This window comes from Mobula hypostoma, chromosome 5, assembly GCF_963921235.1.
Source record: "Mobula hypostoma chromosome 5, sMobHyp1.1, whole genome shotgun sequence".
Lineage (NCBI taxonomy): Eukaryota > Metazoa > Chordata > Chondrichthyes > Myliobatiformes > Myliobatidae > Mobula > Mobula hypostoma.
In genome coordinates this window covers 112091858-112380215 of record NC_086101.1, presented here as the reverse complement: position 1 = coordinate 112380215, position 288358 = coordinate 112091858, and the positions used below count along the sequence as shown (strand labels likewise).

General features: G+C 42.6%; 4 protein-coding genes across 12 annotated transcripts in view; 2 read left to right on the top strand and 2 right to left on the bottom strand.

Moving 5' to 3' along the window:
* epoa (erythropoietin a) overlaps window positions 1–69151 on the top strand; it is a 101454-nt gene extending 32303 nt beyond the window's left edge. The window contains exons 1-6 of one of the 3 annotated variants that reach the window (XM_063048783.1): window positions 4031–4161; window positions 29353–29483; window positions 38061–38147; window positions 48695–48856; window positions 51842–51923; window positions 68432–68519. In XM_063048783.1, the coding sequence (XP_062904853.1) occupies window positions 4083–4161; window positions 29353–29483; window positions 38061–38147; window positions 48695–48856; window positions 51842–51923; window positions 68432–68442 (552 nt within the window). In that variant the 5' untranslated portion in view covers window positions 4031–4082 and the 3' untranslated portion in view covers window positions 68443–68519. Of the gene's footprint in view, window positions 1–4030; window positions 4162–29352; window positions 29484–38060; window positions 38148–48694; window positions 48857–51841; window positions 51924–68431 lie in introns of those variants that run through there. The other 2 variants (XM_063048781.1, XM_063048782.1) reach the window with 2 other exon arrangements.
* Window positions 69152–78537: 9386 nt separating this feature from the next.
* LOC134347328 (uncharacterized) lies at window positions 78538–79005 on the bottom strand. The gene has a single exon (XM_063049723.1). The coding sequence runs from the start codon at window positions 79003–79005 to the stop codon at window positions 78637–78639; it is 369 nt and encodes a 122-aa protein (XP_062905793.1). The 3' UTR covers window positions 78538–78636.
* Window positions 79006–93347: 14342 nt separating this feature from the next.
* Window positions 93348–100399, top strand: pop7 (POP7 homolog, ribonuclease P/MRP subunit). Of its 2 annotated transcripts, none has more exons than XM_063048779.1 (2): window positions 93348–93576; window positions 97177–100399. In XM_063048779.1, exon 2 carries the CDS (start codon window positions 97179–97181, stop codon window positions 97629–97631), a length of 453 nt encoding a protein of 150 aa, XP_062904849.1. In that variant the 5' UTR covers window positions 93348–93576; window positions 97177–97178; the 3' UTR covers window positions 97632–100399. The 2 variants fall into 2 exon arrangements, with proteins under 2 accessions (XP_062904849.1, XP_062904847.1); XM_063048777.1 differs by having other exon boundaries at window positions 97174–100399.
* Window positions 100400–114336: 13937 nt separating this feature from the next.
* On the bottom strand, window positions 114337–287680 carry LOC134346920 (GRB10-interacting GYF protein 2-like). 6 transcript variants are annotated; one of them, XM_063048776.1, is made up of 33 exons: window positions 287546–287680; window positions 279110–279186; window positions 278618–278780; window positions 252592–252672; window positions 231844–231976; window positions 208089–208151; window positions 206482–206611; window positions 203825–203920; window positions 189717–189828; window positions 188016–188124; window positions 180589–180629; window positions 180154–180327; window positions 179507–179727; window positions 179109–179244; window positions 176501–176692; window positions 174407–174564; window positions 173074–173239; window positions 171454–171620; window positions 168845–168942; window positions 165182–165289; window positions 161644–161744; window positions 161032–161120; window positions 158825–158959; window positions 157820–157963; window positions 154760–154963; window positions 153040–153126; window positions 140793–140954; window positions 139076–139272; window positions 133468–133625; window positions 131147–131289; window positions 124627–124686; window positions 122810–122957; window positions 114337–118768 (listed from the first exon to the last, which is right to left on the bottom strand). In XM_063048776.1, the coding sequence occupies exons 6-33, from the start codon at window positions 208127–208129 to the stop codon at window positions 118701–118703; spliced, it is 3645 nt and encodes a 1214-aa protein (XP_062904846.1). In that variant the 5' UTR covers window positions 208130–208151; window positions 231844–231976; window positions 252592–252672; window positions 278618–278780; window positions 279110–279186; window positions 287546–287680; the 3' UTR covers window positions 114337–118700. The 6 variants fall into 6 exon arrangements, with proteins under 6 accessions (XP_062904846.1, XP_062904841.1, XP_062904844.1 ...); XM_063048771.1 differs by having other exon boundaries at window positions 114338–118768; window positions 131147–131316; XM_063048774.1 differs by having other exon boundaries at window positions 114338–118768; window positions 131147–131316; window positions 140793–140951.
* Between the last annotated feature and the right edge of the window lie 678 nt (window positions 287681–288358).

The window sequence follows — 288358 nt, the reverse complement described above, 5'->3', positions numbered from 1 at the left end:
TATATCGGTCTCTGCCATTTCTTTGGATTCATCAGATGTGTGGAGAGGGGGAGCTTGCTACATGGGCAACAGCTTGCTCTCCATATTGTATTGCCCTGGATTGCGTATCTAGACTGATAGGACGCAGCATCCATGGTCAACCCTGACCGATGGAGGCCTCAAAATAAAGATAAATGGACAACTTGTATATAAGAAGATGTAAATGGTATAAAATCATACTGAAACTGTCCATTTTGCTGGATTCTGCCTGGACCCTCCTGCTGCTTTGAATGAACAGAGAAAATACCATATCCCATAAATGGAAGGCATCTATATAAACAGTTGCAATAACGATATAGATGTAGATTCTGGTATATAGGAGGCAGGTTGGAGCATTTTTTTTTCTCTCTGACCTTCCTCCCTCAAAATGAACATTCATCAGCTCACCATGTAAAGCTTCTAAACGTTAATAAATAGAACAATTCGCCCCTACATTATGGAGGGCTTGTACTGGAAAACCAACTGTATTGTGATTTTCTGTAACACAGGATTGAAGTAAGCTGCAGGGAGTTGTAAGTTTAGTCAGCTCCATCATGAGCATAGTCATAAGTCATAGTCATACTTTATTGATCCCAGGGGAAATTGGTTTTCGTTACAGTTGCACCATAAATAATTAAATAGTAATAAAACCATAAATATTTAAATAGTAATATGCAAATTATGCCAGGAAATAAGTCCAGGACCAGCCTATTGGCTCAGGGTGTCTGACCTTCCAAGGGAGGAGTTGTAAAGTTTGATGGCCACAGGCAGGAATGACTTCCTATGACGCTCTGTGTTGCATCTCGGTGGAATGAGTCTCTGGCTGAATGTACTCCTGTGCCCAACCAATACATTATGTAGTGGATGGGAGACATTGTCCAAGATGGCATGCAACTTGGACGGCATCCTCTTGTCTCCATAGTAACCAAGCCATCTTCAAGGAGAGATGCCTCAAAAAGGTGGTGTCCATCATTAAGGACCCCATCTTCTCATTGCTACCATCAGGAAGGAGGTGCAGGAGTCTGAAGGCAGACACTCAGCGATCCAGGGGTAGCTTCTTCCCCTCTGCCATCTGATTACTGAATGAACTTGGAACCCATGAACGCTACCTCACTACTTTTTTATTTCTAGTTTTTTGCACTACTTATTTAATTTAACTATTCAATATATATTTGTACTGTAACTCAGTTATTCTTCTCTATAATTATGCATTGCATTGTACTGCTGCTTCAAAGTTAACACATTTCATGACATATACTGATGATATTAAACCTGATTCTGAATCTGACAAACCCTTGTCAATAACTGTTTCTTTCACCTTGTGTTTCATTTACTGTTTATTTCCCCTTGCATGTTTTCCTTAAGAACAATTATTTATTCTGTATCTCAGTTTCTTTGGCGGTGTATTTTAAATTCCATAAGGCCAATTTTTTGTTAACTGGACTGCCATAACTCAAGGGTACATTGTACTTGGCTGACACAGTTTGACCAAATTATTCTGAAAGTCTGTCAATATCCACAGGGACACGAAGATTTTAAAAGAACAACACATTTACCAGGAATGTACAAGAGAGGTTTGCATGAAGATATTAATTGAAAGTGTGAGCCAGTATTTGCAGGAGGTCCCTGTGAATGTATGTTAAAATTTGCCAGGCACATAGGCAATGTTTCAATGTTTGCAAACTGCTTGTAAATCTGTTCCTATTGCAAGGTGTTTGAAAGTGTGCCATTGTTTGCAACAGGATTGTGGACTGCTCCAATATTTGGAAGGGGTCTGGGGCATATGTGAGGAATTGTAAGGCAATTGGGGCAGAGTGCCAGGATTTGCAAGAGAGTTAGGGAGTGTGAGAAAAACAGCAAAGGTAGGTTTAAGAAGTTTGTCAGCATTTTCAAAGGGTCTATTTACATGGGCCAGTATATGCAAGGAAGCCAAACTATTTGCTCAAGTTCTGATAAGTTTGTCAGAGTTTGCATGGGGTTCTGAATTGTCCCAGTGTTTGCAAAAGTACTGAGAAGTATCAGTAGAAGGAAAAAAATATTGTCCACATCCTTTTCAGCCCACCGCAAAGAACAATGAAGTACTTTTTTCAAGAAACACACATCAGAGTTGCTGGTGAACGCAGCAGGCCAGGCAGCATCTCTAGGAAGAGGTACAGTCAACGTTTCAGGCAGAGACCCTTTGTCAGGACTCGTCAGGACTAATTCAGTCCTGATGAAGGGTCTCGGCCCGAAACATCGACTGTACCTCTTCCTAGAGATGCTGCCTGGCCTGCTGCGTTCACCAGCAACTTTGTTGTGTGTTGCTTGAATTTCCAGCATCTGCAGAATTCCTCATGTTTACTTTTTTCAAGATTCAGGATTGTTTGTTGTCATTCTTCAGTACACCGGTGTAAAGGAGAACAAAATGATTGCTCTTCCTGATCAGGTGCAGCATAAAAACACAACAAGCATAAAGAACACAATAAAAACACAGGTATAAATATATAAGATTAGTTTATATAGACTTATTGTATGTACATGAAGTGATGCTAAGTACAGGAGTATCTGTACAGAAGGTGACTCTGAAAGGAAATGATAAACGTGCTGGTGGTAGGTTAGTGGGTGGAGGTGTTGATCAGTTCGACCACTTGCCGAACTAACTGTTTTTGAGTTTGATGGTCCTGGTGTGAATGCTGCCCAGCCTCCTCCCGGATGGGAGTGGGACAAACGGTTCATGAGCAGGGCGAGAGTGCATCCTTCGTGAAAAGAAAAGGTTTCGGCATTGTTAATATGAAGGAAAGATAGAAAAAACAATGTATGCATTAAGATGCTCCCGCAAACAGCGCTGCTGAACGACGCCACTTAACCAGCCCTGCGCTGGGAAGTTCAGCCTTCATTTCTAGGGGGCAAGCGATTGTCAATATCTACAAGAGGGCTTAGCAATGAGCCAGAATTTGAAAAGAGGTCAGAATTAGAAACAGGCTTAATATCACCAGTATATGTTGTAAAATTTGTTAACTTTGTGGCAGCAGTACAATGCAATACATGATAAATATAGAAAAGAACTGAATTACAGTATAAATGTGTATATTAAATAGTTAAATTAAAATAACTAGTGCAAAAACAGAAGTAAGGAAGTAGTGAGGTAGCGTTCATGGGCTCAATGCCCATTTGGAAATCGGACGGGGAAGAAGCTGTTCCTGAACCACAGAGTGTGTGCCTTCAGGCTTTGTACCTCCTTCCAGATGGTACCAATGAGAGGAGGGTATGCCATGGGTGAGGGGTCCGTAATGATGGAGGCTTCTTTCTGGAGGGATCGCTCCATGATCTCTTGGATACTACGGACACTGGTGCCCATGATAGAGCTGATTAATTTTACAACTCTGGGGCCCTGGGGATTTCAGCAGTTTTTGGAGGAGTGCTCAAATGCGGACTGGATTTGTGCATTCATTTGAGCTGCTGCTACTCACACAATAAAACTTGCAAACCAGTTATCATTAAATAAAAATATTTTGCTCTGACAGCTATTATCCATCAAACAAATCTTTTAAAACAGTCACTCCCGCCACCACTCATTAAATTTGCCCTACAGAAAGAAAGATAGTTATAAACACTGATGTAGAGACTTACATCCAAATTGTCTGTTCCAGACACATGCGCTTTGTGTGACCGGGGAGAAACGTGCGCCAAGTTGCGTGGTTGATGAGTTTGGCGACTCAAAAAGCAGCGCTCGGATTTCCGAAGGAAATCTCCGCTTCCGCGCATTAAATCTCCGCTTCTTGGAGCGCCGACGCGGTGGGAGAGCATTGCCCCATCCTGTCTACCCCGCCGCCGTTGATCTGGAGTAACACTGCGACGGCAGCTCTGCTGGGAGGAGGGAGTAAGAGAGGTGGAGCAGAAACGACCCGACGACTCCTCTATCTTGCCCCCTATCGCTTCTTAAACCACGGGAGAACCTCTGCTGTACTGTGACTTGGTTGACCAATCTGGAAGGGGAAACGGTCCAATTATTTTCCGTGAATTGGATGTAAACCGAGACAAAATTTGTCTATCTATTTCTCCTTTTCAACGTTCAATATTACCCAATGGGAAATAGATTAACACATGAAAGTTCAAGAAATGTGACTGAAGAGGACTATGAAGATTTGGATATGGGGATACCGGGTAAGTGGTTTCAAATTAGAGCTTCGCACAGACTCTCGATAACGATAGGCGCCAAATGCAATCTGTTATTTACTAAATCGATTGTCCACCTTGATTGCAGCATGCACTGCCCCCAACCTGTCCACGCACCCAAACTCGTGCTCGGAAACTGCTTTCTGGAGGAACTCAGCAGGTCAGGCAGCATCTATGGAAAAGGGTAAACATTTCTGAAGAAGGGTCTCGGCCCGAAACGTCGACTGTTTACTGTTTTTCATAGATGCTGCCTGACCTGCTGAGTTCCTCCAGCATTTTGCGTCTGTTGTTTTGGTTTTCCAGCATCTGCATATTTACTCGTGTTTGTGATTTAACACTGATTTATGTCGTGGAGCACGAACTAAACCGGGAGTTGTGTGTGAGAAAGCCTTTGCTTACATTGTTGGAATCGAATTCTAAATTTAAAAAAAACTTTTTTAAAGCAAATCGTAAATACAAGAGAAGTATAATTATATTGTGCCACGGATGGCCAGTGGAGTATTATTTGAAGTGTAGGGAACCATCTAATATTGGTCTGGTGCACCGAGCAAACCTGCCAATTGTGACGATAACAATTTATATTTAGACTGCCCTTTTCGTTTGACAAACTAATGTGTAGGTGCCAGAACAGCGAGGACTGTCTGGAAAGTGAAGGAGGGGTGGACCGTTATAAAATTATCATTGAGGCCATTAATATTTCCTGAAGTGTAATCAATGGTGTTGATTTGGCAAGCTGTTACATGGACCTCTTTGTCCTGGTGATGCTAACCAAGTGAGCTCTCCCCCAGTGACATTGAGTTTTACAATCAGTCTGAGAAGGGCACATCAGTTTATAATGCTTGGCACCTGCAGAGCACCCGCTGTCCTCTTGTGGGAGATGGGCAAGGTGACCCCAGGCATGACCTAAAAATCCACATTTCTTGTATAGTTAACTCCTTCAGAACATGCCAAAACATTTCTCAAGTAATGAATTTTTGATTTCACATCCCCAGAAGTGCATATCGCACCCACAAACATCAAATGAGATGAGTGATCAGTTAATTTGTACTTGAATGATGATGATCAAGATATCAGAAAACATTTTTCGAATGTACGGTCAGTGGCCACTTTATTAGGTACCTCCTGTACCTAATAAAGTGGCCACTGAGTGTATGTTTGTGGTCTTCTGCTGCTGTAGCCCACCCATCCACTTCAAGGTTGGATATGTTATGCGTTCAGAGATGGTCTTCCTCACACCACTGTTGTAGCACATGGTTATTTGGGTTACTGACACCTTCATGTCAGCTTGAACCAGCCTGGCATCCCTCATTAACAAGGTATTTTCATCCACAGAACTGCTGCTTCCTGGATTTGTTTTTTGCACCATTCTCTGTAAGTTCTAGAGACTGTTGTGCATGAAAAGCCCAGGAGATCAGCAGTTTCTGAGATACAAAAACCACCCCATCTGACACCAACAATCATTGCACAGTCAAAGTCATTTGGATCACATTTCTTCCTCATCTTGATGTTTGGTCTGAACAACAACTGAACCCCTTGATCATGTCTGCATGAACTTATGCATTGAGTTGCTGACACATAATTAGCTAATAAAGAATTGCATTAACGAACAGGCTTACAAGTGTACCTAATAAAGTGGCCACTGAGTGTACTTGAGCCATTGTGTCAGTAAAGTAACATACACTTGGTTAATTCAGCCATTTCTTTTGAGCGAGAAGCTGCAAAGGATGAGCGTAGACAAGTCCCACTATCTCCTGGATTACTGAAATCTAACAGATAGACCCCAGTTTGTATGGCTGGGTAGTTCTCTGTCTGAGGTGGTGGTGAGTGGCACTGGAACACCACAAGGGAATGTCCTGTCTCTGTTTCTGTTCACACTGTACACCACAGACTTCCAGTACAACTCTGAGTCTTGTAGAAATTCTCTGATGACTTTGCAGTGGTTGAGAGTCTCAGAGATGATCAGGAGTCAGAGTACAGAGGACTGGTAGACAAGTTTGTGGAGTGGTGCATTAGGTATCACCTGCTCCTGAATGTGGCCAAAACCAGGGAGATGGTGATTGATTTTAGGAGGAAGAGGGCTGTGATGAGTCTTGTATATATTGTGGGAGAAGAAGTTGCGGTGATGGAGGAGTACAAATACTTGGGTGTTCACCTCGACAACAGACTTGACTGGAAAACCAACAACAAAGCTGTTTATAAGAAGGGGATGAGCAGACTCTATTTTCTAAGGAAGCTGTGATCCTTCAATGTATGCAGCAGGATATTGAAGATCTTTTACCAGTCTGCGAGTGCAGTCTTCTTTTCTGCTTTACAATGGGGGAGCAGCATCAGTGCTTGTGATGCACAAAGACTAAATAAAGTCAAGAAGGCTGGACCCATCCTTGGCTACAATACGGACTCTTTTGAGTTAGTGGTGGAGAGGAGGTCGCTAAACAAACTGTTATCCATTATGGACAATCAGGTACATCCTCTCCACGACCTACTGAATAAGCCATGGAGCACCCTTTCGAACAGACTCATTCAGCTCTGCTGTCACAAGGATCGTTACAGAAAATCTCTCCTACCAGATGCATTAAGCATATGCAACAGTTCATCTCTGTGCGATAGGAGAACATACATCACAGTACAATAGTCTCTGCTTTATTATTTTGTACATTATTCTTGCACATTATTGTATATTATTGTGAATATTATTATTCTGTACATAATTATTATTAAAGTCTTCACACTGCTAAGTGTGTTTGTAAAGTTGTTGCTGCAACAAAAGAATTCCCCACTCAGGATCAATACAGTACTTATTATAATTACAATGGAAATTGTGAATCTGCCAGTAGTTGCTTGGTAAATTGGAAATTGGTGAAGTACTATTTCTTGCCATTAAAGCTTAGTAACTATGTAGTTTCTTCTAGTCTTTTATCTTTCTGGGATACCTTCTCCTCCGAATCTGAACTGATTCAGTCATACCCATAGGTCGTCCACAACTGGTCTGCCTCATTACCGCACTTCCTTTAATTCTTACCTATTTACTACCCATTATGCCACTGGTGTTAAGGGCAGAAGTGAAGGTCCTCCATCTCTGTCTGTCCTTAGTTGCACACAGATATAGAAGGATTCTTCATTGCTGTTTCCATAACGATTTCTTTTTGACCCAGTCAGGGTTGTAGCCCTGAACTGAACCCCCAAACCTGGAGGACAAGTGGACCACTTTTAGTCTGTCCTCTACCCTTTGACCTATTTGGCATGGATGACCCTACCAAGAGTCAAAGCACAAGGCACTGACTCCAGCCACTATTGCTCGCCAGGTCATTGAGACACGCAAGCCTCCAAACACAACAATAAGGTTGTGGTCTTCTTGTTGGTTCCTTTCATTCAGGTGCTCTTTAAATTCTTCCTCGTTTTCTAAACCTTTAGTATCTCCCTTATGTAGCTGTGTTTGAATTTGTTCAATAATGGTTCTTTGCTGTTTCTCTACATTATATGCAAGTAAATTCAGAGACAGGGATGCAGTGTTTGGTGAAGTCAAGGACCAGGATATAGCCGAGCCAAGTCTTCACCTCTGAATTTAATAGTTTTCCCTTTGTATAATTTATGGTTATTCATTATTTTTCTCCATGGAACTTACTTACTGCCCCTATGCCACTGACACTTAAGGCAGCAATGGAGGTGTTTTCCTTGCTGTTTCTGTAATAACTTTTTTTTGACCAGTCAGGGTTGTTACCCCCGAACCTGGAGGTTCAGTGAACCACTCTTAGTCTGACATCTACCCTTTGATATATATCTGGTGGACCCAGAGGGTGTTGGGAATAGTGAGGGTGGAGCACCGCTGGAGGGGTGTGGTACTGGTGGCAGAGAAGGAGTGCCAGGGACAGGGGATGAGATGGGTGCAGGCACACCCAGCCCTGAAATATCAGGCAAGGTTATTGATTCCAAATAATTGGTTTAATAATCATTATGGATTGTCTCTCTGGTGCTTCCTGCTCCCTCCCCTCTCCCCTCCCATTTTTCCAACCATGATTCCCCTCTCCCTGCCCCCTTCCCACCCTCAGTTCGCAATACAGACTCATATCAGAATCAGGTTTATCATCACTCACATGACATTTGTTTTTCTTTGTGTGGAAGCAGTACGGTGCAATACATAAAATTACTACAGTGCTGTGCAAAGCACTTAGGCTCCCCAGCTGTACATGTGTGCCTAAGAGTTTTGCACAGTGCTATATGAACCTGAAGAGATTGGTAGGTCTAACATTCAAAATCTATTATTGATACCATCAGGGAGAAGTTACAGGAGCCTCAATATTTAATTTGTGGACTTTATTTTGTTTATTTATGCATCATTCATTTGTAGTTTTAATTCTTACTTTTCTAAATTGTTGTGAGTTATATGTGTGTTATCTGTACTACCCTGCTCTGCTTTACACCTGGTCTGAATTATATATACGTTACTTCCATTGGTATCAATCACAAGATCAGAATCAGGTTTACTATACATACTGTAATTTACAGTTTTTATTATTTTGCATTGCAATATACTGCTGCCACATAACAATTTTCACAACATATGCCAGTGATAAACCTGTTTCTGTTTTTGATCGTGTAACTGATACCAATGGAAGTAACAGCAAAACCATGATGTTTCATGCAGGGAGTGACAAACAAAAGGAAAGGTTTGCATTTCTATGAAGGATTGCATACCCTCAGGATGTCCTAAGCCATTTTTAAACAATGCCATTACCTCTGACACATAGCTGTTGAAAATGATTAATATTGAAAACCATGCAGCAAACTGATGGACAAAAGCTGTCAGAATAAAATGGAGTGCAGTAATAAAAGAAAATACTTTATGTTGTCAGTAGAGGGAAAAATAGTGGTTCATACACAGGGAAGAGCCCTTATTGAAGTTGTGAGATGGTACACAAAGGAACCAGACAGGGCTTTGATTCAACATAACACCTAAAAGCTGCCACTTCCGACAGTCGAATCGAAGTAAACTGCAGAGATTTATAAGTTTAGCTCCAGCATGGGCACTAGCCTCCGTAGCATCCAGGACATCTTCAAGGAGCGATGCCTCAAAAAGAAAGCATCCATCATTAAGGACCCTTTTCCCTTTTCTCATTATCACCATCAGGGAGGAGGTACAGAAGCCTGAAATCACACACTTAGTGATTCAGGAACAGCTTCTTCCCCTCTGCCATCCGATTTCTAATTACTTTGAACCTGTGAACAATACTTCACTATATTTTTATTTCTATTTTTGCACCAATTATTTAATTTAATTATTTTATATGTATGATAATTCACAGTTTTTTTCCATTATTATGTATTGCATTGTACTGCTGCTGCAAAGACAACAAATTTCTGATATATGTGGGTGATACTAAGGGAGGGAGGGAACGTCGACTCAGACCATGAGAGGCCTGCGTCGGGCATTTTCATGCCTTACAAGGCACAGATTGGATGTCTGTGTGGGGTGCTACTCCTCGCACAGACACTAGAGCAACGTGTGTTTAAGTGCCTTGCTCAAGGACACAAACACGCTGCCACAGCTGAGGCTCAAACTAGCAACCTTCAGATCACTAGATGAATGCCTTAACCACTTGGCCACATGCCCACACTGATATTAAGTGATACAGTATTAAACTTAATTCTAATTCTGTCCAGTAATTCCTTAGTACTGCCTCCAGAAGTACCAGCCTGGAATTTAGATTTTAAGCACTGAACTGGGATTTAATCCCACAACTATGTGCCTCAGGCAAGACCACCCATCTGAACAGCAGATGAGATGAATATATCCTGGTTATATTTCTAACTGCGAGATTGTTAAGGCTCATTGTAGTGCACGTTCTGGCTACAGGATAAATTTGCCGAGTTATTGGGAGGCATGACCTTCCCTCTCTATCTCAGCTTCACTGTGTAAAATAGAATTGTCAGGCAGCTCAATGGTATCAACGTAGACTATATATCGCCTGTAATGGCAAAATTTCCCTGGAGCATAATCAGACAAACAATGTTAAAGTAACCATATATATATGACCAAAAATTTGGTTTCAGCCAGGGGTTCTTAACCTTTGTTGTATCATGGATCCCTTTGTCAATCCGGTGAAGCCTGTGGACCCCTTTAAAACTGTATTTAAATATATAAAATAAAATACATAGGGTTACGAAAGAAACCGATTATATAGAAATACAGTTATCAAAATATTAAAACAAATTGTGATATAGTAATATATGTGCTTCTTTATTAGTTCATTAAATAACGGAACTATACATTTAAAATATAGGCAAGTTTAAAATTAAATTTATTTTTAAGGCATATCAGTGTGAATGCCGTTGGTGCTCAGCTTGAGTAAGAACATTAAACAGTAATGTGATATGAAAATATCTGTGATTTCTATTGTGACAAAGCGACAGGTACTGCTAATACTACTGTGGTTTGTCGTCTACATTCATCATTCCGGAATCAGAATCACCGGAATATGCCGTGAAATTTGTTAACACTGTGGCAGCAGTACAATGCAATAAATAATGATAGAGAAAAAAGCAGTAAGAACAGTATATGTATAAATAAAATAGCTAAATTAAATAAACAGTGCAACAATTAGGAATAAAGACTATTGAGGTAGTGTTCATGGGTTCAATGTCCATTCAGAAATCCAATGGCAGAGAGGAAGAAGCTGTTCCTGAATCATTGATTGTGTGCCTTCAGGCTCCTGTACCTCCTCCCTGATGGTAGCAATAAGAGGAGGACATGTCCTGGGTGATGGGGGTCCTAATGATGAACGTCCCCTTTTTGAGGCATTTCTCCTTGAAAATGTCTCAAACACTATGGAGTCTAGTGCCCATGACGGAAATGCAAAATTTCAGTTAGTGAAAATAAAGAAGTAATTTTTCCCCATCCAAATTTACAGACTCCCTGGATTGGAGTCAATGCATGGACCTCCCCAAGGGGTTCATGGACCCTGGGTTAAGCATTTTGCAAGAGCATTTTAAAGGAGGACTCAGGAGTCAGTCAGATTGAGAAATACGGTTCCTGGCCTTGGGGCCTAGACTTGATGTTTTGACAATCATGCTAAGTCATTCCTTACTGCTTTTAGGAAGTCATTAATGTACCATCAGCTTGAAGCCCTCCCCCACCACTGAACACATTAAGAAGGAGAGCTGCCACAAGAAAGCAGCTGCCTTTATGAAAGACCCCCCCACCATCTAGGCCATGCCTCTTCTCGCTACCACCATCGAGCTAGAGGTACGGAAGCCTTAAGTCTCACACCACCAGGTTCAGGAACAGTTAGAATTAGACCATTTGGCCCATCGAGTCTGCTGTGCCATTCGATTATGGCTGATTTATTTCCTTCTCAACCTCCTCATAACCTTTGATGCCCCTATTGATCAAATACCTATCAAACTCCATTTTAAATATACCCAATAACATGAATTCCACAGATTCACCACCCTCTGGCTAAAAAATTCCTCCTTATCTTTGTCCTAAAGGGACATTCTTTTTCTCAATGTCTGTGCCCTCTGGTCCTAGATACTCCCATTATTTGAAACACCCTTTCTATCTAGACCTGGGGTTCCCAACTTGGGCTCCACAGACTCCTCACTTAATATTATTGGTCCATGGCATTAAAAAGGAACCTCTGATCTCTGCCTTTTAATATTCAATAAAATCCCCCTTTATTCTTCAATGACTACAGTGCCCAGAGCCATCAATTGCTCCTTGTACATTAATCCTTTCTTTTCTGGGATCATTCTAGCAAAGCTGTGGCTTGCACCTAGTGGACTTCTGGATCAGCTGCAGTGATGCCTGGCTTTGCGAACTTTAGTTCTGAATGCTGTTTGCTTGCTTTTATTGTTTGCACAATTTGTTTTTTCTCTCTCTGTACACTGGATGTTTGATGGTCTCCTTTTATTTTTAATGGGTTCTTTGTTTTGTGGTTGCCTGTAAGGAGATGAATCTCAAGGTTATATAAAATGTACGTATTTCAATAATAAATATACTTTGAGCTTTACCTTAACTTTGAACTCAGAACTCCTCTGGATCCTCTTCCCTCTCATTACCCTGCGACCATCAAGCTCCTGAACCAACATAGATAACTTCAATCACCACTACTCTACTGATTCTATGACCTACAGACTCACTTTCAAGGGCTCTTTACAACTCATGTTCTCAGTATTATTTTTGTCTTCTTTTGCACATTGATGTTTGTCAGTCTTTGTTATGCATAGTTTTTTTTTGTAAAATTCTATTGTATTTCTTTTTTCCAGTAGATGCCTCCAAGAAAATGAATTGCAGGGCAGTATATGGTAACAAATATGTACTTTGACAATAAATTTACTTTGAGTTTGAATATTGAACTTTGAACCATTGTTGTTCTGGAGAAGGTATTCCTACAGTGTGGTGGATAAGGAGTTCCATCATTTAGACCAGGCAACAATGAGGAAACAGCAATATATTTCCAAATCCAGGCAGTGTGCATCCTGAAAGAGAAGTTGGTGCTCAAGGGTTTTGGAGATGCAGTGCTGTTGAAAAAACTTAGCTAACGTTCAGTCCCTTGGCATTTGCAATGAGATAGTAAATTGGATTAGACATTAGCTTTGTGTGAGAAACCAGAGAATGATAGTAAATGGTTGTCTCTCTGACTGAGGCCTGTGACTAGTGGAGTGCTGCAGGGATTGGTGCTGTGTCTGTTGTTGTATGTCATCTATATAAATGATCTGGATGATAATGTAGTTAACTCGATCAGTAAATTTGCCGATGGCAACAAGATTTTGGGTGTAGCGGACGGTGAGGAAAGCTATCATGGTTTGCAGCAGGATCTGGACCAGATGAAAAAATGGGCTGAAAAATGTCAGATGGAATTTAATGCAGATAAGTGTGAGGTGAGCACTTCAATAGGACCAACCAGGGTAGGTCTTACACAGTGAGACAGTTTGTTTTACCACACTTCTCAGTAAGGCACTGAGGAGTGTGGTAAAACAAAGGGATCTAGGAATACAGATCTATAATTCATTGAAATGTAGATGGGTCAGAAAGAAAGCTTTTGGCACATTGACCTTCATAAATCAATGTATTGAGTGCAGGATATTGGATGTTCTATTGAAGCTGTATAAGACTTTGAGGCCTAATTTGGAATATTGTGTGTAGTTTTGGTCATCTACCTCAGGAAAGATGTAAATAAGGTGTACATTGTTCATACAGAAGTAATAATGAGTAATGGTGAATAGGGTGAACATTTAGCAGAGAGGATTATGGACTTCAGAAAGGGTAAGACGAGGGAACACAAACCAGTGTTCCTAGAGGGATCAAAAGTGGAGAGAGTGAGCAATTTCAAGCTCCTGAGTGTCAATATCTCTGAGGACCTAACCTGGTCCCAACATATCGATGTAGCTATAAAGAAGGCAAAGCAGCAGCTATATTTCATTAGGAGTTTGAAGAAATTTGGCTTGTCACGTAAAACACACAAAAATTTCTATATATGTACCATGAAGAGCATTCTGAAAGGCTGCATCTCTGCCTGGTATGGGGGTGGGGGTTGGGGGGCTACTGACAAGACTGAAAGAAGCTACAGAAAGTTGTAAAATTAGTCAGCTCCATCTTGGGTACCAAAGACGTCTTCAAGGAGTGGTGCCTCAGAAAGGCGGCATCCATAATTAAGGACCTCCATCACCCAGGGCAAGCCCTTTTCTCACTGTTACCATCAGGAAGGAGGTGCAGAATCCTGAAGGCACACACTCAGCAATTCAGGAACAGTCTCTTCCCCTCTGCTATCTGATTCTTAAATGGACATTGAACCCACAAACACTACCTCACATTTTAAAAAATTATTTATGTTTTTGCACCTATTTTAATCCAACTATTTAATATACAAATATTAATAATAAACCTGTCAAGGAGGGAGCGGCTGTGGGCGCGTGTGGGGGAGCGGCTATGCGCACATGTGAGGGAGTAGCTGTGTGCGTGAGTGAGGGAGTAACTGCGTGTGTTTGATGTAAATGAGCATAATTGGTCGTACCAGGGGACCTGGACTTCCGAGGGCTAGAGAATGGAATTGGCCGAGTGCAACAGCTTTTGCATTTTGAAAACTCTCCTGAGCAGGTTTCCCATCATTATTGGACATGACAGACAACCAACAAATGTAGAAAATCACTGCAAGCCCCTAGTCCAGATAATGCACTGCCTTCATACAATGCTTTTGACAATTGCATCCTCCAACATACCGGCTATATTTCATTAAGAGTTTGAGGAGATTTGGTTTGTCACCTAAAACATTCAAAAATTTCTACAGATGTACCATAGAGGGCATTCTAACTGGCCGCATCACCGTCTTATATGGCGGTGGGGTGGGGTAGGGTGGAGGCTACTGCACAGAATTGAAGTAAACTGCAGATAGTGGCAAAATTAGTCAGCTCCAACATGGGTATTAGCCTCCATAGTATCCAAGACATCTTCAAGGAGCGATGCCTCAGAAAGGCAGTGTCCATCATTAAGGACATCCACAACCCAGGACATGCCCTCTTCTCATTGTTGCCATTAGGAAGGAGGTACAGGAGCCTGAAGGCACACTCAAAAAGAGCTTTGACCAGCGGCCAATCACGACATCAGAAGTTTTGAGAGTGGGGGACTTCGGGCCGGCTGGTGGTGCAACGACATCGGCGCTGGACCCGAGAGCAGAGGTTCCCAGGTTCAAAACTAGTTTGGTCCGCCCCCGAGTACGCTTTCTATCCGTGCTGGGTTGGGTGTCGAGATTGCAACTCAACCTCGTAAAATAAAGGGAAAATACTGCGAAAATGTCTGTGTGAGGAGTGGCGGTCACACAGTCTCTCTCTCTCACTCTGCATCTTTTGAAAAGCCATGAAGAAAATCCATCATCAGGGAAGCATGCACAGACGCACGCATGGACACACGGATGCACATGCACAGACTGGCACGCACGCAGGCACACGCCAAAAAAAAAGAGAATGGGGGACTTCAATCAGGTCCACTGCCTGAGTGCAAAAGTCAGCAGCAGGTCATTACAGCGAAAAGAAAGCTTTGACCGGCAACCATTCGGTGTTTGGGATTGATTAGCAAGACTAAATTAAAGGAAGTCGGGGGCAAGTACCGCAGCATTGTTGTAGCGGTTGTCGTCAGAGTGCACAGAGTGAGAGTGGTGATCTTGAGGCTTTAGTTCTTCGAGGTTTCTGCGAAGAGAGACTTCAGCCAGAGAAAGCAAAAGAAAAGAAAAGCTCAATTTTTTTTTCCTTCCCTTCTTTATAGATGCTCAGCTGGGACAGTAGAGATGCCAGGCAGGATAGTTGAATGCTCCTCTTGAATGTGGGAAGGCAGGGAGACCCCCAGTGTCCCTGACAACTACAACTGTGAGAAGTGCATCCAGTTGCAGCTTCTAACGATCTGCGTTAAGAAGTTGGAGTTGGTACTGGATGAACCCTGGATCATTCGGGTGGCTGAAGAGCTGATAGGTAGAACATACAGAGAGGTAGTTACACCCAAGGTGCAGGACACAGGAAACTGGGTGACAGTCAGGAGGGGGAAAGGGGCTAGGGAGCCAATGCAGAGTACCCCATGACCATCTCCCTCAACAGCAGGTATATCACTTGGGATACTCTCGGCAGGGGGAGATGACCTAACAGAGGAAGGTCACAGTGGTTGTGTCTCTGACACTGAATCTGCCTCTGTGACTCAGAAGGGAAGGAGAGAGAAGAGGCACGCTGTGTTGATTGGGGATTTGTTAGTTAGTGGAATGGACAGGAGGTTCTATGGACAAGAACAAGATTCCTGGATGGTATGTTGCCTCCCGGGTGCCAGAGCCTGGGATATCTCAGATCAAGTCCTCAGCATTCTAAAGTGGAAGGCTGAACTGCCAGAAGTTGTGGTCCATGTAGATACCAATGACATAGGTTGGATGTGTGATGAGGTTTTTCATAGGCAGTTCAGGGAATTAGGTGCTAAGTTAAAGGGCAGGACCTCCAGGGTTGTGATTTCAGGATTGTTATCCATGCCATGTGCTAGTGAGGTCAGAACTAGGAAGATTATACTGTCCAATACATGGCTAAGGAGCTGGTGTAGGAGAAAGGGTGTAAGATTTTTGGATCATTGGGCTCTCTTCCAGGGAAGGTGGGACTAGTACAGATGGGTCAGTTTGCACCTGAACTGGTGTGGGACTATATTTTAGCAGGAATGTTTATTAATGCTGCACAGTGGGATTTAAACTAGAGTTCCAGAGTGCCAGAACAGTTAGTGGAGAGGTTGTGAAGGCAGATGTTGGTAAGACTTTAGACAAAGTTAGGAATCAAAAGTTGGTTGTGCAGTATACAGAATAAGGTAGATGAACTTGCAGTACAGTTGCAGATTGACAGGTATGATGTTGTAGGCATTACTGAATCTTGGCTGAAAGAAGATTATAGTTGGGAGCTTAATGTCCGAGGATACACATTGTATCAAAAGGACAGGCAGGAAGGCAGAGAAGGTGGTATTGCTCTGTTGGTAAAAACAAAATGATATCATTACAAAGAGTTAACAAAGGGTCAGAAGGTGTTGAATCATTGTGGATAGAGCTAAGGAACTGCAAGGGTAAAAAGACCCTCATGGAAGTTGTATACAGACCCCCAAATAGTAGTAAGGATGTGGCCTACAAATTACAGCAGGAGATAGAAAATGCATACCAAAAGGGCAATTTTACAATAGTTGTGGGGGACTTCAGTATGCAGGTAGATTGGGGAAATCTGGTTGGCGCTGGATTCCAGGAGGGGGAGTTTCTAGGGTGCCTACGAGATGGCTTTTTAGAGCAACTCGTGGTTGAGCCCACCAGGGGATCGGATATTCTGGATTGGGTGCTATGCAATGAACCAGAACTGATTAGAAAGCTTAAGGTAAAGGAACCCTTAGGAAAGTAATCGTCACATGATCGAATTCATCCTGAAATTTGAGAAGGAGAAGCTAAAGTCAGATGTATTAGTATTACAGTGGAGTAAAGGAATTACAGAGACATGAGTGCAGAGTTGGCCAGAATTGTCTGGGGACGAGAACGCTGGTAGGGATGATGGCAGAGTAGCAATGGTTGGAATTTCTGGAAGCAATTCGGAAGGCATAGGATATATGCATCCCAAAGAGGAAGAAGTATTCTAAAGGAAAGATGACACAACCGTGGCTAACAAAAGTCGTCAAAGCCAACATAAAAGCCAAAGAGAGGGCATATGATAACGTAAAAATTAATGGGAAGTTAGAAGATTGGGAAGCTTTTAAAAACCAACAGAAGGCTACTAAAAAAGTTATTAAGAAGGTAAAGATGGAGTACAAAAATAAACCAGCCAATAATGTTAAAGAGTATGCCAAAAGTTTCTTCAGATACATGAAGTATAAAAGAGAGGCGAGAGTGGATATCGGACCACTGGAAAACGAGCTGAATAAGTGTTTTGTGACAGTCTTCATGCAGAAGACACTAGTAGTATGGTGGAAGTTCCAGGTGTCAGGAGTCATGAAGTGTGTGAAGTTACCATAACCAGAGAGAAGGTTCTTGGGAAACTGAAAGGTCTGAAGGTAGATAAACCATCTGGACCAGATGGTGTATACACCAGGGCTGAAGATAATGATTCCAGATTTGAACAGCTTGTCATATGAAGAGCGCTTGATGGCTCTGGGTCTGTATTCACTGGGATTCCGAAAAATGAGGAGTGACCTCATTGAAGTCTATCAAATGATGAAAGGCATGAATAGAGTGGATGTGGAGAGGATGTTTTCTATGGAGGGAGAATCTAAGACCAGAGGACACAGCCTTAGAATAGATGAGGAGGACACAGCCTTAGATGGAGATGAGGAGGAACTTCTTTAGCCAGAGAGTGGTGAATCTGTAGAATCCTTTGCCACAGGCAGATGTGGAGGCCAAGTCTTTATGTATACTTAAGGCAGAGATTGATATATTCTTGTTTGGTCAGGGCTTGAAGGGATACAGGGAGAAGGCAGGAGATTGGGACTGAGAGGAAAATTGGATCATCTGTGATGAAATGGCAGAGCAGACTCAATGGGCCAAATGGCCTAATTCTGCTCCTATATCTTATGGTCTTATGGTCATTCAATGCTTCAGGGACAACTCCTTTTCCTCTGCCATCAGATTTCTAAATGGACATTGAACCAATGAACACTACCTCTCTTTTTTTTTATTTTTGTTTTTGCACTACTTATCTTAATTTAACTATTCAATATATATATGTACACTTACTGTAATTGAGTTGTTTTTTTCTATATTTATCATGTATTACTATGTACTGCTGCTGCAAAGTTAACAAATTTCATATCATACGCCAGTGATATTAAACATGATTCTGATCAGTCTACATTTGTCCTGGAATATGCTTCCCTTCAGTGTGATAGATCCAGTCAAATGGATAGAATTCCATTACACTCTGGATTGGAAGATCTTTAGAATCAGGACAACAATGCCCTACTTTTCACCAGTCTTGCTAGCCACGTGTGTGTTTGGGGTCACCTAGTTAACTCAATGGCGTGGCTAGGTTTTTGATGGTGAGGGACTGAATAGTACTGCCATTGTTGGCCACTGTCTGTAGTCTATTGTATAAGGAGGTGTGGGAGAGAATGCAGAGTGATATTCCCATTCTGATTATTCCTATATTAAAATTTTTGCTAATAAATTGGTAAAAACCTCTTCAACCAATCTCTTGCATGATGTGGTAATTTTGAGCAGAGATTATCGTTGAATAATAAATTAGTAATAATAATTATGGACTTTAAAGAAAAAGGATTAGTACAAAAGGTTCAAAGATTCATTTATCATAAAGGATGTATGCAGTATGCAACTCTCTGATTTTTTTTCTCCAGATAGCAAGAAACAAGGGAATACCATTGAAGTCATTTCAGAGAGAAACGGCAAACAAACCCCGCGCCCCCCCCCGGCACAAAAAAAGAACAGCAACCTGATCTTCAACGCCTCAAACCCTCTCCTCCCACATGAAACACAATAAGAACTTCAGCCCCCAGACTCCCCTCACCCCACACAAAAAGCCACAAGAACATTGAACCCAAATCCACCTCTCCCCATGCAAATAAACAGAGTTAGAATGGACATAGAATATAGAAAAACATAGAATATAAAAACCATAAGACTGTATTCGTTGTTGTACTATTACTAATGTATAACAGAGACAGATTGAAATAAGTGAAGCATTTTAGAAAACCTGTTTAAAAATTATTAATATTAATCTTTTTTTTAATTGAAAAATTACATAATTTCTGTATAGTTATTGGAACCATTTACTATCCAAATACTGATGTGTATACAAAGTTTGTGAGGATTTCAAAATGTATCACCCAACGTCATATGTCCAATGTGGCATGAGGTGTTTCCTGTGAAATGAGGAGCAGGAAACCAGAGGTCTGTCGGCCAGTTCTTATCGGGGAATCAGACGTGGAGAGCGTCAGCAACTTTAAATTCCTCGGTGCACTATTCCTCAGATGACCTATTCTGGTCAATTATGAAGAAAGGATGACAATGCCTCTACTTCCTTAGAAGACTGTGAAGATTCAGCATGATATCTAACAAACTTCTATAGATGTGTGGTGGAGAGTATATTAACTGATTGCATCACGGCCTGGTATGGAAATTACAATGCCCTTGATAGGAAAATTGTACAAAAAGTAGTGCATACGGCCTGGTCCATCACGGGTAAAGCCCTCCCTGTGATCAGGCAAATTTATGCAGAGTGCTGTTGCAGGAAAGCAGCATCCATCATCAAGGAACCCCGCCATCCAGGCCATGCTCTCTCCTCACTGCTACAATCTAGAAGAAGGCATAGGAGTCTCAGGACACACACCACCAAGTTCAGGAACAGTTATTACCCCTCAACAATGCTCTTGAACCAGAGGGGATAACTTCACTCAATTTCTCTGAGCTGTTCCCACAACCTGTGGACTCACTTTCTATGGCTCTGCATCTCGTGTTCTTGATACTTATTGCTTATTTTTTATTAGTTTTTTTCCTTTTGTGTTTGCATAGTTGGTTGTCTTTTGCATATTGGTTGTTTGCTTGTCCTGTCGGGTGCGGTCTTTCATTGATTCGATTGTGTTTTTTGGATTTGTTGCATATGCCTATAAGAAAATGAATATCAGGGTTGTATATCCGCAGGGGATTGGTTCCAGGACCCCCCCACAGATACCAAAATCTGTGGATGCTCAAGTCCCTTATATAAAATGGCGCAGTATTTGCATATAACCTACGCACATCCTCCCATATACTTTAAATCATCTCTAGATTACTTATAATACCTAATACAATGTAAATGCTATGTAAATAGTTGTTATACTGTATTATTTAGGGAATAATGACAAGAAAAAAAGTGGGGAAGGTGGTCCCTGATTGATGGACATTGCTTACCTGCAACGACGCTTTGTGTAGATGTGTTCAATGGTGGGCACATCTTGATTCACTGTTTTGTTTGGCAGTAAGGATAATAATCATGTTTTTTTTTATTATGGGTGGGCTTTAAAGAATTGAGGGGCAACACTGCATGCTTTATGCCAACAAAACAATTTCCATGTCTGTCTTGGGCATCCATTCATACGTTCACCACCCCAAAAGAGCATCTTCCAAATTTTGGCCTATAGCTAGTTTTGCATACTTGGTATACAGTTCTAGGGTGTACACCAAGTGCTTTTAAGGGGAAGATCAGTATGTGAGAGCGAAAGGATGAAAATGTTTCGCTAAACACAAGAGATTCTGCAGATGCTGGAAATCCAGAGTAACACATATAAAATCCTGGATGAACTCAACAAGTCAGGCAGCGTTTATGCAAATGAAAACAGTCAACATCTCTGGCTGAGTTCTTTCATCACAACTATTGAAAAATGGCACAAAATTCCTGTGGAAGCCCATGTTCATAAATGTGGGGTTAGAAAATGCTTTCTATTTATATTATATTATATTATATTACATTGTCTCCTTTGACTTTATTTGAGGTAGAAAATAGTCATAATGTCAAACCTGTTGCCGGTAGACGAATGGTGGACTTTTAACTTTTAACTTGATTGATGGACATTGTGAACAAACTATACTGGTGACACTTGTGAGCTACCTTCAGCACATTTCACTGTATGTTTCCATGTACAGTGGATTCTGGTTAATTGGACCATCAGTTAATCGGGGCAGCCGCTTACTTGGGACATCCCTTAAAAAGCATAGACTAATCGAGAAAATATGCTGCTAATTAGACGAGAGACCGTAGTTGAATTTTCTAACTAGTTACATGCACTAGTACGGCTGTTAAACACTAGACCGTGCTTAGAGCAAACAGTTTTTAAATAACGTCTGTTGCGTGTGTTTGTGCTCAAAAAGCAGTGATATTTTGTCACTGATAGTGGGTGAGAAATAAGTAATAAGGCAATTCTGAACTGTTTTGCTCACCGCGGTTTCAAGCATTCAGGATCAGAGATGCCAAAAATGGCTAGGAGTGAAAATGAAACCATTTCACTAAGTCAGGAACTGTGAAGAATTTGAAGGTATCAACAATCATCTTGAATGTTGCAATGTAAATGAAAATTTGGAGGATGCAATCGTCAAAAGCACTGTATAAAGGCAGTCCATTATTTACACTAGGGGCTTGCACTGGTTTTGTACATTGGCCTTCATCAACTGTGGGATTGAGTTTAGGAGCCGAGAGGTAATGTTGCAGCTATATAGGACCCTGGTCAGACTCCACTTGGAGTACTGTGCTCAGTTCTGGTCACCTCTCTACAGGAAGGATGTGGAAACCACAGAAAGGGTGCAGAGGAGATTTACAAGGATGTTGCCTGAATTGGGGAGCATGCCTTATGAGAATAGGTTGAGTGAACATGGGCTTTTTTCCTTGGAGCGATGGAAGATGAGAAGTGACCTGATAGAGGTGTGTAAGATGATGAAAGGCATTGATCGTGTGGATAATCAGAGGCTTTTTCCCAGGGCTGAAGTGGCTAGCATGAGAAGGCACAGTTTTAAGGTGCTTGGAAGTAGATACAGAGGAGATGTTAGGGGTAAGTTTTTTATGCAGAGAGTGGATTGGGTTGCTGGCGATGGTGGTGGAGGCAGATACGATAGGGTCTTTTAAGAGACTCCTGGATAGGTACATGGAGCTTAGAGAAATAGAGGGCTATGGGTAACCCTAGGTAATTTCTAAGGTAAGGACATGTTCGGCACAACTTTGTGGGCCGAAGAGTCTGTATTGTGCTGTAGGTTTTCTATATTTCTCAGTTGTCTGTTGTATCCAACAATGACAGGAAACCTGCTCAGGAGAGTTTTTAAAGTGGAAAAGCCATTGCACTGGTTCAGGTCCACTCTCTAGACCTCAGAAGTCCAGGTCCATCGGTACAAGCAATTTTATTCATTTACATCAAATGCACGCGGTCATTCCGTCACTTATGCACACAGTCACTTCCTCCCACGAGCACACTCTCACTCCCTCCCATGCATGCACAGCCACTCCGTCAGTCATGCGCACACAGCCACTCCGTCACTCATGCGCAAACAGCCACTCCATCACACGTGCGCACACCACTCCGTCACACATGCGCGCACACCACTCCGTCACACATGTGCTCACACCACTCCGTCACACATGCGCGCACACCACTCCGTCACACATGTGCTCACACCACTCCGTCACACATGCGCGCACACCACTCCGTCACACATGTGCTCACACCACTCTGTCACACATGCGCGCACAGGCCCTCCCCCACACGCGCGCACATTCACTCACATGCACACAGCTTCTCCCTCCCTCACAGGCTTATTATAAATATATGTATATTAAATAGATAAAAAATAGTGCAAAAATAGAAATAATCTTAAAAAATGAGATAGTGTTCATGGGTTCAATATCCATTTAGGAATCAGATGGCAGAGGGGAAGAAGCTGTTCCTGAATTGCTGAGTGTGTGCCTTCAGGTTTCTGTACCTCCTTCCTGGTGATAACAGTGAGAAGAGGGAATGTCCTGGGTGATGGCATCCTTAAAAAATGACGCTGCCTTTCTGAGGCACCATTTCTTGAAGATGTCTTGAAAACTATATCTTGAATACTACAGAGCTGTCTAATTTTACAACTTTCTGTAGTCTCTTTCGGTCCTGTGCAGTAGCCCCCACTCCCTTATACCAGGCAGTGGTGCAGCCTGTCAGAATGCTCTGCATGTTACATCTATAGATGTTTTTGTGTGTTTTAGGTGACAAACCAAATCTCTCCAAACTCCTAATGAAATATAGCCACTGTCTTGCCTTTTTCGTAGCTGCATCAATATGTTGGGACCAGGTTAGATCCTCAGATATCCTGTATTCCCTCTCATCTCCAGCTGAGATTCTACCAACAATGGTTGTGTCATCAGCAAATTTATAGATGGCATTTGAGCTATACCTAACCAGACGGTCATGGGTATAGAGAGAGAAGAGCTGTGGGCTAAACACACACCCTTGAGGTGTATCGGTTATGATCGTCAGTGAGGAGGAGATATCACCAATCTGCACAGATTATAACCTTCTGGTTAGGAAGTCAAGGATCCAATTGCAGAGGGAGCTACAGAGACCCAGGTTCTGTAATTTATCAATCAGGATTGTGGGAATGATGGTGTTAAGTGTCGAGCTATTGTCAACGAACAGCATCCTGACAATTTGAGGAATAGGAGTGATCCTTGCTATTGCTGGGCTTTTTCTAGCATGTCTCTGTGCATACATATCCCTGATGGTGGGTAGGCTGCTGCTGGTAATGCGTTGGGCAGTTTTAAGTGCCCCCCTCTTTGCTGCATTGCATTTTCCATACCATACAGTGATGCAGCATGATAGGATGCTCTCAACTGCATTCCCATCAGGGAGGAGGCCACACAGTACCCACACGAAGACTGCCAGACTCAAAAACAGTTACTTCACCCAAACTGTCAGGCTGATCAACACCTCCATCTATTAACTCATTCCACCATGCCCCTCACCACCACTACTTTATCAATTCCTGTCACAGTCACCTTATGTAACCTTATGTACAGATACTCCGGTACCTCGGGGTGGCGGGTGGAATCATGTCTCTACCAAAGGAGGTGTAAGGCACTCCTTCCCTACGCTAGCCTGCCGGTCACCATTGGGAAAGGTGTAGTACCCGCTTAGCCCTCCTCCACCTGATCAGAGTGACGTGAAACCGTGGGAGCAGGAGATGGAAGGCCGTATAAGCTGTTGGTACATATCACAAGTCCTGGTTATGTGACCACTGACACCAGGCAGACCATCTCTGAAGAGTATAGGTAATGGCTTGTAAAGGCACTGCCCAGAAGAAGGCAATGGCAAACCACTTGTACAGAAAAATTTGCCCAAGAGCAATCATGGTTGTGGAAGATCATGATTGCCCACGTCATATGACAGCACATAACAGCACATCTCCACATTTAGTGCTACTTTATGTACGTACAATCAGTCTATGCACAGTATATAAGCTAATCTTATGTAGTTATATTTATTGTGTTATTATTGTGTTCTTTGTGCTTTTTGTATTTTTGTGCTGCATCGGACCCTGAGTAACTAACATTTTATTCTCCTTTACACTTGTGTACTGATGAATGACAACAAGCAATCTTGAATGTAGATAGTCAACAACCAGGGAACACAAACCTAAAGAGAGTTGAGCACTGAATGAAGGCGATTCAGTGTTTGTCAGAATGCATTTCTAGATATCAATACACAATCCACAAGCTTTCAGATTTCTCTGAAAAGAACAGGAGTGAATTAATAAGAAAAGAAGCCCATAGAACAAATGTCTGACCTTGACCTCTGCTGTTCCTGTGGAGTTTTTCCATTTTCTCTGTGACTGTATGGGTTTCCCCTAGATGTGCTGCTAAATTAATTATCTACTGTAAACTTACCCCTTGGGTGGTGGGGTGGAGATATGTCCCTACCAAAGGACGGGTAAGATGGTCCTTTCCTCCACTAGACAACAGGTCACCTTTGGGCAAGGTGTAGCACCTGCTTAGCCCCCACCCCCCAACACCGCCTGTCAAGGTCACCTGAAGCCATGGTGGATGGTCGCTTGAGTAGTTGGTACATACCAGGATCCTGTGTCAAGGATTAATTATAATTACATCCCTCCACTTTCAATTTTCAACTGTATTTTCTCTTCTTTATCTCTATATATCCACTTACGAAACTGACAGCTTCAATTCCTACGACTTTTTATTACAAAGAAGGCCCATTAGTCTGTGGCTAGCTCCCAGCACAGCATTTGTTCAGACACATTTCCAACACCTCAACCCCACCTCCTTATTTTTCTATAACCCTGCATCCTTCTGCCAAATCCCTTTCATTTTGCTGCTTGCCTACTTTAGAAGTAGTTTCATCATAAGACCATAAGATATAGGAGCAGAATTAGGCCATTTGGCCTATCGAGTCTGCTCTGTCATTTCATCATTGCTGATCCAATATTCCTCACAACCCCAGTCTCCTGCCTTCTTCCCATATCCCTTCATGCCCTGACCAATCTATCAACCCCTGCATTAAATATACATAAAGACTTGGCCTCCACAGCTGCCTGTGGCAAAGATTTCCACAGATTCACCACTCTCTGGCTAAAGAAATTGCTCCTCATCTCCGTTCTGAAAGGATACCCCTCTATTCTGAGGCTGTGTCCTCTGGTCTTAGACTCTCCCACCATAGGAAATATCTCTTCACATCCAGTCTATCGAGGCCTTTCACTATTTCCGCCACCTCCAACGGGATCCCACCACTAAGCATATCTTTCCCTCCCCCCCTCTCTCTGCATTCCGCAGGGATCGCTCCCTACACAACTCCCTTGTCAATTCGTCCCCCCCATCCCTCCCCACTGATCTCCCTCCTGGCACTTATCCGTGTAAGCGGAACAAGTGCTACACATGCCCTTACACTTCCTCCCTTACCACCATTCAGGGCCCCAAACAGTCCTTCCAGGTGAGGCATCACTTCACCTGTGAGTCGACTGGGGTGATATACTGCGTCCGGTGCTCCCGATGTGGCCTTTTATATATTGGTGAGACCCGACGCAGACTGGGAGACCGCTTTGCTGAACATCTACGCTCTGTCCGCCAGAGAAAGCAGGATCTCCCAGTGGCCACACATTTTAATTCCACATCCCATTCCCATTCTGACATGTCTATCCACGGCCTCCTCTACTGTAAAGATGAAGCCACACTCAGGTTGGAGGAACAACACCTTATATTCCGTATGGGTAGCCTCCAACCTGATGGCATGAACATTGACTTCTCTAACTTCCGCTAGGCCCCACCTCCCCCTCGTACCCCATCTGTTACTCTTTTTTATGCACACATTCTTTCTCTCACTCTCCTTTTTCTCCCTCTGTCCCTCTGAATATACCTCTTGCCCATCCTCTGGGTCACCCCCCCCCGTCTTTCTTCCCGGACCTCCTGTCCCATGATCCTCTCGTATCCCCTTCTGCCTATCACCTGTCCAGCTCTCGGCTCCATCCCTCCCCCTCCTGTCTTCTCCTATCATTTTGCATCTCCCCCTCCCCCTCCAGCTTTCAAATCCCTTACTCACTCTTCCTTCAGTTAGTCCTGACGAAGGGTCTCGGCCTGAAACGTCGACTGCGCCTCTTCCTATAGATGCTGCCTGGCCTGCTGCGTTCACCAGCAACTTTTATGTGTGTTGCTTGAATTTCCAGCATCTGCAGAATTCCTGTTGTTTTCCTTTCACTATTTAATAGGTTTCACTGAGGTTACCCCTCATTCATCTGAATTTCAGTGAATACAGGTCCATAGCCATCAAACACTCTTCATATGACAAGCCATTTAATCCTGGAATCATTTTTGTGAACCTCCTTTGAACCCTCTCCAATTTCAGTACATCCTTTCTAAGATAAGTGGCCCATAACTGGTCACAATACTCCGAGTGAGGCCTCACCAGTGCTTTATAAAGTCTCAATATTACATCCTTGATTTTGATCATCATCAGTATTAGAAGCAGGTTTATTATCACAGGCATATGTCATAAAATTTGTTGTTATGTGTCAGCAGTACATTGTAATATATAATAATAAAAACTGTGAATTACTTATATGTTAAATAGGTAATGCAAAAATAGTGAGGTAGTGTTCACGGGTTCAATATCCATTCAGAAATCTGATGGTGGGGGGGAGGAAGTTGTTCCTGAATTGTGAGTGTGTGCCTTCAGGCTTCTATACCTCCTTCCTGATGGTAGCAATGAGAAGAGGGTATGTGGTGGGTGATGGGCGTCCTTATTGAAGGACGCCACCATTCTGAGGCATCGTTCCTTGAAGATATCCTGAATGCTGGGAAAGCTAGTGCCTATGAAGGAGCTGACTGAGTTTACAACTCATTATGTGCCATGTTGTATGATGTGGGCAATCATGGCCTTTACCCTGACTATTCTTGGCAAATCCACCACCCACAACCTGCTCCTATGGCTTCACGTGACCCTGATGGGGCTGGGGTCCTGCGGTGGCTAAGTAGGTTCTACACTTTGCCCAAGGGTGACCTGCAGGCTAGCGGAGGGAAAGAGCACCTTACACCTCCTTTGGCAGAGTCGCATCTCCACCCCGCTGAAGCTTTGTTTCTGTAGTAAAATTTCCCCATAGACCCTGAGAGGGGTGGGAGGTAGTAGAGAATGTGGATAAGTGGTGGAGAATCCCTATTTTGGAGGATTCATTGTGAATTCATTAATCTTCATCTTTGTTTGATTAGTCAGAAATGGATGAATGAAAAAAAGAGTTTTTAACCCATTAAGAATGTATTTTTCCCACTGAGCCACAAGTAGTTTGTCGGGCACTCCCAAATTTTCCTAATCATTTCAAAGAGGCTAAAGAGGCAATGCCAATGAAATCTAAAAGATTCAAAGATTCAAAGTACATTTATTATCAAAGTATATGTACAGTATACAACCTTGCGATTCGTCTTCCCCATGGACAAAACCCATTCAAAGAAAAACATCAATCCTCCCCCACACACAAAAAAATCGCGTAAATGGCAACAAAAAAAATAACAAAAAACGCAAAATATAAAATACAAAATCGAAAGGGTCCAGGTATATTCAGTTCAGCATATTATTTACAGGCCACTCTGATCCAAAATCACCCAAAATAGCAGCAAAAAAACAGGAGTGACCTGAAACCAGATACACATCATAACATGAACTACAGAGTCCAACCCACGAACTGTATCGATTAAACAATGAGGAGCAGTTTTTAAATCTAATGATGCGGAAATGAATGCTAGGATGAGGTGGGACACATCATCAGTATGGGGTCATTGGGTATTTCAGGACTTTCAACATCAGACACCCTTTTCCAGGCAACCCAGCCAGAGTTGATCAGGCTACAGCCTTGTGTCCCAGCAGCATTGGTCCACCAGTCATACCTCTTGATTCATAGCCATCTGGAGGCTCGTTCAGTGTTTGTGACGGTCATAATGGCTCTTCTCTTAGCAGCCAAGGACAAAATAGGTTCTGCAGAGTGAGCAGCCAGCAAAACCTCCATAGACTCACAACATTCCCTCCACCCCTGTTTCTGGCATTGCTAATATTATAACTTGGATAACTGAACCACAAGACCCCATGGATTCAGTTGATAAAATTTCACTTGGTCTACTTACTGTTCCTGAGAGTTAACCTAACCTCCCTGACACACGTTTGTTGCCTATTTAGATACTGGTCTATCTTTAGATGACTGACAGCCAGATTTCTGCTAGTGTCAGATATATGCACATTCAGCTTTGTTTTTGTATTGTTCTTACAACGAGAGCATTCAGTTTCCATTAGATCCCTCCCTAAAATAATATTGCAAAGCCCACCACTGAGCAGCTCACATCTGACAGGCAGTTTTGTTTTTGTCACAGATATTACCACATGTTGGGAAGAGAATAGGTTAAGGGTGAAAGGTGAAATGTTTAAGGGGAACTTCTTCAGAGGGTGGTGAGAGTGTGGAACGATCTACCTGTGGAAATAGTGGATGCGGGTTCAATTGCAACATTTAAGAGAAGTTTGGATAGGTACGTGGATGGGAGGGTTATGGGCGGCTACGGTCCAGGTACAAGACGATGGGACTAGGCAGATTAATAGTTCAGCATGGACTAGATGGGCTTAACAGCTTGTTTCTCTGCTGTAGTGCTCTATGACTCTATGTTAACTCTATGTTCTCTGTGTTCTTTATGTTTACTCCAACTTAGGACTTCTTGCAGTTCTAATGATGTTATTCGGTTACATAAAACCTGCAAAGTCAACTCCTCTCCAACCAATCTGTGACATCCGGGTGCTGGACAATTACATTAGAGAAGCAAAGAATGCTGCGAATACAGCGGTAGGCCATTATGTGAATTTCTGTGGCATAACGCAGTGTTTCATTTGTGCTTGAGACTGACCCCTTGATTGTCCATTGTCCTCAACAATAGATTAATACAGGACACTTCAGAAATTGGGGAGCCATAGCATCTGCTTAATTTTTGTCTTTCTTAACAGACATTCTAATGTCTCGGTAAAACTTTGAAAGTTCCTTTCCAAGTTGGAGATAAAGTTGAGGTTGAGGGTGGGGTTAGTAGTATACTTACACAATTGACAACAATTCTTTTTATATGCAGGGAAAAATAAAGGCCTGTACGATCCTGTTCTCAATCTATTTAAAACCATAATAGTTAAGTTTCTGTACTAGCAATTTAAGGGACTGCACTACAAACCTGACAACTTACTTCAAATGTCACCGTCCATCTGGTCATCAATATTATTTTGGGGAGAAATTCTATCACAAATAAACTTGCCTTAGCTTTCCAGCCGGGTACAGGTATCAAATATAACTGACATTCTGATGACAAACTCTGCCATCTATGAAGCTTGGCTCTTAACTGCTCTCAGAAATAGGCAAGATAATACATATTTTTTTTAAAAAGCAATAATGCTAGAAATTAATGGTCTTAGAAGAAAAACGAGAGAGAAAAGATCAAAATGTACCCAACCCAACTCCAATAATATTTAATGCTATATATGAATGTCAAATGATGCATTAATCAAAACAGCAAAGTTTAACTTGGGATAATAGGGCAATGCTTCCAACCTGATGAGTGTGCTTAAAATGACTCAAGAACCCTGTAGAGAACTATCATTTACCTTCCCATGAGGTCTTCTACTACAAGTTGTGGAAAATCTGTGAATATCCTGGAGAAATTGCATAATCGTTGATGGGTCAAAGTTGATATACCGTAGATGACTGGATAACTCACATTCTGTTGATGCCAATTGTTAAGGGATTTTTAAAAAATATATAGGGTGGTAGCTAATCTTAAAATCTTACTCATTTATGCATTCCATAAAATTAGATCTGGGAAATTGTCTTTATCCCAAGATTCAAAGTTCAAAAGTATATTATTATCAAAGTACATATATATCACCATAGAAAACCATGAGATTTGATGAATCCCAAAGTATGTACTTTTCCTCTAACTAGAGACGTGAAAAGAATTGCATTAGCTTTCACTGATGGGTGTCAATCAATCATATATACTGATATAATTTCATATCTCTTGATAGTGTGATTTGCTTTAGCAGTGTCATTGATGCTCATGGATCAGGAAGCCTCCATGATCCATTCTCTATCACCTGAGTCAGCTAACCTGCCATATGTTCGGCTCACTTCACCTCAGGAGATCAGACAGGTTTCCATTGCCATTAGGAAGTGAATGCCAGGTGAAAACAAGGTTTAGTTTGCTTCACTCTCTCTCACCAAAGAATCAAAATGGCCTATAAAACCTCACCTAGTCTTAGGACACCCCAGCACAGAAACAAGCCCTTCAGCTCATCCAGTCTGTGCCAAACTATTATTCTGCCCAGTGCCATCAACTTGTACCTAAACCATAACCCTCTATACTCCTCGCATCTATGTACCTATCCAAATTTCTCTTAAGTGTTGAAATTGAACTTCCGTCCATCATTTCCACTGGCAGCTCATTCCACACTCGCACCACCCTCTGAGTGAAGAAGTTTCCCCTCATGTTCCCCTTAAACATTTCACCTTTCACCCTGAACCCATGACCTCTAGTTTTAGCCTCATACAACCTCAGTGGAAAAAGCCTGCTTGCATTTACTCTATCTGTACTCCTCAATTTTGTATACCTCTATCAAATCACTCCTCATTCTTCTATGCTCTATGGAATAAAGTCCTAACCTATTCAACCTTTCCCCTATAATTCAGGTCCTCAAGTCCTGGTAACATCCTTGTGAATTTCTCTGTGCTCTTTCAATCTTATTATCTTTCCTGTAGTTATGTGATCAGAGCTGCAAACAGTATTACAAATTAGGCCTCACCAACATCTTATGCAATTTCAACGTAACACCTCAACTGCTATACTTCATTCTTTGATTTATGAAGGCCAATGTGCCAAAAGCTCTCTTCACAATCCTATCTACCTGTGACGCCACTTTAAAATAATTATGGATTTGTGTTCCCAGATTCCCCTGTTCTACTGCACTCCGTATAAGTCTTACCATGGTTTGTCCTCACAAAGTGCAACTATTTTGGGCAGAGGACTGTGGATGGGAATGGAATGCTGGGGAGAGGAATTTAGGACGGGGCTTCATGTGTTACGACCCTGATAATATCCAGTGGAGGGTGAGTAAATGCAACCACCACACATCCTCCTAGAACTAAGTGACAACATACTGGGGAAGATTGTAAGTAATGCCAGGCTTCCCAGAAATTTCAGTTGTTGACACAAGGCATGGTGACCTGGAATGAGCCTCACTGTTCCCTGTTCTAATGATAGTCATTCTGAAAGATGCAGAGGTTACCTCTAATTAGGAAACAGAAATGGCAAGCTTCCCTCAAGGGCCACACCACCCATGTTCTTTTCTCATCAGGTAGAAGGTACAAGAGCCTCAGGACTCACACCACCAAGCTCAAGAACAGTTACTGTTCTCAAACAAAAGAGGATACTACACTCACTTGCCCATCCATTGAGCTGTTCCCATAACCAATGATCTCACTTTAAGGACTCTTTATCTCATTATCTCATGTTCTCGTTATTTATTACTATTTATTTATATTTGTATTTGCACAGTTTGTTGCCTTTTGCACTCTGGTTGATCTTTCAATTATCTAGTTTATAGTTACTATTCTATTGATTTATTGAGTATGCCTGCAGGAAAGTGAATCTCAGGGTTGTATGTACTCTGATAATAAAATTTATTTTGAACTTGAACCCAGTCTGGTTAGTGGTCTTCTTATCGGACCCACTACCCACCTTCCTCTGCTCTCCAGACTCTACAGTAATGGTACAAATGACGTAGGCAGGAAGAGCTCGAGACAGGACAGTCATCATGCAACCACATTGCATCGCCTTGTTTTGAACATGCCCCATCATTAAGGGACTCCAGTTATCATTTCACACTGCCAGTGGGCCTGTCGTCAGATTCCACTTCCCACTATTTCTGTAAATGCCTAACTTGGTGATTGTGAAAGCAGTTAGCTCCTCTGTTAAAAAAGCAGAGAGTGGAATTTCACACCAGCATGATAAGTGTTTAGCTGATAACATTCCTTACTGTCGTCTTCAGCCTGCAATGATTTTTGAAACAGAAGGCTAGTGCTGACTAATTCTTTTGGATGTGTAGAGCGGATTACCACCAAATAGATCAGTTTTACCCCTGTTGGCACTTATGTGATAGATGCAGTACCTTTGTCTGTAGCAGCTCTCCATCAATCCATCTGTTACTGCAACGCCCCATCTCTCACCCTCATTCCTCTTGCGGTCTGTCTCTTCTTAAGGAGATTTGGTACATCACCTAAAATACTCACAGATTTCTACAGATATACCGTGGAGAGCATTCTAACTGGATGCATCAGCAACACATATCAAAGTTGCTGGTGAACGCAGCAGGCCAGGCAGCATCTCTAGGAAGGGGTACAGTCGACGTTTCAGGCCGAGACCCTTCGTCAGGACTAACTGAAGGAAGAGTGAGTAAGGGATTTGAAAGTGGGAGGGGGAGGGGGAGATCCAAAATGATAGGAGAAGACAGGAGGGGGAGGGATGGAGCCAAGAGCTGGACAGGTGATTGGGAAAGGGGATACGAGAGGATCATAGGACAGGAGGTCCGGGAAGAAAGACAAGGCGGGGGGGAACCCAGAGGATGGGGAAGGGGTATAGTCAGAGGGACAGAGTGCTTGAATTTCCAGCATCTGCAGAATTCCTGTTGGATGCATCAGTGTCTGGTATGGGGGGTGGGGGAGCTACTGCAAAGATCAAAGGAAACTGCAGAGAGTCGTAAACTTAGTTGGCTCCATCATGGGCACTGGCTTCTGTAGCATCCAGGACATCTTCAAGGAGCGGTGCCTCAAAAAGGCAGCATCTATCTTTAAGGACCCCCATCACCCAGGACATACCCTCTTCTCATTGCTACCATCAGGAAGGAGGTACAGAAGCCTGAAGGCACACACTCAATGATTCAACTTCTTCCCCTCTGCCATCAGATTTCTGAATGGACGTTGACCCCATGAATACTACCTCACTACTTTTTATTTCTATTTTTGCACTACTTATTTAATTTAACTATTTAATATGTATATCCTTACTGTAATTCACAGTTTTTCTCTTTTCTATTATTATGCATTACATTGTACTGCTGCTGCAAAGTTAGCAATGTTCACGATATATGCCAGTGATATTACTGGTGGACATGGTGGAGGATTACAAATACCTGGGGATACGAATTAACAATAAACTGGACTGGTCAAAGAACACTGAGGCTGTCTACAAGAAGGGTCAGAGCCGTCTCTATTTCCTGAGGAGACTGAGGTCCTTTAACATCTGTTGGACAATGTTGAGGATGTTCTACGAGTCTGTGGTGGCCAGTGCTATCATGTTTGCTGTTGTGTGCTGGGGCAGCAGGCTGAGGGTAGCAGACACCAACAGAATCAACAAACTCATTCGTAAGGCCAGTGATGTTGTGGGGATGGAACTGGACTCTCTCACAGTGGTGTCTGAAAAGAGGATGCTGTGCAAGTTGCATGCCATCTTGGACAATGTCTCCCATCCACTACATAATGTACTGGTCGGGCACAGGAGTACATTCAGCCAGAGACTCATTCCACCGAGATGCAGCACAGAGCGTCATAGGAAGTCATTCCTGCCTGTGGCCGGCAAACCTTACAACTCCTCCCTTGGAGGGTCAGTCACCCTGAGCCAATAGGCTGGTCCTGGACTTATTTCCTGGCATAATTTACATATTACTATTTAACTATTTATGGTTTTATTACTATTTATTACTTATGATGCAACTGTAATGAAAACCAATTTCCCCCGGGATCAATAAAGTATGACTATGACTATGACTATGACTATTAAACCTGATTCTGGTGACATGATGGAGGAACTCGGTGGGACAGGCAGCATCCATGGAAAGGAATAAACAATAGATGTTTCCTAGGATTATATAGGAGCAGAATTAGGTTATTTGGCCTATAGAGTCTGCTCTAATATTTGATCATGGCTGATCCATTTCCCTCTCAGCCCCAATCTCCTGCCCTAATCCCCTGTATCCATTTATGCCCTGATGAATCAAGAATCTATCAACCTATTCCTTAAATATACCCAATGACTTGGCCTCCACAGCCGCCTGTGCAATGAATTCCACAGCTTCACCCTCTCTGGCTAAAGAAATTCTTCCTCATCTCCATTCTGAATGGATGTCCCTCTATTCTGAGGCTGTGACCTCTGGTCTTAGAGTGACGAAAGTTCTCCTTAAATGTTGATCGCCAAGTTTCTCCAGAATTATGTGTGTTTATGCACCTCTACCACCACCCCCACCCTACCTTTGCACCATAACCCTCTGAACACCTCTTCAATTCCTCCAAATTCAGCTTGCATCTCTGTGTCACATTTTGGATCTCCTTTCCTCTGCATCTCCTTCACGTCAGTCTGTCATCCACTTTGAATATAGGAAAGACAAATCAAGTGTTAACACACAAAATGTTGGAAGAACTCAACAGGTCAGGCAGCATCTACAGAGAGAAATAAAAAGTTCACATCAGTATTCTCTTATTAGTACTCAATTAGGATTTGTGGAGGAGGAGAGGCGCTGGGCACTGTATTAATCACTAAACATTCTTGCTTAAGCACCCAAACTGATAAAGATGACTGATGGAATGGGTATTTTGCTTGTATACTTTTGGGCGGCAGGATGGAGATATGTCTCTACCAGAGGAGGTGTAAGGCATTCCTTCCCTCCGCTAACCCAAAGGTCACCCTTGGGCAAGGTGTAGTACCTGTTTAGCCCCCCCAATCAGGGTCATGTGAAGTAATGGGAATGGGTGGTGAATGATCGTATGAGCAGCTGGTGCATATCACAAGTCCTGGTCTATTTGTTTATTTACTGGTGTACAGTGCACAATAGGCCCTTCTGGCTCTTCGAATCGTGCCGCCCAACAATCCCCCAATTTAACCCTAGCCTAATTACAAAGATCAATTAACCTACCAACCAGTATGTCTTTGGAATGTGGGAGGAAACTGGAGCATCTAGAGGAAACCCACGTGGTCACAGGGAGAATGCACAAGCTCCTTGTAGGTAGCGGCGGGAATTGAACCCGCGTCACTGGTAATGTAAAGTGTTGTGCTAATCACTGTGCCACCCTGTGACCACTGATGCCAGACAGACTACCTCTGAAGCGTATTGATAATGGCTGGGGTCACCCATCTTGTAAAGACACTGCCCAGAAGAAGGCAATGGCAAACAACTTGTGCAGAAAAATTTGCCAGGAACATGGTTACAGACCATGATCGCCTGCATCATACGACATGGCACATAATGATGGTGATTAAAGGGAAGATGATACTGTATTTATATTGAGCCTGTCTGGATTATTCCATCCATTTATAGTATGCACTCATGGGATTAGGTGTAGTCTAGATACACCAGTCAATAGCAGGGTTTAAACAGTTAGATTAAGATGACAGGTTACATCTTCAATGGGTTAGATGCAATCCAGACGCACTGGATTGATAGCAAGGTTTAAGCAGTTAGGTCAAGATGACAGGTTCCATCAGCTTATCTGGCATTCCTTCAGGATTAGAGGAATGAGGGTGTTAAACATAAAGGTTGGTGGGCAGGAGAGTTGAGTCAAAACCCACAAAGAGAGCATAGGAAAGGATTTGAGCCAGTAGATTCAGAATAAAGGGGTATAAGATTAGAGCCGGGCTATTCATAGAGCACTATTGCTATATTTATACTCTATTCTTGGTTGTTGCTATATTTATACTCTATTCTTGGTTGGTGCAACTGTAACGAAACCCAATTTCCCTCGGGATCAATAAAGTATGGCTATGACTATGACTACAGCACAGCAACAGGCACTTCAGCCCATCTATTCCATAGGAATTCCAAAGAAGGGCGGTGGAAATCTGATATGCACTGCACACTGACATTTCACCCCCCCACCCCTCCCCCCCCCCACCACAGGTAATGCCACCAGGGGTCTGGGATGGTAAATTAAATTTCCAGGGTTTATAGTGATTTTGTCTCATAACGAGGAACATCAAAGGTTAAAGAAATAGATTTGAGCACAGATGAGTATATGTCACCAAGAGGATGTGGCCACAATCATCATGAGGAAATGGTGAGGATGGATTGGGCATGTGATGAGAAAAGAGACCCACTCTATCATCAAGGCAGCACTTCATTGGATCCCTGAAGGGCAGAGGAAACACGGGACACCAAAGACAACTTGGCACCATACTGTAGAGGTAGACATGAGGACTCTGAACCATACTTGGGGCACAATACAGAAGATGGCCAAAGACAGACAGAAAGGGAGAACCTTCATTGTTGCCCTAAATGCCAGCAGTATAACAGACAGTAACTAACTAACAGATGAGCCAAGGTTTAAATAAAGTGGAAGAGGCTCGTGAAGCTGAGTAGATTACTCCGACATATCTAAAATTCTACCAGCCGCCTGCCACAGTCCCCTTCTCTCCTTAGTTTCAGTTCCCTTTCACTGCTCCATAAAGTACCTTGAGATGCCATTCTGCATGGTAGAGGTTGCATAAAAACATGCTCTGATGCCCTAGTAAAAGGCTGGGAAGTTTATTGCCCTGCGTGGGACAATAGATATAGCTTAGCATTGCAAAATAACCCCCCCCCAAGACACAAGTGGGCTACAAATTGTGTGAAATGTGCCAACCCTGGCCCTTCCTCTGTGCTGCTACTAACCACCTCTCTTGCCTATTGGTCAACTTGTAGTCAACAATTAGTCAAGGAAGAATGGTTTATTTTGTAGCACAAAATCAGTGAAAGCAAATCCATTCACTTCTGTGGAGAATTAAACAGATCATAGTGTAAACTTAGCATCTAATTTGCCATTGTCCACTTGCTGTTGTTGCCAAATAGTGAGTTTGTCCTTTGTATATGTGTAAAGATGGCACCAACAATGTCATCCTCTCCAGCTCTATGCAGGACCTCCAGCCCTGCTAATGATACCAACCCCATCGCCCACCTCAATATTTTTGTTCCTTCTGGTTGTAACCTCAGTAGGTAAGGTTCAATAGGGAAGGAGGTACAGGAGCCTTAGATCCCCAACCACCAGGATCAGGAACTGTTATTACCCTACAACCATCAGGCTCCCGAACCAGAGTGGATAACCACAACAGTGAAAGTGGACACACTTTCAAGGACTCAACAATTCATGTTCTCAATGTTATTTATTTATTATTATTTGGTGTTTTTTTGCATATTGGTGGTTTTTCAGTCATTATTTGTGTGTAAGTTTCTCATTCACTCTATAGTGTTTCTTTGTTCTACTGTGAATGCCCGCACAAATCTTGGGTTCGTGTACGGTGACATATATGTACTTTGAACTTTGAATACTGACCCTTGTCTCATTGTGATGTGTGATTCCATTTAGAAACAGTGTGAGGAAACCTGTGCACTCCCAGGAAATTTCACTCTTCCGAAAACCAGTGTCAGCTACAGAGAATGGGCAGCAAAGGATGTAAGTGTATCCTTTTTCTATGGTTGCACTGATAAGCAAATAACGGGAAGGGTGTCTGACAAAACACCAATCTTTAGCCTGTCAACATCAGAAGAATTAAGGAGTATATAAAGAAATAGCAAGAAGGTTGAGTTGCGGTTGAAGATTAGCCATAGTCTTCTTGAATGGCAGAGTAGGGTTGAGTAGCTGAATGGCTACTTAGAAGAGAACAAGACAACTGGAACAGGAATAGGCCACCAGGCCAGCTCCACCATTCAATTTGGTCATAGTTTATCTACACCAGGCCTCACTTCCTGCGCCAAATGCAGTTACTTGGCTTCCTGGAATCCTGACCTTCCAGGGACATTTGAATTTTATTCAGAGAGGTGGAAAGGACACAGATTCTAAATTCTGGACAGAAGGGAAAGGTACATGGGGCAGAAGTTACATCCATCCATCCATCTATCCATCCGTCTGTCCATCCATCCACCCAACCAATCAACAAAACAAACAACCAACCAACCTGCCAACCTGTTCTAACAAACTTATACCATCCAATTACATCCAGGTGAACCAATTAACCTACCAACCCAAATGTCTTTGGAATATAAGGGGAAACTGGAGCTCGTGGAGGAAGCACTATAAAATGTTATTCTAGCCACTAGGCTATCATGTCACCATCTTAGGGGGAGAAAATGGGCCAAAAAGTTCAAAGGGCACATGATAAAAACAGACTGCTGGGATTGCTACATTGAGGGCTGGTATCGGCTTGGTAGGACAAATAGCCTCCCCTGCATCATGCACTTTTAGCATTCTATTTTAGGAGAGGGAATATAGTGAGCACAGTAATGTAGTGGTTAGCACAATGCTTTACAGTACAAGTAACCCGGGTTCAATTCCCACCACTGCCGGTAAGGAGATTGTATGTTCTCCTGTAACCACATCGGTTTTTTCTGAGTGCTCTGATTTTCTCCCACAGGCCAATGACATACTGGTTGGTAAGTTAATAGGTCACTGTGAATTGTCTCGTGATTAGCTTAGGATTAAGACCATAAGACCATAGGAGGAAAATTAGGTCATTTGGCCCATCAGGTCTGCTCCACCATTCAATCACAGCTGATCCTTTTTTCTCCTCCTCAACCCCACACCCTGTCCTTCTCCCCATAATCTTTGATGCTGTGGCCAGTCAAGAACCTATCAGTCTCTGACTTAAATACACCCAACAACCTGGCCTCTACTGCTGCTTGTGGTAACAAATTCCACAAACTCACCACGCTCTGGCTAAAGAAATTTCTCTGCAACTCTGTTTTAAATGGATGCCCTCTATCCTGAGGCTGTGCCCTCTTGTCCTAGACTCCCCCACCATGGGAAGCATTCTTTCCACATCTACTCCGTCTAGGCCTTTCAACGTTCAAAAGGTTTCAATGAGATCCCCCTCATCCTTCTAAATTCCAGCGAGTACAGGCCCAGAGACATCAAATGTTCCTTGTATGATAATCCTTTCATTCCTGGAATCATCCTTGTGAACCTCTTCTGAACCCTCTCCAATGCCAGCACATCTTTTCTTACATAAGGAACCCAAAGCTGCTCACAATACTCAAGGTGAGGTCTTACCAGTACCTCATAATGCTTCACCATCACATCCCTGCTCTTATATTCTAGACCTCGTGAAATGAATGCTAACATTGCATTTGCCTTCCTCACCACCAACTCAACCTGCAAATTAACCTTTAGGGTGTTCTGCACAAAGATTCCCAAGTCCATTTGCATCTCAGATTTTTCGATATTCTCCCTGTTTAGAAAATAGTCTGCGCTTTCATTTCTTCTACCAAAGTGCATGACCATGCATATACCAACATTGTATTTCATTTTCCACTTTCTTGCCCATTCTCCTAACCTTTCTAAGTCCTTCTGCAGCCTTCCTGTTTTCTGAACACTACCTACTTCTCCACCAATCGTTGTATCATCTGAAACCTTGAGAACAAAGCCATCTATTCCATCATCTAAATCATTGATATATAGCATAAAAAGAAGCAGTCCCAACACTGATCCCTGCGGATCACCACTAGTCAACCAGAAAAGGATTTTTTATTCCCACTCGCTGCCTCCTACCCATCAGTCAATCGTCCAACCATATTAGTAACTTTCCTGTAATGCTGTGGGCTCTAAACTTGGTAAACAGCCTCATGCGTGGTACCTTGTCAAAGGCTTTCTGAAAATCCAAATATACAACATCCACCACTTCCCCTTTATCTATCCTATTTGTAATCTCCTCAAAGAATTCCAACAGGTTCATCAGGCAAGATTCCCTGAAGGAAACCATGCTGACTTTGTCCTATCTTGTCCTGTGTCACCAAGTACTCCATAACCTCATCCTTAACAATTGACTCCAATATCTTCCCAACCACTGAAGTCAGGTTAACTGGTCTATAATTTCCTTGCCTCTCTCCTTTCTTAAAGAGTGGAGTGACATTTGCAATTTTCCAGTCCTCTGGAACCATGCTAGAGTCCAATGATTCTTGAAAGATCATTACTATTGCCACCACATTCTCTACTGCTACCTCTTTCAGAACCCCAGGGTGCAGTCATCTGGTCCACATGACGTATGCACTTTAAGGTCTTTCAGCTTTTCGAGCACCTTCTCCCTTGTAATAGTAAATACACTCATTTCTCTTCCCTCACAACCTTCAACACCTGGCATACTGCTAATGTCTTCCATAGTGAAGACTGATGCAAAATACTCATTTAGTTCATTTGCCATCTCCTTGTGTCCCCATTATTATTTCTTCGGCCTCGTTTTCTATCCATTTTGATATTGTTTGCTAGCTTGCTTTCATATTTCATCTTTTCCCTCCTAATGATTCTTTTAGTTGCTTTTTGTAGGTTTTTAAAAGCTTCCCAATCCTCTATCTTCCCACTAATATTTGCTTTGTTGTTTGCCCTCTCTTTTGCGTTTACATTAGCTTTGACTTCCCTTGTTAGCCACCATTTTCTATTTGAATATTTCTTTGTTTTTGGAATAAATCTGTCCTGCACCTTCCTCATTTTCCCCAGAAACTCAAGCCAATCTCCTTCCAATTTACTTTTGCCAACTCCTCTCTCATACCACTGTAATTTCCTTGACTCCACTGAAATACTGCTATGTCAGACTTTACTTTCACCCTATCAAATTTCAAGTTGAACTCAATCATATTGTGATCACGGTCTCCTAGGGGTTCTTGTACCTTAAGCTCCCTAATCATCTCCGGTTCATTACCTAACACTCAATCCAGTATAGCTGATCCACTAGTAGGCTCAACAATAAACTGCTCTAAAGAGCCATTTTGTAGGCATTCAACAAATTCACTCTCTTGAATTTGATTTTCCCAATCTACCTGCATGTAAAAACCTCCCATGACTATCATAACATTGTCCTTTTGACATGCCTTTTCTATTTCCCATTGTATTCTGTAGCCCACATCCCAGCTACTGTTTGGAGGCCTGTATATAACTGCCATCAGGGTTCGTTACCCTTGCAGTTTCTTAACTGAACCCACAAGGATCCAACCTCTTCCGATTCTATGTCACATCTTTCTAATGATTTGATGCCATTCTTTATAAAGCCACGCCACGCCACCTCCACTGGCGACACTCCTATCCCTCTGATACAATGTGTAACCTTGGACATTCAGCTCCCAGCTACAACCATCCTTCAGCCATGATTCAGTGATGGCCACAACATCATACCCAACAATCTGTAAAAGTGCAACAAGATCATCCACCTTATTTCTTATACTCCATGCATTTTGATATAACACTGTATTTGCTACCCTTTTTGATTCTGCACCCCTATTACACTAATATTCACCCTGCTGGATACAATTTTGTCCTATCATCTGCCTGACCTTCCTGACAGTCTGACTGCACACTATCTTTGCTTTTTTACCATCCGTCCTGTGCTGAGTCCCTTCACTCCGGTTCCCATTCCTTTACCAAATTAGCTTAAACCCTCTCCAACAGCTGTAACAAACCTGCCTGAGAATATTGGTTTTCTTCCGGTTCAGGTGTAACCTGTCACTTTTGTACAGGTCATACCTCCCCCAGAAGAGATCCCAATGATCCAAGAACCTGAAGCCCTGTCCCCTGCACCAGCTTCTCAGCCACGCATTTGTCTGTCAAGCCATCCTGTTTTTACCCTCACTGGCATGTGGCACAGGTAAGCAATCCAAAATTGCTACCTTGGAGGTCCTGCTTCTCAGCTTTCTGCCTAGCTCTCTAAATTCTTTCTTCAGGACCCCTTTGCTTTTCCTTCCTATGTCATTGGTACCAAGACATCTGGCTGCTCTTCCTTCCCCTGCAAAATGCTGTGGACACGATCCGAGATGTCCCTGACCCTGGCACCTGGGAGGTAACATATCATTCGGGTATCCCAATCACATCCACAAAATCTCCTGTCTGTTCCTCTGACTATTGTGTATGGCTCCTTAACCACAGCGGTACAATCCACAACAATGTGTTGAATGGTTTATCAGTTTTATTCACCAGTAAAAATACATGAATTGCATACATGATGACGCTACCACATGATATGTGTGTGCCTTCCTCAAAGAACAAATATAAGACCCGCATCTCTTGGCTCTCTTGCTTTCCTTTCAATTATTTTAATGTTTTGAAGTTATAAATCATAACATATGTGTCCAGGACAAAGAAATAGGCTGGAAAATATAATTGTGGACACTACCACCCCTGCAAAATGCCCTTTTCTAAAACTCCCCTCTGGAAAGCACCATAAAAAACAAAATCTTTGTGCCAATTTAAAAGTATCTTCCCTCAGGCAGTTAATCTGATCAACCATTCTAGTTAGCTCCCCCCACCCCCATCTTTTCTATCAGTCACCTCACTGAATCACTTTCTATAATGCTACGTACATTGTAGGTAGCGGGGTGAAGATATGTCTCTACCAAAGGAGGTGTAAGGTGCTCCTTCCCTCCGCTAGCCTGAAGGTCACTCTTGGGCAAGGTTGTAGCCCCTGCGCGCCCGCCCCCCCCACCACAATCAGGGTCATGCAAAGCCATGGGAGTAGGTGGTGGATAGTTGAATGAGCATCTGGTGCGTATCACATGTCCTGGTTATGTGACCACTGACGCCAGGCAGGCAATCTCTAAAGAATCTTGATAATGACTGGAGTCACCTATCTGTAAAGACACTGCCCAGAAGAAAGTAATGACAAACCACTTGTAGAAAAATTTGGCAAGAACAATCATGGTCATGGAAAGACCACGATCACCCACAACATATGACAAGGCACATAACACGAATGATTTACATTGTAAATACACGTTAGTATTTATGTATGTATGCACACTTTGTTCCATATCCATACTTTAACTTTAATTTTTATATAATTCTTTATTTTTATAATTGTTGCAAGTTGTTTTTTTGTTGCATATCACACCCTGACCTACACACCTCAACAAATTCTAAATACATGGAAATGTATAAGGCAAGTAAGGTTGATCATCAAACTAAAAGAAGTTGAATTGTGCTGTGTACAGATGGGGTAGGGCTTCTGAGGCATGGTGAATAAAACTGATAAAACCATTCAATGTATTGTTGTGGTTAAAGATAGTTAAAATGTTAGGTTACAAAAACATTTGATGAAGTTTTTTATAGCAGAGATTGTGCAGCTACAGTTGAGGATGTGTTAATATCTTGATGATGTGCTGGTATGTGGGGGTTGATGGCAGAACTATTTGAGAGATCTCAGTGCCCTTTAAAGGCCATGGAGACAAGTGACTGGACTGAACATGTTCCAAGCATCAGAGATATGAGGAAAAAATATAGTCAGCCTAATCATAACTACAGAAGATTCTCCAATTGCTGGAAATCCAAAGAAACAAATACAAGATGCCGGAGGAACTCAGCAGGTCAGGAAGCATCTATGAAGAGGAATAAACAGTGGACATTTCAGGGCAAGACCCTCCATCAGGACTGGAAAGTGGGAAGAAGCCAGAATAATTTGGGGGGAGGGGTAGCTGGTTTTATAACAAAAGAATCAGGTTAACCTCGTTAAGTTTCATAAAATTTACAAAAGGGTTGAAAAGGCTGATTGAAGTTCATTGTTTATTAAAATATAGTTTCAAATATCATGGGGAAAGTAAGGAAAAGTAAGGAAAATATCAGGAATAGGCTTTTGACACAAATTGGAATTGGAATCGGAATTGGATTATTATTGTCACATGTACCATGATAATAGTGAAAAAAGCAGGTCTTGCACAGTTTCATACAGATCAAATCATTACACAGTGCACTGAGCTAGAACAAGGTGAAACAATAACAACGCAAACACGAGGAATTCTGCAGATGCTGAAAATTCAAGCAACACACATCTAAGTTGCTGGTGAACGCAGCAGGTCAGGCAGCATCTCTAGGAAGAGGTACAGTGGATGTTTCAGGCCGAGACCTTCGTCATGACTAACTGAAGGAAGAGCTAGTAAGAAAATTGAAAGTGGGAGGGGGAGGAGGAGATCCAAAAGGATAGGAGAAGACAGGAGGGGGAGGGATGGAGCCAAGAGCTGGACAGGTGATTGGCAAAAGGGATATGAGAGGATCATGAGACAGGAGGCCCAGGGAGAAGGAAAAGGGGGAGGGGGGGAAACCCAGAGGATGGGCAAGGGGTATAGTCAGAGGAACAGAGGGAGAAAAAGGAGAGAGAGAGAAAGAATGCGTGTATATAAATAAATAACGGATGGGGTACGGGGGGGAGGTGGGGCAATAGCGGAAGTTAGAGAAGTCAATGTTCATGCCATCAGGTTGGAGGCTACCCAGACGGAATATAAGGTGTTGTTCCTCCAACCTGAGTGAAGCCACACTAAACAGTAAGGTGCAAGATCATAATGAGGTAGATTGTGAGATCAAGACTCCATTTTATTGTCCTAGGGGATCTTTCAATAGTCTTGTAACACTGGGGTAGAAGCTGTCCTTGAGCCTGATAGAATGTCCTTTCAGGCTTTTGTATCTTTTGCCTGATGGGAGAGAGGTGAAGAGAGACTGTCTGGGGTAGGTAGGGTCTTTGATTATGCTAGCTGCTGTACTGAAGTAGTAGGAAGTGAGTCCATACAGCTTTTCTGGCCATTATGTCTACATGGTAGAACCAGGACAAGTTATTGGTGATGTTCTGTCCTGGGAAGCTGAAGCTCTCAACCCTCTCAACCTCAACACCATTGATGTAGACAGGAGCATGTGCACGCCCCCCCCCCCCCCCGCTTCCTAAAGTCAATGATCAGGCATTTTATTTTGTTGACATTGAGGGAAAGTTTGTTGTCATGACACCATGTTGCTAAGCTCTCTATCTCCTTCATGTACTCTGACTCATTGTTAATTGAGATACAGCTCAGTACAGTGGGATCATCTCCAAACTTGTAGATAGAGTTACACCTGAATATGACCATGCAGTCATGATTGTTTAGGGAGCAGAGTTGGGGGCTGAAGATGCAACCTTGTTGAGCACTATAAGAGTTGTTGAGCAAATTGGCAGAAGGGATTCTGAATCAACAATAGAAGATAGAAAAACTGTATGTTTGGTGAGAGAGTTAAAGGGTGTTTTATAAAGTTGGGTTCATTGATTCATTATCTGCTGTGCTGTATGACGTCTTGACCATGATTATTCTTGGCAAATTTTTCTATAGAAGTGGTTTGCCATTGCCTTCTTCTGGGCAGTGTCTTTGCAAGGCAGGTAACCCCAGCCACTATGATACTCTTCAGAGATTGTCTGCTTGGCATCAGTGGTTGCATAACCAGGACTTGTCATATGCACCGGCTGCTCATACGACCATCCACCATCTGCTCCCGTGGCTTCAAGTGATCCTGGTTGGGAGTGGGGGGGATCTAAGGAGGTGCCACACCTTGCCCAAGGATGACCTGCAGGCTAGCAGATGGATGGAGCACCTTAAAGCTCCTTTGGTAGAGACTTATCTGCACCACCACCCCATAAAGTTGGGTAGATGGAGTTAATCTATTACTAGAGGTGGTCTTTCATTTCTATAGGATTGTGGCTAGCCACAAATCAAGATAGGATGGTGAGCTTGTTATTGAGGGTTGTGAGAATGAGCTTTCAGAGGATGTGTTTAAGGCAGCTACAATGGTGGGCACCAAGGACCTGTGTCCAGACTCTATTCCTGTATGATACGGTTTTTGTACATCTAATGTTAACATTATTCTGCTGCTAAAGTCTGGGGGTACATAAGACCATAAGGCCATTTGGCCTATCGAGCCTGCTCCACCATTCCAACTTGGCTGATTACTATTCCTCTCCTGCCTTCTTCCAGACCCACTAAACAAGAACCTATCAAATTCTGCTTTAGGTATACCCGATGGCTTCGCCTCCAAAACTGTTTGTGGCAATGAATTCCACAGATTCACTAACCTCTGGCTAAAGAAATTCCTCCTCATCTGTTTTAAAAGGACATAGAGCTGTGAGCTGCCAACCACAGCTGATGAGCCCCATCAGCCTGAAGCAACTGGTTTTAATGTATCAGCAACCCACCTTTGCCTCTTCTCCTGTCAGTAGACACTGTTATTAGCATTTAATAGGCAGTGGGAGCTTATCTCCACTACTCCACCACTGTCTTCTGGGCAGTTCCTTTACAAGACGGGTGACACCAGCCATTATCAATACTCTTTAGAGATTGTCCACCCCGCCTGTTTGGCACTCGCATAAAAAGCAGTGCTCGCTCATGGAGGAAAAGAAAATCTTTGAAGAATCAAGAACAGCTGCTACAGCATCCCTACACCTCTGTCATCTGTGTGAAGGGAACTTCTGATCGGTCTTATCAACAATTACTATGCACATCACCAAATTATAAACACAAGAGATTCTGCAGATGCTGAATCTCCTTTGCCTCTTCAGCCCCATCAGCCTGAAGCAACTGGTTTTAATGTATCAGCAACCCACCTTTGCCTCTTCTCCTGTCAGTAGACACTGTTATTAGCACTTAATAGGCAGTGGAAGCTTATCTCCACTACTCCACCACTGTCTTCTGGGCAGTTCCTTTACAAGACGGGTGACACCAGCCATTAACGATACAATTTAGAGATTGTCCACCCTGCCTGTTTGGCACCCGCATAAAAAGCAGTGCTTGCTCATGGAGGAAAAGAAAATCTTGAAGAATCAAGAACAGCTGCTACAGCATCCCTACACCTCTGTCATCTGTGTGAAGGGAACTTCTGATCGGTCTTATCAACAATTACTATACACATCACCAAATTATAAACACAAGAGATTCTGCAGATGCTGCAAATCCAGACTTACACACACACACACGCACACACATACACACACACACACACACACACACACACACACACACACACACACACACAAAATGCTGGAGGAACTCAGCAGTTCAGGTAGCACTTACGGCGAGGAATAGACAGTCAACTTTTGAAGTGCTGATGAAGGGTCTCAGCCTAAAATGTGGTGATGCAGATGGTAATCGCTGATAAGACTAATCTGAATTTCCCTTTACAGATGTGTTTATACTTCTCCATAGATGCTGCCTGACCTGCTGAGTTCCTCCAGCATTTTGTGTGTCTTGCTAACCGCACTATAGACTCGAAAGCCAATGACAAACTACCATAAAGGCACCACTTTGAAGAAGAACATTGGAATTCTCTTCTGTCCTGCCCAATATTTGTGTCATCTTTAAATTATCCAGTCATTATTACATTGTGGGCATGTAGACTGCCATGTTTCCTGCATTCATCATCATTGTCATTATGAGCCGTGTTGTATGATGTAAGCCTTCATGGACTTTCCATGACCATGATTGTTTTTAGCAAATTTTTCTACAGAAGTGATTTGCCATTTGCCACCTTCTGGGAAGTGCCTTTACAAGATGGGAGACCCCAGCCATTATCAATACTTTTCAGAGCTTGACTGTCTGGCATCAATGGTTGCATAACCAGGACTTGTGATATCCACAACCTGTTCCTATGGCCTCATATGACCCTGATTGGGGGGGGTGGGGGGAACATGAAGCAGGTGCCACACCTTTCCAAGGGTGACCTGGAGGCTAGTGGAGGGATGGAGCACCTTACATCTCCTTTGGTAGAGACATATTTCCACCCCGCTACCCATGTTTCCCACATTTGGGTAATGGATATACTTCAAAGAGCTTAAGGTTGTTCCTGGCACTATAGAAGTTGAGGTAATAAATTCAGAAGTGTGCTGTGGTTTGTGCACAATAGCTAAAGCTTAAATCAAGAATCTCAATTGCTGCTTACGATGAAGGAATTAAAACAGCCTCCAGATTTCAGAATGTAGAGGAAACAGCACAGGGAATAATAAAGCTATTTGTGTCAGATGTTATCTCATTATTAGTAATAATTGCACAATAAGGGCTACATTACGAGAACTTTTACTTTATCATAAAACAGAAGGACCTGTCTTTCTGGCAAAGGATGGGATGGAGGAAGTGAAGGTCAAGAAAATGCAAGTTCACAGCCTCTTTTCCTGTATTAATGAGAACTAACACTTTGTTCCATTGGGAAAAATTGACCCTCCTTTAACCTTCATTGTTTTTTGGTAGATGGGGACGAAAGCCAAGGAGGTCCAGGGTGGTCTCAAGCTGCTGGCTGCTGCGGTCCAGAAGGCCCAGAACATGACAGTCAGCGGCAACATGCTGTACGTAATAGAGAGGAGCTACAGTAACATCCGCAGCATTGCACAGATGGTGAAGAGCTTTGCTCCTGTGAGTAGTGATGATGTGTTTACAAGAGCAAATGGGGGCCTGGCAGGGGTGGGGGGGGGGGTGAAATCTCAGCATCCTTCTGGAAGGGGTGGCAGAGTAGAGCAGGGGCAAGCTTTTGCAGAGACTAGAGAGGTGTCTCTGGGCCTGTACCAGAGCTTAGAAGAAGATGACCATAAGACATATGACAGCATTAGGCCATTTGATCTTGATTGATTTATTTCCCCCTTCCCACCCAATTCTCCTGCCTTCTCCTGTAACCTTTGATGCCCTGACTAATCAAGAACCTATCAACCTCCGCTTTAAATATACTCAATGTCTTGGCCTCCAAAGCCTTCTGTGCTAATGAATTCCACAAATTCACCCCCCTCTGGCTAAAGAAATTCCTCCTCATCTCTAAGGGGACGTCCCTCTGTTCTGAGGCTGTGCCCTCCGGTCCTAGACTCCCCCGCTATAGGAAACATCCTCTCTACATCCACTCTATATGGGCCTTTCAATATTCAATAGATTTCAATGAGATTTCCCCCCTGATTTTTCAAAGCTCCAGGGAGTACAGGCTCAGACAACAGACACTTCTCATACATTAACCCTTTCCTTTCCGGAATCATTCTCATGAATCTCCGCTGCACCCACTAATGCCAGCACATCTTTTAAGGGTACCAAAACTGCTTACATCTTTTAAGAGATAAGGGTGCCAAAACTGCTTACAGTACTGCTTACAAGTGCAGTCTGACAAGTGCCTTATAAATCCTCAGCATTACATCCTGACTTTTATATTCTAATCCACTCGAAATAAATGCTAACATTGCACTTGTCTTCCTCACCACCATCTCAAACTGTAAATTAACATTTAGGGATTCCTGTACAAGGACTCCCCATTTCTCACCATTTAGAAAATAGTCTATGTAAGCCTTTATTCCTTCTATCAAAGTGCATACCTATATATTTCCCTACATTGTATTTCAACTGCCACTTCTTTTCCATTCTCCCAATCTGTCTAAGTCATTCTGTTGTCTCTCTGCTTCCTCAACACTACCTGCCCCTCCACCTAACTTTGTATTGTCTGCAAACTTGGCCACAAAGTCATCACTTCCGTCATCTAAATCATTGACATGTAATGTGAAAAAAAAGTGGTCCCAATACCAACAACTGCAGAATACCACTAGTCACCAGAATAGGCCCCCTTTATTCCCACTCTTTGCCTCCTGCCAGTCATCCAATTTTCTATCCATGCTCCTATATCTTTCCTGTAATACCATCGGCTGTTATCTGGTTAAGAGCCTCATGTGGCACTTTGTCAAAAGCCTTCCAAAAATCCAAGGAAACAATATCCACTGACTCTTCTTTGTCTATCCTGTCTGTTATTTCCTCAAAGAATTCCAACAGATATGTCAGGCAAGATTTTCCCTTAAGGAAATGATGGGTGACTTTTGCCTCCTTTACCACGTGCCTCCAAGTACCCCAAAACCTCATCCTTAGTAATGAACTCCAACATCTTCCCAACCACTGGTCAGGTTAACTGGCCTATAATTTTCGTTTTTTTGCCTCCTTCTCTTCTTAAAGAGTAAAGTGACATTTACAATTTTCCAGTCTTCTGGAACCATTCCTGAAAGATCACAACTAATGCCTCCACAATCTCTTCAGCTACCTCTTTCAGAACCCTGACAGATGATCTAATTGAAATCCATTGAATTTTGAAAGAATGGATTTAGAAAGGGTGTTTTCTATTGTGGGCAAGAGGGCACAGCTTCGGAATTAAAGGGCATCCCTTGAGATCAGAGATGAAAAGGAATTTCTTTGGCCAGGGGTAGGTGAATCTGTGGACTTCATTGCCACAGATGGCTGTGGAGGCTAAGTCAATGAGTGTATTTGAAGCTGATGTTAGGTTCTTGATTAGGAAGGCAAAAAAAAGTTATGGAAAGAAAGCAGGAGAATGGGGGTGAGAGGTATAATAAATTAGCCACGATGGAATGATAGAGCAGACTTGATGGGCCTAATTCTGCTCCTATGTCTTGTGGTCAGGCCAATAAACAGCGTCTGCCATTCTGTGTCTTTCCCAGTCAGCCACGTGCCAGTGGGATGTTTAATCAATGAAGCCATCATGGTTGAACCTAATCCTGTGCTTAATCAGTTTCTATACATTCCAAACCTAGCTACTGCATGTTCTTCCTATCTTTTCACCAAACTCCTCAATCTTCCATTTGTGAACCAGCCTTTGAAGTCCTCGAGGAGCGGGCGGGTCGAAAGGTGCTGCATGGTCCATCTTTCAACACCGTCGTACTTTTCAAGTATTGCATCTGAGTCTACCTTCATCATATTAGCTGATAGGTGGCTGAGGATCTTCTACTTGATCCTTTTTTCTCTACCCAGTCACCCCAATACACCCTACTGCCCAGCCTTGCAAAGTGCACATCCCACAGTGGCATCTACAGGACTGTGCAAAAGTCTTAGGCAGGTATATATGTATTTAATGACATGTGAGTGATGATTAACCTGATTCTGACATGGGTCTCTATTGTGGACTGAGAATGGGAAAGGAGCAGGGTGAGGGGAATCATGGTTGGGAAAAAAGGAAGAGAGAGAAGAGGGAGTGGGAAGCACCAGAGAGACATTCTGTAATGATCAATAATCCAGTTGTTTGGAATCAAATGACCTTGCCTGGTGTCTCAGAATGGGTGTGTCTGCACCTGTGCCACCTGTCCCACACTTCTCCACCCTCTCCGTTCCCAACATCCTGTGCTCCCACCAGATTTACAGACTCATTCTCTGCTCCACATTGACAAATACAGTACTGTGCAAAAGTCTGAGGCACCCAGCTATACACAGTGGCGTGCAAACGTTTGGGCACCCCACTCAAAATTTCTGTTACTGTGAATAGCTAAGCAAGTAAAAGATGAACTGATTTCCAAAAGGCGTAAAGTTAAAGATGACACATTTCTTTCTTTAATATTTTAAGCAAGAAAACTTTTTTATTTCCATCTTTTACAGTTTCAAAATAACAAAAAAGGAAAAGGGCCCGAAGCAAAAGTTCGGGCACCCTGCATGGCAGTACTTAGTAGCACCCCCTTTGGCAAGTATCACAGCTTGTAAATGCTTTCTGTAGCCAGCTAAGAGTCTTTCAATTCTTGTTTGGGGGATTTTTGCCCATTCTTCCTTGCAAAAGGCTTCTAGTTCTGTGAGATTCTTGGGCCGTCTTGCATGCACTGCTCTTTTGAGGTCTATCCACAGATTCTTGATGATATTTAGGTCAGGGGACTGTGAGGGCCATGGCAAAAACTTCAGCTTGTGCCTCTTGAGGTAGTCCATTGTGGATTTTGAGGTGTGTTTAGGTTCATTATCCTGTTGTAGAAGCCATCCTCTTTTCATCTTTGGCTTTTTTACAGATGGTGTGATGTTTGTTTCCAGAATTTGCTGGTATTTAATTGAATTCATTCTTCCCTCTCCCAGTAAATGTCCCCGTGCCACTGGCTGCAACACAAGCCCAAAGCATGATCGATCCACCCCGGTGCTTAACAGTTGGAGAGGGGTTCTTTTCATGAAATTCTGCACCCTTTTTTCTCCAAACATACCTTTGCTCTTTGCGGCCAAAAAGTTCTATTCAAAAGGTTCAAAGGTACATCTAAACAAGCCTGATGCATTTTGGGAAACAAATCCTGTGGACTGATGAAGTTAAAATAATGCATAGGAAATCGAGTTTTCTCCTTGAGTAACTGCATTTACACAGTCTCTACCCCGCTGTCAGATTCAGAAAATCCTCCACATCAATGTCAAAAGCTAATGAATGGAAAAATTATTTGAGTAGCTTGGTTTCCCAAAGTATTTTGATTCTTGTCTTCTAAGATTGTAGTGGTGGTGGGGAGGGGGCACGGGGTGACCTAAAAAATCTCAGTGGTTTTCTAACATCGAGTATAACAGAACAATGCAGCCTGTTTCAGTAACTCTGCCATATCCCTTTCTAATAAAAGCCATCGTATCATGTCACGGAAACCAGCGACAATCTTGAAATATTAACACTGGGAAAGATAGCGGAGTAAAACATCATGAGGTTCCCTTCTGCTCTCTGTCACGTATCCCATCCTGTCGTTTGCTCGAGGTCACGGGATATTGGCCTTAACATGCAACAGCAATTTTTTTTGGATGAGCAGCAACTTTCTGTGTCAGGATTGGATTTACTGCAATGTGATTCTTGAGGTTTAGGAAGTTCATGCAGTGTTGGAATGTAGGTGTCAAGCCTCAGAGTATTAGTTCACAGAATTCATCAATGATCCCTATTGACATACTTTGCAATATTTATTACACCTGGTTTAAATAGTCTCATTGTCTCTTTTCATTAATACCACAACTAATTCCTTGATTTAGCATGGAAAGAGGATCTTTGGCCCACTGGGAACACCAGATTGGCACCTCCATAGCAGAGGGCGATGCAACCAATCAGAATGCTCTCCACACTACGTCTGTAGAAATTTGCTAGAGTCATTAGTGACGTACACCAAATTCTGTTTCCACTTCTCCTACAAGTAGTGAATTGTGTGTTAGCATTTGCTAAACAGTCCTACAATGACATGGAGTTAATTAGACATACAATGCACAAAAGATATTGGAGAAATCAAACTAGTGTGTATGTTATCATGTGTCACTGTTGATAACCAGATCCAATGGATTTCCTGTTTTTATTCCACTTGCTCCCCCTCCTAAACTGTACTGCTCTGCACACAGGGAGTAAATTCCAACTCTCACAACATTACAGAACAATACTGTAACTTGTACTAATTCTCCTAAATTTTAAAACATTCCCATATCAGTTGCAACATTTGAGAGAACTTCAGTGGTTAATGCTTCCATTTAGTATCAGAGAATGTATACAGTATACAACCTGAAATCCTTACTCTTACAGACATCCACAAAGCAGAAGAAAATCCCAAAGAATGAATGACAGAAAGACATTAGAACTCCAAAGCCCCTCTTTCCCACTCCCAAGCACAAGCAGCAGCAAAACATCAACCCTCCCCCTACTTGTTCTGGCTGGAAGCATCAGGCCTCACCACCCACCATGCAAGCAATAGCAAAAGCCCCCAAAGAGACCATGATCTAGGTCCATCAAAAACTACAGTTCATAACTCAGCGCATTGACATGCCACAGGCTCTCTCTCTCTCTCTCTTTCTCTTTCTCTCACTAATGAGAGAGAGAGGTGTCACTCCTTCCACAGCGAGAGGGGAGATGAACTTTATGGAGTTTGAGGATGAAGTTCATTCTGTGGTTAATTTCACTCCCATTGCAAACTTTCCTCTTTAGAACATAATACCTTGTTGTGTTTTGTCAGTGAGTTGTAGCTTTTAAAATCTGTAATTCAGATAATGTAATAAATTTGACTACAGCTAGAAATTTTAATTATGATTAAGAAACTGTTACAATTCAGAAATGCAAACTGTTTCTCAGAAAATATTTTGGTTTTAGGTTTCGTGATTATTTAGTGGAAACATTTAGCAGCCATATTTGACCTAGCAAAATTCCAAAAAGTACAACAAGTTGTATTTATTTAATGATACGCGTTGAGGTGGATGTGTTTGCTCAGGTACTTTGTGTAGTTCAAAGAGATCTGTGTTAATCATCATAGAAGGGTCTCAGCAACTCTGGATTCCCTCAGTAAACCATTGAAATCTTAAAGTAGAAATTTATCTTTGGCTTTTATCATGAAGTACTTAAAGCATTTTGGAATTGGAGTCAGTTAATTTGATCAACCATTCCAGTTAGCTCCTACCACCTCTATCTATTATCCACATCATTGCACTGCACTGTAAACACTTTAACCCACTTTTTAAAATACTGTTAACTTTGTAAATACATGCTGGTATTTATTTATGCATTTTATTCCATATCTGTCCTTGAACTTCTAACTTTACTCACATTTTTTTTTACTTTAAGACCAGATTTTTACATAGTAGGGGAATTAAGGGTTATGGGGGAAAGGCAGGTAGGTGGAGATGAGACTGTGGCCAGATCAGCCAGGATCTTATTGAGTGGCGGAACAGGCTCGACGGGACAGATGGCCTACTCCTGTTCCTATTTCTTATCTTCTTATGTTCTTATATATAATTCTATATTTTTATATAATTCCTTATTCTTTATAGTTGAGTTTCCTCCAGGTGCTTGGTTTCTTCCCACAGTCCAAAGATGTACCAGTTGGTAGGTAATTGGTCATTGTAAATTGTCCCGTAATTAGGCCAGGGTTAAATTGCAGGATTGCTTGGCAATGCGGCTCCACGTGGTAGCTCAATAAATAAACAAACAAAAGTAAATAAATACTGAATATTGTTTTTGTTGCATGTTGTGCCCTGACCAATGCACCACAGCAACTTCCTAATACATGTAAATGTATATGATGAATAAAATTGATCTGTGTCCATGAACCTTTTCACACACTTTTCTTGATCTTCCTATTGAAGTCACTGGTGAGTTGATAGCATAGGGCATGTTTACTAATAATTACACTATCTAATGCTCAAGACCCAGTGTGGAATGGAACAGTCAGACTTGCACGGAAGCTCTTGACTGGGTCAAGCTTATATCAGTGCAAAAATAAAACATGAGGTGCAGTGAATACTTGGAACCACGTCTTGGTTTTATTATCTGCGTTTTCCTGGTTTAGAGGTTTCCACATTAGCACATTGACTTTCATAAACCTAAGTATTGATACAGGAGATGGGATGTTATGTTGAAGTTGTATAAGATGTCAGTGAGGCCTAATTTGGAGTGTTGCGTGCAGTTTTGGTCACCTGCCTACAGGAAAGATGTAAATAAGCTTGAAAAAGTGCAGAGGATATTTACAAGGATGTTGCCGGGACTTGAGGATCTGAGTTACAGGGAAAGGTTAGGACTTTATTCCCTGGAGCATAGAAGAATGAGGGAAGATTTGAGAACAGTGTACAAAATTATGACAGGTATAGATAGAGTAGATGCAAGCAATCCTTTTCAACTAAGTTTTGGATGAGACTAGAATGAGAGGTCATCGGTTAAAGGGTGAAAGGGTGAAATGCTTCAGGGAACATGAGAGAGAAGCTCCTTCACTCAGAGGGGAGTGGGGAACAAGCTGCCAGTGGAAATGGTGGACACGGGTTCGACTTCAACATTTAAGAGAAATTTGGATCGGTGCATGATGAGAGAGGTATGGAGGGCTACGGTCTGGGCGAAGGTGAAGGGGACTAGACAGGACAATTAGTTCAGCATGGACTAGATGGGCCAAAGGGTCTGCCTCTGTATTGTGTGACTGTATGACACTTTGCATGGTGCATGCAGATATTGAATAAAGGCACTGCAGAATGCCATGAGACGGTGTGCAGCCCACAGGGGCAGAGTGGAGAATTTTTGACAGATCAAAGACCAATAAAAATGAAAGAGCAGAGCAACAGGGTGGAGCTAGAGAGGCCTGAGAGAACTGTCTGTGTGTACAATGACACTTCCCAAACGTACATCTGCTTTTACCGTTAGATAAGATTCGAAAACCTCATCTATTCTAATGGAACACAGCCCATAGATAAGAAATGGTAAAATGTCAAACGCTCTGAAAACTCTTTAATCTTAATTAACAGTGATCGTTATGAGCTTTTAAAAACCAAAGCACTCCGATGGCTTTTATCTTAAAGGAGGTTTAGACAGTGATTACTGATTGTTCAAAAAAAATTGAGGATGAATGCGTAACCAAGCCAAAAGGGGATCAGGAGTACTTAATTAAGAATATGGTTATAATTAGTCAATGATTTAGATGCAGCTGGGAAGTTAAGTGTTTAGTGTTAAAGGAGTAACGTTGCTGCGTGCTGATGGTTTTTGCACTAGAGACAGCCTAAGTTAAGTTAATCTCCAACCCCTTGCTGCCCAACTTCCGTTTCCATTAAAGACCTGAAGACGCAAGAGCAGAATTAGGCTACTCGGCCCATCAAATCTGGTCTGTCATTCGATCATGATTAATTTATTATCTCTCTTAATCCCAATCTCCTGCCTTCACCCTGAAACCTTTGATGTCCTTTACTAATCAGGAACCTATTGTATCAACTTCCACTTTAACTGTATCCAATGACTTAGCCTCCACAGTCATCTGCGGCAATGCCTGGTCCATTTCCCTCTCGGCCTCAGTCTCCTGCCTTCTCCCTGTATCCCTTCATGACCTCACTAATCAAGAGCCTATCAGCCTCTACTTTAAACATACCCAATGACTTGGCCTCCACAGCTGACTGTGGCAATGAATTCCATAGTTTCACCACCCTCTGGCTGAAGAAATTCTTTCTCGTCTCTGTCCTAAAGGGACGTCCTTGTATCCTAAGGAGGTGTCCTCTGGTTCTAGACTCTCCCACTACAGAGAATGTCTTCTGTACATCCAATCTATCAGGGCCTTTCAATATTCTATAGCTTTCAATGAGATCTCTTCCCCCCACCCCCCACCTTTCACTCCTGGAATCCTTCTCGTGAACCTCCTCTGGACCACCTCCAATGCCAGCACATCCTTTCTTAGATATGGGGTCCAACACTGCTCGCAATAATCCAGTTATAAGTTCCAAGCCTGAGACAAGAACGAGGTGAGCCTGTTGATTGTTTACTTATAAGATATAGAAACATAGCCGGCAAAGATAATTCCAGGAAATGGAGGAAAGGCTAGTGGACCAACTCACTGAGGCTCAGCATATCCAGACACACAGGGAGCTCAGGTTAAACAGAGGTAACTCACCATAGCTCAAAATCAAAGTACAGCCGTTGCTCAAATACATTGCCACTATTGATAGATGAAGATGAGAGTCATGCAAACTTCAAATCAGTCCTGGAAAAGGAAACAGGATGTGATGGACATAGATTCTATACATAACAATAAGAACACAAAGAAAATAGAACATAGAACATAGAATACTACAGCACAGTACAGGCCCTTCGGCCCACAATGTTGTGCCGACCCTCAAACCCTGCCTCCCATATAAGCCCCTACCTTAGATTCCTCCATATACCTGTCTAGTAGTCTCTTAAACTTCACTAGTGTATCTGCCTCCACCACTGACTCAGGCAGTGCATTCCACGCACCAACCACTCTCTGAGTAAAAAACCTTCCTCTAATATCCCCCTTGAACTTCCCACCCCTTACCTTAAAGCCATGTCCTCTTGTATTGAGCAGTGGTGCCCTGGGGAAGAGGCGCTGGCTATCCACTCTATCTATTCCTCTTATTATCTTGTATACCTCTATCATGTCTCCTGTCATCATCCTCCTCTCCAAAGAGTGAAGCCCTAGCTCCTTTAATCTCTGATCATAATGCATACTTACTAAACCAGGCAGCATCCTGGTAAATCTCCTCTGTACCCTTTCCAATGCTTCCACATCCTTCCTATAGTGAGGTGACCAGAACTGGACCCAGTACTCCAAGTGTGGCCTAACCAGAGTTTTATAGAGCTGCATCATTACATCGTGACTCTTAAACTCTATCCCCCGACTTATGAAAGCTAACACCCCATAAGCTTTCTTAACTACCCTATCCACCTGTGAGGCAACTTTCAGGGATCTGTGGACATGTACCCCCAGATCCCTCTGCTCCTCCACACTACCAAGTATCCTGCTATTTACTTTGTACTCTGCCTTGGAGTTTGTCCTTCCAAAGTGTACCACCTCACACTTCTCCAGGTTGAACTCCATCTGCCATTTCTCAGCCCACTCCTGCATCCTATCAATGTCTCTCTGCAATCTTTGACAATCCTCTACACTATGTACAACAACACCACCAACCTTTGTGTCATCTGCAAACTTGCCAACCCACCCTTCTACCCCCACATCCAGGTCGTTAATAAAAATCACGAAAAGTAGAGGTCCCAGAACAGATCCTTGTGGGACACTACTAGTCACAATCCTCCAATCTGAATGTACTCCCTCCACCACCACCCTCTGCCTTCTGCAGGCAAGCCAATTCTGAATCCACCTGGCCAAACTTCCCTGGATCCCACGCCTTCTAACTTTCTGAATAAGCCTACCATGTGGAACCTTGTCAAATGCCTTACTAAAATCCATATAGATCACATCCACTGCACTACCCTCATCTATATGCCTGGTCACCGCCTCAAAGAACTCTATCAGGCTTGTTAGACACGATCTGCCCTTCACAAAGCCATGCTGACTGTCCCTGATCAGACCATGATTCTCTAAATGCCTATAGATCCTATCTCTAAAGAATCTTTTCCAACAGCTTTCCCACCACAAATGTAAGGCTCAGTGGTCTATAATTCCCCGGACTATCCCTACTACCTTTTTTGAACAAGGAAACAACATTCGCTTCCCTCCAATCTTCCGGTACCATTCCCATGGACAATGAGGAGATAAAGATCCTAGCCAGAGGCCAAGCAATCTCTTCTCTCACCTCGTGGAGCAGCCTGGGGAATATTCCGTCAGGCCCCGGGGACTTATCTGTCCTAATGTATTTTAACAACTCCAACACCTCCTCTCCCTTAATATCAACATGCTCCAGAACATCAACCTCACTCATATTGTCCTCACCATCATCAAGTTCCCTCTCATTGGTAAATACCGAAGAGAAGTATTCATTGAGGACCTCGCTCACTTCCACAGCCTCTAGGCACATCTTCCCACCTTTATCTCTAATCGGTCCTACCTTCACTCCTGTCATCCTTTTTTTCTTCACATAATTGAAGAATGCCTTGGAGTTTTCCTTTACCCTACTCGCCAAGGCCTTCTCATGCCCCCTTCTTGCTCTTCTCAGCCCCTTCTTAAGCTCCTTTCTTGCTTCCCTATATTCCTCAATAGACCCATCTGATCCTTGTTTCCTAAACCTCATGTATGCTGCCTTCTTCCACCTGACTAGATTTTCCACCTCACTTGTCACCCATGGTTCCTTCACCCTACCATTCTTTATCTTCCTCACCGGGACAAATTTATCCCTTACATCCCGCAAGAGATCTCTAAACATCGACTACATGTCCATAGTACATTTCCCTGCAAAAACACCGTCCCAATTCACAGCCGCAAGTTCTAGCCTTATAGCCTCATAATTTGCCTTTCCCCAATTAAAAATTTTCCTGTCCTCTTTGATTCTATCCTTTTCCATGATAATTATAAAGGCCAGGGAGCGGTGGTCACTGTCCCCCAGATGCTCACCCACTGAGAGATCTGTGACCTGACCCGGTTCATTACCTAGTACTAGATCTAGTATGGCATTCCCCCTGGTCGGCCTGTCCACATACTGTGACAGAAATCCATCCTGGACACACTTTACAAATTCTGCCCCATTTAAACCCTTGGAACTAATCAGGTGCCAATCAATATTAGGGAAGTTAAAGTCACCCATGATAACAACCCTGTTATTTTTGCACCTTTCCAAAATCTGCCTCCCAATCTGCTCCTCTGTATCTCTGCTGCTACCAGGGGGCCTCTAGAATACCCCCAGTAGAGTAACTGCTCCCTTCCTATTCCTGACTTCCACCCATATTGACTCAAAAGAGGATCCTGCTACATTACCCACCCTTTCTGTAGCTGTAATAGTATCCCTGACCAGTAATGCCACCCCTCTTCCCCTTTTTCCGCCCTCTCTATCCCTTTTAAAGCACTGAAATCCAGGAATATTGAGAATCCATTCCTGTCCTGGTGCCAGCCAAGTCTCTGTAATGGCAACTACATCATAATTCCATGTATGTATCCAAGCTCTCAGTTCATCACCTTTGTTCCTGATGCTTCTTGCATTGAGGTACACACATTTCAGCCCTTCTACCTTACTGTCTTTACACCATTTATTCTGCTTCTCTTTCTTCAAAGCCTCTCTGTATGTTAGATCTGGCTTTACTCCATGCACTTCTTTCACTGCTTTATTGCTCTGGGTCCCATCCCCCTCGCAAATTAGTTTAAACCCTCCCGAACCATGCTAGCAAACCTACCTGCAAGGATATTGCTCCCCCTCATCATGCTGAAAGAGGAGGTAAAGAAGACAGGGTTGACCACATTAGTTTACAGATACACAAAATGTTCTGTATTTGGCTTGAATTGCAGTTTGTATGGAAGAAAAAAACTTGGAAGATGTACAAATCAAAACAAATATTGAGGACAATGATGAAGGGTAAAAGGACAAATAGAAAAAAAATAAAATCATACGATAAGGCTGATGCTCTTTGGGTGAAAGTGTACATGGAAACAGTTGAATTTGTGACTTCATAAAAATCCTTATGATTGTCTAGATGATCAGGTGATCTTGATATTTATTGCTTATTTATTTATTATTATTATTTCTATATTTTTTTATTTACACAGTTTGTTATCTTCTGCATTCTGGTTGAACACCCTAGTTGGGAATTCGTTCATTGATTCTGCTATGGTTATTATTCTATGGATTTATTGAGTATGCCCACAAGAAAATGAATCTCAGGGTTGTATATGGTGACATATATGTACCTTGATAATAAATTTACTTTGAAATTTACCTTAGCATTATACCCTTGTTTTTATACTCTAGTCCTATCAAAATGAATGTTAACATTGCATTTGCCTTCCTCACCGCTGACTAAAACTGCAAATTAGGCTTTCGATAATTCTACACTCGAAATCCTAATTCCTTTTGCATATTCAATCTTTGAATTCACTCCCCATTTAGAAGAAGTCAATTTGTTTATTCCTTCTACCAAAGTGCATGACCATACACTTCCCTACACTATATTCCATCAGCCATTTCTTTGCCCATTCTCTTAATCTGATCAAGTCCTTCTGCAGACTCCCTGCTTCCTTGACACTACCTGCCCCTCCAGCTATTTTCGTATATCCATAAACTTGGCGACAAAGCCAACAAATCCATGATTCAGATCGTTAATATATAAGTAGCAGACTCAGCACCAACCATAGACTCCCCGTGTAAACATTCACAAAGGAGATTCTCTATAAAAACAGTTCCCTGTTGATAATTTTGTCTAGTGGATGGCATTGGAATTATTATCCGTCTCTTCTGATCTTTAACCGATATTGGACTAGCTACCAGGAGGTCATGAGTTCGAGCCCCAGCCGAGGGAACGTGTTGTGTCCTTGAGCAAGGCACTTAATCACACATTGCTCTGCAACGACACTGGTGCCAAGCTGTATGGGTCCTAATGCCCTTCCCTTGGTAACATTGGTGGCGTGGAGAGGGGAGACTTACAACATGGGCAACTGCTGGTCTTCCATACAACCTTGCCCAGGCCTGCACTCTGGAGAGTTAAGACTTTCCAGGCGCAGATCCATGGTCTCGCAAGACTAATGGATGCCTTAATTAATTAATAGCAGAAGAAAATGATTTAAATGATGATTGTCTGCTCTCTGACTATTTGGATATCCCAGTGGTTTGGCAGCTGGTTTATCCAGAAGTGTTTGTTTATTTATTTAGAGATACAGTATAGAACAGGCCCTTCCAGACCTTCTAGCTGTGTTGTTGCAACCCACTGATTTAACCATAGCCTAATCACGGGACAATTTGCAATGAGCAATTAATCTACTAACCGGTACATCTTCGGATTGTGGGAGGAAACCAGAGCACCCAGAGGAAACCCATGCACACATGGAAAGGAACGAACATACTTGGTTACAGAGGACGCCAGAATTGATCAACAAACTCCAATGCCCTAAGCTGTAATAGCATCGCACTAACTACAACGCTACCCTTTCTATCCACAATGGCTCTGTTTTTCCCTTGTTCTCTTTCCACTTGCCAAGGCCTTAGTCCCTATCCTACCTTCCAATTCCCCAATGCCCTAAAATCCCACGCTCCTCTCTAAGTCTCCGGGCCCAGATTTCCGCACTCCTCTCTAAGGCTATGTCCACACTAGACAGGATAAATCCATAACCAAAGCTTTTTCTCTTCATTTTGACCCTCCGTCCACACTGAAACAGTGTTTTCCTCCCCTGAAAATGGAGCTTTTCTAAAACACTCTTCCAGAGTGTTTAAATCTGAAAACGCCAGTTGGCCGTTGTAGAGGGTAACCAGCTAATTTTAAAACCGCTGTCACGACGAGCCGGAACAGATGGTGGCAGCAGCGCGGAATTTCATTGTTTTCTTGAACGCAACCTCCAACACCACAACAATATCTGACAATAGATGTGTAACAGCCTGATGTAACATTGTATGGAAATACAAGGTAACACTGATGCAGACATGTTTTATACATTTAACAAGGTGCTTTATTAATGTATTGCTTGTGCAAACATTCAATAGATGCAATTGTCATTTTTGCCCAGTAACTCATTTTATTGCACGTTAGATACAGCAAAATAATACACAAAGACATGGCAAAAGTAAAGGCAAACAAATGAGGTATTAGCAAATTTCACTTTTGCCCAGTAACAAGCCTTATTGCATTTAGTTGTAGCTGTCGTCCCTTTCATCGGTGAAGAGACTATGGCTGTAGGAAATGTTTCTGGACAAACGCGCACCAAGTCTTTCGTTTGGCAATTTCCTTTTAAGTTTTTCTAGTCTGTAACTGGACAAACGCGCATCAAGTATACTGTTTCCTCTTCGCTTGTTTTCTGTGTGTCCTGCACATGCCCAGTAGGAGAAGGTTCGCCCAAATACCCGTTTTAATGTGGACGGAGGTATTTTCAAAAACGCCTGGTGTGGATGCCAATCGTTTTTATGTGAAACCAGCGTTTTCAAAATTATCCAGTCTAGTGTGGACGTAGCCTAAGTCTTCAGGACCAGATTTCCACACTCCTCTCCAAGTCTCCAGGACCAGATTTTCACAGTCTCTCCCTTCTCATTTGCTGCGACTCCCAGTTTGTATGCCCCATTCAACTGATCAAAGCCTTGGTTCTTTTGCCATCTTTAAACTGACCATGGTCCTGTTTCCTGTGGCCCTGTGAAACCTATCAGGGTCTCGGCCTGAAACATCGACTGTTTATTCTTTTCCATAGATGCTGCCTGACCTGCTGAGTTCCTCCAGTATTTTTGTGTGTTGCTTTGGATTTCCAGCATCGGTAGATTTTCTCGTGTTTGTGAAGGGGAACAAACATTTGAATGATCTGTGATGGCAGGGTGGAAAGGTCACCCACAGTTACACTCCAAATGATCTTCTTCATCACATAGTCAACTTTGCTGTCTGTGCTTTCATTTCACTGTTCACTGGTCACCTCAGGTTTGACCTTGCATGTAGAGACAGAAAGAAACAAACTGAAATTTAATTGGTACAAGTCTATCGTACTTTCAATAGTCAACACCTTGTATTTTGATTTCAGTCCAGATGAAGGGTCTCGGCCCTAAACGTTGACTGTTTATTCCTTTCCAAAGATGCAGCCTGACCTACTGAGTTCCTCCAGCATTTTGTATGGGTTAGTCTAGATTTTCAGCATTAGCAGAATCTCTTGTGTTCACAAGTTAGATTTCAGATTCTGATATATTTATCACATGTGCATCAGAATTTTGAAAGAAATGCATTATCACAAACGTGAGAAAATCTGCAGACACTGGAAATCCAAAGCAACACACTCACAAACCGCTGGAGGAACTCAGCAGGGTCTCAACCCAAACCGTGGACTGTTTGCTCTTTTCCACAGATACTGCCTGACCTGCTGAGTTCCTCCAGCATTTTGTGTGTGTTGCAGTGAAATGCATTGTTTGTGTTAACCACCAACGCACCCAAGAACGTGCCGGGAGGGCAGCCCACAAGTGTCACCATGCATTCCAGCGTCAACATAGCATGTCCACAATGTTCAGAAGAGCAACATAGCAGCAACAACAACAGCAAAACAAACCCCTTACACACACACACACACACACACACACACACACACACATACACACACATATGATTGGACTAACAATGACAGAGAGCTACAGAAGGAAATATTGGAACAGGTATCCAAACTAGGTGGCGGGGTGGAGATACATCTTTACCAAAGGAGGTGTGAGACTCTGCTTCCCTCTGCATTCCTGCAGGTCACCCTTGGGCAAGGTGTAGCACCTATTGAGTCACCCAGTCAGGGTCATGTGAAGCCATGAGAGCAGGTGGTGGATGGTCATATGAGCAGCTGGTGCATATACAAGTCCTGGTTATGCGACCACTGACACCAGGCAGACAATCCCTGAAGGCTGCGGTCACCATCTTGTAAAGACACTGCCCAGATGAAGGCAATGGCAAACTACTGCTGTAGAAAAAATTGCCAAGGACAATCGTGGTCATGGAAAGACCATGATCGCCCACGTCGTACAACACAGAACATAGAAACATAGAAAATAGGTGCAGGAGTAGGCCATTCGGCCCTTCGAGCCTGCACCGCCATTTATTATGATCATGGCTGATCATCCAACTCAGAACCCAGCCTTCCCTCCATACCCCCTGACCCCTGTAGTCACAAGGGCCATATTTAACTTCCTTTTAAACATAGCTAATGAACTGGCCTCAACAGTTTGCTGTGGCAGAGAATTCCACAGATTCACCACTCTCTGTGTGAAGAAGTTTTTCCTAATCTCGGTCCTAAAAGGCTTCCCCTCTATCCTCAAACTGTGACCCCTCGTTCTGGACCTCCCCAACATCGGGAACAATCTTCCCGCATCTAGCCTGTCCAATCCCTTTAGGATTTTATACGTTTCAATCAGATCCCCCCTCAATCTTCTAAATTCCAACGAGTACAAGCCCAGTTCATCCAGTCTTTCTTCATATGAAAGACCTGCCATCCCAGGAATCAATCTGGTGAACCTTCTTTGTACTCCCTCTATGGCAAAGATGTCTTTCCTCAGATTAGGGGACCAAAACTGCACACAATACTCCAGGTGTGGTGTCACCAAGGCCTTGTACAACTGCAGTAGTACCTCCCTGCTCCTGTACTCGAATCCTCTCGCTATAAATGCCAGCATACCGTTCGCCTTTTTCACCGCCTGCTGTACCTGCATGCCCACTTTCAATGACTGGTGTATAATGACACCCAGGTCTCGTTGCACCTCCCCTTTTCCTAATCGGCCACCATTCAGATAATAATCTGTTTTCCTATTTTTGCCACCAAAGTGGATAACTTCACATTTATCCACATTAAATTGCATCTGCCATGAGTTTGCCCACTCACCCAACCTATCCAAGTCACCCTGCATCCTCTTAGCATCCTCCTCACTGCTAACACTGCCACCCAGCTTCGTGTCATCCGCAAACTTGGAGATGCTGCATTTAATTCCCTCATCCAAGTCATTAATATATATTGTAAACAACTGGGGTCCCAGCACTGAGCCTTGCGGTACCCCACTAGTCACCGCCTGCCATTCTGAAAAGGTCCCGTTTATTCCCACTCTTTGCTTCCTGTCTGCTAACCAATTCTCCACCCACACCAATACCTTACCCCCAATACCGTGTGCTTTAAGTTTGCACACTAATCTCCTGTGTGGGACCTTGTCAAAAACCTTTTGAAAATCCAAATATACCACATCCACTGGTTCTCCCCTATCCACTCTACTAGTTACATCCTCAAAAAATTCTATGAGATTCGTCAGACATGATTTTCCTTTCACAAATCCATGCTGACTTTGTCCAATCATTTCACCGCTTTCCAAATGTGCTGTTATCACATCCTTGATAACTGACTCCAGCAGTTTCCCCACCACCGACGTTAGGCTAACCGGCCTATAATTCCCCGGTTTCTCTCTCCCTCCTTTTTTAAAAAGTGGGGTTACATTAGCCACCCTCCAATCCTCAGGAACTAGTCCAGAATCTAATGAGTTTTGAAAAATTATCACTAATGCATCCACTATTTCTTGGGCTACTTCCTTAAGCACTCTGGGATGCAGACCATCTGGCCCTGGGGATTTATCTGCCTTCAATCCCTTCAATTTACCTAACACCACTTCCCTACTAACATGTATTTCGCTCAGTTCCTCCATCTCACTGGACCCTCTGTCCCTTACTATTTCTGGAAGATTATTTATGTCCTCCTTAGTGAAGACAGAACCAAAGTAATTATTCAATTGGTCTGCCATGTCCTTGCTCCCCATAATCAATTCACCTGTTTCTGTTTGCAGGGGACCTACATTTGTCTTTATCAGTCTTTTCCTTTTTACATATCTATAAAAGCTTTTACAGTCCGTTTTTATGTTCTCTGCCAGTTTTCTCTCATAATCTTTTTTCCCCTTCCTAATTAAGCCCTTTGTCCTCCTCTGCTGAACTCTGAATTTCTCCCAGTCCTCAGGTGAGCCACTTTCTCTGGCTAATTTGTATGCTACTTCTTTGGAATTGATACTATCCCTAATTTCTCTTGTCAGCCACGGGTGCACTACCTTCCTTGATTTATTCTTTTGCCAAACTGGGATGAACAATTGTTGTAGTTCATCCATGCAACCTTTAAATGCCTGCCATTGCATATCCACCGTCAATCCTTTAAGTGTCATTTGCCAGTCTATTTTAGCTAATTCACGACTCATACCTTCAAAGTTACCCCTCTTTAAGTTCAGAACCTTTGTTTCTGAATTAACTACGTCACTCTCCATGTTAATGAAGAATTCCACCATATTATGGTCACTCTTACCCAAGGGGCCTCTCACGACAAGATCGCTAATTAACCCTTCCTCATTGCTCAAAACCCAGTCCAGAATAGCCTGCTCTCTAGTCGGTTCCTCGACATGTTGGTTCAAAAAACCATCCCGCATACATTCCAAGAAATCCTCTTCCTCAGCACCTTTACCAATTTGGTTCACCCAGTCTACATGTAGATTGAAGTCACCCATTATAACTACTGTTCCTTTATTGCACACATTTCTAATTTCCTGTTTAATACCATCTTCGACCTCACTACTACTGTTAGGTGGCCTGTACACAACTCCCACCAGCGTCTTCTGCCCCTTAGTGTTACGCAGCTCTACCCATATCGATTCCACATCTTCCCGGCTTATGTCCTTCCTTTCTATTGCGTTAATCTCTTTTTTAACCAGCAACGCCACCCCACCTCCCCTTCCTTCATGTCTATCCCTCCTGAATATTGAATATCCCTGAACGTTGAGCTCCCATCCCTGGTCACCCTGGAGCCATGTCATGAATAAAACATAATGAATAAATGATCAAAACTCAGAGTCAAAGGACAAAGAAGCAATACAGAAATAATGCCTGTATTCAGGAAAAGAAACAGAATCAGGTTTATTATCACTGACTTACGTCCTGAAATTTGTTGTTTTTTGGCAGCAGTACAGTGCAATATATAATTTTTATAAAAACTTCAAGTCACAATAAGATATACAGTATAAACAAAAGCAGCACGAAAAGGGAATAAAATAGTGAGGTAGTGATCATAAGTTCAATGTCCATTCGGAACCTGATGGCGGGGGGAAGAAGCTGTTCCTAAAACATCGAGCATGTGCCTTCAGGCTCCTGTAGCTCCTTCCTGATGGTAGCAATGAGAAGAAGGCATGTCCTGGGTAGACGTATAAGCAGCTGGTGCATATCACAGGTCCTGGTTATGCGACCACTGACGCCAGGAGTGAAGCTTCCAACACTCCAACTTTCCAGGCCAAGTTTGGGTCAGACACAAAAGCCAGAGGTGGAAGTCGGAAATTAGTCGAAAACTAAGTCTTTCTAGTTGTTACTTTGGTGACACTGTGTGTAATAGTCTTGTTTCTGTGCAGGTTATCGTTAATGGGGAACAGCCTCCTGTACAGTCCACCTTCAACAGCAGGACGGTGAGGACCATCTTTCACGTCTACCTAAACTTCTTACAAGGGAAGGTCAGATTGTTTTTCCTCGATACAGAAGCTTGTAATCTGGCCACAAGCTGACGGCCCAGATCAACACCAGCAGACTCTTGACGGCCGCTTCCCATTCAAATTATAAACTGTAACCTTTGCATAGTAAGAGCACAAAAATGTACAGCACCAACAAGGAACGGTGAGAGAGGGAGAAGGAAACAAGCACGGTTAGTTCCTATGAGAACTGATGAGGAAAGCTAGACACCCGGCTCTGGAGAACTTGATCAGAGACTCTGTTAAGTGCTCAGGACTTACAATGGTTTGAACTCAAAGGCGCGCATTAGAGAGAGAGAGAGAGAGAACTGCACCCAAGGACACATTTGAATGTGATGAACCTCTCTGACTGGAAGTGTCTTGTTTTTATTGATGGCGCAATCTGCTGTCGAGGGCACAGTTTTGTTCTGTAGAGTTTCTGTGAATATGGGACATAAGATTTTAATATTTGTAGCTCTGTCACCTATTAGTCCTCAAGCCGTTGTTATTGCTTAGCTTGCGGATTAAAGTTCACCAGCAACCCGATAAAAATGGACGACTTCAGTCAAGTGTTTTGTGAGGATGGTGAGTTCAAACACTGCTGCCAAGTTACTGAAGTTCATCTCTCTGAACATTAAATATTATATATATTTAAGCATAAACCTTCCCGGGCTCTGATTTTCAACAGTTTCATTTCTCCGTCTTACACTGTGTAAATCCTTCAACTTGCCAGTAGTTCACTCGTCATAGTATAGTAAAGTTCTGAAAATCTGGAACATTCAGGACTTTGATGCTATTGGGCTGGCAGATGTTCAGCACTGTCAGATAAACACACTTTTAACTTGTTTGTTTTTAAAGATGTAAGGCAGAGTTATAAGAAAAGGAATTCTGGGAGTGCACCAACTGGCGTCTTAGTGAATGGGAAGAGAGTGGTTGTAAACTTAGTTTGAAAGTGGATTACAGGGGTATGGTTACAATATAAATACACCAGAGGCATGATCCTGTCATTTGGTAATCCGAAGCACAATACTTGGCTTTAAATCTGCTTTCTCAAAGCCATGCCTCACTACCCAGGGAGCTAGGCCAACCCGGGCACATCTTGCAGTCTATTGGAGGTTAGTAAATGTACAGAAAGCATTCCACAGGTCGAAATCTAATCACATTGGATTAGGAAGGATAAGGAGGTCCCAGAGAGGCTGCAGAAAAGGTTTACTAGGTGTAATGGAGATGAATAAGGTCACGGTTGGTTTACAGTGGGAACTGTAAAGAGGGAAGCTGTTGGGCAAAGGGATTTGTGAGGAATCACTCTATGGAGAATGTATACAGTCTAAAAAAATGTCTGTAGAGTCATACAACACTACAGTACAGAAACAGGCCCTTCAGCCTATCTAGTCCATGCCGAATTAATATTCTGCCTAGTCCCATCGACCTGCCCTGCACCTGGACCATAATCCTCCATACCCTTCTCATCCATGTACCTATCCAAATTTATGTTGAATAATTTGAGGGCTGCAGGGAAACAGTTTTGATGGGGGCATTTTACTAAGAGCCCCCATTGATTTGATGGGCTGAACAGCCTCTTTCCATTTCACATTAATTTTATGATCCCGTGTAGCCTCAGCTACTGCCCGATCTGTTAAGTCTCACGCGCACATTTTGTCTTAGGGGTGCGTTCTTTGTATGTTTATTCTTAAACGTTTTTGGTCCGTTTTGCTTGTTTTTTTTTGCAAGAGGGGAGATTTTGGAGGTTGATATGCCTGTTCAGTTTTTGTTCACTTTTTTTTGGAGGGAGGTGGGATTTTGGGGTTGATGATCCTGCTGCCTTTCTTTTCTTTCTTGGTTTCATGGCTACCCAGATAATTTAAGAATTTCAGAATTTCTGGTGTGCACCAGATCAGCCGAAGCTGATCTCCCTACTCTGATGCCCCTTACACCACCGGCGTTTATGGCAGCAATGAAGGCCCCCCCCCCCCATCTCTGGCAGTATTTAGGGCTTCCTTCATGGTATCAATAGCTCCTCTTAGTTTTCACTATTGTTAGTTATGCAAGTCCCAGGTGGAGACTCAGGAATACCATTGCACTCAGATGTGAAAGGATTCTTCATTGCTGTTTCTGTAACAGTTTTGTTTGACCAGTCAAGGTTGTTAGCCCAGAGCTGTACCCCCGACCTGGAGATCCACTGGACCACTTTGAATCTGGCCTCTATCTGTTTGGCATGGGTGACTCTACCAAGAACCAGAGCATAAAGCCCTGACTCCAGCTAACATCGCTCTCTGGGTCATTGAAGCACGCAAGCCACTAAACCCTACGAAAAGGCTGAGGTCCTCTTGGAGGAAAGCTGATCTACCTTTGGTGCTATTTTTATGTTCTCAGTTGACGAGATTTTCAGTAAAACCACATTTTGATGGCAGAATGGTGGTTACAAGAAGACTTAATTAAGTAAGAGATGAGGTCCTAATTACAGGTCTAGCAGTAAATCCAATTTTCTGCTACAACAATGGGTGCACACTATATAACGTAATTAGTGAAGTTGTTGAAAGTTGGTGTCATTGCTGCTGCATTCCATATTACCACAATAACACATTGCACATCCCTGCTTACTAGTTATTAGCCCTCACTATTCTTTCCCCGACCATAACCAGCATATGGCAGCTGGCTGTGCTTCCCTGCATGATTAATATAGGAATAACTACACTCAAGGACAACTCAATAAGCTGCAGAAGCAATTCCAATCGCCACAGAAGGCCGAAACCAAGTGACAGGAGGACAGGAGGGCTCCTGCATACATTTCCTTATTGCTGCAGGGCTATGATTGAACGGCGGAGCAGATTCTATTAGCCAAATGTTTAATTCTGCTCCTATGTCATATGGTGTAATGGGCTCCCTTAGATAGAAAAAGAAAATGGTCCAATATTTCCCCAGGTTAAACCAGCCATGGTCTTGCCCACCTCCCTCAAATCTCCAGTACATCACCTTTTGCTTTCAGGAGAGCAATCTCGGTTTCTCCAGATCTTCCCAGCTAGCCATGATTCCCCCATTGACACAAGATTCAACCCCTTACGTTGACAATTATTACCATCAATGAATCCATTTCCCATCCCCAAGTATCTGTCCAGATCCTTCAACAATCTTCGTTCCTAGCCCCACCCCACTGCAAAAAAACAAACAATCTTCAACAAGGTCCTCTCTCACCATCTAGCTCCCCAGCCCATGGAAAATGCACACTGTCTTACAAACAAATGCACAAATCCACCCCCAAGGAAGCTCTGAGCAGTCTTGTGGGTCAGCACACTGCAATTTAAAGTCACAGTCATACAGCACTACAGCACAGGAAGAGGCTCTTCAGCCCATCTAGTCCATGCTAAATTATTATCCCACTTGGTCCCATTAACCTAGACCTGGACCATAGCCCTCCAAATCCCTTCCATCTGTGTACTTATCCAAATTTTTCTTAAATGTTGAAATCAAACTCACATCTACCTCTTCTCCTGGCAGATCATTCCCAACTCACACTACCCTCTTCTCCTAGCAGATCATTTCCCAACTCACACTGCTCTCTGAGTGAATCAGAATCAGAATCAGGTTTAATATCACTGGCAGATGTCGTGAAATTTGTCGTCTTTGCAGCAGCGATACAATGCAATACATGATAATAGAAAAAAATGTGAATGACAGTAAGTATATATAAATAGTTAACTAAGTAGTGCAAAAGTAAAAATAAAAAAGTAATGAGGTAGTGTTCATGGGTTCAATGTCCATTCAGAAATTGGAGGGCGGAGGGGAAGAAGCTGTTCTTGAATTGTTGAGCATGTGCCTTCAGGCTTCTGCACCTCCTCCATGGTGGTAGAAATAAGAACGAGGCATGGCCAGGGGGTGCTTAATGATGGATGCCGCCTTTGTGAGGATACCTTCTTGATGATTCTGTGGATACTAATGCCCATGATGGTGCTGGCTAACGTTAGCTTATTTTGACCCTGTGCAGTAGCCTCCTCCCATACCAGATGGTGATATAGTTGTGTTCCCCTCGCGTTCTTAAACATTTCACTATTCTCCCTTAACCCATGACCTCCAGTTCCAGTCACACCCAACCTCAGTCGAAAAGCAACATACATCAAAGTTGCTGGTGAACGCAGCAGGCCAAGCAGCATCTATAGGAAGAGGAGCAGTCGACGTTTCAGGCCGAGACCCTTCGTCAGGACTTCGTCGACCCTCAGTCGAAAAGGCCTGCTTGCATTTACCCTACTTATGCCTCTCATAATTGCCTCTCTTTAAAAAATTTATCTCATTCTCCTACACTCCAGGGAATAAAGTCCTAATCTATTGTAGTCCTGGCAACATCCTTGTAAACTTTCCCTGCAGTTTTTTAATCTTATTGATATATTACTGTGGGTAGGTAACCAGAACCATACACAATAATCTAAATTGGGCCTCATCAACTTCAAGATAACATCCCAATTCCTGTACTTAATACTCTGATTTATAACTTCTTTCATTGACTCCCTGGAACAGTCGAGAGAGTAAGATGATTTTGCCTTTCAGTAATAAAGTGAACTTTGTACTAGTTGGGATAACTGCTCTAGGTTATTCTGATGTAACGCCATAGTTGGGGGATGTATTTACTGGAGACCAGCTAACATCACGGTGAAAAGTTTAATGGGAACTTGAGAGGAAACTCAGAGGCTGGTGAGAATGTGGAATGAGCTGCCAGCGTAATTGTTGCAAGCAATTTCAATTTCAATGTTTAAGAGAAGATTGGATAGGTACATGGATGGGAGGGGTATGGAGGGATATGGTGGGTGCAGATCGATGGGAGTAGGCTGTTTGGTTTAGCATGGACTAGATGGGCTGAAGAGCCTGGCAAGGGCTGTACTTTTCTGTGACTCTATAACTCTACCATCCACTTTTCACCAATGAAAATGAACTCCTGTGACCTCCAAACAGAAGCCGTTTTATCCTCTAACTCTGCCCCTTCCTCCTCAACGTTGCACGTTCACAGAAGGTGTCAGGATGCACCTACAGCAGGGAATTGTCCAAAATTCACTCTGCGCCCATCTCCACAGAGGGCCAAAGTCCACAACTTAAATGCGAGCCAACCTTGAATGCTAATGCAACACCCTCTCAGAAAGTGAGTCAGTCCCCCCTCTAACCAGTCAGTTGGAATAGGTTTGACCCTGTGACCCTGTGGTTAGGCAATGATGACGTTTGCACTTGAAGTGTTAATGTTTGCCAACTGTGTCTGCTTTTGCTCTGATCTGTTCCAAACGGGGAGCTGTGGCCTTCGGCTTTTAAAGCATTGCTTCACACCACTGAGCAGCAGTCTGTCAGAAATGCCTATAAGGTAGTTCCAGGGATGGCACAAAGCAGGCAAAGCAGATCCCTAATCCTGGTCTGCCCTTGAAGGATCCTGTAACCTGCTATCACAGTTAGGACAACACCCATCTTAGCACAAAGCAACAGTACAGCAGAGGGATAGGCACTTCAGCTCATAATGTTGTGCCAAACTAGTAATTAAAAACCCCTTCTGTCTACACAATGTCCATTTTCAAAGTTCAAAGTACCCCGCCACCTTGATTTGGCCCAGTGCTTAAATGGATTAGACCCCGGGTATTCCTCGCTCTCAGTGACAGGCCCGCTGCCTTGCCTCACCTCACCTCAGTTCTGCCATATCGAACATCACCAAGTCCAAAGGGAGTTACGGAGTATTGTTTGTGATGATCATTTGCCAGAAAATATGATTAACAGAAGTATTTAGTTGTTTTCCTCGTTTCATCGGCCACCAGCCAGAAGCCGCTGAGATTCACCGGTACCATCTTAAACATGTTCATATGCCTACCTCAGTGCTTCTACCGTATTTGCCTCCACCACCACCCCTAGCAGTGCATTCCAGCCACCCACCACTTTCTGTGTGAAAAAACTTATCCTTGAATGCTTGCGTTCTGTTAACAGACATTTCAGCTTTGGGGAAAAAAGATACTTCCTGTCTAATTTTATCTATACCTCATAATTCTGTAAACCTCTATCAGATCTTCCCTCAGCCTCCATTACTCCAGAGAAAACAAATTAAGTTCGTTCAACCTTTCCTTGTAGCACATCCTTCTAATCCACATAGTATCCTGGTGAAACTTTTCTGCATCCTCTGAAAGCTTCCACATCCTTCCTGTTCTACTAAATTCACCCGGACTTTCTCTCCCTGCCATGAAAATAAAGACTTTTATGTTTCCCAGTTACAGCTTCTGTGTGGCTCAGTTTTAGTCAGTTACAACATCTGGGGGCTTGTCTGGGATACATTCACGATCCACTATATGGCCTGTGGCCTCAGCCATCTAAGGGGGTGAATATTCTTAAGATGATCACTTCATGCTTAGATCTGTTCAGTCAATGACCATGAAGTATTAGATAACATGGCGGAGAGCCAAACTGGTAGATATCAAAGTAGTGCAGCTGGTGGCAGCAGTTAAGGTAAAAGAAGAGGAAAGTGTGAAACAGAAAGGCAATGAATGGGCAGATCGCAGGGCAAAGATAGCACTGGAGAACATGAGATGACAGAAATTGAAAATGTATAAAAGGAACTACAACAGCCAATTTAGCGAATCAGAATCAAGTTTATTATTACTGATATAAGTCATGAAATCTGTTGTTTTGTGGCAGCAGTACAATGCATTACATAATATACATTATAAATTATAATAAGAAATACACACTCAGTGGCCTGTTTTTTTAGGTACCCCATGTATCTAAAGGTCTTCTGCTGCTGTAGCCCATCCACTTCGAGGTTTGACGGGTTGTGCGTTCAGAGATGCTCTTCTGCACACCACTATTGTAGCATGTGGTTATTTTAGTTACTGTCACCTTTCTGGCAGCCTGCCCATTCTCTTCTGACCTCTCAAATTAACAAGGCATTTTCACTCACAGAACTGTCACTCACTGGATATTTTTGGTTCTTGCACCATTTTCTGTAAACTCTGGAGCAGGATTCATGGACCCCTTGCTGACTGGTATTGGTTTATGGCATTAGAAAGGTTGGAAACCCCTGCTCTAGAGACTTGTGCATGAAAATCCCAAGAAGTCAGCAGTTTCTGAGATACTCAAACCACCCCATCTAGCACCAACAGGCATCCCATGGTCAAAGTCACTTAGATCACATTTCTTCCACATTCTGATATTTGGACTAAACAGCAACTGAACCTCTGGACTATGTCTGCATGTTTTTATGCATTGAGTTGTTACTACTTGATTGGCTTCTAATGTTTGCATTATGAACGGGTGTACCTAATAAACCAGCCACCAAGAGTATGTCATGAAATTTATTGTTTTGTGGCAGCTGTACAGTGTAATACATAAAATATATTATAAATTACAATAAGAAATACATATTTTTAAGATGAAGTAAGTAGTGTAAAAAGAGAGCAAAAAATGTAGTGTTCATGGGTTCATGGACATTTCAGAACTCTAGTGGAGGAGGGGAAGAAGCTGTTCCTAAAACATTGAGTGTGTGTCTTCAGGCTCCTGTACCTCCTCCCTGGTGGTAGGAATGAGAAGAGGGCATGTCCTGGGTGGTGGGGGTCCTTAGTGATTGATGCCACCTTTCTGAGGCATCGCCATTTGAAGATGTCCTTGATGGTAGGGAGGTTAGTGCTCATGATGGAGCTGGTTGGGTCTACAGCCTCTCCTGCAGTCCCTCCACACCACAGCCAGTTAGAACTCAGTGGTATTGTGTGGAGGTAGAAAGGACAATTGCAACCAGCAACATTTTGCTGATCAGAGGGAGAGAAGATAAACCTCACACAGCCAGGCGACCAGGCAACCAAGCCATGATGAGGGAGGTGCCTGAAAAGACAGGGTTCTCTCCTAAGTGGACAGGACCACAGGTGGTTGTATTTGTGTGCAGATCTGGCAAGGCAGCAAGTGGAAAAACTGGGCTCAGGTTAAATTGTATGACTCACTTTCTGGTCACCCGCACAGGCAGAACAAGGGACCAGGTCCACCCAATAACAATGTCATTGCAGAGAATTTAAGTGATGAACACAAGCCTATTGCTTCACATCTGACCACTCATGATGGAAGCAGGCCTGTGAATGAAACGGAATGGGAATGGGAATGGGAATGCAGAAGGTACAGAGAGAGCTTGTCAGCAAGCTGTTACATTACATTCAGAACTGAGGACTGGTTCTCACTTGAATTAATAGCTACTATATTCATTACTCCAGAATAATTCCTAACGACAAGACAGAGTCAATGATGGTACGGCATTTTATAAGATTGTAAAATATAGGAGCAGAATTAGGTCATTTGTCCCATTGAGTCTGCTCTACCATTTCATCATTGCTGATCCATTTCCCTCTCAGCCCCAATCTCCTGCCTTTTCCCCGTATCCCCTCATGCCCTGACTAATCAAGGTTCTAACCATTTCTGCCTTAGATATACCAATGACTTGGCCTCCATGGCTGCCAGTGGTAATAAATTCTACAGATTCACCATTCTCTGGCTAAAGAAATCCTTCCCATCTCCATTCTGAAAGGACGTCCCTCTGAGGCTGGGTCCTCCGATGCTACACTCCCAAACTATAGGAAATGTTCTCTCTACATCCACTCTATCGAGGCCTTTTAACATTTCATAGATTTCAATTAGACCACCCCTCATTCCTCTGAATTACTGTAAGCAGAGTCCCATAGCCATCAAACACTTCTCATACAAGCCTCTCAATCCTGGAGTCTTTTTGGTGACACACATCAAAGTTGCTGGTGAACGCAGCAGGCCAAGCAGCATCTGTAGGAAGAGGTGCAGTCGACGTTTCAGGCTGAGACCCTTCGTTAGTCCTGACGAAGGGTCTCGGCCTGAAACGTCAACTGCACCTCTTCCTACAGATGCTGCTTGGCCTGCTGCGTTCACCAGCAACTTTGATGTGTGTTGCTTGAATTTCCAGCATCTGCAGAATTCCTGTTGTTTGCGTCTTTTTGGTGAATCTGCTTTGAACCCCCTCCAATATCAGCACATCCTTTCTTAGATAGGGGCCCAGAACTGTTAGCAATATTACAAGTGAGGCCTCACCAGTGCTTTATAAAGCCTCAGCATTACATCCTTGCTTTTATATTCTAGTTCTCTCAAAATGAATGCTAATATCACGTTTGCCTACCTCACCGCAGCTCAACGTGCAAGTTAACATTTAGGGAATCCTGCACTAGAACTCCCTTTGCACCTTAGATTTTTGAATTTTCTCTCCATTTTGATGTATATGCAACGAATAAACAAATTTAAATCTGAACCTTACTTGCAGCAGCATGACAGGCATGCCACATCGTATCAGCGGATCGAAGTAAGCTGCAGAAAGTGGTAAAGGTAGTCAGCTCCAACATGCGCACTAGCCTCCATAGTATACAGGACATCTTCAAGGAGCGGTGCCTCAAAAAGGCGGCGTCCATCATTTAACAACCCCCACCACCCAGGACATGCCCTCTTCTCATTGCTACTATCAGTGAGGAGGTACAGAAGCCTGAAGGCACACACTCAACGATTCAAGAACAGCTTCTTCCCTCTGCCATCTGATTACTGAACGGACATTGAACCCATGAACACTACCTCACTACTTTTTTTATTTCTGTTTTTGCACCACTTATTTTAATTCAACTATTTAATATACAAATATATACTTATTGTAATTCTTTTTTTCTATATTTATCATGTACTGCTGCCAGAAAGTTAACAAATTTCACAACATATGTCAGTGATATTCAAGCTAATTTTGATTCTGACTCCCAAGAAAAACATAAATATAATTTATGCACAAATTTTACATGAAAAAAACAATTAGAACAAAGGAACAAGGTTCATTTTAGATCAGAATTGTCAGAGTGATCAAAGTGTTGCTAAATTGTAGTGGTGAACCAGGTTTTGCTGGTTGGTTCAAGACCAAATGGTTGAAAGTAGCTGTTCTCAAACCTGGTGGTGTGGGACTTCAAACTTCTGTACCTCCGGCCCGATGGTAGCTGAGAGAAGTCATGGCCCGAATGGTGGGGATTTTAGATGATGGATGATGAGCCTCCTGTCGATACGACTGATTGTGGAGAGGGTTGTGCCTGTGATGTAGTTTGTTGTGCTTTGTGCCAAGGTCGGGTTTAGGCACGCTCCCCGCGGATGCGCCGAGCCAGCTGGATGTCTTTGGGCATGGTGGTGACCCGCTTGGCGTGGATGGCACACAAGTTGGTGTTCTCAAAGAGCCCCACCAGGTAAGCTTCACTGGCCTCCTGCAGAGCCATGACAGCTGAACTTTGGAAGTGCAGATCAGTCTTGAAGTCCTGGGCGATCTCCCACACCAGGCACTGGAAGGGAAGTTTGCGGATGAGCAGCTCGGTGGATTTCTGGTAGCGCCGGATCTCCCTCAGAGCCACGGTGCCGGGTCGGTAGCAATGGGGCTTCTTCACTCCGCCGGTGGCTGGAGCGCTGCTTTGGTCGCCAGCTGCTTGCGATAGTCCACCGCTCTGCATCTTTTTCTGTTCCTGCACATTCAAATTGCCCAACCAGTCAGGACACTTTCAACAGTCAGGCAATATCCAAAGTTCAAAGTTAAAAGTAAATTTATTATCTTAAGTACATATATGTCCCCATATAGAACCCTGAGACTAGAATTAGCATTTCAGGTCAATTACCTTCCAAGGGGACTGATTTGAAGTTGGTGTATTGACATTTTAGAAGAGTGATTTTGCTTCCTGAATTCTTCTGGGTGTATCTTATGGAATTTGGAGGTGAAGTCATTTTGTTTTAATAGTCCTGTAGTGCTTTAAAGGGCAGCTTGCAAGGTGGGTAGTGTCCGCAATGATTTTCCTGCCCGCTTCTTTGTCCTGGAGACAAACAAGTCCTGCGGCGATGATAGACTGCAGCCAGTGACCTTTTCAGCAACAAGCCCAGCCACCCACCACTATAAACACAAGAGATTCTGAAGGTGCTGGTAAACTTGAGCAACACACACAAAATGCTGGACAAACTCTCCCACCAGCGCCAGGGGGGCATTGGAGGGGAAGGGGTGGTTTAGTCAATTTAGAAGGAGAACCCATAATTTTGTTGATGGTTAGAAACAAGGGGCTCAAGAATGAAAAGAATTGCATTTATATAGTGACCCTTGAGACTTTGATGTGATGTGATGAAGCTATGGTTGCAATGTATGAAACAGGGGCACCTATTCATGCTAAGCAATGTGATAATGATGAGAAGCGATCTTTCAGTGATGTTGGCTGACAAGGGACGTAGGGTACGGTAGGGTAGAAAATGAAAGGCTGAACGTATGAGAAGCGTTTGATGGCTCTAGGCAAGTACTTGCTGGAGTTTAGAAGAATGAGGGGCATCTCACTGAACTTATCGAACATTGAAAGGCCTAGATAGAGTGGATGTGGAGAGAATGCTTCCTATAGTGGGGGAGTCTGAGATCAGAGGGCACAGCCTCAGAATGCAGGATGTTCCTTTAGAACAGAGATGAGGAAGAATTTCTTTAGCCAGTGCATGGGATTCCTAACCTGGGTTCCACAGATCCCTCCTGCTCAGTTAATGGTAGGGTTTATGGCATAAAAAAGGTTAGGAACTCCTGATCTAGTGGTGGTGAACCTGTGGAATTCATCGCCATAGGTGGCTGTGGAGGCCAGGTTATTGGATATATTTAAAGTGGTGGTTGATAGGTTCTTAATTAGTCAGGGCATCAAAGGTTACAGGGAGAAGGCAGGAGAATGGGGCTGAGAGGGAAAATAAAGTCAGCCAGAATGAATTGCAGAGCAGAGTCAATGCTCAAATGGCCTAATTCTGCTCCTATGTATTATGGTCTTATGGCTAGCCATTGAGTTTTACAAAAGAGAAACAGGATCTTTGGTTCACCAAGCACTCACCTGCACTAATCCAATCCTCCTACGTTCCTAACAAGCCCTCCTCGATTCCACAGCTCACCTGCTCACCGGGGAAATTTACAGTGACCAATTAACCCACCAACCCATCACGTTGTTGGGATGTGTGAGGAAAGAGGAGCAGCCGGAGGAAACTCACATGGCCAGAGGGAGGATATGCAAATTCCACACACACACACACACACACACATACATACACACACACACACATACAGACTCTTACCCCTTGTGACACACACACACATACACACACTCTTACCTCCCGAGATACACACACAGACACACATACACACAGACACACACACACACACATACAGACTCTTACCCCTTGTGACACACACACACATACACACACTCTTACCTCCCGAGATACACACACAGACACACATACATACAGACAGACACACACACACACACACACACACACACACACACAAGCACACACACACAGACTCTTACCTCCCGAGACACACACACATACACAGACAGACACACAGACTCACACACACACACACACACACACACACGTATTTCCAGAGGTGGGGATCAAACCAGGATTGCCGAAGGTGTGAAACAACTGGTTTACCACCTGTGCCAGAAGCACGTCACCCAAGGGAAACCCCCACCCCTGCAAACACAGTGACATGGAAACTTGCAAGAACAACTCCAAGAAGCGATGCCTTAAGAAGGCAGAATTCATCATGAAGGACCCCCATCACCCAGGTCATGCCTTGTCCTCCTTGCTACCATCAGGGAGGAGGTACAGGAGCCTGAAGATACACACTCAATGGTTCAGGAACAGCTTCTTCCCCTCTGCCATCTGATTTCTGAATGGACATTGAACCCATGAACACTACCTCATGAATGTTTTATTTCTATTTTTGCACCACTTGTTTAATTTAACTATTTAATATATATACTCACTGTAATTCACGAGTATTTTTCTATTATTATGTATTGCATTGTACAGCTGCTATGAACAAATTTCACAACATATACCGGTGAATTTTGAGCACAAAAGATTCTGTGGAAACTGGAAATCCAGAGTAACACACACAAATTGCTGGAGGAACTCAGCAGGTTAAGCAGCATCTATGGAGGGAAATAAACAGTCGATGTTTCTGGCTGAGACACTTCATCAGGTTGAACTCATTTTGGATTAGGTTAAATTAGCTTTATTTGTCACACGTACAATAAAATATGTCGTTCATGTCAACGACCAACACAGACTGAGGATGGGCAGAAGGCAGCCCACAGGAGTCGCCATATTTCCAGCGCCTCACTGTTCCTCTTTTACACTCTTTATTTGTTTTTGTAGCATCATTAACTTCTTTGCTTTGTATATTTTTACCATAATTCACAGTTTTTTTCTATTATGTATTACATTGCACTGCTGCTGTAAAACAACTAATTTCACAACATACACCCGGAGGCCACTTTATTAGGTACACCTGTATGCCTGCTCATTAATGCAAATATCTAATCAGCCAATCACGTGGCAGCAACTCAGTGCATAAAAGCATGCAGACATGGTCAAGAGGTTCAGTTGTAGTTCAGACCAAATATCAGAATGGGCAAGGAATGTGATCTAATTAACTTTGACCATGGAATGATTGTTGGTGCCAGATGGGGTGGCTTGAGTGTCTCAAAAACTACTGATCTCCTAGGATTTTCACACACAGCAGTCTCTAGAGTTTACAGAGAATGGTGCAAAAAGCAAAAAATATCCTGTGAGCGGCAAATCTGTGGATGAAAAACCATTGTTAATGAGAGAGATCCAAGGTCGTTGCCTCAGCTGCAGTGGAGGCCAAGTCATTGGGTATATTTAAGACAGAGGTTGATAGATTCTTGATTAGTTAGGACATGAAGGGATACAGGGAGAAGGCAGGAGATTGGGCCGAGAGGGAAATGGATCAGTCATGATGAAATGGCGGAACAAACTCGATGGGCCAAATGGCCTAATTTTTCTCCTGTATCTGGATTATGGAGAATGGCCAGACTGGTTAAAGTTAATAGAAAGGACGCAGTAACTCAAATAACCACACATTACAACAGTGGGCTGCAAAATAACTTATCTCGGACATCCCCGCCCCGCCATACTTTCCTCCAATCACCTTAAAACTATTCCCACTGGTATTAGCCATTACAGTAAGAAGTATCTTTAAGTTCAATTAAATAAGTAGTGCAAAAAGAGATTTTAAAAAAGCACTGAGACAGGGCATGTCCTGGGTGATGGGGGTCCTTAGTGATGGATGCCAGATTTTTGAGGCATTGCTCTTTGAAGACGTCTGAATGCTGGGAAGGCTAGAGCCCATGATGGAGCTGACTGAGTTTACAACTCTCTGCAGCTTATTCAATCCTGTGCCGTAGCCTCACCACCACCCCTCCCTCCAGAACCACATGGTGATGCAGCCGGTTCATAGGTTTATCTGATTGACAGACTATGCATGTACAATACAACTCTGATATTCATCTTCTCCAGATAGCCATGAAATATAGAAAACACGTGGGGTTGTTGAAAGAAAAGACATCAACTTCCCTCCCCGTGGCATGAAAAAGAGAAAGAAACAAAGTTTACAAACTCCAACCCCCCACCCCCTCCCTTGAAGGAAAATCTTAACAGATCGCTCACATGGAGAATGGTAGCTGACATCAAAAACCTCAAAGCAACAACCCTCTCCCTCATAAAAAAAACAGCGACAAGAACATCAAAAGCCCTCAACCCCCTCCTTCACAAAAAGCAGCAATGATAACATCAAACCCCAACCCCCTCCCTCGCAAAAAGCAGCAACAATATCATCGAAACCCCCAACCCCTTCCCTCGCCCTCACAAATCACCCACCCGCCAATCAGCAACGAGATTAAAAAAAAACACCTAAAAAAGAAGACCAATGTAAAGAACAGTCCAATGACCAGATTAATCTCAGAATTTTGAAAATATCCTCCTGTCAGCATTCGAGGAGAGTGGCTACTAAGAGCAACCACCACGCCGAGTCCAAACATCACTGAGCCAGCTACCAACCACTGTGGCCTCCATTGACAGTGACCGCTGACATCCTCCGCGTTGGCCTTGATGCTTCAAAATGGAGTCGATCATGACCCCGCAGCCTGTCTCTGGTCTTCTCACGAGACAACTCACATTCCCGATCCTCTCCGAACACAGCAGAATGCTAGGTCAGTCGATCAAATTGTGAACTGCATGTCACTGGCTTCAACAGTTCCCGTAACACAATCAAGACAAAAAAAAACACAAGCAGAAGACATAGAGAGAGTGAAATAATTGAAGAGATTGCCTATCTGGAAGATATTGCCTGAGGAATCATTGTTTGCTGGTGCCATCTTGACTGGAAGTCAAGAATGTTCTCCACGGAACATCTGTAGAAAATTGCAAGTGTCTTACCAAATCTTCTCAAACTCCTAATGAAATATTGCTGCTGTTGTGCCTTCTTTGTAACTGTATCAATATGTTTGGCCCAGGATAGATCTTCAGAGATATTGACCCCAGAAACTTGAAATTGTTCACTCTCTCCACTTCTGATCTCTCTATGAGGACTGGTATGTGTTCCTTCGTCCTACCCTTTCTGAAGTCCACAGTCAGTTCTTTGGTCCTATTAACATTGAGTCCAAGATTGCTGATGCAACACCACTCCACCAGCTGATCGATCTTGCTCATGTACGCCTTCTCGTCACCATCTGAAATTCTGCTTGTCATCAGCAAATTTATGTATGGCATTTATAATTTATAGCTAATAGATTCCTGATTAATCAAGGCATAAAAGGCAGGAGAATAGGATTGAGAGGGATAATAAATCAGCCATGATGGAATGGCAAATCAGACTTGATGGGCCGCATGATCTAATTCTGCTCCTATGTCTTATATATGCACAGGTGTAATGAATTATTTACAGTACCATCACAATTCACGAGAAAAACAAAATTATAATACAATTATTACAAGAAAGAAGACAAAATAGCAATAATAAAGTCCATTTCAGTGCAAAGTGATCAAAGCGTGCTCACTGATAAAGTGGTGTTGATAAAGTGTAGTTATTAGGGTTGTGCTGGTTCGTTCAAGGATTGAGCAGTTGAAGGGAATTGGAAGTAGATGGAATTGGAATTGCTGTACTTGGGCAGCAATGAAGGTTGTCCATCTCTATTGTGCTCCAGGTGTGATTCAGGGTTCTCATTTCTGCCTCTGTGGTACAGAGCCATGTTGTCTCTGGTCTCCTGAGTTCCCTCCATCCCTCAGGGGTCCTATGAAGTGCTGTCTTAATGACAGAGTTGGCCTCTCTACTCATCATATGTCCAATCTATCTCTAACATTCCTCCTGATGATTGTGGTCATGTCCTCTTGGTGTCACTGAAGGAGTAGGGCGTGATTGGAGAATTTTCTTGGCCAGAAGATATGGAGGGTCTTCCAGAGACTCGTGGTGTGGAATGACGACAGCTTGGCAAGGTTGTCCTCTGACATACGCCAGCCTTCTGACCTGTACAAGAGTGCGGACAGAACACACCTCTGGTACAGTTCACCATGGTGTGGACGCTGTACTCGGTTGATCCCCATATGTTGCTCATGGACCTGAAGATGTTCCTAGCTTGGCTGAGTTTGCACTGGATGCTGTCCTTCGTCCCAGCATCCTGCTGAATGTTGCCGGTCAGGTAGGTGAGTCTCCCATATGGGAGGAGGAGACCCTACATTGAGGGTCGTGGTCTCAGTCTTTCTCTGGCTGACTGCGTTCAACCTGTCCACCAAGGGTACACAGGGGCTGAGTTTTTTCTTGCATGTGCTGGTGTGTATGTGATTGAAGTGCAAGGTCATCTGCACGGTCAAGGTCTTCTGAAGTGGCGAACAGAGTCCACCTAATGCCTCTCTGCTCGTCTTTCATTGTTTGTCTCATAACCCAGTCAACCTCCGACATCAGGCAGCCTTACCTAATCTCAAAACTGTGCAGGTGAAGTTAACATAGAATGAATTGGAATTGGAATGTTGATAGTTTACACTGTCACATGCAGACATCCCACCCTGCAAAAACTCATTTCAGGGAGGTAGCACCATCAATTTGCGGGAGACTCCCGGAACTTCCGGGAGAGGTGGGATGTCTGCAATAGAGTAGCTCCTTAGCAGCTAGCCAGCTAGTTTAAATAACATTAGCTATGCTAATGATCGAATGACACCCGTTAAACTCACCTCAACATGTCTTTTACAGTCTTAACGCACCATGGGCAATAGAAAAGTCACTGTTGTAAACAGTGCAGCGAGCAGCACTGTCATTATTTTGACCCCTATTAGGCAGGGGTACACTTTAGTGTAGTCTGGGGTGACGTACGTTTTATATTCTCTTTGGAACACTCTGCCACTCTTGACTTTTTTTGGAACTCTCTCGCTCTTGCTCCTGCTCCGCTCTCTCTCTATCGCGCGCGCACGCTCTCTCGCTCGTGGTCGCTCTCACTTGCGCTTGCTTTCTCGCTCTTGCTCTCGCTGCTCGCGCTCTCTCTCGCGCGCTTGCTTTCTCACTCTCTCTCTCTCTCTCTCTCTCGTGGTCGCTCTCTCTCGCGCTTGCTTTCTTGCTCTCTTGCGCGTTCTCTCACGCTCGCTCTCAAAAAATTCAATTCCCGGGATATTGTATATAATTTGCGGGCATTAGGGAGCCACTATTAATATGCGGGGGACTCCCGGAACTTCCGGGAGAGGTGGGATGTCTGCACATGTACCAACACAGTGAAAAGCTTGTCCTGCATACTGTTCATACAGATCAGATCATCACACAGTGCATTGAGATAGAATAAGGTAAAGCAATAACAATGCAAAAGTACAAAAAGTTCAAAGTAAATTTATTATTGAAGTAGCTATAGATTACTATATACCACCTCGAGATTCATTTCCTTGCAGGCATTTACAGGAAAAAGTGCAGTGCAGATAAATATAACGAGGTAGATTATGGTGGTACGTGCTTTCAGGCGTTTGTATTTTCTGCCTGATGGGAGAGGGCAGAAGAGAGACCGTCTGGGGTGACGGGGGTCTTTGATTATGCTTGCCGCTTTACTGAGACAGTGAGAAGTATAGCTGTAAAGCCTCGGAACTCAGGTTTCTGTACTTCCCGCCCGATGGGAGCTGTGAGCTGACATGAGCCGGATGGTGAGGGGTCTTTGGTGATGAATGTTGCCTGTAGATAGTACTGATGGTGGGGAGGGGCGTTGTCGTGATGCATTGGGCTGAGTCCACTACTAACGTAGAGCTCAGCCTCCTAAAGAGGAGAAAGAGCTCTTATCTTGAACCGCCGTCACCCCTTCCTTACTGCTGAAGGAGCTGCAGTGCTGCGTCGGCCAGGAGCCCCAGGAAATGTGCCGATGCCGAAGGATCAATGGGGAACATTTCCAAGGAAGGGTGGTGATGGGGCAGAAAGAGGTGGGAGTGGTGGTGCTCCTCCATCCCAGTGGGCGCTGGAGGCTTGTCCATGGGCGATTTGGATATTAGCTCCGGAGTGGACATTAATCCCTCTGACGTTCCCGAGCAATTCCTTGAATCCCTTGCCTCAACGTCCCTGAGCCAACTCAGCCGAAGTGCGGGAGCTCCAACCGATTTTGGTCAAGCAGCACCCTCTACTGGGCGGCAGGGGTACTGAATGGCGACGGCTTCCCGGTGCAGGTGGAAAGCTGGGACCCCCGCCTTGCCCCCTCTGGCCCGGACCGAGGCTCCTCCCTGCCACCCGCAAATCCCAGGAGTGCAGCTTAGGGGCGGGGGGGGGGGCAGACAGATGGTTACAGGGGACTCACTGCCCTCCAGCACCAGATATAAAGACCGCATGGTCTTTCTTGTTTCCCTCTCACACCTCCTCTTCTTACCTGCCCATCACCTCCCTCTGGTGCTCCACCCCATTTTCCTTCCTTCCATGGTCTTCAGTTCTCTCCTATCAGATTCCCCCTTCTCCAGCCCTTTATCTCTTCCTCCAGTCAACTCCACCTCCTCCCCCTCTCCTGGGTTCGCCTAACACCTGCCACCTTGTACTTCTTCCTCCCCTCCCCTACTTCCTTTCCAATCCTCATGAAGGGCCTTGTCCCGAAACCTTGACTATTTATTCCCATCTGTAGATGCCGCCGGACCTGCTGAGTTCCTGAAGCTCATTGTGTGTACTGTATTGCTCTAGATTTCCAGCATCTGCAGTACCTCTTGCGCCACATGGTCTAACACATTCCGCCCACCACCACTGATGTGACTGAGATCCTGCCAGCTGGTCTGGGCATCAGCTGCCAACACCGACAGCCTGGGCACAAACCCACACTACACATAGGAACTAAAACCGGAGAAAACTTTATTGACAACCTGCTGCACTTTCACTGCCACTGCGACACTTTATTCTGCATTGTTACTGCTTTTCCCCTGTATCACCTGAATGTATTTCTGTTTCGAAATGACCTACATGGAATGGGATGCAAAGTACCACGGTAATTCGACAAGTCTAAACTATTACCATTCAGCCCTAAAATTCTGTTGTTATATTCAGTTGGTGCGTCACCAAAACACCCAAAAATTCCTACAGATGGACCGTGGAGAGTGTTCTATCTGGCTACATCACTATCTGGTACGGTGGGGGGGGGGTGTTAACTGCACAGGATGGAAATAAGCTTAGTCAGCCACATCATGGTACTGTACTAGCCTCTGTAGAATCTAGCGCACCTTCAAGGAGCGGTGTCTCAAAAAGGCAGTGACCCCCAGCAAAAGTAGTGACCCCTGCCCCCCACCATGCAAGCAATAGCAAAGTTCCCAAAGGGACCTTGATCCATCAAAAAAAACTACAGTCCATCCCAACACTCTGGTATCTCAGACAGCTCTCTCTCACTAGCAAGAAAGAAAGAGCTCACTTCTGTAACAAATCAGAGCAGGAGACGAAGTGCTTGCTGTTTCGATGTTACAATCTTCCACGTCACTTCTCCAAATCCCCCGACACAAGGACTGACAGGCTCTTACTCACCATCAAAAGAGAGTTCCTACACTAACCTCTGTAATCATGTGATTCTCTGATACCGAAGGACCTTTGCGATCGATATACTCAGTAATCAAGCCTCACTACAGTGCTCTTGGTAGAGAAACACCACTTTCTGTGGTGAATAAATGTTGTCCCATTCTCTGGCCAACCCAACAGAAGCAACTTGGAGATGACAGGTAATACAAGGAATGTACTCCTCACTAAATCTGAGGCTTTATAAAGCACTGGTGAAGTCTCACGTGGAGTATTGTGAGCTTTGTGGGCCCCTTATTTACTCTATTATTGTCACCAAACAATTGGTACTACAACGTACACAAATCACAGCAATATTTGATTCTGCGCTTCCCACTCCCTGGATTACAAATAATAAATACTAAAAATATTTAAAATAGTTTAAATTAGTAAATATTAAAAATTTAAATTATAAATCATAAATAGAAAATAGAAAAATGGGAAGTAAGGTAGTGCAAAAAAACCAAGAGGCAGGTCCGGATATTTGGAGGGTACGGCCCAGATCCGGGTCAGGATCTGTTCAGCAGTCTTATCACAGTTGGAAAGAAGCTGTTCCCAAATCTGGCCGTATGAGTCTTCAAGCTCCTGAGCCTTCTCCCGGAGGGAAGAGGGACAGAAAGTCTGTTGGCTGGGTAGGTCATGTCCTTGATTATCCTGGCAGCACTGCTCTGACAGCGTGCGGTGTAAAGTGAGTCCAAGGATGGAAGAATTGGTTTCTGTGATGTGCTGCGCCATGTTCATGACCTTCTGCAGCTTCTTTCGGTCTTGGACAGGTCTGGTTCATCCGGAGGGAGCGGGACACTCCTCTTCTGTTCGAATCTTGCATAGAATACGTTAAGTTCATCAGGAAGAGAAGCGCCACAGTTATTGATATTCCCAGCTTTTTCTTTGCGCCCAGTGATCTCATTTAGACCATGCCATAGTCTACTGGCATCATGTGGTTAGCCTGGGCTTCCAACTTGGCTCGATATTGCCTCTTGGCGCCCTTAATGGCTTTCCGGAGTTCACGCCTGGATTCCGTGTAGCGACTGGTATCCCCGGACCTAAAAGCCGCAGCTCTAGCCTTTAAAAGGGACTTGACCTCATAATTTATCCAAGGTTTCCAGTTAAGATTTAAGAAAGGATGTGCTGACATTGGAGAGGGTTCAGAGGAGGTTCACAAAAATGATTCTGGGAATGAAAGGGTTATTGTATGAGGAGCGTTTGATGGCTCTGGGCCTTTATTTGTTGGAATTTAGAAGAATGAGGAGGGATCTTATTGTAAACAATCGAATGTTTGAAGGCCTGGACAGACTGGATGTGGAGAGATTGTTTCCTCCAGTGGCTGAGTAGAGGACCAGAGGGCACAGCCTCACAATAGAGGGACGCCCATTTAGAACACAGATGAGGATGAATTTCTTTAGCCAGACGGTGATGAATCTGTGGAATTCATTGCCACGGGCAGCTGTGGAACAACACAAAGCATAGAAATCTACAGCACATTACAGGCCCTTCGGCCCACAATGTTGTGCCGACCATGAAAACAACTCTAGAAACTGCCTAGAATTTCCCTACTGCATAGCCCTTTGGTTTTCTAAGCTCCATGTACCTAGCCAAGAGGCTCTCAAAAGACTCTATTGTATCCACCTCTATCACCTTCGCTGGCAGTGCATTCCAGGCACCCACCACTCTCTGTGTGAAAAACTTACCTCTGACATCCCCTTGGTACCTTTTTCCAAGCACCTTAAAACTATGCCCCCTCGTGTTAGCCATTTCAGCCCTGGGAAAAAGCCTCTGGCTATCCACATGATCAATGCCTCTCATCATCTTATACACCTCTATCAGGTCACCTCTCATCCTCCATCACTCCAAGGAGAAAGGGCTGAGTTCACTCAACCTATTCTCATAAGGCATGCCCTCCAATCCAGGCAACATCCTTGTAAATCTCCTCTGCATTCTCTCTATAGTATCCACATCCTTCCTGTAGTGAGGTGACCAGAAATGAACTCAATTCTCCAAGTGAGGTCTGACCAAGGTCTTAGATAGCTGCAACATTACCTCACGGCTCTTGAACTCAATCCCAAGGTTGATGAAGGCCAACACATCATATGCCTTCTTAACAACACTGTCAATCTGTGCAGCAGCCTTGAGTGTCCTATGGACACAAACCTCAAGATCTCTCGGATCCTCCACACTGTCAAGAGTCTTACCATTAATATTAAATTTTGTCTTCAAATTTGACCTACCAAAATGAACCACTTCACACTTATCTGAGTTGAATTCAATCTGCCACTTCTCAGCCCAGTTTTGCATCCTATCGATGTGCCGCTGTAACCTCTGACAACCCCTCCAGACTATCCACAACACCTCCAACCTTTATGTCATCAGCAAACTTACTAACCCACCCTTCTACTTCCTTATCCAGGGTCATTTATAAAAATCACGAAGAGAAAGGGTCCCAGAACAGATCCTTGCGCAACAGCATTGGTCACCGACCTCCATATAGAATACCAACCATCTACAACCACCCTTTGCCTTTTGTGGGCCAGCCAATTCTGGATCCACAAAGCAAGGTCTCCTTGGATCCCACGCCTCCTTACTTTCTGAAGGAGCCTTGCATGGGGAACCTTATCAAATTCCTTGCTGAGGTCAAGCCATTGGGTGTATTTAAGGCACAGAGGTTGATTAGTCGGAATGTGAAAGGTTATGTGGAGAAAACAAGAAGAAAGTAGACCAGTCATGATGAAATGATGGAGCAAACGTTTTGTATTTGCAGAGTTTGTTGTCTTCTGCACTCCAGTTAAACCTAATTGATTCTGTTATGATTATAATTCTATAGATTTGCTGAATATGCCCACAAGAAAATGAATCTTAGGGTTGTATGTGCTGACATACATGTACTTTGATAATAAATTTACTTCAAACTTTGTACTACCTTGCACTTGTAACCTATTGTGTCTTTGTTTTTGAAATGATCTTGCTTTTGCATATTTATTTTCACTATATGGTATAGTTTCTTTGAATAACCTACACTCCCTGTGTGTTTGATGCTGCTAGAAGCAAGTACTTCATTGTAACTGTACTGGACTGTATCTAAGCACATGACAACCTGACAGGAATTGTAATCAAGCACAGGATCAGTGAACTAAACACACAATGAAAAACTCAGTGAACTTATTTGTGAGTATTGAGGTTGAAGGTGAGGTTACCTTGTTTCAAAATGAAATATATATATACCACACACCAGTCCTCAGAGAGGGATCAGAGGTGGGGAGAGTGACCAATTTCAAGCTCCTGGGTGTCAGTATCTCTGAGGATCTATCCTGGACCCAACATATCGATGCAGCTACAAAGAGGGCACAACAGCAACAATAATTCATTAGTTTGAGGAGATTTGGTGTGTCACCAAAGACAGTTGCAAATTTCTACCGAAGTACCATGGAGAGCATTCTGACTGGCTGCATCACCGTCTGGTATGGGTGGGGAGGAGCTACTACAAAGGATTGAAATAAGCTGCAGAGAGTTGAAAACTTAGTCAGCTCCATCATGGCACTAGCGTCTGAGATATCCAGGACATCTTCAAGGAGCGATGCCTCGTAAAGGTGGTGTCTTTTATTAAGGACCCCCACCAGCCCTCTTCTCATTGCTGCCATCAGGAAAGAGGTACAAGAGTCTGAAGACACCCACTCAATGATTCAGGAACAGCCTCTTCCCCTCTGCCACCCGATTTCTGAATGGTCATTGAACCCAGAATCAGGTCTATTATTACCAGCAGGCGTCATGAAATTTGTTAATAGCATCAGCAGCTCAATGCAATACATAATACAGAAGGGGAAAAAATAAGTAAATGCATTACAGTATACAATCTATTGAATAGATCAAAAATCGTGCAAAAACACTCACTACTTTTTAAATTTTATTTTTGTATGACTGAGTTAATTTAACTATTCTATATATTTACTGTAATTCACAGTATTTTTCTATATTATAATGTATCACATTGTACTGCTGCCACAAAGACAACAAATTTCATGACATTTGCTGATGATATTAAACCTGATTCTGATTCTGTGCTGGAGGAACTCAGCAGGTCGGGCAGCATCTATGGAAATGAATAAACAGTTAACGTCTCCAGGACTGGAAAGAAAAGGGAAGATGCCAGAACAAGACGGTGGGGAGGGGGGGAGGGGGGAGATTGTAGGTGAGGCCCAAGTGAAGGATGGGGAGGTGGATGGATGGGGAAAGAGGGAGGATAATGTGAGGAGCTGGGAGATGATACAAAGGAGCTGAAAAACGAGCTGTTACTGTGCGATCGAGAATCTCTGGAGGGAAGGCCCCAAAATCCCCGGCTTTGCCTGCTGCTGGCGACCGAGGCTGAGGTTGAAGCGTTCGGATAGAGATGGTTCTCGGTACTTGGTGTCGGAGGGCTGATCAGAGGCTCGAAGTTTTCGGATGACTCAGAGTCGGACTGTGGTCGGGCATGGCAGGGAGAGTTTTCTTCCTTCTCCCATCTGCATGAGATGTGGGACTTTTGAGAGACTTTGAACTTTTTTACTGTGCCATGGCCTGTTCTTCATCAAATTATGGTGTTGTTGCACTATTGTAACTATATGTTATAATTATGTGGTTTTTGTTAGTTTTTCAGTCTTGGTCTGTCCTGTGATTCTGTGATATCACACCAGAGGAATATTGTATCATTTCTTAATGCATGCATTACTAAATGATAATAAAAGAGGACTGCGTGTCATAATCTAATCTAATCTAATCTAATCTAATTTTTTTCCACATAAACAGTCTGAAAAGCAATTTGCAAGCATCCGGTCTGTAGTGGAGGCAAGAGACTGAGTTGGCGCTGCTTGTATTCTCTTGTCGAGCTGCAGTGCTCTTTGTCTTGTGTGGCGCGCAGCATTGATTGATTGGCTGACTTTTTCTTGTCGCCATCTTATTAAGGGCGCACAGGACGCATGCGGTGTACAGGTCAGAGCGGCGGAAAGCTGTCCCGGGTGGTAGTGGGGGCCTGGCCGGTAACCCCCGCGGACCGAACTGTGTACACTGCCGACTGTTATCCGGCTGCGATCGTCTACAGAAGGGATCACTGGTCACCGGTGGGCAGTGGCTATTCGTTAGTTGAAAACGTCACCAATTCATCGGGCGTGCCACCGGTTCAGTCCCGGGTGCCAGGTCACGTGATCAGGTGGGAAGGAAAATAAAATCCCGAAGATGCTGAAAGTCTGAGACAAATGCTGTTTATATTCGGCAGGGCCGGTGGCGTCTGTGGAGGGAGGAACTGGGTTGATATGTTGATATTTTCAGGCTGATGCATTTGCTGGGGTAAGTGGGAGGAGGGTTGATGTTTTTGATGCTGCTTGTCCGTGGGAGGGCTGGGGGGCTTAGGGGTTCTAGCGTTTTCTGTCATTCATTCGTTTTTTTTTCCCTTCTGTTTCGTGGATGCTTGTGAAGAGTAAGAATTTCAGGTTGTATACTGTATATATTCTCTGATATTAAACTGAACCATTGATCATAGAGGGCACAGTCTCAAAATTGAGGGACGACCTTCTAGAACAGAGGTAAGGAGGATTTTTGGTCATGTACTATGGATACATGGCCATGACTTTTGTAGAAGGAATAAAGTTGTAGACTATTTTCTAAATGGAGAGAAAATGCAAAACTCTGAGATGCAAAGGGACTTGGGAGTCCCCATGCAGGGTTCCCTAAAGGTTCACTTGCAGGCTGAGTTAGTCGTGAGGAAGACAAATGTGATGTTGGCATTCATTTCAAGAGAACTAGAATATAAAAGCAAGGATGTAATGTTGAGGCTTTATAAGGCAATGGTGAGACCACACTTAGAGTATTGTGAGCAGTTTTGGGCCCCTTATCTAAGAAAGGATGTGCTGGCATTGGAGAGAGTTTAAAGGAAAATCATGAAAATGATTCTGGGATTGAAGGGCTTTTTACATGAGGAGTGTTTGATGGTTCTGTGTGTATACTTAGTGGAATTCAGAAAAATGAGGCATAACCTTATTGAAACCTATCGAATGTTGAAAGCCTCAATAGAATGGATGTAGAAAGGATCTTTCCTATGGTGGGGGTGTCGGAGATTAGAGGACACAGCCTGAGAATAGACAGGTGTCCATTTAGCCAGAGAGTGGTGAATCTGTGGAATTTGTTGCCGCAGGTGGCTCTGGAGACCAGGTATAGTGTGTATTTAAGGCAGAGGTTGATTCTTGATTGGTCAGAGCAAGAAGGGATACAGGGAGAAGGCAGGAGACTGGGGCTAAGAGGGAAATGGAACAACCATGATGAAATGGCAGAGCAGATTTGGTGTGCCAAATAGCCTAATTCTCCTTTATATCTTATGGTATTGCATACTGTTAATTCAGATCAATACATAATGGATTGAGGTGGAACAAGGTAGAGACTAACAGAACAGGCAAAGTGTAACAGCTACAGAGGAAGTGTAGTGAAGGTAGACAGTAACGTGCATGATCATAATAAGGTACACCAGAATGTGATGTCAAGACCCCTTCTTACTGTACTAGGAGATCATTCAATAATCTCGTAACAGTGGAGTACAAGCCACCCTTGAGCCTGGTGGTGCTTTCAGGCTTTTGTATCTTCTGTTTGATGGGGAGGGGATGGAAGAGAACATCCGGGGAGGATGGGGTGTTTATACTGACTGCTTTACTGAGGCACTAACAGATGTAGACAGAGTCCATGGAGGGGAGACTGTTTTCCATGATGTGCTGAACTGTGTCCACAACTCTCTGCAGGTAGTCGTGATGCATCCGGGTAAGATGCATCAATAAAAATTGACGCCGTTCAAAGGTCACATGTTGACTTTCTTAATCCTGAGGAAATGGGGGTGCTGCTGAGTTCTCTTGGCTGTGGTGTCAATGTGTTTGGACCTGGACAGGCTATAGGCAATATTAGTTTATTTGTTTTTACTGGAGTGCCGGAGGCTGAGGGGAGATCTGATAGAGGTTTATAAGATTATGAGAGGCACAGATAGTGGACAGAGTGTGTCTGCTTCCCAGGGTTGAAATGTCTAATTACCAGAGGGCATTAAAGGTGAGAAGGGGGTAGGTTCAAAGGGGATTGAGGGGTAAGTTTGTGAACTTACTGAGCGAACTTCCAGATAGCTAAGGATCTAGCGGTGTGATCTGTGGACCAATGCTGCTGCTCAGAGAGTGGTGTTTGCCTGGAATGCGCTGCCTGGTATGGTGGGAGAGGCAAATACATTAGAGGCTTTTAAGAGACGTTTGGATAGGCACATGGATGTGAGGAATATGGAGAAATATGGACATTTTGTAGGTAGGAGGGATTAGTGTTTGGGTGTTTCTGATTTGCTTTTTAGCTGTTTCGGCACAACATTGTGGGTCGAGTGGCCTGTCCTGTGCTGTACTCTTCTATGTTCTATATGCGGGGGCGGGGGGGGAGGGCGGAGACACATAATCAGTATCATGGGGTTTTTCAACATCAGACTCCCCTGCCCCTGTGACTCAGTCAGGGTTGATCAGGCTCCGGCTTGTGTCCTAGTAGCATTGGTCCACAGATCACATCTCTAGATCTATAGCTACAGGTATCCCCTGCTTCTCGAAAGATCACCTTACGTCACTTCGCTTTTACGAAAGACCTACATTAGTACCTGTTTTCGCTGAACGAAAGAAATCCGAAGAGGGTTTTTTCTTTTACGAAAAAAAGTGGAAAGTGAAAATAGTGTTCAGCGTTTGTTTTGCAGCGAGCGGTTACTGTATAGAGGCAGCGCACACCACGAGCAGCACTGCCAAGCTCCTTCCCCAGGAACTACACTCAGCATCAAGCCGCCATAGCTTTGAACTGTGTCTGTGAGCATCTGTGCTTTATCTCCATTTATCTTGTGCGTCCGTTAGCAAGGTGTGTCCTAAGGTATCAGAAAAGCCTAAGAGAGCTTGTAAGGTTGTTACGCTTAGCGTAAAACTGAACGTAATTAAGCGTTTCAATCGTGGTGAACGAAATAAAGACATTGTGCATGCGTTGAACTTGCCTGCACCCACCATTCGTACTACTTGCACGCAGAGAGAAAGAATCTTGAAAGATGCCGATGTTTCTATTGGTTCTGCTAGTCGCAAAGTGGTCTCTTTTAGTCGGCATCCAGTAATGAGTAAAATGGAAAGTCTGTTGCTTGAGTGGATTGATGGGTGTACAAAGTGTGGTGTGCTCACTGTCTTCCTCATTCTGGTAAGTGAAACTACACTACATACATTATTTCTACTTTATATAGGCTGTGTATTTATCATATCATTCCTGCTTTTACTATATGTTAGTGTTATTTTAGGTTTTATGTGTTATTTGGTATGATTTGGTAGGTTATTTTTTGGGTCTGGGAACGCTCAAAAATTTTTTCCATATAAATTAATGGTAATTGCTTCTTTGCTTTTGCTTATGAAAGGTTTCATAGGAATGCTCTAGTTTCGGATAGTGGGGGAAACCTGTATCTGGAAGTTCGCTCAGTGGCCTCTGTGACAGTCCTGATGGCGCTTTTCTTTGCAGCCCCTGTAAATCCACAGAGAGAGTAGGTTCTGTAGTGCAAGTAGCCAGCAAAACCCCTATACCCCACCTCGATAGGCTCGCATCGTGCCCTCCACCCCTGTCTCTGGCACTGTTCTACCAGCTCCTGGTACATTTATATTGAAATATTTAGGGAAATGGCTTGTTTGTGTGAATGAGGATTGGGGTGGGCATCCTACAAGTGTTGTCATGCCCCTGGTGCCAACATGGCATTCCCCAACTCACTAACCCTGTCTCCTTCCAGCAGTCATGGCGGACCGAGCCACCGGGACTCCACACCTAGGGCCAGTATCGGACAACGCTGTGGATATGGACCCGGTGGAGTACACACTCCGTAAGCGCCTTCCCCACAAGTTGCCCAGGCGCAAGAACGACGTCTACATCAACATGAAGACGGACTTCAAGGCACAGTTGGCTCGCTGCCAGAAGATGCTGGAGAGTGGCGGCTTCAGCGAGATCTGCATCCATGGCCTGGGGCTGGCCATCAACCGCGCCATCAACATCGCCCTGCAGCTGCAGGCCGCCAGCTTTGGCGCGCTGCAGATTGCGGCCAACACCTCCACTGTTGAGCTAGTTGATGACTTGGAGCCTGAGCTGGATGAGGGTGAAGCAGTGACTCGCACCAGGAACAACTCTGCCATCCATATTCGGGTCTTCCTGGTACTCCCCAAGGGTGAGAAAGCTGAAGCAATTAACCCCTGAAACTGAGGGACATGGAAAATTGTTCTTTCCACTCACCCCACCCATACCACACCCCCATCTGAACCTCCCTATGAATTCATTCAAGACCAGCTCTCAGTGTGCACTAGATGTGACCAGAGTGACTTATGCTTTTTTTTTTTGTGTGGTGCTTTGGCTTGAAATTATTTTCTGTTCTGTAAGTACAATGTGTTTTTTTTAAACCATGACTGAAATGGGTAGAAGTAATTTGTATTTCAAATCATTTAAGATATTGGAACAGGAGAAGGTACTTAACCGATTAAGCCTATGCATATATTGTCTTCATTGCTTCTCTGTGGCCTCTTTCCACTTGGCTGGGTACTCTTCCTTCAAATTACACTTGGTGGCCACTTTACTAGGTACAGGAGTGCAACCGGATGTAGTCTTCTGCTGCTGTAGCCCATCCTGTTAAAGGTTCGACATGTTGTGCATTCTGAGATGCTCTTCTGCACACCACTATTATAACGTGGTTATTTGAGTTACTGTCGCCTTCCTGTCAGCTTTAACTAGTCTGCCCATTCTCCTGTAACCTCTTATAAACAAGGTGTTTTCACTCACAGGATTGCTCACTAGAGATGTTTTTTCACCCCATTCTCTGTAAACTCTAGAGCGACTTTTTTTTTAAATGCCATAAACCCCTATCATTAACTGAGGGGGTCAGGTTACGAGCTCCTGCTCTTTGTGTGAGAAAATCCCAGGAAATCAGCAGTTTTTGAGATACTTAAATCACCCCGCCTGGCATCAACAATCAGAGTCACTTGGATCACATTTCTTTCACCATTCTGATGTTTGGTCTGAACAAAAAGTGAACCTCTTGACTAAGTCTTCATGCTTTTATGCATTGAGTTGCTGCCTAGTGATTGGCTGATTAGATATTTGCATTAATAAGCAGGTATATCTAATAGTGGCCACTGAGTGTATATTGTCCTCATTGCTTCTGTCATCTCTTTCCACTTGCCCAGATCCTTTTCCTTCAAATGATTTTCTGTTTTGAAAGTACAATGCATTGTTGTTTACTATGAGTGAGATGAGTAATAGTAATATTTTGTTTTATTTGGGACAATGCAACAAGAAAACCCCTTGACCGATAAACACCTTAACCCCTTGAGCCTGTGCGTATATTGTCTTCATTGCCTCTGTGACTTCTTTCCACTTGCCTGTATACTTCTCCTTTGTCCTTGGTTAACAAACATTTCTAGTCTTAGGTTTAAAATCATCCATTTCCCAATGTCATCAAGTCCTAATGAAGGGCCTTAGCCCAAAACATCGATTGTTTATTCCTGTCCACAGATGCTGCCTGACCTGCTGAGTTCCTCCGGCATTTTGAGGGTGTTACTCTGCTTATTGTTTGCCCTTGACAGAAGCAATTTATAATCTCTCCCATTATGGTACCAGATCTCACTCCTGGCTCTTCTAGTTTAGTCTCTGTGGAATTTTAACCAGTCAATAGGCTGATTGGACACTGTGAATCTCTGCTTGTGTCCAGGTGGGCAGTTGAAGACAACAGGGAGATCTGTTGAATTAATGTAAATTGGTGGGCCAAAGGGTCTGTTTCCATTCATTTGACTCCATGACTCAAACAGACTTTAGCCCCCAAAGTTTTCTTCTCTTCAAGCTTTAGATTCCTTGTACTAACTTGCAGTTTCTCAATTAAATCTCTCCCTGACTCTCAAGTATCAGATTCTCCTTGCTGTAGATTTAACTGTTAAATGCAGGCATGGTTCTGCTGCAAAATCTTCCTAAGGGAAGTAGGGACTTGTGTTTGTGCCAAGGACATTAATTTTTGCCTTGTTATTAATCTACAGCTGTTCTATTAATTTATTTGTCCAGTGGTTGGTGCTCTCACTGTCCTTTGAACTTCAGGCACCTCCTCCTCTCGCTATAGGCTTGGGTCAGGTTTAATTAGTGCTCTTTGTATACACTGGGCTCAGCTGCTGGCCCTCTCTGCTAAGAATGAAGGTTGAGTTTAAGTTTGTCTCCAAAGAAATGGGAGACTTGCATCACTACAGGAGTGCTGCACATGGATGAGGTTGCCCACTCTTCCCACAGCTAATGAATCAATGCCAATAAATCATATCTAGTAATTTATCTTACTGTTTGCTGGATCTTCATACACACCATTCCACACCTTACATTTTTAAATGTACTGCTTGTCTGTTAAGCACTTCAAGATATTCTGAGAGGTTCAAGTCAAATTAACTTCATTGTCATTTAGCTATATACCTGTATACCATCAAACAAGACAAAGTTTCGCTGATCCAGAGGTAAGGCACTGTAGTACATACACTAACTAATGAAAGTAAGGATGAAATCTAAGGTGAATCACACATAAACTAAAGTACATAAATTAAATATTGTAAGGTACAGAACAGATTAACCAGTGATACTTTGAATGCAATGTGGCAGGAAGTTGAGAAGCCCAATGGCCTGAGAGAAGAAACTGTTTCCCATCCTGACCGTTCTTGTTTTTTATGCATCAGAGTCTTCTGCCTGGTGGTAGAAAGTCGAAGAGGATGCTGGATGGAAGAGTGGGGGATCCTTAATAATACTAAGGGCCCTGCGTATGCAGCGCTTCTGATAAACGTCCCCAATGGATGGTAGGGAGACCCCAATGATCCTGTTCTTAGCTGTTCTCACAGCCCCCTATAGGGACTTCTGGTCTAATGCTCAGCTGCTTCCATACCAGATGGAGATGCAAGTTGTCAGGATGCTTTCAATGGTGCTCCTGTAAAATGCTGTTAAGATGGTTTGGGGGTGGGGGGGTGGTGTTGTTGGAAGCCACACTTTCCTCAATCTCCTCAGGAAGTGGAAAGGCTGCTGCTCCTTCTTGTTCAGGGAGGTGACGTAAAAGCGCTAGGTGAGGTTGCTCGTGATGTGAACTCGCAGGAGCTTGGTGCACTTGACTCTCAGTACAGAGGAACCATGTATTCACAGCAGTGCTCTAAAATAAATGTATTGCAAGAGATGCTATGAAATAGAGTAATTTGTGTGCTATATTGCTCTGATTGTAGTATAACTTTTTAATCATGGTAGCTGATAAAACTACAGACTTCATTCTCCTGGTGTGAGACTATGTACCATGTGAGACCATGTCAACAACATGCTTTTTAAAGGAGACCTTTGACAAGGTCCCACATAGGAGATTGGTTGAGAAGGTTCAGTCACTTGCCTTTCAGGATGAGGTAGTAAATTGGATTCTACATTAGCTTCACTGGAGAAGCCAGAGTGGTCAATTTATTTATTGAATACAACAGAGAATAGGCCTTTCCAGCCCTTTGTGCTGCGCCATCCAACAACTGATTTAATCCAAGCATAATCACAGAACAATTTACAATGACCAATTAACCTAATAACCAGTACGGCTTTGGATTATGGGAAGAAACCAGAGCACCTGGAGAAAACCCATGCATTCCACGCGGAAGACATACAGATACCTTACAGACATTGGAATTGAACTCTGATGCCTTGAGCTGTAATAGCATCATGCTAACCACTAGGTTACTGAGATGGTTGGTCCTGTGACTAGTGGCACGCCCCAGGGACCGGTGCTGGGTCCATTGTTGTTTGTCATCTATACTAATGATCTGGATCAGCAAACTTAAGGATGGTGCAAGATTGGGGGCAGAGTGGACAGGGAGAAAGGCTATCAAAGCTAACAGCAAGATCTGGACTAGCTGGAAAAATGGGCTGAAAATTCGCAGAAGGAATTTAATGATGTGTTGCACTTGCAAAGGTCAAAGCAGGATAGGACTTCTGCAGTGAGAAATAGGGCACTGAGGAGTGCAGTAGAACAGAGGGCTCTGGGTATATATATCAATAATTCCTTGAAAGTGGCATCACGGGTAGATAAGAATGCTTTTGGAACATTGGTATTCATAAATCAAAGTACTGAGTACAGGAATTGGGATGCATGTTGAAGCTGTGTAAGGTGAGACCAAATTGAGTATTGTGTGATGTTCTGGTCACCTATCTACAGGAAAAATATGACTATGATTGAAAGAAAAACAGACAATTAATAAGGATGTTGCTGATAGAACTTGAGTTATCGGGCAAGGTTGAATTATGAAAGGCATAGGTAGGGTGAATGTAAACGGTTTTTTCCACTGAGGTCGGGCAAGACTGGAAGTAGAAATCATGGGTTAAGAGTGAAAGGTGAAATATTTAAGGAACATGAGGGGGAACATCTTCACTGATAGGGTAGTGAGAGAGCGGAATGAACTGTCAGCAGAAGTGTTGATTGGAAGGTTATGGTCCAGGTGCAGGCTGACCTGAAGGAATTAAACAGAATAATAGTTTGGCATGGACTAGCAGGCTATTACAAGCAGGCATTCTCCTAGATACCCTCTTGGTAGAGTTTCCCGAACAGTATGTCACATTTTTATACCCTAAGATTAAAAGCAGCAGCAGGAGATTCAATACTTACAGCAGCATCATTTGCATTCAATAGTTTGGGTTGAAACTGCTTCCTTTTAATTACACATCTCCAGTGGGGGACACTTCTGATTGTTCAAACACCTTTGCTCGGACAGAGTAATTCACACAGATGACCTAAAAGTTGTGGGGTCAGGGATCCTGCGTACACAAATACCCCACCTATATCCAGTGATTGTGTTTAATGTGCTAAGTGAGATATTCAGTCTGGTCTACCAGCTTAAACTCAGTCACAATGCTACAAAATGGTGCTTGGTTTGATGCAGGCCAATTAACATAACCCCATTGTCAAAAACATTGACATCCCTGAATGAGAAGACTCATTAGTGTACCAGGTGTTGTTTTACCAATGTCTTACAAGATGAAAGACAATCTCCTTGCACTTGCATTTAATCCCTCTGGCCGTAAGCTTCAAATATTGGCTTCACATTCATACCAAACATCAAGGACACACACTCCTCTGCACTTCACAGTTCTGAAATTTTTCCACATTAGATGACTGCCTATATCAAAATGGACAATTTCACAATTCCTCTGCTCTACACCTCTTGCCAAGTCTTGCCTCATCCCTTGAACCATCTACATTTCCAAATTGCCTCTACACCCCATCATTATCTTTAGTGCCTTCATCCAAATTAATTACAGTAAAACACCAATAACCTGTTAGCATTCATTTCAAGAGGAATAGAATATAAAAGCAAGGATGTAGTGCTGAGGCTTTGAGGCATTGTAGAGACCTCACTTGGAGTATTGAGAGTAGTTTCGGGCCCCTTATCTAAGATAGCTTGTGCTGGTATTGGGGAAGGTCCAGAGGAGGTTCACAAGAATTATCCCAGAAAAGGGTTATGTACAAGGAGCATTTGATGGCTCTAAGCCTGTTCTCACTGAAGTTTAGAAGAATGATGGGGAATCTCATTGAAAGCTATCAAATATTGAAAGACCTAGATAGAATGGATGTGAAGACGACTTTTCCTATAGTGGGGGAGTCTAGGACCAGACGGCACAGCCTCAGAATATACAAGGACATCCTTTTAGAGCAAAAATGGAGTGTGGAAAAGATTTGTAAGATGTTGTCTCAATTAGAGGGCATTTTCTTTGAGGAGAGTTTGCATAAACTTTGTTTTCCCTGGAGCACAGTAGGCTGAGTGGAAACCCAATAAAAAGATTTTAAAAATCAAAAGAACCTTATTCATAATAAAAAATTAAACCTTGCAATGGCTTTTCATTCTTTCTGTACATTCCTATGTATCCATAGCACTACTGTAATTCATGTGGTACATTACAATAGTTGAGCGTTCTCACCTTATCTGGCCCCTGCCTCTCTAGTAGCAGATCTCCTACACTGTAGTCTTCTTCACTGGGCCTTGTGGTGGCTGCACTAAGCTTCAGTGCGTCTCTCAGCACATACTCCTGCAGCCTGGAATGTGCCATTTGGCGGCATTCCTCCATGGACATCTTGATGTGCTGCCAGATCAGCAACTGGGTGGTAAGAACCCTGATTAAAGTTTATGGAGCTAGAATCATTTTTGGTTGGGGTAGAAATATCAAATTGCTTTAAAGTGAAAAGGGAACAAGGTTAATTAGAGATACGAGACAAGTTTTATTTTAAAACAGTGGTAAGTGCCTGAAAATGACTGGCCTCGTATTTTGTAAAAACTGTAATCCCCTTGTTGAAGACTCACCCACTGATGGATGGTCTTCCCTGTCAATACCCTCTAGGATATGCACGTTCACTCATTCTCCAGAACCAATATCTCAATAACGTGACACTCTCAAGAGTCGTGGACCAGTGCTGTTCAGATACTGGCCCTTTGGGCATCCAGTCCCAATGTGTATGTCCTTTAAGTCAGGGATCCCCAATTTGGGGTCCACATACCCCTGCCCCTCTCTTCCCACACAAGTATGGCTTAAATGATAATATTAAGGGCTGACAAAAGCAGATATGACAGCAGTGTTGAAGAGGCTTTATGCAAGAATGAAATTATTTATTTATTGAATTATAGCATGGAATAGGCCCTTCTGGCCCTTTGAGCTGCACTGCCCAGCAACCCGATTTAATCCTAGCCTAATCACAGGACAATTTACAATGACTAATTAATCTACCAACCACCATGTCTTTGGACTAAGGTGGAAACCGGAGCACCTGGAGGTCACTAGGAGAACATACAATTTCCTTAAAGACAATGGTGGGAAATGAACCCGGGCCACTGGTACTGCAAAGCAGTGTGTTAACCACTATGCTATTGTGCTGCCCCATAAGGACCATGTGCAGACAGAAAGGATTAGTTTAATACAGCATCATGTTTAGCACAGGCAATGAGCCAAGAGGCCAGTTGCTGTTCTGTATTGTTCAACATTCAGACTGCAAAGGTGTATCAGGACATTCAAGCTATGTTACAAATGTACACTGTCTCCCAGAGGATGACCATGATTTTCCAGCAGCTGTCTGTATACATCATGAGAATGTGGGTAGAGGAGCAAGAATGCCTCATTATTACAAAGGACCTTGGAACACGGATAACCTTTGTTCTACTAACTGAAGAAAGGGCTCTCCTCATACAGTAAGTGCAGTGCAGCTCACCACCCGGTTACTAGGATTTAAGAATTGCTTCAGAAAATCCATTACATTTCTCTTCAGAGTTTAGAAGAGCGAGCACGATCTAATTAAAACCTACAAAAGTTTGACAGGACTAGACCAATCAAAGGAGCACTCTTCTCTTGGTTATGAAGTTTTGGAATGATATATGGGTTACAGAGCAAAAACTCAGCAGAGATTTTAAGGATGGCGAACCTGTGGAACTTGATTACAGTGGAATATAGGCCAAAAGTCAGAGTATATTTAAGGAGATGGTATTCTATTTCATATCTCGGAGAGGTATGGTGGCCAAGTGGTTAAGGCGTTGGTCTAGTGATTCAAAGGTTGCTAGTTCGAGCCTTGGCTGAAGGTAGCGTGTGTGTCCTGGAGCAAGGCACTTTACCACACATTGCTCTGCAGTGACACCGGTGCCAAGCTGTATGGGTCCTAATGCCCTTCCCTTGGACAACATCAGTGGCGTGGAGAGGGGAGACTTGCAGCATGGGCAACTGCTGGTCTTCCATACAACCTTGCCAGGGCCTGCACCCTGGAAATCTTCCAAGGCGCAAATCCATGGTCTCATGAGACTAACGGATGCCTATCTCGAGAGGGTAAGTGTACATCAGTCACAATCCAACCGAATGGCAAAGCAGAGTTGAAGGACTTAATCTGCTCCCAATCTGTGTAATAACATTACTTGACAGTGTCTCAACGTTCTTAGAAGTTTGCATAGAGAAGGCGCATCACCAAAGATTGCCAAACTTCTTTTGATGCACAGCAGAGAGTATCCAGACCAGTTGCATCATGATCTGGTATGATAATACCAATGCCCAAGAATGGAAAATGCAACAGAAAGTAGTGGATATCACCCGGTCCATCACAAGCAAAGCACTTCTTAACCATTGAACACATTTACCTGGAGCATTGCCACAAAAAAGGCAGCACCTATCATCAAAGATCCCCACCATCCAACCTTGCTCCCTTCTTGCTACTACCATTGGGAAAGAAGTACAGAAGCCTTGGGTCCCACAGCATGAGGTTCAGGAACAATCTACCCCTTTACATTTCCTACGCACCTGCCTTCACCTATCACCTTCTAACTATCCTCGTTCCCTACTCCATGTTTTTAATCGTGTCTTTCCTTATCTTTTCCAGTCCTGAAGGTGATCTCAGCTCAAAATGTTGACTGCTTATTCATTTCCATAAATACTGACTACCTCCAGCATTTTGTGCTGATGAGATATCAACCAGCTTGACTTCAGTACTCAACTTACTCCCTCAGAATGCACTGACCTCCACCTTGCTGAGACCAGGTGGGACTCTCAGACACCTCCTCATACCTACCCCTTGAAGAGGACCCTACTCCAGACCATCAGAAAACTGTCTCTGACACCATCAACTATGGAGTACTCCCATCCATTGCCACCAAACTCAGTTTCCATACCCTGCACTGTTCGCTTCTTCCTCCTACAAACCTGACTGACTGGGTAGGCCCATTGTCTCTGCCTGCTTCTGACCCACTGAATTATGTCCTCATACCTCGACTCCATTCTGTCCCCCTTGGTTCAGTCCCTTCCCACTTACTTCTGTAACTTTCAGCTCCATGGCCCTGACCGCCTCATTTTCACCATGGTTGTCTAGTCCCTATACACTTTTACACCCCATCAAAAAGACCCTAGAACACTCTGCTTCTTTCTCAATAAAAGAACCGACCAGTCTCCCTCCACCACCACCTTTCTCCATGTGGTAGAAACAATCCTCAACAATTTTTCCTTCGGCAGCTTCCACTTTCTATAAACTTGAGGGGCAGCTACAGTCACCTGCATGGACCACAGCTATACCTGTCTTTGTTGACTATGTAGAATAGTCCATGTTCCCCAGTAATGCATCCCAACTCTTCCATCACTACATTGGTGCAGCTTCATGCAACCCTACTGAGCTCGTTAATTTCATTATTTGCCTCCAACTTCCACCCTGCCCTTAAATTCACTTGGTCCATTTGACTCCTCCCTCCCCTTGATCTCTGGAGACAAACTGCCAACCAACATCATTTATAAACCTACCAATTCCTAAAGTTATCTTGGCCATTTGTCTTCCCACCCCCTCTCCTGTAAAGATGCTATTTCTCAGTTCCTTCAACTCTGCTACATCTGTTCCCAGGGAGACACCTTCCTTTCTAGGCTCTTTCAAAGGATGGGGCTCCCTCACTCCTCCATCCTTTGATGTGCCCTCCCCCACATCTATTTCATGAACATCCATGGCCACCTCATCTTTCCATCGCATTAACAGTTTGAATTCTTGTCCTTACCCATCACCCCACCACCCTCAGCTTCCAACACATCATTCTTTGTAACTTCCACCATCTCCGAAAGGGATTGCTTCCTCCATGATTCCCTTGTTCATTTGTCCCTCACTATTGATCTCCCTCACAGGACTTATCTGTGCAAATGGCCAAAGTGCTACACCTGCCCGTTCACTGGCTCCCTACCCTTCATTCAGGATCTCGAATAGTGCTCCCGATGCTGCCTCCTCCACATTAGCCAGACCCATCATAAATTAGGGGACCTCTGCACGATCCACCATAAGTGGAACTTGCCAATGGCCAAACATTTTAATTCTAGTTCCCATTCCACAAGTCAGTCCATGGCTCTCCTATTCTAAGTAGCCTCCGACCTGATTGTATGAATATTGATTTCTCCTTCTGATAAAAAAAACCACCACTCTTCTTTTATTCCTCCACTCTGGCCTCTTCTCACCTGCCCGTAACTTCCCCTGGGTCCTCTCCTCCTTCCTTTTCTCCTGTGATCCACTCTCCTCCTATCAGATTCCTTCCTCTCCAGTCCTTTACTTTTCCTACTCACTTGGCTTCACCTATCACCTTCCAGCTAGCCTTCTTCCCTCCCCCTCCACACATTTTCAGTCTGGCATCTTCTTCCTTCCTTTCCAGTCCTGAAGAAGGGTCTTGGCCTAAAACGTCAATTGTTTGTTCATTTCCATGCTGAATTCCTCCATAATTTTGTCTTGTTCAAGAACAGTTATTACTTTAAAACCATTAGTTTCTTGAGCCAGCATGGACAACTTCAACCACACTACTCTGAACTGATCCTACAACTTTCAACTTTTACTCTCAGTATTTTATTTGTACTTCACCTCCTTTTGCACATCGGGTGCTTTTGACTGTGTAATTTTAATACAAAGTTCTTTTATTGTATTTCTTTTTCCCCTGTAAACACCTGCAAGAAAATGCATGTCAAGGTACAATATGATATATATGTGTGTGTGTGTATATATATATATATATACACACACACACACACATATAAATATACATACATATATACACACACACACGTATATAAAATTTACTTTGACTTTGGCAGATACATAGATGCTTCCAGCAGAGGTCATTGATTAAAACATAAAAACATAGAAACATAGAAAACCTAAGCACAATGCTGTGCTTAACATGTACCTAGGGTTACCTATAGCCCTCTATTTTCCTAAGCTCCATGCGACTATCCAGGAGTCTCTTAAAAGACCCTATCATGTCCACTTCCACCACCGATGCTGGCAGCCCATTCCATACACTCACCACTCTCTATGTAAAAAAACTTGCCCCTGACACCCCCTCCGTACCTACTTCCAAGCATCTTAAAACTGTGCCCTCTCGTGTTAGCCATTTCAGCCCTGGGAAAAAGCGTCTGACTATCCACACAATCAATGCCTCTCATCATCTTATACACCTCTATCAAATCCTCCACCACTCCAAGGAGAAAAGGCCAAGTTCACTCAACCTATTCTCATAAGGCATGCTCTCCAATCCAAGCAACATCCTTGTAAATCTCATCTACACCTTTTGTATAGTTTCCACATCCTTCTTGTAGTGAGATGACCAGAACTGAGCACAGTACTCTAAGTGGGGTCTGACCAGGGTCCTACATACCTGTAACATTATCTCTCAGCTTAAACTCAATCCCACGGTTGATGAAGGCCAATGCACCATATGCCTTCTTAACCACAGAGTCAACCTGCGCTGCAGCTTTGAGTGTCCAATGGACTCGGACCCCAAGATCCTTCTGATCCTCCACACTGCCAACAGTCTTACCATTAATACTATATTCTGCCATCATATTTGACCTACCAAAATGAACCACCTCACACTTATCTGGGTTGAATTCTATCTGCCACTTCTCAGCCCAGTTTTGCATCCTATCAATGTCCCACTGTAAACTCTGAAAGCCCTCCACACTATCCATAACAGCCCTAACCTTTGTGTCATCAGCAAATTTACTAATCCATCCCTCCACTTCCTCATCCAGGTCATTTATAAAAATCACAAAAAGGGGTCCCAGAACAGATCCCTGAGGCACACCACTGATCACCGACCTCCATGCAAAATATGACCCATCTACAACCACTCTTTGCCTTCTGTGGACCATCCAATTCTGGATCCACAAAGCAAGGTCCCCTTGGATCCAATGCCTCCTTAATTTCTCAATAAACCTTGCATGGGGAACCTCAAATGCTTTGCTGAAGTCCATATACACTACATCTACTGCTCTACCTTCAACATTTAGTCACATCCTCAAAAATTCAATCAGGCTCATAAGGCACGACCTGCCTTTAACAAAGCCACACTGACTATTCCTAATCATATTATGCTTCTCCAAATGTTCATAAATCCTGCTTCTCAGGATCTTTTCCATCAACTTACTAACCACTGAAGTAACTCACTGGTCTATAATTTCCTGGGCTATCTCTATTCCCTTTCTTGAATAAGGGAACAACATCTGCAACCCTCCAATCCTCTGGAACCTCTCCTGTCCCCATTGATGACACAAGGATCATTGTCAGAGGCTCAGCAATCTCCTCCCTTGCCTCCCACAGTAGCCTAGGGTACATCTTGTCTGGTCCCAGAGACTTATCTAACTTGATGCTTTCCAAAAGCTCCAGCACATTTTCTTTCTTAATGTCTATATGCTCAAGCTTTTTAATCCGCTGTAAGTCATCCCTACAATCGCCAAGATCCTTTTCCGTAGTGAATACTGAAGCAAAGTATTCATTAAGTACCTCTGCTATCTCCTTCAATTCCATGAACACTTTTCCACTGTCACACTTGATTGGTCCTATTCTCTCATGTCTTCACATACTTGTAGAATGCCTTGGAGTTTTCCTTAATCCTGTCAGCCAAGGCCTTCTCATGGCCCCTTCTGGTTTCTTTCTTGAGCTCCTTTCTGCTAGCCTTATAATCTTCTTGCTCTCTATCATTACCTAGCTTTCTGAGCCTTTCGTAAGCTTTTTTCTTCTTGACTAGATTTTCAACAGACTTTGTACACCACAGTTCCTGTACCTTACCATCCCTTCCCTTGGAATGTACCTATGCAGAACTCCAAGCAAATATCCCCTGAACATTTGCCACATTTCCCTGAGAACATCTGTTCCCAATTTAGGCTCCCAAGTTCCTGCCTGATAGCTTCATATTTCCCCTTACTCCAATTAAACGCTTTCCTAACTTGTCTGTTCCTATCCCCTTCCAATGTTATGGTAAATGAGATAGAATTGTGATCACTATCTCCAAAATGCTCTCACCCTGAGAGACCTGACCACCTGACCAGGTTCATTTCCCAATACCAGATCAAGTACAGTCTCACCTCTTGTAGGCTTATCTACATATTGTCAGGACACCTTCCTGAACACATCTAATAAACTCCACCCCATCTAAACCTCTTGCTCTAGGGAGATGCCAATCAATATTTGGGGATTTAAAATCTCCCACCACAACAACCCCGTTATTAGATTAGATTATGAGGACACTCTGTCCTCGTTTATTGTCATTTAGAAATGCATGCATTAAAAAAATGATACAATGTTCCTCCAGAATAATATCACAAGAAACACAGGGCAAACCAAGACTAAAACTGACAAAACCACATAATTATAACATATAGTTACAACAGTGCAAAGTAATACCATAATTTGTGAAAGAGCAGACAATGGGCACGGTAAAAAGTCTCAAAAGTCCCGATAGCCCCATCACCTCACAGATGGTAGAAGGGAGAAACTCTCCCTGCCATGAATCTCCAAGCGCCGCATACTTGCCAATGCAGCACCATTGGAAGCACCCGACTGCAGCGGACTCTGAATCTGTCCTAAAACTTCGAGCCTCCGACCAGCCCTCCGACACCGAGCACCATCCTCTGCCGAGCGCTTCGACCCTGCCCCGGCCGCCAAGCAACAAGCAAAGCCAAGGACTCTGGGCCTTCCCCTCCGGAGATTCTGGATCACACAGTGGTAGCAGCAGCGAAGCAGGCATTTCAGAAGTTTCTCCAGATGTTCCTCTGTGCTCACATGTCTGTCTCCATCAAATCAGGATTGTGCATGGCACCCTATCACACCTTTCCAGAATCTGTCCCCGTATCTGCTCCTCAATGTCCCTATTACTACTGGGTCTATAAAAAACACCTAGTTATTGACCCCTTCCTGTTTCTAACTTCCACCCAAAGAGACTCAGTATCCCTCCATGACTTCCTCCTTTTCTGCAGCCGTAACACTACCTCTGATCAGCACCTGTTTTGCCTCCCTCCCTGTCCTTTCTGAAACAGCTAAAGCCTGGCACTCTAAGTAACCATTCCAGCCCCTGGGCCATCCAAGTCTCTGTAATGACCACATCATAGCTCCAAGTACTGATCCACGCTCTAAGCCCATCTGCTTTGTTCATGATGCTTCTTGCATTAAAATAGACACATCTCAAACCATCGGTCTGAATGTATCCCTTCTCTATCACCTGCCTATTTTCTGTCACCAAACTTTCTCTATTTGTAAGCCAACCGCCCCTTCCTCCATCTCTTCAGTTCGGTTCCCACCCCCCAGCGATTCTAGTTTAAACTCTCCTAATAGCCTTAGCAAACCTCCCTGCCAGGATATTGGTCCCCCCTCGGATTCAAGTGCAATCTGTCCTTTTCGTACAGGTCATGCCTGCCCCAAGAGGTCCCAATGATCCCGAAATCTGAATCCCTGCCCTCTGCTCCAATCACTCAGTCGTGCATTTATCCTTCACCTCACTCTATTCCTATACTCACTGTCGCGTGGCACAGGCAGTAATCCCAAGATTACCACCTTTGAGGTCCTGCTTCTCAATTTCCTTCCTAACTCCTGGTAGTGTTTTCAGGACCTCCTCCCTTTTTCTACCTATGTTGTTGGTACCAATATGTACCACAACCTCAGGCTGTTCACCTTCTTACTTCGGATACCATGGACGTGATCAGAAACACCCTGGACCCTGGCAGGCAAACTACCATACCTGTTTCTTTCTTGCATCCACAAAACTGCCTGTTTGACCCCCTAACTGTTGCTTCCTGCAGGTAGCCCCCCCGCCAAAACAGTACTCAAACAGGAGTACTTATAGTTAAGGGGGCCAGCCACAGGGATACTCTCTGGTATCTTGATTCTTGCCCTTCCCTCTCCTGACTGTTACCCACTTATCTGTCTCCTGAGTCCCCGGTGTGACTACCTGCCAATAGCTCCTCTCTATCACCTTCTCACTTTCCCTGACCAGAAGGTCATTGAGCTGGATCTCCAGTTCCCTAACCCAGTCCCTGAGGACCTGCAGCTCAATGCACCTGGCACAGATATGGCCATCCGGGAGCCTGGGAGTCTCCCGGACATCCCATATCTGACACAGAACACCAGCCTCACAAACATACTTCCTGTTTCCATTCCTCACAGGTTAACTTACCTCGCCTCGACCCGTTAGCACCAAAGCCCTAACGCTCTGCCTCAGATCACTCCGTCGATGACCGTTCCGCTAAGCAGTATCCCTCTTTTATGCCTCAATCTTCCCTGCTCTTAACAATAGGAATCTTCGCTGATTTTCTACATTCCAAGACATATAGGGGTCTTCATGATCTGCAGATGTTAGCAATGTCAACATAGATAATAATGAAGCAGAATTCCTCAAAACATTTACCTGAGAGAGTCCATATCTCATTTTATAGACCATATCACGAGCAATGTGGTAGTCCCTCAGGGACAATGTCAGCTTGGATTAAGTATTCAAGACTCAGTAGGACTTGCACCATTAGGTGATATGGTACACAATTAACCATAACAGATAAGCGGTTCCAGCTACCATCATTTCACTCATTCTGAAGTACCTCAGCACATACACATTACTGACTCTGCTACTTGAAGGGAGCTGCAAATTAAATTAATATTCTTCAAGAAAGATTTCTTCCTAGTCTGTGGAAATCAAAGACTGGAGAAATCCTTTTATTGGAAAGAATTCTATTATTCCTACATTGACAGATTCAATCCAGAAACTGAGCTGTGAGATGCAACAAAATTCTAAAACTGCATTTACTATCCATGCCATGACTAATGCAGATTTGTTAACATCCCTCAACCCAAATTATCAAGATCTTGCCTTTTTGCCTACTATAAAAACTGAAATTATTAAAACCTCTGAACATGAGTGGGGATATGATACAAGGATACATTTCTGAAGAGCTGTCCATCACTCATGTTTCCATAACAGGTAACCAAAATCAGGTTAAGTATCACTGATATATGTCACAAAACTGAATTGAATTGACTTTATTACATCCTTCACATACAAAAATCTTTACGTTATGTCTCCGTCTGAATGTGCACTTTTTGTGGAAGCAGTTAACAGTGCATGACATTAAAAAATTACTGCAAATATAATAAATAGAGCCAGCTGGTGGTGTAGTGGCATCCACACCCGACTTCAAGGAGAGTGGTCCCAGGTTTGAATCTGTCCAGCTCCTTCCTGGGTTCCTGCTGGGTTGACCGTTGAGGTAGCAACCTGGCCTCATAAAAAAAGTGCTAAAGATACGGTAAGGTTACTGCCTGATGCACCATTAGGCACAGAAAGGAACAACAATAATAAATAAATAGTGCGGAAGAGGAATATGAGATGCCATTCTTGGACTGTTCAGAAATTTGATGGTAGAGGGATATTAAAACCTGGATATTATTGTACTGTTACAGAATAAATAAAAATGAAACATTTCTTTAACTAAGACTTACATTTGTGTAGCTTTCCTGAAACCAAGCTGCCCAAAAAGTGTTTCAACCAAACAATGAATTGAAGTGCAGTGTTGCAATGCAGGAATGCAGCTAGTAACGGAATAATGACCAGATAATAGTTTTCCAATACAAAATGCTGAAAGAACCCAGCAGGAAGGGCAGCATCTATGGAAAAGAGTATTGTCGATGTTTTGGGCCCAAACCCTTCAGCAGGACTGATGCCGGTTTGCAGCCTGAAATGTCAACATTACTCTTTTCCATAGATGTTGCCTGGCCTACTGAGTTCCTCCAGCATTTTGTGTGTGTTGCTTCGATTTCCAGCCAGCATCTGCAGATTTTCTGTTGTTTGTGAATATTTTTCCAATGGTGTTGGAGAAATACAGTCCAAAATCTGAGGGAAATCTCACCTGCCCTTCTGAGAGATTACCCATATTGCTTTGGCAATGTAGTGTAATGTCTTGCCTGAAAGATGGCTCAAGGACACGACATTCTCTTTTCATTGCCATGTAGTGAAGTAGTATCAGCTGGTGTCATTCTTCAACTGGCTCTTCCAGAGTTGGCTGTATTCTGAGAGACATTTTGACTCCATAGCCACAGGGGTGTAGAAGCTGGTCAAAAATGGAACAATTTGTAGGTAAACTGTTTAAAGGGTGTAAGGCTCAGTGACGATCTAAATATGAGGTGAGAAATGTACAACCACAAAAAAGCCATTTCAGTTCAGAAACCCAGTACGAATTTATTCTGTTTTTTTTACATCTCAAACTATATACACTTGTCTTATTTAACCACCCGCCCCCTCCCCTTATTACATCCACAAAAAGAATGCAAAGCTTGAAAGACTTGTGAAAAGGCAGTATTCACAGAGCTCCCCAACCTGGAAAATAATATCTTGTGTTTAGCAGAGGGAGGTTTAAATTTTACTCTGTAGTCAGGCTTCCAACCAAAAGTACAAGTTATTTATATGGTAAGCAAAGTATCTACAAAGCTCGGGATTATGCACAACAATTTAAAAAAGTACATTACACCCATACCCCACCCCAACCCACCTCCCCCACAACAGATATTGGTTGTAAAATCAAATGAAACAATTGTGCAAATAAGTCATCCAACTTGCATTAACTCTCCAATGTCCCTCCCTGCCCAAGCCAAAAAATATACCTCCTTCATCTGCCTACATTCCTGGATGTTCTCCAGAAAGCAATACGTGGCATTGCGCAAAAGAAAAAACCTCGACATGGTTTAAAATATACACATCTACACTGAGAAGAGTGCAGAATTAATTTAGCTTATGCAATAAGTGGTGCTTCATATCTGGACCAGTACAGCCTAGGCTGAATAAGCTAGCTCATGGCTTTATAGTCATACAATCTTTGTTCCTTTCAATAGCAGCCGAACATAAATGGGCACAAATGAGTAAGTGTTGCAGTGAAGCTTACCCCGAGATGAGCATTGCTGACTGCCATGGCCTGGGGAAGGGGAGTAGGCTTTTTAAAAAAAAAATAAAACCAAACTAGAGCCAGGAGTCAATGCAATGCTCTGGAGTCCAACCCTTGCAGCAACTGATGCATTTGTCCTATGCTTATCTTTCCATCACTCTTGGTGGATTTCAATCCTATTGACCACATTGCTATCATCAGGATTAAATTAGACCACACTTGAGACCTAGGAACATTAACCAAGGCCACACGTTTCTCAACCATGACCAGAAAAAGCACATACATCTGAGAAACACCCACCAGTACAAATACCTATTTTGCAATCTCAAGCTGGGGCACAGGTGGAAGAAAGGGCCTTGAGCTTCGTTATACTGCCATGGTGGATGAAGGTGGAGTCATTTGAAGGAACCAATTCAGAACATACCACACCACAATTAGAAGTAAACCAGCTTGGTGGCAGCAGTGAACTCTTTCATAGGGAAGATCATGTTTTGTAAATTGCAACCAATCTACCCAGGAGAACTTTATATTAAAAGTAATACAAGATGATTGCTGGGAGAAATGGACAGTAAAAAAAATATCTTCAGTGGATTTGAAGTCACAGACTGATACCAACTCAGTGTGCCCAACCCACTTGGAAAAGAATATTGTGCGTATTTTCCTGAATTTTGAAGTAGTGCTAGCCTGCTTGTCAAAAGACACCACTTGAATGCTAACCTACATGTTAGGTGGGTAGAAGATAAGTAAACTTATGAATAGTGTGCATACTCTAACCAGGTTACCACTTACAACAATTACTGGCTTTGGATGCAGGGAGTGTAGGGGAAACAGGAGATTTACATGGGGATAAATTCAAATACAGGGTACCTGGGAAAAGGACAAGTTGTGCCATTCTGGCTGCATCTAATGCAACAGTCCAAGTACATTAATTTCTTAATTTTGTGTGCATATTTCCCCCAGCATACGCGATTAAGGAAGTGCTGACCTGTGAATAAGCACACAATTAAAAACACTGTTTACAAACTGGATTCTCAAAAAAGCAACTCAGACTTAATGCAGCACAGCCCATTCAATAAAAAGCCTCTAACTCCTACCAATTTAAACAAAGTTAGCTTTAAAAAAAAACAATCCAATTAACTTACTTTAGGGCAATTTAACGAGGATAACTTTTTTTTCCCCAAATGCCGGAGTTTTTTTAAAAAAGAAAAACAGAATCAGTAATCTCAAAGCAGGCACGGAAAATACCATTACGAACAACAAAACTCACTTTCCCTCCTTGCATCCTCTGCAGGAATTAACCAATGCATTGGTGTATTGGGTGGGATGGGCATAAAACCAATGTCATCAGGGATTAAAGCTGCTGCCTCTGTTTGCTGTAGGGCAAGTGGACACACATATGTGGGTGACACAGTAACAGATGCACATTTACCTTCCTCATGCCCATTTCCTATTTTAAACAGTGCTCTGGAGTGTGTATATAATAGATTAGCTAGTTGAATGCATTTAACGAAAAGATGGGGGTGGGGGGGGAGAAATGAGACACAAAGCTTTTACAGAGATGCAAACAGCCTTTTCACACCAACAAATTCTAAGATGCACTCACTCGAGTTGTGAAAGTACACTTGAGGTCTGTTAATACTGAAATGGTCTTTACATTTACACTCAATTACATTATAACCATGGTTACCACAATGAGTAAATGACGTGCAATCAATTCCAAACCACTGTGCCCAACCCAGGTCCCCTTCTCTGGTACTGCAAGCAAACTCTCTGCAGGTCCCATTCCAATATCTCACAAAATTAGGTTCTTGATTCAAACATCCATAACTCTGGAAAGCAGACATGCAATCATAGCTAAGCCCACTTCCAGATCCACTGGATGCTATATACCAGAAGCCACTGGGGCAGAATGGATAATGCTAGCAGAATCAACTGACCTTGGTCTGGGGGGAACTGAAGAAATATACTGCTGCCTTAGCCAGGAGGCACCAGAGTTTGCAACCTGGGATAATTCTGCACTGTAAAGCTCTGTGCCCAGCTGGTGTAGCTTTTAAATCGAACCTGAACCCGTTCCTTTTGTCGTCTCTCCTCAAAGGTTTTTTTTTAAAAAATATACTCTACAAACACTTATTGACTTTACTCTGTCTTGTCACAAGTCAACTAGACCTCACTGTGGTTTCAATCTTCCCAAAGAGTCACCTGTGAAGCATGCACACTTCTTCACCCAGACTTTCTGGATGCCAATTTGTGATTTGCTTCATTTCTTAAAGCTTTAAGACAAGTTGTGGTTTGATAAGAGAAAACAAAGAATTAAAAAAAACACATGCATTATCAGTGGGAGCCATTCCACCAGAGTCCAAATACAAAGCAGCTGACTTTCAAAGATGCACTTCAGTCCTACCACTCTAGGTCTATTCCGAAAGGGAACAGAAGTTTATATTTGGGAAAAAAATACACACACACACACACACACACACAAACAGACCAAAGTACAACTATCCTCTTAAACAAAAGACACAAGACTGAAATGGTCCCACATGAATAGTGGTAATTATAGCGTACAGCCCTTGCACAGCTGTTAAGTCACCTCAGTGGACTAAGGTGGGGGTGGGGGTGGGTTGGGGGTGATGAAAAAAAGCGAGTTCTTTGTAGCGGTTTGCCGCTGTCTTGCAACCTTTTGAAGAACAAAGCAAACTGGAGGGCTGGTCTCTCTCCATTCCTCTTTTTCCGATTCGTCAGCCGCCATCCACTTCCGGGTGCATTGCAGTCCGCGCGGCTGACTAGACAGCATGGGTTCTGCGTTACTGCCGGTGAGCTTGGATTCCTGGGTTAAGAAGTACTTAACCTAGGAAAGGGGTGGGGAAAATAGCTTTTTTTAAAAAATAAAAAACAAAAAAGCTGTCAACGCAGCAGTCCACTTGAACTACTCTGTCCAAGTATGAATTTATTGTCTTTTTTATACATTCCTTGTATTAAGCACCACGTAAATGCTGAAAATCCACTCTTGCGCAGTGCTGTCCGGGTTAGTCCAATGTAGCTCGGTGCTTTATGTGCAACCAAAGCAAAACTGAGTAAGTGGCCTCCTGATCCTCTCTTTGCCTTTTTTTTTTGTTTAAAAAGGGACCTAAACACTCAAAAATCACATTGTCCAAACTATAGCACACCATAAGTTCCAGTTCTGGATTCAGTCTTTTAAGTGCATTTCTTCAGGTTCCACATCCTTTCAAAGAAAAAAAAACTTTTTTTTTTTTAAAAACAGTAACAGTGTTTTGCAGATATATTTCCAAAAAAAAAGGAACTTTATATTCAAGAAAACCTCCAGTTTCAGTCTATGTACAATGTCTGATAAAGTGCATGGTTATTAAGGTGCTTCATCCAATGAAGAGTAGAAGTACCCAGAGGGTTCACAAAACAAAAATTAAGTGAATTTTCACACTTCTTGCCAGCACAGGGAGCGGAGATCCTGGATTCATCACTGCGGACGCCTACCATGAAGCATGTTCCAGGTACGGTCAATAAGGAGTCAAAGGCAGCTTTTAGGAACTTTAAAAAAACCTTTTTTTAAAAATCATCCATCGTCTCTATTTCTCCCATATTCAGTCGCTCTGATGATGCGTTCACAGAGAAGCCTGTTGGGTTTTAAAAAAAAAAGGACACATATTAAACGGGATATTTTTCAGATACAAATTAGTGAGGTCCCCGAGCTCTAAATGCTACATCCCTAGCTTAAATACAAAATCACAGTTGGATACAGCAATTATAATACTGGTACCTGTGAGAATGTTCTACATCAAATGAAGTAAATCACTCCTTCTGAAGAACGAGTCAGTAAGCCATTCAGGTTCTGAAGGGATTGCCCCCCCACCAGCCCCCAAAGAGTTAATAGGATTTGGAATGCTCTCAACCAATTCCATAAATCACACAAAAATACTGGTGGTCAGGGTCTTGCAAAGATGAATTTAAATGTTATGAAGAAAATTTTGGGTAGATACACTAATCTCTTTCAAACAGCCAATGAAGATATGGCTGGAAAGATACAGTAAATTACTATGATGTTGGTTGATATTAATCAAGAGAGCACAAATTTAAGAGCGACAGTTTAGGAATCTAATTTCAAGTTAATAACTATAAAATATAATTCGAATAGCATGTAGCTGCCAGACTGTTGTGAAAAGACAATGGGCTCAAAGTCCCAGTGGAAGAAAGAGCCTCCAGTCCTTACCTAGTCTGCTTATATGACGCAAGTCCCCAGATAACTCTCAAAGGCCCTTTGATAAAATTTGAAGTAACAAGTCTCTAAAGAAATTGGCAACATTGCACAACTGCAGCGGTTCGTGGTGCCAGCTCAGGACAAAACTACCATCAGCAAAAAAAAAATACATATCCTAGAAGGGGCAAGGGGAGGTGAGAGGCAAAAATCGGTGGGGAAGCAAAGACAGAAAAACAGAAGCAATGGGACTGGCTTTGACAAAGAAGCAAAAGCTCATAATAATATTTGGGGATAATATGGCACTTGAATTGAGGGCTTTCCTCATTTAGTTGTCATTTTCCATACAGCCTATCACAAATCTGTAAGTTGAGAGGAAGGGAACGTTTCATGGAATAACCACTGAACAAGTGAGCAGACATAGGAGCAGAAACTGCCATAGACTAAGACATAGGAGCAGAATTAGGCCATTTGGCTCATCGAGCCTGCTCTGCCATTCAATCATGGCTGATCCATTTTTTCTCCCACTCCCTGTAACCTTTGATGCCATGGCCAATCAAGAACCTATCAATCTCCACCCTAAATGTGACCTGGCCTCTACAGCTGCCTGTGGTAACAGATTCCACAAATTCACCATCTGGCTAAAGAAATTTCTTCGCACCTGTTTTAAATGGACGCCCCTCTATCCTGAAGCTGTGCCCTCTTGTCCTAGACTCCCTACCAAGTGAAACATTCTTTCCACATCTACTCTGTCTAGGCCTTTCAACATTCAAAATGTTTCAATGAGATCCCCCCATCCTTCTAAATTCCAGCGAGTACAGACCCAGAGCCGTCAATTTTTCCCATATGATAAGACTTTCATTCCCAGAATCATCCTTGTGAACCTCTTCTGAAGCCTCTCCAATGCCAAAACATCTTTTCTTAGATGAGGAACCCAAAACTGTTCACAATACTCAAGGTGAGGCCTCACCAGTGCCCTATAAAGCCCCAGTGTCACATCCCTGCTCTTGTATTCTAGACCTCTTGAAATGAATACTAACATTGCATTTGCCTTCCTCACCACCGACTCAACCTGCAAGTTAACCTTTAGGGTGTTCTGGACAAAGACTCCCAAGTCTCCTTCCATCTCAGGTTTTTGGATTTTCTCCTCGTTTAGAAGATAGCCTTCACATGTATTTCTTCTACTAAAGTGGATGACCATGTATTTTCCAACACTGTATTTCATTTGCCACTTTCTTGCCCATTCTCCCAATTTGTCTAAGTCCTTCTGCAGCCTTCCTGTTTCCTCAACACTATATGCTCCTCCACCAATCTTCGTATCATCTGTAAACTTGGCAACAAAGCCAATCATCTAAATCATTGATATACAGCATAAAAAGCAGTCCCAACATCAACCCCTGCGGAACACCACCAGTCACTGACAGCCAACCAGAAAAGGATCCTTTTATTCCCACCTACTGCCTCCTACCAATCAGCCAATGCTCTAATCATGGTAGTAACTTTCTTGGTAATACCGTGGGCTCTTAATTTCTTAAACAGCCTCATGGGTGGCACCTTGTCAAAGGCCTTCTGAAAATCCAAATATACAACATTCACCTTAATCTTCTCAAATATTATAGCAGTTTGTCAGGCAAGATTTTCCCCTTAAGGAAACCATGCTGACTTTGTTCTTCGTCCAGTGTCACCAAATTCTTCATAACTTCAGCCTTAACAATTGACTCCAACATCTTCCCTACCACCGAGGTTAGGCTAACTGATCTATAATTTCCTTTGTGTTGCCTCCCTCTGGAACCATGCCAGAGTCCAATCAGTCTTGAGTCCAATGGGCTATTTGGCCCATCAAGGCTGCTCTGCTATTCCATCATGGCTGATATATTATCCCTCTCAACCCCAGTCTCCTGCCTTCTCCCTGTAACCTTTGACAACCTTACTAATCAAGAACTATTCAACTTCACTTTAAATGGACTTAGCCTCCACAGCCATCACAGACTTGGCCTACTCATCTCTGTTCTAAAAAAACGTCCTACTATTCTGAGGCTATTCCTACTTCTAGTTGGGAAGTCTCAATGTCCAATTCCTCTCAATGTCCACTTTATCTCGGCCTTTCAATATTCAGTAGGTTTCAATAAGATTCCCCTTCCCCATTACATTCTTCTGAACACCAGTACTTACAGGCCCAGAGCCAACAAATACTTTTCATGAATTAAGTAACACACACAAAATGCTGAAGGAACTCTGCAGGTCAGGCAAGGCAGCATCTATGGAAAAGAGTACAGTCAATGTTTTGGGCAGAGGCCCTTCAGCAGGACTGGAGAAAAGGAGATGAGTCAGAGTTAGAAATTGGGTGGAGGGGAGGGAAAAATAAGGTGATAGGTGAATCTGGGAGGGGAAAGGGGTGAAGTAAAGAGTTGGGAAGTTGATTGGTGAAAGAATACAGGGCTGGAGAAGAGGAAATCTAATAGGAGAGGACAGAAGCCATGGAAGAAAGAAAAGGGGCAGGGGGTCACCAGAGGGAGGCAATAGGCAGGCAAGGAGATAAGATGAGACGGAAAAGGATGGGGAATGGTGAGGGGATGGGGGGGAAGATTTCCGGAAATTCAAGAATCCAATGTTCATCCCATCAGGTTGGAGGCTACCCAGATGGAATACAAGGTGTTGCTCCTCCAACCTGAGTGTGGCCTCATCATGACAGTAGAGGAGGCCATGGATGGACATGCTTGAATAGGTATGGGAAGTGGAATTAAAATGGGTGGCCACTGGGAGATCCTGCTTTTTCTGGTGGATGGAGTGTAGATGCTCAGCAAAGCAGTCTCATAAATCTACACTGGGTCTCACACGGGATACAGTAGTTGACCCCAACGGACTTAAAGGTAAAGTGCTGCCTCACCTTGAAGGACTGTTTGGGGCCCTGAATAGTAGTGAGAGAGGAGGTATAGGGGTAGGTGTGACACTTGCTCCGCAAGGATAAGGGCCAGGAGGGAGATCAGTGGGGAGGGATGAATAGACAAAGCAGTCCTGAAGGCAGCAATCAGAAAGTGGGGGCGAAGGACAGATGTACTTGGTGGTGGGATCCCACTGGAGATGGTGAAAGTTACGGAGAATTATATGCTGAGCATTAATGTTGGTAGGGTGGTAGGTGATGACAAGAGGAACCCTATCCCTGTGGGAATAGAGGGAGAATGAGATGAGGGTAGACGTATGTGAAATGGAAGAGATGTGGTTGAGGGCAGCATTGATGGTGTAGGGAAGGAAGCCCCTTTCTTTGAAGGAGGAGTTGTCAGAAGGGCATGGCATTTTTGCAAGTGACAGGGTGGGAAGAGGAAAATAAACCTTTCATTCCCAAGATCATTTTTGAGTACCCGCTTTGGACCCTCTAAACTACAGTAAACTGAAGACAGAGACCTCTGCACATTCCAAAAATTCCACAAAAATAACAATGGTGTTAAAATGCAGTGCGACTCACCCAGGATACTAGGGTCAGCCCTCACCATCTTTTGCTTTTTCTTCTTTTTCCCAGCTTGGGAGCTCTCATAAGATGACTGCTGTGCGCTATTGTGATTAGCCTGGAACAGCGACTGTAAGCCGTTTGAACCGAGCCCCCAGATGGAGTCCTGAACATAAAAAGAAGCCATCACACAATTAATCTACCAAAACGTTCGAAGAGGCAACCTGGCTCACCAGCCAGGCAGAAGTCAGACAGCAAATGTCTGTAGTGTTTCTGGGCTGAGAGTGGTTCAGAGAAGGAAAAATAGTTACTGTTCTCACTGCTGAATCTCACCTCCTCCCCCAAATGCAACACCTCCAACCAGAAACTGTAGCTGAAGATGCATTGACTTGGCTTTAGAACATCCCTCATCTTGCCCCCTTGTAAAAGTCCTCAAGGAACACGTGTTCACATGGAACCACAATCCAGAACCTTCAGTAGAGAAGGAAAGAGGTGAGTGGGCCATGGATGAGGAATAAGTGAAAATTCCTACCCAATACAAAATATCACTTGCAGGACCCAGGAGCAAAACTCAACTGAACAGTAACAGGGCAAGGGGACTAGCCTCACCCCATCCCCCAATTTCAATTTATAGAAATAGTATTGAATCTAATTTCAATTATAGAAATAGTATCACTTTAAGCGGCAAAATCTCTATTGTGCCGTCCTAAGTCCTTAAAAACCATCTGCAAACTCTCTTTAACACTTCGTCCTTGCACATTCCAATCTGGTGGGCAGTTTTGTTTGTGCCTAGTATTTGTGAATTAGCTCTAGGGTAGCTCTTTCAAAATCTTCTTTGAATAGGGACTAGTGCCCGTAGCGATTATGAGACATAAGAGCAGTATTAGGCCATTCGGCCTCTCAAGTCTGCTCTGCCACTTCATCACAGGTGACTTATTATCCCTCTCAACACCATTCTCCTGCCTTCTCCCTGTAACCTATCAACTTCTGCTTTAAATATGTCCATAGACTTGGTCTCCACAGCTGTCTGTGGTAAGGAATTTCACATTCATTATCCTCTGGTTCTATTCATTCCTGATCTAGTCCTCTCAGAATGAATACCAACATGAATCCTGCACACAACTTCAGGCATTTCGCGGGAGAGGTGAAAAAGGTCGAAGAGAAAGTAGTAAGTAGCTGGAAAGTTGTTGAGAAGAGCCAAAACAAAAGAACACAAAGGTGGTATGGTATAGTAATGGGACCCAGACTAGAGATGGGATGACTACTAGATGGGGACACATCAGTACAATTGGAACAGCAGTAACTTCCTTCCCACTATCATTTTAGCATGTGAACCATACCATCTTGATAAAAGCACACCTGTTGCAGTTCCAGTTTCCTTACTTAACAGAGAGGAAGTAGCAGATTTATTGGACTAGTTCCAGGGTTGGTGGGTTAGCCACTTAAGGGTTTGAGAGAGACTGGAAATGCACTGTCTAGATTTAAGAAAAATCACCATTCTCTTCCAACAGCTCCAACAGGCCAGGTGCAGGGAGGGTATTTCTGTTGAAAGTCTAGAACCAAGGGCCACAGTCTTAGAATAAGTGATGGACCATTTAAGAGTGAAACAGGAAAAATTTCTTCACATAGACACTGTTGAATCTTTAGAATTATTTACTCAGTTCAATCAGTTATTTCTTCAAAACAGACTGGTATGTATCTAATAAAGGAATTATAGGAAAAAAGCATTGGATTACATCTTGGTGCTTCTGTTGCAATGTTCTTAACCCTTGGTGAACAACCATTTCACTACTGCTGTTATGGTGGGAAAGGAACCAGGAAAGTTCTATACTAACCTGTAATCTGTCAGGCTGCAGAGAGAGATTCCCAGTGAGGCCCAAAAGCTCCTTCGTTAACTAGGAAGAAAAAGGAAAAAGGAAATCTGTAAGAACTGGACTCTCATACAAAATGAGTCAGAACACTGATTTTGAGAAAAGACACATTTTCTATTGGTTGGTAAAGGTGAGAACATACAGAGGAGAGGGGAAACTTCTTTTACTGCATTCAATTGCAGCTTTCATCTTTACATTTTTAAATGGTCAAGGAACATGGCTTATGGTATTATGGTTATTTGTGGCTGAAACTTATGAATTACACAGTTCACTGTCTCACAATGTCATATAAAGGCCATCAGAAAGTCCTTCAATGTCAAGGTAATCTGTCGCAGTGACTTGGTCAGGTTGCACATTACAGCTGCCTTTGAAGAAGGACATCAGTAACTTTCAACCAACCAATGGTCAAGTACTTTCTTCTCAGCTCCCCAAACCTCCCATACCAAAGAGTCAGATACATTCAAAGGTAAGCTGTTGTCTTAGTACTTCAGTGCAGTACATGCAACTCCGGCCCCCAGAGTTTAATCTTGACTTCCAGTACTGTCTGTGTGGTGTTCGTACATTCTTCCTGTGACTATGTGGGTTCCCCCAGATATTCTGGTTTCCTCCCAGATCCTAAAGATTTTCAGGTTGGTAAAGTAAATGGCCACTGTAAATTGCTCCAGTATGTAGATAAGAGTTAGAATCTAAGGATGGGGAGCCATGGAAAAGTGAGGAGAATAAAATAGGTGTAAAAGTGAGTGCATGAAGTTGACATGGAATTGGTGGGCCAAAGGGCCTGTATTGATGCTGTACCTCTGAGACACTACTGGAAAAGCAATTACTTACACTATACCCCGTTTTTTGGTTGTTATTTAGAACAAACTCTACAGGAAAGTATATGCACGGGCACAGCACAAATCAGGAGTAAAATCCAACCAGCTCTCAAGATTGTGGTGTCAGTGTTGATTCCCTGCTTCATTGGTCGTCATTCTTCTAAACCTCAGATGCTGAGTGAGTGAATAAATAAATAATGGGGAGGGAAACCACTGGGCCTAACCCCTGGAAATGTCAAGACCCTACCGCAACAATTTATTTCAACTGAGACCAATGCATAAAACAGGCGGGAAAGCAAGCAATCAAACAAAGCATATATGTATATAAGCTCATTATAAAAATAAATAAAACACACACACACATATACACACACACACATATATACACAGGTTTCCCCCGCCATCCGAAGGTAGAGTGTACCTATGAAATGGTTCGTAAGCTGGAATGTCGTAAAGCGAAGAAGCAATTACCATTTATTTATTTGGGAAAAATTTGTGAGCGCTCGCAGACCCAAAAATAACCTACCAAATCATGCCAAATAACACAAATAACACATAAAACCTAAAATAACAGTAACATACAGTAAAAGCAGGAATGATATGATAAAATACACAGCCTATATAAAGTAGAAATACTTTTCCACAATCATTGCCTAAACTGTTCTCCGTAGCGAAAATCTCACACAAGCGCTCTCGGCAAAAACACGATGTAAGCGCTGTTAGCAAAAACACTCTCTCCGGTAACCTTTAAGCTATGAAGCTGCCAAATCATATCAAATGACACGTAAAAATACACAGCCCATATAAAGTAGAAATAATGTATATACAGTGTAGTATCACTTACCCGAATTGGGACAGTGCGGAGCACACTGATGATGGTGTGTTAGACTGAGTCGTCGGAGTTTGGGTGGTGCAGTGGCCCCCATCCTCCAGGCAGCAAACCAATACCGATCCGCGAAGCATGCAGGGGTGCAGTGGTGGCTGGAACGCATCCAGCACATCTTTAAGAAAAAAGCCAAAATAAACAAGCTAATTAATTAGGTGCCGCCCGGCACATAAATGTCGGCCCAGATCAGAGGCGACGCAATCAGCAATTGCCTCTGATCTAGGCCGACAATTACGTGCCGGGTGGCACCTAATTAATTAGCATGTTTATTTGGGCTTTTCTCTTAAAGATGTGCTGTGTGCCTCCCGGCTACCGCTGCATTCTCCGCGAATCGGTATCTGTCCGCGGCCCGAGGTTTGGGGTGGTGGGACACTGGGGTGTCATCTCATGGTCGATCAGGGCAGGCAGGTTATCTTCTTCTATGTCTGCCTGCGTCGATATCGAAGGTCGAAGTTTGTCATCTGCTGTGGCTGATGTGGAAGGCTTGCTTGACTGCTAACCTCACGCATTTTTCTATCATACAGTTCTTTGTAAGGACTCAAACCATCTTGCAAACATGCCCTAAACCGACGTACCCTTTCAAAATCAAAGTCGTACTTTATCATTACTCATTCGGTTTTGATTGATATCCTTTCCTCTTCCAATTGCATCAGCTCTTCATCTATCATGGGTCATGGTCATGGGATGCCAGAACCTCTTCAACATCATCTTCGTCAACTTCCACAAGCCAAACTCACTTCATCCTTACTTCGTTCACCATGATCAAAATGCTTAATTATGTCTAGTTTTACGCTAAGTGTAACACCCTTACGAGCTCTTTTAGGCTTTTCCGATACCTTAGAACTCATCTTGCAAACGGCTGCTCACAGGCTCATGTCTAAGCAATGCCAGCTAGAATGCAGTTCCGAATCCGGGGGAGAGCGGCTGCTCGGGGCGCGCGCTGCCTTTCTTCGTAACAGTGAGGTTTCATAAAGCGAGCGTTCAAAAAGCGGGGGACACCTGTATACACATATACACACACATATATATCACACACACATGCTCATTAGCACCATCTATGGGGAGAAATGGTCAGCTCATGTTACAAGTCAAAGCTCAAGATCCTTAACACTAACTCTCTCCCTCTTCACAGATAATATCTGATCTGTCAAGTAACTCTCGTATTTTGTTTTACCACAGGTTAGAAGAGAGTCAGGTCCATTAATACCAATCAACTGAATGAACCTGCTGCCAACATGAGCATGGATTTGAATTGCTCTGAGCAAGAGATTCGAAAAAAAACCTTTTGAAGCATAAAGATACAATAGACAACCCTTGGTAATCCCTCATCATAACTCTGCCACTGATGGTCCCAAGCCTGGCTCCAAGGGGAAGGTTGGGCATGCGACTAACAACCCCATCCTATAAAAACACAGTGTTGCAGAAACACCAACAGAAGCTCCAAAGACCTCATCCCTGGGAGAGGAGTGATCTTTGAAGATGGGCTACATCTGGGGACAACTTGAAAGACTGGCCCAAAACAGAGGTCTCTGGTGACCTGCTGTTTGTGTCCAAAGCCCCAGTAGAAGTGATGAGCTTAAGAATCCCTTATCATCGACAGAAAAAAAAGGTACATTATTTATTTGAAAATGACAGCCTTTGAACACCTGGTTTATTGGTATATAAGATTCTGCTGTCTTGGTGGGATAGAGAAGGAAGATATTTGGAGATATTTTAAGGTCCCTTGAGGAATTAAACTGGACAAAGATTTTGCTTCCTGAATACTTTTAGGTGTATCTTATGGATTTTGGGCTGCTGATCATGAAAATCACCATGAAATTTCCCTATCACACACCATTAAAAAAAATTCCCTATATTTGTTATTTCAATTCATAATTCAAGGCAATTAAGGAAGTAATTCTTGTTGGTCCACAAATCAAAACAAGTCAATGACAGACAATCAAGGATGTTGTTGAAAACTTTTGCGGGAAGTACAGAGCACCAATCTATGTGCAGCTGGTTGACAACGAGCTTCAAGCATACAAAACTATGAAGTGCAACATGACACTAAAGATTCATTTTCTGCACTCCCATTTAGACTACTTCTCTGCAAACCTTGGTGCCGTCAGTGATAAGCATGGTGACTTTGCAGTCATGGAGAAAGAGTGTCAGGACAACTGGAATCTACCAATGCTGGCTGATTATTGCTGGACACTTAAGTGAGAAGACTCAGACAGAGTGCAAACAAAAATAATAAAAAACATTTTTATCTTAGTTGAATTATTGCAAAGCATCAGCACCGTTACGCAATTAAACACATTATATTCAATAAAAGTTAATTTCCCATTCCTCCAAATTCCTTTGTAATACAAGTAGTCTGAAATTATATTTGTGTTTAGCTTCAGTGGTCTATCTTAAACAAAGAACAATTCTGAGGAAGCAACACTTAAAGTTTGACCAATGTTAATTCGTATATAGGATTATTGATCAAAATATCCAGCACTTGTTGATACTATCTCCCCCTAAAGAGTGGTGGTGAAGATTCTTGAATCTGTAATGTGTGTGGTAAAAGCAAACCCGTGGTGCTGCGAGCAAGGAGTATCAAGATTCCGACAATGGAGAAGTGAATTGTCTACACTAGCATGGTGTGTCACTTGGAAACAAATATATTTCTGTGCATCCACTGCCATTATCAAGCCTGGGAGATGTTATGAAGCAGCTCTGGCGAGTTACTGTGGATTACTGGACAGAGCACATGGTGGTTGGTCTGTCAGTGGTGTTCAGCTGCTGGTGAAGGCTATTTTACTCTAACTGATGCTGAATTCAATGTAGCTGCAGCTGCCCTCATTCAGGGAAATATGGGAAATTTCTTGATTTCTGCCTTATGAAACTGCAAGGGTGGTTGCATTTCTGGACCAGGTAACCACCTTGGATGGTTAGTCCTGACGAAGGGTCTCGGCCTGAAACGTCGACTGCACCTCTTCCTAGAGATGCTGCCTGGCCTGCTGCGTTCACCAGCAACTTTTATGTGTGTTGCTTGGATGGATAGGGCTTATTTTGACCCAGTTCCAGCATTCAAGTGCCATTTAAATGCAGAGTCTCATGTGCAGGAATGCAAGCTGCAGCAGACAGTAGTGGGCTCAGCCCAATACATCATGGGCACATTTCCCCCCACCACTGGTAGCATTTACAAGAGGAACTACCTCAAGAAGGTGACATCCAAGTACCTCTACCAGCTGGGCCATGCCATCTTCTCACAGCTACCATCAGGCAGGAACTACAGAAGCCTGAAGTCCCACACCACCAAGTTCAAGAACAGCTACTTTCCTTCAACTATTCCATTGAACTGAGCAGCACAACCATCTATGTACCTATTCAAACTTCGCTGAAACATTGAAATAGAGCTCAAACGCACCACTTATGCTGGTAACTCGCTCCACATTCTCAAAACCCCGAATAAAAAAAATTTCCCTTCATGATCCCCTTAAACATTTCATCTTTCACTCTTAACCCATGACCTCCAGTTGTAGTCCCACCCCTGAATTTTGTATACTTCTATCAAATCTCCCCTCAGTCTTCTACATTCCAGGGAGTGAAGTCCTAACCTATTCAATCTTTCCTGATAACTCAGGTCCTTCAGTCCCAGCAACATCTTTGTAAATGTGAATGTTTCTTATATGATGCTATGTACCTGTAATGCCAAAGTCTACTACTACTACTATGTCGACTCAGGCCTAGGGAGCCAGCATCGGGCAATAATGCCATAGTCACAATAATCTTATTAGCAAACTATGTACTGTATATGTCACCATTCACTACTTTGAATAGTCCAGGTACCTACTCAAGCATTGGAAGTAAGGTTTTCATTGCACCTGTGCATACATGCACTTGTGAATGAGGGTAATTCCAATATCAGCTGTTCTTCTCATTAATGCACAATTAGGGTTGCAACAGTGCTTTGTAGAATCTACTTGCGTACTTATTCTATGCTGACCCAAGAAACTTAGGTATAAGTAATACTTTGTTAATGCCCTCAACTCAGTTAAGAAAACAAAAGTATGCTGGATGGATTACAGTGACAGACTTGTAGACCAAACCTGACAACGAGAGCAAACAGGTGGAGTCGAGGGGAGTGTTAATTGTAGGCTCCTTGATAATTCTGAGCATGTACACTGATACTAGGGTGTCTTGGGAAACCATTAAAATGTTCTCCGCTCTTATAATATGCATCAGGTGAGGATTCAAGGAATGATGTCATTTCAACAAGGAACGGATAACCAGTCCAACGGTATCCCATCAAAAGTTCATGGCATAAAAGGGGAAAGTAGTTTCACTATAACAAGGACGTTAATGAAAAGTCAATTCAGTGGATTTATGTACATTGATATTTGCGCTAATGTGATCATAAAGCCATAGGCTCAGGGATACAGCATGGAACCAAGCTCTTTGGTCCATCAAATCTGGACCATCACATAGCTTTGTTTAAAAAATACATGAATCCTATCCATCCCCACACCCCCCCTCAAATGTACTACTTATTCATGCACTAGGGCAATTTACAGTGCTCTGTTAATCAACCAGCATGTCTTTGGGATTTAGGAGGAAACTAGAGTACCTAGAGGAAACCCACGTGGCCACAGGGAGAACGTGCTAATTCCACACAGACAGCGCCATAGGTCAGGATTAAACCAGTTCTCCAGACCTGTGATGCAGCAGCTCTACTACAGGCACCACAATGCTGCCCGAGGATCCTCATTACAGGTACGTGCAAAGCTTTTCACATTCACATTCATCTGTACACTACCTGTTGCTGCTGCTGCTGCCTTTGCTGATTGGCCTTCTGTTTGGCACGACGTTCCAGGAACTGCTTGGCAAACTCTTTGGCCTCAGGGGTGTCACCCAGGTATGCACGAATGTAATCATGCACCTCGTATGGCGATTCCACTTCTTTAAGGAAGGACACAAACGTAGGAACTACAACAAAGCCAGGCAATGAAGTCAGAAGTAGACCAATACAATTACTGAATTAAGGGATTTTGGCTTGATGTGTTTAAAAAAAAAATTAAAGTTTCCTCTTTCTAGGCTGAAAAACTCTGATTCAAACATTTTTTCCCCCCCTCAGGGGCAACTTTGTGTGGGAATGGAATAGCGACACAAGCCAGCCCCTGAATGCAATCAAAACTAGTTAAGCTCACCTCACTCAGACCAGCTAGAAGCAGAAAATCTAGTATTCAGAGGTTGCTTGGAGACATATGAGCTTCTGCTTTATGAAAGGCTTAAGAATTTTTTTGATCCAGGAACTGATGGTCTCAAACACAAGGGTGCAACCCAGTCTTTCCAATGTTAATAAATATTTTTTTCTCCTGAATTAAATACATTTATCATGGCCTTAAATACATGCCCTTTGGAAGGTCCCAATCATAGAGTCAAGGAAAACCTGGTGGAATAATCCAAGGAAAAATGTTTCCTCATCAATGTCAATCCTTTGATTACTGTGCAATCGTTAGCTGGAATTCCATACTATCCTACCCAAGGTCTTTCAGAGGACACAAAACCAGAACTTCTTGTAGTTTGCATAGAGATAATGAGATTGATCTATTACTTTGATATCTGTAGCAGCAAAAATCCTAGAGTCTACCAATGCAGGGTAGCAACCATGCACAAATACTTATGATAAGCAAATATATTGACAAAATTTTATGATGTTCTAATTAGTGGAAGAGATAAAGGAAAACTAGACAGAGTGCAGTATTTGATCTTTTAGAAAGCCTTAAAATAAATGCCCCATGAGCAGTTGCAAAGGAGAACATAGGATTCCAGGCAATATACCAATGTTAATAGATAGAAAACCAACTGCAGGAGAAATGAGTCAATTTGAGGTTCAAAGGCTGCGACCTGTAGGATTGCTGGGGCTCCATTCGAAATCAAATGATTTGGATAAGGGGGTCAAGTTCCATATATCATTCATTCACTTATGGGGTCTCGTTTCACGGATGTCTGTGAAGAGTAAGAATTTCAGGTTGTATACTGTATACATTCTCTAATATTAAAGGAACCGAAATGAAGTCCTTAATTATAATCATACAAAGCTGAGTGGTACAATGAACTATGAGAAGGATACAGTGGGGCTTCTAAGAAGAGGCTGAGTAGCACTTGCGTTCAGAACAACCTGATATCCTTCTAAGTGGTTCACCTAAAGTCAGCATGTAGGTAGAAGCAAGCAATTATGAAGGCAAACAATTCACTAATCTATATTGAAGGAGGATTTGAATATAAGAGTAAAGACATGTTATGTAGGGCCCTGATGGAATCCTGCCTGGAACAATGCAGTACATACAACGAAGATACATCAGACTGACCACTGGTATTGGAATACTCACCAATAAGATCAAGTAGACTGACCTATATTGTCAAGCGTTTAGGAGAACAAACTGATCTCATTGAAAGATACAAAAACCATATGTGGCTTAATAGGATAAATGCAGAGATATTTCCCCTTGATTAGGAGAGAAAAAACCAGGAGTGCCTAAAACCAGGGGTTATTGTTTCAAATTAATGGGGGTGGGTGATTATTCATGATTGAAGGAGAAATTTCTTCTACCAGAGGGTAATTACTCTTCAAATATTCTTCCACAAGAGATTTGAAAAAAGTTTAGTCACAGAGTAGCTCAAGATAAACTGATAAGATTTTTTGATACCATGGGAAACAAGGAATGCAGAAATAAAAGATCAGTTGCAATCTTAGAGAAAGGCAACAGGCATATTCTTGCTTCTTCATGTGTTCTTAGATGGAGGTGAGTATGGAGTGATATGCTGCAAATGGGTTCAAATCCAATTCTCCCATTACACTGTTTTCTTGGTGAAGTTGTGTGACACAAGGGTAAAAATAGGTTACCCATTCTTCAAAGTAATCTACTACCAGATACCAGGGAAACAATCTTGCTACCTGGCATGTACGTTCATTTGTCAGTATAAAGACAACTATGCCCACAGGTCACAAAAGAGTTCCTCAATTAAGGGATGCAATAAAATGATACAATCTGATGGGGCAGTCTCAACACCTTGTTAAGCTCCACAGAATCTCAAATGGGATTAGACTAAAGAAACAACTCAAATGACACACACCATCTAGGTTGTTGGCTGTACTGAGGACATGCAGCATTTGTTCACACCACTGTGTGAAGCCATCTTGAGTTTTGTTCATTCCCTGGAAGAGCTTCAGTAACTTTTCCTCGTCTTCAGTCTTCTTCTTGCTTGGTCGGGTGGGAATTCCATACGAGTCACTGCACAAGATAATAAACAAAATCAGGATTTAAAGTTCAAAATAAAGTGTGATGATTGGATTAAAAAAAACTAATTTCTTCTTGAATAATCTGAGTACTGTGTCATGCGTGACTGAAATTTTGATTAACACTTTTGGCACCTTAATCTACTTTGGAAGAGCAACTTGCAGATGGCACTCAAAACAACCCTTGCTAGAAGGAATTGCTTACCAACCTGACTCACCAGTGTAAAGCAACAGTGCAGCAGATCATAGAAACATATAGGAAGCACTGAGCAGCTTTGTTTGGACTCTCACTGCAACCACCTTCCCCCAGCTCTTGCAGTCACCAACACTGGGGTCTGTCATCTGCCTTGATGGGATCCCACCTGGAATGTCAATTATTGTTGGCAGAATACCAGATGGTGACATGACAAGAGTGAGATATACCAGCTAGCTGAGTGGTGTTGTATCATAAACCTTGCACTCAAAACTATTAAGACCAAGGAGCTGATTGTGGACTGTAGAAAGGTAGAACAAGGGATCACAAACCAATCCTCAGAGGGTTTAGAAGTGGAAACAGTGAGCAGTTTCAAGTTTCTGGGTGTCAACATCTCTGAGTATCTAACCTGATCCCAACATATTGATGCAGCCATAAAGGCAAGACAGTGGCAATTTTTCATTGGGAGTTTGAGGAGATTTGTTTTGTCACCCAAAACACTCAAAAACCTCTACAGATGTACCGTGGAGAGCATTCTGACTGGCTGCATCAATGTCTGGTATTGGGGGTGGTGGTGGGAGGGTGGGGCTACTGCACAGGTTCGAAGTAAGCTGCAGGAAGTTGTAAAATTAATCAGCTCCATCATTGGTACTAGCCTCCATAGTATTCAAGACGTTGTCAAGAAGCGGTACCTCAGGAAGGCAGCGTCCAGCATTAATGATCCCATTAAAGAGATGCCCTCTTCTCATTGTTACCATCAGGAAGAAAGGTACAGAAGCTTGAAGGCACACACTCAGCAATTCAGGAACAGCTTCTTTCCCTCTGCCATCCAATTTCTAAATGGACATTTTACCCATGAACACTACCTTACTTTTAAAAATTTATTTCTATTTTGCACTACTTATTTTAACTTATTTAATATACATATACATACTTACCATAATTGTTTTTCCTATATTTATTATGTATTGCATTGTTCTGTACTGCTGCCACAAAGTTAACAAATTACCTATATGACAATGATATTAAACGAGATTCTGATACCATTTCAGATGACAGCAATCGTTCCAATGTGAGTATTCCAGACCTTTGGAACTGGGCAAAAATCTCAACTAACAAAGCCTCTTAAAACCTTTATAGTTCACTACTAGATGCTGGAAACTGCTTTTCAGTTGGCTTCATTTTTGATGTTTTTAGTGGATGTCAGCGTGGGGAATAAGTCTTCTCTTTCTCATACTTCTATTAAACTGAGGAAGTCAGTCTGCATTATCAAGTCTATGCTGCCTTCTGGTACATTCATATCAGATCCATTTCCTGTTAACTTCCTTAAAAATCTATTCTTTCATGTGCACATCAACTTTACCCTTCCCATTGTCCTATCACCCACACTTTTCCCACACAGCCCTATAAACAAATGCTCTGACATGCAAGACAGAAATCTGCACCAATCCTTATGTAGGAATTACTTGCTTATTATGACTTTAGGAATAAATTTACAGCAACCAATTGCAAATACAGTGGCATGCAAAAGCGTGGGCACTCCCGTCAAAATTTCTGTTACTGTGAATAGCTAAGCGAGTAAAAAATGAACTGATTTCCAAAAGGCATAAAGTTAAAGATAACACATTTCTTTAATATTTTGAGCAAGAAAACTTTTTTATTTCCATCTTTTACTGTTTCAAAATAACAAAAAAGGAAAAGGACCCGAAAAGGCCTCTAGTTCTGTGAGATTCTTGGGCCGTCTTGTATGCACTGCTCTTTTGAGGTCTATCCACAGATTCTCAATGATGCTTAGGTCAGGGGACTATGAGGGCCATGGCAAAACCTCCAGCTTGCGCCTCTTGAGGTAGTCCATTGTGGAATTTGAGGTGTGTTTAAGTTAATTATCCTGTTGTAGAAGGCATCCTCTTTTCATCTTCGGCTTTTTTACAGACGGTGTGATGTTTGCTTCCAGAATCTGCTGGTATTTAATTGAATTCATTCTTCCCTCACCTATCAACCTACAATTTAGACAAGGGATTTGAGGACTCCTGTCACACTGTTTAAGCGATGGGATGGAGTTAAGTGAGCAAACTTTAGTAATTCTAAGAACCACCACGCAGGGTTTCATAACAAGATGAGAAACCCTAAGAGGACCATTTTCATATGTTATTGATTAGTAAGAGTATTAAGTATTTCCTGCAAGTTTTCTTTTATTTGTACCTTCATACTTTGCACCTATTTCAAAAGCCGGTGATCTCTTGTGGCTTCCTTGATATTTCATGGGTGGCTGATGTTGGAATTTGATGTCAACTAATCAATATAGAACTGTTCTGATGTCTCCATCCTCTGTGTGCCCGTGTCTTAGATGATTGCAATCTGAGATCTGCGAAAAACCTAGTTGCTTATTCATAAGCACAGTATATTTTGCAGATGCTGAAGGAGAATAAACAGTCGATGTTTTGGGCTGAGACCTAGGAGTTAGGGAGTGAACATCAACTGATTATTCCTTTCCATAGATGCTGTCTGACTTGGCCGAGTTCATCTAGCATTTTATCATTGCTGCTTGTTTATTTCGCCTTAGTGAGGCACTTAAGGCAAATATCAGCATATCTGTGTTGTTGCGTGAATGAAGTCACCAGAGAGCTTCTTTATTTGACAAAATAAGGTACAGCAGGCATCATATGGAAACACTTTTGGTGGAAAGGTCTCGCTGGACCAACATGGGGCTCAATATTTTATGTGCCAAGCATCAAAGGACATTTCCATATTTACAATGTATGGACAATGTTTTTTTTAATAAAAAAAACTACATACAACCTTCACACCTCCTGATTCAATTCCCCACCACAGACATCTAAATGAATTTTAATCGGCATTGTCTGGACCGGGATTCACAGCTCTTTGGAATCCATTGTTCAGAGCTGCACTCCAAGTTGAATGCAGAATACATTTTCAGATGTGAACACTGGTAGCCAAACTCAATTCCTAAATGTATTATGTCCTAAACCCAAAAATCACTAACAGTGCCTCCTCTTGGCCCTTCTGGACAAAAATAAATTTGTACCAGGAAAGGCCAACCTCAAGGAGGATCTACTCAAATAGGGCAGCAAAAATGCCCTGCCTCAGAATTCCCTCCAGTCATTTTGTCTGCCTCCACATCTACCCTATCATCCCTAATCGCTACCTACAAAATGATAAACAGAGATTGTTCCAGAAAAATGAACAACAGTCTTTAGAAATCCAGCTTCATTTGTATTCTGGTTGGCTGGCCAATTGCAGCTTAATCACATTCCTTGTCTTCACCCCTTCATTCTCTGGCAGCTAAAACTCTTTCCGGGGGCACCAGCAAGGTAAATGCATCAAACTCACAGGCCCTCTCATCGATGTACAGGAAGGGGTAGGGGTGGTCCCTATTTGAATTACTGCAAGGACCTCTCCCTGGTGGTACCCCCTTCTGAACTGTCCAGTCAATCGCTGGCTAACCGCTGTATGGACCCAGCTCATTTGTATTCACTCCCTATTCAGACTGGGGGTGACTGCCTTCAGATGCCATGTGCAGTCTTTCTCAGTCTGAAATGCCATCAAAGTTGTGGAACTTGCTGTCTCTGCTTTAACTTAAATCCCTCTCCATCTATTTTTCCAAATATGTTTTCTATCTATACTATTAAACTAATCATCTACCTTCAGCAACCAGCCTTCATTACAGAGTACCATCACCATCGCACTTTAGCATGCTCTTCGCAGGTTTCTGTCATGCTCTTGGTGTCTTCTGTCTTTGTGTTTCCTGCTGTAGCCAGGTCTGGTGTGGCCGGCTGGTGTTCATCTCTTGGGTTCTCTGTAATTACGTAGTTACTGGGTACACTTGATCCCCTGCTCTGTCTGTGGGTGCAACAAGAAAGCGAGTCTTGCAGTTTGACTTGAGTCCAGTGTTTCCACTGGCTGCCGCACTGAGTCTGCACACAGACACGTGTTTCTTGTTAAAAGTATCATCTGTGGTTCTGTTCATCTTAAAGCAGAACCCTGCCCTTTCAGGCAACATCCTCACCATTGCTTGGTCGCCCAGCTGTGGGAGGACTAACTCCTTTTCCTTTGGCTTTTTCTGATAGCAATGTGTTGCTATTGTTTTGCTTAGTCCTTGAACACTTGAAGTTGGTTACAAAGGCCTTTCACATACTACGTCATTCTATCCATGCAAGTCCCAGGCTCCCCACAACCTGTAGTTAACCCATGAGTCGCATTGCCCATCCTATCAATAATTCGTAGAAGCTGAAGCCCAGCGTGCAGTTTGAGGTTGCTCATAATCTCATCAGGTTTCCTGGTAATACACCAGCCCATGTCTTTACTGTCTTAGCTATGGCTTTGGCTAAGGCGTTCTTGATTGTTCCCCTGATCCTTTCTATCATTCCTGAGCTCTGAGGTTGGTAGGGTACTTGGAACCGTTGTCCAATCCCTTACAGTCGGCACATTTCCTGATTCACTTTCCCTGTGAAATGTGGTCCCTGATCAGAGTCCACCTGGACAGGGGTTCCCCAGCTTGGGAGGATTTCCTGAACTAGAATCTGTGCAGCAATGCAGTTCTTTGTTGGGAAAGCCTCTATCCGCCCTGTGAAGTGATCCATAATTATTTGACAGTAGCCTTTTCCCTGGTTTTGGGTAGGGGCCTCGTGGTGGATACAGCTCAGTCTTTCACAAGCAAAGCCCTTCCACCAGTGAGTAGACATACAAGGAGCAATGTCACAAGAAAACAGCAACCATCAAGGACCGCCACCATCCTGATTTTGCTCTCTTCTCACTGCTTCCACCAGGGAGGTGATACAGGAGCCCCAGGACTCGCACCACCAGGTTCAGGAACAGTTATTACCCCTCAACCATCAGGCTCTTGAACCAGAGGGGATATCTTCACTCAGCCCAACACTCAAGTGATTCCACAAACTATGGACTCACTTTCAAGAACTCTTCAACTCAAGTTCTCGATATTTATTGCTTATTCATTATTTTTGCTTATCTTTTTCTTTTTTATATTTACAGTTTGTTATCTTTTGCACCTTGGTTGTTTGTCTTTTGTGTGCAGTTTTCATTGATTCTATTGTGTTTCTTTGTATTTACTGTGAATGCCCACAAGAAAATAAATCTCAAGGTAGTATATGGCGATATATGTACTTTGATAATAAATTTTGAACTTTGAACATACGTAAGAGGAACACGAACACACACACACACACAAAAAAACCTGAAAACTGAGTAGAGTCTGGGAGATTGGAGGCACAAACCTTAGTGAAGGACTGCTCCTGCTGTTCTTCAACCCTGCATTCCTGATCACAGGGCCTGTGCTCTTCACAGCTTCGTCCCCCCACAGGCTTATGTTAGAGTTCTTGGTTTCGTGCACACTCCACATGCTATTCATGTCAGATCCCCACTGACCAGGCAATCCCCATACTGAAGAGTTGTTGATAGGTATACTAGAATGCTAGTGGCAGACCGGGGGGGGGGGGGGGGGGGGGGAGGAGAATGGAAGAAACGTTTCAGAGACAGATTAAAAACAAGGTAACATAACCTAGCCATTATCCATAAGATCGTAAATACATCTGGTCACTGCCATGGATGGATCAACTTAATAGACTACAGAAACAATCTCGAGCATACAAGAGTTAGAAATGGGAGAAGACCAGGCGACAAACATCAACTGTCAAGTGAGTGTGGAGTCACTGCTCCATGACTTGGCTCTACGCTGAACTATGGGACTCTTTCTGAATTGAATTCTGCAATGTCATCTGCTTGTGGTTATTGTCTGCATGACGTGTTTTTTTTCCTCTTTGTACATTAGGTGTTTGATGGTCTTTTTTTATGGGCTGTTATTTTTTTTATGGGCATCTGTTTTCTCCTCTGAACACTGGGCATTCAGTCTTTTTTTTACATATGGGTTTGTTTGAGTTTCTTTGTTTCGTGGCAGCACGTTAGACGAATCTCAAGGTTGTATAACGTATACACACTTTGAACTTTGAAATTAGGGAGAAGTTACTATAACTAACTCAAAAGAAAAAGTGACCCAGAGAAGCAGAAAAGAAATCAGGCTGTGTGCTCTTTCTGGAGAATCACTGTAGTTCATTAATATCTGTTAGTCATGAAGTCAGAGCATGGAATCAGGCCCTTAGGCTCAACTCGTCCATGCCGAGAAACATGCCCTCCCCAGTTTGCCAAATTTGCTGAGTCTAGCATATATCCCTTTAAATCTTTCTTATCCATGTACCAATCTAAATCTCTTTTAAACATTGTAAATATAGCTACATCCATCACTTTCTCTGTGTGCTCATTCTATAAATCCACGTTAAGGTTTATTATTACAAGTACAATAGCTTGACAAGTAACGTCTTCAACCACTGACACAGAACGAGTTCAATCCCACCAAGGAAACCAAGAAATTAAAATGAAATTCTGTTATCTGGGATAGAAATAGATTATTGCAAAATCTCACCTGATTTGCTAATGTTCTTCACTGAAGGAAAACTACTGTCCCGATTTGGTTAATGAGGTTAAACTCTTATCTACTTATTCAGTTAACACAAAGTGCCAGCATTACCAATAACATCCACATCCCACAAGAGAATATAAACTGACAGTGCTGAGGCAGCCATGATTTATCTCAGGCTCTTGGGTCAGGTTGACATGGGAGCAGTTGGAGGAGAGGTATTGACTGATGTTTTATGATTGCATATCTTTCAGGGATTTGGCTGGATTTCCGAAAAAAAATTACATCTGCTGGAAAAACTTTCCTACATCTTTACGAATGGCAACTCCTGTGGACAACCAACTGGTGTCTTTGACTGGGAAACTGTGAAGAGAATGGGTTAAATGTAATGATCACAAAGATGAATACCTCACTGTCATACAAACCCCTCTGCGGAAGCACCTTGATTCTGCACCACAGGGAAAAGTCGTTCTGACAGGTAAAAATTGTGGAAACTGAATTTGGTCATGCTGAAAACTTACAGCTCGTGCCTGTACCCTTTGCTGCTGCTGTTTCTGCAGTTCCTGCTGCACCTCCAGTAGTGATTTTACAGACATAGACTGCTTGGGAATACTGTTCCAGCCAGGTGACTTCTGCTGGTGCTGCTGGAGTGCCTTCATTATCTCCTGCTGCTGACGACACTGCTGGAGCAAGCAACGTTCATTTTTACTTTCAAAAAAATATGCTTAGAACATTGAATAATGTGCTGAACTAATCAGTAGTTAATTGTCTAACTAATCAGGCTACACAATACCTATATTCCTCCATTCTTTGCACATACATTTGCAAGAAAAAGTTTGTGAACCCTTTGCAATTACAGAAGCACAAGAGCAAATCAACACCAGAATGATTTAAGAAGAAAATTTGTGTTTTAGAATGGCCAAGTCAGAGTCCTGACCTGAACCTAATGGAGATGCTGTGGCATGACCTGAAGAGGGCTGTTCATGCAAAGTATCCCAGAAATATTGATGAACTGAAACAGTTTTGTATGGAGGAATGGTCTAAAATTCCTCCTTGCCGTTGCGCAAGTCTGATCAGCAACAGCAGGAAACATTTGGTGGATGTTATTGCTGCTAAAGGAGATTCTACCAGTTATTAAATACAAGGGCTTACATAATTTTTGCAACTGGGACTGTGAATAATTAAATAATGTGTTCAATTAAAGACATAAAAAGTACAATTTCTGTGTATTAGTTTAGGTAGATTGTGTTTGTCTATTATTGCGACTAACATGAAGATCAGACCACATTTTATGAGTAATTAATGCAGAAAACCAGGTAATTGCATAAGGTTAAACACAGAAACATAGAAAACCTACAGCACAATACAGGCCCTTCACACACAATGCTGTGCTGAACATGTACCTACTTTAGAAATTACCTAGGGTTACCCATAACCCTCTATTTTTCTAAGCTGCATGTATCCACCCAGGAGTCTCTGAAAAGACCCTATCGTATCCGCCTCCACCTCTGTTGCCAGCAGCCCATTCCACGCCCTCACCATTCTCTGCATTAAAAAAAACCCCTGACATCTCCTCTGTACTTTCTTCCAAGCACCTTAACACTGTGCCCTCTCGTGTTAGCCATTTCAGCCCTGGGAAAAAGCCTCCGACTATCCACACAATCAATGCCTCTCATCATCTTATACACCTCTATCAGGTCACCTCTCATCCTCCATTGCTCCAAGGTTTTTTTCCTTTTTTGCCAAGTGCACTCAACCTATTCTCATAAAGCATGCTCCCCAATCCAGGCAATATCTTTGTAAATCTCCTCTGCACCCTTTCTATAGTTTCCACATCCTTCCTGTAGTGAGATGACCAGAACTGAGCACAGTACTCCAAGTGGGGTCTGACCAGGGTCCTTACCTCTCAGCTCTTAAACTCAATACATGCAGAATATGACCCATCTACAACCACTCTTTGCCTTCTGTGGACAAGCCAATTCTGGATCCACAAAGCAAGGTTCCCTTGGATCCCATGCCTCCTTACTTTTTCAGTAAGCCTTGCATGGGGTACCTTATCAAATTCCTTGCTGAAATCCACTTTTCCTACATCTACTGCTCTACCTTCATCAACATGTTTAGTCACATCCTCAAAAAATTCAATCAGGCTCGTAAGGCACGACCAGCCTTTGACAAAGCCATGCCGACTATTCCTAACCATATTATGCCTCTCCAAATGTTCATAAATCCTATCTCTCAGGATCTTTTCCATCAAATTACTAACTACTGAAGTAAGACTCACTGGTCTATAATTTCCTGGGTTATCTCTATTCCCTTTCTTGAATAAGGGAACAACATCTGCAACCCTCCAATCCTCTGGAACCTCTCCTGTCCCCACTAATGACGCAAAGATCATTGCCAGAGGCTCAGCAATCTCCTCACTCACCTCCCACAGTAGCCTACGGTACCTCTTGTCCAGTGCCTAACGATGCTTTCCAAAAGCTCCAGCATATCCTCTTTTTTAACGTCTATGTGCTCAAGCTTTTCAACCCACTGTAAGTCATCCCTACAATCACCAAGATACTTTTCTGCAGTGAATACTGAAGCAAAGTATTCATTAAGTACCTCTGCTATCTCCTCCGGTTTCATACACACTTTTTCACTGTTACACTTGATTCGTCCTATTCTCTCATGTCTTCACATACTTGTAGAACGCCTTGGGGTTTTCCTTAATCCTGTCCGCCAAGGCCTTCTCATGGCCCCTTCTGGCTCTCCTAATTTCTTTCTTGAGCTCCTTCCTGCTAGCCTTATAATCTTCTAGCTCTCTATCATTACCTAGCTTTTTGAACATTTTGTAAGCTTTTCTTTTCTTGACTAGATTTTCAACAGCCTTTGTACACCACAGTTCCTGTACCCTACCATCTTTTCCGTCTCATTGGAACGTACCTATGCAGAACGCCACACAAATATCCCCTGAACATTTGCCACATTTCTGCCGTATATTTCCCTGAGAATATGTTCCCAATTTATGCTTTACAAACTTTTTTTGCAACTGTACATGTAACTAAGAGACTCCTGAACACCACTACTGTAACACCACCCTGCCTCTGCCACCACCCCTGACAGTGCATTCCCAGCACCCATCACTGTGTGGTGAACGTGCCCCACATAATCACCCTTGAACCTACATCCCTTATCTTAAATGTATGCCCTTTAGTATTAGGCATTTCAACCCTGGGAACGAGATATCAGCTGTCTTAATCTATGCCTTTCATAATCTACCATGTGTTCCCTCAGCCTCTGCTGCTTCAGAGAAAACCAGTTTGGTCAGCCTCTCTCTGTAACACATGCCCCCTTTTGCACCCTCTCCAAAACCAAGTTTTCTTCCTATACTGGGGCAATCAGAATTGAATTAAATACTCCAAATGTAGTCTAACTACAATTTTTAAAGCTTCAACACAACTTTCCAATTCAAACTCAGGGCCCCAACTAACAAAGTATGCCATATCACTTCTTTACCACCCTATCGCCTTATGCAGTCGCTTCCAGCAGGCTATTCAGGGAGGAATGCTTCTCCAGCCATCCCTACAAGTATGCCCATCAAAATTTGTCAATACTTCATGCTGGTTTCCAAATCAATCAACACAGAACCTATATGACCTAAACTTTTGTCGGTAGTTGCAAGGATAAACCTCCATCCATACTCATTATACAGTGCAAAAGGTTCTGAACTTAAAGAGGGGTAACTTTGAAGGTATGAGACGTGAATTAGCTAAGATAGACTGGCAAATGACACTTAAAGGATTGACGGTGGATATGCAATGGCAAGCATTTAAAGATTGCATGGATGAACTACAGCAATTGTTCATCCCAGTTTGGCACAAGAATAAATCAAGGAAGGTAGTGCACCCGTGGCTGACAAGAGAAATTAGGGATAGTATCAATTCCAAAGAAGAAGCATACAAATTAGCCAGAAAAAGTGGCTCACCTGAGGACTGGGAGAAATTCAGAGTTCAGTACAGGAGGACAAAGGGCTTAATTAGGAAGGGGAAAAAAGATTATGAGAGAAAACTGGCAGGGAACATAAAAATTGACTGTAAAAGCTTTTATAGATATGTAAAAAGGAAAAGACTGGTAAAGACAAATCCCCTACAGACAGAAACAGGTGAATTGATTATGGGGAGCAAGGACATGGCAGACCAATTGAATAATTACTTTGGTTCTGTCTTCACTAAGGAGGACATAAATAATCTTCCAGAAATAGTAGGGGACAGAGGGTCCAGTGAGATGGAGGAACTGAGCGAAATACATGTTAGTAGGGAAGTGGTGTTAGGTAAATTGAAGGGATTAAAGGCAGATAAATCCCCAGGGCCAGATGGTCTGCATCCCAGAGTGCTTAAGGAAGTAGCCCAAGAAATAGTGGATGCATTAGTGATAATTTTTCAAAACTCGTTAGATTCTGGACTAGTTCCTGAGGATTGGAGGGTGGCTAATGTAACCCCACTTTTTAAAAAAGGAGGGAGAGAAACCGGGGAATTATAGACCGGTTAGCCTAACGTCAGTGGTGGGGAAACTGCTGGAGTCAGTTATCAAAGATGTGATAACAGCACATTTGGAAAGCGGTGAAATCATCGGACAAAGTCAGCATGGATTTGTGAAAGGAAAATCATGTCTGACGAGTCTCATAGAATTTTTTGAGGATGTAACTAGTAGAGTGGATAGGGGAGAACCAGTGGATGTGGTATATTTGGATTTTAAAAGGCTTTTGACATGGTCCCACACAAGAGATTAGTGTGCAAACTTAAAGCACACGGTATTGGGGGTAAGGTATTGATGTGGATAGAGAAATGGTTAGCAGACAGGAAGCAAAGAGTGGGAATAAACGGGTCCTTTTCAGAATGGCAGGCAGTGACTAGTGGGGTACCGCAAGGCTCAGTGCTGGGACCCCAGTTGAATACAATATATATTAATGACTTGGATGAGGGAATTAAATGCAGCATCTCCAAGTTTGTGGATGACACGAAGCTGGGCGGCAGTGTTAGCTGTGAGGAGGATGCTAAGAGGATGCAGGGTGACTTGGATAGGTTGGGTGAGTGGGCAAATTCATGGCAGATGCAATTTAATGTGGATAAATGTGAAGTTATCCACTTTGGTGGCAAAAATAGGAAAACAGATTATTATCTGAATGGTGGCCGATTAGGAAAAGGGGAGGTGCAACGAGACCTGGGTGTCATTATACACCAGTCATTGAAAGTGGGCATGCAGGTACAGCAGGTGGTGAAAAAGGCGAATGGTATGCTGGCATTTATAGCAAGAGGATTCGAGTACAGGAGCAGGGAGGTACTACTGCAGTTGTACAAGGCCTTGGTGAGACCACACCTGGAGTATTGTGCGCAGTTTTGGTCCCCTAATCTGAGGAAAGACATCCTTGCCATAGAGGGAGTACAAAGAAGGTTCACCAGATTGATTCCTGGGACGGCAGGACTTTCATATGAAGAAAGACTGGATGAACTGGGCTTGTACTCGTTGGAATTTAGAAGATTGAGGGGGGATCTGATTGAAACGTATAAAATCCTAAAGGGATTGGACAGGCTAGATGCAGGCAGATTGTTCCCGATGTTGGGGAAGTCCAGAACGAGGGGTCACAGTTTGAGGATAAAGGGGAAGCCTTTTAGGACCGAGATTAGGAAAAACTTCTTCACACAGAGAGTGGTGAATCTGTGGAATTCTCTGCCACAGGAAACAGTTGAGGCCAGTTCATTGGCTATATTTAAGAGGGAGTTAGATATGGCCCTTGTGGCTACGGGGATCAGGGGGTATGGAGGGAAGGCTGGGGCAGGGTTCTGAGTTGCATGATCAGCCAGGATCATAATAAATGGCGGTGCAGGCTCGAAGGGCCGAATGGCCTACTCCTGCACCTATTTTCTATGTTTCTATGCAGCAATTCCACTGAGCAGAACTTTCATGCAAGAAAATTCACTATGATCATCTCAATACCTTTTATAGAACAGTTCAGGAACAGTTTCTTCAGCCTACAACATTGTGCTGAACCAGCTAAAAAGCAATTCAAAAACACCCAAACATTAATAGCTCCTAATTACACTATGTCCATATCCTTCCATCTTCCTCATATTTATGTGCCTATCAAACATCTCTTAAAAGCCTCTAATGTATTTGCCTCTATCACCATAGCAGGCACTGCATTCCAGGAATCCACTACTCTGAATAAAGAAACTTACCCCTCACATTCTCTTTGAACCTACCCCCTCTCACCTTCAATGCACGTCGCCTAGTATTAGACATTTCCACCTTAGGAAACAGATGCTCCGTCTACTCTATTTATGCATCTCAATTTTATAAACTTCTATCAGATCTCTCTTCAGCCTCTCACACTCTTTGAAAACAACCCAAGTTTATCCAGCCTCTTGTGACAGCACATGTCCTATAAACCTGGCAGCACCTTGGTAAACCTCTTTTGCACCTCCTCAAAGCCTCAACAGCCTTCCTGTACTGTGACGACCAGAACTGTATGCAATAATCACCAGACTTCATAATATTGCAACATAACTTGACTTTTGAACTCAATGCATCAAATAGTAAAAAGCAAGCATTCCATAAGCCTTCTTAACCACCCTATCAACCTGTGTAGCCACCTTCAAGGAGTTATGAACTTGGATTCCAAGATCTCTCTGCTCAGCAACACTTAAGGATCTTTCTGACCATGGTTAAACCAGATTCTTCCCTTAGAAGATAATAAAAGTGGCTTTGGGATTGGCATTGGGATCTAGTTATTCAAGTTTTCAAATCCCTCTACAGCCTGACTGGTTATCCACTGTCATTTTCTTCCGCCCCCAATTATTACCATTGTCTTCCTTTATTTCTACTTCCAGTGGATCCTTGATTTTGCCTTTTCCACCAGTGGATAACTCCTCAAGAATTAGAATGTGCACTCTGAAACTGCCTGCCCTTTACTTCACCATCAATCAAGCTTTTGTACTCAGTAGCACATCGTGCCTCATGCCATTCTTATAGTGCACTGTGGATGTTTTACTAAAGGCCGCAAACAATTTTTGCTGAATGACATAGAAGCACATTTAATATTAAGACTACACATCAGCTTCGTAAAAGCAACATGGAGGGAACCCACATCAAAGAGTGCAGCAGGTTCAAACTAACTACAAACCTGTGAATTAGGCCACTCAAGCCCTGAGCCTGCTCTGCCATTTAAGATGATTGCTGATCTGAATGCAGATGATTAACTGCATTCCTGCAGGAAACTTTCATCTCTTATCAAGCGTTTCTAAAAATTCAAAATTCTGCTTCTATCACACATTGACACCAAGCTCAGAAAATAATAGTCTCATCACTTTAACATATTTACATGAAACAGATACCCGCTGTACTTCATACAAAGATACCAACGAGACTGACAACACACTAACCAAGTGGCGAAACAGGTTGTCCTTTCATACATGAAATATCTCAGAAATGATGGCCCGACTGCTCCAATAACTGGAATTTCAGTCATGCACAAGCCAACCGCAATATTAAGGAGAGTACTTTGCAGATCAAAACAACAAACCAAGCTACAAAATCCAATACAGGGACTGCAGCAAAGTATTACACTAGCCAAGCTGGGAGAAAATTATCCACAAGGATCCATGAACATCAACTGGCTGAAAAGTGGCATGACCAACTCACTGGTCTCTAACCATGAAGATTGAGAGCACAAATTCGACTGGGCATCAGTGGAAGTTATGTCATAAGCGAACACACTGCATGCAAGAGTATTCCTAGAAGCATAGTCTTCCGTGCACAATTCTGTAAACAAACACACACAACTGAATCCTATTTATGACCTGCTGTGGACAAAGATCCTGATCACAATGCACAACCTTCACCACACAGCCAATCAGCGATGAGATTTCCTCCCCATATCACAAATGAGTTTCCGAAATGACATCTGATCAAAATGATTGAAAAGTACATAAAGCCCAAGCATTCGGAGGACACAACACAATCAACAGTGCACTAATAATACGTTTGCTAGTAAATTGCTAAGATCGGAGTGTAACTCAACCCAACCATTTTCTCATCTGCCTTAAAAGGGCAAGTCATTATTAAGACAATATAATCTTATTCTAGATTTTTACCATGAAAGGAAACACCCTTTCCATGTCTGCCTGTCAAGATCCCTCAATCTTACAAGTCAACCATCCTCCCCTACTCGTTTGGCATCCAGTCTAGCATATTCAAACTTTTTTCCATAAGACACCCAACCCATTCCATGTACAGTAATACACATCAATACCCCTCCTTAAATAAGACCACCAACATTGTACATTACTCCAGACAGGCCTCACCAATGCTTCTTGTAAGTGAACAACATGCCCCAATCTTTATAACTTGAACTCCTCCAACAACAAAACAGTTGCAACTTGCATTCTCAGTTTGAGAAATGTGCAGTAGTGGCACCTAATCTCTCGACATAACAGACCTCTGCTATCTCTTACCACTCAGATGAGTGGTTCCCAAACTACCTTTTTTTTTTGATTACTGCTCCCTTGGATCCCAGACCACATACTCAGTGACCTCCTCTCTCTTTCCAGTCATTACGTTAAAAACTAAAGTATTTTATAGAAGAGAAGGGCCGTTGAGGCAGAGGAGTTTCAATAGCCATCCAATTGACCTGGGCCTGGATCACTCTAAGCGCTGAGCAGATTTGGAGAGGTCGAAAATGGCTTCAGGCAGGGTGACGAAGTTTAGGTCCAGAGTGAATTGCTGGGTGGTGTATGCTATGCTGGTAATGGTTCATTACGGCAAGGCCTGGGTCCTAATGCAAGGCACGATCCACTGTTTTAACAATTTAAACTCCAGCCGAGATAGACTGGAAGGGCAGAGTGACAGGACTGGATGTGAGGTTCTGGCTAATTTCTCTCGCTCTCCCGCGTTGTTCACTCCCCTCTCCATGACCTTGAGGCTGCTGTGCTTTGTGGCGATTTGCCCACTAATAAGGTTTGGGCCTACTCTGGAGATTTGCACCCAAGACTCAATTTGGTTCAGAATGCTGTGTTTGCTTCTATTGCTTGCATAACCTGTATTTTTCCCCTCTTTCTCTGCGCATTGGGTGTTGGCCTTTGATTTTTAAAATTGGGTTCTTTCTGGTTTCTTGTTTTGTGGTTGCCTGTAAGCAGACAAATCCCAAGATTTTATAATTTATACATTCTTTGATAATAAACATACTTTAAATCTTGAATTTTGATTTACGATGCAAAGTGAAAAAAATTTAGATAATTGCAAAAATTATTCAATCTATTTAAAACTACAAATAAAATCATTTCTTTAGTAAAACAATTTTTTAATCAACAATTTTAAAGCATACATTAACAGTCCAATTATTCATGACTTGATTGCTTTTTCACTTTTCAATAAGATGGATGTGTTTGGTGCAGTGGTTATCAGCTTCTCAACATCAGGCTAAATGTCATTCAGAAGGAGTCTCAGATGCCCGCGTTGAGTAATTAATTTGCAATCTGTTTCGTTGCTTTGAAAGATATTGGATGAATGCACTGAAACCATGCTCCACTAAGTATGATGTTAGAAAGGCAGAGTACCTCGAGCTTTTTCCAGTGTAGGATGGTGACCAAAGATTTCACTCTGCAACTAAAAGTCTTGATATGATTTTTCTGAACTTCAGCTTCAGTTCAAAGTTATTTTGTAGTGAGATCAAATCTTCCCCCCCATCCTTCCTGTTAATTCCTCACCAGCAAGTGTTCAGGAATGGATTTTTACCCAAACTAGAACTTGGATTAAGAGAAAATCCTGAAATCTCTCTGATGTGTTTTTACACAGCTCACTCAAGTGGGCACAGGAAACTTGGGATTCCTGCTCTCTCTTCCAACTCAGAGACTTGGAGATTGGAGAATGCCACAACAACCAACATTACACTTAAATAAAATGTCCTTCTTTGAAAAAATTGCTCAGCAATCTGCAATATTGACTCCCCTTTGTATCTGTTTCTACTCTCCTTGCAAATAACTCGAACCATGCTTTCATCTTTTGTGAAGCGAATATAACCAAGAAGCAAAGATTTGTTGCCTGGCAAAGTTAACACACCCAGCTGCAGAGCACAGCAAATTCTGTTGTCCTAATTATGTTGCACAACGTGTCTTCCATATTCTCAGACATTTCATTTATTCATCTTTAAACACAATTGTTACTGAGCAGAATCTCTTTAATTATTTAGTCTAGTGACTTATGCAAAACTGTACTCAGAACCTCCCTTACTCCTGGCAGAATCAGCTCATCTCTAATTGTACGGGGTTTCCAGATTTAGCAATGAGATGTTGTACGAAGCATGCAAACTATCACTGCTTAGTTCTGAAATACTGGCAAACTTGTTTTGAAGTGCTTTACATTTTCAAAAGCTTTTATGAAGTGAATGAAAACAAGCCAAGCTCTTGTTTGCTATATCGGAAGTGCATTTTCTTCAAATGTTCAAGAAGCATGAATGGATTCATTGCCTCATTTGAAAAAACTTTCTCACACAACAGACACACTGGCTACTTCTGGTGCTGCTATAAATCTATCTTTCAGATACCCCACACTATTATTGTCTATACTTAATTTTCATTTAGTTTGCTTCTCCCACTTTTGTTATAGACTAACAATCATGGTTAATCACCTATTTTTAATCTCAAATGCTGTGATCAATAAAGGAGAAAGTTAGGATGTCACCATAGCTTCTGTAAAACCCGACTCTCTGCCTGGAGGTACATACAGTAGGGCGGGAATATCTTGGTTAGGCTGTGGCCTAGAGAAATTTGGTCAAGATCATTTGAAAAGGCGGATTCTGAACCTTACCCCATAGAATGCCAAGCTTAAATCATAGGAATTGCGCTGTGTGATTAGATGATGGGAATATGACACTGTACTACAGTAGTGAACAGCAATAATGTGTAGGTCAGGCCTGGAAATGACACTACTTCTTCCAGTCCAGATTTCTCATAATATACCAAATACAGAAGGGTCAGATTGCTTTTCAACAACCAAAGTCTAAGAGAATGGTGGATTAGAAAGAGATGAAGTGACCAACTTCCATTTGTTTTAATTCTACAGTAGAGTTTCATAGTTCAGTACAGGAAATTCAATAAATATAATGAGCCCAGACTTTCTTTGTGCTTGTGATTTAGGCAAGGGACACGAGGACTCCTGTCACATTGTGCTGAGTCAGAATATTTAAGAAAAGGATGGAGCTAGGTGAGCAAAATGGAATAATTCAAAGGGCCACAGTGCCAAGCTTCACAATATCTGAAGTACCCTCGGTCAGTGGGTACCATCCCGAATCCAGGGTTGGTGGCTACGCACCTCCATCTTCTTCGATCTTGCGATAGCACCAAGTACAGCCTCCCCTCCAGTTTGTTCTCGCTGGCCGCCTTGGTGCCACCCCCCCCGCCCCCCCCGAACTTGAGCCGGAGGCCGTGTCGGCCTCCAGCCGTGGCCGCTTCTTCGAGCTCAGCCCTTCCTTAGGTGGAGGCCTTGGGCCGGTCCAGGCACACAGTGCAGCGCCCAAGTTCATCATATCTCTCCTAACTAGGTGCATAGCATACAATTCGTAGATACGTGATGAGGCTTTAATCTCTTCCACGGAAGATGGCCATTGGCTCACAAGGAGCTCATCTGCCCTTTGTCAGATCTTGTTTTTTTTTCCCAGTCCTGCTGGGTGTCCTCACACCCTCCTCACCAGACTAAGTCCGGTGGGGGAGCCGGCCCAAGTCACCGACCACTCGACCCTGATCCCTGGCCGACCGCCCCTCCGCTGAATTTCTCCGAGTGTCCGGTGCCCGACCAAAAACCATGGTCAAGCAGCCAGCGACCAAAGAACATCACTTCCAAGTCACGGAAATTAAACAACATTCTTGAAGGCTGAAATTCAGGATTTTATAAACAATTACAAACAAGGAATCCATCAGAAGGTACAGTGGTCCTTATTGAGATTAACAGCACTCCAAAATTTATTTCACTTGGCACAACACAGAAGTCTCCTCTGGATATTCATCCTGCACTGTTATTTACATAATCTATGCCAGGACAGAATTGAGTGGTATTAAAATTAATCACACTATTCACACTGCAACATGCAACATGAAATGCATGGACCAGATATGTTAAGGATTGACTGGAACTGATGCCATACAATTCTCAGTTCATAAGAGGCAGTGTCACAGACAGATTTTCAAGATGGAATGGTACGTAGAGTCTTAGAAAAGTACAGTATAGAAACGGCCATTCAGCCAATCTAGCCCACGCCAAACCATTTAAACTGCCCACACTCCCATCAACCTGCACCAGGACTGTAGCCATCCTTAACACTATCGCTCATGTATCTATCCAAGTTTTCCAAAGGCTGAAATCGAGCTCAGGTACACCACTTACGCTGGCAGCTTGTTCCACACTCACAACCCTCTGAGTGAAGAAGTTTCCCATCATGTTCCCCTTATACACCTTTCACCCTTAACCCATGCCTCTGGCTGTAGCCCCACCCAACCTCAGTGGAAGAACCTGCTTGCATTTAACCCATCTACACCCCTCATAACTTTGTACTCTTCTATCAAATCCCCCTTCAACCTTCTCCATTCCAAGGAACAAAGTCTTAACCCATTTAACCTTTCCTTATAACTCTGGTCCTCAAGTCCCAGCAATATCCTTGTAAATTTTCTCAATACTCTTTCAATCTTACACCAACAAGAAAATATCGTTCTTGTTTAACAAACCCAAAGTCGAACTTACCTCCTCCCTGCGTTGCCGCTCCTCCTCCAGCTTCTGAAGAGGTGGTACCGAGTTGGATTGCTGCCCCCATGTAGTGGAAGAAGGGATCTAATGAGAAAAACAATTCAGTTATGCTCTGCAACTTCCAAGAACCACAGCCATTCATTTCAACCATTCTATGTTGGCACTAATAGCTTTTTCTCCTACTTTCCTTTCCACCCCCAACATATCCCTCTGTCGTCATTAAAAACTCTCAAAGAAATTTCGCCCAATTTCTTTCTGGATTTAACATGAACCCCCAACCTTATTGATACCCCCAATCTTATTCTCCCTCATTTTTAAACCAGGAGGAAGAGGTCTTCCACATTCAACCACAGCCAAGCATCTACCACAGATTGCAGTTTTTGATATGTCACTATCCTATGGGGCTTAGTCAGAGAATTGCCCCTAGTGCTGCTTCATATCATCACCTCACTTAAATCTGCAGACCACCGAAATGATACACTGGACAGGTTAGCATTTCTGATGGGCCCTATTGCAATAAGTATCAGAGAGGTGGAGGTACATTACCGAGCCCAACAATTAGACAATTTAGAACACCTGCACTGTGTGCAAAAGACGAAGAAAGGAAACAGTGACAAGCTGGGGATTTCAAACCACCAGAGTCTGATTCAATGTCTAGATCAGTGGTGTGATGGCACAGCCAGTATAGCAACAACCTTAAGAGTACCAAGAAAATGAGTTCAATCCAGACTCCAGGGAGGAGCTTGGTGATAAAGTAGAGAGAAAAATGTTGAGATTAATCTAAATGGGTGATTTGATGGTCAATTCAGACTTGATTGACCAAAGGGCCTGTTTTTGCACAGCATATCTCTTGTCATAGTTTTTTAATAGTTTCAGGTACTATGCTGTTGCCTTAACATCAAACAACACAAGGAGGTTCAAAAGAAGGTATCCAGCAAATATCACCAGTCACCTCTAACAGTCATGACCAAGGGTTCTCACAACTGTAAAGACGGTTACCAGGAAAGAGGGTAGCCAGCTGGAAGAGGTGGGAGAGATTGGGAGGAAGAAAGAATCACAAAAAGACTTTGAACAGCAAGACTTTCTTTTGTTCTAAGTTAACTGGACACCCACAGGCCTGTAGAGAAAGCCCCACATCAACTCTGAAAGCAAACCTACAAATGGAGGTTCAGCAATATATTTTTAACAGCACCTCTGCCAAGGAACACGCATAAAGGTGGAGATTCATCTCCATTAGGGTGGGACGAGTCAAATTCAATTTTTTATTAATTCATGGGATGTGGGCTTCATTTGCTTGTTCTTCTTTCAGTGCTCCCGAAATGGAATGTTGCACAACTCAGACCAAACATCCTTCCCGTAAAGGATGCCAGTAACCTAGGTGGGTTATTACTGATGCGGCATTTTTAATTTAATAACAGAACAAATCTACAAGCTGTTGTAGACTGGAATCAAACCAACAGTCTGGACACCAGCCCAGGAATCTATGATGCTGTACTTAAACTCAATTGGAAATCTAATAAACTTAGAAAGTTCAGCACAGAAACAGGCCATCCATCCAGTCTGTGCTGAACTGCGAGTCCCATTGACCCATACCTGACCAACTCCTCCCATCCGTACTCTTAATTGTTGCAATCAAACTTGCATTCACCAAACAAGCTAAATCACCAGCTATAGAAATTACTCTAGAACAACCTAGATGAAAACACATCAACGCTACCTTTATATGTGCCAACTGTTGCTGCTGCAAGCGCCTCAGTGCCTCCTGCTGCTGCTGCCTGTGCCTCAGCATTTCCTGCTGCCGCTGAAGCTGCAGGTCCATCTCTTTGCGCTTCCGCTCCTCCTCCTCAGCAAGCCTGCGCCTGGCCTCTTCCTCCAGCTGGCGCCTGCTTTCCTCTTCCTCCATCCATCGCCGATCCTTCTCCTGCAAGGACATCAGGGAGGTGAGCGGTTTGGATGTTGTCAAGGAGAATACACACACATGCGCAGGTCAACAGCATTTAGGTATGAAGCTGCTTACGACAAGCATGAAAAATAGCACAATTCGACTGGACTGAACTGGCAGTTTTTCTGCTGCAAGTTGTAATTTTTCAGCAGGTCGGGAGGAACTAAAAGGGGTTCAATACCTGAAGCAAATGTTTACCCTACGATTTTGCTTGTATGGTGTACAATCCCGTCTGTGAAATAAACTCTCATCTTCACATCAACAACCCTTTTCAGGAGCAGATGGAAACTCAAACAGCACCAAGTCATTCATCATTTTGAGATGAGTAGCAGCAATTAATGAGGTTTGGGAAACTATTCCAACATCTCACATCATGCTGAAAATGTGGAATATGAGCATAAAACACAATACAGCAGTACAAGTATAGAAGTACTTACTTTCACAAAAAAATCTAATCTCTACCCATATAGTAAAGATTGAGAAACCCAAGATATCTTCCCTCTAAACTGAAATAATAGTTCTTAACAGTGCCTGACCCCCCGAGCTGACAGACATTGTCTGAACTCGAGTTCCTCTAGCTTTTTTCTTTTTGCTTTAGTTACAGCATCAGTCTTTTCTCTGTAAAAATTTAGCCAATCCATGATGTAGACCAGTCAAACTACTTAGCTGGAAGTTACAGATTTAAAGATTAAATGTTAGTTTTAGTTGTCACATGTACCTCAAAACATACAGTGAAATGCACCATTTGCCTCAAATCAAACCCAATGGTTTCAGTTCCAAATTCTCAATCAAATCTATTTTAATGCAATGCCTATAACAACTAGTAGGTGAACACAGGGGTCCAAGATATCATTGCAAACACTGATACATAATTAAAGGATGGGCAGGACTAGCAACTCAATATCCCAGGGTAGATATTTTCTGCTGAGAAGTGGGTGGGGGTGGGGAAGAATAGTGAATCAAATCTTACATAACCTCACGTTAGAAGGCTCTGCAATCAGTGCTATGGTGGTAAAGACAAGAAACTAAGTGGGTGTTGTCACTGTTGTGGGTGGATTACAAACTTCCCAACAGTCAACAGAAGATGTGTAGGCAGATACCAGAGAGATGAAAAAAACAATAAGGTTACTGAACTGCTGGGGTTCAATTTCCCAAATATTAACTGGGGTTACAATAGTGTTACAGCTCAGGGGGAACAAACATTGAGGCATATAAAGAAAAACTTTTTGATCTTATATAAATACACGAACAATTGAATGAGCATCACTGGGTCTTATCGTAGGGAATTTTGGGTGGATAAGTGGAGGTAGTGTTTGCGGGGGGAACATTTTGAAACCAGTAACCACTTTTACTAGTTATGGAAGACGATAGAGATGAACCAATAATGAAAGGTCTTAAATTAGGGAAAGGCAATGTTATTACTATAGGCAAGGACCTGGCAAACATAGATTAGGAGCATCTAGTTGCACACAGTTGGAAGTATTTAAATGAGAAATAGTAAGAGTTCATGGACATCACATTTCTATAAGAGTAAACAATAAATAATAAGAATAGGGAACACTGAACATCAAGGGATAAAGGGAGGGTTATGGAAGTAACGGTGAGGAAGGCTTATTACACATAAAAAAGGGAAATTACAAAGGCTATGGGAGGTACAGGAAAAAAACAGCAGGCTAAATTAAGGTAAACCTCAAGGTTTTCTGCTTGGTGTATTCATTTAGGACAAGTGCCCATCTCCAAGTCAGTATTCACAAAGAAAACAGACTTAGTAATCGAAAATTCAGTGGAAAATCTAAAGCAGGTTTCCATAAATAAAGGAGATTCTCGGTGACTTGGTATGCTTAAAAGTGGATAAATCCCCAAGACTACATTGGACGTGTCTCAGGATGCAAGGAACGAAATTATTGGGGTTTTGGCAGAAATTTTAAAATCTTAACTGGACACAGTAAGGTAGCAGATGACTGCAGGATGGTAAATATGGCTCACATTTTGAAAGGGAAACCTGTTAGTCTAGCATTAGTAGTAGGAAGATACTGGAAAGAGTTTATAGCATATTGATCACTTTAATCTTGCAAGGACTAATATCAAACAGCCAAACTGGCCTTGTCAAAGGCAGATTCTCTTCGACCAACTTGATTTAATTCTTTGAAGAGATAGCTACATGTATTCAGGGCAGGGCAGTAGGTTAGAACCACATGGGAGACTGATTCTAAAGGTTAGGGCATGGAATTCTTTAAAGTTGGCAAACCAAATCCAAAATTCGTTTGGCCACAGAAAAGAGTGATGATACGTTACTTTATGGTTTACAGACAGGAAAGTTAGTCCAAGCTTTTGGATTGCTTGTTCAGTAATTTAACCATTATACCACCACCATTTCCTCCAGTTTGTAAATCAACCCAACAGGAGTCACAGATCCAATATTATTGGCAAAAGACCCAAGGTTTACAAAATTCAATTGTGCATTTGATATTATAGCTAGTGTAGTCTTAAAAACAGTATGAAATAGTGGTACAATTATACCATTAATTCACCTCAATAAACTGCGTGGAAATGCAGAGGATGGGAAACTGGAGACAGTGTGAAAATAGGGGAAGCTCCAGAGCAGGGGCCCCAACCTGGGGTCCACGGAACCCCTCGGTATGGTAGGGTGCACAGCATAAAAAGATTGAGAACCCGTGCTCTAGAGAAACAGACACACAACATTGCATCAAAAACTGCTCAGGATTATTATACAATGAGAACAGTTACAAACTTCCTTGTAAAAGTAAATATATAAATTATTTTACAAACTAAGAGCCACAGAGTAAATGGTCAGATCTGAATGATCTAAGTTACCTGTTTTCGGAGAATGTCCTCCATCTGCCGCCTTTCCTCCTCATCGCGTCTCCTCAGGGCCTCCTCTTGTCTTCGATCCTCTTCCTCTCTTTGGCGCCGGGCAGCTTCCTCTTGCTGTTCCCTTTGAAATCGGACCACCTCTTCCTGGAAGAAAACAGAGCATGTTATTTCAAGCTGGAGAACACAGTATGGAAGCTTGACCTTCAGATGAGAAATCAAACAACAAGCATATTAACTGTTACTATAACTTACATGCTGTATAGTAAAGCCTTGGTACAAACAAAGCCAATCAATAAAGTGACAGATTCACAAGGAAACTTGGGGAGTGAGGTTAGACTGTGGTGAAATACTTAACTAAACCATAAATCCAGCAACAGTACTGACCACAAATGAAATGAGATGTACTGACTCGAATTTCTGGTGGGGAAAAGTAGCTTACTATGTGATGCCACTTACACGATGCATCACAGAAACCTGACAAGTTCACTTTAGTATTGCTTAAGCCATGTACAGCCGTCTAATGAGCACTGCCAGACCGTCTCTACAAATGCAGTGGAAGCACTACCAGAAAGCTCCTCTCCAAATTACACATCAACCAGATTTGCAATTTTACTGCCAGTCTTTTACCAGCATCCTGGGACCAGACTGCTCAACTTTATCAAATAGCCCATTGATATTATTTTGGCCTGTTCCGTGAGGACATGCTGCATTTTAGAAATCCTGTGGCATTTTGCCTCCCGAGTATTTTGGGACTTCAATCCTTGAGCATCATTGCAAGAGTGGAATCAGCTCAAAGACTGCAGTCATATAGGCAGAACACCAAAGTCTAACTAAAAGGTCTTACATCTTTTTAATCCCCAAGGTATGTTTTTCTTTCAATAATATTTCCAATCACCATTAGAATTTGCGACCATGTAAGATGGAATCTAATTAACTGATGAAAAGAAATCTGGGTGAAGAACACAGGGTCAGAGTAGACAATGATGAACTACACTGATATTTTACCTGTTTCCTCCTTGTCAGCTCATCTTCATCCCTACGTTTGCGTTCTTCCTCTTGCCATCGGATTTCATCCTGTCGCTTTCTGTCATCCTCTTCCCTTTTGTTCCTTAGCTCCACGTCTCTTCGCTCCTGCTTCAGCTGAGCGAACAACAAATTACCTGAGACTACCTGAGGAGCATCTTAGTTTATTACACCATTCCCAGAGCCCACAGCCAGTCATCTCACAAGGATATAAAAACACAGCAATGGAGGCCACCCAGATCTAAAGCACCTTTCAGATTTGACATCAAACTTGCATGTTTTACCTCTCATAAATGTTGGAGGAACTCAATGGATTGGGTAACATCTGTGGAGGGAAATAAATAGTTGACATTCCAGGCAGAGACCCTTCACCAGGACTGAACAAACATTTTGTGTGTATTGATTTGGATTTCTAGAATCAGCAGAATCACTTATGTTTATGTTTCTACCTCTGAAAACTGCACATACCTCAAAAAAAAAAGTGGGATAAGCAAGGTACTTTTGCTCTCTGTGGTCTATTTTACACAACATGGGACTACAACTAAAAATCCTACGCTTTGGCAAAGTGAAGACAAGAGCACAATTCTAGTACAGCCAGAGCATCAATGATCTTTGACGTGTCACTGAATGATGCCCGCCTTAGAGAGAATGGGAGCCAGAGAGAAAACAGTCTGCTGTAAAATGCAGTGATTAAGTATATGCATGACAGTTCAGCAATGCTGCTTCACAGCTCCAATCTCAGGTTTAATGCTAACCTCAGGAGTTGTCTGAGTGGAGTTGACATGTCCTCCTTGTGACTGTGCAGGTTTCCCCCTCTCCCCTAACTGCCCAAGTTCACTGATGTGCTGCTAGATCAATTGTCTACTGTAAATTTCCCTTGGAGAATGGGAGGAAGGTTGAAGAATCAGGGTAGAGTTGATGGTCGTGTGAGGAAAAAATAAGTTACAGGGAAACAACTGAGGGAATAGGACTAATGGAATTGTTCTGAGACCTACTAGGCCTTGTTGTGATTGTGATTGGTCACTGGGAGACACTGAAGCTGATGATATAGAAGTCTTTATTTTACAGGACATTTTTATATGCTAAAGATCAAAAGGTAACAGGACAATTCTATAGTTAGAATGTATCGACAATGCTTTCGTTGAATTACATTATTTTCAAACACCTAGATCTTCACACTAACATGCCAGATGCCCAAAATGAATGCTAATCATCTTTATCTCTGGGCTGAATTCACGCAGATACAGATGTCTCAGGTCAATGATATTTCTTGCTTTTCAATCAAACCCAGTCTGGAGCTCCAAGAACACCATTGTTCTGAGCTGCATTTTGAACTCAATCTACAATTAGATGTGAAGACTGATTGCTGTTGAGATTAATATTTACTATAATGCATAATTCCTGAATATACCCCAACAGGCCCAATTGCCTTTACCTGTCATTAGAGATATGATATCAGAAAGGGGGCAGGGGATGCTGGGGGCAAAAAGAGATGTCTTTGAGCCTGTAAGTTGGATAATTAATCAATGTACTTGGATGTCCTTCCCTTACCTGCACTTCAAATTGAAGCATCTGATTTCTGGTACACATTCACCTGATGTAAGTTTATAAAATTAAAATTTTACTGACAATTTTTTTTTGTAAAAGTGATAAATATATTCATACGGATTTAGTTCAACTGTTAAGGTAGCAATTAACCATCACAGCCAACAAGATCCCATGTCCTACCCCAGTCTCCAATGTTGACCAGTGTAGCTGTTGCTCCCTTAAGTGGCCACCACACAGTTAGCTATTCATTACCCAGCATGCCCTAGTCATACTGCTTTTTCATTCAAGTGTTCAACAACCAGAGGTTACAGGTTTAAAATCACTGAAATATCTGAACACAGCAGCATTGTTTTCACACTAGATCTCATCAAGATCTGGAACACTCAATCTTTTGAGATGACAACATCTGATTTATTAAATAACCCATAAATAATAGGGACTTGAGCCTGAGGAACTTGAGGACATGATGGACCATCATCCATGAAATAGGAATGCTTGTAAATCCCTGGGGAAATGACAGTCCAGGAATCCCACTGGGAAAACCTACCATTAGTAGAAATTCATGCAACTCCTACTGTGAAGCACTATGAAAAGTTGGTGAACAGTATCATAAAATTATCAATAAAATAAAATGGTCTTACTTTTGTAGCCTTCTCTCGCTCCAGCTTTTGAATTTGTTCCAGTAGTGGACCCTGAGATGCTGAATCCCACAAACTACCTGCTTCACAGCCTACAAACAGAAAAGGCACACGTTTTAGAGAAAATCATCAACTAAAGAGCACACATTAAATGAACTATTACAGTGATTCATGCAGTAGCAAAGCTTTTCTCTTGAACCATCACTGGCATGCATCCTGAAACAGCCACTGTTGTGAACACAGTAGGATTTATAGATCAAATTGCAGTTGTAACTGACTGCTCTAGGAAGCAACCTCTAAAAGATACAGTAACACAAAAATGTTTTGGATTATTGAAAATGGAAATAAAAGACAAATGCAGTAAGCCCTTTCATGGAGGGGCTGTCAATGCATGAAAACTGTCTGTCAGACAACAAGGATAGCAAGAGAAAGCTTCAGAAGAAAGAGAGAATGAACTTTACAAAACATCACTGCACAACTTCACTATCCAATATACATATACTCATCCAAACCAGTCTACAACATCACTTATTACATTGCTTCTTTTCAGTTTAGGCCACAGCAATCTGGAGCAATTGCTACCTGAACCACTAAGCATTAAAAGTGGGTCCTCACCTGAGGGCTGTGAAGCAGAGGTTGGAAGGTCCCAGAGGGACCCAGTTTCGGGAACTGACACAGATCTGTTGATAGGAGGAATCAAATTTTGTTCTGCACACCTGAGGGGACAAAAGTTGTGGGGGAAAGATCTTCAGTGATTTCTACTTTTTGTGTAAGGGTGGGAGGGAAGTCACTATATAAAACAAGGTACCAAACAGTAACAAGAAATATGTTTATTGCAAACAGTTCTAAAGCCGAACTGAAAGCTAAATAATCTGAACTGATCTTTATGGTGAATGAAAGCACTAAATGGTTTTTATCATCAACTGAAATCTGGGATCATATTTCGCCATCCCTCAGGAGCCAGCTCAAATCAGCAACCTGCTTGGGAGACTAAGAGCTTCCACTTTACTGGGAAGCTATTCAAGCTTCCCATTAATTCTATTGGGCTCGCCCACACAAGGCCCAACAGCAGAAATCTTACAACAAGATAGATAAAATGTTAAAATTTGCTTATATTAATGTAAATTCCCTCTCTCATTGCTGGTACAGCATTAACCAAATGGAAATTATTTTTCTACCAGAAACTATAGTTGACAACTAACAATATGACTTCCCAGCTTCTCCTTTACAACTGTGCCCTTTGTCAGGAATTCTTGTAAACTACAAGATGTTGCCAGCTTCATTCCAGCAGAACTACGGCCTCAAATTTCCAGTGAACTGGATGTCCATCCACATAAAATTTACATCTTCTCCGTAACTGTGTGGGCTTCTGGACACTCCTGCTTACCTCCAACATGTAGGCTGATAGGTTAAAAAGTTGATATAAACTATGCCTAGTGAGGGTGAGTGAAAGTAACTGTGGGGAGTTTACGGAAACATGGGAAGAACTGGTTACAGGGAAAAGTGGACCAGCATAAATGTGATGGATTAAATGTTTTAAATTCAAATACCGAGACCATGGATGGTCTTAGCAGTACATCAAAGCAACATTTAAAAGGTCATTCATTCTTGGTTTCAACTTCAGGAAAAATTTATCATGTACGCTAAGAATGACCAAAAGTCTATACAAATATAGCTGTAACACACAATGAATGAATCCTTATATAAGAAATACACCGCAATAGGATCTGAAGAAAAAGCTATTTAAATTTGTGGAATTGTGGCTAACAGCACAGGCGGTGGATAATCAAAGTCTGATTTTTGTTGTCCCAGAAGTCAATAGACTTCTGTATCTATCCATTCATTTCCTTTTGTACATTGACATGACAGACATGGACAGAAGTGGGATATTTAGTTCAAGGTCTGTGATCCAATTCTACACACCCATTTCCCCATATTACTCGAAAGCTGGTTAAAAATGTTGGAACTACTTAGTTGACAAGGCAGCAAAAACAACAAACACCTCTTAACATAAAATACCAGTTCTGAAAATGTTCCAAATTTCCAACCACCTTCTCTGAAAGAATGTTTCCTCACATAATTTCTGAAGCCCTAGACTGATTGTAGGCCACATCCTAGTCCTAGCCTCGTCTAGTGGAGAGTTTCTAACTCAATTTTTCTTTGACTAAATCACCATTGACTTTAAGTTCTGAGAAGTAGTAGCCTTGAAGAACACGCAGACATATAGAGGCAAGATTCTGTGAAAGATTTTCAAAAAGATCATCAACTTGGAACTTTATTTCTATCTACAGATGGTGCATGTTTTGTGCAGAACCTATGAATGAGAAATAAAATGAGAATTTTAGATAACACACACACACAAAATGCTGGAGGAATTCAGCAGGCCAGTTAGCATCTACGGGAGTCATTTCGGGTCGAGACCCTTCATCAGGACTGGAAAGGAAGGGGTAAAGTCAGAGTAAGGTAAGGGGGGGGAGGGGAGGGAAGGAAGAAGTGCAAGGTGGTAGGTGAAAACGGGAGGGGGAGAGGTGAAATAAAGAGCTGGGAAGTTGATTAGTGAGAGAGATAAAGGACTGGAGGAGGGGGAAGCTGACAGGAGAGGATAGGAGACCATGGAAGAAAGGGAAGGGGCAGGGGCACCAGAGGGAGATGATGGGCAGGTAAGGAGACAAGCTGAGGGTGGGGGCAATTACCTGAAGTTAGTGAAATAGATGTTCATGCCATAAGGTTGGAGGCTACCAAGATGAAAGATACAGTATTGCTCCTCCATCCTAAGTGTGGCCTCATTGTGGCCGGTAATTGCTTCACCGCCCCCACCAACCTTCTACACGAGGAATTCTGCAGATGCTGGAAATTCAAGCAACACACATCAAAGTTGCTGGTGAACGCAGCAGGCCAGGCAGCATCTCTAGGAAGAGGTACAGTCGACGTTTCGGGCCAAGACCCTCGGGACCAGCAACTTTGATGTGTGTTCCCCCCAACCTTCTGACTGACTTCTCCCCTTTCCTTCCAGTCCTGAAGGGTCTTAGCCCAACATGTTGACTGTTTACTCTTTTCCATAGATACTGCCTGGCCTGCTTAATTCCTCCAGCATTTTGTGGGTATTTCTTTGGATTTCCAGTATCTGCAGATTTTCTTGTGTTTGTGAGAATTTTAGGTGGATGACCTTCCAGAACATCTTTCAAACTTCCTCATGAAAGATCATTTTTCCTTCCCCATATGTGCTGCATAACCTACTAATCAGTTACAGCATTTTTCTCTCTTTTAATAACACTTCAATTCCAACCACAGCAGAGTACTATTATCCTAATGGGAGGTCATGGTTTTGTACATGCAAATTCCACCACGAATAGGGTTTCACAAAATTAGGAGAAAATACTCATTTGTCCCATTTTTCTGTTTGCTTAAGGGCCTGATGCCTCTGCCAGAATGTGGTCATATACCCTCAACCTCTCCTTCAGTGGGATTGGGACTGGAGGGAGGAGGAATAAAATACAATATCAAAAATGCCTGGCCCATTACAAAGTAGATGGTAAATTAAACTACATTATTGTACAGAAAACAGAAACAAAGAGCTGGAAATAATTTGGTCAAGCAGTATATGAACAATTTTAAAAAAATGTTTATTTATATTTAATTGAAGCACTGGTTGGAATAGGTCCTTCTGGCCCTTCCTGCTGTCTTGCCTAGCAACCTGATTTAACTCTAGCCTAACCACGGGATAATTTACAATGACCAACTAACCTATAAACCAGTACATTTTCGGACTGTGGGAGGAAACCAGAGTACCTGGAAAAAATCCATGCAGTCACAGGAAGAATATACAAACTCTTCACAGACAGTAATGGGATTCTGATGAAAGGTCATTGACTCCATTGTTGAAAGATGCTGTCTGACCTGCTGACAAGCACTTGCTGTGTTTTTAAGATACAACCACTCCACTTGCATTTATGAATAAAGGGTAACACGTGTTGAAGAACTCTGGATTAAATTCAAATTCCTGACATATCTATTGATTTTACTGGAATCAGCTGACAACACTAACTTTTACTGGCTAACTTTTATCAGCTGACAACACTAACTTTTGAAAGACAGTAGTTCCACTGTATTTGTTTCTCAGTGTACTTATGTTTAAAGGAATTAACATCATCACCTGGATTTGAGGTTCTGGATCTGCTGCAGGAACAGCACAAGTTGTTGCTGCTGTTGGGGTGTCATGTTTGCCTTCTGCTGCAGTGCACACTGTAAGAGCTGTTGCCGACTACAGAGACAAGAGAAATTATAATTTTGTCTTCAATTGTCATTTATACTTCCACTCTTTGAAATTTGGTACCATTTCTGGATCACCCAAAACGACATAGCCAAGTACATCACTTTAGGTTGACGAGTAAAATTCCCTTTAATCTATCAAAAAAAAATAGCCCAAACGCCAAAGCGTACAATTAATCTCAATTCAAGGTACATGACTACTTGGAACAAGATGCAATTGCTGAGAATGGTTGATGAGACAAACATCCAAAAGCAGCATGAAAATATTCCTAGGCTTAGCCAAATAAAGACGGCCACCAAACAAGGCCAATGCAGGGAATATGAAACAATAAAGGAACCAAATAGCAAAATAATCATCCATCCTTTCTTATAAAAACACAATGGTCTATCAACATCTGTTATTTTAACAAATTTATCTAATTCAAACATTCACAGAAGCACTCCACTCTGAGACAATTATTTTATTAATCTGGGTTGGACCTAGGCTAACCCCCAGGAGGGGGGAGAAGATGGTGGCGCGACAGCAGCGTGCGCGGCCCTTCAGTGAATGATGTCTGTTATCTGTCAAGTAGGGGACCGTGCGCAATTCTGATTTGATGGAGACAGACGTGAGAGCACAGCGGAACATCTGGAAATCTTCTGAAATGCCTGCTTTGCTGACGCTGCTACTGTGTGGTACCGGAATCTCCAGAGCTGAAGGCCCCAAAATCCTCGGCTTTGCATGTTTCAGCGGCCGGGGAGAGGTCAAAGGCGCTCGTCAGAGGATGGCGCTCGGGAAGCTGTATCGGAGAGGCTGGTCAGAAGCTCGGAGTTTTCGGACGGATGGACTCAGTGTCGGCTGGGGTCGGCTGCTTCCAAGGCATCAGCAAGTTGACGGTGCCTGGAGGTTTATGTTCTCCGAGTTTCTCCCTTTTGCCGCCTGCTATCGGGGACTCCAGAATCAATCAACTCAGGACTTTGAGACTTTTTTTTTTATATACAGTGCCCATGGTCTGTTCTTTAGCAAATTATGGTATTGCTTTGCACTGCTGTAACTTTATGTTATAATTATGTGGTTCTGTCAGTGTTAGTCTTTGGTCTGTCTTGTTTTCTGTGCACTCTTCCTTCAGTTAGTCCTGACGAAGGGTCTCGGCCTGAAACGTCGACTGCGCCTCTTCCTATAGATGCTGCCTGGCCTGCTGCGTTCACCAGCAACTTTGATGTGTGTTGATTGTTTTCTGTGATATCACTCCAGAGAAACATTGTATCATTTCTTAATGCATGTATACATTTCTAAATGACAATAAAAGAGGACTGAGTGCTTTCATAATCTAACTGCAAACACACGGGTTTTCCCACCTCTTACAAAATATTTAATGAGTTAACATTGATCTTGGTAATGGATACTCCACTATATACAATTCCTTGTAAGAGTATTCAGCCCCCAATCCTTTGTTTACATAAATGAGTATTACAACCAGGTATTTTGATTCATTTAACTGAGAATTTTTACTTGTGAATGACATGCTCCTCCCACCCCCAACAGAAGAGCCCAAAAAACAGGGAAAACTGAAGCATGAAAAACTAAAAATTCAAAAATTGAAGTGTCAGCAGTTCAGAAATATTCATCCCTCTTTGAACCACCTCACCTCTCACAGCTACTACAATGGGGATGGTGTTAACTGGCTGATATGCAGTATTAAATTTACACCAGACATACAGCTAAATAAACTGCATATACCTACCACCCCACCAGCCTCCGGGTCCAATATATTATTCTCCGTAACTTCCGCCACCTCCAACAGGATCCCACCACTAAACATATCTTTCCCTCCCCCACTCCCTGCTTTCCGCAGGGATTGCTCCCTATGCGACTCCCTTGTCCTTTCGTCCTCCCCCATCCCTTCCCACTGATTTCCCTCCCAGTACTTATCCTTGTAAGCGGAACAAGTGCTACACATGCCCGTACACTTCCTCCCTCACCACCATTCAGGGCCCCAGACAGTCCTTCCAGGTGAGGCGACACTTCACCTGTGAGTCGGCTGGGGTGATATACTGCGTCCGGTGCTCCCGAAGCGGCCTTCTATATATTGGTGAGACCCGACGCAGACTGGGAGATCATTTCACTGAACTGCTATGCTCTGTCCGCCAGAGAAAGCAGGATCTCCCAGAGGTCACACATTTTAATTCCACGTCCCATTCCCATTCTGATATGTCTATCCATGGCCTCCTCTACTGTCAAAAAGAAGCCACACTCAGGTTGGAGGAACAACCCCTTATATTCTAATTGGGTAGCATCCAACCTGATGGCATGAACATTGACTTCTCTAACTTCCATTAATGCCCCACCTCCCCTTCGTACCCCATCCGTTATCTATCTTTTATTATTACATTTTTTTTCTCTCTCCTTTTTCTCCCACTGTCCATCTCACTATACTCCTTGCCCATCCTCTGGGCTTCTTCCCCCGCCCCGCCTCCCTAGGCCTCCCATCCATCCCATGATCCTCTCATATCCCTTTTGCCAATCAACTTTCCAGCTCTTAGCTCCATCCCTTCCACCTCCTGACTTAGTCTAACAGTTAGTCCTGATGAAGGGTCTCGGCCCAAAACGTCAACTGTACCTCTCCCTATAGATGCTGCCTGGCCTGCTGCGTTCACCAGCAATTTTTATGTGTGTTGCTTGAAATTCCAGGATCTGCAGATTTCCTCGTCCTTGCCCATAATGACTTTGCAAAGTATCACTAAGAAGTGAGAGAGAGTGTGTGTGTGTGTGTGTGTGTGTGTGAGTGTGAGAGTGTGTGTCTCTATATATATGAGAGAGAGAGACACACACACACACAGAGACAGAGAAACTTTTGATCAGAGTCCAATGTGGAACTTTTTGGCCTCAACTATAAGGGATATGTGTGGTGTAAATCTAATACTGCACATCAGCCAGGTAACACTATCCATAGAGTAAAATATGGTGGAGGTAGCATCATGCTATGGGAATGCTTTTCAGCAGCAGGGACTGAAAATCTGGTCAGGATTGATGGGGAGATGAATGCTGCTAAATATAGAGAGATCATGGATTAAAAACCTGCCAGCCTCTGCCAGAGAGCTTAAACTGGGGAGGAAGTTCATCTTTCAGCAGGACAATAACACAAAGCACACTGCTGAGAAAATAGCACACATTATTTTGTAGGGACCTGTCAGAAATTCATCTGAGACCAAGAATCTAATGTGCCCCATAAACAGGGTATCACCTAAGATTGGGTAGAAGTAGATAAGGGGAAACAGACAGTAGACGAAAAAGACAGACTCTAATGTGTGCCTTGATTGAATCTAGCACATCACATACCAGATGCTTCTGGGTTGATTGGTTGGTTTACACATTTCAAGTATTTGACCTTCAAGGAGAAAACACCTCAAACTGATGACAGGAGTTGGAAGGAATGTGCTTTGGTCATGATTTGCAATGGGGGGGGGGAGTGTAGGAGGGAGGGCAGAGGAGAGGTGCAAGATAATAAGCACTGCTGGTCTCTGAACCCCTTGTAGTCCATGGAGAGCGAGTATTTTCATTCTTTACCTGTTTATGAGCTGTAGAAACTGCTGGTACTGAAGCTGATGATACAGGGCAGCTGCCAACTCTCGCTGTTTTTTCAATCTCCCTTGGTCCATATCGCCCTATCAAATCCAAACAAACCATCTGAAAAAAAATCTGACCTCTCTTACTCTCAAATAAACTCGTACTCTGTAAAACCAATTCTGCAAATAGACTGCTCGGTCACCTTTACGTTTAGGTTTTAACCGCAGGCAAATATTTGCACTGGTTAATCTTGAGAGACATCTGTGAAATGCAGATAGGGAGAAAAATAAAATGAAAAAAATGGCTAACAGTAATACACACTTATTCTTCTGAAAAAAACACTTTATAAAAAGTCAGAATTTCACCTACAGAGCTCAATGTGAAACCTAATTAGGGAGGGAAAGAGGACTAAATTTCCCTTGGTCACTAGTTTGGAAGCTGCCCAGTGATAGTCAGCTAATCAATGTCCTTATTCCAGTTACTAGGTATGGAGCAGGTTCCATTTGCAATCATTCTTTGAATTAAAATAGAACAGCATGGAAGAGCTTTAATTTTAATCTCAGGAGCAATGTGGCCAATCACATGTTAACACTTTATTTTAGTTGGAAACCACTTTTTAAAAAAATACTTTATAAGATTTGTACTTTTTAAAACAAACTCATGTATTTTTCATAGTATGTGGTTCATCCCCAATTACCAACAGAAAATGGTATAGCAGCTAAACTAACGGTTTATCACTTTTCTCCTTTTCGTTGGCTAAGTATTAGCACACGATGTAATTGTCTTAATTATGTCGCTTGTTAACTAGTTTATTTCTATCTAAGGAATTTTCCTTATCTCAATGATTTTTGGATTTTTCAGTGGTGCCACCTTTATTCTTTTTGTCTCTATATTCTTTGCCATTCATTTACCTCTTAGTATTCTCAACTCTTCAGTTAGTTTGCTTAGTATTTGTGTGTTTGTACTTTAAAATAAACAATCGTTAGAATTAAGACTGATCATTCCTGACTCCCAGAAGAATCCCAAAGATCAGAAAATAAACAAAGATCCAATACTACTGTCATGCACTTCCTACTTGCTGAAGGTGAAGCTATCACAATTCCATGAGTTCACTCTCTTGGTTGGTCACTTAGAGAATAAGGGACAAACGATTAGGGGTGGACAAGGATCCCAAAACAACTTATCCTTAATTAAACTCCTTGTGGGGAAAAATGCATTAATCAAATAACAACTTAGAATGTCAAATTACTAAAAGGCAATGTTTAAGGGATTTAGATAACTATAATTATGCTTTAGTACACTGCAGATATGGAGAAGGAACCAGGTAGTCTACTATGGAAGAGGATCGATCAAAGAGCAAGCACTCACTAATAATGCAGGCAAAATGGAAGGACAGCTCATATCACAAATGCCTCCGAGAGCATCAATGCAGAGGTCAAGAAAAACTGAACTTTGATTAAATCCAGCAAGGGAAAACAGGCTGAAAATTAACAGGAATTAAAGATATGAATCTGCTTCCAAGCATTTTATCACATTGCCTGTAAAACTTGGAAGGGATAAGACAGACTTTGGTACAAATTGCTTTGTTTTTGATAGCCTTTAATAACCTTATGATCCATTCCAGTCTGCTTTATCAATAAAGCTTGTTGAGAAATCGTAAGACATAATGACTACAGCAAGCCAAGCCTTTATAATCATTGCAGTTCATTGTGACTTCAGTACTTAGAGTAGGCGCAATATTTCCTCCAATCTAAAAGTGGAATTACTCTAGGACTTAACAGTATTTTAATAACTTAAACACACAAAAAGAATTGCTCATTTTTCTTCAACAGGATACGCTACGAAAGGGCAATCTTCATCCCAAACCCATCCAAACAAAACACGATCAGATTAACAGTAGGGACAGAAGCCTGAAGACACACACTCAGCGATTCAGCAACAGCTTCTTCCCCTTTGCCATCTGATTCCTAAATGGACACTGAACCTGTGAATACCACCTCACTTTTAAAATATATATTATTTGTTTTTGCACGATTTTTAATCTATTCAATATACGTATACTGTAATTGATTTACTTACTATTTTTCCTTCTTCTATATTATGTACTACATTGAACTGCTGCTGCTAAGTTAACAAATTTCACAAAACATGCCAGTGATAATAAACCTTATTCTGATTCTAAAACACCAAGTATTCTGCTCAAGGAGCACAGACAAAGCAGGAATGCTGCTAGGCTGGCCCACATTCCTGCTTCATTGGAAACAATCTATGATACCTAGTTATATATAAAAATAACTCTTAAAAATGTCTATATTTCAGGGTCTTTTGGCACAAATCATGTCACTTTGTTACCAAATTTCTATATTTCAAGCCTAACAGCAATGTAGCACATAGAAAGCACAAGACTCGTTTCTATGTGCCTGAGGTGCCCTGACTCCATCTGCTGAATTTGGGTTAGGCTGCACGTATATCCCAACCACATATTCAAGTGTGGGCCTGTGTCAGGACGGAACAGCTAGCAAGCAGGGCAAAATAAGGAATGGCAACAAAGTGTCAGAATCAGACCCAGCTAATAACAATGCCTAGAGGACAATGATTGGGTTACATACCAGCAATGGTGGCGGGGAGGGTCCAGGAGCAAAAGGCACTCTTCCCCACATTTTTATCACGTCGCCCAGAGGCTGGAAACCCTCATCACAACCCCGTTTGACCAGCAGGGACATGGGAAAGTATCCAGCTTGGAACCAGTCAGCCATTTCCTGCGTTGTAAATGGGCCTTAAAAAATGAGAAATTATTTATTTATGTAGTATTAAGCAATTTTCAGTCTCTGGCTAACTGGTAAAATGCAAATAATCAAGAAAAAAAGACACACTCGTAGCCCTCATTCTCCTTCCTCACACCCCAACACCAAGAGTAAGTACAATCATACAAAGAAATCCTTTGCCTGTACCTATTACTAAAGTACCAATCCAACTCTGAGCATTTACAATTAACATTCATCATACAGAGCTTGGGAATGGGGTGGAATGGTAACGGCAGATTACTCTTCCAGCGAATCCCAAGGAAGGAGAATCTAGTTATACTCTCCTCAGCACTTCCACATTCTGGATGGCAATAAAACCATGGATCACTCCCAACTCCCTTTTTATGCTGTCTTGGGCCAGATTAGCTCATTCCGCATAGGCTTGAAATGGCACCTGAGAGTTCTTGCTCTTGCACATCCAACACTACAATTAAGCCAGTCAACTTTATAAAAGTCTGACTGGGCCGTATCTGGAGTTTTGCATACAGTTCTCATCATCACACTTTAGGAAGAATGTTGAGGTTTTGGAGAGGGTGCAGAAGAGATTTACCATAACGCCACCTGGTTTAGAGGGCATGTGCTATCACGACAGGCTGGATAAACGTGGGTGGTTTTCTCTGGAGTGCCGGAAGCTGAGGGGAGATCTGATAGAGATTTGTAAGATTATGAGAGGCATAAACAGGGTAGAAATTGAAGGTGGGAGGGGTTAGATTCAAAGGGGATGCGAGGAGCAAGTGTTTTTTTTAAACACAGTGGTGGATGTCTGGAATGTACTACCTGGTAGAGGTAAAATAAATTGTAGACTTTTAGGAGACGTTTGGATAGGCACATGGATGCAAGGAAGATGGAAAGATGTGGACATTGTGTGGATAGGAGGGAATATTGTTTGGGTGCTTTTGATCTGCTTTTTAGCTGATTTGGCACAACATTGTGGGCTGAATGGCCTGTTCCTATGCTGTACTGTCCTAATCTTTAAGTTAAAGATGGGTCAGAGCCAGGAGAACACCATCTAAGGCCTTTAAATCTGCCATGGCTGATCTGCAGTACAACTCCTTGTATCCACTTTCACATTGCTTTAATGGTTTTGGCAAAGATCTGTACTACAGTTTAAAATTGATTATTTCTGGCATCAAATGCCTTTCGAGGAAAGCAATTCACTATTTCTGTCACTGTAGTTACAGCTGCAACATCTCAACTTCAGTAAGGGTCTGGCTCTAATTTTTAGACTGTCAATCAATGAAAATAATTTATGATTCTACTCTGTCAAAAACAACTTCAAAATAATTCTTAAACTTTATTTCCACAACTGTCCCTTGTGATTTTGCAACTCTAGTTACCAATTAGTTAAAATTTTGCTTCCAATTAGGTCCACCCAATCCTAACATGTGCAGCCAGACACATCTGAATGCTGTGGGTTCAGCTTACCCTGAATCTCCCCTTGTGGATCTTTGTAGAACCACTTCATAGCTGCCTCATGTGAGAGGGGCAAGGCGGCAGCAGCAGCTCGACTTCTTTGATCTTGCATCATCTCGACAAACCGCTCATCGTCTAGTGAGTTGTCGTGCAGCGATGCAACCATTTTTTCAGCTTCCTACCACAGAAGAATAACAACACATTATAGAAATACTAATTATGTGATAATCTGCACCAATTTTAGTAAGGCATTACTTACAATACTTTAAACCAAGAACTAGGAAGTGGGAATAAGTTGGATAGTTTTTCCATGGGCTGGCATAGACTCTCAGCCATTGGGCCATAGATTTAGTTATTTTATGAACAATTTGGAAAATATATGGTTCGGGTGTCAGTGGTTGGGTTGAGATGTTTTCCGATCTTGGAAATTTACTTGCAAATGTTTTGACACCATGCAAGGAGACATCATCAGTGCACTGTTAATTATGTGCCCTCAGAATGCTTGGATACAAGGATGAGATTTCCTCCTTACATCACAATTGAGTTTCCATAATCAGCTGATTGATAAATATATAAAGGCCAAGCATTCAGAGGACACACCACAATTATTTATTAAGATACAGCGCGGAATAGACCCTTCCGACCCTTCAAGCTGTGTCGTCCACCAATCCCCCAATTTAATGCCAGTCTAATCACAGGACAATTTTACAATGACCAATTAACCTACTGTGGGAGGAAACCCACACAGTCATGGAGAGAACCTACCAACTCCATACAAGCAACGGCAGGGACTGAATGTGCTTTGCTGGTACTGTAAAGCGTCATAATAACCACTACGCTACTGTGCCACCCCAATTAACAACACACTGATGAGGTCTCCTCATATGGTGACGAAACACTTGCAAGAAATTTGCGAAGATTGGAGAACAACTCAACACAACTATTTTATAAATGTAGATGTTACTTATAGACTGTCTATTTACTTTAAAATTCTGATATTTTCATGATACTGCAGGCAGGTACATTTCTGATATCAAGCATATGGAATGTATAGAAACAAACTAAAAACTTTCCAGCATCTTACAAAATTAAACTTGCAGCAATGCAACCTCATAGAAGAATTACACAAGACTCAACATAACATCAAGTTAACCATAGAAGCATTAATATTTAGTAAAATGAACGACTGAAATTTCGAACAATTAGGGTGGAAGTACAATATGTAGCTGCACATTATTTATTCTGTTACCATAACCAAAGCAAGAGGCTTATGGATTATGGTCTGCTTTTATAAAAATCACAGCGAAAAGTTATCTCAATAGAATACAAACGTTCCAACCACTACCTGCTCAAACCGTTTCATCCCTTCATCGTCGTCATTATCTGCCGGTATGAATTCAGCAGCAGTGCCAGGATATGGAGGAGAAGAGGAAGGTGAAGAGGATGATAAAGTTGAGACCGTGGCTGGACTCAGCTGAGCAGGCTGGCCCAAATTCACAGCTTCTGCATGGAAGCAAAAAGGAATAATGGGTCAAGAGTTTCAATAATCACTGTGACCAAGCAACTCGAGAAATATAGTCAAGCATCAGCTCAATAATATACCAGCAGAGTTGCACGAGTCAGAGTCATCACACACTTCACTCTAAATAATTCAAGTGCATCCTTATCTCCTTGTTGAGGTTAGTATCCCAATTGAAGGAAAAATGAATCAGAGATGGAAGTATTAAAAAATGCCGGAATGACACATTATCTGAAATAAGAGTCAATACATTTCTGGCTTGGGCATTTCATCAGACCAGTCATAAACAGTGTGCACCTGAAGTCTTTCAAGTACTGAACTAAATAAGGTGTATGACTCACATGCCCTGCTTTTACTTCCAGCTCTTGTTTATCATTCACTCCCAATCTAAAGAAAAGAAAGGGGCTAATGTAGTCTCAGCCCCTGTAACTGCTTGAAAATTTTATGTACACGAATCTTTCTGCAATTGCAGGAGCAGGAGACAAATTTGTCTGTTCTTTGAATACACCAGCACAATGACAATAGATCCAATGGCTCTCTTCTGCTTGACAGAAGCTTGTGATTCTCCATCCACAGAAGAAAATCCTCTCCAATAATCACCTACTTTTAAAATGCTTTTTCTTGCATGCTGCATTTTAATGACTGTTCAGATTAAATTACCCTTTTTTTGTTGAGAAATTGAAACAAAAAAAGCACTTTATAGCCAGAAGATCCTCTGTCTGGGTTTTTTTTTCCCGCCAGAACAGCCTAGACTGTAAACCCACTCCAGAACAAGTCAATACGATAGTCCTGATGAAGGGTCTCAGCCGACGCATTGACTGTTTATTCATTTCCATAGATGCTGCCTGACCTGCTGAGTTCCTCCAGCATTTTGTTTGTTTTGCATTACAATGGTGACTGTGTCTCTGAAGTACCTAATTAACTCTAAAATGCTTTGGGATGTGTTGCATGAATCTTGCTTTCTACTTCTAAAGTGTTTCTAAGAGCCCTGATTATTAGTAGTATTAGATAACGCTTTCTGCCCCTTCCAGAAAGGAAAAGTCTGACATTTAGAAGATGACTTTTGTGATCTCTGAATATTTCAAAGCACTTTATATTCTGCAATTACTGTAGGAAACAGAGCAGCCAGTTTTTCTGTGCTACAGTGGGAGGTGAGGCCAAATGCTGATGGCTTGGTGAAAATATAACTGTCTAACCAATCCATCCAACTCAGGACAGTCCCCCAAATATCCAGATCAGGCAAATGTCCTGAGTTTCTCATGAACAGAAATATTACACCATGCATTACTTGATACAAGAACACCCTGGGAAATTATAAGCTATCCCTATATACAGAAGAATCAATATGGAAAGTAAAGGTTTAGCTTTGATATTGTTTATAAAAGTGCACACACAACCACATTTAATGTTCTGAAACCTTTTGTAATTCTTTCGCTCTGAATTGGCTTGCAATTTTTGTATGATTTCGACTTGCAGGTGATGTACGATTTGAAATATGGAGCAGTAATTACCAAAATTCATGTGGATGAGATATGTAGTCACAAGTTCCAATTTCTACATTCACTTATTTTGTTTATAGACATATGGAGAGGAACAGGCCCTTGCAGCCATGCTGCCCAACAATACACCAATTTAACACTAGCCTAATCCTAATCACAGCACTATTTCCAATGACCAATTAACCTACCAACCAGAACATCTTTGGACTGTGAGAGGAAACCAGAGCACCCAGAGAAAACCCGTGCAGTCACAGGGAGTAGTATAATCTCCTTACAGGCAGCAGTGGGAATTGAGCCCAGGTCTCCTGACTGTAAAGTGCTGTGCTGATCACTACTCTACTGTGCCGCACTGGTTGCATTACTCTACACATTTCCTTAAGATGTATGCATGATTTAACAGGTGCCAGTGACATTTCCTTACCATCAACAGCTTTGTGTCCTTGCGTATCTGACACAGAATCTGTCACATCTGTCTCAGTCCGATGTACAACTGCCTCACATTCTTCAGGTACTGGAAGGAATGCCTCCTGGGGCTGGGATTCCGAGGGAGAGGAAGACGAGCATGAGGGAGAGGTCTTGCCGTTGAATGCTTCAGTGTGCAGATCTGTTCTGTCTGCATTGGATTAAAAAATTGTTACTGACATCTAAAACTTAATAAGCATTTTAAAATAACTACTAGCTTTTAACCTAGTTCACATGGAAAAGCTAACAAGGACAGATCCTGATCACTGTGAATCATTTTGCTTGCAAATGTATGCTTGGAAATTGGGTGCACACCATGCACTTTTGCTACCTCCAAGAAGAATGAACTCCCGATTCCAAACAAATACTCCCAGTTACACAAAGCACGAGGTTAGGACAGTTCAGGATAGCCACCTCAGTCGTGGTGTCAGCCAACATTTGTGCTCAAGAGTGGCTACCTGAAAAAGACTGAGTAAGGTACCTACCAACTTACTCTCTTCTGTAACCTTTTGTAGCTTTGATCACCCCTTTATAGGAAAGTGTTAAACTGGAAAGAGGGCAGAGAAGATTTATGAGTAACAGACAAAATACTGGAGGAACTCAGCAGATCAAGCAGCATCCAGGGAAAGGAATAAACAGTCAACATTTCAGGCCAAGCAAGGTCCCAGCTCAAAGAGCTAACTGTTTATTACTTTCTGTTGATGCTGCTTGACCTGCTGAGTTCCTCAAGCATTCTGTATGCAATACTGTGGATTTCCAGCATTTGCAGAATCTCTTGTGTTTAAGATTTACAAGGAAGCTGCAAGGATTGGAGGGCCTGAGATATAGGAGAAGTTGAGCGGGTAGGACTTTATTCACATCTGCGGTCTCCCCTGAATCTCCCACACTCATGAACAAAGTCAACGGCACAGATAAGGTGAATGAATTTTGTCTTTCTTCCAGGAAAGGGGAACTAATAACTAGACGGTTTAAGGTGAGAAGTGAAGAGTTTAAAAAAGAGCCAAAGGAGCTACTTCTTCATGCATAGGCTAGTGTGCAGATGAAAAGAGCTGCTCGAGAGAATATTTGATGCAAGTGAAACAACAACATTCAAAATATATTTGGATAAGTATATAGATGTGAAGGGTTTAAGAGGATATGAGCCAAACATGGGTTAATGGGACTCATTTACTGGGCACTATGCTCGACAGTGACGAGCTGGGCCAAAGGGCCCATTTCCATGCTGCATTATTCTATGAATCCATAAAAGCAAAAGGTCAAGGTGGGGTCAGGAACAAAATTATAAGTGCCTAAGGACTGGAGGCATACTTAGAAAAAACATTAGCACTGATCTGCACAACCAGATATAGCAAGAAACCTTTTCCTGCCAACGTATACCTTGCCACAATTCATATAATGAAATTCAGCAAATTATCACTGAACTGCATTACAAATTGTTTATGTCAAGAAGGTTCATTGGCATTTATCATTTGCACACCGGAGATCCCCATTTACTACAGTCCAATTTTCTTTAACTTAGGGGCATAGATTGCCCTCCAGCCAGGTGACCATGATGCCCGCATTTCTCCCTCTCTCCTAAGGATACATTTGTGTATTCATGCACCAGCAGGGAACTCACCACCTTAAGAGCAAAAACATTTTTAATATGAAAACAGAAAATATTAGAAACATTAGGCAATAATTGTGTAAATAAACAGTTTATGTATAACTGACCCAAGTATATCCAACATTTATGTTGGAAATAATTCAGAAGATGTGTAGCTCGGGTATTTGATGGTCAGGTTGAGTTGTCCTCCGATCTTGGCAATTGACTTGCAAATATTTCGTCACCATGCAAGAACACATTGTCAGTGCACTGTTGATTGTGGCATGCCTTCCGAATGCCTGGCTTTTATATACTTTTGAATCAGCTGATCGGACGTCATTTCCTAAACTCAAAAGAAATGTGGGGAGGAAACAGTGCCGCTGATTGATTGTATGGCGAACTCTGTGCATTGTGGTCAGAAATTTTGCCCGCATTGGCTCACAAATAGCATCAAGGTCGACATTGGTTCACAGAATTGTTTGTGGAAAACCACGCTTCTGAGAATTCTCTTGCATGCCATGTGTTCATTTGCACCCTAACTTTCATTGATGCCCCGTCAAATTTATGTCCCTCTCAATCTTCATAGGTAGAGACTACGGGGAGTTCACCATGCCACTTTAAAGCCTACTGATGTTCATGGATCCTTGTGGATAGTTTTCTCCTAGTTTGGCTGACATAATACTTGCCGCATTGGATTGAAAAGTCTATAAAGGCCAAGCATTTGAAAGGCACACAATTAACAGCGCACTGACAATGTCTCCTCACTTGGTGATGATACATTTGCAAGTAAATTGCCAAGATCAAAGAACAACTTAACCCAACATTTACATTGTTCAGATTTCCAGGATTTAAGTTTTAAGATCCAGCATCTCCACATTTTTAATTTTAAAAACATTTTTCAGTGTTTGTTACAAATCAGAACCATACTACTGAACTAGTTTGGTAAAGATAAAGACATTAATGGTATGGAGATTGTAGTTACCTGCATCACCATTTTCTGTCCTTTCAGATTCCTTGTAAAATTCCATATCATATTCGTTTTCCGGTCGCTCGTCCAGTTCATCCACTCCCCTGAACTCCAGCTCCTGCTCTTCAGGAATTGGCTCCTTGGAACCCTTCTGCTTAAAGCACCAATCAATAAAAGTTGGGGATTAAAAACAGAACTGGAGATGACTGATCAGGAATTTCATCACTCAATAACCTGCACTGCCCAAAGTATCTCCAGAAGGGTAGAAATGGAAGTAATAATTGGAAAAGCAGAATCACTTAAGAAAAAAAATTAAAATTCCATGTTTCTCTTTTAAAATCTTGCCCACACTAAAACAACATGTTTCTCCTCTAAACTCCTGCCCACTTTACTTCAGAACAATCACTCCTTGCCTTTAAAGACATGAAAGCCCCAGATGAATCAAATGTCCCCATCTCTTCCTCTGCATCTTCTAGGCACCATTCAGGCAAATTATCCTTCTCCTCTTCATAGCTGCCACTGCCTGTCCTGCCCCGCCTGTACGAACGTTCTTCGTCTCGCTCCCGGAAGTCAAAGTCAAACCTGCGCCGCCGCTGATCAGCATGGTCCCTCCAGCCTGCGGAGCGAGGACCATCTGGAATAATGGGGGGGGGGGGGAGGTTTAGAATATCAGCACATGCAAGTGATGAGACACAATAAGCACTTCATAAAACCAAGAGGAAGCAACTTTTTCTCTCTGTTATAGCTGGTAAAAACTTGCCCTTTAATTACCTTAGCATACAAGCTCAGGGTGCTCAATGAAGACTCAGGGTGCTCAAAATGATAACATTTCTTCATAACAAATACACTTAATTCCAAGAAATGGATGTCAGCTTCAAGAAATTTCATGTCATGAATACCAGTATCATCCTTTTCCCATTAATTACTCAAGCTTTCCATTTTACAGATTACCTTCTCATTTATTCATTTCACTCAAAGTTTAAAAAACTGCTCCTCCCCACCACCTAAAATGTTCCTTCAAAGGCTCTGCATAACTTCACAATAAATTTTGACCAGTCACCTGGACTAGGAGGTCGCCACCGATCACCTTCTCTTCTTGCTCCAGCTGTCCTCCAACCTCCATCCTCATCTTCACCATTCTGCTCTTCGCGGATGGCTCGCCAGTTCTCACTGTCGGAGCGAGCAAAATCCTGCTTGCGCGAGGTTGGAGCCACTTCCTCAAACCCTACCCGTACTTAACGGAAAGCGAAGAAAAGGGAGGAGGATGGAGGAGAAAGAGAAATGGGAAACGAGAAATGTCAGGTTTGGTACTCCCTCCCCCCCACTCCACCCCAAAAGGAATTAGCTGTCTATATTAGCTCACTGAAATTAGGTGATTACCACCATACCACTAGTTTTCCTCAAAATAAAAATTAGAATTTGTTTCTGATCACCATTCGACTACTGGAATAGAATTTTAGATTTGATCATATTTTCCTAAAACTTCAAATCATACCTCCATCTCTACGGCCAGACTTCTCAAATCTTCTGTCACCTCTACAAATTGCAAGAAAATGTTGGTTAGTGAGTAGACACACAGAAAACAGAGAAAGTAAAGGAAACCTCTTCCCCCCCCCGCCCCCCAATGCAAGCAGGCAAGTTAATAGGAAATAAGTCTTTTTTAAGATGTCTGCACAGCAAACATATAAACTTACACCAGCTTTCAAAAACTGACAGTTTGAGAATAATGTTGGGTTTTTATTACTAAGCAGTGCTTACTAGGCTATTGCAGATCTCTCCTTCCCATATTTTATATTATTCTGTAACATTGTTGGCCATTCATCAATGAATCTTCAACTTTGTCCAGAGATACTTCCCTTTCTTCGGCAAGTATACTGAGAGGCACCTTTAAGCAAAATTTCTTTTGATGGGATGTGTTGCCATCAAACTTTGCATTTTTACTTACCATTTAGATATTATACATTCCAGTATAAATTTTAACCTTTTTATGTTAAAGTTCTTCCTTTGCCATTAGTTTGGTGACAAAAATAAGTGCCAAGTGTAATCATGAAACCATCAGCTAGAATCAGAAATGTACAACCTAGAAACGAGCCCTTCCACTCCACCTCATCCAAGCCCACTGACACTCCTATATGCAAAAACCATTTGCCTGCACTGGACACATCTACTGTACACATTTCCTAACCAATTGTCTATCAGAACATCTTTTAAATATTATAACTGTTATAACCCTAACCCTCCACCCACCTCCTCTGGCAGTTTATTAAAGATGGTCATCACCCTCTGAGAAAAAACTTACTCCTTCAGATATGCATTAAATTTCTTCTCAATCACCTTCCAATTCTAGACCTGTCCTGACGAAAAGATTCTGACTATTGAGAAACACAGAAAATCTACAGCACAATACAGGCCCTTTGGCCCACAATGCTGTGCCAAACGTGTACCTACTTTAGAAATTACCCATAAGCCTCTATTTTTCTTTTTTGTACTTTATTTTTTATTGAATTCCATCAAACATTTCCACAAGGTGTATTTCAGATACTGTACATATATATCACATTTCTCACAGATCTCCATATAATATTCATCTGAGGTAGACACTTACAGAAAGGAGAGGAAAGAAAGAACAATCGAAAGAAGAAAACTATGTGCAGAGTAGGGAGTGATTTTTTTTTACAACATATTCATTGACTTGTGAGAATAAAATCAGGCCTATGAGGTGTTATGTAGTTAAACCATTTTTTCCAGTATGAATAAAATTGTTCCAACTTATGATTAACAGATGCTGTTATCTTCTCCATTTTGTAAATGTCCATTGTAATTTCCATCCATATATTTAAAATTGGGCTCTCCTGAGATAACCATTTCCTGGTAAGGGTCTTTTTACCAGCCACCAGCAGTACATTCATTAAATATTTATCTCTTTTCAACCATTCTTGAGGTATATACCCAAAATATATGGTCTTACTCTCCAAGGGTATTTCACATTTAAAGATGTCTTGTAGTGCATTATGTATCCCACTCCAATAGTCTTTGATAACGGGGCATTCCCAGAAAATATGATAATGGTTTGCATTTTGATTTCCACAATTTCTCCAGCAAGCAGAGGAGTTACTATTATAATGGGATTTCTGAGAGGGTGTATAAAATACCTTATCAAGTTTTTCCATCTGAACTCCCTCTATTTCTGTGAACTGGTACACTTCCATTGATACCTCCATATTATTGTAGCCCTCTATTTTTCTAAGCTCCATGGACCTATCCAGGAGACTCTTAAAAGACCCAATTATATCTGCATCCATCACAGTTGCCGGCAGCCCATTCCACACACTCACCACTCTCTGCATAAAAAACTTGCCCCTGACAGCCCCTCCATACCTACTTCCAAGCACCTTAAAACTGTGTCCTCTCGTGTTAGCCATTTCAGCCCTGGGTAAGAGCCTCCGGCTATCCACATGATCAATGCCTCTCATCATCTTAATAGACCTCTATCAAGTCACTCCAAGGAGAAAAGGCCAAGTTCACTCAACCTATTCTCGTAAGGCATGCTCCCCAATCCAGGCAACATCCTTGGAAATCTCCTCTGCACCCTTTCTATAGTTTCTACATCCTTCCTGTAGTGAAGTGACCAGAACTGAACACAGTACTCCAAGTGAGGTCTGTCCAGGGCTCTTAAACATTACCTCTCGGCTCTTAAACTCAATTCCATGGTTGATGAAGGCCAATGCACTCTATGCCTTCTTAACCAGAGCCAACCTGCGCAGCAGCTTTGAGTGTCCTATGGACTCGGACTCCAAGATCCCTCTGATCCTCCACTCTGCCAAGAGTCTTACCATTAATACTATATTCTGCCATCATATTTGACCTACCACTTCACTATTTGAAATGTTGTTGGAATGCCTAGTGAGGCACAGCAACTAAATGCATAACTCCTGGGTGAGGTCTATTGGGACCAATGAAGTTCAAACATTATATCCAGGTAATTAAAAATGCTTCTTTTAATATTATGCAATTATTATCTGATAATATAAAACATTCAAGATAATTGGATTAAATGTTCATTTCCCTTTTACTTTTGTCCTGTTACTTAAATTACCATGCAAAATAACAATTAGCATTTATACCGTTAATATAGCAAAATATTCCAAGACTCTTCATATGAATGTTAACAAAGAATTTGTTGCTGCATCATGTCAGGAATATAGCAAGAGGTGAGAAAAATCTCAATAAGGAAATAAGTTCTAAAGAATGACATGGGGGGGGGGGCATGCAGATCTTACCAGCATTGAGCCTATGCGGGTGAAAACCAGGCAGCCAATGAAAGATCAACAAAATAATAAACAATCTGCCAGAGGAACTCAGTGAGTGAGGGGAAAGGAATTGTTGACATTTCAAGTCAAAACCCTCATCAGGACTCCTGAACCCAAGAGACCTATCAATGATACTTCACAGCAGTTAGCCACTGATCGACAATAGATTATCTGGACAGTCATTCACTAGACTGAAACTATTCTGCTGCTTCTTTTTGGTTAGTTCAAAGTACATTTATCAAAGTTTGTATACACTATACAACCTTGAGTTTTGTCTCCTAACAGGCAGCCACGAAACAAAGAAATCCAAGAGAACCCGTTGTGACGAAAGAGGGTTACAAAAGTACACATAGACTAAGATGTTAACTGTCCTGTGCTAGCACCAGTGGGATCAACAGTTGATCTGCTACCTGTCTTCAGGAGAGAGAGATAAGTAAGACAATGAAGCAGCATTTGGAAATGTTAATGAAGAGACGAGAGAGTTTACCGGAAGGAGACACCGGTCTGAGTATTGTCAAGACCGGCTCCTTTTGAACCCTGAACTGTTTGAAGTGTGATGGACAGGTGATACCCCAGCAGGGGGATAAAAAGGGGCAGGTTCACTAAGACACGACACCACGAGGTAACGAGACCCTGGAAGCGGTGCGCCCCCACAAGTCGGTGGGAGTTTTTGGAAGACTGGTCGCGGGACCAGCCAGAGATGCACAGGGTGGGAAGATACGGTCGGCGGGAACCTGGTGTGTGTCCGCCCTTGCCTGGGTGCCGGGTTCACCGCTGAAGAACGATCGTGTCTGGAACGGAGAGGTCACAGTCGGTGACCTCAGAAGACATTACAAAGGGCTCGCCCGAAAGCTAACTGCGAGGAATATGGAAGGTCTGTTTGGAATCCGATTTGCATATTCGTTCGTTCTCTCTCTCTCCCCAACGGCACGACGGCGATTACTGCGAACTGAACTAAACTGAACTCTGTCACTTGTGATTGAACATTTTACCCCGAGACTGCAATAGAGCTGATTGACCCTATTATCCTAGTTCTGTGTACATGTGTGTTTATTCATTGCTAACCTGTTGCATTTATATCCTTACTATTAGAGTACTGTGTTGCTTATTTCTTTAATAAAACTTTCTTAGTTCCAGTAATCCAGTCTCCAACAGTGTGGTCCATTTCTGCTGGTTTGGCAACCCAGTTACGGGGTACGTAACACTGTTAAAAAAAGACCGTGAAACACCCAACGTGCAGCGAAAAAAAAAATTGTGCAAACAATAAATGCAAGCAAATAGAATTGTACCCCTAATTCTACAAAGTCACTTCTCAGCCTCTTATACTCAATGCCTCGTAAAATTACATCTGGGTCACTAATCTGAATCCAGGTCCACTGATGAGGATAACTTTAAACTGCCCTAATTCTGGAGCATTTTGAGATGGACAATGAGTGTCAGCTTTGCAAACAATATCCGCATCCCATGAATGAATAAATCAAAAGATGTAGGTCTTCGACTTGCTGAGTTTCTCAATAATGAGCATCCCATTCATCTCCAGTTTCTAGGCTCTCCACAGAAATAAACCTGCTAAGACCAGTATGTTAGAGAACATGTTTCACACCAAGTCCACGGCCTTGCAATCATCCTTGAAGTAGGACTCCAAATCCACATGATACATGAACCCCAATAGTTGAAATATAGATTCACATTTGTACCACATCAAACTAATTCCATAATTTTGTATCCTGTCTTCTCTCTCATTTAAAGATTTGAAAACATCTCACCCCTCCACTAGGGAAAATACACATTTTCCTATTCTTACAAAATGTATGTGAAAATTCAAAACATACAATTTCATCTGCCCACATACACCTGCTCCTCCAAGACAATTACAATCCTGTTGTAGGGTTTCAAGGCTTGCATGCTTCAATGAACCAGAGAGTTATGTTCACTGGAGTCAGGGCTTTATGCTTTGGCTCTTAGTAGGGTCTTCCATTGTAAACAGGTTAAATGGTAGAGACCAGACCAAGAGTGGTCCACCAGTCCTTCAGGTTCAGGGGTTCAGCTCAGGGCTAACAACCCAGACCAGCCAAAAAAAAAATTTGTTATGGCAACAGCAATGAAGAATCCTTCTACATCTGAGCACAACGGTATTCCTGAGTCTGTACCCAGAACTTGCATGACTGATGGTAGTGGGAAAAAAAAATTGAACTACTGACATGATGAACACTGTCAGAGATGGAGGACCTTCAACGTTGCTCTAAATGTAACAGTGTAACAGGGTACATGCACCTGCTACCATTAACCAAACCACTTCCATTAGTCAAAAAAATGCACAGAGAAAACAACAAGATAAAACTTGGAACTCTGTAGTTTATCTCTGTAGATGAAGTTCTAAGCAGTTCAAAGTTAAAAGCAGAAGTATGGTGGGGGCACTCTCCCAAATGACGTTACCCAAACTACCCAGGCATACTTAATTTCAGCACTATCAGGACAGCATTGGCTACACTGAAGAAGGTCTACTGGATGACTGCAGCAAAACACCAAGGACTTGAAAAGCATGTTAATTGCTATATCTTTTTTCTACTTAAATGCATGACCATACACTTCCCGATACTATATTCCACCTGCTACTTGTTTGCCCATTCTTAAAACTTGTCCAAGTCTTTCTGTAGCCTCTCTGCTTCCTCAACTCCCAAGTCCCTTTGCACCTCTGATTTTTGAGTTTTCTCCCTGTAAGGAAAATTTCATCCTGCCTCACCACAGAGCAAATCCATTTGGAAGGAAAATATTCTGCAGCCAAATTTTGGAGTGTCCAAGTTGCACACTTAATGGGTACACAAAATCAACCCAATGAGCATACAGTCATCAGGTAAATTTTCAGTCACCAGCCTTGTACAGGTGTTAAAGTGGTAGGTATACATGGAGAGGTGGTAAATTGGATTAGACATTGGCTCGATGGAAGAAGCCAGAGAGTGGTGGTAAAGAATTGCTTCTCTGAGTGGAGGCCTGTGACTAGTGGTGTGCCACAGGATCAGTGCTGGGTCCATTGTTATTTGTCATCTATATCAATGAGCTGGATGATAATGTGGTAAATTGGATCAGCAAGTTTGCTGATGATACAAAGATTGGAGGTGTAGTAGACAGTGAGGAAGGTTTTCAGAGCCTGCAGAGGGACTTGGACCAGCTGGAAAAATGGGCTAAAAAATGGCAGATGGAGTTTAATACTGACAAGTGTGAGGTATTGCACGTTGGAAGGACAAACCAACATAGAACATACAGGGTTAATGGTAAGGCACTGAGGAGTACAGTGGAACAGAGGGATCTGGGAATACAGATACAAAATTCCCTAAAAGTGGCGTCACAGGTAGATAGGGTCGTAAAGAGAGCTTTTGGTACATTGGCCTTTATTAATCGAAGTATTGAGTATAAGAGCTGGAATGTTATGATGAGGTTGTATAAGGCATTGGTGAGGCCGAATCTGGAGCATTGTGTTCAGTTTTGGTCACCAAATTACAGGAAGGATATAAATAAGGTTGAAAGAGTGCAGAGAAGGTTTACAAGGATGTTACAGAGCAAGGTTGAATAGGTTAGGACTTTATTCCCTGGAGCGTAGAAGAATGAGGGGAGATTTGACAGAGGTATATAAAATTATGATGGGTATAGATAGAGTGAATGCAAGCAGGCTTTTTCCACTGAGGCAAGGGGAGAAAAAAGCCAAAGGACATGGGTTAAGGGTGAGGGGGGAAAAGTTTAAAGGGAACATGGGGGGGGGGCTTCTTCACACAGAGAGTGGTGGGAGTATGGAATGAGCTGCCAGACGAGGTGGTAAATGCGGGTTCTTTTTTAACATTTAAGAATAAATTGGACAGATACATGGATGGGAGGTGTATGGAGGGATATGGTCCGTGTGCAGGTCAGTGGGACTAGGCAGAAAATGGTTCGGCACAGCCAAGAAGGGCCAAAGGGCCTGTTTCTGTGCTGTAGTTTCTATGGTTCTATGGACTGCTATTTCAAAATAAGATGTAGATACTGGAGGCAGTACTGTGCAAATTTCATTCTCTGCTTCCACACAATTTTTGAACTGACTGTTACTGGATAGCAGGAAAGTCTTCCATTTTCTAACTCTAATTCAGTCTCATTACTAACTGAATAGCTATAGTTATAAAAGAGCTACCAGAGATGTAGAAATCAAAATAGCAGTAACCTTTTTGAAAAAAGGCACTACCGACAAATGTAAAAAAGGGAGTTTACTTTGAGGACAAAAGACAAACTGTTCATAAACATTTATATTCTGCTTGCTGGACCTTACCAGGGGGTTAAATGCAAGTGGCAACTGAACCTGGAAGGAAATTCCAATGGGCACCCAAATACACACTCTGCTGGATAGTTTATGCAGTAGGGTTGGCTCACAAAATAAATGCTAGCCAAACTTTCCTATTCTCTTACAACATAGTAGTCCATAATTCCACCATCACAGACACTAAGGAAACCTCTCACTTTAAGAGGTGAAGTTTAATCAACATCAAGCATTACTTTTCTATCCTGCTTCAACACCTTGCTACATCTTAACACCAAGTTATAGATGCTTTAATACTCAAGATGAAGCATCGAACCCCCTGAAACTTACCTTTCCTCCCAGCTCTGACTCCTTAGCATTTCACGTCCTCCACGACCAAACCCCCCTTCTCCATCTTCAAAACTTCTTTGGTAATAACTGCTTTCCCCTCTCCCTCGACCTGCATGAAAAGGGACAAGGTAAAAATACTCAGATAGATCAAATACCAATTGCCAAAATACATTTACAAATGAAAAAATGCTCCTTGAAGATCTCTTCAGCACGAGCCCAAATGAGCTTTAAAATATTGTGTTACACCTCAATATTCTTCCACTTTTGCTGCATTGAAATGTCTGCAGTAGAGCAACAGGACACGAAGCTTCTGAAATTGAGTGGAGGATAATGAAAAACTGAATTTCAAGCTCCAGGTTTAAAGACAATAAAAACAAAAAAAAAACAAAATAATTTGACATCAAACATATTCACATTTTGCAGCATATTGATCTATTTTGGTCAACTTCTGAGCCTCTGACTTAAATGTCATTGATTCTTGCATTAATTACAGCTTACAGAAAATTAAGAAATACTTGTGGAACATGTGAATGTGCTTAAAAACAAATTAATTAGGAAGTAATTATTCAACCCCTCAAGCCTGCTCTTCCATTCAATAAGATCATGGTTGCTTCAAATACAAACTCAAATGTACTCCTAGCAACACACACAAGATTCTGGAGGAACTCAGCAGGCCAAGCAACGTCTATGGAAAAGAGTACAATTGACGTTTTGGGCCGAGACTCTTCATCAGGACTGGGGAAAAAATGAGTCAGTGTTAGAAGGAGGGGGGAGGGGAGGAAGAAACACAAGGTGATAAGTGAACTGTACTCCTGACAGCTTTCTGCCCTCATTAATCAAGTACCTATCTTTTTCCTTAATATTCAAATATTCTCCATTTACTTTCCTTTGTAAGCTACAAAGACTCTTTCTCAGACATCAATAAACATTTTGCTTCATGCTTTAGCTGGGTATTTTATAAAGCAATGAATATCCACTTCTAGATTCTCCCACAAGAGGAAACATCCTCTTCACATTCATTCACCTTGTCAAACATCCAAGTAAGTTATGTCAGTTTTTAAACCCTAGAGTGGTTCAAAGTCTAGCCTGTTAGACCTTTTCTCACAAGACTATCTGCCCGTTCCAGGTATCAACCTAATAAACCTAGAGTGAACTGCTACCACTACATTTATTTTTATCTTAAAGAGACTATTAATGCTTGTACCAGACAGCCTGGAATGTGAGAGTCAGAGTCTGTTGCAGAATGCGGCTCTGTGCTAAGTTCCAGGTCGTCGGACAGGCACTGATTGAGTGGGGGGGGGGGGGGTGTCACCAAACAACCTAGAGGGGAAGAGGTGCACAATTTTTACATGCTGGCATTGCATTGCTCCAGAATTGAACTAGATACTTTAGAGAGGGTGCAGAATGCAGGAGAGATTTACCAGGATGCTGCCTGGATAAGAGAGCACATCTCATGAGGAAAGGTCAAACATGTTGGGCCTTTTCTCTTTGGCATGAAGGAGGATGAGAGGTGATTTGATAGAGGTGTACAAGATGAGCTATAGATCAATTGGACAGCCACATGACACAATGGATAAATTCAATTAATGAGGGGGGTCTTGTGAACTAACTCTGAACTTTAGTTCTAAGCTGGTTTTTAAAAGTGGTTTTTAGATTGCTTAACTGTTGGGAGGTTTGGGTTGGCATAAACTGGTTACTTACCCCGGCCCCTGGCACCGCCTCGGCCTCTGACCACCCCTGCTGGTGGGGCTCCTCCTCCCCGCCCCATCAACCTCATCACTGCCGAACTGTTGACAGACATTGAAAAGTTTCGCTGTATGGGATTTAAAAACAATAGATCTCAGTTAAAATGAAATTCAAAACTCCTTTCAAATACCAAGCTCTATCTTTCAGCTGCATCATACTAGGGTGTAACCTGTAAATTCCTTAAGTAGTGAATGCTACTTCAGCCAAACATTTGCCAATACTCTATATATAGGACCTACACGATCCAGTCAATACTGAAGCAAGGGCTGTACATAATAAGTAGCATTCACACCACAAAATACCAGATAAGGATCACCTTAGATCAGGGGTTCCCAAACTTTTATGTGTCACAGACCCCTATCATTAACCATGTGGACTGTGGACCATGGGTTAGGAACCTCTGCCTTAGAAACAAAGCATTTAACCCACAATCAGCTCCATTACGGGTACTAGCCTCCATAGTATGCAAGACATCATCAAGGAGCAGTGCTTCAGAATGGCAGCATCCATCATTAAGGACCCCCACCACAAAGAACATGCCTTCTTCTCACTGCTACCATCAGGAGGGAGGTACAGAAGACTGAAGGCACACATTCAGCATTTCAAGAACAACTTCTCTCTTCTGCCACCCTATTTCTTAATGGACATTGAACCCACGAACACCACCTTACTACTTTCTTTTTAATTTCTTCTGCACTACTTATTTTAATGTAACTACTTAATATACATACATATACATACACAGTGAAAATCAGTTTTTTTCCTTTATCACATATTGCATTGTACTAGTGCTGCAAAGTGAACAAATCTCACGACATATGCCAGTGATATTAAACCTGATTCTCATTCTGAATATAACATTACCACTGATGAATATTCTGATCACAACTGCAGAAACAACATAAATGCTGACGCTCTATGTGCAGGTCAGGGACTGGCGCGTCTACAGTGACCAACCTTCTGAAGTTTTTTTGAGGACAGTCAGGAGGATAACAAAATAATCTGTAATTAATTGGACAAGTGCAAATTCAACATTCAAAAGAAAGACAAACTACCTCACTGGCACCACATAGTCAGATCTTATCAAGTGGGCATAGATTACTGCATTGCAACAGTGGCTACACCCAAAAAGTGCTTCATTGGCCTCAAGATTTCCTGAAAGTGATATGCAATGCTATTACAAATACAAGTTTTTTTTTTGTGCCACTTCCTCCCAAGGTTTAAAGCTTGGCCATTGGCAGTGAGAAGTTCAGAATCCACTTCTGCGATCTTTCTTTGCTCGAAGTCCCAGAACTCACCTACCTAATTCTCTGCATGCAATGAACCTGACTACATACAGCCAAGATTTACAAATCACTTAAATATAGAAACATAGAAAATAGGTGCAGGACTAGGCCATTCGGCCCATCGAGACTGCACCACCATTTATTATGATCATGGCTGATCATCCAACTCAGAACCCCGCCCCAGCCTTCCCTCCATACCCCCTGACCCCCGTAGCCACAAGGGCCATATCTAACTCCCTCTTAAATATAGCCAATGAACTGGCCTCAACTGTTTCCTGTGGCAGAGAATTCTACAGATTCACCACTCTCTGTGTGAAGAAGTTTTTCCTAATCTCGGTCCTAAAAGGCTTCCCCTCTACCCTCAAACTGTGACCCCTCATTTTGGACTTCCCCAACATCGGGAACAATCTTCCTGCATCTAGCCTGTCCAATCCCTTTAGGATCTTATACGTTTCAATCAGATCCCCCCTCAATCTTCTAAATTCCAACGAGTACAAGCCCAGTTCATCCAGTCTTTCTTCATATGAAAGTCCTGCCATCCCAGGAATCAATCTGGTGAACCTTCTTTGTACTCCCTCTATGGCAAGGATGTCTTTCCTCAGATTAGGGGACCAAAACTGCACACAATACTCCAGGTGCGGTCTCACCAAGGCCTTGTACAACTGTAGTAGTACCTCCCTGCTCCTGTACTCGAATCCTCTCGCTATAAATGCCAGCATACCATTCGCCTTTTTCACCACCTGCTGTACCTGCATGCCCACTTTCAATGACTGGTGTATAATGACACCCAGGTCTCGTTGCACCTCCCCTTTTCCTAATCGGCCACCATTCAGATAATAATCTGTTTTCCTATTTTTGCCACCAAAGTGGATAACTTCACATTTATCCACATTAAATTGCATCTGCCATGAATTTGCCCACTTACCCAACCTATTCAAGTCACCCTGCATCCTCTTAGCATCCTCCTCACAGCTAACACTGCCACCCAGCTTCGTGTCATCCGCAAACTTGGAGATGCTGCATTTAATTCCCTCATCCAAGCCATTAATATATATTGTAAACAACTGGGGTCCCAGCACTGAGCCTTGCGGTACCCCACTAGTCACCGCCTGCCATTCTGAAAAGGTCCCGTTTATTCCCACTCTTTGCTTCCTGTCTGCTAACCAATTCTCCACCCACACCAATACCTTACCCCCAATACCATGTACTTTAAGTTTGCACACTAATCTCCTGTGTGGGACCTTGTCAAAAGCCTTTCGAAAATCCAAATATACCACATCTACTGGTTCTCCCCTATCCACTCTACTAGTTACATCCTCAAAAAATTCTATGAGATTCGTCAGACACGATTTTCCTTTCACAAATCCATGCTGACTTTGTCCGATCATTTCACCGCTTTCCAAATGTGCTGTTATCACATCCTTGATAACTGACTCCAGCAGTTTCCCCACCACCGACGTTAGGCTAACCGGTCTATAATTCCCCGGTTTCTCTCTCCCTCCTTTTTTAAGAAGAGACGCAGTTCTTTTTTTTTTTAAAAAGAACTTTCCTGTTTGGTAAGCATCAGCAAGGATGAAAATAAAACAAGAGTTAAGATAACCTACAGCCCTGGAAACATTAGTTATAGTTCCAGTTCCTATAATTGAGACCTTATTCCTGCTCACATTTCATATAGCTGAACATATCTGCTCAGCTAGGATAGTAGGGATGACAAGCAGGATATTGAAATGCTCTTCTTGCGGGATGGGGAAGGCAGGGAGACCTCCAGTGTCCCTGACAACCACAAATGTGAAAAGTGCATCCAGCTGCAGCTTCTAACAAACAGCATTAAGGAGTTGGAGCTGGAACTGGATGAACTCTAGATCATTCATGAGGCTGAAGGGTGATAAAAAGGGCATACAGAGAGGCAGTTACACCCAAGGTGCAAGACACAGGAAACTAGATGACAGTCAGGAAGGGGAAAGGGGTTAAGGAGCCTGTGCAGCACTTTGAAAACTGTTGGGGGGAGGGGGGCTGGGGATGACCTAACAGAGGAACGTCACAGTGATCAGGTCTCTGGCACTGAGTCTGCCTCTATGAGTCAGAAGGAAAGGGGGAAGAAGAGGCACACGGACACGATAAGAGGAACAGACAGAAGGTTCTGTGGGTGAAAACAAGAATCCCAGCTGCAAGTTGCCACCCAGGTGCCAGGATCCAGGATGTATTGGATTGAGTCCTCAGCATTCTTAGATGGGAGGGTGAACAGCCAGAAGTCGTGGTCAATATAGGTATCAATGACATGGGTAGGAAGAGTGACGAGGTTCTGCATAGGCAGTTCAGGGAATTAGGCAGGTGCTAAGTTAAAAGGCAGAACCTCCAGGGTAGTGATCTCAGGATTGGTACCTCTGCCACATGCTAGTGAGGCCAGAACTAGGAAAATTTTACAGTTTAATATGTGGCCAAAGAGTTGGTGCATGAGATTTTTGGATCATTCGACTCCCTTCCAGGGAAGGTAGGACCTATACAGAAGGGGAGACAACATCCTAGCCAGAAGGTCTGTTAAAGCTGCATGGTGGGGTTGCAGGGGGATGGGAACCAGAGTGCCAAAACAGTTAGTGGAGACATTATGGAGGCAGATGTTGGCAAGAACTCAAAGTTAGCAATCAAAAGGTTCAGCATGGTGCAACCGGTGTCCTGAGCTGCATATATTTCAGTGCGAGAAGTATCGTAGGAAAAGTGGACAATAGTGCTGAAGATGAGGTAGCTTTACAAACAGAGGCAATGTATAGTCATGAAAGGCTGCTGATAGGGTAAAATTGCAGTCAACAGGATGAGCTGCAACATAAAAGGTGGACAAAATTGAAAAGGGTGAATACAAGACTGAAGGTGTTATATCTGAATGCACACAGTATACAGAATAAGGTAGATGAACTTGCAGCACTGTTGTGGACTGGCAGGTATGGCTGTAGGCATCACTGAATAGTGGCTGAAAGAAGATGATAACTGAGAGTTTAACATCCAAGGATGCACAACGTATCGAAAGGACAGACAGAAAGGCAGAGGGAGTGGCGTTGCTCTGTTGGTAAAAATGAAATCAAATCATTAGAAAGAGGCGACATTGGTTCAAAAAGTGTTGAATCACTGTGGATACAGCTAAGAAACTACAAGGGTAAAAAGACCCTGATGGGAGTTGAGACCCCCAAACAGTAGTAAGGATGTGGCCTACAAATTACAGAAGATAGAAAATGTATGCCAAAAGGACTAAGGTGCAATAGTTATGGGGGGCTTCAAAATGCAGGTAGATTGGGGAAATCAGGTTGGTACTGGTTTCCAGGAGGGGGAATTTATAGAGTGTCTGCAAGATATAGAGTGCTCTGGCAAGATAGATTAGAGGGCTCGCCTAGGGAGGCTATTTGGGTAGAATTGAGGAATGGGACTAATGGGGAGCGAGAAGTGGAGGAGCAAATTTGTAAGGAGATAGCAGATATTTGTAGAAAGCACAAGGTTGTGATTGTGGGAGATTTTAATTTTCCACACACAGACTAGGAAACCCAGTAAAATTGGATAGATATATGGACAGGAAAGGAATGGAGGGTTATGGGCTGAGTGCAGGTCAGTGGGACTAGGTGAGAGTAAGAGTTTGGCACGGACTAGAACGGCCAAGATGGCCTGTTTCTGTGCTGTAATTGTTATATGGTTATAAAAGGGCTGGATAGTTGGGAGTTTGTAAAATGTGTTCAGGATAGTTTTTTTGCAGCAATACATAGAGGTACCAACTAGAGAAGGGGCAATGTTGGATCTCCTGTTAGGGAATGAGATAGGTCAGGCGACAAAGGTATGTGTTGGGGAGCACTTCGGGTCCAGTGATCACAATGCCATTAGTTTCAATATAATTACGGAGAAGGATAGGCCTGGACCCAGGGTTGAGATTTTTGATTGGAGAAAGGCTAACTTTGAGGAGATGCAATAGGATTTAGAAGGAGTGGATTGGGACAAATTGTTTTATGGGAAGGATGTAACAAAGAAATGGAGGTACATTTAAAGGTGAAATTTTGAGGGTACAGAATCATTATGTTCCTGTTAGGTTGAAAGGAAAGGTTAAAAGTTTAAGAGAGCCATGGTTTTCAAGGGATATTGGAAACTTGGTTCAGAAAAAGAGATATCTACAATAAATATAGGCAGCATGAAGTAAATGAGGTGTTTGAGGAATATAAAGAATGTAAAATTAATCTTAAGGAAGAAATTAGAAAAGCTAAAAGGTACGAGGTTGCTTTGGCAAATAAGGTGAAAATAAATCCAAAGGGTTTCTACAGTTATATTAATAGCAAAAGGATAGTGAGGGATAAAATTGGTCCCTTAGAGAATCAGAGTGGACAGCTATGTGTGGAACCAAAAGAGATGGGGGAGATTGTGAAAGATTTCTTTTCTTCGGTATTCACCAAGGAGAAGGATATTAAATTGTGTAAGGTAAGGGAAGCAGGTCGGGAAGTTATGGAAACTATGATGATTAAAGAAGAGGAAGTACTGGCGCTCTTAAGGAATATAAAAGTGGATAAGTCTCTGGGTCCTGACAGGATATTCCCTAGGACCTTGAGGGAAATTAGTGTAGAAATAGCAGGGGCTCTGACAGAAATATTTCAAATGTCATTAGAAATGGGGATGGTGCCGGAGGATTGGCGTATTACTCACGTTGTTCCATTGTTTGAAAAGGGTTCTAAGTGTAAACCTAGCAATTATCAGCCTGTGAGTTTGACGTCAGTGGTGGGTAAATTGATGGAAAGTATTCTTAGAGATGGTATATATAATTATCTGGATAGACAGGGTCTGATTAGGAACAGTCAACATGGATTTGTGCGTGGAAGATCATGTTTGACAAATCTTATTGAATTTTTTGAAGTAGTTACTAGGAAAGTTGACCAGGGTAAGGCGGTGGATGTTGTCTATATGGACTTCAGTAAGGTCTTTGACAAGGTTCCACACGGAAGGTTCAATCGTTACGTATTAATATTGAAGTAGTAAAATGGATTCAGCAGTGGCTGGATGGGAGACGCCAGAGAGTGGTGGTGGATAACTGTTTGTCAGATTGGAGGCCGGTGACTAGTGGTGTGCCTCAGGGATCTGTACTGGGTCCAATGTTGTTTGTCATATACATTAATGATCTGGATGATGGGGTGGTAAATTGGATTAGTAAGTATGCAGATGATACTAAGATAGGTGGAGTTGTGGATAACGAAGTAGGTTTTCAAAGCTTGCAGAGAGATTTAGGCCAGTTAGAAGATTGGGCTGAAAGGTGGCAAATGGAGTTTAATGCTGATAAATGTGATGTGCTACATTTTGGTAGGACTAATCAAAATAGGGCATACATGGTAAATGATAGGGCACTGAAGAATGCAGTGGAATAGAGGGATCTAGGAATAATGATGCATAGTTCCCCGAAGGTGGAATCTCATGTGGATAGGCTGGTGAAAAAGGCTTTTGGTATAGGAGTTGGGATGTAATGTTAAAATTGTACAAGGCATTGGTAAGGTCAAATTTGGAGTATTGTGTACAGTTCTGGTCACCGAATTATAGGAAAGATGTCAACAAAATAAAGAAAGTACAGAGAAGATTTACTAGAATATTACCTGGATTTCAGCACCTAACTTACAGAGAAAGGTTGAATAAGTTGAGTCTTTATTCCTTGGAGTGTAGAAGGTTGAGGGGGAACTTAATAGAGGTACTTAAAATTATGAGGGGGATAGATAGAGTTGACGTGGATAGGCTTTTTCATTGAGAGTAGGGGAGATTCAAACAAGAGGACACGAGTTGAGAGTTAGGGGGAAAAGTTTAGGGGTAACATGGGTAACTTCTTTATTCAGAGAGTGGTAGCTGTGTGGAGCGAGCTTCCAGCAGAAGTGGTAGAAGCAGGTTCAGTATTGTCATTTAAAGTAAAATTGGATAGCTATATGGACAGGAAAGGAATGGAGGGTTATGGGCTGAGTGCAGGTCGGTGGGTCTAGGTGAGAGTAAGCGTTCGGCATGGACTAGAAGGGCCGAGATGGCCTGTTTCTGTGCTGTAATTATTATATGTTATATGGTTATAAGATGGCTTTTTAGCGCAGCTCGTGGTTGAGTCCACGAGAGGATCAGCTATTCTGGATTGGGGTTGTGCAATAAACCCGAATTGATTAGAGAGCTTAAGGTAAAAGAATCTTTAGGGGAAAGTGATCACAATATGATCAAGTTCACCCTGAAATTTGACAAGGAGAAACTGAAGTCAGATGTATCACCATTACACTGGAATAAAGGGAATTATAGAGGCATGAGTGCAGAGTTGGCCAGAGTTGATTGGGGAAAAAAGGCAGGGATGATGACAAAGCAGCAATGGCTAGAATTTCTGGAAGCAATCCAGGAGACACAGGATTTACACATCACGAAGAAGAAGAAATATTCTGAAGGGAAGATGACAACCAAGCTAATTAAAGCTAACATAACAAGCAAGATAGAGAAAGGAGAATCGGTTGATGTGTACTTGGACTCGTAGTTTGTGAAGCAGCCGCATCTGTAGTGCCTTGTCAAAGGCCATCTGAAAATCTGTGGTATTACAGGAAGATTCTAGCATGGATAAAGCAGTGGCTGATTGGCAGGAAGAAGAGTTGGAATAAAAGGTGCCTTTTCTGTCTGATTATCAGTGACTATTGGTGTTCCACAGGGGTATGTGTTGGGACCAGTTCTTTTTTATGTTACAGGTCAATGATTTGGATGATGGGATTGATGGCTTTGTTGAAAGGTTTGCAGATGATTGAAGTTAGGTGGAAGGGCAGGTAGCTTTGTGGAAGTAGAGAGGCTATAGAAGGACTCAGATAGATTAGGAGAATGGGCAAAGAAATGGCAGATAGAATACAGTGTTAGGAAATGTATGGTCGTGCACTTCAGTAAAAGGAATAAACGGGCTGACTACTAAATGGAGAGAAAATACAAAAGACTGAAGAACAAAGGGACTTGGTCCTTGTACAGGGTTCCCTAAAGGTTAATTTTCAGGTTAAGTCTGTGGTGAGGAAGGCAAATACAATGTTAACATTCATTTCAAGAGGACTAGAATATAAAAGGATGCAACATTGAGACTTTATAAGCACTGGTGAGGCCTCACTTGAAGTATTGAGAGCAATTTTGAGCCTCTTATCTTAAAAAGGATGTGCTGAAACTGGAGAAGGTTCAAATGAGGTTCATGAAAATGATTCTAAGATTGTATGGCTTGTCATATGAGCATCTGGGCCTGTATTTGCTGGAATTCAGAAGAATGAGGGGTGACCTCATTGAAACCTATCGAATGGTGAAAGGCCTTAATAGAGTGGATGTGGAGAGAATCCACTTTCTCTCCAGTATAAGACCAGAGGACACAGTCTCAGAATAGGGGGATGCTATGTTAGAATGGATATGAGGAGGAATTTCTTTGGCCAGAGAGTAGTGAATCTGTAATTCTTTGCTACAGGCAGGTGTGAAGGTCAAGTCTTTTGTACATGGAAGGCAGAGGTTGATAGATTCTTGATTGGTCAGGGAATAAAGGAGATTGGGGATGAGAGGAAAATTGGATCAGCCATGATGAAAATGTCAGCGCAGACTCGATGGGCCAAATGGCCCGACTCTGCTCGGAGGAGGGAGGAGGAGAAGATGGCGGTGCGACGCAGCACGTATAGCCTCTCTGGTGAAATGATATCGTATTTGTAAGTTGGATGCCGTGCACAATTCTGATTTGATGGAGACAGCTGTGAGAGCACGGAGGAATATCTGGAGTAACTTCTGAAATGCCTGGTTCACTGCTGCTGCTACTGTATGATCGAGAATCTCCGGAGGGAAGGCCCCAAAATCCTCGGCTTTGCCTGCTGCTGGTGACCGGGCTGGGGTCGAAGTGTTCGGCAGAGATGGTGCTCGGTGCTCGGTGTCAGAGGGCTGGTCGGAGCTCAAAGTTTTCGGACAACTCAGAGTCGGACTGTGGTCGGGTATGGCAGGGAGAGTTTTCTTCCTTCTCCCGTCTGTGTGAGATGTGGGACTTTCGAGAGACTTTGAACTTTTTTACCGTGCTCACGGCTTGTTCTTCATCAAGTTACGGTATTGCTTGCACTGTTGTAACTATATGTTATAATTATGTGGTTTTTGTCAGTTTTTCAGTCTCGGTCTGTCCTGTGTTTCTGTGATATCACACCGGAGGAATATTGTATCATTTCTTAATGCATGCATTACGAAATGACAATAAAAGAGGACTGCATGTCCTCATAATATAATCTAATCTATTCTATGGCCTTACAAGGTGTACTAGTTCCAATTATTGATATCTCCTTTAAAAATTAGCATTCAGCTATAGTCTTCAGTATATCCCAAAGCACATCACAGTGAATTCACCATTTGTTCATTGAGGACAAATAGAGCAGAGTGTGGGGTGACAAGACAGCACAGTGGTTAGCACAACGCTTTATTGTACCAGATACCCAGGTTCAATTCCTGCTGCTGCCTGTAAGGAGTTCGTATGTTCTCCATGACTGCATGGGTTTCCTCACACAGTCCAAAGACAAACCGGTTGGGAGGTTAATTGGTCATTCTAAATTTCCCATGCTTAGGCTACAATTAAAACAAGGGATTGCTGGGTAGCCTGGCTCAAAGGGCCAATTCCACGCTGAATCTCAAAAAATAAACAAAGGTCAGCAATGAACAGAAATGTCTAATTAAGTATATGTCCAAAAAAATGCTTGAGTTGGATAGGAGGTCCGTAGCTTCAAGACATCCCCATCTACACATTCCCATCTTTCCAAAGATGCCACAGTGACTGAAAAAACTACAAAATTCATGACACACAAGTCAGTGACAATAAACACGATTCTAATTTTGAACCTGCTACTCATCAATCATGGGGAAAAGATATTGCTCTACTCTCCAAAGAGTGGAACGAAACCACGGTAAACATAAGCAATACTGCAGATGCTGGAAATTCAGAGCAACACGCACAAAATGTTGGAGGGACTCGGTGCGTCAGGCAGCATCAATGGAAAGGAATAAACCGTTGACATTTGGGGTGAGACCATTCATCAGGACTTGAAAGGAAGTCATCGTCATACTTTATTGATCCCGGGGGAAATTGGTTTCCATTACAGTTGCACCATAAATAATAAATAGTAATAGAACCATAAATAGTTAAATAGCATTATGTAAATTATGAAATAAGTCCAGGACCAGCCTATTGGCTCAGGGTGTCTGACCCTCCAAGGGAGGAGTTCTCAAGTTTGATGGCCACAGGCAGGAATGACTTCCTATGACGCTCTGTGTTGCATCTCGGTGGAATGTGTCTCTGGCTGAATGTACTCCTGTGCCCACCCAGTACATTATGTAGTGGATGGGAGACATTGTCCAAGATGGCATGCAACTTAGACAGCACCCTCTTTTCAGACACCACCGTGAGAGTCCAGTTCCATCCCCACAACATCACTGGCCTTACGAATGAGTTTGTTGATTCTGTTGGTGTCTGCTACCCTCAGCCAGCTGCCCCAGCACACAACAGCAAACATGATAGCACTGGCCACCACAGACTCGTAGAACATCCTCAGCACCATCCAGCAGATGTTAAAGGACCTCAGTCTCCTCAGGAAATAGAGATGGCTCCGACCCTTCTTGTAGACAGCCTCAGTGTTCTTTGACCAGTCCAGTTTATTGTCAATTCCTATCCCCAGGTATTTGTAATCCTCCACCATGAGGCCAGAAAGATGATAGGGGGAAGGGAAGGAGCAATGGCAGGAAGTTGATAGCAAGATATAATGGGTGGTGAAGGGGTGGGGGGTGAAGTAAGAAGCTTGGAGACGATACATGGAGAAGTAAAGGACAGTAGAAGGAATCTGATAGGAGAGTGGATTATGGGAGAAAGGGAAGGAGGAGGGGTATGGGGGATGGTGATAGGCAGATGAGAAGAAGAAAAGGTAAGAGCGAGGCCAGAGTATAGAATGGAAAAAAAAGAAATTACTGGAGTTAAAGAAATCGATATTCATGCTATCAGGTTGAAGGCTACCCAGACAGGTGTTGCTCCTGCAACCCGAGTGACCTCATCTTGTCAGTAGAGGTGGATATGGACCAACACGTCAAAATGGGAATGAAGACTGGAATTAAAATGTTGAACACTGGGAAATCCTCCATTTTGTGGATGAAGTGAAGATACTTGACAAAGCATTCCCTCAAGCTACATCAGGTCTCGCCTCTCCTCTGCCATCAGATTCTTTCTTCTCCAGCTCTTTACCTTTTCTACCCATCACCTCCCAGCTTCTTACTTCTTCAATCCTCCTGGCTTCACCTATCACCTTCCAGCTTGTACTCCTTACCTTCCCCCCACCCCACCTCCTTATCCTGGTTCTTCCCCCTTCCTTCTCAGCCCTGATGAAGAGTCTTGGCCCAAAATGTCAGTTGTTTATTCCTTTCCATAGATGCTGTCTGACCTGCTGAGTTCCTCCAGCATTTTGTGCGTATTGTGTAGTTTTAGCTTGATCAGATCGTCTTTCACATAGTAACTGTTCCATATAGAAACATAGAAAATAGGTGCAGGAGTAGGCCGTTCGGCTCCTCGAGCCTGCACCGCCATTCAGTGTGATCATGGCTGATCATCCAACTCAGAACCCTGTACCAGCCTTCCCTCCATAGCCCCTGATCCCTTTAGCCACAAGGGCCATATCTAACTCCCACTTAAATATAGCCAATGAACTGGCCTCAACTGTTTCCTGTGGCAGAGAATTCCACAGATTGACCACTCTCTGTGTGAAGAAGTTTTTCCTCATCTCGGTCCTAAAATGCTTCCCCTTTATCCTCAAACTGTGACCCCTCGTTCTGGACTTCCCCAACACCGGGAACAATCTTCCTGCATCTAGCCTGTCCAATTCCTTTAGGATTTTATACGTTTCAATCAGATCCCCCCTCAATCTTCTAAATTCCAACAAGCATAAGTCTAGTTCATCCAGTCTTTCATCATATGGAAGTCCTGCCATCCAGGAATCAATCTGGTGAACCTTCTTTGTACTCCCTCTATGGCAAGGATGTCCTTCCTCAGATTAGGGGACCAAAACTGCACAGAATGCTCTAGGTGTGGTCTCACCAAGGCCTTGTACGACTGCAGTAGTACCTCCCTGCTCCTGTACTCGAATCCTCTCGCTATAAATGCCAGCATACCATTTGCCTTTTTCACCGCCTGCTGTACCTGCATGCCCACTTTCAATGACTGGTGTATAATGACACCCAGGTCTCGTTGCACCTCCCCTTTTCCTAATCGGCCACCATTCAGATAATAATCTGTTTTCCTGTTTTTGCCACCAAAGTGGATAACTTCACATTTATCCACATTAAATTGCATCTGCCATGAATTTGCCCACTCACCTAACCTATCCAAGTCACCCTGCATCCTCTTAGCATCCTCCTCACAGCTATCACTGCCACCCAGCTTCGTGTCATCCGCAAACTTGGAGATGCTGCATTTAATTCCCTCATCCAAGTCATTAATATATATTGTAAACAACTGGGGTCCCAGCACTGAGCCTTGCGGTACCCCACTAGTCACTGCCTGCCATTCTGAAAAGGTCCCGTTTATTCCCACTCTTTGCTTCCTGTCTGCCAACCAGTTCTCTATCCACATCAATACCTTACCCCCAATACCGTGTGCTTTAAGTTTGCACACTAATTTCCTGTGTGGGACCTTGTCAAAAGCCTTTTGAAAATCCAAATATACCACATCCACTGATCCTCCCCTATCCACTCTACTAGTTACATCCTCAAAAAATTCTATGAGATTCGTCAGACATGATTTTCCTTTCACAAATCCATGCTGACTTTGTCCGATGATTTCACCGCTTTCCAAATGTGCTGTTATAACATCCTTGATAACTGACTCTAGCAGTTTCCCCACCACCGATGTTAGGCTAACCGGTCTATAATTCCCCGGTTTCTCTCTCCCTCCTTTTTTAAAAAGTGGGGTTACATTAGCCACCCTCCAATCCTCAGGAACTAGTCCAGAATCTAAAGAGTTTTGAAAAATTATCACTAATGCATCCACTATTTCTTGGGCTACTTCCTTAAGCACTCTGGGATGCAGACCATCTGTCCCTGGGGATTTATCTGCCTTTAATCCCTTCAATTTACCTAACACCACTTCCCTACTAACATGTAGTTCCCTCAGTTCCTCCATCTCACTGGACCCTCTGTCCCCTACTATTTCCGGAAGATTATTTATGTCCTCCTTAGTGAAGACAGAACCAAAGTAATTATTCAATTGGTCTGCCATGTCCTTGCTCCCCATAATCAATTCACCTGTTTCTGTCTGTAGGGGACCTACATTTGTCTTAACCAATCTTTTTCTTTTCACAGATATATATAAAAGCTTTCAGTCACATGAAACGCAGGCAGTTTGAATTTAAATAAAAACTCAAAAAAATAACTAAGATTGAGCAACCTAATTCTTTCCTAAAGTGCGCTGAAAGTAGGAAAGAAACTTCAGTTGTGTTTGCCCAAAGCAGTCAAAAGCTATTTGAAGGTTTGTGCTGCCAGCAGTCCAGAATCTTCCAGCTTGAGTGCACAATATATTGAATTAAACCAAAGAATGTCTCAACTTGTTTACCTCTATTCCATTCTTTTTATATATAGCTGGAGTTTTATTCGCCATGTCCTAGGTTAAATACTCAAGAGACTTTCAGCAAGTCTAGCTGTTACACAATTATCAATTCCACTCAGGGAAAAAATAGAATATTTCAACACTTTATCCAGCAATATCCACAGCCTTCTATAAGCCACAGTACAACCCACCTGTTCTTCCTCTGTAAGAGGTACAAGTGCCAAGGGCAGAAGTGGTTCATCCTGTAAAATAGCCAGGAATTCTTTATCTGACAACTCTTCAGGAACCTGGTAAAATTAAAATGAGGAACTGGTTATTTGTATACAAGCTAACGTAACTCCTGCTTCTGGTTTCATTTGCTTTGAAGTGCGCGATCTACAAGCTCATGTCCTAGGGCAGAAGAGTTTTGCAGTGCCCCCTCACCACAAAGCTTCAAGGAGGCAAATGCACTTAGCACAAGATGCCTTGTTAATTTTCTATGCTGCTGAGAGACAAGTTATGACAGAGGGAGATGAGGGAGCAAAGATGAGAGGGAAACTAAGAACAGCACAATGAATGGAGAAACAATACTGTGGCCTTACTGTTCCACTGAAGATTAAAATTACAGTTGTAAAACAATATAACTAATAACCTTCAATTCAAGTTCAAAGTACATTATCAAAATATTTATACTTTTTACAACTTTGAGATTTGTCACCTTACAGGCAAAGAAACCCAATAAAGCCCATTTTAAAAAAGACTAACAAACACCCAATGTAAAGCAAAATATAAATCATGCAAACAATGAAAAGTAACCAAATAACATTCTGAACTAAAAGTTCACGAAAGTGAGTCCACAGCCACGAACCAGTCATCACTATGGCCAGTCCAGGAGCCTGATAGTTGCAGGCCACAGCCTTAGGGCAGTGCAGAAATGAGTAAACCTTGCTGGGCTGAAAATCAGCCTGTCCCTCAGTGGTTCATTCCTCACTCAGACCTGGGCCCCACCGCTTTGATACGCTCTCAGGGCCTGTGCCTCATCGCCTCAATTCAGCCTGTACATACCACGCCACAACCACCCTGCATCTTAGAGACTTCAGTTTACACCACAAAATTACCAGGTCGTACAGGCGGTTCAAGAGCTCAACTCCAAAAGGGAAGTTAAAGTCTATTCGTGCACTGATCGTTCTCCAGAAAAAGTGTAATTAATAAAGTAGTTAGTAATTTACTTCGCTGCCAGTAAGGCATCACTGTGTTTCACCAGTACCATCTTAAACCAAAAGATTCTCCAGGGCTAGAGCCCCCTGCAATATGGGGTTTCCAAGGACACTTGTGCTAATGCATTATGTAACTTACAACCTTGGATCTTCACCCAATGCACACCATTGGAATATTTTTCCACAGCAAATACATCAATACACAAAGGAGATTGCTAACATCCAAAAGCGCACCTTCAACCATATTTTGTGTCATTTTAATTTCTGTTATTTATCTTGCTCTTCACCACTTGTACAACCATTGCTGATGGGAGGGAGAAATTTTACTTGTTACTGCCAAATGGATGCAGTCTTTCCTTCTCTCATAAGCAGTCAATACCACTTGCCAATGAGTTCATCTTACTCTTATGGATTCTTAAATTTTGTTTGGGTATTGAAACTTAGCTGCGATTCCTTTAAGACACAATCGAATGTGTCATACCATGTTGGAGTCAAGGAGTGTTTTGCCTTCAAATCACTAACTTTGCCAAGTTCCAATCAGTTTAAATCAATCTGTATCTTTTCAATCTACATTCATATAGTCCTGGATTAATAGTTTTACTCTCTATTAATTTGAAAGGCAAATGAGCTGGTACAGGACTGCAGTTAAAGAGGAAAGTGTACCAGCTTCCTAGATTGAAAGGCCCAAAATCACAATCATGGAGAGCTGCTGTTAAGGAACTTACTTCAAATGCAAAACAAACCCCAAAGCTTATGCACAAGTGAAAACAGAGGACATATTTATTTTAATTCCAGTTAACCAGGTGAAGGAAGGTTTGGCCAAAATAAATGAAGAGACATTCAACTAAGCCAAATCAAACAGTATTTGATACTCTTTGTCTCTGGCCCTTATAATTCATGAAACAATTTTCATCCACTTCCTGGATATCATAATTGTATAATCTGCTGTTTAGGCAATTTAAATGCCGGCCCTAATCCGATGCAAGAGCCAATTCTGCTCACTCTCCACCATGTTCACTCCTCTCTCCTGGGTGCCAGAGCCTTTTGATGTTCCGTTGTTTGGTCAATTTAAATGCCGGCCCAGATCAGATACAAGAGCCAATTTCTCAACTCTCTCTGTGATGGTTGCTCTTAAGATGGAGGCTATGAAGACTGCCCCGGCTGCTATGCTCTTAATATGATGAACTGATAAGTGAGGCCTTGGGCCCACTCTGGGGTTCAGGTCTGAGGGCTCAATTTGGTTTAGAGTGTTGTTGTTTGCTTCAATCGTTTGCATGATTTGTTCCCTCCCCCCGCCCCTTTTCTCTTGTGTTGATCATTTATTTTTTTCTTTAATTGGGTTCTTTCAGGTTACTTGCTTTGTGGCTACTTGTAAGCAAACAAATCTCAAGGTTGTATAATTTATACATTCATTGATAATAAATGTACTTTGAATCTTTGAATGTTCATTCAACATACTAACTGGCCAGATACGAAAACTTGACATAACACAGACAGCAAACAACAGGAATTCTGCAGATGCTTTGATGTGTATAACACAGACAGCTATTTAATTATCTTTTTACAACAGAAACTGTTGGATCCACAAAGGGCAAAGTTGGTGACACACAACAAATGGGACTTATAAACTTCAGGAATACTGTTGTGATTACCTTATTATCTTTCATATAAAGTGCTAGCATTTCTTCTCGTCCATAACGATAATCTGCTAATTTGTATTTTGGCAATGCAGGTGAAGGAGGTGGGGATGCAACACTTCCACCACTGGACAATGCACGAAGCCTATAGTAGAGAGAAAAGGGCATTCAAAAAGATACATATATAATAGTAATATCCTGAAACTTAAAGTATAAAGTGTACAGAGAAAACTCAAATTCCATCCAATAATGTGTGAACTGGAAATAACGTTAAACTATTAAACGATAATCACTGCTACAACTCAGAAGGAATGAAATGCATAATTTAGACTGCTTCTCTCTCTCCAGTTCTTTGGCCTCTTTATTAAAATGAGATTATGGCAGGACAAATAAAACTTTTAAAAAATTGCTCCATGGTTGTTTGTTCCACCAGCACCCTCCCCCCTCCGCCGCCCCCCCCCACTCCCTCCAAATCTATGACTTCCAACTTTCTTATTCCAAAGAAAATATCTGGGTCCACCAAATATTTCTCCACAGAACTCCAAAATAAAAGCGATGCTACAGACTGTAACACTGAAACAGCGAGCCGTTGGTCTCCCTTCTCGCTGTGGCAGGAGCAACATCTCTCTCTCCCTTGATAGTGAGAGAGCCTGTGGCATATCTAACTGTCATATGAATAGTGGTTTTTGATGGATTCTAGATCACAGTCCCTTTAAGGGTTTTGCTATTGTTTGCTTGGTGGTTGATGGAGGCTGAGGCTTTTTGTTGGAATAAGTGAGGGGAAGGGGCGGTTAGGGTTCCTGCTTTTCCTGTCATTCATTCTTTGGGGTTTTTCTTCTGTTTAATGGATATCTGTGGAGAGTAAGAATTTCAGGTTGTATATTGTATACATTCTCTGATATTAATGGAACCATTGGACTGAAAAGATCACCTGCAAAATCAAAGAACATGAGAATTAGATCAAACTGGAGAGCCAGCAAAAGCAAAATAGGCTGAAGGGTCTCTTCCTCTATATCAACATTTCCTAAGCACCTCAACACTCATTTGGATAAATCTGATACAGAATTAATAAGTCTGCTGTTCAAGTGAGTGTAAGCAGTTAAAAGAGAAGGCTGGTGGGGCAGAGGCAAGGAAGTCTTATGCTGGACTCAGGTTAGGTTGCACAAAGATAATTGGATGAAAACTTAATTCAGTAAGACACCACACTGATATGGGTAGGGGACTATATTCAGTACTAATTTTATATTCTGAAATTATACAGAAATAAATTCATTAATCTTAAAAAATCAGACTGAAACCCATTGTAATTAATGAGCTCAAGGAATTTAAGATAACACATTTGTTGTTGTCATTTCTATCCGCATCAGTTGGCAGCCTTGCCATTTCTTTAGTATTTCATCACTTTTTTTTAAAAATGAGGCCGTTGCTAACTGAACGCTCAACCCAGCATGGATGGAAAGCGTGCGAGGAGCCAGCTGGATTCAAACCCAGGATCACTTGGTGCTGATGCCACTACGCCCATTATGGTAACACGTATCAGACACGTAAATAGTTGCATATTCTCAATGACTCCATATACCCATTAATGATCCTAATTGCAGCACTGAAAGGATACTCCTTACCATTCTGGTCCAAAGTTGAGTGTCTGAGTCTCCGCTGCCATTTCCTTGTCTTTGACAACAGTTCTACAAAATGAGAAACACAAAGATAACATTTCTATTAAGAAATTAGGCAAGTTGACGAGCTTTAATACAATACTTCAATAGCCATTTTGGTGATTGAGCATTTTGCATTAGCTGCTTTTTGGAACAATCATTCATCACCTGGGCAACAGTATCCATTCTCCACTTCTTCCTTTGCCTATAACAGTGCTACAGGTGGCACTAGAGTCAAGAATTAAAACTAATCCATACTGCACTGTTAAAACTGACTTATGTACCAGATGCTAGCCACCACCCACAAAATATCTTGTAATAACTACCTTCTGGAAAAGGATTACTATAGAATGGGAATATTGGAAAGGAAAAGCTTAATAACCCCACAATAAGCTATGTTAACAGATACAATGTTAAACAACCCATAAAAACACCAACAATACAATTCTTTTTTTAAAAAAACGACACTGAGATCAGAATCAGGTTTAATATCACCAGCAAACATCCTGAATATTAAAAAAATCCTAAATATAGGAAAAAACTGAATTACAGTAATTATGTATGCATACCAAATAGTTAAGTTAAAATAAGTAGTGCAAAACAGCAATTTTAAGAAGTTGTGAGGTAGTGTTCATGGGTTCAACATCCATTTAAAAATTGGATGGCAGAGGGTGGAGTGCAGATGCAGGTAAAAGGCACGAGTAAAGTAGATTGTTATAAATGACTCAAAAATCATCTCAACTTGAGGCCAAAAGAATCAGATTTTTCTAATGATTAAAGCCCTAACTGAATGTGAATCTTTCACAACATTCTTCCCAAACAACTTCCAAGTCATAAATTAATGTAGTAAATGAGTCAGAATTGTTTAACATGGAAACAAGCCCTTTAGACCAAATCACTCTTCCTGTATTGTCTGGCAAACTAGCCCAACCTGCCTACATTTGGCCCATGACCCTCTAAACCTCTCCTATCCATACACTTAACTAGATGATTAATGAATGTTGATTATGTACCCATCTCAACCACTATCTTTGGCAACTCATTCCAAATACACACCATCCTTCGCATGAAGAAACTGCCTGATAACTTTTTTTTAAAAAAGTCTTTCACTTCTGATCTCAAACCTATGCCTCCTTGTTTTTAAGCACCCCCTTCTTGGGGGGGGGGGCGGAGAAGAGAGAGAGAGAAGACGACTATGAGCTTTCACCCTTCTTATGCCCTTCAGTATCATTTATACTACTGTCAGGTCACTTTACAATTTCTTACATTCCATGGATTTAAAAAAAAATTCTACTCTACACAGCCGTTCCAGGGTAGGGGGAGGTTGACCAACCCCACCAGTCAGCCAAAGTCCAGGCAACATCTGCGCTCTTTCCAGTTTAATAATTGTCTATTGTCTATAATATTATTTCTTATTATAGGATGACAAAACTGTACACAATACTCATGCAATATCTTATGTCACTAATGTTTTATGTAACTGTATATAATAATTTCCCAACTCCTATGCTCAAAGTCCTGACTGATAAAGGCCAGCATGCCACACATCTTCTAGAGGTTACCTGCCATTTTAATGATTTTATTCCCACAAAACAGAGCACAGCACCTACCTCTTGAAGGCTCACTACACTAAAGTGCCAGAAAATATATCAGAAATGGCCTCAAAGCATCATTTACATAAAAGTGCAAGGGACAGGGGACGTACAAAAAGAAATTTCCTGCTTTCCAATGACATCAAGTTGCAAACTGATACACCAAAGAATTCAACCCAATATGAAAGTGAAGTTAAATTCCCCAATTACAGGGTCCCCTGAACTAATCATATTTTACCTCACATGGCCAAATAGTGGCAAATTTGTTACAACCTTTGTCAGTGGTTTGTTGCAATCTTTCTGATTTAGAGTAGATATAATAAACAATTTTGGTTAACTATTCAAAGAATGCAAGCTTAAAATCTGAGCAATGGGACAGTGACCATATAATCTGCAACGGTTTCCAATGTGAGACTGTGGGATTAGAAAATAAGAAATGAGCAACAGCACCAAAAATGCTAAACCTATCCATACCTTGGGAGTTACCATCCACTTCAATTAATTACAGCTGATATATCAAAGTGACATTTATTGTTTGAGATACAGTGCAGAATGGGCTCTTCTGGCCCTTTGAGCCATGCCACCCAGCAATTTAACCCTTGCTTAATCACTGGACAATTTACAATGACCAATTAACCTACCAACTTGTACTTCTTTAGGCTGTGGGAGGAAACCCACACGTCACAGGGAGAATGTACAAACTTCTTCCAGGCAGCAGCAGGAACTCAACCTGGGTTGCTGGTACTGTAAAGAGCCATGCCAACCACAATGCTACCATGCCACTACAGTCTGCTACACTTACAGCCCATTCACAATTCAGGACAACTCAACCTTACATGGTTGATTTGAAAATGCAGTCACTCTTGTGGGGGGGAGGGGGGGACAGCAAATTATTCACACACACACACACACACACATAGCAAACACCCAAAACAGCAGTGAGACAGTGACCATTTAATCTCCTTTAATCTGAAGATAAATATTGCTCAAAGCATCAAGCCGAACTCCCCAAAAATGGGAATTATGTATTATACTTAGGACAATCTGTGCATAATTTAATATTTGATCTGAATGTTGGTGTTCTGACAGTGTAGTACTCTTTCAATACCACAGTGAAGCATTACCCTGAAGGTCTGGAGTGCAGCTTGATCCCACAATTACCTGATTCAGACACAAGAGTTTATAGAGCCAAAGCAGATCTACAAGTTGAATATTAATTACACCACAGGAAAATACATGCAGTTCTCCAACTGAACTGGGCAGTTTGGACTTTTATCATCCTGTTCACATCCAGCACAGCTTTTAAGCTGTGAAGACAGCAACTTCTAACTCCTCACTAATAATCTCTGCCAGTGTCTGTGCTGTCTTAGGTCTACATCACCTCCAGGTTTGGAATTCCAATCATCCCACGGGAAACTTTGTGGCCCTCATATAATGCAAATTCTGTTGTGTACTTTGCACCTGATACTATCCACTTCAGTAGTTTAATTTAATAGAGAACATATACAATATCCAACCTGAAATCCTTACTCTTTGCTGTCATCGTGAAGCAGAAGGAAAACCCAAAGAATGAATGACAGATAACATTATAACATCAAAGACCTCCCCCACGCACAAGCAGCAAAATCATCACCCTGCCCCTTCCCTATTTGCTCCAGTAAAAGAATCAACCCCCCAACACGCAAAGACCCTCAGAGACCATGATCTGGAGACCATCAGACGGGAGGAGAAGGCGGCGGTGCAACGCAGCTCGCAGCGGCCACTCCGGTGGTGATATCTGTTATCTGTCAAGTAGGGTGCCATGCACAATCCTGATTTGATGGAGACAGACGTGAGAGCACGGAGGAACATCTGGTGAAACTTCTGAAATGCCTGCTTCACTGCTGCTGCTACTGTGTGATCCAAAATCTCCAGAGGGGAAGGCCCCCGAGTCCTCGGCTTTGCTTGTTGCTTGGCGGCCAGGGCGGAGTCGAGAGGCTCGAAGTTTTCGGATGGACTCAGAGTCCGCTGTGGTCGGGTGGCGTGAGTGTCTGTGGGTGTGCGTCTGCGTGCGTGAGTGTCTGTGGGTGTGCGTCTGCGTGCGTGAGTGTCTGTGGGTGTGCGTCTGCCTGCGTGCAAGTCTGTGCGTGTGCGTCTGCGTGCGTGCGCGTCTGTGGGTGTGCGTCTGCATGCGTGCGCGTCTGTGCGTGTGCGTCTGCATGCGTGTCTGTGCGTGTGCGTCTGCGTGCGTACGCGTCTGTGCGTGTGCGTCTGCGTGCGTGTCTGTGCGTGTGCGTCTGCGTGCGTGCCAGTCTGTGGGGGTGCGTCTGCGTGCGTGCAAGTCTGTGGGTGTGCGTCTGCGTGCGTGCACGTCTGTGCGTGTGCGTCTGCTTGCGTGTCTGTGCGTGTGCGTCTGCGTGCGTACGCGTCTGTGCGTGTGCGTCTGCGTGCGTGCCAGTCTGTGGGGGTGCGTCTGCGTGCGTGCAAGTCTGTGGGTGTGCGTCTGCGTGCGTGCACGTCTGTGCGTGTGCGTCTGCGTGCGTGAGTGTCTGTGGGTGTGCGTCTGCGTGCGTGCAAGTCTGTGGGTGTGCGTCTGCGTGCGTGTCTGTGCGTGTGCGTCTGCGTGCGTGTCTGTGCGTGTGCGTCTGCGTGCGTGTCTGTGCGTGTGCGTCTGCGTGCGTGTCTGTGCGTGTGCGTGCGTGCAAGTCTGTGGGTGTGCGTCTGCGTGCGTGAGTGTCTGTGGGTGTGCGTCTGCGTGCGTGCACGTCTGTGGGTGTGCGTCTGCGTGCGTGAGTGTCTGTGCGTGTGCGTCTGCGTGCGTGCACGTCTGTGGGCGTGCGCCTGTGTGCGTGCATGTCTGTGGGCGTGCGTGAGTGTCTGTGCGTGTGCGTCTGCATGCGTGAACGTCTGTGGGTGTGCGTCTGCGTGCAAGTCTGTGGGTGTGCGTGAGTGTCTGTGGGTGTGCGTCTGCGTGCATGCATGTCTGTGGGCGTGTGCCTGCATGCGTGCATGTCTGTGGGCGTGCGTCTGCGTCCGTGCGTGATGATGTTTTTTTCATGTCTTTTTGCAAGGCGCAGAACGGGAGAGAGACTGTGTGACCGCCACTCCTCACACAGACATTTTCGCAGTATTTTCCCTTTATTTTACGAGGTCGAGTTGCAATCTCGACACTCAACCCGGCACGGATGGAAAGCATACTCAGGAGTGGACCCGACTGGTCTCGAACCCCAGAACCTCTGCTCCCAGGTCTGGCGCCGATGTCATTGAGCCCCCAGCCGGCCCCAACTGTACTTTTTTCCATAGATGCTACCTGGCCTGCTGAGATCCTCCAGCATTGTGTGTGGTGCTTTACATTTAATACCTTATGCACTAAGGTAGCTGTAGAGTCCTTGAAAGTGAATCCATGGGTTTTGGAATTCAGCTCGGTGTTGGGGCGAGTGAAATTATTCACTCTGGTTCAGCAGCCTGATAGTTGAGGGGTTATAACTATTCCTGAACATGGTGGCATGGGACCCAAGTTCTCTGTACCTCCTTCATGAGGTACACAAATTTGAACTATTCAATAAATACAAGTACAGAACTTCCTAGTACATTGAACCAATATTTAGCAAATTGAAACATCAAATATAACCACTTTAAGTATATGACATCTTAAAACCAATCAATTTATTAGCCAATTAGTACAGTGATGTAGCAAAAACAACCAAGTCACATGTGCTTTGGGGATAGCAATGGATTGACAGGGGAGTGCCAACCATAGGTGCTAATCAGGTAAACTTACTGCCTTCCTGAGATCTTAAATTTCACAGATGTGGCGATAGAGACCTCTGTTTTCTGGTAATATTGTCTGGTTTCTCAAATCTGTGATACTTAATTCAGGGAACATTACTTGAGGAAGCTTGTGAAGATGATGATATAGGGATGATGACAGGAAGCTACCATGAAAAGTTGAGGTTGTTCTCCCTGAAAAAGGACATTTAGACAACTGTTTCCGATCCTAAATTACCAAAGCACCAGGGAAATGAACATCATGCAATATTGAGAACTGAAACAGAATCTGAAAGTGTGGAGGAAGATGGCGCCAGCAAACAACTCTACCATAAGTTACATTCTCATGAAGCAACCTTTTTCACATCTTTTTATTTCAGATGTGGTTCTGCTACTGTTGGAGCCTGTTATCTACATTCTGGTGATTCTGGTGTTCCCTGGCCAATTGAGTGATCTGGCACTTTGCTGTCTCCGAGAGGGTTCCACAAGGCTGCAAGCAAAGCATGTGACATGGAGACCAGGAAGATGAGACAGGGCATGAGCCCATGATTGACTCTATCTTTCACTAATTAAAGCACTGAGGAACACAGAAATCGAGGTGGGGTGAAGGGCGAGGGGTGGTTTGATGTTTTTCTTTGAACAAGTTGGTTTCATGATTCTTTGCCTGTGGGGAAGACTAATTTCGGGGTTGTATGCTGCACACGTACTTTGATAAATAAATGTACTTTTCAATCTTTCACTTGGAAGTAAGATTACTAACACTTTGAAAATAGAAAGTGGACTTCCGGGTCATCAAGGGAATGGCGGCGTAAGGAAAAGGTCTCTCAACAAAAAAGAAGGTAAACTGCCCCAAAATCGAATTTAGACAAATACTTAATATTGCATAACTATATTAATAAAAGGGGCAAGGATGATGTCTAAGAACAAGATTAAAAAGTCCGCTCCAAAGGCTGATAGACATAAAGAGACGCAGCAAGGCGACGGGCCTAGCTCCCCCACGGCAAGCCAGGACGGAGATAATGAGGGGGAAATCGGTGACTCTGTCTTTGATTCTCGGAGAGATTTGCGAGTTCCGACAAGATAACAGCAAACAGCTGGAAGATATTAAAGGAGAAATAGTAAAAACTAACTCGCGGATAGATGAAGCCGAAGCGAGGATTGTTGGAATTGAAGAGAAGCTACAAAACGCCGAGGAAGTGATAGCAGAAATGCTGAAGCTGCAAGACCAGTTCCAGTGGAAACTAATAGATCAAGAAGGCCGCTCAAGAAGGGAAAATGTGAGGATTTACGGAGTTCCCGAAGGAACCGAAGGTAAACCTGGATTGATGATTCCCTTCGTGGAGAAGCTGCTTAGCGAGAACCTTGATATACCTGCTGCAAAAGACCTACAGATAGAAAGAGCTCACCGCGCGTTGGCACCACAGCCTCTGGCAGGCGCCCAGCCCAGATCGATTCTGGTCAGATTTCTCAGTTACAGAACGAAGGAAGAGGTGCTTAAAAGGGCATGGCAAAATAAAAGTTTCATGTGGAACAACTGTAAAATCAGTTTAGACCATGACTACGCACCGGGGATTCTTGCCAGACGGAAGGAATATACGGAAACACGGAGAGTCCTGAAGGAAAACAACATCAGATTCCAGACCCTGTATCCAGCTCGGCTGAGAGTCTTTTACGACGAAGGGACAAAAACTTACGTTACGGTGGAGGAGGCAACGTTGGACCTGGCGGACCGGGGACTACCTATTAAAGTTATCACCCAACCGGAGTCGCTACTGGAGAGGATTCGGCAGAAGTCGTGGCAGTTAGTGGGGCGAGGACACTCCACTCGAACCAGAGTGTCAAACTACAAGGAAAAGCTGCAAATATTCAGATGCGAATGTACAGAGAATACAGGTTAATTAAGAGAAATGACTGAAAAGAGTAAATCGGACTTAAAAGTAAAATGAAAACTGGTAACTGAAAATAAACGGCAGAATAACTTGAATGATAGCAATTTGGTCGAGACATAAATAGGAGAAAATTCTCTGATTATTCAAACTGCTGAGGGCCCTCTAACACAGGGTGAAGATAGAGGTTATCCCTCTGAACTGAGGCAGGTCGGTGCTCAGGCCTCACTGTGGGAAGTTGGGAAAAATTTTCAAATGTTACACGTTCAAATAAGGGATTGCTTACTGTTTGGTTAGAAAAGGAGAGTTTTTTTTCTACTAGAGAAAAATGCAAACTGAATTGGTAAAAATAATTTCCTATAATGTTAATGGGGTTTTGAATCCAATTAAAAGAAATAAGATTATGTCTAAATTGAAAAAAGAGAGGGCACAAATAGCTTTCCTCCAAGAAACACATATGAGCCAATCTGAACATGGAAAATTAAAAAGAATGGGCTTTAAGCATGTATTTTATTCATCATATAAATTGAGTCACAAAAGAGGGGTAGCTACTTTAATATCAGTACTCTTAGTTATGAACATATTTCAGAGACTAGAGACAAAGAAGGACGGTTTGTAAAAATCACAGGAAGAATAGAAGGTACAGAAATAACATTGCTGAATGTTTATGCTCCTCCAGGTAGTGAATGGTCATTTTATAGACACATTTTTGACCTAATGGTCAGTTCTCAAGGGGTAGTAATTTGTGGAGAGGATTTTAATATTAGATTAAATCCTGTTAGATTCTTCAAGAATAGTTACTCAGAATAAACCTCTGACTCGGAAAATGAATTCATTGATGGAGGAGTTGGGAATTATAGATGTCTGGAGGGAATTACACCCTACTAGTAAAGATTATACACATTACTCTTTCCCTCATTCAGCCTATTCAAGGATAGACTATTTCTTTATCTTTAATACAGATAGACTCAGGATAAAAAACTGTAATATTGCAACAATTGATCTGTCGGATCATAGCCCAGTCTCTGTGTCTCTAATCCTGGAAAGGAAAATGAGGAAAACACTGTGGAGGCTAAACTCACAGATACTCAATAACCCAAAAGTAATGGAGAGATTAAGGGGAGAAATCAAAGAATATCTAGACCTTAATGACATGGGAGAAACATCACCAGTGATCTTATAGGATACATTGAAAGCTGTACTGAGAGGGAAAATTATTTTCATTACCACTCACATGAAAAAAATCAATGCACAAAAATTAGCAGACCTTCAAGGAAAATTAAAACAACTTCAAGTTGTAGATAGCAACAAAAGTAATTCAAATTGAAAACAGGAAATTAGGAAATTGCAAAGTGAAATTGATGATATTTATACGTTGGAAACTCAAAGAAATTTTCTTTACCTGAGACAAAAGAATTATGAAGTAGGAGGTAAATCAGCTAGATTATTAGCATATAAATTACGAAAACAACAAGCAGACAATACAATTCATAAAATAAAGAATCCAAAGACAAAGCTTGTGGAGAGTACAATAGGGAAAATTCAAGAGAGTTTTGAAACATATTATCGAGAGCTGTACTCCCAACGCCGGGCCCCCAGTGAGCCCTATATAGACAGTGTATTAAATTTTTTAGATCTACCTAAACTTACAGATTTACAAAATGAAAGTTTATTAGAACCAGTAACTGTCAAAGAACTGAACGTGGCCATCTCTAGGTTAAAGGCTGAAAAGTCCCCGGGTTCTAATGGGTTTACCTCAGAGTGGTACAAGTCCCTGAAGACACAGTTAGCCCCATTACTACTTAACACCTTTAATTGGATCTTGCAGAGAGGAGAAACTCCACCTTCCTGGAGAGAAGCGATTATTTCAGTTATTCCTAAAGAGGGTAAAGTTAAACTAGAATGTGGCAATTATCGGCCAATTAGTGTTCTTAATTTAGATTACAAACTATTTACATCTATATTAGCGCGCAGATTGGACAAGCTTTTACCTGGCCTAATCCATTTAGACCAGACTGGATTTATTCAACAAAGACAAACACAGGACAACATAAGGAGAACTCTGCACATATTAGAACAGGTTAATAAGAATGAGACAGAGACAATGGTAGTAGGATTGGACGCTGAGAAAGCTTTTGATTCGGTTAGTTGGGCATTCCTATACAGAGTGTTAGGAAGATTCGGCTTTCAAGAAAAGTTTATTAAAGTAATTCAGACTCTATATGACAGCCCTACAGCCCGAATTAAGATAAATGGGGACCTCTCCGACTCCTTCATCTTAGAGAGAGGCACGAGACAGGGATGCCCAATTTCTCCTCTCCTTTTTGCGCTATATATTGAACCACTTGCCCAACTAATAAGACAGAGCAAAATCGTAAAAGGTATCAAGGTGGCAGGGATTGAACAGAAAGTGGCGTTATTCGCAGATGATGTTTTGGTCTATCTGAGTGAACCAGAAAAATCATTTATAGGATTGTTTACACTGTTGGATGACTTTGGGAAAATATCAGGTTATAAAATAAATGTAAAGAAAACGCAGGTTATGTCCCTAAATTATACACCATCCAAAAAATTGCAGGATACATACGATCTTAAGTGGGAAGCTAAATCATTAAAATATTTAGGAATAACCCTGCTGAAGGATCTTTCAACACTGTCACAGGTAAATTATGGGCCATTAATCTCAGAGATAAAAGCAGATATGCATAGATGGAATCTTATCCCCTTTTTAAATTTAAATTCAAGGATAAATACTATAAAAATGAATATTCTTCCTCAGTTATTGTATCTTTTCCGTACTTTACTGGTGGAGGTGGATGATAATCAATTCAGGGAACGGGACAAATGGATTTCCCGCTTCATTTGGCAAGGAAAGAAACCTAGAATTCGATATAACACCTTACATTTAGGGAAGGAAGGAGGAGGTATGGTTCTTCCTTGCCTGAGAAATTATTTTTATGCCTCACAGATAACCCCTCCGTTATATTGGTGTAATAGGGAATATAAGGCTAGATGGAAGGAAATAGAATTTGGATTAGTTGACAGTTTTCCTCTTCAGGCCTCAATAGCTGACAAAGGATTGATGGCCCAGTTGGAAAAATTTAAAAACAGTTGGATAAATCTTACATTAAAAGTATGGCAGAAGGTGGTTAATTCATGTGGAATTAATAACATGTTAAAACTCTTCAGATGATGTGCATATGATACCGAATTCCTTCCCAACAGAGGAGAGAAAAGATTTGAGCTATGGATAAAGAAAGGTCTTACAACCTACCTCTCATTTATAGATAAAAGAGTATTACAAAGTTTCCAAATCCTGCAGGACAAACATGGCCTAGAACATAATGACTTTTTTAGGTATCTTCAAGTACGAAACTATGTTAACCAGAGTTGTAGATATACAGACCTATCAACAGTAGAATTAGAATTTTTCAAGATTCTGAATTCGGCTTGCAGTTCAATACCTAGTAAATCAGTTTATCGCCTATATAATGCACTCTCCCATGCTAAAAATGTAAATACACTGTATATTAAAGAGAAGTGCGAGAAAGAAGCGGGGTTGGTACTTTCAGAGGAGGCTTGGGGGAAAATCTGCAGCTTTCAATCGTCCTCGACTAATTCTTTGACTTAGAGAGAACATTGTTGGAAAAACATTGTAAGATACTTCTTAAGACCCCATATCAGGAAAAATATAACGATACAAACGTGACGTGTTGGAGAAGGTGCGGCTCCAAGGAGGCAAATCATTTTCATATTTTCTGGGATTGCCCTAAATTAAGTCTATATTGGGAAGGTATTCATAGAACATTAGTTAAGGTACTTAGGTCCCAGATACCTCTGAACTTTGAGACGTTTTATTTGGGGCATGTATTGTTTCTTGAACAGAAGGAAGATATAAAGTTGCTGCAGGCCCTCTTAGCGGCAAGTAAGAAATCAATCACTCGAAAGTGGCTAAATCGAATACCACCTACATTAGAAGATTGGCACAAAATTATCTTGGAAATATTTAAAATGGAAAAGTTGACTTACTCCCTGAGAATTCAAAAAGAAAAATTTTATCAAATCTGGAATAAATGGATTGAATATATAACCCCTATGCGAGCAGACTTTAGATGACTCTCCTAATGATTTATACTGCTCTTCTCATCAACACAGTAATATTGCTAATGTAAGCACCCCTAGTCTAAATGTCTTTTTTTTTGTTTTCTTTTGGAAAATAGAGAATTAACACAAGTAAAGGGAAAGATTTGGGAAAGGGATAAAAAATGAAAAAATTAAGTAAATAAGTACATAGGGATTGGATAATTAATGTCTGCGGGCAGGAGCAAGCATGAACAAATTAGGATATAAACACCTACAATGGTTGTTACATAGGCTTATATACAACATTTTGGACCAGTGGAAATGGTCCAGAAGAGTTATATGGAAACTATTATTACCCTTTTTCTTAACAACTAATGCCATTACTTAGCCTAATAGATTAGAATTACCACAGTACATAATTATCTATTTAAGTGTCTAATTTCCTTTTATATCATCTCAATGTGTACTTAAGAATGTATAAATAATTATAGTTTTATACATATAAAAAATGGAAAAGGTTATATGTGTGAAAAAAGTACATGATATTGGGAATTCCTTATCCAAATAAAAATAAAATTAAAAAAAAAACAAAATAGAAAGCGATTGTTATTTTAAAGAATAAATTTACAGAACTAAGGAGAATAGAGCAGAAAGGGCTTGTTAGTAGATGCCTCAAAGACCTGGCTATGAATAACCTTTTCCAACTCTATAACTGTACGATTCATTGTCAGAAATACTGTTTACTAAGCCAAACAAAAATACACAAGTGGTGCCAATTTATGCATAATAGCCATCACCAGCATTATTCCACAGGCTTCTTTCCCTAGTGTGCCACAAACCTGGATACAATAATTCATCATCCTGTATGGGAACGCACAAAAAATAACAGCTTGTTGTGGTTCTATGTGCATTACAATGGTTCTCACTGATTTTTTTTTGGAAAAAACAGAACATCAGATTAGGACTCCAGAAGAGGATCCTCTACCTGAAAACAGAAGTGAATTCAGTTTACACCTCGAATTTCAGATTACTGCATCACCCATGTTTTCAATATTAGGCCTCCAGTGACAGAGAATAAATGGGGAAGAGTAGATTGCAGTTTCAAGTGAAGTCAAACTGAATTTACAGAGCAAAATGCAACAGGAATTAGGGCACTAGTATCTGCAGAAATAAACTTAGGAAGAGCTGCAAAACTGTCAGTATCAGAGGAATACAAATCCAGTGCTGGTTAAAAAAGAGGTTGAAGTCAAAAGTACTACACAAAACATACTAGCACTTTCCCTAAAGAACATCAGCTGCAGCCACAGAATATGCAACAGACAATTCTAATGGGATTTTGTAAACCTGATTTATATGGCATCTTTCACACTCTAGCGTAATGTGCAGTGAATTAATTCTGAACTTAGCTCAGTGCTTTGTGAGAAAATACAACAACACAAGCAGACAGTGGAGATGAACTTTCAGTGAAATTTTGGAATGGGCAAATATTGGTCCTGATATTAAAAATCCCTGGCTACTCCAGGTCCTACTGAGGGACCTTTGAATCATACAAAAGGAATTCGTATCACACAGTAAATCTCTGCTTTGAGCATTAGTTTGCACCAGTTGTTGCAAATGTGTTGGTAATAAGCTCTTGCATTAACACACATGAAACAAACTTGCATTCAACAGAATTAAATTTTCTAGCAGCAGTCCATAAGACATTTACATCTGCTCCACCATTCCATCATGCTTGATTTATTATTCCTCTCAGCCCTATTCTCCTGCCCTCTCCACATATTCTTTGTGGTTCTTAGTAATCAAGAACCCCTCAGCCTCCAATGAGTTGACCTCCACAGCCGTCTGTGGCAATGAATTCCAGCTATTCACTACTCTGACTAAAGAAATTCCTCTTCACCTGTTTTAAATGGATGTCCTTCTATTCTGAGGCTGTGTCCTCTGGTCCCCCACTATAAGAAACATCCTTCCCACATCCACTCTATCTTTCAGTATTCGATAGATTTCAATGAGATTCCACTCTCACTTTTCAAAACTCTGGCGAGTACAAATCCACAATCAAGTGCTACTCGTACGTTAATCCCTTCATTCCTGGAATCATTCTTGTGAACCTTGCTTCAATAAGGGGCCCAAAACTGCTCAAGATCTTCCAAGTGCAGTTTGACCAATGCCTTAAGCCTAACATTACATTCTTGCTTTTATATTCTAGTAGTCTTGTAATGAACACTCAGGAGATCTCAGTTTAATCCTACACTCCACAACAGACAGACAAGGAACATGGAGCTTTCTTGCTGTGAAAAAAGTGCTATTACACCATGCTATATATCTGCATCCACTGTTAACTACCATTCAGTGTCACAATTTCCACATCAATCCACCAGCCAAATTCAAGCAGATGAAATTTCCCACCAGTGCTGACTGGGTAAATGATAAGAAAATCAAGCAATCTGCAGCAAACTCTGCAGCCATACGAAATGATTTTCTTTGACCATCCCTTTTTGATCATTTTCAGATCTCCAGACTGCTTTTGAACCAGCAGTCAATAAAAGCTGTGCACTGGGGCTAAGAAATGCAATCCTTTTAGTAACTGTGAAAGCTGTCATTCTTCAGGAATCCATCGAAGCTGACTGCAGTTTCTTGGATGTGGAGAGGATGTTTCCGATGGGGGGAGGGGGAGGAGTCTAGGACCAGAGAACACAGCCTCAGAATAGAGGGATGTCCATTTTGAATGGAGTTGAGGAGGAATTTCTTTACCCAGGAAATGGTGAATCTGTGGTATTTGTTACCACAGGTGGCTGTGGATGCCAAGTCATTTAGGGCAGAGGTTGATCGATTCACGATTAGTCAAGGCATGAAGGGTTAACAGGGAGAAAACAGGAGATTGGGGCGAAGGAGGAAAACAGATCAGCCATGATGAAATGACAGAGCAGACTCGATAGGCCAAATGGCCTAATTCTACTTCTATATCTTACAGAATTGGAAGAGGTGGTGCACAAAGTGTTAAACCACAGGGTCCGATTTTATGTTGTGCCACTCTGACCAAGAAATCTTCAATGTTCACACAATGGTTCAGGATAAGAAATGCAATCAACTGGATTCTAATCCAGCCACTACTGCACTCAAAGCTACATCTCAGTCAAGAACAGTGCACCAAGGCAGACCTAATTAGAGCCTCTCCATTCTGCAGCATGGTTTAAGATTTCCTATTTGAAAGTATTTCTAAACAAATTGCCCAAGGGATTTGGGATTGCAAATGAAGCATTAGATGATTTCCTGCTTCTACAACCCCCCCCCCCAATAAGAGTGTTAAATGAGGCGTAATCAGACAAAAACTGCTAGGCAATAAAGAGATAACTACAAAAAACAGCTTTTACAACTTGTGACAGGTTCTCCGGAAGGGACAGAGGCTATTAAACCTCTAGAAACTTACAAACAGTTAGCTGGAGATGATGGTACCATATCAAATATTGCACATATCTGATATCCAAGTTTATCCATGATTTGAACCAGTACCAAGATAAGCACATTTTAACCACAGTACATTTACTTTCATAAGCTGCCCATGGGGAAGGTGAAGAATGAAGCGCCCAACCTCACACCAAGCTCTGCATTTATCAGTCTTGGTCACCTGTTGTTTCAATTACATATTTTTCACTCCAATTCTGAACATTTGTTTTATTTGAACTGCTGCAGTATTTATGCATTATAAAATGAATAAGCTTAGAGAGAAACTTGGGCAATTCCTCAATCATCCCTTCCAGAAAATAGTCATAGAAACAGGCCCTTCAGCTAACCATTTAAACTGCCGACTACCTACTCTCATCAACCTGCACTGGGACCATAGCCTTTCATACCCCTATCATCTGTGTACTTATTCAAATTTCTCTTAAATGTTGAAGTAGAGTCCACACCCACGATCCTCTGACTGAAGTTTCCTATCATGTTCCCGTTAAACTTTTCACCTTTCACCTTTAACCCATGGCCTCTGGTTGTCCCGCCCAAACTCAATGGAAAAAGCCTGTTTTCATTTACCCACCTATACCCCCTCAATTTCGTATATCTCTTTCAAATCTCCTCTCAATCTTCGATATTCCAAGGAATAAAGTCCCAACTCATTCAATCTTTCCTTCTCACTCAGGACTACATCTGCAGTATGCTACCACCCACACCAGAGCCCCTACAATTCGCCTGCCAACGGTACCGGTCTTCCAATGACATCATAGCCACAGAACTATACACCGTCCTCACTCAGCTGGAGACGAAGGATATACAGTCGTCCCTCGGTACCTGCGAGGGATTGGTTCCAGGACTCCCCGCGGATACCAAAATCCACGGATGCTCAGGTCCCTTATATAAAATGGCGTAGTGTTTGCATATAACCTACGTACATCCTCCAGTATACTTTAAATCATCTCTAGATTACTTATCATACCTGATACAATGTAAATAGTTGTTGTACTGTATTGTTTAGGGAATAATGACACTTTGGAGGAGGCTCAATAATACTAATGTCAGGATCTGTGGAGGTTGAGGGCTGAGGATCTTTAAGCGTTGAAGGTCGAGGTTTCACAATTGCAGATGCTTTGGTTAGAAACATCGTTATAGGAAGCTGCTTCTTCTTTTTCTTTGCATCATCAAACAAATCTTGCAGTGGTTGTAGGCATGTTGTTATCCCTCGGGTGACACGGAGGCTTCGTTCTATCAAAGGATCATATCCTTTAACACTTGCGCCCATTGAAAAACTGCTGCAAATTTTTCAAGTGTCCAAATTGATGGCTCTGCCTCGTCTAAATCTTCTGCATCATCTTCTGTAGAGGATTTCAGCAGATCTTCGAGATCCTCGTTGATAAGGGTTTCTCTATGCTCTTCTATGTGTTCCTCGACCTCGTCCTTGATCATGTCAGAGAAGTCTTCCCCACCAACTTCCCTTGCAACATTCAAGGTATTCCTGACTTCTGCATCAATAGTGGGGAAGCCCCTGAAATCACTGACTACCTCACTCCATAATGGCTTCCAACATACACTGACTGTCTCCGGCTTCAGGGCATCTACAGCCTCTGCAATAAGCACAATTGCATCTGCAATTGTGAAGCTCTTCCCTAGATCCATGATGCTGCAGTCAGGGTTAACATCAAGGGCAGCACGAATTCTCCCGAAGGTGAGACGGGTGTAAGTCGCCTTAATACACTTGATGATGCCTTGATCAAGTGGCTGCAGCAGTGACGTAGTGTTAGGAGGCAGGAACATCACTTCCATGTTATCCTCGGCGAAGCAGAGAGGTTGGGGGTGGCTGGAAGCCTTCTTGTTGTGTTACCAGAACACGGGCAGGCAATTTTTGTTTTGGTTCTTAAGGGCCCAGGGATTGTTTGCTCGGTTGACAAGTCCTGGCTTGATCATGTGACTGGCTGCGTTGCCACACAGCACCAGAGTAAGGCAATCTTTCTAGGCTTTGAACCCTGGGGCCTGCTTGGCGTTCTTATGGATGTAGGTCCGATTGGGCATCTTCTTCCAGAACAAGCCCGTTTCATCACAACTGAAGACTTGCTCTGGAAGGTAGCCTTTCTCTTCTATGAGTTTCTTGAGCTCCTCTGGGAATGCTGATGTCGATTCTCCTGTGATCTTTAAGTTCTTGAGGTTGTAGCGCTTTACATAGCTAGCCAGCCATCCCTTACCAGCATTAAACTCCTTCCTCTCGCTCTCCTCAACCCCTTCACAGTATGGCTCATAGAGGCTAAGTGCTTTTTCATGCATAGTTTTGTCATCAACAGGGATACGCTTCTATGACATGTCCTCTAGCCACACACTTAATGCTTTCTCAGTCTTTGCAAGCACTTTAGCACGAACCAGAGAGACCATTTTTGCCGTTGTAGGGGTAGCACTAGCACTTCCACGAATTTCAGCTTCTTTCTGCTTTATTGTGCGAATGCTCGATTCGTTCTTACCAACCTTTCGGCCCACTTCAGCAAGCGACATGCCACTTTTCAAAAGATCTAAGACTTCTATTTTCTCGACAAGAGATGGCACTTTACACTCCCTTTTAACCCATGAGGTATTGCTTTGACCACTTAATTGCTTTTTAGGAGCCATTTTTTTCACAGAAACAAAGGGTGCACACAACACAAGAAGCGAATGAACGAGACGCAAGGCGAACAGTGCTCAAACGACGAGTGTTGGAGAGAGACTGAGGATCTGTGAAATGGCGGGAGGCTACAGCAGGGTATGCCTACACATCACTTCATTCATGTGGAATTACGTCGAAGTCGCACCCTCTCTAACATGCTGGTAGAGAAAGTTTTATTTGGGTTTTCTTTAGCACTGGAAATGGTTACATCCTGACACGCGGCACAGAAGCAAGGTCGCATTGTGTATTCCACGGACCAGCAAATCCCGGCCAGCTTAGCTAACAGAGCGGCGGACACCCCTGCTGAAATCCGGAGGAAAACACACAGAGGATGCAGAGGGGGATCACAAAGCCGAGGAAAGAAGACCGGGTCAAGACAACAAAGACTTTTGGAGAAGAGGAGTTCAGTGGGTAATACCGTTCCGGCTGACCAGAAGTGCACCGAAAGCGGTAAGCGTAAAGGAGTTTCGTGCTTACTGATCTGGTGAACAACGGATGGTGCAATCCAGGGTATATTACGATCGAGGAATGTGTTTGCAGACTGGATATTGAACTTTTTACTGTTGGACTTCGGCCACATTCCACCGTGATACAACACTTGGCGGCACGGGAGGTCGTTCCTGCCTGTGGCCATCGAACGTGCAGGTCCTCCAGTGGAGGGTCAGACACCCTGAGCCAATAGAATGGTCCTGGACTTATTTTCCATCTGGCATAGTTTGCATTTTGTTGTTGATTGTTGGGGTTTTTTGTATTGCTATACTTACGCTCTATTCTTGGTTGGTGCGGCTGTAATGATACCAAATTTCCCTCGGGATTAATAAAGTATATCCATCTATCTATCTATTAAGCGTAGTGCTCGGCACTCGGCAAATTCAAGTTTTGCTTTTAGGAATTTCCTGGAATGTATCCGTGGATGCAGAACCGGGGATACGGAGGGCCGACTGTATACGTTAGAATGCTGTTCCTGGAATACAGTTCAGCATTCAACACTACAATTCCCTCCAGTCTTGACAGGAAGCTCAGAGACCTCGGCCTGCACCCCACCTTGGACAGCTGGATCCTAGACTTTCTATCGGATCGCCAACAGATGGCAAGAGTGGGCTCCCCTTCTCTACTCCCTTTAAACTCACGACTCCACTGCCACATACAACTCCAGTCTTCTGATCAAATCTGTAGATGACGTGACTCTGATCGGCCTTATTTCTAGTGGGGATGAGACAGTTTACAGGAGGAGAGGTTGATGCCCTGATAGAGTGGTGTCAGGATAATAACCTCTCCCTCAATGTGCAAAAAACAAAAGAGCTGATTGTGGATTACAAATGGAACAGTGACAGGCTCGTCCTAATCAACATCAATGGGGGTCTGCAGTTGAGAGGACGAGTAGTTTCAAGTTCCCCAGTATACATATCACCAACTATCTCACCTGGACTGTATATCATCGGTTTTGTAGCCAAACAAAAAAGCACACTGTCTCTTCCACCTCAGGTGACTGAAATTCGGCATAGGCTCCCAAATCCTCAAGACCTTCTACAGGGGCACCACTGAGAGCACACTGACTGGCTGTATCACCCTAGTATGGGAACTGCACCAAACTTGATCGCTGGGCACTGCAGAGAGTAGTATCGACAACCCAGCACATCTGTGGATGTGAACATCCCTCCATTGAGGACATTTAGAGCAACAAGTGCAGAAAGAAGGCCTGGAAGATCATTGGGTTTACCAGTCACCCAACCATAAACTGTTTCAGCTGCTTCCAGCTGGCAAACAGTACCACAGCATTAAAGCCAGGACCAACAGGCTACGGGACAGCTTCTTTCTACAAGCCATTAGACCTTTAAATTCACATGCCTGTACATTGTGACAGAGTCATAACACAAAAGAGATTTACTCCCTCACATTGTGGGATGGATGCAAGATCTAAATAAATTCTAATTAAATTCCTTCAGATCCAGCAACATACTTGTAAATTGTCTCTGTACTCTTTCAACCTTCTTTACATCTTTCCTGTAGGTGGGCGACCAAAACTGCACAAAATCAGACCCTTTCCCATTTCAAACACCAAACACAAATGTACATGCAAATAACTTTCTAGCAGCACCGTGCTGCATCATTCTGAGTGTTATAAGCTACATGAACGCTAGTAATCAGACAGAAAGGGTTGCCCCTGCCCCGCACTTTAGCTGTATTATTACCTGCAGTTAATATGAGGAACAATATAGAGGTAGTCGAGATAAACAACATATTTAACTTGGACAGCAACTAGAGGACACAAGTACAAACATCACAAGGCTGGGAGATAAGCAATAACCTCTCTGCCATGCAACAGTGTATCACTGGAGCAGACTCAAAGATATGAAAGCTCAATGGAAAACTTGTGGAAAGTAGTCAGAAGATCATTGCCAATTAATTCCCCACTCTAACCATCTTAATTGCATTTTACAGGAGCACCATTGAGAGCACCTGAAAAGCTGCATCTCCATCTGCTATTGGAGTAGCTGAGCATCGGATTGGAAGTCCCTACAAAGGACCGCAAGATTGGCTGAGAGGATCATAGCATCTCCCTATCATCCATCAAGGACATTTATCAGGAGCGCTGCAGGACTGTTAGTATCATCAATGATCCCACACATCCATCCAACTATCTGTTACTTTCTACCATCAGGCAGGAGACTCCGATGCATTAAAAACAAGAGCGGTCAAGATGGAAAACAGTTTCTTCCCTCAGGCCATTAGGCTTCTGAACTCCCTGCTACACTGCATTTAAAGTGTCACTGGTTAATCTGTTCTTACCCATTTAATTTATGCACTTTTGTTTGTTATGTATGTGCAATTCATCTGTAGATTTTCTTACCTTAATAAATTATCGCGTGTTACGTGTACTACTGTGCTTTACAACCTAGTTCGGAGAAACATTGTCTTGTTTCTATATACATTATATGGTTATACATGTTATATACATGTATATAGTTAAATAATAAATTTGAGTTGAGACTTTGCCTTCTATTCTCCACCCATGCAACCTCTGAAAAAGAAAAGCAAATGCTTTATCTAAATTGTTGTTAGGGAGAAAGGACATCAGAGGCAGGTTCATTCTGGGAATGGAAGAAAATAATTCTCCTGAACACATCACAAATACATAAAATCCAGATACAGCAAAGAACCTTGTGTCACAAAATGATCTGTTTTACTGCAACTCAAGTTAATCTTTAAAAATATATTTGTCAAGAAATTCTCTTAGGAAGAGCTAGATTTCTTCGGATACATTTCTCCGAAGTGAGCTATAGGGACAAATGCTCCAACAATACAGCAACCGTATTAATGAAAAGCCTATTTTTATACACATCGATTGATGGGAAGTTGACCAGGAATATTAACTTGCTCCTTGTACGGTAGCAATATGGAACTTTTCAAGCCAACAAAGCTCCAGGTCTGAAAGATAAAATCAAGAAAGTATTCCTTCACTGCTTCAGAGCAGCACCAGACGTGACAGGGTCTCATTCAAGAAATAAATTGAAATACTGACCTCTCCTCAAGCGTTACCAATTGTGCCCAATATTTCATTCAGACCTGTCCAGCAAAGCAGCCTTTTCAACTACAAGCTTTTACAGTTGATTAACCTTCTGACTGTCCAGAGTGCCAAGCTTGACGCACGCACAATCACATCTCTCTCTCCAGAGTGAGTGCTGCAAAGGTTCACCCAACTAGCAGGTTTGTTATACGACTAAGCCTACACTTAAGTGTGAAAGATCTCACTGAAATGTACAAGATTCTAAGCAGCTTGTTGAGGTCTTCCCTAGCAAGGTCTTCCCTATAGCTCACTTTGGAGAAATGTATCCAGAGCCAAGGGATCACCTTCAAAGCAATCCACTCACAATAAATTAGGTGAAATTACTTCACCCAGAGATGGGTAAACATTTGCAATTTACTCCCAGATGGGCTGTGGAGGCTTGGTCAGTGGGCTTAATCAATACAGAGATCAGATTTTTAGAAATCAATCTTACTGAATGATTGAACCAATCGCCATGACGGGGCCAAATGCCCTAGAGCTGCTTCTATTCCTTATATTTAGCTTTTCTGTGCAAGACTGAGAAACAGCACCTTAAGAGGTAGACCACTTCAGAAATAGGGTTGAATATGAATATCGACTCAAGCAGTTACAAAGATCTAGCGGTAAGAAAGACAAGTCTTCCTGGTATCAAAACCAGAATTTGGGACAGTTCATTGGAATTTGTAAAGAATAGTGTCCAAGGAAAATTAGTGGGAGAACACAAAACTGTGAACCAACATAGGCTCAGTGGCCTGAAACAGCATCCTTCTAAGTCACAAAGAAATATAAAGTATACAAATACTTCAAACGTCACTGCCAGAAATAGAATAGTTATCTGTTTTTCAGATGACTACAATGAGGAACATGCTTTGCAATAATTCACTTAAAAATTCATATTGTGGAATGCAAGGTCAGAATTTATTGCCTAGCCCCAATTATCCCAGACACGAAAGTGGTGAAACATTTTACTGGACAATGATTCCAGGATTGAACAGTTTATTATATGAAGAGCAGTTGATGACGTTGGTCCTGTATTCACTAGAATTCAGAAGAATGATGAACAACCTATTTGAAACCTATATCAAGGCCTTTCACCATTTGACAGTGGATGTGGAAAGGGTGTTTCCTATGTGGGAGAGTCAAGGACCAGAGGACATGGCCTCAGAGTTGAGGGGCATCCTTTTTAGAAGGGAGATGAAGAGGAATTTCTTTAGCCAGAGAGTGGTGAATCTGTGGAATTCATTGCCAGATAGCTATGGAGGCTATCTTTAAGAAAATTTAAGGCAAAGGTTGATAGCTTCGTGATTGGTTATAGCATGGAGGGACATGGGGAGGAGGCAGGAGACTGGGGCTGAGAGGTGAAATGGATCAGCCATGATGAAATGGCAGAGCAGACTCAATGGGTCTTATTCTGCTCTTATATCTAATTATCTAATTGTGCTGCAGGTACTCCCACCAGTGTTGCTGGATAGAGATTTAACCCCAATGATGGTGTTCGCCACATTACAGAAGTATTTAGTTGCTCTAATTTTGGAAACTTTGGAGCTTCGGGGTGGGGGGGGGGGAGAATATACAAAAGCAATTATTTTCTTCAACTTTTACTGATGGTTATTTATTACATTTTTTTTAATATAAAGGGAATGAAAACACTAGTAGAGTCAACATAAAACAAATTCTTCCCTTAACATCCTAAGGATTCTTTGCCAAATATGAGAAAAGCATCAAAAGCAAAGCATCATATATGCTAAATTGAAATACAGATGGTCAGGGAAACAGTGTTAATGTTAGAACTAGGCATGAACTTTCAGAGGTCATCAACCCAATTTCATTATACTTTACTACAGACACTGCCTGATTTGCAATTTTTACATTTTGAATGACACATCAGGTGGTTGTAAAATGACCTTTACAAGTGAACTAGTAAATCCAAGGGCCAATGTTTCTCCACAAAGTAACAAAAAGTTATCTGATCAAAACATGGGAAGTCCTGGACTACGTAGCAAACTTCAATAAAAACAAGGCAGGATACCGGTTAAATTAACTAGAGATTGAGGATGACACAGGAGATGAATACCGGGGAAGTTTGAAATCCGATATGTATAGAGTACTGTGCAAAAGTCATAGGTAAATATATATAGCTAGGGTGCCCAAGATCTTTGCATGGTACTGTATATTGGTTAAAATAGGAAGGTGGTTGGGAAATAGAAATAAGAGAACTTAGCTGTGTATTAGCTCCATATATATATATATGACTAAGACTTTTGCACGGTACCATAGACCACATGATAAATAAGGCAAAGTGTAGTGGAAAGCACCACATTCAATAAAACTTAACACATAACATGACCCGCAAGAGTAAAATTAATTATCTTGAATGATAGTGAATAATTCGCCCGTTTTGTCATCATAACAGTAACTTTATATTCTAGATTCAATAACCAAGCTTGAATTCCACAGTGGTGCTGAGCTTTAAATATATTTCCAGATCAAAAGTCCAGGTCTCTGGTTTCTAGTTCAGTAACACAACCGGTACGTTGCAGTGCCCCCATGTTTAAATTTTAACTACAAGATCGATGTTCTACTTCAAACTTACACATCAACTTTAATTACAAAATGCACCAATTATTTGCAGGGGAATAGGAAGGAGCTGTAAAATAAGGGAGAAAACGTTTTGAGTCTGTTTACTTGGACAATGCAAGTACATTCATACAAAATCCACAAAATAAAGTAACAGTAGAATGTCACGTACCTTGACCCAAGATCAGGTCCCCAACCTACAAGCAGCGTTGGAGACTCCCAAGGTATGTTGCTCTGAGAGGCCAACAATGGATGAATTGATCTTATATTCCTTTTATGGTTCAAAAAAATACTTGCTTGCTTCACTGAAAAATGAACAAAGTTCTCAATTAGAAACAAACCCATCTCATCCAACATTATTGAACATTTATATATGTAAATTAGAAAACCACCAGATAAAACTAATGGTAACCGCACCCTCTTACACCCAAACAAACTTGTCCAATGATGGGACAGCAAACATTACTATCTATAAATATCAATACTCAATAACTGTAAGAGTTCTACAGCGCCAATGGAGAGAACATAGAATATGTTAAGATTTTAAGTGGGGACATCAAATCATCAAGAGGCATGGTGCAGGTAAGAAAACAACCATTTAGATCCCATGCAAGGGAAGAACTTAAATCAACTCACCCAGTATCAAGATGAAATACTTGAAGAGGAAATAATGAACTCCTTTAGAGACATAATTATACAGAACTGCTGGTCAAAGGCTGTTAATGATGCAACAGTTATGTGTAGAAGGGAAAATGTATAGAAATTAAAATCAGCTTATACGGAATGTTACAAAAATGCTTGATGCAAAGTCAGGACTATGACTGGTATATAACATACCACACAAACAGGTCTGCCATTTTATCTTAGAATTATCTAAAAGTCCTACAGTCTAAGTGACTACATATTAATACAAAAGGTACAGGTGTCCCCCGCTTTTCGAACATTCGCTTTACGAAACCTCAGTGTTACGAAAGACCTAAATCAGTACCGTTTTCACTTTCAGAAGGTGTTTTCACTGTTATGAAGAAAGGCAGCGCGCGATAAAAGGCAGCACGCACCCCAAGCAGCCGCTCTCCCCCGGATTCAGAATGGCATTGCTTAAACACGTTGCATTGAGCAGCCGTTAGCAAGATGAGTTCTAAGGTGTCAGAAAAGCCTGAAAGAGCTCGTAAGGGTGTTATACTTAGCGTAAAACTAGGCATAATTAAGCATTTCGATAGTGGTGAACGAAGCAAGGACAAAGTGAGTTTGGCTTGTGGAAGCTGACGAAGATGATGTTGAGGAGGTTTTGGCAACTCATGACCAAGAACTGATAGATGAAGAGCTGATGCAATTGGAAGAGGAAAGGATAACAATTGAAACCGAATACAGTAGCGAAAGTGAAGCAATGGATGAGATGACACCCCCCGTGTCCTACCACCCCAACCCCTGGGCCCCGGACAGATACTGTACCGATTCGCAGAGAATGCAGTGGTAGCCGGGAGGCACACAGGACATCTTTAAGAAAAAAGCTGAATTAAACATGCTAATTAATTAGGTGCCGCCGACATGTAATTGTCGGCCCAGATCAGAGGCGATGCTTCTCCAGCCCTTGACCTTCCTACCCACCTGGCTGCACCTAGCACCTTCTAAGCTATCCTCCTTCCCCTTCCCCACCATTTTATTCTGGCATCTTCCCTTTTCCTTCTTGGTCCTGATAAACTGTCTTGGCCCAAAATGTCTACTATCTATTCATTTCCATAAATGCTGCTTGACCTGCTGAGTTCCTCCAGCATTTTGTGTGTTGCACATAAATACACTGTCTTCTTTCTCCACACTATTTTTTTCAGCCTAGGCTGCTGCAAAACTGAGAAAAACTTTTGGGCAGATATTCCATTCCATGCAATGCCTTAAGTACAAACCTGGCATGAGGCCAGTCTACCAAGATTCCAAGCAACACACATAAAAGTTGCTGGTGAACGCAACAGGCCAGGCAGCATCTCTAGGAAGAGGTACAGTCGACGATTTGGGCCAAGAGCCTTCGTCAGGACCAACTGAAAGAAGAGCTAGTATGAGATTTGAAAGTGGGAGGGGGAGGGGGAGATCCAAAATGATAGGAAAAGATAGGAGGATGGAGCCAAGAGCTGGACAGGTGATTGGCAAAAGGGATATGAGAGGATCATGGGACAGGAGGCCCGGGAAGAGAGAAAAGGGGGAGCGGGGGCAAGCCCAGAGAATGAGCAAGAGGTATAGTGAGAGGGACAGAGGGAGAAAAAGGAGAGAGAGAAAAAGAATGTGTGTATATAAATAAATAAATAACGGATGGGGTACAAGGGGGAGGTGGGGCATTAGCGGAAGTTTGAGAAGTCAATGTTCATGCCATCAGGTAGGAGGTTACTGTGACGGGAATACACATAGATTAAGATGTTAGCTGGCCTGTGCTGGCACCAGTGGGATCAGCAGTTGGTCTGCCACCTGTCTTCAGGAGAAAGAGAGATAAGGAAAACAATGGAGCAGCATTTGGAGATGTTAATGAAGGGACGGGAGAGTTTAACGGAAGGAGAGCTGTCAAGATCGGCTCCCCCTTTGAACCCTGAACTGTTTGAAGTGATGGACAGGCGATACCCCAGCAGGGGGATAAAAAGGGACAGGTTCGCTAAGGCAGGACACACACGACACCACAAGGTAACGAGACCTTGGAAGCGGTGCGCCTCCCATAAGTCGGTGGGAAGTTTTGGAAGGCTGGTCGCAGGACCAAGCCATAGACGCACAGGGTGGAAAGGCATGATCAGCGGGAACCTGGTGTGTGTCCACCCTTGCTTGGGTGCCAGGTTCACCGCAGAGAAACGATTGTATCTGGAAACGGAGGGGTCACGGTCGGTGACCTCAGAAGACATCACAAAGGGCTCGCCCGAAAGCTGACTGCGAAGAATATTGAAGGTCTGTGTGGAAGCCGTTTGAATATTCATTCGTTTTGCTCTCTCTCTCCTTCCCCCCACTGTCCATCTCCCACAGCAGTGATTACGGTGAACTGAACTGAACTAAATTGAACTGAACTTTGCGTCACTTTGAAACTGGTCATTTACCCCTAGACAACGATAGTGCTTGATTGATCCTGTTATCCTAATTCTGTGTACATGTGTGTTTATTATTGCTGAACTGTTGCATTTATTACCCTTTTGATTAGAGTACTGTGTTGCTTGTTTCTTTAATAAAACTTTTTTAGTTCTAGTAATCCAGACTCCAACTGAGTGATCCATTTCTGCTGGTTTGGCAACCCAGTTACGGGGTACGTAACACTACCCAGACGGAATATAGGGTGGTGTTTCTCCAACCTGAGTGTGGCTTCGTCTTTTATGTGAAGCCACTTTTATGCGTGTTGCTGAAATTCCAGCATCTGCAGATTTCCTCGTGTTTACCAAGATTCCAAGCTGGAATTGCTGTGCATCTACCGGAGGTTTATTTGGGAGCAAAAGTGTGAGTGTGGTTGTGGAACTGAACAGATCAGAGAGCCAGGAATTACATGTATGAACTACAACCCAGTAGTACAGGTTCCACCTAAAGAACATCCCACAAGGTCACAAAGGTGAAAATTTCACATGTAACAGTGTCATATCTGAAGGCAAAAATCCTACAAAAAGCAGTGGATACAGTCCAGTCATCACGGATAAAGCCCTTCCCACCCCTGAGTACATCTACACGAAGTGCTGTCACAGGAAAGCGGCATCCATCATCTGGAACCCCACCACCCAGAACATGCTCTCTTCTCGCTGCTGACGTCAGGAAAGTGGTACAGGAGACTCAAGACTCACACCATCAGGTTCAGGAACAGTTACTAGCCCTCGAACATCAGGCTCTTGAACCAAAGGGTTCAACTTCACTAGCCCTATCAATGAACTGTTCCCGCAACCAATGGCTCACAAGCGAAGTCAAAGCTGATGCAAAAAAGAGGGTATACAACAATGCAAAAATTAGATGGGGAGACAGAGGCTTGGGAAGCTTTTAAAAACCCACAAAAAACTAGAAGAATCATTAGGAGAGAAATGATGAAATATTTAAGCTAACAAACAATATCAAGGTGGATAGAAAAAGCCTTTTCAAGTATATAAAAAATAAAACAATGAGTGGATATAGGACCTCGAGAAAATGAGGCCAGAGAAATAATAATGGGGAGCAAGGAGATGGCATATGAACTAAATGAGTATTTGGCATCAGTCTTCACTGTGGAAGACACTAGCAGTGTGCCAGGTGAAGGGTGTGCAGCAAGAGAAGTGAGCACAGTTACTATTACAAGGGAGAAATTGCTCAAAAAGCTGAAGGATGCAAGGATTCGTAAGTCACCCAGACCAGATGAACTGCCCCTAGGGTTTTGAAAGAGATAGCAGTAGAGATTGTGGAGGCATTAGTAATGATCTTTCAAGAATCATTAGACTCCAGCATGGTTCCGGAGGACTGGAAAATTGCAAATGTAACTCCTGTGGCGACCCACTTTCTAGCACACACGAACCGGCTCACGAAACAGTGCACGCAGGCAGAGGGCCGGCCCCAAAAAGGGCACCAGGCCATCTTCACCAGCAAGGGGAAAATCCCGCGCGCACAAAGGGTCTGGGAATATGCATTCCCCACGGCAGTCCCGCCCAGAGAGGGTGGGAACGGGAAGGTTTTAAAGCAGGCCGTGAAGTTTGAATAAATCTCTTTCATCGCAACTCCAACTCACCGACTACGTGTGGTTATTTTAGCGCTGTGTGTAGCACACTGCTACAATTGGTGACCCCGAAGGCCCAAACGATATTTGGACCAGAGATGACCGACACCACATCTGTTCACGCAGTTTCGTTAAACCTGCCAAGCTTTTGGCCGCTGAGAACCTGTCTGTGGTTCGAACAAGCAGAAGCTCAATTCCACATTCGGCAGAAACCTCGGAGTCCACTCACTACTACTACGTGGTGGGCTCCCTCGACCAGGAGACAGCTGGACAAGTTGAGGAGTTTATACAGTCGCCCCCGGAGGACGGCAAATACAAAGCATTCAAAGCCCTGCTCATAAGGACTTTCGGACTCCCACGGCACAAACGCCGCTTAATGCACCTGGATGGTTTGGGAAACAGGCCGCCGTCAGCATTAATGAACGAGATGCTGGCCCTGGCTGAAGAATACAAACCCTGCCTCATGTTTGAGCAGGCGTTCCTAGAGCAACTGCCCGAGGACATATACCTGCTGTTGTCTGACGCAGATTTCACCCCCGGGAGGTGGCGGCCCGGGCAGATGAGCTATGGAAGGCCAGGAAAGAGAGAGGGGTGTCCGTCGCACAGATCACCAAGCCACGTGCCCAGCGGCAGACCAGACCAGGCCCGACAGCAGAGCCTACAAAACCCGGCGACGGGAGTGAGGAGCCCAACGAACAACGGTGCTTCTACCACCAGTGGTGGGGCACCAAGGCCCGCCACTGCAGACCACCCTGCAAATTCCCGGGAAACGCCAGGGCCAGCCGCCGCTGATGGCTACGGCGGCTGGCCATCAGGACAGCCTCGTATATGTCTGGGACAAGCAGTCGGGACGCCGCCTTTTGGTCGACACGGGAGCAGAGATCAGCGTCTTACCTCCAATGAGTTACGACACCCGCAACAGAGAACCGGGATCCACCCTGAGAGCTGCAAATGGCAGCACAATACAAACCTACGGCACCCGCACAGTGCGGCTACAGTTCAGCTCCAGCCAGTTCACGTGGGACTTCACACTGGCCGCCGTGGCCCAACCACTCCTGGGGGCGGATTTTCTACGAGCCCACAGCCTGCTGGTCGACCTGCAAGGGAAGCGAATAGTCCACGCCAAGACTCTTCAAACGTTCTCCCTGGGTGAAGCACAGTTGCCAGCCCCACACCTGGACTTCATCATGCTGTCCGACGACAAATTCACCAGGGTCCTGGCGGATCTCCCATCAGTACTGACACCGCAGTTCACGGCAGCCATGCCCAGAAACGGAGTACAGCACCACATCCCGACCCAGGGACCATCCCTCCACGTCCGTGCTCGAAGACTTCCCCCGGACAAGCTCCGACTGGCGAAGGAGGAGTTCAAGAAGATGGAGGAATTGGGGATCATACGACGGTCCGACAGCCCATGGGCCTCCCCCCTGCACATGGTGCCCAAGGCAACGGGGGGGGGGGGCTGGAGACCATGCGGTGACTACCGCAGACTGAACGAGGCTACAATGCCAGACCGCTACCCTGTGCCACACATTCAAGACTTCGCAGCAAACCTACACGGCGCAAGGATCTTTTCCAAGGTAGACCTCGTCCGGGGATACCATCAAATCCCAGTACATCCGGACGACATCCCCAAAACAGCACTCATCACCCCGTTCGGACTTTTCGAATTCCTTCGAATGCCATTCGGTCTAAAAAGTGCCGCACAGACATTCCAGCGGCTAATGGAAGCAGTGGGACGCGACCTGGACTTTGCATTCATCTATTTGGACAACATCCTCATAGCCAACAGTAGTCGGCAGGAGCATCTGTCCCACCTCCGCCAGCTCTACTCCCGCCTGAGCGAATTCGGTCTTACAATCAACCCAGCCAAATGCCAGTTCGGACTTGATACCATCGACTTCCTGGGCCACAGGATTACTAAAGACGCCAAGGTAGACGCGGTCCGCCACTTCCCCAGACCCAACACAATCAAAGGCCTGCAGGAATTCGTAGGTATGGTGAATTTCTACCACCGTTTCCTCCCCTCAGCAGCCCGAACCATGCGCCCCCTGTTCACTCTAATGTCGGGTAAGGGCAAGGACATTATCTAGGATGAAGAGGCCGCAGCCACTTTCGTTAAACCAAAGAAGCCTTGGCAAACGCCACGATGCTACTGCACCCCAGAACGGACGTTCCTACTGCCCTCACAGTGGACGCATCCAACACAGCAGTCGGTGGAGTGCTGGAACAACTCATCAAGGGTCGCTGGCAACCCCTGGCGTTCTTCAGCAAATACCTACGACCACCTGAACTCAAATACAGTGCTTTCGACCGGGAGCTATTGGCACTATACCTGGCAATCCAGCATTTCAGATACTTCTTAGAAGGTAGGCCCTTCACCGCTTACCTTTGCGTTCATGAAGGTGTCCAACCCCTGGTTGTCCCACCAGCAGTGACACCTGTCCTACATCTCCGAGTACACGACGGACATCTGGCATGTCTTGGGAAAGGACAACGTCGTGGTGGACGCACTATCCAGACCTACCATACAGGCCCTGTCCCAGAGGCACAGCAGGCAGACGCTGAGATCCCCAGTTACAGGACTGCAGTCTCCGGTTTGCAGCTCCAAGACCTCCCCGTTGGCCCAGGTGAGAGGACCCTACTATGTGACGTAGCTACCAGCCAACCCTGCCCTGTTGTCCCAGCAGCCTGGCGCCGACGGGTTTTCGAATCCATTCACAACTTAGCGCACCCCTCCATCAGGACAACCGTCTGGCTGGTCTCCAACAGGTTTGTGTGGCATGGGCTTTGTAAACAGGTCAGTGAATGGGCCAAAACGTGCATGCAGTGCCAAACAGTCAAGGTGCAGCAGCACACCAAAGCTCCGCCGCAGCAGTTTGAACCCACCCACCGGAGGTTCGACCACATCCATGTGGATATCGTGGGGCCTCTGCCAGTGTCACGAGGAGCGCGGTACCTCCCAACTATGATAGACCGGTTCACCAGATGGCCAGAGGCAGTCCTGCTCACCGACACTACCTCCGAATCCTGCGCCCGAGCACTGATCGCAACCTGGCTAGCACGCTTCGGGGTACCAGCCCACATTACCTCCAACAGGGGCACCCAGTTCACCTCCAGCCTGTGGTCAGCTACGGCCAACCTTTTAGGATCACAGCTACACCACACAACTGCCTACCACCCACAGTCGAACGGACTAGTGGAGCGTTTCCACCATCACCTGAAGTCGGCTCTCATGGCCCGCCTGGAGGGACCTAACTGGGTGGACAAACTTCCCTGGGTCCTGCTCGGAATCCGCATGGCGCCCAAAGAGGATCTGCTCACCTCGTCGGCCGAGTTGGTGTACGGCGCACCCCTGGTCGTCCCAGGAGAGTTCATACCAGCCCCAGGGGGGCAAGAGGAGGAACCCGCAGCAGTCCTGGACAGACTACGTGAGAGGCTCGGTAACCTGGCCCCCATACCCACGTCACAGCACAGACAGAGCCTGACCTGCGTACCCAAAGACCTGCAGAACTGCAAGTTTCTTTTTCTACGACGGGACGGACACCGGGCACGCTACAGTGGCCCTACGAGGGGCCGTTTAAGGTGATCAGGAACAACCGGTCCACGTTCGTGCTGGACACTGGGGGGGGGGGGGGAAGAGAGGAGGTTTTCACGGTGGACTGACTCAAACCGGCCCATGTGGACTTGGCGCAGCCGATCCAGGCTCAGGCACCGCGGCGCAGGGGCAGACCTCCCAAACAGAGGCCGATCCAGACTGTGGACATTGGGGGAGGTATCACCGGTTCGAGGGCGGGGGATGGTTTATGTGGCAACCCACTTTCTAGCACACATGAACCGGCTCACGAAACAGCGCGCGCAGGCAAGGGCCGGCCCCAAAAAGGGCGCCAGGCCATCTTCACCAGTAGGGGGGAAAATCCCGCGCACAGAAAGGGTCTGGGAATATGCATTCCCCACAGCAGTCCCGCCCAGAGAGGGCGGGAACGGGAAGGCTTTAAAGCAGGCCGTGAAGTTTGAGTAAGTCTCTTTCATCGCAACTCCAACTCACCGACTACATGTGGTTATTTTAGCGCTGTGTGTAGCACACTGCTACATTCCACTCTTTAAAAGAGGGAGGCAGCAGAAAGGAAATTATAGACCAGTTAGCCTGACCTCAGTGGTTGGGAAGATGTTGAAGTAAATTGTTAAGGATTAAATTATAGAGTACTTGGTGACGCAGGGCAAGATAGGACAAAGTCAGCATGGTTTCCTTAAGGGGAATACTTGCCTGACGAACCTGTTGTAATTATTTAAGGAGATTACAAGTAGGATAGATAAAGGGGATGCTATGGATATTGTACATTTGGATTTTCAGAAAGCCTTTGACAAGATGCCACACAAGGCTGTATACCAAGGTAAAGGCCCATGGTATTACAGGAGTTACTAGCATGGTTAGAGCATTGGCTGTTTGGTAGGAGGCAATGAGTGGGAATAAAAGGGTCCTTTTCTGGTCGGCTGCCAGTGACTAGTGGTGTTCCGCAGGGGTCAGTGTTGGGACCACTTCTTTTTATGCTGTACATCAATGATTTAGATGATGGAATAGATTGGCTTTGTTGCCAAGTTTGCAGATGATACAAAGAATAGTGGAGGGGCAGATAGTGTTGAGGAAACAGAAAGGCTGCAGAAGGACTTAGACAGGATTATGGGCAAGAAAGTGGCAAATGAAATACAATGTTGGAAAATGCATGGTCATGCATTTTGGTAGAAGAAATAAATGTGTGGATTGTTTTCTAAAAATCTTAAGATGGAAAGGGACTTGAGAGTCCTTTTGCAGACCACCCTAAAGGTTGACTTGCAGATTGAGTTGGTGGTGAGGAAGGCAAATGCAATGTTAGCTTTCATTTCAAGAGGTCTAGAATATAAGAGCAGAGATGTGATGCTGAGGCCTTGTAAGATACTGGTGAGGCCTCACCTTGAGTATTATGAGCAGTTTTGGGCTCAGATCCAAGAAAAGGTGTGCTGACAGTGGAGGGGGTTCAAAGGAGGCTCACAAGGATGATTCCAGAAATAAAAGTGGTTATCACATGAGGAACATTTGATAGCTCTGGGCTTGTATTCACTGGAATTTAGAAAGATTGGGGGGGGGGGTGGAATCATTGAAAACTTCTGAAGGCCTGGATAGAGTAGATGCAGGAAGGATGTTTCCCATGGTTGAGGAGTCCAGGACGAGAAGGATAGAGGGGCACCATTTTAAATAGATGTGGAGATTTTTCTTTAGTCAGAGCATGGTGAATTGGTGGAATGTGTGACCACAAACAGCTGTGTAGGCCAGGTCAATGGGTGTACTTAAGGTGGAGGTTGGTAGGTTCTTGACTGGACACGACATCAAAGGTTATGGGGCGAAGGCCGCAAAGTAGGGCTGAGGAGGGAAGAAAAGGGATCAGCTGTGATTGAAGGATGGAGCGGACTCGTGGGCCAAATGGCATAATTCGGCTCCCATGTCTTATGGTCAATGGACTCACTTTCAAGAATTCTTCATGTCATATTCTCAATATTTATTGCTTTTTTTTTTAAATATTGCAGTTTTTTGTCTTTTGCACACTGGTTGAACACCCAATTTGGTGCAATCTTTCATTGATTCTGGTACAATTATTATTCTATTACGGATTTATTGACTGTGCCTGCAAGATGATGAATCGGGGGTGGGGGGGGTGCGCGTGTACACACGCACACACACACATACATTTTGACAACAGATTTACTTTGAGCTTTGAAAATCATGCAATTTTTCATCACGGGAATTGAGTTTGGAAACAGCTCCGAAAGCTCTTACTAAAATAGCAAGCATTAGAAGCTGAGATGACATCAGCAGATATTCTGCAATCTGTTGCTGTGCGAAATTATCCAAGCCTGGCAGAAAGCCACGTACCTTTGTTTGCCTCATTTAGTAACAGCATAAGCAAAGGGCACAACTGGCCAAGTAACTTAGTATAGTATATACAACTTTCCATGGTAGACAAATTACTGATTATGTAAAAGTGAAACTAGAGTCAGCAACTTCTTTTCATAAAGGATTGAGTTCTGGCCATTCAAACACACCCACAATTCACCCACATTACAGAACCATAAGCAGACCTGCCAAACAGATGCATCAGCCAGAGGGGAAGTTAAAAATAGTACAAGCCACCTCCCACGTCCCCTCCTCATTAAGTGCTTAACCAGCAGGTAGTAACTCCTTGGTGATAAAGACTTGAAAGTCTTGCATTTAAAATGGGTTCTCTGCTGGGTCTATTGGTCTCGGTCTGATTGGCAATGGGAGGAAGGGAGGGGCAGGAAAAAGAGAAAGTTACTGCAATGAGTTGGTTTGTTGAGGAAGAAAAGCAGGAAGAGAAAATGAGAGCTTGATATCTCACTCCTGCTCAAAAACAAGCTGGCAATTTCTTTAACATGCAATAAATTTCACTCATGAGCATAGTAAGTTATCAATCAAACCAGTTTTTCCAAAAGTGAAATCCAGACTTGGTACCAAACACACCCCCAGGTGAACGCTGAGGAAAAAGGTGAAGTCTGAGGAGTCTCACTTTACCCATACACCAATTAATAGTTCTCTCTGAGAAATAGCTGTTGGTAACAGGCAGCCTCCATTCACTCTCACTGGAATCTCAATGGATTTCAGAGACAAAATAGAGCAGCAATAAACACTGGTTCTCCCAGTTTAAAATGGAACTATGGAAGTTGGACAACAGCTTACTGGTAGTTCAAAAGGAAAGAAATACAACTAAAAACATTTTTAACAACACTTTTTCTGAGGCAAATTGTGGTAAACTATCACTGCAAACAAAGAGGCAAGTGAAGGCAAAGCAGACTCAAGGGATGAACTGTGCTGGTACGATGCAGATACTGTTCAGAGAATTTAGTACCGAACAAACACAAAGTAGGCAAAGACCTCAAAACTAGATACTGCCTTTATGGGAGGAGGAGGAGAAGATAGCAGCGCGACGCAGCGCACAGCAGCCACTCCAGTGAATGTTATCTGTAATCTGTCCAGTAGGGTGCCGTGCACAATCCTGATTTGACGGAGACAGACGTGAGAGCACGGAGGAACATCTGGAGAAACTTCTAAAATGCCTTCTTTGCTGCCGCTGTTACTGTGTGATCCAGAATCTCCGGCGGAGAAAGCCCTGAGTCCTCGGCGTTGCTTGTTGCTCGGCGGCCGGGGTGGGGTTGAAGCGCTCGGCAGAGGATGGTGCTCAGCAGGCTGTATCGGAGGCTCGAAGTTTTCGGACGGACTCAGAGTCGGCTGTGGTCAGGTGCTTCCAATGCATCGGCAGTTGTCGGCGCCTAGAGGTTTACGGCAGGGGGAGTTTCTCCCTTTTGCTGCCTGCTATCGGGAGTCGATTAGAACTTTGAGACTTTTTTTTACCGTGCCCATGGTCTGCTCTTTATCAAATTATGGTATTGCTTTGCACTGCTGTAACTATATGTTATAATTAAGTGGTCCTGTCAGTGGTAGTCTTTGGTTTGTCCTTTTTTTGTGACATCGCTCTAGAGGAAAACTATCATTTCTTAATGCATGCATTTCTAAATGACAATAAATGAGGACTGAGTGTCCTCATAATCTAATCTAATTTCATGAATTCACAGGGAGATGTTCCTCATGTCTCCGCCAACGCAATGTTACAATTCAAATACACCTATACAATTGGTTCCTCATTGATGGGATCTATTGTTAAGTTAGTACAAGGAAGATAGACCAATTCTTATAATATACCCATGATTCTGCTAACCCTTAGTCCTCGAGCTTAATTTTTCTGCCACAGTCTTTGAGACAGATGGTGTTGCTGTTGAAGATGGAGTTAGAGTTAGAATGAGTGATTTGGAAGAATTTTTTTTTGTTTTCAGATGTTTTTATTGTGAAGCAACATCAGTTTAACCACAACCAACAATGTCCTAAAGTACAATGCTTTTTACTTTTCTTTCTGATTCGGAAGAATTCTGATATCCATCCACCTAAAGTGGGTGCGCGGTTGGATCGCTCCAAGTGCTGCACCAATTTGGAGGGGTTGAGAAAGGCTTTGGGCTGAGTGGCGAGGTCTAGGCCCAGAGTGCATCGCTTCGGCGGGACCCAGGTCCCATTGCGTAACACAACCTGGTGCTTGGACAATTTAAAAACCAGCCCAGAAAAGACAGGATGTCAGGACTGGAGCCGAGGGTCGAGTCAATTTCACTCCCTCTCCCATGATGTTCACTCCTTTCACCATGGCTCCAAGGCTGTGAGACTGCTCCAGCTGCTATGCACTTCTTGTGTGCAGGCTTTGTGGAGATTTGCCCTGCTATATGATGAACTGAGACCAAGGCTTTGGGCCTACTCTGGCTGCTCCAGGGATTCGAGCCTTTGGACTCAATTTGGTTCAAGATGCTGTTACTTGCTTCTATTGTTTGCATGATTTGGGTTTTTCCTCTGCGCATTGGGCGTTTGTGTCTTTTTAAAAAAATTGGCTTCTTTCAGGTTTCTTGCTTTATGACTCCCTGCAAGCAGACAAAATCTCAAGGTTGTATAATTTATACATACTTTGAATCCTTTTGAACCACTTGGTTAGTTGAGAAACTGCCCACCTACAACATTTTAACAAACATTTCTCGGCTTAATTCTTACATTAAAAAAGGTGATCACCATGTTACTCAGGGGGAGGGTGCAAATAGTTCCTAGAAAACATTGTATAGCAATTTTCCATAACACAAAAAGTCACATCATCTAAGTGTGCATCAAGAAATTAGAGATCAGAAAAAAAAAATTAAACATTGATTCAAAATTTTATCCTGTATCTCAAATTTTTGGCTGGTGATTTGTGAATTCTGGGAGGCTGAACTTCTGTTACCTGAACAGGTAGGCATAACAACTGTGTGCCCATCACACAACACACTTCAAGAACACCAAGCAGCTAAACAATCCAATGGTGGCCTACTGATCAGTCATGGCTTCATGCCAGGATAACGCTAGAATACAAATTTTGACTGCATTCCAACCAAAGTGGATCTATGTTCCTAGTTCCAATGCACTCTGCTTCCTTACAGCCTTCCAAAATATTCAGAAATTGCTCACAAGCTGCTGTTAAAAATCACTGATCATCAGAACAAGCTTCAGCCCATCAAGCTGAATGCTCATTTGCAAGCACAAGTTACCTCACAGAAGCTCTAAGAATAGGGTTTTCAGTCTGAATTGTTCCTTCACATTATTAGCAACTAACCTTAAAAAGATACCTATAATTCATCAACATCCCATCTCTAACCCCCTTCCCCAATAAGGACAAGCACCATGATAAATTCTATATTATGCAATGAGATCAGAATCTACTTTGTGTTGCAAATACGAGCATTTTGGTGTGCATTAACAGAAGGAGCCCATTCAACACATGACCATGATGCCAAATAAGACTAACAAGACAATTATTTTTTTAAAAATTCACTGAGCATGGCTGATGAAGCCAACATTCATTACGATCCCTTAAAAGAGCTGAAACCTTGGCAAAGTTACTTTCACATTGCTGTTGAGTAGAGTTCCAGCAATGATCATTTCCAATTCAGGATGGAGGGGAACCTACCAGTGGCAGTGCTCCAATAATCTCACTCTCCAGTACTTGGCTCTAAACCTTGAATGTTATGGCACAGAAAGTTTGTAAACTCAGTCAGATCTATCATGGGTACTAGCCTGCCCAGCAGCCAGAACATCTTCAAGGAGCGATGCCTCAAAAAAAGAGAAAGCAGCATCAATCATTAAGGACCCCATTTACTGAGGACATGCCCTCTTCTCATTGTTACCATCAGGGAGGTGATCCAGGAGCCTGAAGGCACACTCTCAACCATTCAGGAACAGCTTCTTGTGTGTATTCGTGCGCACGTGTATGTGCATACGTATCAACTACTCAAGGATCACGACACTGGTGCATTCTTCAGAAAATTAAATTTAGACATTTCCTTCCTTGTCAATACCTTCAACTGCATGGATGCAGTGCCTTAAACACATCACAGCTACAAGATCTGTAAAACTTCAGTATGAGGAATGCCTGCAGTTTGAAAAGCGAGTACTGAAAGCATTATAGTAACTCTCTCAGCACTAATATACCCTCAACAATTTGATTACAAATCAATTTAGCAATAACACAAGAGAGAAGAATAGGGGTAGGGAAGAAACTAAAACCAATCACTTCTAAAGGAACTGGTGGAGAACTATATATGGAAGTTGTCAACTTTGGGGGGACTTCCGGGTCATCAAGGGAATGGCGGCGTAAGGAAAAGGTCTCTCGACAAAAAAGGTAAACTGCCCCAAAATCGAATTTAGACAAATACTTAATATTGCATAACTATATTAATAAAAGGGGCAAGGATGATGTCTAAGAACAAGAATAAAAAGTCCGCTTCGAAGGCCGATAAACATAAAGAGATGCAGCAAGGCGACGGGCCTAGCTCCCCCACGGCAAGCCAGGACGGAGATAATGAGGGGGAATCGGTGACTCTGTCTTTGATTCTCGGAGAGATTCGCGAGTTCCGACAAGATAACAGCAAACAGCTGGAACATATTAAAGGAGAAATAGTAAAAACTAACTCGCGGATAGATGAAGCCGAAGGGAGGATTGTTGGAATTGAAGAGAAGCTACAAGACGCCGAGGAAGTGATAGCAGAAATGCTGAAGCTACAAGACCAGCTCCAGTGGAAACTAATAGATCAAGAAGGCCGCTCGAGAAGGGAAAATGTGAGGATCTACGGAGTTCCCGAAGGAACCGAAGGTAAACCCGGATTGATGATTCCCTTCGTGGAGAAGCTGCTTAGAGAGAACCTTGATATACCGGCCGCAAAAGACCTACAGATAGAAAGGGCTCACCGCGTGTTGGCACCACAGCCTCCGGCAGGCGCCCAGCCCAGATCGATTCTGATCAGATTTCTCAGTTACAGAACGAAGGAAGAGGTGCTTAAAAGAGCATGGCAAAAGAAAGGTTTCATGTGGAACAACTGCAAAATCAGTTTAGACCGCAACTACGCACCGGGGATTCTTGCCAGACGGAAGGAATATACGGAAACACGGAGAGTCCTGAAGGAAAACAACATCAGATTCCAGACCCTGTATCCAGCTCGGCTGAGAGTCTTTTACGACGAAGGGACAAAAACTTACGTTACGGTGGAGGAGGCAACGTTGGACCTGGCGGACCGGGGACTACCTATTAAAGTTATCACCCAACCAGAGTCGCTACTGGAGAGGATTCGGCAGAAGTCGTGGCCGTTAGTGGGGCGAGGACGCTCCACTCAAACCAGAGTGTCAAACTACAAGGAAAAGCTGCAAATATTCAGACGCGAATGTACAGAGAATACAGATTAATTAAGAGAAATGACTGAAAAGAGTAAATCGGACTTAAAAGTAAAATGAAAACTGGTAACTGAAAATAAACTAGGCGGAATAACTTGAATGATAGCAATATGGTCCAGACATAAATAGGAGAAAATTCTCTATGATTATTCAAACTGCTGAGCGCCCTCTAACACAGGGTGAAGATAGAGGTTATCCCTCTGATCTGAGGCGGGTCGGTGCTCAGGCCTCACTGTGGGAAGTCGGGAAAAATTTTCAAATGTTATACGTTCAGAAATGTCTAGGGTGTGGTTATATGTCTTGGTTTACTGTTGAGAAGGGATTGCTTACTGTTTGGTTAGAAAAGGAGAGTTTTTTTTCTACTAGAGAAAAATGCAAACTGAATTGGTAAAAATAATTTCCTATAATGTTAATGGGGTTTTGAATCCAATTAAAAGAAATAAGATTATGTCTAAATTGAAAAAAGAGAGGGCACAAATAGCTTTCCTCCAAGAAACACATATGAGCCAATCTGAACATGGAAAATTAAAAAGAATGGGCTTTAAGCATATATTTTATTCATCGTATAAATTGAGTCACAAAAGAGGGGTAGCTACTTTAATATAAAGTACTCTTAATTATGAACATATTTCAGAGACTAGAGACAAAGAAGGACGGTTTGTAAAAATCACAGGAAGAATAGAAGGTACAGAAATAACATTGCTGAATGTTTATGCTCCTCCAGGTAGTGAATGGTCATTTTATATACACATTTTTGACCTAATGGTCAGTTCTCGAGGGGTAGTAATTTGTGGAGGGGATTTTAATATTAGATTAAATCCTATATTAGATTCTTCAAGAATAGTTACTCAGAATAAACCTCTGACTCGGAAAATGAATTCATTGATGGAGGAGTTGGGAATTATAGATGTCTGGAGGGAATTACACCCTACTAGTAAAGATTATACATATTACTCTTTCCCTCATTCAGCTTATTCAAGGATAGACTATTTCTTTATCTTTAATACAGATAGACTCAGGATAAAAAACTGTAATATTGCAACAATTGATCTGTCGGATCATAGCCCAGTCTCTATGTCTCTAATCCTGGAAAGGAAAATGAGGAAAACACTATGGAGGCTAAACTCACATATACTCAATAACCCAAAAGTAATGGAGAGATTAAGGGAAGAAATCAAAGAATATCTAGACCTTAATGACACCGGAGAAACATCACCAGTGATTTTATGGGATACATTGAAAGCTGTACTGAGAGGGAAAATTATTTCCATTACTACTCACATGAAAAAAATCAATGCACAAAAATTAGCAGACCTTCAAGGAAAATTAAAACAACTTCAAGTTGTAGATAGCAACAAAAGTAATTCAAATCGAAAACAGGAAATTAGGAAATTGCAAAGTGAAATTGATGATATTTATACGTTGGAAACTCAAAGAAATTTTCTTTACCTGAGACAAAAGAATTATGAAGTAGGAGGTAAATCAGATAGATTATTAGCATATAAATTACGAAAACAACAAGCAGACAATACAATTCATAAAATAAAGAATCCAAAGACAAAGCTTGTGGAGAGTACAATAGGGAAAATTCAAGAGAGTTTTGAAACATATTATCGAGAGCTGTACTCCCAACCCCGGGCCCCCAGTGAGCCCTATATAGACAGTGTATTAAATTTTTTAGATCTACCTAAACTTACAGATTTACAAAATGAAAGTTTATTAGAACCAGTAACTGTCAAAGAACTGAACGTGGCCATCTCTAGGTTAAAGGCTGGAAAGTCCCCGGGTTCTAATGGGTTTACCTCAGAGTGGTACAAGTCCCTGAAGACACAGTTAGCCCCATTACTACTTAACACCTTTAATTGGATCTTGCAGAGAGGAGAAACTCCACCTTCCTGGAGAGAAGCGATTATTTCAGTTATTCCTAAAGAGGGTAAAGATAAACTAGAATGTGGCAATTATCAGCCAATTAGTGTTCTTAATTTAGATTACAAACTATTTACATCTATATTAGCGCGCAGATTGGAAAAGCTTTTACCTGGCCTAATCCATTTAGACCAGACTGGATTTATTCAACAAAGACAAACACAGGACAACATAAGGAGAACTCTGCACATATTAGAACAGGTTAATAAGAACGAGACAGAGACAATGGTAGTAGGATTGGACGCTGAGAAAGCTTTTGATTCGGTTAGTTGGGCATTCCTATACAGAGTGTTAGGAAGATTCGGCTTTCAAGAAAAGTTTATTAAAGTAATTCAGACTCTATATGACAGCCCTACAGCCCGAATTAAGATAAATGGGGACCTCTCTGACTCCTTCATTTTAGAGAGAGGCACTAGACAGGGATGCCCAATTTCTCCTCTCCTTTTTGCGATATATATTGAACCACTTGCCCAACTAATAAGACAGAGCGAAATCGTAAAAGGTATCAAGGTGGCAGGGATTGAACAGAAAGTGGCGTTATTCGCAGATGATGTTTTGGTCTATCTGAGTGAACCAGAAAAATCATTTATAGGATTGTTTACACTGTTGGATGACTTTGGGAAAATATCAGGTTATAAAATAAATGTAAAGAAAACGCAGGTTATGTCCCTAAATTATACACCATTCAAAAAATTGCAGGATACATACGATCTTAAGTGGGAAGCTAAATCATTAAAATATTTAGGAATAACCCTGCCGAAGGATCTTTCAACACTGTCACAGGTAAATTATGGGCCATTAATCTCAGAGATAAAAGCAGATATACATAGATGGAATCTTATCCCCTTTTTAAGTTTAAATTCAAGGATAAATACTATAAAAATGAATATTCTTCCTCGGTTATTATATCTTTTCCATACTTTACTGGTGGAGGTGGATGATAATCAATTCAGGGAATGGGACAAATGGATTTCCCGCTTCATTTGGCAAGGAAGGAAACCTAGAATTCGATATAACACCTTACAGTTAGGGAAGGAAGGAGGAGGTATGGTTCTTCCTTGCCTGAGAAATTATTTTTATGCCTCACAGATAACCCCTCTGTTATATTGGTGTAATAGGGAATATAAGGCTAGATGGAAGGAAATAGAATTTGGATTAGTTGACAGTTTTCCTCTTCAGGCCTCAATAGCTGACAAAGGATTGATGGCCCAGTTGGAACAATTTAAAAACAGTTGGATAAATCTTACATTAAAAGTATGGCAGAAGGTGGTTAATTCATGTGGAATTAATAACATGTTAAAACTCTTTAGATGGTGTGCATATGATACCAAATTCCTTCCCAACAGAGGAGCTAAAAGATTTGAGCTATGGATAAAGAAAGGTCTTACAACCTACCTCTCATTTATAGATAAGAGTATTACAAAGTTTCCAAATCCTGCAGGACAAACATGGCCTAGAACATAATGACTTTTTTAGGTATCTTCAAATACGAAACTATGTTAACCAGAGTTGTAGATATACAGACCTATCAACAGTAGAATTAGAATTTTTCAAGATTCTGAATTTCGGCTTGCAGTTCAATACCTAGTAAATCAGTTTCTCGCCTATATAATGCACTCTCCCATGCTAAAAATGTAAATACACTGTATATTAAAGAGAAGTGGGAGAAAGAAGCGGGGTTGGTACTTTCAGAGGAGGCTTGGGGGAAAATCTGCAGCTTTCAATGGTCCTCGACTAATTCTTTGACTTGGAGAGAACATTGTTGGAAAAACATTATAAGATACTTCAAGACCCCATATCAGGAAAAATATAAAGATACAAGTGTGATGTGTTGGAGAAGGTGCGGCTCCAAGGAGGCAAATCATTTTCATATTTTCTGGGATTGCCCTAAATTAAGTCTATTTTGGGAAGATATACATAGAACATTAGTTAAGGTACTTAGGTCCCAGATACCTCTGAACTTTGAGACGCTCTATTTGGGGCATGTATTGTTCCTTGAACAGAAGGAAGATATAAAGTTGCTGCAGGCCCTCTTAGCGGCAAGTAAGAAATCAATCACTAGAAAATGGCTAAATCCAATACCACCTACATTAGAAGATTGGTACGAAATTATCTTGGAAATATTTAAAATGGAAAAGTTGACTTACTCCCTGAGAACTCAAAAAGAAACATTTTATCAAATCTGGAATAAATGGATTGAATATATAACCCCAATGCGAGCAGACTTTAGATGACTCTCCTAATGATTTATATTGCTCTTCTCATCAACACAGTAATATTGCTAACGTAAGCACCCCTAGTCTAAATGTTTGTGTTTTTTTTGGAAAATAGAGAATTAACACAAGTAAAGGGAAAGATTTGGGAAAGGGATAAAAAAAAAATGAAAAAATTTAGTAAATAAGTACATAGGGATTGGATAATTATGTCTGCGGGCAGGAACAAGCACGAACAAATTGGGATATAAACACCTACAATGGTTGTTATATAGGCTCTGATGCAACATTTTGGACCAGTGGAAATGGACCAGAAGGGTTGTATGGAAACTATTATTACCATTTTTCTTAACAACTAATTTCATTACTTAGCCTAATAGGTTAGATTTACCACAGTACATAATTATCTATTTAAATGTTTATTTTCCTTTTATATCATCTCAATGTGTACTTAAGAATGTATAAATAATTGTAGTTTTATACATATAAAAAAATGGAAAAGGTTATATGTGTGAAAAAAGTACATGATAATTGTGAATTCCTTATCCAAATAAAAATAAAATTTAAAAAAAAGGAAGTTGTCAAATTTGACTACATGCCTAAAGGAGAGTGAGCCATGTGGCAGAAGGCTTAAGCAACGTAAATGCAGATTTCCATTGAAATTTGTAACTGACACAATGCTAAAAAGAATATTGTGGAACAATGGCAAGGCAAATCAGCTCTCTCTTTCAAAAGGAAAGAATTTAAATCCATACTCACACAATCTCCCCCAGAGGCTCAGCTGGATTTTTTTTGTCAGTTAGGATGGCGATAGGGATACTACAATTGGTCTCAGTATCACTGGGTAGGAGAAAGACAAAAAAATTGACAACAGGACAATAAGCAACTCCAAATAAGCAGATTGTTGGTTGGCAATGAAACATCATGTGAAGCATCTATTTTTTTGGAACAGAGAAGGCCAACTCGGCTGCAAACAATTATAAACATTTTGGATAAGAATTAATAAAATGCGGAAATTACTGCTATTTTAAGATTCAAAGGATATATTCACCAGGACCTTCAAAAGTGAAATCACATAACAGAAGAGTCAAAAGTCATAGTATTCTTTGCTTTATAAAAAGTGAAGAAATTATTTTTCTTGAATAACCAATAGAAATCATTACGTGTAATAATGTAACACTCCCATTATTTACTCTATACTATAGAACAGGGGTTCCCAACTTCTTTTAAGCCATGGACCCATACTAATAACTGAGGGGGTCCCTGCTCTACAAGGATCTTGAGAACATGGGTCAGGCAATACCAATGTTGCAACAAAATGTAGAAAACTTTTAAAGGTAGGCATGGGTGCTAAAAATTGACACTGGCTCTGTTAATCCCAGTAGTGAATAGTTTGGGAAATATTTGGAACAAATTGAATTTCAAACAAAAATTCTACCAAGTTCAATTTCCTAACAAAAACGGTAAGATAGTTAAACATCTCAAAAAGTAATAAACTATATAGGGAAAATGGATAGTTCTTCCACACATACAGCAGAGATGAGAAAAGCTGAACATAATATCAGTATCTTCCAAAGTCCAACACTACACCCCCGTCATGAGTGTAAACTGGTAAATCTGGTCAACTCTGCTGAAGCTGTATAGGCCAATCCCCTGCACAATGGGAAGTGCTGATGAACTCCAACCATAACATCTACTTCAGAGAACAATGAAGATGGGAGGTCATCGAATGGCCAATGATTGACTGGGAGCTAATGGCACATGTAATTAAAATTACCAGTACGCCCGCAGCTACTCAATGATGTGCCAATTTGAGGATCCAACCACAGTATCTACTAACACTCAACTACTAAGAGCTGCCACTCAAATGTAAAAATGCAATGCAATCCATACTAGTCGAGTGGCAAAGCAAAAAGGAGTTGGTGACCAGTTAAAAAGAGCAGCTAAGAAAATAGCTGTTGCCACCTGTCTGAAACAGACTTTGTTAGAACTTTGATGTGTGTTGCTTGAATTTCCAGCATCTGCAGAATTCCTGTTGTTTTTGTTAGAAGTTTTTTGGTTTCACTGCTGGCCTAGTACTAACCAAACTGCTGGACTTGTGATAAAAATACACATGTAACATGCAATTTCCCATGCAATGACCATCAATCTTGAACAAGAATTTCTTCCACTGATATTCTTACTGGTTGATAAATTTATGACAAACCTCCTGCCCATTTTGTAATTTAGCAGTAAGATCATACTCAAAGTGAACCTTGTAGCACTGAACTCCAGTGCTTTCAGCCCCCCCATTTCACCCAGGTCAGCTCTACCATTCAACAGTAGCTTAGCCCATGCCTTATCGGCTATAGCTAACATTATAAAGTATTGACCATGATAAGTCCTCCTAGAATATCTCAATGGGATAATTTCCCATACTAAACTTGACCTACAGACACCAACCTCTCCCTGTACTCCATACATGTTGAGATCATATTCATTACAATTAAGTGATTACTAACTTATAATTGCCTTTATTGAATTGCTGAACATTAAAATCTGCCTGAAGAACCTACGTTATTTTTGCTGTCACAGAAATCCCTTAAATACTCCAAAGCCAATACTTCCATGAATTCACTGCTCATGAACAGTAGTTAGTAACAGCAATGTTAACTGATAAATCAAGTTAATCCAGTACCAGCTTTCCTCGAGTCCTACAATTTAGAAAGATTACAACCCTTCATCACCATGCGGGCAACTGATGCTTAAGCACTGGAATGTTATAATAGCTATAACACACGACCGTAAGAAATGCAAGTAATTTGGCCTTGCATGCCTGCTTTCCATTCAGTACTATCAAGGCTAATTTTTTTGTATCATTTTCATTTGCTTGCACTAATGCCGCATCCTTCAATTCTACAATATTTAAAAATCTATGAATGCCATTTATCTATTCAGTGATTCGGTCTCAAGAGTTCGTTTGGATAACACATCTTCTGTCTGGGTGAACAAACATACTTTCTCCTTGCTGTCCTGAATGGCTGTTATGAGAATGTTTACTTGACGGTCGAAAGCCACTTCTATCGTGCGGGTTATCGAGTGGCCGGTTTGACGTATACAGCAGCTGTTTCCCAATGGTTGCCTTGTGTGCCATGTTTCCATCACCTCGGGGTACAAGAATAGCACATGCAGAAGGCTCGCTCTCCCCTTTTGTTCCCTGGATGCACTTCACATTGAGGTTGGGACCAGTGCTGAAGAACCATCGGGAAAGTATGCTCCAGACCTTGAAGGCCCGAACACACTCTTACCTAAGTATCTGTTTGTTGAATATTTAGTTTTGTACTTAGATGTTTGGCTGAATCTATTACTGTTTGTAAATAAATGATGAGAAACATAGAAACATAGAAAATAGGTGCAGGAGTAGGCCATTCAGCCCTTCGAGCCTGCACCGCCATTTATTATGATCATGGTTGATCATCCAACTCAGAATCCCGCCCCAGCCTTCCCTCCATACCCCCTGATCCCTGTAGCCACAAGGGCCATATCTAACTCCCTCTTAAATATAGCCAGTGACTGGCCTTAACTGTTTCCTGTGGCAGAGAATTCCACAGATTCACCACTCTCTGTGTGAAGAAGTTTTTCCTAATCTCAGTCCTAAAAGGCTTCCCCTTTATCCTCAAACTGTGACCCCTTGTTCTGGACTTCCTCAACATCAGGAACAATCTTCCTGCATCAAGCCTGTCCAATCCCTTTAGGATTTTATACGTTTCAATCAGATCCCCCCTCAATCTTCTAAATTCCAACGAGTACAAGCCCAGTTCATCCAGTCTTTCTTCATATGAAAGTCCTGCCATCCCAGGAATCAATCTGGTGAACCTTCTTTGTACTCCCTCTATGGCAAGGATATCTTTCCTCAGATTAGGGGACCAAAACTGCACACAATACTCCAGGTGTGGTCTCACCAAGGCCTTGTACAACTGCAGTAGTACCTCCCTGCTCCTGTACTCGAATCCTCTCGCTATAAATGCCAGCATACCATTCGCCTTTTTCACCGCCTGCTGTACCTGCATACCCACTTTCAATGACTGGTGTATAATGACACCCAGGTCTCGTTGCACCTCCCCTTTTCCTAATCGGCCACCATTCAGATAATAATCTGTTTTCCTATTTTTGCCACCAAAGTGGATAACTTCACATTTATCCACATTAAATTGCATCTGCTATGAATTTGCCCACTCACCCAACCCATCCAAGTCACTCTGCATCCTCTTAGCATCCTCCTCACAGCTAACACTGCCACCCAGCTTCGTGTCATCCGCAAATTTGGAGATGCTGCATTTAATTCCCTCATCCAAGTCATTAATATATACAACTGGGATCCCAGCACTGAGCCTTGCGGTACCCCACTCGTCACCGCCTGCCATTCTGAGAAGGTCCCGTTTATTCCCACTCTTTGCTTCCTGTCTGCTAACCAATTCTCTATCCACATCAATACCTTACCCCCAATACCGTGTGCTTTAAGTTTGCACACTAATCTCCTGTGTGGGACCTTGTCAAAAGCCTTTTGAAAATCCAAATATACCACATTCACTGGTTCTTCCCTATCCACTCTACTGGTTACATCCTCAAAAACTTCTATGAGATTCGTCAGACATGATTTTCCTTTCACAAATCCATGCTGACTTTGTCCGATGATTTCACCGCTTTCCAAATGTGCTGTTATCACATCTTTGATAACTGACTCCAGCAGTTTCCCCACCACCGATGTTAGGCTAACCGGTCTATAATTCCCCAGTTTCTCTCTCCCTCCTTTTTTAAAAAGTGGGGTTACATTAGCCACCCTCCAATCCTCAGGAACCAGTCCAGAATCTAACAAGTTTTGAAAAATTATCACTAATGCATCCACTATTTCTTGGGCTACTTCCTTAAGCACTCTAGGATGCAGACCATCTGGCCCTGGGGATTTATCTGCCTTCAATCTCTTCAATTTACCTAACACCACTTCCCTACTAACAAGTATTTCACTCAGTTCCTCCATCTCACTGGACCCTCTGTCCCCTACTATTTCTGGAAGATTATTTATGTCCTCCTTAGTGAAGACAGAACCAAAGTAATTATTCAATTGGTCTGCCATGTCCTTGCTCCCCATAATCAATTCATCTGTTTCTGTCTGTAGGGGACCTACATTTGTCTTTACCAGTCTTTTCCTTTTTACATACCTATGAAAGCTTTTACAGTCAGTTTTTATGTTCCCTGCCAGTTTTCTCTCATAATCTTTTTTCCCCTTCCTAATTAAGCCCTTTGTCCTCCTCTGCTGAACTCTGAATTTCTCCCGGTCCTCAGGTGAGCCACTTTCTCTGGCTAATTTGTATGCTTCTTCTTTGGAATTGATACTATCCCTAATTTCTCTTGTCAGCCACGGGTGCACTACCTTCCTTGATTTATTCTTTTGCCAAACTGGGATGAACAATTGTTGTAGTTCATCCATGCAACCTTTAAATGCTTGCCATTGCATATCCACCGTCAATCCTTTAAGTGTCATTTGCCAGTCTATCTCAGCTAATTCACGTCTCATACCTTCAAAGTTACCCCTCTTTAAGTTCAGAACCTTTGTTTCTGAATTAACTATGTCACTCTCCATCTTAATGAAGAATTCCACCAGATTATGGTCACTCTTACCCAAGGGGCCTCTCACGACAAGATTGCTAATTAACCCTTCCTCATTGCTCAAAACCCAGTCCAGAATAGCCTGCTCTCCAGTTGGTTCCTCGACATGTTGGTTCAAAAAACCATCCCGCATACATTCCAAGAAATCCTCTTCCTCAGCACCTTTACCAATTTGGTTCACCCAATCTACATGTAGATTGAAGTCACCCATTATAACTGCTGTTCCTTTATTGCACACATTTCTAATTTCCTGTTTAATACCATCTCCGACCTTACTACTACTGTTAGGTGGCCTGTACGCAACTCCCACCAGCGTCTTCTGCCCCTTAGTGTTACGCAGCTCTACCCATATCGATTCCACATCTTCCCGGCTTATGTCCTTCCTTTCTATTGCGTTAATCTCTTCTTTAACCAGCAACGCCACCCCACCTCCCCTTCCTTTATGTCTATCCCTCCTGAATATTGAATATCCCTGAACGTTGAGCTCCCATCCTTGGTCACCCTGGAGCCATGTCTCTGTGATCCCAACTATATCATAATCATTAATAACAATCTGCACTTTCAATTCATCCACCTTATTACGAATGCTCCTTGCATTGACACACAAAGCCTTCAGGCGCTCTTTTACAACTCTCTTAGCCCTTATACAATTATGTTGAAAAGTGGCCCTTTTTAATGCTTGCCCTGGATTTGTCGGCCTGCCACTTTTACTCTTCTCCTTAGTACTTTTTGCTTCTACCCTCACTTTACACCCCTCTGTCTCTCTGCACTGGTTCCCATCCCCCTGTTGTGAACTAACCTCCTCACGCCTAGCCTCTTTAATTTGATTCCCACCCCCCAACCATTCTAGTTTAGAGTCACCTCAGTAGCCCTCGCTAATCTCCCTGCCAGGATATTGGTCCCCCTAGGATTCAAGTGTAACCCGTCCTTTTTGTACAGGTCACGCCTGCGCCAAAAGAGGTCCCAATGATCCAAAAACTTGAATCCCTGCCCCCTGCTCCAATCCCTCAGCCATGCATTTATCCTCCACCTCATCGCATTCCTACTCTCACTGTCGCGTGGCACAGGCAGTAATCCCGAGATTACTACCTTTGCGGTCCTTTTTCTCAACTCCCTTCCTAGCTCCCTATATTCTCCTTTCAGGACCTCATCTCTTTTCCTACCTATGTCATTGGTACCTATATGTACCACGACCTCTGGCTCCTCACCCTCCCACTTCAGGATATCTTGGACACGATCAGAAATATCCCGGACCCTGGCACCAGGGAGGCGAACTACCATCCGGGTCTCTGGACTGCGTCCACAGAATCGCCTATCTGACCCCCTTACTATCGAGTCCCCTATCACAACTGCCCTCCTCTTCCTTGCCCTACCCTTCTGAGCTACAGGGCCAGACTCTGTGCTGTAGGCACGGCCACTGTCGCTTCCCCCGGGTAAGCTGTTCCCCCCAACAGTACTCAAACAGGAGTACCTATTGTTAAGGGGCACAGCCACCGGGGTACTCCCTATTACCTGACTCTTCCCCTTCCCTCTCCTAACCGTGACCCACTTGTCTGCCTCCTGTGGCCCCGGCGTGACCACCTGCCTGCAACTCCTCTCTATCAACTCCTCACTCTCCCTGACCAGACGAAGGTCATCGAGCTTCGATGACTATTAATATGCTTATTCATAATCAGTGTCTTCTGTCTCACTCACCAAACCTGTGAACCTGCTTCTACACTACAAGGGCCATTCCTTATTTTGCAACTGCAACCCTACCACCACTCTCATCAATGCAATCACATATCACTCTTCTGAACATCAGAAGGCAACCCCAGTCTATTCTCTCATAACAAGTCTGCCTCCCCAGAAAGGAACCTGGAGAATCTTAGCTGCATCTTCTATGCCTGTACCGGTGGTACAGTGACATCCACACCAGACTTCAGAACGAGGGGTCCCTGGTTCAAATCCAGCCCGCTAGCAACTCTGCCTCGTAAAACAAATGTACAGAAACAGCAAGGTTGCCACCCAACGTCCCAAACTGGGATGGGGGTCTTTCCTTAGTCAGAAGTCCAGCCAGGTTCCCAATATTCCAGTTGCAGTCTTTCTTCTCTGTATGTAACCAGGCAACATCTTTTATACTCATTCTTCTTGCAGTGAAAGACAACGTCCTGCTTCCTTGCTGAATCGGAATATAGACAACCCTCCCATCCCTACAATAAGGAGGTGGCATTCTGAGAAAACAGAGCATATCACTAATTTCCAAGAGTTGCAGTAGAGTCACCTGCATGCATATCATTTCACAAGAATTAAAGTTATAACATTTTCCTCCTGTAAATTCTCTAACAGTGAATTCTATTCTGTAGCTCAAATTTCTGGGGAGTGATTTGTGAATGATGCAAGGGCAAATTTCTGCTACAAAAAGGAAGTAATGCAGAGCGTCCTGTATTTACTCTCGGTGATTCATACACAAAGATACCAAAGCTCAGTTGAATACCAATTCCTTTTAATCCTGCATTTAAAAATATTCAGACAAAACAGTTTCCTAAGATTTCCTGCCTCCTACACTTACGCAGAAAAACTGTTCATGTTATGGTAAAGTTACTAACATATTTGGAACTGTTCTATGAGTCATGAAAATGATTTTAAATATTTTGTTGACCCAAGCACATGGACTGTTCAGGAAAAAAAATGAACCCAAACACCAGATCATTTTATATCCATAGCTTAACTATGACACACAACCACACAACTAAAAGTTAACCCACTGCAAATAAACCTGCTCTATTATCTTCAAACACGAGGAAATCTGCAGATGCTGGAAATTCAAGCAATACACATAAAAAATACTGGTGAACGCAGCAGGCCAGGGTCTCAGCCCTAACCGTCAACTGTACCTCTTCCTATAGATGCTGCCTGGCCTGCTGCATTCACCAGCATTTTTTTAATGTGTGTTGTATTATCTTCAAAATTGTACCAGCATTAGAAGCACAAAGACGAAAGTGTGCATTTTACTTAAGCTTTTGAGCTTTTCCTTTTTGTAGATTCAGGGTAAAAAATGTCAAGATGCTTTACTAGAACTCAACCAAAATTTGAGAACTTATTGAATGCTAATCAACTGAAGCTACCTGGCACAAATTATCTGAATGAACACATCAGGCACCAATTCAATGGCTTTGCAACATGTGCAAAGATCACACTACGATTTGTAATTTGTTACCATATAACCACAAAACAATTACAGCACTGAAACAGGCCATCTCAGCCCTTCTAGTCCATGTCGAACTCTTACCCTCACCTAGTCCCACCAACCTGCACTCAGCCCATAACCCTCCATTCCTTTCCTGTCCATATAGCTGTCCAATTTAACTTTAAATGACAACATCAAACCTGCCTCAACCACTTCTGCTGGAAGCTCGTTCCACACAGCTACCACTCTCTGAGTAAAGAAGTTCCCCCTCATGTTACCCCTAAACTTTTGCCCTTTAACTCTCAACTCATGTCCTCATTTGAATCTCCTCCACTCTCAATGGAAAAAGTTAACTCTATCTATCCCCCTCAATTTTAAATACCTCTATCAGGTTTCCCCCTCAACCTTCTACGTTCCAAAGAATAAAGACCCAACTTGTTCAACCTTTCTCTAACTTAGGTGAGGAAACCCAGTTAACATTCCAGTAAATCTTCTCTGTACTCTCTATTTTGTTGACATCTTTCCTATAATTCGGTGACCAAAACTGTACACAATACTCCAAATTTGGCTTCACTAATGCCTTGTACAATTTCAACATTACATCCCAACTCCTGTACTCAATGCTCTAATTTATAAAGGCCAGCATACCAAAAGCTTTCTTCACCACCCTATCCACATGAGATTCCACCTTCAGGGAACTATGCACCATTATTCCTAGATCTCTCTGTTCCACTGCATTCTTCAATGCCCTACCATTTACCATGTATGTCCTATTTTGATTAGTCCTACCAAAATGTAGCACCTCACATTTATCAGCATTAAACTCCATGTCATCTTTCAGCCCAATCTTCTAATTGGCCTAAATCTCTCTGCAAGCTTTGAAAACCTACTTCATTATCCACAACTCCACTTATCTTAGCATCATATGCATACTTACTCATCCAATTTACCACCCCATCATCCAGATCATGAATGTATATGATAAATAACATTGGACCCAGTACAGATCCCTGAGGCACACCACTAGTCACCGGCCTCCAATCTGACAAACAGTTATCCACCACCACTCTCTGGCATCTCCCATCCAGCCACTGCTGAATCCATTTTACTACTTCAATATTAATACCTAACAATTAAAATCTTCCTAACCAACCTTCCATGTGGGACCTTGTCAAAGGCCTTACTGAAGTCCATATAGACAACATCCACCGCTTTACCCTCGTAACTTTCCTAGTAACCTCTGTTACTGTACATCCAAAAGGTTACAACTCCCAAATCAGAACGTGGGCATCATGGTAGTGAGGAATATACCACATGCATAGTACTGTTCTTATTCTACTGACCAAGATTTGACATTTCATACAAAACCAAAGTGAAAAGGCCAAAGATTCTCTAGATTTGTGTCCACTATACCTTGTATCACCACATTGTACAACCAGCTGCATTTGTGGTTTGAAGGTCAGTGGGGTTTGAGGTGACTTACTATGGAAATCCATTAAAACCACAGCTGTTCTAAATAATTTCAGGTACTTCTGCTATAATATATTTCTATAAAGTAAATTGGTTTTATTACAAATGAATAGGGAACACTATTAGCATAATCATGGCTGCACTGGTCGAATAAGATTGCAATTGGGTAAACCAGCTTAAATCTAAACTTTAAAAGCAACTCACATCAAAGCTGCTGCCTGACCTGCTGCATTCACCAGCAACTTTGATGTGTGTTGCTTGAATTTCCAGCATCTGCAGAATTCCTCGTGTTTGCGTTTAAAAGCAACTATAGCCTGTTTGGTTGTATCTTTCTACAACGCAAAGTTTCCAAGGAATACAACAATCAACATCAGCAAAACTAGAGAACTGATTGTGAACTTCAGAATGGGTAAGATGAGGGAACACGCACCAGTCCTCAGAGGAATCAGAAGTGGAGAGAGCCAGCAATATCAAGTTCCTGGGTGTCAGTATCTCCGAGGAACTAACATGGACCCAACATACTGATGCAGCTACAAGGAAGGCACAACAGTGGTTATACTTCATTAGGAGTTTGAGGAGATTTGGTATGTCACCCAAAACACTTGAAAATTTCTGCAGGTATACCATGGAGAGCATTCTTAACTGGCTGCATCACTGTCTGGTGGTGGTGGTGGTTGGGGGAGGGGGCGGGGGGGAGGGTGTGGTTTGTGACTACACAGGATCGAAGTAAGCTACAGAGAGTAATAAACTTAGTCAGCTCCATCATAGTATCCAGGACATCTTCCAAGGACCGATGCCTCGAAAAGACAGCATCCGTCATTAAGGACCCCCCCATCACCCAGGTCATGCTCTTCTCATTGCTACCATCAGGAAGAAGGTACAGAAGCCTGAATGATTCAGGAACAGCTTCTTCCCCTCTGCCATCCAATTTCTGAATGGACATTGAACCCATGAACACCACCTCGCTACTTCTTTGTTTCTATTTTTGCATCAGTTATTTAACTATATATATATCTAACACAAATTTCAGCAAATATATTATATATACCTACTTGCTGTACCTCATGTTTTTCTTCTGTTATTATGTATTGGATTGTACTGCTGCAAAGACGAATTTCACAATATATGCTGGTGATATTAAACCTGATTCTGAATCACTTTATAGCGTAACTGCAAGTGGCCCCCATTTTCTGAACGTTCGCTTTACAACACCTCGCTATTACAAAAGACCTACATTAGTTACCTGTTTTCGCTAACACAAGGTGTTTTCACTGTTACGAAAAAAGGCAGCGTGCGCCCGAGCAGCCAAGCTCTTCCCCCAGAACTGCATTCTGGCCGCCATTGCTTAAACATGTGCTTTATCTCGATTTATTTTGTGCATCTGTTAGCAAGATGAGTTCTAAGGTATCAGAAAAGCCTAAAAGAGCTCGTAAGGGTGTTACACTTAGCGTAAAAATAGACATAATTAAGCGTTTCGATCATAGTGAACGAAGCAAGGACATTGTTCGCGCGTTGAACTTGCCTGCATCCACCATTCGCACTATTTATACGCAGAGAGAAATGGCGTTTAGTTATTCACATAAGTGTTTAACTGTGACGAAACTACAATTTATTGGAAAAAATTGCTAAGCAAGACATGTATTTCGATAGAAGAAAAGCAGGCTAAGGGACACAAGGCATCGAAAGACAGGTTTACCCTAATGCCTATTAACGCCATTGGTGATGCTGCCCTTAAGCCTCTACTAGTGTACCATTCAGAAAATCCAAGGGCACTTAAAGGTGTTGATAAGAAATCGCTTGTTGATAAGAAATCGCTTCCCATTGTGTCCCGTTCACATCCAAGTGGTTGGAATACCAAAGTGCTTTTTTCTGAGTACATAAGTAGATACGTTAGTCCTTTTGTTGAAAAATACTATAAAGAAAATAACCTCTATAGTAGGTGTCTTATGATTGTCAATAATTGTGCTGCTCATCCACCTGGCATTACCAAGTATGGCGGTAACATTCGTGTTGCGTTCTTACCGCCAAATACGATGTCATTGCTGCAGCTGCGCGACCAAGGCCTAATAGCCACAATTAAGGCTTACTATACGCAAAATGTGATGCGTTTTATTGTAAGTACCACTGACAGAGGGGGTAACTCCAAAGTGTCTTTGCGAGAGATCTGGAAAGAATACAATATAAAATTGGCAATCGCCAACATTGAAGATGCTCTCAAAAGGCTAACAGTCTCGATGAGAAATGGCCTTTGGAGGAAACTGTGTCCCAAAGCAGTGAACGATTTTAAAGGCTTTGTACCATCAACAATAAACACGGCAATAGTGAGTTTGGCTACTGTACATACATTATTTCTACTTTATATAGGCTGTGCATTTTTATGCATTATATGGTATGATTTGGCAGCTTCATAGCTTAAAGGTTGCTGCAGAGAGTGTTTCTGCCGAAAGCGCTTGTGCCGAGAGTGCTGCCGTGAGATTTTCGCTGCACTAGACAGAGCTGAAAAGTATTTCTACTTTATATAGGCTGTGTATTTTATGCGTTATTTGGTATGATTTGGCAGCTTCATAGCTTAAAGGTTACTGGAGAGAGTGCTTCTGCCCAGAGTGCCTCCGCCGACAGTGCTGCTGAGAAATTTTCGCTGCACTAGACAGTGCTGAAAAGTATTTCTACTTTATATAGGCTGTGTATTTATCATATCATTCCTGCTTTTACTATATGTTACTGTTATTTTAGGTTTTGTGTTATTTGGCATGATTCTGTAGGGTATTTTTTGGGTCTGGGAACGCTCAAAATTTTTTCCCATATTAATAAATGGTAATTCCCCATTCACTTTACGACATTCCGGCTTACAAATCATTTCACAGGAACGCTCTACCTTCGGATAGTGGGGGAAACCTGCACTTGTACTTGTTAGGCTTTGCAGAATAACCACAAACTTAACCCCTTATTATGTTGTGCCATCTTGGAAACATTCTGGATCATTTTTCCTTAATAAATAAATGAATGAAAAAGTATATATTGTTAAGTTATTTCTTTATTTGGGTTCTCTTTACTAATTTTAGGGCTTGCATGAAGGTCTGATCACATTTTAGATCATATTTATGCAGGAATAGAAAAAGTTCTAAAGGGTTCACAAACTTTCTACCACCACTGTATGACTGTGCAACTGGATGTTAGACTTCCTAACCAACCTGATAGTCATGATGCACAACCACTTCTCCCTCTCCATCATCCTAAATATGGGTGCCCTCCAGGGCTGTGTGCTGAACCCACTACTGTACACTCTGCTCACATAGGATTGCAAAGCCAAACACTTGATTAGTCTCATTGATAAGTTTGCCAATAACATGACAGTGGTTGGGCTCATCACCAACAACGATGAGACGGCCTACAGAAAGGAAATGAAGAGCTCAAGGCTGATGCCAGTCAAATAACATTAATGTCAATAAGATAAAGGATATGATTATTGACTTCAGAACTCACACCACTCACAATCCTCTTTAAGTTGACAGCACAACAGTGGAAACTGAGCAGTTTCAAACACACCCCTAAACGCATTCTACACAATCGGCAAAGCTCACCTCTACTTTGAGGCTGAAGAGAGCTGGACTATGCACACATCCTTCTACAGATGCACAGTAGAGCGCATAACATGCTGCATCACTGTAAGATAAGGAAACTGCAGTGTTGGAAAGAAAGGCTCTACATCAGGTAGTCAAAATTGCCCAATGCCTCTCTGGCACCAGCCTTCCACCATCAAGTACATATACACAGAAAGGTGCCACATCATGAAGGATCCCACCCAACCTACCCACGGACCATTTGCCCCACTCCCATCAGGGAGGAGGCTACATAGTATCTACGTCAGGACCACCAAACTCAAAGATAGTCAGTTTCTCCAGAAGGCGGCTGATCAATACCTCCACCCACTAACCTACCTCTCCACACCCACACCACCACTACTTTATCATTCCCTGTCAGAGTCACCTTATTTGTAGATACCTCTGTGCCTAGCATCATTTTATGGACATACAATCAATATATAAGCTATGTATTTATATTTGTGCTTTTTATTATGTTATTTATCTTATTGTGTTTTGTTTTTGGCCACATCAGGTCCAGAACAACATTATTTTGTTCCTTTTTACACTTGTGTACTGAAAATGACATTAAACAATCTTGAATCTCTATATTTAAGGATGCATTGGCATGTCCAGAGGAAGTTCTTGAGAATAATCCAAGGAATGAAAAGGTTAACACGAGAATTTGATGGCTCTAGGCTTGTACTCACTGGAGTTCAGAAGAACTGGGGGAGGGGGGAGGCAGCGGGAAGAAGGAAATCTCAATTAAACCTACTAACGCCTGGACAGAGTGGACTTGGAGAAGATATTTCCAATAGGGAGAGTCGAGGGCCAGAGGGCACAGCCTCAGCATAGGAGGACAGCGCTTTAGAAGAGATGAGGAGGAATTTCTTTCGCCAGAGGTGGGTGAATCTGTGGAATTCATTGTCACAGTCGTCCAAATTATTTAGTATATTTATCACAGGTTGGTAGGTTCTTGATTAATAAGGGCATCAAAGGTTACAGGTTAGGAGGGATAATAAATCAGCCATGATGGAATTGTGGAGCAGACTCGATTGTTCGAATGGCCTGATCCTGCCCCGATGTATAATTATTTAATCCTCATTCTGCCTTCATTTCACATGGAACTTCTGGAATAAGGAAATTATCTTTTATTGGAGAGCAATATTCAACCAGATCTTATGGATACCTTTCCTGTCATTCATGTGAAAGACCTCTTGCAGATCAACAAACTCAACACAAAACAGATGGCTGCAATTCATGAATATTTCTTCTTCTTGTAACAAAAGGGAGAAAGAACTTGCTGGTCCTGCTGTAAAATCACAGGGGAGGTTTTTTTTCCAGCAGGATTTTAACATTTTCAGCAGGTGGCTGGGCACAGCTCAAATGCCATCTATAAATTTGCTGATGAGACACTATCACTGGCAGAATTTCAGATGGTGAAGAGAGGACATATGTGAGTGAGCTAGTTCAGCGGGTTGACTGGTGTCACAGCAACAACCTTTTACCAGTATCAGCAAGTTCAAAGAATTTATTGTGGACTTCAGAAAGGGTAAGATGAGAAAACACACACCAGTCCTCATAGAGGGATCAGAAGTAGAAAGGGTAAGCAATGTCAAGTTCCTGCGTGCCAACATCTGAGGATCTATCCTGGACCCAACTTTTCAATGAAGTTACAAAGGCGGCATGAAGCGGTTACAATTCATTAAGAGTCTAGGGAAATTTGGTATGGCACCAAAGACACATATACATTGATGAAGGTAGAGCAGTGGATATAGTGCACATGGATTTCAGTACAGCATTTGATAAGGTTCCCCATGTGAGGCTCATTCAGGAAGTAATGAGGCATGGGATCCTATGAGACATTGCTTTGTGGATCCAGAACTGGCTTTACCACAGAAGGCAAAGGGTGGTTGTAGATGGTTTGTATTCTGCATGGAGGATGCTGACTGGTGGTGTTCCACAAGGATCTGTTCTGGGACCCCTCCTTTGTGATTTTTATATATGACCTGGATGAGGAAGTAGAAAGGCAGGTAAGTAAGTTTGCTGATGACACAGAAGTTGGGGTGTTGTGGATAATCTGGAGGTCAAAAGGTTACAGTAGGACACGATAGGATGCAGAACTGGGCTGAGAAGTGGCAGATGTAGCTCAACCCAGATAAGTGTGAAGTGGTTCATTTCGGTAGGTCAAATTTGAAGACAGAATATAATACTAATGGTAAGACTCAAGGCAGTGTGGAGGATCAGCGAGATCTTGGGGTCTGTGTCCATAGGACACAAAGCTGCTGCACAGGTTGATAGTGTTGTTAAGAAGGTGTCTGGTGCGTTTGCCTTCAACTGTGGGACTGAGTTCAAGAGTTGTGAGGTAATATTACAGCTATATAAGACCCCACTTGGGGTACTGAGTCCAGTTCTGGTCACCTCATTACAGGAAGGATGTAGAGAGAGTGCAGAGGAGATTTACAAGGATGTTACCTGGACTGGAGAGCATTCCTTATGAGAATACGTTGAGTGAACTTGGCCTTTTCTCCTTGGAGTGACGGAGGATGAGAGGTGACCTGATGGAGGTGTACCAGACGATGAGAGGCATTGACTGTGTGGGTAGCCAAAGGCTTTTTCCCAGGGCTGAAATGGCTAACACAAGGGGCATAGCTTTAAGGTGCCTGGAAGTAGGTACAAGGTGGGTGTCAGAATTAAGTTTCTCCACATAAGATAGTGGTGGGTGCATGGAATGCACTGCCAGCGAAGGTGGTAGAGACGGATACAGTAGAGACTCTTAGATAGGTACATGGAGCTTAGGAAAATAGAGGGCTATGCAATAGGGAAATTCTAGGCAGCTACTAAAGTAGGCCACCTGTAATGTGCTATAGATTTTCTATGTTTCTATCCACTGAAGAAGGCACAGCCTTTACAAAGCTTCTCACCTGGAAGATGTCATTTCAGGCATACTGTATACTCAAGAATTTAGAAATGAAGTTTGAACCCATTATCTGCTTTTGGATGAAACTTCATACCAAGACTCCGGCTGTTTGCTTACATATAAGACAATAAAGCCGAGTCAAAAAGAGAAGGGAAGTTCTCCTTGTGTCCTGCTAACATTTCCCTCCCTGATTAAACTAATTAGCTGATCTTACATCATTATCATAAGATCATATAAGACATAGGAGCAGAATAAGGCCATTTGGCCCATTGAGTCTCCTCCATTTCATCATGGCTGATTCATTTTCTCTCTCAGCCACAATCTCCTGCCTTCTCCCTATATCCCTTCATGCCCTGACCAATCAAGAATCTATTAATCTCTGCCTTAAATATACCCTATGACTTGGTCTCCACAGCTACCTGTGGCAAAGAATACTACAGATTCGCTACTCTCTGGCCAAAGAAATTTCTCATCTCAAAATCAGAAGGACATCCCTCTAGAGAGGTTGTTCCTTCTGGTCTTAAGATTTTGCCACCATGGAAAACATCCAGTCCATTGAGGTCTTTCAACATTCAATAGGTTTGTAATGAGTGCCTCACCTCAGGATTCTCCAAAACCTTTGCAGCACTGCAGAGAACAAGCTCAGAGTAGATTGCCAAAGTCAGGTCAAGTTGAGCTGAATTTAACCCTAACGAGCAATCCACACTGTTACCCAACAATCACATCTTTTCATCTTTGGCATAATGAGGTTACATACAGTTATATAGCATCTAGAAAATGCACTACCACGTGTAAGGCATACAGCATCCTGACTTGGAAATAAATTGTCAATGCTGTCATTGGATCAAAATCCTTGCACTCAAGGTCACAGCCATTCATGAAGCCTATGCCAGAGCAACTTAAAAGCAATAAACTGTGGTCTTAATAACCATCCCCTATCCCATGAACAAATCAAAAAGCAACAACTGTGGAAACGAATGATCATTACAGAACAATGTTGGGGGTGGCACGATAGAGGGGAAGAGTCATAGTTCATCAGAGTAGGAGGAATGGAGGGAAGAAACTTTTTTTAAGAAATAGATGACGCCTGTGTAAAGTTTTGGTTTCATTTGAGGACATCAACAAAACAAAGTCAGTTCATATTCCCATACCACATCGAGCAGAGGCAAGTCAGATTTACAAAGCTGGTTAGAGCAATATACCAACACCAGTTTGAATGTACCTTAGATCATGTTTTAGCTGCAGCTACAGGCAAGGCTACAAAGAACAAACACACAAGAATAAAAATAGCGCAAATAAAAAGGAAACATAAAAGGTCACCAGCTGATACACATTTCACTTAGTCCTATTTCAACCACGAGGTACAACTACACACCAGCTACACTACTCAAGTGAAAATTCTCCACAGAAACTAGAAAGCTGAACTAACTCCACACAAACCAATACCATCAGTGACCACTCAAAATTCCTTTTAAAAAAAATTGCATGTTGATCAATATCTATAGGTAAACGTACTTATCTCATCTACAGCTTGGACTAATGGTTATTAGCTAGTAATAATCCAAATTACTATTTGTACCAACTGCTGTATATATTAACTGAAGCGTTACATCAACAACTAAACCTTCAGAATTTCACTATCTGAAGTGCTTTAGGATATATGTGTTGACCACAGCTCATGGTATAGCATTCTTTTGCCCATCCAATTTATAAGGCTGCTGGTCTGAGTCTTAGCCAATAAATACAAGCACAAAACTCGAGACCAGGGGTTGGAAACCTGGGGTCTGTGAACTTGGATGAGAAAAAAATTTATATCTTTATTTTCACTACCCTCTAACTGAAATTTTGCATTTCTGTCGATGATTGAATGTAGACCACAAACCACAGTACTATTAGCAGTACCTGTGACTTGGCCACCAATAGAAATCAGATATTTACATATCACATTACAGTTGTTACAAAAATCTCAAGATATTGTTTACTGCACACTCATCACTACTTCAAAATTATGGTAGTTATTAGACCTGTCGATAGATCAAACATGATCACAGTCTTCCTGTCTGCAGATGCTTGTGTGACGTAGCGGGCCAACTATCAAGCTGCCTTGTGCCTAGGAGCCGTTCAGCCACCAAATGGTGAAGTCACGTGAACTCACATTTGTGACCCAGACATCTACGTTGAACTCCATTATTCCCTATCCATAATTGCTTGCTGATCAATGCAAAGAAAGTGGTCAGTCATTTTTACTGTTTGTTAAAGTTTTGCAAAAATGGGCAGTTCAAGTGGGAATTCTTAACTCTCCATAAAGCCGCACGACCTTTTGTAATACCACACAACTCCACGCACAACAATAGCCAAATTACAGGAAGGACATCTTTGCGAATTTTCAAATGCTGGAGGAAGTGCTCTATCAAGATGGAGTTCTCTTTTCAAAGTAATTCTCTATTAGTTTGAAGAGAGACAACTATAAACTCCTGGAAACACGTTAGAATTCTTTCCAAAGTTATTTCTATCTTATTGGCATTAAATTGAACCATGGATTTTGCAGGCCTTTTCTTTCCGATATGAACTGTATCAAAGGTGTTTATCATTCTAGCCAAAGATGAACTCATTGATCTCCAGGTCAAAAAAAAAACCTTACTACGATTGGAATTTAACTCAAAAAGCCTTGGAGAATTCTGATGTTCCCTGAGGGAAGCCTATCCTTGCCTTGTAAAACCATCTAAGGAAGCTTTAATTCTATTTATGAATCAGGATTTTCGACACTTGTAGACATTTTTTTTTAAAAAATAATCAAAATCCATTGGATGTCCAACATGATATGCATGTTGCTTTGTCAAAGAATACCCCTAGTTTAATGTTCTTATCCAAGCTAAGTAACAACAGCATTCACACTGATACGTCTTTTTAAAAAAATTTTAAACTTGCCTATATTTTAAATGGATAATCTTATTTAATGTGTTATAAAGCATATTAAAAAAGACAAATTTCTGATATAGTAATGTTTTGATAACTATTTCAATATAATTGGTTTGTTTTGTAATCCTGTGTACTTTATTTATTTAAATACATTATTCTGAGAAGGGTCCATAGGCTTCACCAGACTGACAAAGGGGTCCATGGTATAACAAAGGTCAAGAACCTCTGCACTAAACCAAGTTTACAGCAGTATATTTTTTGGATGAAACATTAAACAGTTCTTATTTACAGAAACCAAACAAAAAACCTACATTACTCTTCATTACCTTGAATGAGAAAAAATTCTCTCGTGCTCTAGCTAATGCTTTCAAACATATAAAGCTAAAGATGAAATAGAATATTGTCATCACAATAAATGGTGCAGGAGGCACAGCACAGGAATTGCCAGTGTCTGTTCCTATTCCTGGTGCTCTAGGATAGGGAGGTTGTGAAAGGCATTCCACAGGCACAGGTCTTTTTATTTACACCAGACTCCAGTGCTAAAGATAATTGATATTCTCATCAGAAGTATTTGTTGGAGAATGCACTACACCCAAAGGGGCTGTGCTGTCCATGCTCCATAAGCACGGGTTGTTGTGTTAGGATGCAAAGAAAATAATAACTTCCAAACACAACTATTACTTGCCTTCTATAAACTAAGATTCATCAGAACAAAGAGAACTAGGTAAAATCCCATGGTCAGATGTGCAGTATAAAAGCAGAAAAATCTAACACAGAAAGGAACTAAGCTTCAGTTGTAGTAGTTTGTAGACAGAACCCCAAAGGTAAGAAAGTTCCACTTCGAAGACTTGGAAGAAAAGAAAAAGGCTTTTTTTTAAAACACAGGCAGAGATCTATCTAAATCATACACACACACACACACATATTATTTATATATATATATATATATATACACACACACACACACACATATACACACACACACACACACACATATATATATACACATATATATATATTATATACACACATATACACACACACACACATATATACATATATTTTTTTTAAAATGGAGATTTTAACTCTTTTTGAGTAGTGCCATAACAAAAACCTCTCACTCAACATCAACAGAACCAAAGAGTTGATTATCGACTACAGAAGGAAGAAGCTGCAAGCCCATGAGCTAGTCCTGATAGAAGATCAGAGATGGATTGTCAGCAGCTTTAAATTCCTTGGCATCAGCATGCAAATATCAGCACAAAGGCACAACAGCACCTCTGCTTCCTTAGATGTTTGTGTAGATTCAGCAAGCCACCAAAGTATTTGACAAACTTCTATAGATGCAGAGGAGAGTACCCGAACTGGTTGCATCACAGCCTGGTATGGAAACATCAATACCCAGGAATGGAAAACACTACAAAAAGTGGTGGGTACAACCTAGTCTATCCCACGCCAAGCCCTCTCCATACTGAATTCATTCACTTCACAGCACTGCCACAAGAAAGAAGTATGCATCAAAGACTCTCACCATCCAAGACATGCTCTCTTCTCGCTGCTACCATCAGGCAGAAGGTGGACACACTTTAAGACCTATACCACCAGATTCAAAAGCAGGCCAGTCTGCTCTTTGAGCCTACAATCCGCAGCCTCTTGAAACAGCATAGATAACTTCACTGCCCACAACTTTAAACTGATTCTACAACTTACAGACTCACTTTCCAGGACTCTTTTACAACTCACTCTCAGTATTATTGTTATTTATTTGCACATTTTTTTCCTTTTGCACATCGGTTGTTTGTCAATCTCTGTTTTGTGTTTTTGTAAATTCTGTTGTATTTCTTATGTTTTCCTGTAAATGTCTGCAAGAAAGTGAATCTCAAGGTAGAATATGGTATCAAACATTCTTTTTTGTGCCTTGTGGTGCAAAGGGCGGCAACCTTTGCCGTTTCTTTGGCATTTTGTCTATTTTTTTTTACGAGGCCAAGTTGCTAGCTCGACGCTCAACCCAGAATGGATGGAAAGTGTACAATAAGCTGTCTGGATTCGAACCCAGGTCCACTCTCCTCAAAGTTTGGTGCGAATGCTACTACACCACCTAATAGATATGTACTTGGATAATAAATCTATTTTGAACATTAAAATGCAATGTCTCACAATCACCATTCACACAATCAACTTTACCACATCCATAGCAATGGGTCTATTAAAGTCCCCAGTGCTTAAGTTCTGGGTGTCTACAATTGCAGCTGATTATTTAAAATATGAAATCACATAAAAATAAAATTTAAAAAAAATAAAATTTAAAAAAAAAAGAAAAAAAAATAAAATATGAAATCACACCTTCACAACCAAATGTGCCAATTGAAAAACTGGCTGTAAAACCACTCTCCAATTGTCCAAGTACAGGTGGCCCCTGTTTTCCAAACGTTCGCTTTACGACACCTCGCTGTTACAAAAGACCTACATTAGTTACCTGTTTTCGCGAACAGGTGTTTTCACTGTTACGAAAAAAGGCAGCTTGCGCCCAAACAGCCAAGCTCCTCCCGCAGAACTGCATTCTAGCCGGCAATCTCTTACTACTTTCAAATCTCTTACTAGCCCTTCCTTCAGTTAGTCCTGACGAAGGGTCTCGTCCCAAAACATCGACTGTACCTCTTCGTAGAGATGCTGCCTAGCCTGCTGCGTTCACCAGCCACTTTGATGTGTTGCTTGAATTTCCAGCATCTGCAGAATTCCTTGTGTTTGCGATTCTATAGATTTACTGAGTGTGCCCCCAGGAAATTGTATCTCAGTACATGGTGACATACATGTACTTTGATAATAAAATGTTCTTTAAATTTTACGTTACTCCATTTCGGGCCACTGACAAAATGTAATAAATCCAAATCATTGTTGCTTATTCACTAACAGCACCGAATAGCCTACTGAACATTCCCACATTTACTAGCTCATATCTCCAACATCTGCAATTTTTGCCTCCCTTGTATTTTCTTAGATAAAAGTGAGGATAACTCATACTGCAGTTTGAGAATTTTAAATTTGGTTTGAGTTTCCATTGTTCAATATTAAGCTACATAAAAGTGCAGCATGAGTATTAGAGACATGACAAATGGGACCAAAACTAAACAAGAGATTTTTCTACCAGTTTAAAAATCAGACCCAAGATATTTCCCAAGTCTAAAGTACAATGAAAACAAGCAGAGTCCCCAAAGATTGGCTATCTTGTAGCTTTTTGGTCGTCACATTTTGCTGCAAAAATTGCATCACGTTCAGGCTGAAGCAGTTAGCTCTATTGTAGTGATGGTGCGAATTTTTGACTTTTTTATTGCGTGATTGTGTTACTATTTTTTGTGTTACTGTACTGTGTTTTGCACCTTGACCGTCTGGTAACTCTGTTTCTTTTGGCTGTATTCATGAGTATTCATGCAAGATTGAAATGACAATTAAACTCGACTGGATTGAACAGAGTAATGGGTCTGAGATGTGATCTTGGAGAGTTGGCTATAGACACTCAAACAGCAGTTTTTCTTGACGACGAAAATCAAAGGCCAACAACTGATGAATTCCCAGAAAATTTCAAAACAGATTAAGAAGTTTCTTTACTTGGTGCACGTCAAGAGTATGGGCATGCTTCTGCGCCGTACATAGCCGAGCAGAATGGATGCATTTAAGATGAACTTGGATAAACTAAAGGGAAGAGGGATAAGCTGAGAAGAAACAGCGAGGAGAAACTCAAGTGGAGCAGAAGAAACTGATCGGGTTTACTGTACATTTTATTTGCGTGAGCAAACTAGCATCAGATTTGTGACATCCCCACACTGCTTCATCTGGCTTAACATTTTGATGCATACATACCATGTTTTAAAGCGTACTCTGAATTAGTCTGACCTTGGAAAATGAAACTCAGTTGCAAAATGCTTTCAAACACTTTAATATCCCAAAACACAACACTTGAGTAATAACAAGTTTTAAATAAATCACATATAGTAACTAGTTTACGAACTAAGTTTACGAAAAATCATATTTGTGTTTAGCAGAAGCTTTTTAACTTCTAACAATAGAACATAGAAACATAGAAAACCTACAGCACAATATAGGATCTTTGGCCCACAAAGCTATGCTGAACATGTCCTTACCTTAGAAATTACCTAGGTTACCCACAGCCCTCTTTTTCTGAGCTCCATGTACCTGACCAGGAGTCGCTTAAAAGACCCTATCGTATCCGCCTCCAACAGCAGCCCGTTCCACGAACTCACCACTCTCTGCGTAAAAAACTTACCCCTGACATCTCCTCTGTATCTACTTCCAAGCACCTTAAAACTGTGCCCTCTCGCACTAGCTATTTCAGTCCTGGGAAAAAGCCTCTGACTAGCCACACGATCAATGCCTCTCATCATCTTATACACCTTTATCAGGTCACTTCTCATCCTCTGTCACTCCAAGGAAAAAAGGCCGAGTTCACTCAACCTATTCTTATAAGGCACGCTCTCCAATCCAGGCAACATCCTTGTAAATTTCCTCTGCACCCTTTCTATAGTTTCCACATCCTTCCTATAGTGAGGTGACCAGAACTGAGCACAGTACTCCAAGTGCAGTCTGACCAGGGTCCTATATAGCTACAACATTACCTCTCGGCTCCTAAACTCAATCCCACGTTTGAAGAAGGCCAATGCACCATATGCTTTCTTAACCACAAAGTCAACTGCGCAGCAGCTTTGAGTGTCTTTTTTTAAAAAAATAATCTGACATTCTACAGAAGCCTATGGTCAGCTGTGGTACAGCATCAAGAAAAGGATCAAGATTAATTTTGTACAAAAAAGTCATGGAAAAGAGAATAATCTTCTGATCTGATTCCTAATCTACTCAGTTCTGTCAATTCTAAAGGTATTTTATACTTTCCCTAACAAGCCAAGAATAATCACTCAACAACTCTCTGGGACAAAGTGGGTATTCTTCACCAAGCTTTAATGAAACTTCAAAAGTCAAAACTTCACCCTGTCCTTGCCCAATAACAGTGCACTGAGCAGATTCAAAAAAATAGGAAATAAGGCAATATATAACAATTGTGGTAGAATTCTAAGTAACTTTCACTTCTCCATGCCATCTCTGGGATCAGGCTTAGAAAAACATGAAAAGGAGCTGGCTCTTTACATTATCCTGCTTGTTTTGCCACTCCTTATGCATTCCTGAAAGTTGCTTGCACTCTGGTTTTAAGGTGACTAATAAAGACATTGAGGGAACTTCAAACTATTCCAGGGATGGGACAGGAGAGTGGGTACTTTGTAATGTGGTGTGATCCTGCTGCTTCAAAGGGGTTCTGCATGTGAACAATTCACATCTTCATGGTTCACAATGCAATTGACTGGCACACACTTCCTGAACCCAATCAAGGACTTCTATATGGGCCAGCCACTTTGAGTTTATCTTCAGGATAGTGGATGTGACTTCTATCACAGATACAAGGGACAGAGCCAGCAATGAGATTGAGAGTCAGGGGAAATGTGCCTTGCTTGCATTTCAAAGGGTGGTAGTGAAGGGCTGTTTTTCAGACTGCAGGCCTGTGACCTACGCATGCTGCAGGGATCAATGCTGTTTGCCATACATATTAGCTATTTGGAAGAGAACATTAGTGGCATGATTAGTAAGTTTGCAGACGACACCAAACTTGATGGTGCAGTGTGTCCAGGGTTACAACAGATTTCTGTAGCTTTACATGTCAAAATATACAGTAAAGTGCATGCTTTATGTCAATGACCAATACCCCAAAATATCACCATGCTTCGAGCGCCAACATTGCATGCCCACAACTTACTAACCGTAACCCTTCTTGGAATGTGGGAAGACCAACGGCTACCAGACACCAGCGAGCCCACTTCTAGAATACTGTGTGCAGTTCTGGTCAACATACTGAATCCAATTGAATTGACTTAAGTCCTTCATATACATAAGTAAAAATCTTTATCTTTAAATGTGTAATTTATAATAAATAATATGTACTGTTGGAAGGATGAAATTTAAGCCAGAAGGGATTAGAAAAGATTCAAAAAGGTCATGCTGAGATTAGAGAGCTTGAGATATAGGGAGAGACTAGATAAGCTTGGACTGCTTTGCCTGGAGCTGAGGTTTATACAACTGAGGGGCACAGATCATGTGGGTGATCACTTGTCTTTTTCCTAGGGCGAAGGAGTCAAAAACTATAGAGAATGGTTCAGTTGATAGAGGAAAGATTTTAAAGGGGACCTGAGGGGCAAGTTTTTCCAGTGGATGGTGCACAGAACGGAATTGGTGGCCAGAAGAAGTGGTGGATATGGGTATAATCACAAAACGTAAAAGACATTTGGACAGGTGCATACATTAGAGCAGGAGTTGCCAACCCAAGTCCATAGATGCCTTGTTTAACGGTGTTGGTCCATGGCATAAAAGGTTGTGAACCCCTAACTTATAGGGATATATGAGAAATGCAAGCAAATGAGACTAGCTGAGAATGAGTTGGGCTGAAGGGCCTTATCCATGCTGTGTAACTTCATGACTGTCATTTACTTTCTATGATGCGGTACCCTAAATCACTCTCCATACTCACAGCTTGGTCATGTAGCTCTGATGCCAAATGTGAATCCATGGGACTTGCAGGATGCACTGTTACCTGTGTTTACATCTTCACAGTCTAGTTTTAGCAAGGGTAATTTTTAAAAAAAATAAGATTAAAAGGGAAAAAAGGTTCCCTTTCTGCCAAGTGAAGGCTGCTCATTTCTTCATTTATAGATGACAGCATGTCATTTTCAATTCTGCAAATTTTTCTTATCACCACCCCAGCAAAAGGATTAACCTGGCTTATTCTCTGCCCACGCAACTCTGCTGCTAATTGAAATTTCATCAAGAGACAGGCCACAGAAGTTCTCTTGATCCACAGCAGCCATTTTAACACATGTAAAAGAGGTGGTGGGGTTGGACAGTCTCAAAATCAGAAACCAGCCAAGAGCTTATTTGACAATGGAACACCAGTGAAGTTACTACAAATGCAGATTTGGTCATGTGCCTGCACTGATCTTACTGTGAAATTTAGCCATATTTACTTACGTGTTTTCGTAGTTTGTATTTTAGTTCAGATATTGGTGGGGACAGCGTCTGACACGAAGTCTAGCGCTGGCAGCCATAGAGACAAGTGCATCAGAAGGTTGTGGATACCAGCTCTGCGCCCTTTTAGCTTGTATTAGGACAGTACTCCAAGTGCTAATGAAACCTTTAAAAGGAAATACACACAATTCATGAGATGTGCTTAAACTCTCTGCTTTCACAGGTTAAAATATACGCACGTAACTGGTCCATGTAGTGCATCGTGTAATGGGGAGGAGAAATTAAAGTTGCTCCCATGCAGCTAACTAATCATGGTGTTACAAAGTACTTGCTGCTGTGACAACCCAAAGCTTGGAAAGGCAGTAACAAACTGAAAGCTTTCAATTCAAGTGTACAAGCCATGAATATTTCACAAAATCCCACTCCACTGCTCCCACTGATTACACTGAGTTTAAAGATTTGCTAGTACAATAACTAAATTTAAAATTAACTTACTGTACTACAGCCAGGAATAAGTTTGCAGAGTATATTCTGATGACTTGATGTCTCACCACCACCTAAAAGAAATAAATCTGTAAAAGACCCAAAAGTAAATGTTATTTCCTACAAACTAACCAAAAGAATTGCAATTTAATCAACAGAATCCTGAGCCGAAGGGTTTTTTTTTGTTTTTCTGAAAGCACCAAATCAACTCGAGATCTAGCTGCACATCATAGATGTCTGCCCATTCTCACTTGCAAACCTAAGCACCGTATTTCAGTTCGACCAAAGCCAAGCAGGAGGTGTTAGGATGTTTGAAGGGTGGGTTGGGCGGTAGTGGTGTCACGAATTCAGCAAGATTACCCAAAATAGCAGTACAGATCAAGAATCAGACTCAAGACCATCCTAATTTGAATGGACAAGCCAACTACTGTAGTACTTTCCATTGTTATACAGCCCACACACACTTCAAAGAAAACTTAGGCAGGTTTGCAGGCACTTGTGCAATACCACCCCAGTAATCAAACAGTCCCACAGATAAGAAAACTAAGTGCAACAGAGTAGGAGGGAAAGCTACTAATAGACTTCATTTGAATGGACCCCATTGTTTCAATTATTCAGTCATGGATTGATATTAGGGCTCCCCTCTCAACAGTAAAACCATGCCAACTGTATATGAATATGAACATTTCATGGTCACCCAAATTCCTTTACTTGCGGAACTAGATTTAGACGTTTAACAAGAAAACAATTTTAAAACTCCCATCCTCATTTCCAAATTCCCAGCTCCCATCCCCTACCCTCTCTCACCTCAGCTTTATCTAAGCTGGGTTTTCTCAGGAGCACCAGAGGCTGAAGGGAGATCTGATAGAGATTTATAAGATTATGAGAGGCATAAAAAGGCTGGATGGGGAGCATCTGTTTCCCAAGGTAGAAATGTCTAATACCAGGGGCATGCATTGAGGGTGAGAAGGGTGTAGGTTCAAAGGGGATATGAGGGGTGTTTTTTTTAACTCAGAGTTGTGGATGCCTGGAATGCGCTGCCTTGTATGGTGGTGGAGGGAAATACATTAGAGGCTTTTAAGAGACATTTGGATAGGGACATGAATGTGAGGAAGATGGAGGGATATGGACATTGTGTAGTTAAGAGAGATAACCGTTTGGGTGGTTTTGATTTGCTTCATAGCTGGTTCCACAACACATGCCAGTGATAATAAGCAACATACATCAAAGTTGCTGGTGAATGCAGCAGGCCAAGCAGCATCTATAGGAAGAGGCGCAGTCGACGTTTCAGGCCGAGACCCTTCGTCAGGACTGACTGAAGGAAGAGTGAGTAAGGGATTTGAAAGCTGGAGGGGGAGGGGGAGATGCAAAATGATAGGAGAAGACAGGAGGGGGAGGGATAGAGCCGAGAGCTGGACAGGTGATAGGCAAAAGGGGATACGAGAGGATCATGGGACAGGAGGCCTAGGGAGAAAGACGGGGGGGGGGTGACCCAGAGGATGGGCAAGAGGTATATTCAGAGGGACAGAGGGAGAAAAAGGAGAGTGAGAGAAAGAATGTGTGCATAAAAATGAGTAACAGCTGGGGTACGAGGGGGAGGTGGGGCCTAGCGGAAGTTAGAGAAGTCAATGTTCATGCCATCAGGTTGGAGGCTACCCAGACGGAATATAAGGTGTTGTTCCTCCAACCTGAGTGTGGCTTCATCTTTACAGTAGAGGAGGCCGTGGATAGACATGTCAGAATGGGAATGGGATGTGGAATTAAAATGTGTGGCCACTGGGAGATCCTGCTTTCTCTGGCGGACAGAGCGTAGATGTTCAGCAAAGCGGTCTCCCAGTCTGCGTCGGGTCTCACCAATATATAAAAGGCCACATGGGGAGCACCGGACGCAGTATATCACCCCAGTCGACTCACAGGTGAAGTGATGCCTCACCTGGAAGGACTGTTTGGGGCCCTGAATGGTGGTAAGGGAGGAAGTGTAAGGGCATGTGTAGCACTTGTTCCGCTTACACGGATAAGTGCCAGGAGGGAGATCAGTGGGGAGGGATGGGGGGGACGAATGGACAAGGGAGTTGTGTAGGGAGCAATCCCTGCGGAATGCAGAGAGAGGGGGGGAGGGAGGGAAAGATGTGCTTAGTGGTGGGATCCCGTTGGAGGTGGCGGAAGTTACGGAGAATAATATGTTGGACCCGGAGGCTGGTGGGGTGGTAGGTGAGGACCAAGGGAACCCTATTCCTAGTGGGGTGGTGGGAGGATGGAGTGAGAGCAGATGTACGTGAAATGGAGGAGATGTGTTTAAGAGCAGAGTTGATAGTGGAGGAAGGGAAGCCCCTTTCTTTAAAAAATGAAGACATCTCCCTCGTCCTAGAATGAAAAGCCTCATCCTGAGAGCAGATGCGGCGGAGACGGAGGAATTGCGAGAAGGGGATGGCGTTTTTGCAAGAGACAGGGTGAGAAGAGGAATAGTCCAGATAGCTGTGAGAGTCAGTAGGCTTATAGTAGATATCAGTGGATAAGCTGTCTCCAGAGACAGAGACAGAAAGATCTAGAAAGGGGAGGGAGGTGTCGGAAATAGACCAGGTAAACTTGAGGGCAGGGTGAAAGTTGGAGGCAAAGTTAATAAAGTCAACGAGTTCTGCATGCGTGCAGGAAGCAGCGCCAATGCAGTCGTCGATATAGCGAAGGAAAAGTGGGGGACAGATACCAGAATAGGCACGGAACATAGATTGTTCCACAAACCCAACAAAAAGGCAGGCATAGCTAGGACCCATACGGGTGCCCATAGCTACACCTTTAGTTTGGAGGAAATGGGAGGAGCAAAAGGAGAAATTATTAAGAGTAAGGGCTAATTCCGCTAGACGGAGCAGAGTGGTGGTAGAGGGGAACTGATTAGGTCTGGAATCCAAAAAGGAAGGTCTCAAAGCTCTACGCTTCTTTTTGGATTCCAGACCTAATCAGTTCCCCTCTACCACCACTCTGCTCCGTCTAGTGGAATTAGTCCTTACTCTTAATAATTTCTCCTTTTGCTCCTCCCATTTCCTCCAAACTAAAGGTGTAGCTATGGGCACCCGTATGGGTCCTAGCTATGCCTGCCTTTTTGTTGGGTTTGTGGAACAATCTATGTTCCGTGCCTATTCTGGTATCTGTCCCCCACTTTTCCTTCGTTATATCGACGACTGCATTGGCGCTGATTCCTGCACGCATGCAGAACTCGTTGACTTTATTAACTTTGCCTCCAACTTTCACCCTGCCCTCAAGTTTACCTGGTCTATTTCCGACACCTCCCTCCCCTTGCTAGATCTTTCTGTCTCTGTCTCTGGAGACAGCTTATCCACTGATATCTACTATAAGCCTACTGACTCTCACAGCTATCTGGACTATTCCTCTTCTCACCCTGTCTCTTGCAAAAACGCCATCCCCTTCTCGCAATTCCTCCGTCTCCGCCGCATCTGCTCTCAAGATGAGGCTTTTCATTCTAGGACGAGGGAGATGTCTTCATTTTTTAAAGAAAGGGGCTTCTCTTCCTCCACTATCAACTCTGCTCTTAAACACATCTCCTCCATTTCACGTACATCTGCTCTCACTCCATCCTCCCACCACCCCACTAGGAATAGGGTTCCCCTGGTCCTCACCTACCACCCCACCAGCCTCCGGGTCCAACATATTATTCTCCGTAACTTCCGCCACCTCCAACGGGATCCCACCACTAAGCACATCTTTCCCTCCCTCCCCCCCCCTCTGCATTCCGCAGGGATCGCTCCCTACACAACTCCCTTGTCCATTCGTCCCCCCCATCCCTCCTCACTGATCTCCCTCCTGGCACTTATCCGTGTAAGCGGAACAAGTGCTACACATGCCCTTACACTTCCTCCCTTACCACCATTCAGGGCCCCAAACAGTCCTTCCAGGTGAGGCATCACTTCACCTGTGAGTCGACTGGGGTGATATACTGCGTCCGGTGCTCCCCATGTGGCCTTTTATATATTGGTGAGACCCGACGCAGACTGGGAGACCGCTTTGCTGAACATCTACGCTCTGTCCGCCAGAGAAAGCAGGATCTCCCAGTGGCCACACATTTTAATTCCACATCCCATTCCCATTCTGACATGTCTATCCACGGCCTCCTCTACTGTAAAGATGAAGCCACACTCAGGTTGGAGGAACAACACCTTATATTCCGTCTGGGTAGCCTCCAACCTGATGGCATGAACACTGACTTCTCTAATTTCCGCTAGGCCCCACCTCCCCCTCGTACCCCAGCTGTTACTCATTTTTATGCACACATTCTTTCTCTCACTCTCCTTTTTCTCCCTCTGTCCCTCTGAATATACCTCTTGCCCATCCTCTGGGTCACCCCCCCCCCGTCTTTCTCCCTAGGCCTCCTGTCCCATGATCCTCTCGTATCCCCTTTTGCCTATCACCTGTCCAGCTCTCGGCTCTATCCCTCCCCCTCCTGTCTTCTCCTATCATTTTGCATCTCCCCCTCCCCCTCCAGCTTTCAAATCCCTTACTCACTCTTCCTTCAGTTAGTCCTGACGAAGGGTCTCGGCCTGAAATGTCGACTGCGCCTCTTCCTATAGATGCTGCTTGGCCTGCTGCGTTCACCAGCAACTTTGATGTATGTTGCTTGAATTTCCAGCATCTGCAGAATTCCTGTTGTTTCCAGTGATAATAAACCTGATTCTGATTCAGCACAACACTGTGGGCTGAAAGGCCTGTTCCTGAGCTGTACTCTTCTATGTTCAATGTTAAACTCCTTCAAGTATATTACTCTTCAAGATAGCCTCTCTCTGATTCTGGTTCACTGGTCTCCAAGGCACTGAACAAAAAAAATTGCTTCAATTCATCCTTGATTAAACCCTACCATCATATCAAAGTTTCAATCATTGGTCCTAATACTTCCATACTTGCCATTTTCCCCATTTTAAGGGGTTATATAAATGTCAGTGCCTAAAGGCAAAGCAAATTGGAAAGATGGTGATGTTACCAATGTCTCAAAAGGTCTTGGCAGGCTGCAAAGAGCCGTCAAAGTTGAAAAATTCAAAGTAAATTTATTATTAAAGTATATGTATGTCACCATACCCAACCCTGAGGTTCATTTTCTTGTGGACATACTCAATAAATCCATAATAGAATAACCATAATAGAATGAAAGACCGCAACAACTTGTGCATTCAACTGGAGGTGCAAAAGACACAGTAAACATCACCAAGACTTTTACAGCATCATCGTCCAGTGACACCTACAAAGTAGGAATGGGTTGTTTCAAGTCTTTGACAACTCGTGTCTCAGTCGTATGGGATCATAGAGATACACAACCTTTTGTATCTGAATCATCCTACATACACCTGTACTTCTGGTTCTATAATACATCTTTAATGTTGCAACATTGTTATAAATTGGATTATGCTAAAACCTAATGAAAACCAGAAATCATAGTAACTAAGCAGAGGTGGGGGAGAAAATAAATGGGTGGAATATGGAGGGAGAACATCAATAATTTCAGATATGCGGATGACACTGTGTTAATTGCAAGTACAGAGGAAGAATTACAAAACTTAATTCATATAGTTGTTGAAGAAAGTGCAAAAATCAGACTATCTCAATTGCAAAAAGACAGAATGTATGGTGATATCCAAAAAGGAGAATCCTATCTGCAGGCTGAGAATAAATGGGGAAGACATAAAACAAGTACAGAACTTTTGTTCCTTAGGAAGCTGGGTGACATCAGATGGCAGGTGCGACTTGGACATCAATAGAAGAATAGAGATGGCAAAAGACACCTTTACGAGAATGAAGAGTACACTGACCAACACTAAACTAGGCATGACAACCCGCCTCAGAGTACTGAAATGTTACGTTTATCCAGTTATGTTATATGGCTCAGAATGTTGCACAATATCTAGTAATATGAGGAAACAAATTGAAGCAGCAGAGAAGTGTTTTTTTGAGGAGGATGCAAAGAATATCATGGACGAAACGAATTATCTAACGACGATGGCATGAACAGAGCAAACACAAAAAGAGAAATAATGTATGAGATCATGAAAAGGCAACGTAACTTCATTGGACATGTGATTAGGAAAGAGGAGTTAGAATTTTTGGTAATTATGGGAAAGATTGAAGGGAAGAAAGCAAAAGGAAGGCAAAGACAAATGATGATGGAGACAGCAGCCAGAGAACTGGAAATGAATACCAATGAATTGATCCACTTGACCCGAAACAGGAGTGCGTGGGCCATGGCAGCCAAAGCTCAAACTGGGCACGGCACCTGCTGATGATGATGTTGATGGAGGGAGAAAGGAGAGAGGGAATGCTGTCAAGTGAATGAAGGCAAAGGGTGGTGACATAGAAAGGAGGGAGAGGGAGGGAATTCCAGGGAACTGAAAGTGGATGGAACAGGGAGGAAAGGACAGAACAGAAAGTTTGTTGAGGGGTCACTGACAGGTTGGAGATTGTGGGTTTCTAAATATCTCCATCATTATCAGTAAGTAAATTCACGAGGCTTGCGTGCCTCAATGACCAAAGAGCTATGTTGGCTGGAATCAGGGCTCTATGTTTTGGCTCTTGGTAGGGTCATCCATGTCAAACAAGTCAAAGTAGAGGCCAGGCTAAGAGTGGTCCCTCCTCCAGGTTCATCTCAGGGCTAACAACCTTGACTGATAAAAACAAAATTGTGACGGAAACAGCAACATAGAATATGGAGGACCTTCACTGCTGACCTAAATGCCAGCAGCGTAACAGGCAGTAACATGTGAGAGTGTACACAAAACCAAGCATCCCACTTATAAGTGATGGGATATACTAACTTCTCATTTGAGATAAAGGCAATCAACCATTGATTGAACTTTTTAAAAAAATTACAGCTGCCAGAAATTTTAAAAACTGAAATTAAAACAAATCTCAATTAGTCAGACAAAGCAGAAAAGAATGTTAGTATTTTACATCAGTGACCCAACTAGTTCTGCAGAACATGTCCAGCAGTTCATTTGTATTTCAATTTGGACAACGGATCCATGAGAAAAGCAACTAATTCCACTGGTTAAACTGAGTTAGCACTGCAATTTCAAAACTACAAGGCAGCACAACACACACCAAAAAAACCTTACTGGTCGTCATTAACACAACAGGCAAATAACCATCAAACTTGGATAGCCATTTTGCTATATCACTTTTGAAACCATAAAATTATTGCACGCCCACATTTTTAAAAAAAACAAAATTTGTTCAACAACATAGCATTTCCAAAAGTTTACTTGGCAATTACATTACAAAAGAAAAATGCTTTTAACATACAAGCATACTCTGTCACATGGAACAATGCCAAAAATAAGTGCAAAACATGACTCTCAATTTCAAACAACCGTCTAACGACGGTCTAACAGACTATGGACTACAATTAACTGTTAAAGCACATATAAGTTCAGTTAGCATTTTTTTTAATTTAAAGCACATCATGACCCACAAACACAATAACAAACAGATGCAAGACTATTTTGGGCCTTGTCTGTTGCAAAGACTGCAACACGCCCCACTGACAAGACCGTCTCAGATCGTCAAAACATTCCCCCAAGTGCACGATTCAAATCGCACAAGTGTTTACCTTCCCACAAAACATTTCCCCCTTCTACCCCCCAAAGATATATAAATCAATGTCACACAAAGAGAGGTGTGATCAAAACGCACAAAGATCGCTCACTGTTGTTAATAAGTCATAATTTGGACCTACTCCAAATACAAAAAGGATGGGGACAACTTCAAATACAGGGAGAAAGATCACCGTAGAAAGTGTCTGCAGGCACCCTAATGCAAACAGCCATTCCCTTTGCATAATAATGCAATGTATTATTTCAGAAAGATTTTTTGAAGTTAAATGTCCATTTAGAACTTGTCAAGCAACACAAACTGCCATCTGTTTGGATGTGGGAGCGGGGACATTCTTGGGGGGGTTGTTTATTAATTATGAATGAAATATTAATAAAAAGCCCGATGTTTGACATCTCAAATTGCGAGAAGGTTCCTCGTTGCCAAACAACCCTGGAAGCAGAGCTGCCACGTCTGATCTCCATCCACCGCTCTCCAGATTTACTGCGCGTTCATTTTTAGTTCGAGTAAATTCAAACCGAATTAATTCGGGGGTGAAATGGGTTAGTTTTGAACGGTGGCTTGAGGGCCGGGATTATCTTCCCTTTCTCCGCCCAGTACCTTGTCAGGCAGCTGCTTCTCTCTCTCCGACGAGCTTCACTCGGTCAGAGGTAAGAGGCCTCGAGCTCTCCTGAAGACCAAAGCAGGAACCGCAGTCACTCGAGGCGGGGGGATGCGACGGGGCCTAAGAGATGGGGGGGGGATCGAAGGGGCGGAGCCGGGCCAGTGGGTAAGCAAGATGGAGGTTCCAGCTCTTCCCATCCGCACCGAGCCCGAGGTGATATCCACGCGAGCTTTGATTACCTGGTATAAAGCAGAGTGGTCCGCCTCCGTCTCTCCTTCTCGCTTTCTCTCACACACTATCGCCGCCGCCGCTTCTCTGCGGATTCTCCGATTCTAAGATGGCCGCTGCGCTCCCGTTCACGTGACCCCCACGCGCAGCCGCCTCCGGGACCCGGATGTCGGGCGTCCCGAGCCACGTGCCGCGCGGGAACGAGTGGGGTGGGGGCAAGGACGGTCTCCCGCCCGCTGCCTACCGCTCTCTCCCGCCCCGCCGTGCCCTGCAGCCCAACGGCCTCAGTACCTCACTGAGTCGCCTTCCACACTGTCGTTCCCATATCCCTTCGGATGTTTTCTAAACCTCTGCCCGAGTTTCCTCCCTCACGTTGCCAGAACCCCGCCCGATCTCATATTCAGCTCGTATATTGATTAATTTATTTTTATTCATTCACGGGACAATTTTACATGACGAATTAACCTACCAACCTGTACGTCTTTTGGACTGTGGGAGGAAACCAGAGCACCAGGAGGAAATCCATGCAGTCACAGGGAGAACATACAGACTCCTTGCATGCAGCAGCTGGAAGTGAACCCTGGGTTGCTGGTAGCATAAAGTGTTGAGCTGACCACTATGCTACTGTGTCACCCCATAAAAATTTTTAAAGATTGGCTCTACTTGTTTCGTAAATCCAAACGTACAGTGAAATGCATTATTTGCATCAACCACCGGCACAGTCCCCAGATTGCCCTGAAGGCAGCCCTCCAGTATCATCATGCCTCTAGAGCCAACAAAGTATGCCCACAACTCACCAACCCTAACTGTACATCTTTGGAACG

Excerpts from the sequence above, each read along its gene's own strand:
- pop7 (XM_063048779.1), top strand. The coding sequence starts at position 97,179 with ATGGCGGACCGAGCCACCGGGACTCCACACCTAGGGCCAGTATCGGAC.
- LOC134346920 (XM_063048771.1), bottom strand. The coding sequence starts at position 208,129 with ATGGCAGCGGAGACTCAGACACTCAACTTTGGACCAGAATG. Across the intron at positions 131,317-133,467 it reads TACAGCCAACAACCTAGATG|TTCCTACGTTTGTGTCCTTC; the intron begins GTGTGTGTCATT and ends GCTTTGTTGTAG. Across the intron at positions 122,958-124,626 it reads TGCAGCCTGACAGATTACAG|GACTCCATCTGGGGGCTCGG; the intron begins GTTAGTATAGAA and ends TTTTATGTTCAG.
- LOC134347328 (XM_063049723.1), bottom strand. The coding sequence starts at position 79,005 with ATGCAGAGCGGTGGACTATCGCAAGCAGCTGGCGACCAAAGCAGCGCT.